At 36.6% G+C, this 288,358-nt stretch overlaps 3 long non-coding RNA genes and 2 pseudogenes across 3 annotated transcripts; 1 reads left to right on the top strand and 4 right to left on the bottom strand.

The window, feature by feature from the left end:
• Nucleotides 1–68,379: 68,379 nt before the first annotated feature.
• On the bottom strand, nucleotides 68,380–235,333 carry LOC137394353 (dolichyl-diphosphooligosaccharide--protein glycosyltransferase subunit STT3A-like; annotated as a pseudogene).
• On the bottom strand, nucleotides 108,645–114,691 carry LOC137395183 (uncharacterized). The gene is made up of 2 exons (XR_010978459.1): nucleotides 114,556–114,691; nucleotides 108,645–108,833 (listed from the first exon to the last, which is right to left on the bottom strand). It is a non-coding gene; the product is annotated as an uncharacterized lncRNA (long non-coding RNA).
• Nucleotides 139,009–151,890, bottom strand: LOC137392912 (dolichyl-diphosphooligosaccharide--protein glycosyltransferase subunit STT3A-like; annotated as a pseudogene).
• LOC137394750 (uncharacterized) lies at nucleotides 179,024–181,854 on the top strand. The gene is made up of 3 exons (XR_010978366.1): nucleotides 179,024–179,230; nucleotides 179,468–179,725; nucleotides 181,317–181,854. It is a non-coding gene; the product is annotated as an uncharacterized lncRNA (long non-coding RNA).
• Nucleotides 235,334–269,091: 33,758 nt separating the features above from the next.
• LOC137393775 (uncharacterized) lies at nucleotides 269,092–281,960 on the bottom strand. The gene is made up of 6 exons (XR_010978319.1): nucleotides 281,823–281,960; nucleotides 278,112–278,168; nucleotides 276,300–276,356; nucleotides 274,134–274,266; nucleotides 271,035–271,151; nucleotides 269,092–269,195 (listed from the first exon to the last, which is right to left on the bottom strand). It is a non-coding gene; the product is annotated as an uncharacterized lncRNA (long non-coding RNA).
• Between the last annotated feature and the right edge of the window lie 6,398 nt (nucleotides 281,961–288,358).

Here is a 288,358-nt window from a genome sequence, read left to right as displayed (position 1 = left end):
AAAAACATAGGCTAATAAACTATGTACCACATTTTTGTACCTGTAAATCGGTCTACACCTCAAACGATCTATTTTTATTACAGAAACCTTCGGCAATTGAAAAATGCCATAGACTGGTGAAATTTGCACGTTTTTCTTGTAAAATGTGCACGGCTTTATGGTTCTACTATCTGTCGCACGGCTTTATGGGCGTTTTGTTGGCCGGTCTTAATTTTGATTAAAAAGGATTGTCAGGTTTTAATGGCGATTTTAGGCCAAATCAATCTTTCTAGTTATACATAATCTGTTCAGATGGTTAAGTTTTAGGATGTTGTCGACACTTTTCAAAGACTTGGCAACATATTTAAATAGGTGTATAAGTGTTTTCTATTAATATTACACTTAAGCGACTCGACAGAAAAATGGTTAATTTTTTGATTGAATTTCAGTACAAGGGTTTGGATGTGGCTGTTGGTGGATACTTTTTAAGAATTTTGTGCATGTATACTAGTTTTGGGCCGGTATTTAATTTAGTGCCGAATCGGATATCCTTGCACTTTTTTGTCAGTTTTCCTGGTATCGGTATCATCGGTATTTACCATTTTCAGTATCCTTTGCTAACTAAGAAAGTTCGGTATTGTCGGTACTATATTGTTTGGTATGTGGTTATCGGTGTGTCTTTAAATGGTTTAAAGTTTAATGGTTTAAACTTTAAATCATAACTGTCTCGAACAACTTTTATCGTTGTGCAAAAAGTAACTTGTGCAAAAAAACATTCTTTAGTCAGCAGTATATTGTTACGGCAAAAAGACTCCTTGTTTTAGAACGCCAAAAAAAGAAAAGAAAGCTGGAAATATAATGTTCATGATAGATGTTTTTATTGTTTATTCTATTGAAAAATATAGTTATTGATACAAATGTTATGTATAATAAAGAACAGATGGATAATGGCAAGGGGCTCTCTTTGTTAAATATACTGAAACAGTTTACAGAAATCTTACTATCACATATTGTAATCAGGTAATGTAATCACATAATTATACGCAGTCCAATTAGAGTCCAGTCCTGTTAGAGTCCTTATACATGTACATCCTCCCATCTGTGGAGAACTCCCAAACCTTCGAGGCTGGTGACATTATCAATGTAACGTAATATAATAGTAGATACAGTAAGCGTAGAATGTTTCCTTGAATTTGTTCGCCAATGCGTGCTGAGATTAGCATGGTCATCACGAAGTGTTTTAAAAATCTCTACGGATATCCGTATAACCATTTACCAATAGGCTTTTACGGATAAATACCGATCATATCAACCGGTCGCGGATAACTAGCTGTCACCGAAAATGATTGGTTTCCTCGGATACCGAGAATCCCTCGGTATCGGTAAGAGCGGGTAACCCAATACCGGCCCAACACTAACGTATACATTTATCATAAAGCTACCACACACACTAGCTTCGCTCATGTTTGGTCGTGGGATAATTTTCAAAAAACTGATCGCAGTTTCCGTAGAACCAAGTGTTTTTACTCACGAGACTGTCTGGATGTCGTTGCTGACCCTGCTGACAGGCAGTTTTGTAAAATGGAAATAATATGATTAAATAGGAGAGTAGCTTATAAACATGACTTTATGTGGTAGAATTGGGTAAACAAAGCTATGACCAGATCTCTGAAAAACTATATGTATATACCTGACGTGAAACCAACAGAAATACAACCTGTCATTGCAAATCAGTTGCAGCTTATCTTTGAAATACAACACACAATGTTTGAAGTCATCATAACAAGTCCTTTTCAATACTCATATTATAAAGGCAAATGTACTTGTGGGAATATAACAATGAACTTTACCTGTACTGAAAACTGAATTTTAAGGCAAAAAGAACTGATGGTGTCGAACTGATTTGATATAGTTTCTGCTTAAGACTTACTATTTGATACCGTATGATATCAAAATAGTTCATGTTGTTGTGTGTTAAAGAAAAATATACAACATGATACTTACAGGTGGTTGGTTATGTTTCCATCATTTAGACTCCATTTCAGTGGTTCAAAAAATCAATAGGTTATATTTTAGAGTTTCTCTCTTAGACTTTATTTGCCTGACTCTCGATCTGTATCAGCACCTTTTAAAAAAAGTAAAAACAGTCAGCGGGCAAGTTTGAGAGTCAAGGTGGACAAGTAGTCTCAGAACACTGAGTTACACATATGCTATGAAAACACCACAAACTTACCTGACCTTATAAAGTAGTTTACTTAAGATACCAGTGTCACGTAGGCATATGTCTAGGGCAGCAGCAATATATGATAACGGTTAACAAATGGTATTAGCTGTTTAAACACAGCTGATATGAAATAACTTTGAAAATAATTAACATTTGTCAGAGATAAAAAATCCTCAACTCAAATAGTTATTGCTCTGCTTTGGCTGCTGTAAATATCGTAGCTTCAGTGTATAAAACTTCAATAATTTGAATAAGTTTAGCAATTATTCACTGTTGGTTTCATGGCTAAAGTAAAAATGCAGAGCCTAAAGTCTAGTGAAAGTCTGCTGACCACAGCCTAGTAAATTTCAATAATAAAAATAGAATTTCTTCCAGGAATAGCTTCAAACTGCTTTGTAATTATTGAATTTAATTTGGTCTTCTTTTCTTTGATGATTTTCTTAATGTGATTCTGATTGGCTCAAAGTTATTTATTACTGACTGTGGTTGTGACACAGCCATGCTTCACCATTTGATTCTAGTTAATATTTTCCAGGTTTGAGTATTTTATATACAATGTACTGACATACTATACTATTACGTCACATGTACAAAGATAGGTGCATGTACTTACGCATATAGTAGGTTTACCACACAGTTTAAGAGTTGTGAAGCATAAAGATATTGCTGATACCTCAAAAAATCTAGGTTATATTTCATGAAAAATCTCATTTCATGGTTGGGTCTAGAACATGACTCCATCAAATAACATGGATTACGGTAAATAGTATTCAAATTGGTTTGGGAGCCATGATTAAATTTATGGGGCATATTGTCAGTAATTCACTAAACATGGAACAAATTATTACAAATATAATATTATATTTCAACATAACTAACCTAAATATCATCTATACTGAAGGTTCAATAGTTTCAAAACAGTTTATCTGCACCATTTAACTGTGGTAATATAAATATAGTATTGAGGAATAGGGCTCCGACAGGCAGTACTGTACCACTGGCTGTATCAACAACATTCACCAACTCAGCTTTACTTACTCCTCACTTGCTTTTCTACTACATTTTTGTAGCAGCCAATTTATGATAAAACCTTATTTTTTCCAGATCTTTACTAGAATAAAAGCAGTGGTTTTCTCTCTGACTGAAGCCAACAAGCTTAGAGCGTAAGGAACAAAATGCCCTGTATAGGAATTCACATTTGACCCTCAACTTTACAGACGGGCATACTAGCCACTACACAACTCGGCCTCCTCACCGCTTTACCGAATAATGATGCGCGTACTGTCTACTCATGATTATCTTTCACAGTTCTTCAGACTTCCAAACTTACATGTATTAGTATCTATAAAAGCTATAAATATTAACAAATCGTTGTGACATTGCAATATTATATTTATTCAGTGTTGACTTAATGGAATATTACCCTTTGGTGTAAAAAAATCATGCTATTATATTTTAATGATAAAGCGCAGTAAAGACTTACATAAAGTAGTTTCTCTCGACTTAGGTTTTAAATATGCAATACAATTCTCTTTGCCCCTTGTTCTATAATGTTTATGAAGTTTTTCAATAATTGGAGACTGTACCAAAAAGCATTTGAATTATATAGATGGTTGCATATTTTACAATTACCATGACACAGTCACAACTACCTCGTTACAACATTGAATTTTATAACAATAGTTTAGTTCTCTATTATACGCAGCCTTAACTAAATATATAACCTTTATATAAGCTTCACCAGCTGTCACAGTTAACAGTACAAAGGGTTTTCAACTTACAACACTGATATGTTCATAGGACGCTGTGGAACTAAACTTCAGAGAAAGTTGCAGCATCGTTAATAAATTACCAAGTACTCTTATTAACATCTAGTTTCATAATGAAGGGTAGAAAACATAAATAACCAAACAGGCAAAAGAATGAAAATTTGCCGACGCAACCAAAAAGGACAGTGAAAGTCCACCCAAATCAACCAAATGAAAGTGAATGATACTGAAATTCAGTGATGCACTGATGCTGTATTTCTGTCACACAAGCACAACAAAGTTCATTCATTTATTACAAACTTGTTCGTGTCACTAAATACCATTGTAAATACTTATAAATACGGTTGAGACAAAACTATATTTAATACTATTTTCGACATTTTCATACTGCACATTCTCAACCTCAAAACAGCTTTAGTCCAGATTATTTCAGTCCAAAAACCAAAGGATATTACATATTATGGGTGTATCAATTGTAAATGTCGTTGAGACTGAACCAATTTAAACATTGTTTTCAATATTTTCATAGGGCGCATTCGTAACTTTGAAACAGCATAAAAATATTCGTATAACCTGAAGATTCTCTGTACATTACATTTTATGAGTGTTATGTGTAATGTAAAAAGTTCCATACGTGGCAATAGTAATTAGACAGCTAGTGTTAAAGGACACACTAAGTTCACTGTGTTTTATTTTTACTTCTTATTTACTTGACTATAGCAGGAGTTATCTATTCACTTGTTCATCAATTAAATTGCATTTTTTCTAATACACAGCGATCTTGAGTCAGGTTGAGTGACATTTGGATCAGTTTTTTAGGCACTTGCTCTTGTTCTTCCATGAATGGCTGGTGTGAGAGGGCAACACTAGCTAGCTAGCAATACAGCAACATGCAATTGCCGGATTGGTTGTTGACCTATGGTTTTAGCAGATGAATACACAGCTATCTTGCTCAGACAGAAGGAACCATTCTGTTTTACTTGCAACACCTATATAATTACTAAAATAATCCTTGATCTGTAAAGCTTCCAAGTTAGTTATCAGGAGATTAAATATAATAGCTATTGACATTTATATTATATCTTTAACCTGTAAGTTTGTTGTATTTCATAGCCTAGGGTAGTACAGTCTAAACCTAGTGATATTGCTGTCTATTCAACCATGTTAGAACTTTTGTATTGACTACCAGCATCCTTTTAGACTTCAGGTTAGTGGGGTTAAAAGTCAAGTTTTGATGTCAAAGTTTTAAGTCAGAAAAGTTTAAGCCCCTCTAAAGATCAAATCGTTAACCATGCATCCATACTTGCCAAGTTTCCCGATTTGACCGGGACCCTTCAGTTTTTAAGTCAGTCTCCTTTTTGCACAGTCTCCTGTTTTCCTCCAGCTTTTTCAATAAAAGTGGGGATTTAATTTTTTTACTTGTCGTTTTCTCTTGGTTTACTAGTTGCGCGCCCTCATCATCACACAAAGTTAGCAACAATAAAACAGATCACTATAAAATCGTATGTTTGCCATAAAACCTGGGCTATTTAGATTTAGCAACATTGATGTCTAATGATTTGATCTACAGTTTTTCATCAATAAACAAAGAATATGCACAAAGGTGTGACATATCGCTGGCAAAAGACCATGAGCTTACATTGATAGTAAGAGTAACTGAACATCAAAGAAAATCGTAGAAAAGCCTCCTATTTAGGTACCAATGAAGAAAAAACAACTTTCCAAAGAAGTCTAGGCTTCAGATTCAACTGCATGTACTATATTTGCCGTCAATCTCACGCTTTTTTTCCTCAACTACTTGGCAAGTATGAATGCATCTAAATCGCTAAAGATTCATTATCTGTGAGTAACTGTCATATCTTGTCATATCTTGTCATTTATCACTGGGGTGCAGCATATAGACATTAAGTATCGGAGACGCACACTCTGAAGTGAGTTTAATACTAAGAGAAGATGTTTGAAGAGCTGGATGACTCAAGGGAAGACTCGAATGATGAAACTTTATCAGATGAATACCATGAGCTATTTTTAGACGTTTAAAAAATTTATTTGCTACTTGCAATGATGCCTACCCTGACTCTCCTGGTATTCAACAGAAAGGCACTAAAATGAAATAACTGAAGAATATAGTTTGATAGGCTGTCGCAATCTAACCTGTTAAGTAAGTAAAAAGATCTACCATCAGCAGCAAAGCAGTACTTGAGCGTTCACTCAACTCTGCGAGCACCTTCGTCTTAGACAACCCTAAGAGCATACATTTAAGTAAAGCACCTGTTAAAACTATATCGGTTGATATACTATGCAGAAGTATTAATACTAAGCTCAAGTCATGGTCAAAAATAATAAACCATGACAATAAATGTCAACATAACTATACAGATTTTTTAGCAAAACGTTGAATGCTGAAAAATATAATTTAGCTTTTTAAACTACATGTACCTAAATAATTTATCAGACTTGTACACATCACTGAATGACCAAGATTTGCCCACTAAAATATGGTGTCAAATTTGTTGCATCAAAAAATGTTGCTTAACGAGTTGTTTGAAATACATATGCACTATGTGGTCACCCAACAGTACGCAACAAACTTCAACCAAAAAATGTTTATTTACCTTCAGAGGCAACGAATGACCGTGAACCGAGCTAATTCACTCAATGCAGAATCGCACAGTACGAAATTTGGAAACTGTTTTAATACATACGGATTCACAAATATGCCAGTACTTCCATTCAGTAACGTCAACCACTGCAAAACATTCATGCAAGCTTTGTTGGGCACACATATGTAATTTTTGAGGCAGTAAGTGTGTAGAAAAAGACTCAAAGACAGTTTAGGGAAATTCAGCTAAAGTTTAATATCCTGACATATAGAATGCAGTTAGATTATACAATGATCCACTGATATAACTGTGCTGGAATAAAAATGTTGAATCTTCTCCCAATCTACTCATGAGACTACATACCAGTTGCAGAGTCAGACATATCTACATAAAGTGCATTAAGCAAATAAAACTTCTCAAATATATTACACTCCTAGTTTCCTTTTAAGCTTCACTTCCTTGGCATGTAGTACAAATAGAAGATAATAAACCTTTTGCCATTAAGAAATACTTGGGATAGGGTGTGGTAGGAAATAGTAGAACCAACCTTCTCAGATATACAACAAAATAATGCTCAATCTGGAAAATTAAACACAAATAACACAAGATTTTCTATGTGAAGTCAGCAGCCAGGAATAATTGGTTGTACATAATGTTCTACATATACTTGGGAAAAAGCTTGAGATTATTAAAATTAAAAACTCTGTTTCCTTTGGAGACATTAAAAAACATGACCCGAAATAACCTTTAGTTTATGAGCGTTGTAAATAATAATCCATGCCAAGATGAAACAGATTATGACATTATGTTACTGTCATAGAAATACAACTTTGTGTTACTTAGTAGTTGTTGGAATGCAAAAAAGTGATTTTCAAGATTACTAAAAGACTAGAGATTATGCTGAGTATCGAACCTTAGATAAAAGAACCTTGTACAGACATGATTAACCATGGTAAAAACAGTGCAAACTGACAATGTTCACATTGTTCTGGTAACGTTGTGACTACCTGACCCAAACAACACACTGCTAGGTATATTGTTGCAACTGTTGAAGTACAAAAGCTGCCTCGCCTATTACCTCACAAAAGTTGCCTTGTCTCGCAATGTAAAGATAATGTTTTTTTTCAGTTTTGAGTTTCTCCGAAACAGACCTGCTAAGATACTTATGTTTTGACAAAGGTGAAAAAAATGAGACATGGCTTTATATGAAATTAAATAGTTCTAAAAAGGCATCCAAACTACAGAATAAAATATAAAAATGCAAAAAGCTTATTGAGGATCACATCTTTTTGATAACAGGTTGATGCCAAAGAGTCTTGCAGATTAAACAGTTAAGATTGCACATGACTCTATAAAAATGTGTGAGGAAGGCAAATTCAACCTGTGTAGATTCAACAGCGCTAGTATATCTGTTTTGAATCAAATACCTCATTCAGATTTTAATTCAGCGAATTCAACAAGACAATATTCCACAGATTACTTCTACTATAAAATTAAACCAGGAGGTTCATAGAACAACATTGATGATTTCAGTTTTTGACCTGATCTCATAGACGCACTGCTTAATAAAAAAGGAACTTTTTAATAGCGAGTTTAAGTTACGATCTACTGAGACTAATCTCAATGATTTGTATTGCTAGAAAACAAATCATCAAGGAAAAATTTAAATTAAAAAAAATTGAATAAAGGTGAGGGGAAATTGGCAACAATGGAAACAGAGAATCACGAATCTAGAGAGTGTATACTATAGCTCTATTATACTTAGGAATACATTAGCTTTCCTATGTCTATGCATAGATTACTTAGATCGTAGCTTTGCTATCCTTATGCGCAGAAAAACTTTATTATTCTCTTTACTATGTTTATATATCAATTGGTTTTACAATATCTTTATAGCTATATCTAAGGATATATATATATATATATATATATATATATATATATATATTCATGCTACAGACAGTACTGTTTCGGCCTGTAGCAGTCACCCATATAGGTTAACTACCACCCATATGGGTTAACTGAGGTGAGGAAACAATTTACATATATATTTTTATATATAAATATGCTAGCTGTCCCAACCGGCGTTGCCTGGGTAATAAAAAGTCCTTGGACAGAAAATTGATTTGTCCTTAACATATAACAACATTTACCATTCTAACTTTCTAACTACATATCATGAGAGAAGTGTTTTCTGCAGTTGAAATAAACTAGGAGAGAAAATAATAACAGCTGTAAACGTTTTCAAGCTTTGTCAAACTGTAACTTTCAAACTTTAAATCAAGAGGGGATGATTTTGTACAGAAACAAGTGTTTTTTTGGAGGCATTAGACAATGTGTACCTTCTGAGAATACATGTATTCAACAGAGTAATAAAAAAATATGACAGAATATGATAGCATTTTGTTGTTGAAATTTTATTAGAACAATTTTTGCCAAAAGTGGTTGAATGAAAAATTAATATTAATAATAAAGTTTAGAAGCTGACTAAGTAATAATAGGTAACAATGATAAAACAATGAATAATGGTTAAACTTCAAACAGATATTAAACTCAAATTATGTTTAAAAAATGCAAGTCGCAATAAAAACGATGACGTAACCAACTGTAAAAACTTATATTATAAACTTCAAAAGTTATACAAAGTTTGTAAATGCTATAAGAGAATTTAATTCTACCTACATGTATATATCAATTTCTCAAAGTATCTAAATGAATGTAAATATAAGAGAGTGAAGAATAACTGAGACTAGCAGTAAATTTTACGGATAATCTTAGATTAATCTTACAAACGATTATTGTAAAATGTGAAAATACCCATGAATTAGTAATTGGTTAGGTTTAGAAGGAAAGATGTGTAAGCTAAAACACAAAGTGAGCACTAATTGAAAAAAATTTGAAACACGCATTTAACAATTGAAACATTCGGCTGTTGAGGAAAGGAAATAGCACTTGTTACTGTACTATATTGCTATTAAAATATATGCTAATTAACAAAATGAATAACATTCAACCAAATAAAAACCACTATAAAGGTGTTGAAAATTTTTCAAACAACTGTAACTTTCAATCTTCATATCATGAGAAAAAGGTTTTTAAACCACTGTAAATTTAAAAGTTCACAACTTTCAGTGACGTATAGCTTTTGATAACATACAGTTCAACCTGTTCTAGCGGAACAGTTGTAGCGTTTTTAACCGAGTTTTTGAGATCCGAAACAATTTTTCTCATTAAAATAAAATTAAGTGGATTTTAATCTGCTCCAAGATGATAAAAAATTTGAATAAATTTGGAGATATACTTCAGTAAAGTCTGTTTTCAACATTTTACACCACAAGCTGTACTGTATATTGCATACTATAAATATAAATGGGTATATATAGATTGTGTTTAATTTTAATGAAATGATTTATATTTACATATAATGATGGAAAAAGAAAGTAAAGGTAAACGTTTCGTACGTTTGGCTTTTAAATAATCCAAAGCATTTAAAGTTAAAATACAATACTAAAAATATGCAACAGGTAGTTACATCAAAAATCATAGGAAAAAAAAATATAAACAGCAATGGCCTGTTTACTTTACATTTTTAAAAGAGACTCATTCTCCAAAACAATTTAGGGTAACTCTACTGGAAGGTTTACTGCCCTAGCAAATTTATTTGTTAGAGGAGGCATTGTCCCACATGATTTCTCCTTTATTGTAAAGAATTTACGAAGCGTAAAATGCTTATCCGTTTCCAAGAATTTCTGGAGCTTTGCTAGTTGCAATGCACATGCTCCAGTTTAGTCAAGAACCCAACTTATGTTCAAGCTCTGAGGCAAACAAATCTCAAAATCTTTGGTGGAAAACCTAAGGCTAAAATTATTAACATACGCATGCTGTATATTTTATATGAAAATGTAAATGATCGCTATGGTGATATAGCTCAGTGGTAGAGCAACCGGACAAAACCCTCGTCAATGAGAAAGCCGTTGTGAGTTCAAATCCATCAGATTGTGATAAACCAAGATTTTAAGATCTATAGCCGGAAAACCGACATAAGACAGACATACTTTGAGAAATATATATATGTATATTGGGTCCTCGGTTCAAACCCAAACAGCTGCACTTTTCTGGTGGTTCTTAGACAAGACGCTTGCTTGTATAATGTCTACAACCTCAATGATGAGTGCAATAACCAAAGCCATGCCAGCTGGGACGTCGCCCGGTCAAACAAGGTCCGCACTGCCTGTAGCTGAACCAGGACCAGGCAGTGAAAAATGGGCTACTGGTTCAAAACGGATGAAATGGACTCCAACCGATAACACGGACCTCATGCAGTGCTACTTTATGAGTGAACCTCAAAAGTGGGGCTACACAAGAAGGATGCGTCAACTCGGGATAAACATGCGCCCTGAATTGCCACTAACCGCTTAGCAACTTGTAGCTCAAAGGAGTAACATAATCAAGCGGCACCTCATATCGAAACTTTAGGTAGATGAAATTAGGGAACAGTTCACCCAGGTAACCTCGACTAACAAGGAGTGCATATCAACACACACTGTCACACATACACAATCTTGTGTTGACTCACGGGTTCAAGAAGGTATTCACATTGACCTTGACCCAAGGGTGACAGAGCTTGCGGAAAAGATCATCAACAAGATGCAAGCTGCTAATGATTATGGAAGCAGGGTACCACTAGCAAAAGTTAACAAGGCCATACCTAACAAGCTGTTAGAAGACATTATTAACTTGGCACTGGAGTCGATTTAAACTGGATCGATCAGTGAGACTAATGCCCTAATCTACAGTACCGACACGTCATTTTGGAGGAGATGGGTACTAAGCCACTGCCATCAAGGCTTCAAGCCATTCCATCCTGGCAGCTGAAGCTACAAATTAATATCAAGGACTTGCGCAAGAAAGTTAGTAGGCTCAGTGAGAAATCTAACCACAGTTTGGAGCGTCCAAAAAGGGAAGCCACAATAGAAGCTCTAGAATTTGCCAAACAGTAGCTAGTAGCACTTTCGGCACGACTGAAGCGGTACACCAAAGAGCAGGATAACAAGAGAATGAACAAACTGTTCACCAATAATCCATCTAGAGTGTATTCCCAGTTCAAAGGTGAACTGCTGAGGCCAATGTCAGATCCTCCCTGATCCAGCACTTCAAAGTTCTGGAAGGACATCTGGGAAAAAGAGTACTCATAACACCAATGCAAATTGGCTGAAGAAGCTTAAAGAGAGCCACCAACAAACTGTGGCTTAGCAAAGACTCACCATCAGCAAAGTAGACATAAAGCGTAGAGTGCAGCAAATGAAGAATTGGGCAGCGCCTGGCCATGACATGATTCAAGCCTTCTGATTGAATAAATTGACATCACTTCACAGTAGAATGGCTAAGCAGATGGAATGCCTAATAGAACTAGGTGACCGTCCAGAATGGCTGACCAAAGGATGAAGTGTACTTCTGATAAAAGATCCAAAGCAGGGGCCGATTCCCAAAAACTATCAACCAATAACGTGCTTGCCCACCACCTGAAAACTGCTCTCAGGAATAGCTGCAGGCATACTAAAAGAGCACATGAGTCACTATATAACCAGTGATCAGAAAGAAATTGAGCGCAAAACTCGAAGAGCCAAAAACCAGTTCCTGGTGGATCGGATGGTCTGTCAAGACAGCAGGAGAAGACAAACCAATCTTGCCATGGCTTGGATTGACTACAAAAAGGCCTATGACTCAATTCCCCATAGTTGGATACTTGAGTGCCTCAGTATGTACAATTTTCACCTTGGTCTTGTGGCATTCATCAATATGTCAATGACCAAATGGAAGACGGAACTGGAGGCTAATGGCTAAAAGCTGGCGAGTGTACAAATTAAGCGAGGCATCTATCAAGGTGACTCTTTATCACCACTGCTCTTCTGCATATGCCTAAAGCCTCTAAGCAATATGCTGGAGGAAACTCAATATGGGTACCAGTTTAAGAGTGGCACCAAGATAAACCACCTCTTCTACATGGATGACATCAAGCTGTACGCTAACAAAGAAAGGGACATTGATTCGCTAATACACCTCACTCAGGTATACAGCAAAGTCATCGGAATGACCTTCGGTATTGAGAAATGTGGAAGGCTAATTCTTAAGAAAGGCCACTCTATGCTCACAGATTGCCTAAGAATGCCAAATGGTACCATCAAAGATATAGAAGAAGGGTACAAGTGTTTGGGGATTATGCGAAGCAACATCAACCACGAAGTCAAGGTACGTCACAAAGCCATTACCGAATACAAGGAGCGCCTTCGGCAGGTCCTACGGACCCAGCTCAATGCCAAGAACCGAGTCATGGCGATAAATACCTACGCACTGCCAGTAATAAGATATCCAACAGGCACAATGAAGTGGACTGAGGAAGCCATCAAGGAAACAGATATAGCATTTCGTAAACTGCTAACCATGCATGGAGCACTCCACCCAAAATCGGATACTACTAGATTGTATATCGATAGGAAAGATGGCGGTAGGGGACTCAAAAGTGTACAGCAGACAGTGAAAGATGAGGAGCAAAGCATCAAAGCATATGCAGCCTCCATGGCCATCTCAGATAAGTTGCTAGCTGAATTTCAATCGGCTGCTCTTACAACGGACCTACGCCCTGATGATGAGGAAATTGACTGGCACACGAAACCTCTTTATGGTGCTTACCACCGACAAATATCTAAGGTTGGCGATCTTCACCAGACATATATGTGGCTGAACCAAAGGAAACCTAACGGCCAATACAGAGTCGCTAATCATGGCAGCCCAGGAGCAAGTGCTCCTAACAAGGCAACTCCAAGCAAAAATCTATCACACTAGAGACGATCCTAGATGCAGACTGTGCAAAGATGCACCTGAGACCATCCAACACATCATCAGTGGATGCAAGCAGCTAGAATGAAACGCATACACTGAGCGGCATAATCATGTCACAGGTGTTGTGTATAGAAGTCTATGTGACGAGTATGGCCTTAATCAACCGCAGCAGGGTGGGAAGCTCCTGGTAAGGTCAATGCAAATGACCGCGCTAAGATCCTCTGGGACTTCTACATATGGACAGACAAGCATGTCTTAGCAAACCAATCAGATATAGTGGTAGTGGACAAGGAGAACAAGAGGGCTACTATAATACATATAGCAGTACCCAATGACTACAATATAGCCAGTAAAGAAAAAGAAAAGGTAGAGAAATATCTCCCTCTTGGAGAAGAGATTAAAAAATGCCGGGATGTAAGAAAAACTGTATTTCCAGTAGTCATTGGGGCACTGGGCGCAAAAACACCGGCGCGTAGCATGTGGCTTGCCAAAATACCAACAGCAATCAACTCAGGTGAGTTGCAGAAAAGTGCGCTATTGCGAAAAGCTAAGATCTTGAGGCAAGTGCTCAAACTCCCAGGTCTCTGGTAGGAGACACAAGTTAAAGCAGAAATTACCACCTGTACGGGTTAACTGGGTAGAGGAAACAATTTTTTTTATTTTATATATATATATTCATGCTACAGACAGTGCTGTTTCGGCTATTTAAGTCTCATCAGTGCAGCTCAGAGCTCAGGCATCGAACACAAATCCCATTACCAATGAGAGTTGATTTTCTGCCATGAAACAACTAAGTTGTCTCACCGACTATAAGAAAGTCAATTTGCTGACACCAGGGTGCTCAAATCACAAAAGTGATGAGCTTTGCACAAAGGCCAAGAGTGCTGCACCTCTCCTATATATATATGATACATATGTCTCCCTTGTCTGCTCTGAGCTGCACTGATACGGCTTCAATAGCTGAAACAGTGCTGTCTGTAGCATGAGTATATATTAATAAAAATTGTTTCCTCACCCCGGATACCCCGTATGGGTGGTAAATTCTGCTCTAACTCGGGTCTCCTACCAGAGACCTGGGAGTTTGAGCACTCGCCTCAAGATCTTAGCTGTTCCCAGTAGCGCACTTTTCTGCAACTCACCTGAGATGATTGTTGTTGGTATTTGGGCAAGCCACATTTTATGCGCCGGGGTTATTGCGCCCAGTGCCCCAATGACTACTGGGATTACAGTTGTTCTTACATTCCAGCATTTTTCAATCCCTTCTCCAAGAGGGAGATATTTCTCTACCTTTTCTTTTTCTTTGCTGGCTATATTGTAGTCATTGGGTACTGCTATATCTATTATAGTAGCCCTCTTGTTCTCCTTGTCTACCACCACTATATCTGGTTGGTTTGCTAGGACATGCTTGTCAGTGCGAATGTAGAAGTCCCAGAGGATCTTAGCGCAGTCATTTTCATTGACCTTACCAGGAGCTTCCCACCAGTGTTGTGGTTTATTAAGGCCATACTCATCACATAGACTTCTATACACAATACCTGCGACATGATTATGCCGCTCAGTGTATGCCTTCCCTGCTAGCTACCTGCATCCACTGATGATGTGTTGGATGGTCTCAGGTGCACAGTCTGCATCTAGGATCGTCTCTAGTGTGATAGATTTTCGTTCGGAGTTGCCTTGTTAGGATCACTTGCTCCTGGGCTGCCATGATTAGTGACTCTGTATTGGCAGTTAGGTTTCCTTTGTTCAGCCACATATATGTCTGGTGAAGATCGCCAACCTTAGATATTTGTTGGTGGTAAGCACAATAAAGAGGTTTTGTGTGCCAGTCAATTTCCTCATCATCAGGGCGTAGGTCCGTTGTAAGAGCAGCCGATTGAAATTCAGATAGCAACTTATCTGAGATGGCCATGGAGGCTGCATATGCTTTGATGCTTTGCTCCTCATCGTTCACTGTCTGCTGTACACTTTTGATTTCCCTACCGCCATCTTTCCTATCAAAAAAAGGAAAGATGGCGGTAGGGGTCTCAAAAGTGTACAGCAGGATTTATCTGGTTTGAAAGTACCATATGGTTATCTACAGTACTCTGTTATAGAGGTTGTCATGGTCAAAGTGACTTAATCAGGAAATTATATTTTGATGTATATATTTTCTTTATATATTGATGTCATCAGCATAACTTGAAGATGACTATCTTAAGAAGGTCATGAAATACTGAACATGCCAAATAATATAACATATTTCATTTGGTTTAAAAACTATCGTATGGTTAACTACAACACTCTGTTATTGAAGTTGTCGTGGTCACAGTGACTTATATTTAAGAACTAATACTTTCACTTTACTACTAGGACCTATATAATATCAACAGCAGGTGCAGTATTGACTACTTATCTATATCTTTATTTATAATATGTTTAGTCAAGTAATTATTATTTATAGTAAACTGATACTGATTTTGGAAATTCCCACAAACTTTAAATGGAAATATAGTAATTCAATATCTGTAGGGTATAGTTTGCCTTATCATTGGTTGAGTCAGTGAAACAGACAAAATTTCAAGTGAGAGGCCACTTAGGTGTGGACGCTCAAATAAAACTGTTGTTTTGCTTCACTTTAGGTACTGTGTTAGATTCATTTACTTGTGAACCATTCCTTTAGCTCTTTACAGATGATAGATATCTTGTGTATTAATGAATACCATCATAGTTTCTATTCTTTACACCTCAGATTGTGCTTGTGCATAGTTTACTGTTCTTATTTGTATGCCTTTGCTTAGATTTAGCATTCTTGCTCATCTATTTGGCTTTCATAAAATGATGTTAAAGCCCAGCATTTAATTTGTTAATATCTTGTATGTTGATTTGCTGTCTTTCAACTTCCAAGCACATTTGAAAGTTTAAAGACAGCAACTCATAGGTTATTAAAGCCAAGCTCAATTATATTACTTAGAGGTACACTGAATAGAACCAGGAAAATAATCAACCACAACATCCCACCTTTTTGCAGAAACAAACACTAGCTTATGATTAAAGCAGAAACCTATCTTTTTGCTGAAAAAAGAAAAACTGCCAGTGCTGGAGTTCTCCTTCACTCTTATCAAACACTGTAGAACAATAATATTTATAACCTTCAGTACTTACCAGCCTCTCTTTAACTTTGGTCACTTTTACAGAAACAGAGAGGGTGAAAGTTTTTGGTGAAATCAGCTAATAGCCCATCAACTTTAGTTAGGTTTGGAGATGAGATTAAAAATCACTCATAAATGATATTTTTAAAATAGCCTATTTAGATAATGTTCTTTTTGGTGTAGAAACGGAATAGAAATCTAAGCTGTGTCACTAACAGCTAAGCATAGTGGCTTCGTGTATGCAAACAATCATTCACAAAGAAGATTCTTTGCTAAAACATTTTTGGTCAGTATCAGCACAGCGTGACAACCAATCATTTAACAGGTAACAATGTGGACCTGAGCGTATAAACATCCGTTTCATACTAAAATAATAGTTTAGTTATATTCACTTCCTTGAGTGGTACAACCAAGTTTAACCTACAATCAGTTACTTTATTATTAACTAGATGAATGTCTGGCATTACACGAGTAATAAAAAGGTTTTTGTACTGAAATTAATTTTTAATAACCATATACAAGAGTTACCATTGTCACTTTTAAATGAAGGTGTTTTTTTCTATGCGATATGAGTTTAATTCGGTTTATGAAGTTTATTCGGTTTAAGAAACAAATGAGGGTGCACAGGTGGTATTTTTTAGATAGTAGATGTTGTCTTAAAAGCAATCTAACCTATTTCGATCCACCTCTCTCTTACTTCATCCTACTTACAAGTTGTCTTAAATGCACCAACTATGCACTCACTGGTTTAACATGAAGTCTCAGTCTCAATGGATAATTTCTACTGTAATATTAGCTTCCTCATTTGTTGACACTTTATGGTTTATTATAAACATCAAGTAGCCATAGTAGTCATGTAAGAATTGGAGAGTGACTGATGAGTGTCCATATAAATTTACTAGTTGTGAATGTACAAAGATGTTAATGAAAGTACAAGAGCTAGACAGATGAAAATAAGACGGCTATTTCTGAGTAAACTTGCGTCAATCGAATGTGAATTGCGAGAATGACAGGAAGCATTCAGTATTCATGTTGTTTATTTATTCCTGACACTTGAGCGTGTGTTGTGATCAGTAAAACATGTTGAACTTTGTATTTAGTCTGATCAGCTCAGTTAACTAACACCTGATGGTACACTATGGATAGGCATACAGATGACTGTTACAAAGTGGCTGCCATGACTGCTACCAAGTTGGTTTTCCCACTCTGCATTGCTGTTCATTCTTAGTAGTAAGCATCAGTGTATGTTACTTACAATATTCATTCCAATGTAATTGTCAAACTTGAGTCATTCATAAACCATTTAACAGTAAAACAAGCATTGTTACCAGCACAATAAGATGACATCTCCCTATAGGAGATAAGCACTATGCATGAAAAGACAAATGGGGTTTGAATTTGTTAGATATTAGACAAACTGATGTTGTCTTAAAAGCAATTTAACTTATCTCTATGCACCTCTCTTACTTCATCCTACTTACAAGTCTTAAACACAATCACTAGTTTAACATGAAGTCTCAATCTCAATTAAGAGTTTCTACTGTAATGTTAGCTTCCTCATTTGTTGACGTTTTATGATATATTATAAACATCAAGTAGCTGTCATTCATTCGCAGGTGTTTAGTACCTGGATTATGTTAGCAATAGCTTACTTTTTGTCAATTTCACCGGATAGGCCTATCCAACATGAATTTAGTAGGTGAAGCAGAAATCTTCACAGTATAGTCAGAGACATTGCCTTACCCTATTATTAGCTACAACATCTGTTGACACTTCATGGTATATTACAAACAGCTGGTAGCTGTCACCTGTTATAAACTGTTTACACTTGATATTATAATATAAACATCTGGTAGCTGTCATCTGTTATAAACTGTTTACACTTGATATTAAAATATAAACATCTGGTAGCTGTCATCTATCTACAGGTGTCTGTTACTTACATGTACATCATTTAAACAATAACCTATTTCATTACATTCTCATTAGGGAGAAAAGTCTGTCTGATGTGAAATTAGCCTGTGAAGCAGAAACTTTGGCTGTATAGTCAGGGTTACCGCCTTGCACTCATTATATATAATGTAAAAATTATGTCTATGAAGCAATCATTTGTATATAATTTAAGTTTGTCTCAAGCGTTAGTAGGAGACAACAGAGGCTTTCAAACTTGTAAACAAGCAAATTAAACGCCAATATTTCAGATCATTTTATGAAAGCCAAAAAGATGAGCGAGAATGATTAATCTAACTCAAGACATAACTGAAGGAATATTTCACAGGTGAATGAAACTTACATAGTACCTAAAATGAAGCAAAACATTAGTCTTGTTTGAGCGTACACACCTCAGCGGACTCTCACTTGAAACTCTGTCTGTCTCGCTGACTCAACCACTAATAAGGTAAACCATATCCTACAGCTATTGTATTACTATATTCTCATTTAAAATTTGTGTGGATTTGCAACTGACACTTTTTATTATCCGTATCAATTTAATATGAATTATAATTTGTTGAATAACCATATTATAGATAAAGATAGATAAGTAGTCAATACTTGACCTGCTATTGATATTATGTACATGTAAGTTTTACTATTAAAGTAAATATATAATTTCCTGAATAAGTCACTATGACCATGACAACCTCTATATCAGAGTGTTGTAAGTAACAATGGGATACTTTCAAATCAGAAAAAATATCTTATAATATCTGGTATTCTCAGTATTTCATGATCCTTCCAAGAGGATCACCTCAAACTCATTTTAGAGACATCAATATGTAAAGTATCAGAAAGAACAAACAGACTAGAAAAGATGGAAGTTAGGATATTAGCACCAAATCAAGATCAAATATTTTCATTTGTGCTACACTGAATAGACCCAGAGAAATAATTAGCCAAAACATCAAACCTCTTTACAGAAACCAACTCTCATTTATGACTAAAGCAGAAAGACCTGCTGTCTTCAGCTGAAAGAAGAACAACTTTCTGCGCTGGCATGCATATTGACTTCCCTCAAATACTACATTACAACAGTAGTTACAATCTTCAGTACTTACCAGCCTCTTTTTGTTCTATGATCCCTTGTATAAAAGGAAGGTGAACCTTTGGGTGAGATCAGAACATGGCTTATCAACTTTAGTAAAGTTTGTAAATGAGATTAAGCGTCAGTCATTAATGTTCTTTCTAAATAAAATTATCTTTTGGTGTAGATGCGAGATAGAAATCTAAGCTGAGTCGCTAGCAGCTAGCCGCAATGGCTTCGTGTATGCAATCAATTGTTTACAAAAACCACTTTGCTAATAACAATGTGGCCAGTATCAGCACAGCACGGCCTGTTGACAGCCAATCAAGTAACAGATACAAAAGAGACCTGCGTTTATGAAAAATTGTCATTTTATATTGAAATAATAGTTTAGTTCTATTCACTTCCTTGAGTGGTACATTTTAGTTTAGCCTAAAATCACTTAGTTTTATTATCAAATAGATGAATGTCTGGCATTACACAAGAAATAAAATAGTTTTTGTGCGAAAAATTAGTTTTTAATAAACATAAACAGCACTTACCATTCTAACTTTTAAGTGAAGGTGTTTTTTTCTGAGTGTGCTATAAGTTTAATTCATTTTATGAAGTTTATTCAGTTTAACACACAAATGACGGTGCGCAGGTGGTATTGGTTAGATATTAGATGTTGTCTAGCAAGCAATCTAATTTATCTCCAGGCACCTCTCTCTCTGACTTTATCCTACTAACAAGTGGTTCTAAATGCGCCCACTATGCACTCACTGGTTTAACACAAAGTCTCCTTTTCATTGAATAATTTCTACTGTAATGTTTGCTACATAAACTGTTTACACTTGATATTATAATATAAACATCTGGTGGCTGTCATCTATCAACAGGTGTCTATTACTTACATCATTTAGGCAACAGCCTACTTCATAACATTCTCATCAGAGAGAAAAGTCTATATGATCTGAAATTAGCCTGTGGAGCAGAAACCTTCGCTGTATAGCCAGAGGCGCTGCCTTGCACTTCTTGCATAAATAATGTAGAGACTATGCACACTATCAATCATCTGTGTATAATTTAAGTTTGTTTCAAATGCCAGTAGGACACAACGGAGGCTTTCAGACTTCTGAACAAGCAAATTAAATGCTAGGCTTACAGATCATTTTATGAAAGCCAAAAAGATGAGTGAGAATGCTGAATCTGAGCCTAGGCATACCAATAAGAACAGTAAGCTGTGCACAAGCGCAATCTGAGATATAAAGAACAGAAACTAAGTTGGTATTAATGAAGACCAAACAGATATTTTATCTGTAAATGACTAGTGGTTTGGTTCACAGGTGAATGAATCTTAAACTGTATCTATAAATAAATATATATGTATACCCTAGTATATACTGGAGTATATATATACTTTTGTAAACATATATACTTTTGTAAATATATACACTTTTGTATATATATCTACTTTGTATGTATATATATATTTATATATACAGTGAAACTTGGATAACTCAAACTTCAAGGGACCGAGCAAAAGTGTTCGAATTATCAGAGTGTTCAAGTTATCAGAGCACTGTCACAAGTTCATGTATTTGCTTATTTATTAGTAAACACATGTACATATACAAACTATAATATAAATCAAAAGCACAAATGACTTGTTTTAAATTTAATGCTTCTAATGTTAGGCTTAAAACGTTTTTATCAAAAAGTATAGAGATTTTTCCATCACTTGAGTTTGGTTTGTTGTTTGAGGTGATGTTATTGCCAGGACGTTTTTTAGATTGACATTGGCAAAACTTGATCGTTGCTGAAATGCTCAAAAGAAAAGACATATTTTTCTTTTGAGCGTTTTACCCGCGATCAATTTTTCTGATTTTTCTTAAAGCTTATGCAACGATTACCTTACTTTACCTGGGATTCGTTAAGAGCAACACTCCGAGGCAGTTCAATTAAAAATTTTACGAGGTTTTACGATACATTGTATATCACTCACGCTTTTGAATGGATACTTATTGAATGTACACACGTATTCTGTGTTTAGGTCAAACGATGAATAGTTTTTTTTTAGCAAAGACAACGTATACGTTTAATTACTTACAACAATTTTTAAGACGTTTTAAACATTCAACATTCCGACGTTGATTCAACACGGAATCAACGTCGGACAACTATTCATCACGGGCTAGCCGGGTCACGCACTCAAAAATTTTCGCCACGCAAATACAAAACAAAAACAACATGCTGTTTTTGTTTTGTATGTGCGTGGCGAAAATCCTTTCGCGCGTGACCCGGCAAGCCTGTGCTTTTCATCATATAGCAGGATAAATCAAATTTTACCAAACCTTTAGAAAATTCGTTGACAAAAATATTTTGCCGATGGAGGTAATAACGACGCTTATGAATTACGAAAAGTTGAGGTTCACCTCTATGGCTCGGAATAAAGTGATTTTCTAAAGCGATAGCAACCGTTTCGGTAGCCGTTGGGCAAAAAACAGTTCGTTATAACAGTGTTGAGTTCGAGTTATATAGAGCCATTTATCATTGCGTGGGAACGGACCAAGCAAATCCATTCCAGTTAACCATGTGTTCGCTATATCCGAGGGAGAGTTATCCATGTTTCACTGTATATACATATACATATTTATAATAGATAAGTGGTCAGACCTACTGCTAACAGCACTCTACGCTCTAAAAGGTGTGGAGTGTTATAACTAACTAGAGTGTTGGAATAGGTTAATGTTACTTATCCTTTTTCCAGATTGATGTTTTACTCTAGGGTCGCGACAGGTCTGTTTCGTGCTGGTGCACTCCTCAGGTAACTTGTGTTAAAGTTTTAACACAAGTTTTCCTATTCGGTGTAATCGAAGTCTTGTTACAAAACATTTTCTTATTTAACATAATTATAACAATAGTAACCATTCTAACCATTCTAACAGTTACCATATAAACTTGATACCATGAAAAAAGTGTTTTGTGCAATTGAAATAAGTTAGGAGAAATTATAAAACACCTGTAAAGGTTTTCAAACTTTATCAAATGACTGTAACTTTCACATTTCATTATATGAGGAAAATGCTTTGTGCAGGTCAAATTAATTAAGAAACAAATTATAACAACTGCCAAAGTGTTTAAATGTAAATATGAAATAATTAGCTGCAGGGCAGTATCCACCTGTTTGAAAATGGTACTGCGAAGAGAGTCCAAGAGGGGTACCGAGCGCCCTCTTGTTGGGGGAGGGAGTCTGGGGGTTATCCCCCCATGAAAATCTTTTAGTATAACTAGTCAAAATGGTGTAAATCTAGCACACTAGCTAGGCTCCTAATGGGGCACATGTTCTAACAGCAAGTTTACATTATAATCCAGTTTTCTAAGTATATAACTGTTTATTGAGATTGTCTTTAACAACGCTTATTAAAAACATATTGTGAATGAGAGCTGCTAAAGGGGTTGGCCACAGCTAGCATGAGGTAGAACTATCACTGGGTACAATGCTGAATGGTGTATGAGACGAGTAGTCTCCTATAAAATAATTTAATTGAACTATATTGTAAAGTTGAAAAGTAAAATTAATAGAGTGTCATGTTAACAATGATGTACTTATACTATAGTCTATAACACTGAGCAAGTAGTAGCTAGTAGATTTAAGTTTGAGCTATGCATGTTACATGCATAGCTCAAACTTAAATTTATTTCGATGAACAAAATCTTTTGTACATAAGCATTCATTTACATATTTACTACAACAACAAAAAATACAACCATGTACAACTGTCTCTGTATGAAATGCTTGGAAGCTATCCTTTTGGTAGAGTCCAACGCTATAACGTTGCCGTGCGAGCTACCATAACGGTCGTTTTTCTCTGTATATTCCAAGTATAATAAAAGTCTAAAAGGTTTACATAACTTCTATCATCTGAATTATTGTTATTCTAATCACACCAAAAATAACTTACGATCGGAGGATCAAATAATATTTGATTTTACCGTTTTGAAAGTCGAGCCGATGTTGACTAGTATTTCCAGCTTTTATTATTTTCCAAGGAGGCGCGATTTCTTTAGCACAAAGCCACGCCTTTTGGATAATCGTTTCATATTTTCATTTATCAACTAATATCTTGTTGATGATATTTAAAACTTACTTGCATTCATATCCTTTGTTTAACGTTACAAGACGACAGCTTTATTTTTACCGAAAGCGACATAAATGCTGTTTCCCCACGCAACCGATAAATGACATTATGATCATTTACCCAGCCAAAGTGTTAAAATCAAGCAAAAATGACGTGAATTCCAGGGTTTTGAGCCTCAAAAAATGGTACTGCCATGGCAGTAGCTGCAGTATAGGAAGATATGGCCCTGATTAGCTGGTTATAGCTTAACTAACTCTGTTTTGCTATGAATACAATAAAATATAATTTGGTAATGATACAATTAATACAAACTGAGAAAACAAATTTAACATCCTGAATATGTTGAATAAATAATAACATTTATGCATAGAAGTGTGTGTGTTGTGCTTGGTGCGTGGTGCGTGGTGTGTGGTACGTGGTGCAGGGTGCGTAGTGCGTGGTGCGTTGTGTTGGCTGTGTGGTGCGTAGTGCGTGGTGCGTGGTGCGTTGTGTGGGCTGTGTGGTGTGCGTATGTGTGTGTAAGATTTTACTGTTTCTGCAGAAGTTATTTATCAAAGTTTTGAATACGAAGATACTGTTACCTCTCTCTACTGGTACAAATGTAAAAAAGTTGATATCGTACTTTCTCCATTTGATATTTTGTCTGACTGAACTGAGAGAGATTATAGAGGCTATTCCTACTCAAGATAATACAACCATCTGCGTGAAAAGTATTAGATCACCAATTTAGCAATTGAACTGCTAAGTGAGCAAACTATATTTTTAGTGATAATATGAAATAATATATTTAATCATTGACTTTTCTAATATTAATATTAATTTGAAAATTTATTGTTCGTGTATTTCCTTTGAGTGAAATACTACAATGGCTCTATGTGCAATGGTCAGTCAGACAGGGTTGAATTTTTCCCAAGACAAATTTTAGAGTGAAAAATAGGGCAATTCTGCCCCACAAAAATCAGACTGGTGCTATAAATCAAAAACTGTGCAAATCAATCAATCAATGGAGGTTAAAACTACTATAGTCCTTCTTGAAATTTGTTTTGACAGTCATCACTGTTGGTAATAATGAGCCCAAGTATCAATGTTCACAGCAAACAGTATTAAGAATACGAGGCCTACAACTGTCTGTAGGTAATTATCTTATAATCATCAGTAAAATGCCAGTGGTTTGTTTCCACGTAACTGTGAACTCTATTTTTTTCAAAAGATCAAAAACCACAATTATTCTATCAACACTCATTGGTCCAAGCAAAAGCAACAATTTGCGTGCATACTGAGCCCTTTTAGTTATGGCCTTCCTAGGTTCAATGATTGTGTCTACTACTCTTTCTGTTGGCAGAGGTCAGGGACTGAACCACACGCTTATAACTCTCTTTTTTCAATAATTTTATCCTTTCCCGCCGGCTTACCACCTCTTCGGGCAAATTGTGTTTGTTGTGTGTTTCCTTCTAGCTGAGTTGATCCTCTGCAGGCTCATTTGGCTATCCACGGATTATTAGCCTCTCTTTGTCTAGGCTCCTCTCTTTATGTGCCATATTTTGCTGTCTGGCCCGTTTGGCCCAGTTTCTACCTGCTTGGCTCGCTGCCAGTTGCTCGATGCTTGGATTGCTGCCAGCTTATTCTGGTAAAATTATGCCTGTTCTTGGATCATTTCCAAGTATCACCGGTAGCCTGCAATTCTTACAACATTACAGTAATGTCTATCTTTTAGTGTTGTTGATGTTAGCCAGCATTATTTCCTAACATCTGATATCTGACACCTGATATCTGTCATCTGGCATCTTATGGGAATCATGACCATGCAATGCACCCATGAGTTAAACTAAGTCAATAACATGCACAAGATTGGTCATTACTTAGTAACAATTAATAGCTGATAGGTAAAAATGAATATTGCCATAATCCTCATCCTGAGACTGCTCTGATTATCTATCTTACATAAGACAAAATAAATATTCATATTTTATGCTATGAATTCTATAGCCATTACATCAATTCTTTTTTGTTTCTCAAAACATTATCAAAATTCATGCATAATTGTATATCGATTTCACGAAGTCATATTATCTATAATACGAGTATATGATGTAATAAGCTATATCTATAATAATTATGTAAGCGTTGTAAATAATCGATTTGTTTATTACTGGTTGATGGTTGAATATATAGATGTTTCTGCTTGTGTTTGTTACTTTTTAAAGTTGTTTGCTCTGTATGCCAACCTTTGATAATTCTTGTAATATAACACTATTATTCTCCTACATTTGTAGTGTTGATTATCAATGATAATCATAGTTCATTAGGATATGATCATACATGATATGGTCAACTTTTTTAAACAATTGTAACTTTTAAATTTCATATCATGAAGGAAGGTTTTGTTGAAAAAAATTAGGAAAAGAATAAAAAATGTAGAAGTGTTTAAATTTAAATGTGAAATAATTAGCAATGGATAATAATAGCCTGTTTTCTACTACTACACTGAAAAAATATTTGATCTACAATTATATGATTATAGTTCGTTTCACTGTTGACATCATTATGCAGAAATATCATAGGCTATTAAAAATAGACGTATATAGAGTGTATAGTGTAGAGTGTATAGACATATAGAGACCCATAGTAAATATCTAACACGCTCACCACCTGCTAAAAGCCATCAAAATCATCATCATTAAAAATAGTCACGAAGCAAAATGTTAATATTAGCAACTATTATAGTTACCTACAAAGACTTTAGTGCATTTTGTGTTTATTATCTTTAAGATCATGTAACATTATCTTGCGTTATATAATATGTGGAAAGTTCCAACTTCGAGACATAAGTGTAACACAAACACTGAATCTAACTTAAATGAAGTTGGCTTACTAAACACATAGTAAATTAAGTTTTAATATGTATATTAGTAGACTTCAAACTTTAGACTACAATTTAATTTATCTGTTTTTTAATTTATCTTTGTTATAACGGATAACGCTGAACATGTCATGGCGAGCAATATATATCTCTTAATAACCTATATAATCAGTACACAAAGCATCAAATTTTAATTTCGAGAAAAATTAAAATTTGATGCTTTGTGTACTGATTATATAGGTTTAATTAATTAATTAATTAATTAAGTTAATTAATTAATTAATTATTAAATTAATAATTAATTACTTAATTATTAATTTACTATGCGTTTAGTAAGCCAACTTCATTTAGATTAGATTCAGCGTTTGTGTTACACCTCTGTCTCGAAGGTGAAACTCTCCACATAGTACTGTATATAACGCAAGATCATGTTACATTATCTTAAAGATAATAATCACAAAATCCACTAAAGCCTTTGTAGGTACCTATAATAGTTGCTAATATTAACATTTTGCTTTGTGACTATTTTTAATGATGATGATTTTGATGGCTTTTAGCAGGAGGTGAGCGAGTTAGATATATACTATGGTTCTCTATACGTCTATACACTCTACACTATACACTCTATATACGTCTACTTTTAATAGCCTATGATATTTTTGCATTATGATGTCAACAGTGAAACAAAGTTTTCAAAGTTGTTTGCGTATGGCAGAAAATATTTGCACTAACTAAAATGAACGAAAAAGCGTCATGCTTCATTGGGTTATGCAATAAATAGTTTATAACATTGGCATCACAATGTGTGGGCACAATGCTCTAACTATACATCGTTTATCATGTGCATATGGTATAAGATAAGGGCTACATATTTTTAACGACTGTCTCTCTCTCTCTCTCTATGCAATCCCTCTCTTTAGAGTAAGATGTCTGCTTGCTTTATTGATGTGTTTGGTGTGTTTTAAGATGGCTCCGTAGTCCGATCATTGCTCTGCATTGACGATTGCAATGTGGACATTGGTAGTCATCATTCATCAAAGTATCAAATGAGCTAAGCCACACTTTTCGTGCTGCTTTGAGCTCTTCTCTGTGACGCATTTTTTCATTTTCAAGTATCTTCACCCCTTTATGAGTTAGAGTTCTCCATCCAGTTCTTCTCGTGGCATTCCATTCCCAGGTTTCACATCTGATGTGACAACGCTTCAAACTATCTTTGAGACAGTCTTTATAGCGCTTTCTTTGTCCCCCCTGTGACCTCTTTCCATTTTCTAGTTCGGCATACAGAATCTGTTTTGGTAGTCTGTAGTTTGGCATTCTAACCAAGTGTCCAGCCCAACGAAGTCTGTTCTTAACGATCATACTTTCGAGGCTGGACATCTTAGCTTGTTGATACACACTATTATTAGTGCGTTTGTCAGACCATTTGATCATTAGTAGTTCTCTCATTTTTCTCATGTGATAGTTCTCCAGAGCCTTGACGTCAGTGCTGTAAGTAGCCCACGTTTCTGAGGCATACAGTAGTGTGGGGGCAATTACTGCCTTGTACACTTTTAGCTTGGTGTCGACTTGCAAGACTGGATTTTCAAACACTCTTTGTTTCAGTTTGCTGTATGATATGCTAGCTCCCTGCAGTCTTCTCTCTATCTCCTTCCCTAGGTCGGCCTTGGAGGAGAGATTACTACCTAGGTATACAAAGTCATCTACAGGGCAAAGTGGTTCGCCTCCGGCAACAATGCGTGGAGTGACTATGTTTTTTCCAGGTTTCGGCTGGTACAATACTTGAGTTTTCTTTGCATTCAGCTTGAGTCCAAGAGCCCTGTAAGCATTTTCAAAAGCTGTCATGACTTCTTGAAGATGTTCTTCTGTATGAGCCACGAGAGCATTGTCATCAGCATATTGGAGCTCAAGAACACTTGGTTTCGAAATTAGAGTCTTAGCCCGAAGTCTCTGCAGGTTGAACAGATCGCCTATTCGGTAGTTCAATGTGATACCTTCAGAGAGTTCTTGTTTCACAAGGTGTAGTACAGCATATAAGTAGATAGAAAACAGCGTTGGCGCAATCACGCAGCCTTGTTTCACCCCAGTTTTTACTCCAAAAGGATCCGTTTGTTGGCCATCCACCAAAACTGATGCATTCATCTCATCATGCAGAAGCTGCACAATAGCCACAAATTTGGGAGGGCAGCCGATTTTCTCAAGTACTTGAGAAAATTAATGACTGTATAGCTCAGTGGTTAAGCTCATGGTTTTACACTTGTGGTTGCAATCTCTGTGAGTTCAAATCCAGCAAACAGTGAGCATTTAATTCCAAAATATTCATAGTTATAACTAGACAAACTGAAGTATAGAAGAACACACAAACTTTGAGATATATAAATATAGATTGTTTCATTTATTCCACAGATATTCAGAGCTGTAAAAAATTGTATTTTAAGCTGACAGCAAGCTCTTCTTTACAATATTTAATAACTTTTTTATTTTGAACTTTTGATCTGTCACTACTGGAAATGGTTTAATCACCATGTATTTTGTAAGCTACTTATGCTAAAGGATTTTTATGAAGCTGTCATTGTAGCTATATAAACTTTAATTAGAAGTGTTTAAGGTAAACTCCAATAAGTTTTGCTTCAAAAGAAAAATTCTGTGGTGAAATTATGCAGTAAGACTAAGCATCGCATTATGCCAGCGTACTGAAATGGAGTGTTTTGCTTTATTTTTGCTAGAGTGTGTTAAATATTCCACTACTGTTTGTTATTCGTCTGTCTATAAATTATTCCATCTATTCTACTACTATTCAGAGGCGTAAAGCGTCATACTTCAATATGACAATGAGGACTTCTTTACAATATTTCACAATTTCTTTTATTTAAAACTTTCGAACTGCTGTTAGGGGAGTTGGTCTAATTGCCTTGTATCTTGTGGGATACTCAGGTTGATGCATTTTGTTATAAAGCTGTCATTCTACCTACATCTACATCTACATTCTATCTACATACATACATCAGTTGCAAATGTTTATAATAAACTCCAATAAGTTTTGTTACAAGAAAAACATTCTGTGGTAAAATTACGTGGTCAGACTATGCAGTAGCGAGCCTTTAACGTAACTGTGTTTGTCCAAAGTGTGTCTTTGACTTTCATGAGAGTTAGCTTCTCATGGAATGTTGCAAAGCTATTGATAGCCTGTGTTCCGCAATTGTTCGTCAACTGTAAGCAATGAAGTTACCATCACTTTTTTATGAATACAGGCTTATAAAAAAGCTAAGACCAGGGTAATTTAAGGCTGGGTAAAATTGCTTGCTTTTCTTCTTTTTTAGGAAAAACCGAGGCATTAAGGGTGATTGAAAACTGTAACTGCGAGTTTTCTTGATTTTGTTATACGTAAAAGCTATAGCTGGGAGTTTACTTAGCATCTGAGATTGTTTTACAGCAAGGTTTGAGTACGTGTGAACTGTTACACCATTTTTTTCAATTGTTTTGTCTATTTTCCTTGTTTATGGCCGTTGATGTGTCGGATCAATTTATTGGGCATAAAATTATTTTTTGTAACAAATATTAGATTGGTATAATATACATTGATGTCGTATTGATCTGCGCATGGTCTCTTGTTTTTGGACCACTTGTTCGACTCTTGTACTTACAACAGCTAATCACCAGTACTACTGAGTCATTGACTAAAATATGTAGCACACGAATACAGCTATATTTATATAATCAAACTTGGTAACATCAGCCAACTTGTAATAGATCCTACATAGTAGCGTTTGCAATTGCAATAATCCGCTGTACTAGTGAGAAGCGCGCACACACACGCACGCACGCATGCACACACACACACACACACACACACACGCACACACGCACACACGCACACACAAATTCACCAGAATACATACAGAATACACAAACTACCAGTAGTCTTTTTTCAAAGACATCTGATAGGACAATTTATTTTCATTTTCATGAAAAATGAGAATAAATCGAATGAATTTTTTGAGTTATCTCCTCATGTACACACACTTTTACTACTGACATAGCATTGACACTTCCTAGAGTGCATTTGATAGCGTGTTATACTGTATTATTATTGTTGTTTCTGTTGATTGAACTAAACCTCATTATATAATCACTAACGGTCTATTGTATTTCATGGGTACATAGTTTGAACACTTTTGATATGACCATTTCTGGGCACCTAGTCGAGACATTGAATTTAGTTTTTGTTGATTTTTGTATTACCCATTTTGACTTGCAACTAAATTTTTTAACTTTTCACTATCATTTTTCTCTATTGCCATTGATTCTATTTCGCACCTTACTCTAACAATTCTCCGCCAAAGTCACATTGTCATCATCTCACGTGGGCAGATTTGACCTATGCAACAAATGATGTATCCTTTCATAAAGTTGTCATTTATTACGAATGACTTAATTTCACTTTTAAAACTAGATGCAAAATTACATCTCTTAAGTAACTAGTCTATGTAAAGAGCTAATTTAATTGTTGGTTTCATTTGGTTGTAGGAAACCTTAAATTACACATACTATACAAGCCCCTTCATTTAAATGATGAAACAGACAATTGGGGAGTTGTAGTATGGATATCCATAGTTAAGTCATAAAATACAAAAAAATGATGGAGTATTAGAAAGATGAGTAGTGAAGGAGAGAGCAACATCATGAAATAAGTAATTTTATCCAACCTAGTCAGCACAATCATCTTGGGGAGAAGGGAAGAGTTAGGGGTGGGAGAAGAAGCGGCAGGAAGAGTGGGTGGGAGAAAGAGAAAAGTATGAGCAGAGAAGTGAAAAGGAGAAGCACATAGTAGAACAAACAAATTAAAAACCTAAATACAAGTGGACCCTTGCCATGTGACATTAATCATGGGAGTGCACTGTATAGGGTATTTTGCTCATCTCTGAATAGGTAATACTTTCAAGGTCTCATCAAAATACACAAAGTCTAAAAGTGCTGCCTCAATATAATTTCCTGTATTCCTTCCACGCCTCCACAAAACTCGAAAATAATATCTCTACAAATTATAAATATGTATACACTACATGACTAAAACCTTGAACAATTAAATTTCTAAACTGTCATATATTACAACGTAATAAATAGAAAAAACATCCATGGGCCGAAGCAAGAACAGACAGATGAACAGCAAATAAAAACTACAAATGGTGTTTTTTGATTTTTTACAGTTGGCTGTAGAGATGAGGCTAAGGGTAGAGGGAGGTGAGATTAGGTGGGTGTTTTATATGTGTCTTGCTTTGCTGTACTGAGAATAAAGGTTTTGGGAGTGTAATTAACGTGACCTGAAAAGCTGTCTTCATACAGGAAACGTAGAACATAATTACCTAAAACTTGAAGTTTTCCTACTTTGCAAGTGATAAATGATAACTCCAAATAATACAACAATGGGAGAAGGCGGCTACAGTTAACATATGAGAAAAGGAAATGTACTTTGCTAGAGTCAAAATGTCACCAATAGATTCATAAAAACACAAACAGTAAAATTACAGTTTGCTTTTCCGTTTTATATTTTTATTTTGCTTTTCAAACTAAATGGTCAAAATATGCAAGATTTTTTAGTTTTTGGGTCGAGTATCATCTTTTGTTAGTCGGAGCAAGTTTTCTACGAAAAGATGTTTTACAATATAGAAATATTGTATGTAGATCTTTATTTAGGTGGAGGTTCTTCTGTTTTTGAGAATAAACAAGTTAAATAATGGCAATAAACATAATTCTGAGGCAAAAATAGAGTTTTGCTGGAATTTTAGTACATTTATAAACAAGGCAATTCCTAGCATCACAGCCCAATTGTTAAGAAAATTAGCAGGAAATTCCAAAATGTCAAGTGTTGCATAATACAAGTATAGTACGGGAAGTATAAAGCATTTTCATTAAAACTACATATGGCAAAAAACTACGTTTAAAAAAAATTTAATAGTTTTTTCGCATATACTTTGAAAAATTTGTAAACCGTGTTTGTTAATTAAATTAATGTATTTTAAAAAATATGTGGCGAAAATATTATCATAGCTTGAGTTAGGTCAAGGTAATACACCGATAGAAGTATTAATTTATATACAATTAACTGTGTTACCCGGCGTTGCCCGGGTAGTTAAAAATGTCTTTTGACAGAAAATTTATTTGTATTTATAATATAACAACATTTCTCATTCTAACTTTCAAACTACAGTGCACCCTCGAGATACGATTACCCTGATATACAATTTTTTCACCTTACGAAGTTGAACATCGTGAGATCTTCACCTCGCTATACAAATTTTATTTCACCATACGAATTCAAGAAAAGATTTGCCTGAATTAAAATTTGGCGGTCAGTGTGCTCATAACGCACCTCGTAATAACAAAGACGCCAAAATGTGGTTTGCCAAAAACATTTCACAATGTTTAGAAGAGAGACGATGACCAACTTCTCTCATGTCAGCGTTCCACGTGAGAAACTTTGTGAAAAACACATAATTGAGAGCGAGTATTCATTTTAGCGTTATAATCCTACAAGACAAAGGAAAAATGATTTCCGTGACAACAGAGTTGGGGGTCATAAATAAATAGGATGAAGACGCCTGTTTTGTTAATATTGCAAAGGAATATGGTCACAACCAATCCACAATAGCAATTATTAAAAATAAGAAATACGTTAAAGCAAGCACAAGGAGGAGCTTACGACTGACGACTTGAAAGAGTTGAAAGCAATACACAAGATGTAGAAGAGACACAAAAACCTACATCGGCAGAAAAGTGTCAAGTGTTAATTTACTTATGTAACCTGGTACATAAAAACAATACTGTACAATGCATATCATTATTTATCTTCTTTGCGTGTCATGTTTTTCGTGCTTTATTTAATACATTTATGTTTTATTTATTTAATTTTGATTTTATGTTTTATTTTCTTGTTCAACTATGTCTTTGCGAATGGGCCTGTTTTACTACGTAAATACAAACCATCGTATGTATCTCATGTATAACTAGCTACTCAAGATAGTTGACGCATCCATATTACTTTCTAGAGCTTGCTAAAACCATGCCCTTTAGGGTATGAATACATACAAACTTCTGTATGTATCGTCACATTGATTTTTGTGCACATTTCATTCAAGACAAACTACTGTACAACTTTCTCTGAATCCTTTTACAAATGTTAGCTAGCTAACAATTTTCTACACTGCAACAGCATTTACAGTGCACGAGCAAACGTCATCTTCAATAAGTGATAATCCGCACTAAGTAAGCTTATTTTCTTTGAGCACTCTCTGTAGCCAAGCTGTGTCTTCCTGGCAAATTCTGCTTTTCGCGATCCAAAAATAATAAACTAGATCAACAGCTCAAGTCACGTTACTCCAAAGGTATGTGCGTACACTACTGTCTAGTAAATAAAGTTTCATATTTTGATGGCCGTTATATGGTCAAGTGTACGAGAGGCCACTTTTGAGAATTGCAACCACGGCTTTTCTGGTAGGGTTAGGTTTAAAAAGGTTTTAACCAGACTTGCTAAAGGCTATATTAATAGCTGGGAAGCGAAAATATTTTAGTGATGAAAAGTTAAAAATTAGTAAAATAACTAAAAATACATACTAAAGCTCAGCTTTAATTAGCTTTGAATGTGTGTTTAGTAAGCTAAACATATTTGAAGTGATTTAAAAGCTTATGTTGTATGCACGCCTTGATAGTAAGAACTCCTTACAGTGCGTACGGAATTTCGTACACATGATGTTGCATTTTACAGTTTTGCAGATCATAATCACTAGGTGCATTTAATACAATGCAGCTACTGTAAGTAATTATATATATTAAAATTAACATACTATTTTGTTACTAAATTTCAATATGTACAGCATTTTTATGAAATTTTGGACGAATTCTACCATTTTTTCTGCATTGTATAGTTACAATGGTTTCTATACCCCTACATACGATTTTTTCACTATATGATGTCCACCTTGGAACAAATTAACATCGTATCTCGAGGGTGCACTGTACATATCATGAGAGGAGTGTTTGATGTAGTTGAAATAAATTAAGAGAGAAAATAAAACAACTGTAAAGGTTTTCAAACTTTTTCAAACAACTACAACTTTCAAACTTTATATCATGAGGAAAAGGTTTCGTGAAGGACAACTAAATTAAAAATAAATAAAACAACTGAAAGGTTTTCAAACCGATGTAAACTTAAAATTTCCTAACTTTCAGCGACCTATATATTTTGATAACGAACCTCGGTTCTCGAACATACTCAGTTCCAAAAGGAAGTTCAAAAACCGAGTTGTTCGAGATCCGAAACAAATTTTCCCATTAAAATAAAATTATGTAAATTTTAATCCGCTCCAAGGCGAGAAAACAACTTCGGTAAAGTATTTTTTCAACATTTTACACCATAAGCTGTTCTTGCTAAGCTTGTACTTGTAGTTGTTATTTTACACCATAAGCTTTACTGGTCCCCGAGCGTTGCCCGGGTAATAAAAAACTCTTTGCACCAAGTAATAATAACAGTGATAGGAAAATGAATAATGTCTAAACTTCAAACACGATACTCAAATTGTGTTTTAAAGATTGCAAGTTGAAATAATAACGACGATGAAACAAGCTTTAAAAAACTTATATTATAAACCTCAAAAGTTATAGGACATTTATAATTGTAATAAGAGAATGTAAATTTATCTATATACATATATTTTTCAAAATATGTAAATGTATGTAAATATAAGAGAGTGAGGAATAACTGATACTTGCAATCTTACACAATAATTCTTACAGTAATCTTACAAAATTAATGGTTGTTGTAAAATGAGAATTTAATTACAAAAACTAATTGGTTAGGTTTAAAAAGAAAAATATGTAAGCTAATACATCTAGCTGTACAACCCAGCATTGACCGGGTAATAAAAAAGTCTGTGAACAGAAAATTGATTTGTATTTAACATATAACAACATCTGCCATTCTGCTTAAAAACAACTGTAAAGGCTTTCAAACTTTGTCAAACAACTTTTAAAAACTTTATATAAGAAGAAAAATATTTCGTGCAAGTCAAATAAATTACAAAAATAAAACGACTATAAAAGGGTTTAGATGTAAATGTGAAATAATTAGCAACTAATAGCTATATTAAGTCTGTTTTGCTATGATTACAATATGAGATGATTCAGTAATGATACAATTAACACAAACTAGGAAAACAAAATAAAAATTCTGGATAATTATGTTGAATTAATAATTACAATTGTTGCATAGAAGTGTGTGTATGAAAAAGTTACTGTTCCCCCAACATGTATCCATCAAAACTATGAATACGACGATACTGGTATGACGATATGCAATGTAAAAAATGAAATATTGTAGTGTCGTTGTCTGATCGAAGGTGAGAGAATTGAGAATCTAAATGCTATTCCTACTCAAGATAATGCAATTGTCCGTGTGAAAAGTATTAACCTTTACGGCGATTTAGCAATTGAACCTTAAAACAGCTGGAAATAGAGGTTCACAAAAAAACAAAAAAGGCTTTTTTGCACAGAAAATTTATTGGTATTTAACATATATAACAACATTTTCCATTCTAACTTTCAAACTACATATCATCAAAAAAGTGTTTTGTGTAGGTGAAATAATTTGAGAGAAAATAAAAATAGCTGTAAAGTTTTTCAAACTTTGTCAAACATTTGTAACTTTCAAACTTGATGTTATGAGGAAATTGTTTTCTGCTGGTCTAGTAAATTTAAAAAAAATAAAACAATTGGAGAAGGCATTAGATGTAAATGTAAAATAATTAGCAAGTAATAGCTAAATTAAGTCAGTTTTGCAACAACTACAATAAAAGATGATACGGTAATGATACAATTAATAAAAACTGAGAAAACAAAATCAAATTTGTGAATAGGTTGAATTAATAAAAGCGATTCTTGCATAAAATTGTGTGGTTATAAAAATTTTACTGTTCCACCAGAAGCTATTCATCAATTTTTTGGATACGACCATACTAAAAACATATGACAGAATATCGTAGTATTTTGTAGTTGAAATTTTATTAGAACAGTGTCTGCCAAAAATGGTTGATGGTTAATAATAAATATTGGGAACTAATCAAGTAATAATAACAATGATAGGAAAATGAATAATGTCTAAACTTCAAACACGATACTAAAATTAATGTATGTTTAAAAGATTGCAAGTTGTAATAATAACGACGATGAAACAAGCTTTAAAAAACTTATATTATAAACTTCAAAAGTTATAGGACGTTTATAATTGTAATAAGAGAATGTAAATTTATATACTGATATACATATATTTTCCAAGTATGTAAATGTATGTAAATATAAGACAGTGATGATCAACTGATACTTGCAATCTTACACGATAAATCTTACAGTAATCTTACAAATGTTTGTTGTAAAATAAGAAATTAATTACGAAAAACTCATTGGTAATGTTTAAAAGGAAAAATATGTACGCTAATACATCTAGCTGTACAACCCAGCATTGACCGGGGTAATAAAAAAGTCAGTGAACAGAAAATTGATTTGTATTTAACATATAAAAACATTTGCCATTCTACCTAAAACCAACTGTAAAGGCTTTCAAACTTTGTCAAACAACTTTTAAAAACTTTATATAAGAAGAAAAATATTTCGTGCATGTCGAATAAACTAAAAAAATAAAACGACTATAAAAGGGTTTAGATGTAAATGTGAAATAATTAGCAAGTAATAGCTATATTAAGTCTGTTTTTATTAAGTCTATATTAAGTCTGATGATACTGGTACGATGATATGTAATGTAAAAATAAAAAATTGTATTGCCGTTGTCTGATCGGAGGTGAGGGAATCTAGATTCTAAGGCTATTCCTTCTCGACATAATACAAATGTCCGCTTAAAAAGTTTTAACCTTTACGGCGATTTAGCAATTGAGCCTTAAGAAAACCCGGAAATAGAGGTTCAAAAAAACGCAAAAATGGCATCGTGTTTCATCGACCTAATAGAATTTAATCCCCAAATTCTAATATCGAGAGAGTCCATTGTCGATATCGTTTTGCTGAAAACAAGTCAGCCCTAATACGTCGAGGACAAAAAAACATCTCGTGTCATGAAGCAAAAAGAAATTCATAGCTTTGTAATTATTATGTCATTTTTGTGTAAAAATGGAAAATGATGAATAGGTTATATATAGTGGCATACTAACTGGAGATTCCTGTTAATGCGCCCTAGCGGTAAAAAAAACACATAATAGCCACACCTTTATATAAGCTGCATGGCTCAAACCATCAGAAAAAATTAGCGGCTAATAGTTAAAAAAGTACGGTAATCTATAAGGTGGACACACAAAACGATTGCCGTTTATATATTAGATTATTTTTGCACATGAAATCATTTGTATCTTCCTGCTTTTTCTAGAGAACGCCCAAAGTGACACTTTTCCGTTTTTTATTATTTTACTTTGAGACTGAGGCTAGGTTTGCAGGCATCTACAAATATCATTGTTGATAACTTTAAATTTTTGACTGCGTTATGTAAGCAATGATTAGCCCCGCAATGTAAGTCTTGAGGTTATCTGCTAAAGATACAGTCTGCATCGTTTAGTGGTTCAGATGAATTATACTATAGAATATATTGTAAATGAAGAGATGTAGAGGAAGGATGGCTGTACAATTACAAGCAGGCTAGGAGTAAATAGTAAAGGGTTAATACAATGATAACCAAAGTTTCCAATGAGAATTTGTCTCAAATAAAACAGCTGAAAATACTCTAGAAGTCAGCATTACTCTAAGTAGTTCCTTTCATATTATAAAGTGATTCCAGTTAATGATCAATGATTGATTTAACAATTGGTGAAAATTCAACTACATTTAGCTCTTTGTACATCTAATAATATATTTTCTAATCAATTTTATAGTGAATTTTTGTTTCCATGACTGAACCAAATTATGAAAAAACTTTTGTTACAAAAGAGGTTTCTTTTAACTAAAACCTACACCTCGAAAGTTTTGGTTGTCCAGGAGCCATCATTTCACTTTGTAGCAGGTTGATTACAAGCTCATCACAATCTTATTACATATTTTTGAGGTGAAGTTTTTAACATCTCATGCCGTAGCGTGTTAAAAACAACACTATGATACCACTGATTATTTATCAATTGTAGTCTTGGTTAAGGATACCAAGTAACTGCTGCATTGGTGTATTGATGGTCTTGTGGAGTTGGTTAAGCGACACAAACTCAGTCAAGATTAGGCCTTTCTGAGACCATGCTGCAAATGAATTAAGAAAACTTGAAGTTGCTTACACTTGCATTTGCTAGATAAGCTAACTCCTGTGAAAGCTATTACAACATAATCACTTACATTGCAGCAGGTTGATTACTGGTCTATAATATAATCCTATTAATAATTTGTAAAAAGGGAATGTTCACTTCCTCACCCTGCAGCATGGTAAAAACAACAATATCATATCATGGGTTGCTCATCAGTATAGCCTTGGTTTAGTGACAGTAATGTAAAAGTTATACAAGACCATAGGCTATGTAGATATCAAAACCTTTAGCAGTAGGTCAGACTAAAATGGCTCAAGTTTCTTACCATTGCATATATTATCAGCAATGAGAGGACAGTAAGTCTCTTCACAGTTTGATGTCTGATTCTACTTAGAGATAGTCATGAACTGAGTGTTAGAGTTTCTAATTCATAGGAGTAGATCCTGAGGCGCTGAGTTATAGTAGTTGATAGGTGCAGACAACTAGGAAAATGCTCAAGGATAGCAAATCATTAAACATATTTTATAGCATGAATCTAAAGTAGCAATGTTAAAACTATTTTCAAAAGCTAGTCATTTGACTGATGAGAGAAAGCAACTTCTGAAAACATTTTGCCAAAAACATTTTTATGCGTGTCAATGCCTTATTGCTGTTAAGAGTTTTTGTACAGTGGGATCACCACTCTTGTATTTAAGATGGAGTTTTATTGATAGTGAGAATATATGTGAAGGAGACAAACATTAATGATGTAGGTGGTCAGTTGAGATACTTGTGAAGTTTAGCGCTCAAAGCAAGATCTGTAAAAGCAGAATGCATCTCATGATTTCGGTTTTGGGATTTGTGTCATGATGTGGCTTAGTTGAACTCCATGCTCTGTTGTTTTTACTCGCTGTTTCTGCGTCTTGCATCATACTAGTTAATCAGGTTTGCTAGATACAACAAGGGCACTTTATCTTTAGCATTCATAATGTTCAGTTGAATAAAGAAATTCAAAATACCAAATACACTAACCTATAACTTTATAACAATTTGTTAGACATGATGCTTGATGCTAATTGAAGAAAAAATGCGATGATTCAATTGATTTAATTTATATGTAGTCACTGGTCTATATGAACTCTGCAAAAGGTCAAGCTTCATAATAAAAAAAATCAGTTATTATAGCGGAAGATGGAGTTGCATCCCCACTCGGTAGTAATATTAAACCTGCCCACTAGTAAAATCATTTTGACCAGCTTTAGACTTCCACTTAATTATGAACTATGAACAATCAATATAGCTCACTAAAAGCGGCCGATATTACTATACATTACCATAAATATATAGTATGTATAGCGTTATTATATATTATAATGAAAAGAATATACAATAAATTGAAACAAAAGAAACTGCTCTAAAGACTTGTACAATTAAAAATGGACTATGCGTAGGAAAATACGGAGGACATAATAAAGAAAGTTTCTGTCACAAATAATACAGAAGGATAAACTGAATGTTCAATGGAAAACATTATACCCAAAACTTGAATCAAAACAAAAAAATCAAGCGCTGGTAGTGGTATTAAAGTTATCCCTTTTGACACAAAAGATTACTCATAAAATGGCAACTAAGAAGAAACTACATTTTTGCAGGTAAAGATTATAGTTTGTAAAAACTGTATGTCAGGGTGATTTGGTTTTTCATAGTATATTATGTATAGTATATTCAATGATTTGGTGTAAAAGTCCAGTGCTTGTCCATAGTCACCTAGTGAGTAGTATACTGAACCAATGTTGATGTAGCTAGTAGCAATACCAATATGGTTAGCCTCAGTACCATATATAGCTTTACACATATTCAATGACTTGTGGTGATATTCTAGTGCTTGTCCATAGTCACCTAGTGAGTAGTATACTGAACCTATGTTGTTGAAGTTTGTTGCAATATCAGTATGATTAGCCTCAGCACCATATATAGCTTTACGCATATCCAATGACTTGGTGTAATACTCTAGTGTTTGTCCATAGTCACCTAGTGTGTTGTATACTGAACCAATGTTGTTGTATGCTGCAGCAATAGCAGTATGGTTAGTCTCAGCACCATATATGTCTTTAAGCATATCCAATGACTTGTTGTGATATTCTAGTGCTTGTCCATAGTCACCTAGTGAGTTGTATACTAAACCTATGTTGTTGTAGTCTGTTGCAATACGAGTATGATTAGCCTCAGCACCATATACAGCTTTACGCATATCCAATGACTTGTTGTGATATTCTAGTGCTTGTTCATAGTCGCCTAGTAAATTGTACACCAAACCTATGTTGTTGTAGTCTGTTGCAATACTAGTATGATTAGCCTCAACACCATATATAGCTTTAGGCATATCTAATGATTTGGTGTGATATTCTAGTGCTTGTCTATAGTTACCTAGTGAGTTGTATACTAAACCAATGTTGTTGTAGTCTACAGCAAGGTCATTTTGAACGTTTTCACCGTACATGGTTTGGTCCATCTTCAAAGCTTTTCTATGGTATTCAAATGCCTTGTCATATTTACTCAGACCAAAGTACACTAAACCACTGCTTGTGTATGCCTCTGATGTATCTCTGTTATTGTCATCAGCCTCCTTGAACAAGTCTCTGCTCTCTGATGACTCTATGTCTTTCTCAGCCTGAGACAGATGTCAGATATCGTTATTATAAGGAACTCATTATGAAACAATTGTATAATCTGACATGTTTTTAGTTTTAGGGAAATGCATTATAACATCGCTTGTTACCAATATAACCATTTATAACTCCCATGAGGTGGGAGGCCAAGAAAAAACCCAAACTAAGTAACTCAACTTAGGCACTTTCCCTATACTATATTATTATCTATATATTAAGATGATAGCGAAAGAGCTTGCTGTGTGCCACACTCTTCAGCAATATTTTTTTTATAAAAAAGTCATGATTTTGTGCTTTCATTTATCTGTCAAGGTAATGGCCACAGGTTGAGATAAAAGATTGTTATAAGCTGGTCTTGAACCCACATCATTCAGATTGTTAGACTTTCATTGTAACACATGCGCTGAGCAACTGTTTTCTGGTGTTCAAGGTTAACGGTGCAAATAGTTATTCTATGTGATTTATTGGCTCGCCTGCTGTTCACTGACTCACTCGCAGACATACCTCTAGGAAGCTATTTACAACAATTCTGTCATTTATCTTTAGCAAGAAATTAAAATATTTTTCCACATTTTTGTGCTGTTTAGTGAGTAAAAGCAAATGGATGCAACTAGTTCATTTTTGGCACAATGATGGCCTACTTTCCTAAATTTATTGCCCCTATGTTCTGGGTAGATCTGATAACACTGCGATATGTGATTGCCGTATTATATAGGTACGAAAGCAAGTCGTCATGTTAGCTTTTTTATCGTTCATCCAGAATGAACGATATTCCCAAGCATCTATAAAGCTTATAAATAAGCTTATTGTCTGTTTGCAGACAAACCATAAAGCAAGTGCATAGTACATATTATTGATCAATAAAATATACACAGTGATATAGAAGTCTTACAAAAACATGAGCAAGTGGCAACATGGGACTGCAATGGGGTTTTCGCTTTGGCGCGCCTCAAGTAGCTACTTGTGTTACTTATTACTTGACGTCGCTGATAGATTTTTTATCAAAGTAGTAATTATAAAACGGCAGATTTTTGCATTTTGAGTCGAGTCGCTTTGCTTATTGCAAATAGAGTTCAAATCTATTCCTATATGGTGACAGTAAGGAGTCAATTCGGACTGGTAAGATACTTCTAATCAATCGGATGCCAGATGAACTAAAAGATACAAGAGAATCAGTTATTTCCATTTCCTTAGTGAAGTGAGCATTAAGGCTTGCTCAAGCAAACATATTAACTTGACTACCCATATCTGGGTAATAGTGAAAATAACATTTTTAAAGTTTTTACAACAAAGACAAACTAATGAAAACAGCTCTGAGAGGACTATTTAAATTTTTCCACAGTGTTATCACTCTTCAAGAGTACACAAAAATTGGAGCAAAAGTAAACATAGGTTTCTCTCCGTAGTATTGTTTAAGGCAATCCAAAGACTAACGTGAGTTGTCGATAGTCTGTGTTGAAGAGTGTTAGCTACACAACAGATACATAACCATACATGAAATATTTAAAGGTCTGTACCATTACAATACCTTTTTTATTTTTTTCGACTCATTTGAGCAGTTATTTATCATTTACTAATGGACACATGTCAACTGCTTTGTGCTATCGCCACTATTTTTCCCAATCTTTAAATCAATCAATCTTTCTGAGGCAAATATATTTCATGTTTAATAAAAAAAAACAAAGTAAAACATAGAAATTGAACTTTAAAAAAAATTTAAAACCTAACAAACAAACAAAGCCTAAGTTGCCAAATGTTATTAATGAAAAAAACTTTATCAAGAAAGAAAGCATTTCAAAGATTGATCTTGAAACTTTTAAATTTCCAAACACTTTAAATGGTTAAAGCATTGTGGAATTTACACCAACAAATAAACACTCACATCTCTGAGTAGTTCCCGAGCTCTTACGTAATCTCCTATTTCTTTACTGCAATGTGCTGCCAACAGCTTCCAAAGAGCATGCTGCCTTTTTTGTGTGACAATGAAAAAGTTAAAGAAAGTAAGCGCTGAATTATAATTTTTCGTGTAGTATAGGATGTAGGCACAAAGTTCAGCTCGTTTTTGTGGAACATATTTGCACTCAAGTAGGTCGCTTCTTTGTGGTGTGGTTGGACTGATGATTTTCCACAGTATGTCCTCGCTGTCACTGTCAAGTGGCTGATCTATAGATTTACTGACTGCGTCTTTAGCCGATTCATACTGCCCAGTAAAGTAAAGCACTTCTGCCAGCAGCCAATGATTCTCAAAAGAAACTGTTATTTTTTCTGTTAGCAAAGAAAGGTCAGCGAGTTTCGTTACTCGAGGCATTGCAGAGTTAACAGATTGTTTGATTTGTGCAAGTAAGTAGCCCATTAGTACAAACAAGTGTGCGAGAACTGTGTACACTGTATCTTGTCTTCCTTTATGGTACTTGTCAATTTGGACATCATTCGTCTAGGAGCTCGACTTGAGATAAGCAGAAGTTCGTAAGTAAATGGCAGTTGCTAGAAGAATATTTTGGTACTTTTGATTCTCTGTTGACAAGATGCCAAGCTGCTGCATTTCTGTCCATATCTCCCACGAGTGTTTAGAGTGCAATTCTAGACACATCTTCATGTTATTTGCTAGAAGAGTTGGGTAACGGAAAATCTTCTCTTTAACCCTCACATTCAGATTATTTGGAGGTTAAAACCCGACAAAGTCTGGCACAAATGAAAACCTTTCAATATCTGTTCGAAATGAACTGAGGCGCTTTTTTTGAACAGCTTTTTTTTCATTCAACACATAATTTTCATATTGTTCTCTTGCTGTAATAAACTTATCAAATAGCTGGCTACTATCATGTGTCTCTCCATTAGAGAGAATGACTACAGTAGAAGAGAACATGTCTGATTTGTCTCCAGGAAATCCATCAAATTTAGCCTCGGCTTCTCGTCGATAGAGATCCATCAAGCTGTCAACTGTAAGGATCAGAATGTGATTTCCTTCTCTGCCATTACCCGTCGGAATATTTCCAGAATTTTTAGTTACTCCGTCTATTCTGTAACCAGTTGTGAATTGCTTCATATGATTATCAAAATGTTCATTGCCTTTGAGTTCTTCGATATCAAATCCTTTGAGCGGACTCTCTCCCAGATTCCCTATCCTGAAGTAGGTGTCAACAGCTAACTTTTCAAAGTAGTCTGACTCTTTCTCCACAATGAGGGCATATTCTAAATCAGAGTAGGGAGTTGCTTCTCCTTTGGCAATTGATCCTAGCCCTATCAGTGCAAATTGGCATGGCGGGTATTTCCCTCCTTGTTTTAGTATAGTAACGCTATCTTGGAGAATTATTCTCGACACTTTGATAAGCCCATCAGTACAAGTTCTACTTGCTTGATATAGTTTTTGACAAAATTCTTCAGCATCTGTTAAACCTCTTTCATTGAATAGCTCATCAGTGTGTAGCACCTCAACTAAGTTGTCTAAACCAGCAAAGTTCTCTCTAGTTTCTTCTCTGTAGTTTGTCAGAAGTAGTTTGTGGTCATTGATTAACTGTTGATGCTGATCATAGCTGAGAGGATGGTTTCCTTTGTACCAGCTTTTTTCTATTTCATATACAAGTCTACGTCTTGCTGGAGTCAAGTCTTGTGCGAGGCAGAGGTTAGCTAGCCCGTGAGCCTAAAGATTGTAAATAATTAACAGCACAATAATAAGAATTCTGTGTTCCATAGCCTTAGGTAAGTTCCTAGAGTCTACAGTACAACTCAACCTGATTTCTGTTTTCAGCAAAGTTACTCTAATCACTGCAACTACTGTGACATAACATAGTAATCATCTTTATAACATTTCACTGTTATCTGCATTAAGGTTTATCGATATTAACTTATCTTACCGTTATTTTAATTAATTACCTTCTCTAAAATTAATAAGAAGTCTCAGTCATTGTAGTTCTGATTGAGAACAATTCTAGACTTGATAAATTCAGAAGTTACAGCAACTATATATAAATTTGTTTGAAGTCTTTAACGAATCTCAAGGGTGCCTCTGAGATTATTTAAGTTTAGCAGCAGGGAAGCTATAAACGAGCATGTAGTATGTTACAAAATACTACTTAACAAATATTTCAAACGCTTTTGATAACAAACAATATTAGATTGGACTTTGAACCATTATTGACATTTCAAAGTTTCCAAAAGATAGCGCCATATTTATTCAGTTAACTACAACCTAACTTTAAGTGAATATATTCTTATTGATGCAATTTAAATAACTATTACTTGAATTACATTAAACAATGGTTTTAATATACTGGAGTGAAACTTGAAAACTTAACAACAATTAAATAATGCTGAAGTCTCCTACTCTATAATTCATCGCCCAGCCGTACTCAGTCTCCTTGTATACATCTTCATATTTTACTCAAGTTGATCTGAAATATTGTAAACTTACCTGTAAATAGTGTCTCCAATTGACAGACTGTACTGCCTTCTCTTTGTAAGTTCTAGCTAACCATTCTATGTAAAATAATACATCCATTAGGTGCTCAGGCTTTTCTTCTTTTTCTACAATAATCATAGATCAGAGAAATGAGAAACATGTACTTTTATTACTAGAGATTGCATCTATGTAAGTCATTTTAGTGTTAGAGCAGTTCAGAGTTACATCCGATTAGTGTTCCAATTTGATAATCTATGTGGTAAAGTAATTGGTTGTGCTCTGCTTCAACAAAGTGTAATATTGCGCTTCAATATGACAAGGTATATGATGCTGATCCATTATTGCATGGGATATGATTGTGTTCTGTTATGGCAAATATAAAGATGACGTTTTAATGTGACAAGGTATCTGATTATTGCTCATATCGATTATTTGCATTACAATTAACTCAAATTCTCTAAATGCTTCAAAGTAAAAAAGCCCTGAAAGTGTAATTATTAAATTACGCAGTAAAACAAACAATTATGTCAACTGTATGCAGTCATTGTTAACTTAAACAATGCTAGCTTCAAGCCGTTTGCCATCTACTAATCGATAGCTAGTAATTTTCCCTTGACCCAAAAGCTATGCAAATGACTGGCTCTTAACAATCTATCACTTCTTGCTCATTGTACACTTTGGTATGCATTATTACTAGTAGTATTTTAGTTATTGTAATAATGCTGTTTCTCTCCACCAACTGATATGTATTATATGCTTATTCTTAGCAAATCATGTTATATTATTTAGAACAACATATTTTGTCTACAAAGTTTTTGTCGTTGTTTGTACAGAATGAGATGTGAGTTTAGCACAATACATTCGAGGACCTGCTTAGGTTTGGTCTGGGTTTAAAATGTTTTGTAGAACTCAGCACTATCTTGGAAGCCAGCTTTTACAGTAGAAATTTTTAGGGAGGTCGACTTATAATTTATTCAACACTCTATCGAGAGTCTATAACATGTATTTTACATTCAAACATATGTACAAAAATCTAATAGATCATGGCACAACTGATAAGATGTCCATGTGGTGATAGATGCTGGGAGTATTTAACCTTTTAAAAATTAAATTATTCTATAACTGCGTACTGATACGTTCAATTCGTGGCTAAACATTCTAGATTAAAACTTAACTGTTTAAAATAAAGTTCTATTAAGTAGGAGATACTAACTTGTATTTGTCTGTGTAAATATTTCCAAAATACTACTCGTCGCCTTAATTTAAGGGAGACATACTAAAATGTTTTTATGAATCTTTTGTAAACAAGCATTTAAAGGAGAGTATTAAGGGTGCTTAAGTAAGAGGGCTTGAATCCTTTTTACTCAGATTTGTATGACAAATTTGCTTGCATTTCATCCCTCTAATGATTTTCAGCTCATCTTCTTCATAATATTGCATGATTTTAGAATTATAAATGACAAAACATATTTATCCTTTTGTTATCATAAATACACCTTTATGTGATTTACATTGAGTATAACATTCAACAAACTGAAGATCTGGAGAAACCCAAAATATTTGCCTGTATATGCAGTGATCTGCATGAATCTACAGTCTGATAGTTAGCCTTACACTCTATTCATTAGAGCAACATTTTTGCCAAAACAAAATGAAATCCAATCACGTGGCATACAACTGTGAACAATAAATAAGGTAGATCAATAAATGTAAGCAGTCTATATATATATATATTGTATATATATATATATATATATATTGTATATATATATATATATATTGTATATATATATATATATATATTGTGGAAGACGGGACTATACTAAACCATACGTTGTGCTTGAGACCACATTTTGCCTAGTCACTTATGTATATTTCTTGACCGGTTATATAATACCCTGGTAAAACTGTTATATAAAACTAAATTTTTGGGCCTGCTTCACAGGCCTGCTAGCACACCATTATGCCTATTGTCTGGGCCTGCCTCACAGACCTGATGTGAAACAATGAATGTTATATAATTGTGGGCGGAGCAAATAGTATAAAAGGAGAAGGCATAAGCCAACTCTTTGGGATTCTGCTAACAGATTTTATACTGTCAAGACGAAGTTATACATGTACTGATATACGCTAAATACACTATACTTATTCTTATAAACTGCCTACGTTTGATGCCTGCCTGGTTGGCATAAGGAGGATCCTTCTGCCAGAACTGCTCTGGCTTCGAAACACGAACTGCTTTGGGGAGTCACCTAAGGAAGGCTAGGGGTGGGCTACGTTACGATCGGACCTGATCAGAAATGCGATAGCATTGGAGATCAGGCCCTCCAGTAAGTAGTCGGGACCTAAACTAGCCAAGATAGGGTATCGGAGAGCAGGCCGTGCTAGCCTTCCAAGTGAGCCTGAACTGCGGATACCCAGACGCGGCCTGATCCGACCACTAGGTGTGTCAGGCAGGCCGACGAGGGGAAGGCCCAGTGTTCAGACTGCACTGCCTTGCTAGGAAAAGTAAAGCTGGCTCAGCTACCGGGGCCAGACCTTTACACTGGTGGCAGCAGTGGGATTAAATCAATCCACAAAAGATAACTAGCAAGGCACGATCATGGAAAGACGCACTCGTAGCGCGGAACAACCGTGAGTCCCCCAAAGGGAAGGACTAGAGGGTCTAGAGCGATTAACGAATGTGCTAGAGACGATGCTTGTGAACCAAGAGGCACAAAGGAATCCGAAGCCACCGGTACTCAGCGAGACATTCAAGGCTCCTGAGTACGATGGGAATGGTGATGTGGAGGCCTTCATAAGGCAGTTCAATGATGTGGCTGTCGCCAATGACTGAGGAGCCAGATCCGCCCTATTACACATTCGAGGAAGGCTGAAAGAACAGGCCAAGGAATGTGGGCATGGACATACACTACAGGCGGTGTTCAACACCCTCCGGGCAAGGTTCGGCATGACCCCCAAGGAGGCAAGGTCGGAACTGCAGGGCGTGAGGAAGGAAACCCACACTACGTTATTCAAGCATGCTGCTCGTATAGAAAGACTTACGAACATTGCGTTCGAGGAGTTGTCCGATTGAATGAGGGAGGAGATGGCGGTGGATACCTTCTGCGGGTCCTTGGGTAACATATACCTACAAAGACACCTTTTTGCAGTACCCACCCCCACCCTGGAGGCCGCCGTGAGAGCAGGGAATGAGTACCTACAGATATGGCCTGAGATGACCATTCGACAGAACCATCCAGCGAGATCCAGGGTAAAGGCAGTCCAGCCGGACGAGCTCGAGCAGGCCATAAAGGAGCAGGCAGAGGTAGAGCAGGTCGTAGCAGTCCGTGCTGCCCCTGACTCGTTGGGTCTACTCCTGACCATGATGGAGGATCTAAAAAAGGAAATGGCTGATCTGAAGAGACAAGTCGGCCACTCACAAGGTCCCCCACAGCAAGTGACTTGGAAAAAAGGAGTAAGTCGATGCTGGGGGTGTAATGAGGCAGGTCACTAGAGGAGGAACTGCCCCAAGAACCAAACCAGTAGCCGCACCACCCAGGGACAGAACCAGGGAAACGCCTACCGCCCGCAGCAGTAGGGCAACCTGCTGGCTGCAATAGGGCACCAAGAACCAATAATTACATAAAGGTGAGAGGGGCAGGCCGAAGGAAGGCGGAGGTGGACCCGGAAGGCTGGTTCTACCCCGCGAATATGAGAGCTATCACGCAGAGGCCTTCGGTAGGGAAGGTTCCCACCTACAACCACTACCAGAGCTTAGAAGGCCTAGACGAAGATGAAGAGGACATGGAGATGGATCCTCGAGTATCGCCGCAGGAGGCCCGACAGGCCCAGAGATGGTATGTCCGCCAAACCCAAAGGCAAGCTAGACAAAAAGCGACATCAGGAAATGTCGGTAGTCTAGAGGAAGGTACAATCGGGAAAAACTACTACAAGAGATCTGGACCGCGAGGGTCGGGACCGAGAGCCGATCCAGCACCAGCTGGAGCTCTCGAGAGACCTAAACGCAGATCGGGAAAGAAGGAGAAGTCTATCTCGAGCAAACGCTTCCAGAAACCAGGACGACCTAGGTCGGGGGAAAAAGGCCCAGCCAGTGCTGATCCTTCCCAGAGATTTGGACAGGGTAGATTGGGAGCGAGAGCCAGTTCATCCGGAGCTGAGCTTCTCGAGAGATCTATACCCTTCAGATCGGGAGTGGAAGAAGAACCAGCTATGGTGGAGCGATTCCAGAGACCAGAAGGTCGCAGATGCAGGAACGGGTGGGGCTGGGATCGAGCCTACTGCCCCCAGGATCAGGAGTAGAGGAAGGACGGGAGTCGAATCAAGTCGACCCGTTCCGGAGTGGAGACCCAGGCCAAAGCCTGAGCCCGGTGTCGGGTCCGACAGGCCGGTACGGGGAGAGCACAATGCCAGCTGCTCCTGAGGAAAGCCTGGCGGACCAGCTCGATGAGTGTCCACCACCGGACAGGCCTCGGCGTTTGCCATGAAAAAGATATTCCAAAGGGGCGCCTAATGACCCCTGCAAAATGAATGAGTTACCAAGAATCGGAGCCTTGGAAAAGCCCCACAAATCTAGCTACTTCTTGCCCGGGAAAATGGAAAGACAGGACCTGCTCTTTCTCATAGATACCGGCTGCAATACGAACCTGTTGTCAAAGAAGGTGTTCGACCAAATGCCAGCCCGGATTAGAGATCAACTGGAGGAAAATGACCGATACGGTCTGATGGCAGACGGGAGTAAGCTCCAATTCTACGGACTAATCCGACTAACCGGGAGAGTCCGCGATGTACCGATCGAGGAGAACTTCATTGTGAGCCAAATCAGCGAGGACGCCATCCTGGGGATGCCCTTCCTGATCTCACACCAATGTCACATGGACTTCGACCAACCCGTCATCTTCATCGAGGACAGAAGACCCTCCTGTACCGATAGATACGGCAGACTGATGGTGTCGAAGGTACACACCTGGAAGAAGGTCACCATTCCACTATTGTCTGAAGTAACGGTGGCGGGAAGGATATCAGCCCGAAATTACGTACCTGTAGGCATAATAGAGGGAGCCGACCCGCACTTTCCAGTGGCACGTAGCCTGAATCAACCTGGAGACCAGAGCGACGTGGCCGTGCAATGCCTAAACCCGGGTAACCACCCCATCGAATTCGCGGCTGGACAAGTGATAGGCTTGTACACTGCCATCAGGGCAGAAGATGTGCGGGCCGAACCCTGGACAGAACCAAAAGACTTCAACACCGAAGTAACTGGTGTAGGGTGTACAGCTGTATACGCTGGGGAAGCAGTGCCCGAACATCTAGTCAAGCTCTACGATCAGGCCGTCCGGGGTTGCTCGCACGACCAGGAAAGGCGGAAGTTGGCCGCCCTGCTGGCTAAATACCAGAATGTCTTCAGTAAGTACGAGGGCGATGTGGGGCGGACCGATCTGGTAAAACACAGTATACCGCTGATAGAAGGAGCCAGGCCCATTAGACAACCTCCCCATAGGTTGGGGCCCCTCAAGGAGGCAGAGGCGGACAGACAGGTGACCGACCTTTTGGAAAAGGGCCTGATCAAACCTGCCAATGGGGCCTGGAGCTCACCAGTGGTGATGGTTTGGAAGAAGGACGGTTGGTGGCGGTTCTGCGTGGACTACCGGCAGCTAAATGCCATCACACAACAGGATGCCTATTCAATCCCAAGAATCGATGAAAGCCTGGACGCCCTGGCGGGAAGTCGATTCTTTAGCACACTAGACCTGACCAGCGGATACTGGCAAGTGCCAATGGACCAGGAAGCCCAGGAAAAATCTGGTTTCACCACCCGAAGTGGGCTATGGAAGTGGAAAGTGCTGCCGTTCAGACTAACATTGGCTCCCGCCACCTTTCAGAGGTTGATGGAATCTGTGTTGCAAGGACTCCACTGGAAGACTCTCTTGCTCTACCTGGACGACATTATCGTCATCGCCCCCGACTTTGAAACACACCTGGCTCGCCTGGAAGAAGTCTTTCAGAGGCTTGCAACGGCCAGGTTGAAGCTAAAGCCCTCGAAGTGTGAACTCCTCCAGGAGAAAGTGAGATATCTCAGACATGTGGTGAGCCTGCATGGAGTATCCACTGACCCGGAGAAGATCAAGGCGGTGGCAGAATGGCGAGTTCCACAGAATGTGAAACAGTTACAAGCATTTTTAGGGATGACTGGATACTATCGACAGTATCTGAAGGACTATGCCACTATCGCCAAGCCACTCACTGTTCTGACAGGAAAAGGGAAAGCCTGGCAGTGGGGCAACGAGAAGCAAGCGGCATTTGAGACACTCCAACGGGGGTTGGTCACGGCACCGGTCTTGGGTTATCCCAACCCCGGGAACCAGTATATCTTGGATACCGATGCTAGTAACGTGTGAGTGGGGGCGGTGTTGTCTCAGAACCAGAATGGTAGGGAGACAGTAGTAGCATACTACAGTAAAACGCTCAGCCCCGCAGAACAGAATTACTGTGTCAACCGTAAGGAACTGTTAGCGGTGGTAAAGGCCATAAAACACTTTCGACCTTATTTATATGGACAACGCTTCCTACTCAGAACAAACCATGCCTCCTTGGGATGGTTGTGCCGACGAAGGGAACCGTCGGCTCAGGTGGCCCGGTGGTTGGAGATCCTGTCGGAGTTCACCTATCAACTGGAACACTGACCCGGGGCCAAACACGGGAACGCCGACGGTTTGAGTCGGCAAGCCTGCCCGGAGGACTGCCGGCAATGCACCCACATAGAAGAGAGAGACGGAGGTCCAAGTAAGCAGGCTATGATGAAGGAAGACCCTAACAAGGTGGCCGCAATCAAATTGCCCGGAGAGCGGAACTTCCGTCAATTGGTACAAAGCCAGATGGAAGGGAACCAGGCCGTGGCCCGAATGTACTGGGCTGTAAAAAATGACCAGGAATTGATGAAGGAAGAACTGACATTGAGAAACGATGAGCTCCGAATCTTACACAGAAGGCGAGAAGCCATGCGGCTATCAACCAACGGTGTCCTGGAGATCCGGCTAATAACGAACGGCCACTCTCGATGGTGCACCCTATGCCCCCGAGCAGACCGAAACCGGGTCATCTGGGAAATTCATCGGCTGGCCCATGCAGGGGTGCACAAGACAACGAAGAGAGTCCTACTAAATTGGTACTGGCCGGGCCTAAGTGCAGACATACGTCGCCTGATCCAGACGTGCGAGGTCTGCCAGATAGCCAAGACCGGGGGGGGACCACGCCACCAAGAGCCGGCACCGACACTATGCTGGGCGACCTTAGCAGAAGTTGGCAGTGGATCTGGTGGGACCGACGCCAGAGACTGAGAAGGGGAACAAGTGGATTCTCGTGATCAGTGATCACTTCTCAAGATGGCAGGACGCCATAGCCATTCCGGATGCAACTGCCCCGGTAGTAGCCACGACCCTGGATGAGAGGGTATTCTGCTACTTCGGCCTGCCGGAGGAGTTGCATTCGGACCAGGGAGCCCAGTTTGAATCTAAACTCATGAGCGAGTTGTGCAGGTTATGGAATGTAACCAAGACACGGACTACCCCATACCACCCTCAAGGAAATGGAATCGTAGAGCGAAACAACCAAAGCCTGGGAGACTCATTGAGGGCCCTACTTCTCCGCCGAGGACCAACAGAATGGGACCTGTTGTTACCCCAAATCATGAGGGCGTTTCGGGCCACACCTCACTCCGCCACTGGAGAAACTGCGAACTTCATGATGATGGGCAGGGAGCTGCGTCTGCCCGACCAGCTATCCGAACCAGTAGCCACGGACAACCAAGCCATCCAGCCCTACGTGTTGGAGTTGGCCGGTCGGCTAGAAGAAACTCACGAGATTCTCCGGGAGCGCCAGATGAAAGTAAGGGTAGAAGATGAGGAAGAGCCGCCCTTGTTTGAAGTGGGAGATCTGGTGTTTTTGGTGAATAAGCGGCGAAGGAGGGGTGAAAACCCCAAACTCCAACCCAAATACGTGGGGCCGTACACGGTCACCAAGCGTCACTCTAATAATACCTATCAAGTAAAACGGCAGGGTCAGGTGTCCGTTCAGAACGAGGAATGCCTGAAGCCCTATGTTGCATGCCCAGAAGCAGATGGTAGGGCCCGGCCACCAGAGAGCCGGCTCGGCGCCCCAACATGAGAGGAGCTACCGGCAATAGGAGGAGAAGTAGAGAAGAACCGATCGAGTTGTTGCCTACCCTGGAGTTACACACGAGGGAACCCGCTTTCCAACCACCCCTGCAGCCTAGGGACAGTTACCCTCTTTCCGTACCCAGTAAAGGGGAAACGTTCCGGAGGCAACTACTGGAAGCCCTGATGGAGGAGGAGCATCCCCTTCCCGTGGATAGCAGTATTGAGGAAGAGCCCGTCAATGCGCCAGGACGCACAGACCCCTCGGAGTTAGGACAAGATGACCTGGGAGCCGAGTCCAATCCCATTGCTCCCCTCGATCTTCACAGACCGGGTGGACAGAGAGAGGAAACGACTATAGAACCACAGGCCCCTGCAGAGCCTAAACAGGCGGAACCGACCCCCACCATGAACTCTAGACCGGTTCCAACCGGGGGAGAGCCGCAGGTGGAGACGGAGCCCACTGGAACCGACAGACCCGTGGAGTTGAGAAAAGATGGGAGGCCCCGAAAAACTACGAGACCACCCATCCGGTATGGGCGGGCGGTGTGTCACAAGTTCGAAGCCGAGAAGAAAGAGGAAGAACAGTGCCGATACTCGGAAGAGATTAGAAACACACAGGAAAACAGAGTAAGGTACGAGATATTGAGAGCAAGAGTGGAGGACGTCGAAAAGCTTCTCGGAGGGGGGAGCGTTAGCCTCGACAAAGAAAGGGAATTACAGTACCGAGCGTTGAGGGACTCTATGGAAGAGTTAGAGGCAACATTGACCACCAATAGCCAGAACACGGGAACAGGAGAAAGAGAACAGATGGAAAACTTCCAACTCTCAGAAGAGGTGAAGAGTAGCCAGGCAGCCAGAGAGAGATACGAGTTGTTAAGGAGCCGTTTGGAGGACATAGATGAGCTGCTGAAAAAAAGAAGCATTGTCCTCGACGAGGAAGGAGAGTCACAATATCGAACGTTGAAAGACTCTATGGAGGAGTTGGAGAGGGTGATGACTGCAGAGATCCAAACTACCAGAACAAGTGAGAAAGGACAAACGATCTGGAACGAAGGGGCGAAGATCGCAGAGGCCGGAGAAATCTCCGAGAGAGAGATTTTCCGGCCAGGGACGATCTGGACCGGTGACTACTGGCGACACAGTTGACCCGGGTCAAGGACGAGGCTCCACCGGAAACTGGCCGCCATTGCGCTCAGTCAACCACAACGCTGCTCCTAGCCAATTCGCATACACGTCATTTCACGACTGCTCTCTGTTTCAGACAGTTTGCAACTACGTTAGCCACATGGACCCGAGAAGTACCCAGTACGAAGATAAAGAATTGCAGCAACTACTCACGGAGCTTGATGGAATACTTGAGGAGACGGAGACAACAGCCACACAGACAGGCATAGATCCGGAGCGCCGTGTCAGTGTATTTTCAACAAATCCAAAGGCCACACCAATGGCATATAAAGGGACCAAACCAAATCAGGATGATGACGCGCAATCAGCGCTTACGTAGCTGTGCAAACCAATACCCCTAAGCATCTATGACTCCACCTCGGGTAAATTGTTGACCCCAGGGTAAACAATTGAGGGGGGGAGTGTGTGGAGGACGGGACTATACTAAACCATATGTTGTGCTTGAGACCACATTATGCCTAGTCACTTATGTATATTTCTTGACCGGTTATATAATACCCTGGTAAAACTGTTATATAATACTACATTTTTGGGCCTGCTTCACAGGCCTGCTAGCACACCATTATGCCTATTGTCTGGGCCTGCCTCACAGACCTGATGTGAAACAATGAATGTTATATAATTGTGGGCGGAGCAAATAGTATAAAAGGAGAAGGCATAAGCCAACTCTTTGGGATTCTGCTAACGGATTTTATACTGTCAAGACGAAGTTATACATGTACTGATATACGCTAAATACACTATACTTATTCTTATAAACTGCCTACGTTTGATGCCTGCCTGGTTGGCATAAGGAGGATCCTTCCGCCGGAACAGCTCTGGCTTCGAAACACGAACTGCTTGGGGGAGACACCTAAGGAAGGCTAGGGGTGGGCTACGTTACGATCGGACCTGATCAGAAATGCGATAGCATTGGAGATCAGGCCCTCCAGTAAGTAGTCGGGACCTAAACTAGCCAAGATAGGGTATCGGAGAGCAGGCCGTGCTAGCCTTCCAAGTGAGCCTGAACTGCGGATACCCAGTCGCGGCCTGATCCGACCACTAGGTGTGTCAGGCAGGCCGACGAGGGGAAGGCCTAGTGTTCAGACTGCACTGCCTTGCTAGGAAAATTAAAGCTGGCTCAGCTACCGGGGCCAGACCTTTACAATATATATATATATATATATTTATATATATATATATATATATATATATGTGTGTATATATATATCATATCTACAGAATCATGATTTGCATTAAGCATTAGCAGTAAGATAATAGAGGCTTTCAATCCTTTGATCAAGTTTTATGGTAGTTGCTAAAGGAAAGTAAATGCATTGTTTTGAGGTTATTTTATTGTATCAGCATCTTAGCAAAAACACTGGAGAATCTAATCATGAGCATTTGAATAAGAACAATAAGTAATACAGACGAACAGTTTTCTGTAGGCTATCAATATCTGTACAAATATGTATAAATATATATGTATGTATATGTATATGTATATATATATATATATATATATATATATATATATATACATATATACGCCTCAGCCAATACGATCCAGGCAGAGGCGGAGCTACAGACACCACCAACAACATCAGGAGAGGCAACTCCACCCGCCATTCAACACAAGTCACCTGAAGAGTGCACCAGCACGAAACAGACCTGTCGTGACCCCAGAATAAAACATCAATCTGGAACAAAGATAAGTAACATTAACCTATTCCACACTCTAGTTAGTTATATATATATATATATATATATATGTATGCATCCATTCACATTCCATATTGAAAAACTTACCAGACAACATAAACAAACGATTAAACGCACTTTCATCAAATGAACAACAGTTTAACAGCACAGTGCAACCATACCAAGAAGCACTCCAAAATAGTGGATTCAGCAGCAAACTACAATATGACACCAACATGAAAAATTCTAAAAACATTATTGACAAAAAAAAATTACATGGTACAACCCCCTATTCAGCGCCAATGTTGCAACCAATATCGGACAAAAACTTTTCAGCATAGTTGCGACATGCTTCCCAAAGAAGCACCCACTCCAAGCATTATTTAATGGACAAACCTTAAAGCTGAGCTATTCAGTAATGCCAAACATGAAAACAATCATTGATGCGAGCAACAAAACCCCTACCGAAACCCTTGCACCACAAAGAGAAGACAACGAAAAAAGTTGCAACTGCAGACAAAAAACAGCTGCCCTTTGGAAGGAAAATGCAGAACCAAAAATGTGCTATGTCAAGCAACAGTGAACAACCATACAAACAAACTCGTAGCAACTTACATGTACATAGGACATGGCTCAACCGAAGTTAAAACTACAGTAGATACAGCAACCATAGAGCCTCGTTTAACCACGAAACAAACAACACCACACAGAATTGAGCAAGCACCTTTGGAAGTTGAAAGACAGCAACTCAACATACAACATAACATGGAAAATATTAGCTCAAGCACAACCATATAAAAACAAAAACAAAACGATGCAAACTGTGTTTACTAGAAAAATACTTCATAATATGCAAACCACACTTAGAAACATTGAATAAAAGAAATGAATTGACTTCTAATTGCAGAAATGCTAGGATTTATCTTCTCGGTTACACTTAGCACTAACTTACATTACATGATTAACACAGCGAGCCCATTTCTGACATTTCGGCACATTCGGTAAAGCTTGTCATTTCAGTACAAACACGTCTGATGAGTGCATCGCGCAAAACAAATTTGTAGGACAATTACTAAAAGTTTACTTTCTTCGCAATACTTTTCAAATATATATACACACACACATATATACATATATGTATATGTTTCCTACCCCGGATACCCCGTATGGGTGGTAAATTTTGCTCTAACTCGGGTCTCCTACCAGAGACCTGGGAGTTTGAGCACTCGTCTCAAGATCTTAGCTGTCCCCAATAGCGCACTTTTCTGCAACTCACCTGAGTTGATTGTTGTTGGTATTTGGGCAAACCACATTTTATGCGCCGGTGTTATTGCGCCCAGTGCCCCAATGACTACTGGGATTACGGTTGTTCTTACATTCCAGCATTTTTCAATTTCTTCTCCAAGAGGGAGATATTTTTCTACCTTTTCTTTTTCTTTGCTGGCTATATTGTAGTCATTGGGTACTGCTATATCTATTATAGTAGCCCTCTTGTTCTCCTTGTCTACCACCACTATATCTGGTTGGTTTGCTAGGACATGCTTGTCAGTTTGGATGTAGAAGTCCCAGAGGATCTTAGCGCGGTCAATTTCATTGACCTTACCAGGAGCTTCCCACCAGTGTTGTGGTTTATTAAGGCCATACTCATCACATAGACTTCTATACACAATACCTGCGACATGATTATGCCGCTCAGTGTATGCGTTCCCTGCTAGCTGTCTGCATCCACTGATGATGTGTTGGATGGTCTCAGGTGCATCTTTGCACAGTCTGCATCTAGGATCGTCTCTAGTGTGATAGATTTTCGTTTGGAGTTGCCTTGTTGGGAGCACTTGCTCCTGGGCTGCCATGATTAGCGACTCTGTATTGGCCGTTAAGTTTCCTTTGTTCAGCCACATATATGGCTGCCATATATACATATATACATATATATATATATATATATATATATATATATATATATATATATATATATATATATATATATATATATATATATATATATATATATGTATATATGGATTAGTAGTGAATACTTCACCTACTATCGGTACTATATGAGTCCTAGTAGTAAAGTGGAAGTATTAGTTCCTGAATATAAGTGACTGTGACTATGACAACTAACTAAATGCCTGATACTATAGTGGCAGTGAGATTAGTGAGGAGACTAGGTAATGATAGAACATTTTCCAACAGCATAAAAACTAGATAAATTACGGTGCTTGACCATTTGACAACCATCGCCATCCTCTTTCCTCATCCTGCTCTGATAACATAAGCCAAGAGAAGTTACTTTTTACTAGGACATACGCTTACACAGCTGAGCTTTTATAGGACAGTTTTAGCCAGCCTCGATGAGATTAAATTGGGGCTGAAAATATTTGATACAGATGCTTGTAGAGAAATTGAATTTTGTGATGTTATGATAATTTGGGTTTAACAAGTTACTAACTGGTTTATCACTCAAACAATTTCTGGTTTCTGACCCTTAGAGTGTAACCTTGGCTCAATAAAGCCTAGAGAGGCGGTGTCTTCATGAATCTCCAAATATGGACTACAGCTAATGAACAAAACTTCAAGAGCATGAAATAAAGACATAAAACTGAGATGAGAAACTATACCTTTATATTGAGAATGTAAAAAGGTTTAAAGACATTTACTATATTTATTTATGTGTGATTGTAAATGCATCATAAGCCTTGGGTGACTGTAGAAAACAAAATTATTTAATATTCAGATACTGACCAAATTTTAATCAATTAACATTTTGTTTCCTTAAACATTGAAAAAAACATTTCTATAGCTGAAAAACTATACAATGGACCTTCGTCATTCGATTTTAGTTTATTTTAGTGTTGACAACGTTGGGCAAAAATTTTGGATAGAGGTTCCACCAAAAGATATCCATCCAAACTTTGAATACAACAATACTATTATCTCTTGATACTGGTACAAATGTAAAAAAATGAGATACTGTACTTTGTCTGACCGAAAGGAAACAAAATTTCGAGGCTCTTTTTACGAACACAGTTTATTTGTTCGCGTGAGAAGATTTGACCTTGAACACAGAAATAGTAATTGAACCTCACAAAAATATTTCTCAAGAAGGGCGTCGTAAGGGGTAGCCGCATCGATAAAATAATCTGTGCGTTGTAGCTATAGCTGGAGAGACACATATACAAATGAGCAAACCAACTTTGAAAAATACATATATATGCCTATACAGAGGCATCGTACCTTGTGGGCGCGACGCCAAACTAATAGCTATAGCTGGAAAATCAAAATGACGAATATACAAATACACAAATAGACAAATATACACACATGACCAACGTTGAAAAATGTGTATAGACTAGCTGTGCTACCCAGTGTTGCCAGTTTAATAAAAAGTCTTTGGACAGAGAATTTATTTGTATTTAACATATAACAACATTTGCCATTCTAACATTCAAACTACTTATCATGAAAGAAGTGTTTTGTGTATTTGAAAGCATTTAAGAGAGAAAATAAAAACAACTGTAAAGGTTTTCAAACATCATCAAAACAGCTGTAACTTTCAATTATCATCTCATGAAAAGATGATTTTGCGCAGGACAGGATCTTTTCTTTGTAGGCATTAGACAATGGGTAATTTTTGAGAATACATTTATTTAATAGATAAATAAAAAAATGACAGAATATGGTAGTAATTTGTAGTTGAAATCTTATTAGAACATTGTCTGCCAAAAATGGTTGATTGAAAAATCAATATAAATAATACAGAGCGGAAACTAACTAAGTAATAATAACAGTAATAGGAAAATGAATAATGTTTAAACTTCAAACCCGATGGCCAAATTATGTTTAAAACATGCGAGTTGAAATGAAAATGCAGCAAACTTTAAAAACTTATATTAGAAACTTCAAAAGTTATACGAAGTTAATGAATGAAATAAGAGAATGTAAATCTATCTATATATATATTTCTCAATAGTATGTAAATGTAGGTAAATATAAGAGAGTGAGAAATAACTGATACTTGTAACCATTGAACTTGAAACCCCTGGAATGGCAAGAGGTCATTTGCGAGTACGGAAATCCGGTCGACGCCATTATCAGTTAATGTTCAAGTTAATTTCATTGCGTTCGATGTGAGGAAGAAATCTAATTTCAGATTTAACAGCTATGGAAGGTCACGAATACACCGCTTAATCAAAGGAACAGACTACTGAGATTGCTACTAATAATTTATGTACGAGAGATAAGGGTGTAGGTGCACGGTGCTATTGCTATTCCATGAACTGCAAAAACCGCAAGAATGGACTTTTAAAGGAAAAGGCATGACATTTCACAAGTGAGTCACTTCTACTACTAGTTCTGTTACTATTGCTCAAGTCTACGACTACTAATAGTTGTGCTACTACTAGTTAGTACTGCCACTAGTTAGTTCTACTACACTAATCACTGGGTGAGTGAGAGTCGATCAGTGTCACTACTGAGTGTACGAGTTTGACTGTATTTTGTCGGTGATTAGATAAATTTATAAACTAGTGAGTGAAATGTTCTTCCTTCAGAACGAAGGTTTTTTATTATTTAAATTTTGAATTTTTTTATATTAATATTTTGGAACTACAAACCATTAGGTTATTTCTAAATATTTATATTTGAAGGAAGTGTTTGTCGTGCTTATAATATTATTTATTGTTGTACCTGGATCTAGCTAGCAGTAAGGAGATAAGAGTAATAATACTATTGTTATTACTACTGTTGCTAACTAACTACTACAGTTTCATTTTAATTTTTAGATTTCCAAACAAAGCAACTAAGAACTCTCGTTATTTACAATGATATCGCAACCGCAGAAGGGTGAATAAGCCTGATCCTTGAGCACTTATCTGCAATGAATATTTCAATGATCCATGTTTTAACAGCAGGTTAAAACGTTCGACTGAAGCCATTTAAAGGTAATATTTTTCAATGTTGAATGATACTTTTCAATGATTAAATTTAAAACCATATTGTCAAGCACAGTGCTGCAAGGTTGCTCAACTTAAAGTAGCTATTATCTAAAAAAAAATTAGAAACCTCAAACAGCACCCAAAACAGTGACAGCTGCCACAGCAAGTGCCTATGAATATGTCTGCAGCTTAGCAGTTGTGGGATCTGTTCTCTGTGATTCTTCATCTTCGTTTCTGGGACTTAATGTCCAACGCATAAATTATGCTGTCCTTTTTATCAAATGTTAACTGTGTAAATGTTTTTTTCATTTCCTAGTTGTTGTAATAAAACTACATAATACTCCTGCAAATCATAAATTCCAAATTGATAGCAATAACTTGCAATTTAGAACACAAAACATCTTTTTGGAACAAAAAAAAATCGATTTAAATAAAAAGAAATCAAATAAAACAATAGAAATCGATTTTTTTGATTTAAAAAAATCATCGATTTTTAACAACCCTGCCTGCAACACAACAGGGTAAGACATGGTGAATCTTTTCATATCAAATAACGGTAATGTGAATTTTGTTGCAAGTCAACCATTAAGCTTTATGCCTAAGATGGGTGTGAATGACTTCCAATGAAAATTGCTACATTTTCATTTTACATAGCGATATGGTAGCATTTTGAGCTGTTTTATTTTCATTTATTTCATTACTTGTATGGTTGTTTATTAAGGGTACTATGTTTATGTGAATAAGAAATTCATTTTTGTTGATTTTATGTGATTGTTATAATTGATGCTTTTGTTTAGGGGGTTGGAATAATAATCCTACTGTTACTCAGTTTAAGGCTACCTTCACAGACTTATCATCAAATGTGGTGCAGAATCAGATGCTGGTAAGACAGGTAATGTTACTGCTCAAAACGAGATTCTCATCATACAGGCTACTCCAGAAGTTGATCAGTTTGTGGAACTCAATGATTTCAGATGTCAAATTTCTGTTATAGGTAACAGTATAGTCTATATAGCTGGCTACATTGTGCAAAAGCTAACTAAAGTGCTGTTGTGACATTGGCCGTCAGTTGCTGGTTACCACCAAGTCAAATATCCAGTACCGACATCTCTATACTCTACTCAAGCTACAAAACAATGGAGGATTGGTGCGTCCATCAGACGATGTCATCAGGATCCTGCTAGTTGCAGATCAATACTTTCGTATTCATACAAAGCCAGATCCACTCCATTGTGTGGTGTATTTTATCAGTAGTGTAAGGTCTAGTGATGTGTTATGCTTTGGGAAACACCTTACGGATACGGCAGATGGCATATCCAACCACTGCGTCATTGATGAAAAACTTTATTCAGTCGTTTTATGATCTCCGACAGCATCATTATGCTAAAATCCTGTACTCAAACTGCAAGGTGCATCTTTGTGGCATACAATACTAAAGTAGTACTTTTTAAAGGCCAGTAACAATATAATCACTGTAATATTCATCTGCAGCTGTTGTTGTGCTGTTATTCCTAATCTAATTTAGTTATTAGAAACTGATGCACCTTGGCTCAATATCCACTTCTATACAAATCTCCTTTTACACAGTTTCTGTAACGTGTATATATAAGTTTAATCATCTGATTACACTAATTCCTGCATTTCCTTGTTTGCATTATTTTGATTATTCTCTATTACAACGGTTTTTAATTTCCGTTCAGTTGTTGCAGTAGTTCATTCCATCTTTTACAGATACTGTATTATACATATCATACATTCATAAGCTATTATCACTTAAATCTTGAAAACGGTTTCTGTTTATTTGTTATTATTTGTTATTTGCCTGAATATATCATTTGCTGGGTTTATGCATTTGTAATACAACAGTTTGTATGAGTAACATATGTGGTCTACAAAAATCTATTATACATCTACTTATCATTTGATATATCCTGCTCCATATGTTATAAATAGGTTTTCTTCCATCAGGGCACTCTAAACGTTGTGTAGGAGTAGCTTTCATGAACACCCAGCTGGAAAATAACTATTCAACATGTACATTTCTGTCATTTTTCACCGTTTGTTTACAAACGGAAATAGCATTCGATTAGCTCTCCAATATGGCGCATACGTTGACGTATTATTATCAACGCAAAAGTCACGTGATTGCCATTCCAGGGGTTTTAAGTTCAATGCTTGTAACCTTACACAATAAGTCTTATAGTAAATCTTATAGATAATCTAACAGATAGTCTTACAGTAATCGTACAAATGTTTGTTTTAAAATGTGAAATTAATTACAAATTACTAATTGGTTAGGTTTAGAAGGAAAGATGTGAAAGCTAATACACAAAGCGAGCACCCTTAGGACCATACAAACAAAGATGTGTTAATTTGAACTACAGGACATAATGTAAGAAGATCTTTTAAATAAACAAAATCTTTGTTCGTATTTAATGATTGTGGAGCGCAAGGTACCGAATCAGAATCCAAAAAACATAATGCAGTTGGAAAAAAAGTCTTCTGAGCAGCTGGAATAAATTAGTAGCGAACTAAATATAGATGTAAAATAAATAGCAAATATGCAAACTACAAAATGTCGATGCAACGTATATTGTATATTTTGGTAACGTATATAATCAGTACAAAAATTGCCAAATTTTAAGTTGGAGATACATTTTTAGCCTTTGCGAAAAAAGAGAACGAAGCATCGTGTTGCTTATACTTAGGTTCAAAAACATTTCAGTGTAATTATGCGCGTGAGAAGAAATGGCCTTGACTCCAGCTATAGCACTTGAACCATACAAAAAATAACTCTTAACGTGTGGCCGCATTGGTAAAATAATCAGCTATAGCTATATCAATAGCTGGACGCACACACCAACACTTAGAAATATATATATATATATATATAATTGTTTCCTCACCCCGGATACCCTGTATGGGTGGTAAATTCTGCTCTAACTCGGGTCTCCTACCAGAGACCTGGGAGGTTGAGCACTCGCCTCAAGATCTTAGCTGTCCTTATCTGATCTTATCTGATCTTAGCTGTTAGCTGCTATATATATATCTATATATATATCTATATATATATATATATATATATATATATATATATATATATATATATATATATCTCAATATATTTATGTATATATCTATATATATATATATATTTATATATATATATATATATATATATATATATATATATACTAAGTACCAAACCGAACCGGGTATACTATATACCAAACCGGTTTCGTATACTATATACCAAACCGAAGTAAGGGAGCATGAGTATATGCTCCCTTACTTCGGTTTGGTTGAGCACTCTGTGAGAGGTGCGGCACTATTAGCCTTTGTGCAAAGCTCATCACTTTTGTGATTTGAGCACTCTGGTGACAGCACACTGATTTTCTTAAAGTCTGTGAGGCAACCTAGTTGTTTCATGGCAGGAAATCAACTCTCATTGGTAATGGGATTTGTGTCCCTTGCCTAAGCTCTGAGCTGCACTGATGAGGCTTCAATAGCCGAAACAGTACTGTCTGTAGCATGAGTATATGCTCCCTTACTTCGGTTTGATTGAGCACTCTGTGAGAGGTGCGGCACTATTAGCCTTTGTGCAAAGCTCATCACTTTTGTGATTTGAGCACTCTGGTGCCAGCACACTGATTTTCTTAAAGTCTGTGAGGCAACCTAGTTGTTTCATGGCAGGAAATCAACTCTTATTGGTAATGGGATTTGTGTCCCTTGCCTAAGCTCTGAGCTGCACTGATGAGGCTTCAATAGCCGAAACAGTACTGTCTGTAGCATGAGTATATATATATATATATATATATATATATATATATATATATATATATATATCGTTGGTACACTGAAAATAACCTGTGAAATAACTACGTAAAGCCTCCGATCTTTTTTACTGAAAGGAACTCTCTTAATCAGTAGAAGAGGGGAGACAACCAGTTTCATGATAATCTGTAGCTACAGTACAAGTTACCGAACCAAACTTTTGCAGAACCAAACGATTTTGCTTAGTCACTACTAAAATGAGGAAGACTGGTTTTATGATAAGTTGCAGTTTTTAAGTGCCCATCAATAAAAAAAATATTTGCTAGAATTCACCTTGACCTTCATCAAATACTACAGTACAGCAATAGTTACAAGCTTTAGTGCTTACCAGCTTCCCTTTAACTTTGATCTCTTGTATGGAAGCATAGTGAAAGTGTGGGTGAGATCAACAAATGGCAGTCAGCTTTAGCCAGGTTTGTAGATAAGATTAAATGTCACTCAAAAATGATCCCTTTAATATAGTTTATATAACTTCTCATTCAGCGTAGGTGTGTGATAGAACTAAAGTCTGTGTCACTGGTTGCAAACACAGTGAGTTTGTGTACACAATCAATCATTTACAAAAAGGTTTTGCTAATATCAATGCAGCTTTATTCAATTCAATGCATTTTGTTTTCGCTAGTATTAGCACAGCATGGCCAGTTGACAACCAACCATCTAACAGATACAAAGGGCCCTTTGTATTAGTTAATCAGGGCAAACAGTATTTTATATTGAACCATACTATTGTAAAGGAAATGCCGCCAACCTATTACTGCTCTACAATGAGCCAGCCACTTGATCAAGTAGAAAGGTATAACTACACTTATGTTTAAATAAATAAATATATGAAAATGCAGTCCATGTGTGTGCATACATCGAACTGCATATGATAACTCCATGCTCTGCCTGGCTGACGATTGTCTTGCCTCTTTTATGGTATAATGTAGGATAAGATTTAGGTTCCGCTTTCATCTCTTAGATGGCCTTCTTTTGTCAGACTTTTTTTTGATCTTCTATGTGCCAGCTCAGAGGCCAACCAGTCTATTCTCTACTGGCTGGAAACAGGTCGATAGTACTTCTAGACGTCCTATCTCTGCAAGTCTCAGTCAGGTAGGAGCAGCCCGAGTCTCTCTCAGTTGGTCTACTATACGCCGGTTGTCTGGCTAGCTGTGTAGGACATACTCAGCTATAAACCCAATCGTCTACCAACAAGTGAATGAGTTTTATTAATTTATGGCGAATTTGGGTCTATATAATAATAATAAGCGCAAACTGGCATATGGTTTCGTAATTACTTTATTACAAACTAGCCATAATCACAAATTGATGTTTAATAGATACATTGTATACAGTTTGAATCTGCTAGTAGACTATAACTTTAGTATTTAATCACAGCACAATTATTAGAGTAGACAACAATTAGTCCTTAGTTGCATGCTGAAAGCTCTTACATATTAATGATTCCATCTATTGTAGAGCAGACTCCAAACTGTGAGTAGGTTATGTTTAATATTTACAACACCACCATGTTTAGTTTATAATGTGTGATAAATGTGTTACAGTAGGTAGCTCTTTATTCACACCAACTCGCTAATAAAAATAAGTGTTCAAGGAAATGTAAACGTCTAAATGGCTCTTCTCTACTCAAATATGGCAAGACTAACACTAGAACAATAAACTGTAACGAGATGCTGTGGCTAATGGGATAGAGCTGACCTGTCCTCAGTAGTAACCAATAATTGCCAGGTGGGATTTATTGCTACAAAAATAACCTATGTAAATGTGTTTATGAACCTGGGCGAACCTAGAAAACTAGTCTGCTATACAACCAATTTATGATGAAGGTGGGAGGCCAGCCTACTTTATAGTTAGACTATATGAATTTGTGTTCTATAGAGATGGATAGAGCTGTTTAAACATCATTAGTTTTGTCCACCTTGTATTCAGCTATTACTGGCTTGCTAAAAATCAATAGGTTCATTTACCTGGTGTTCACTAGGAGATTAGGCAAATAATATTCAAGTTAAGGGTCTTTAAAGACACCTTTATGATCTTCTCTTTGCCTATCCACAGTACCCGATACATGAGCTCTGGTATCAAATACCTGATATTTCAACCATGCACTCGCTAGCCTCAGACACAATTTATACAATGAAGGCCACCAAGGAATGCATAGGCTTTATTAAACTGAACAACTAAGTTTTACATCCTCTTTTCATCCTTCCATGATGTGTTTGTGTATTGATATGTGTAACTATATGCAGCTTTTTCCTGTGTAGCATATTTAAATATTGGACAGAATACTTCCCAAAATCTCTGAATCAAATTTTGGTCAATGCTACGATAAAATTCATGTAAAGAAAGAATCCACATTAAATAAGCTGTATATCGGGTATCTGACACCTGAGCCCGGGTATAACATACCTGATATTTGAACTGTCCACTAGCTAAACAGACTAAATTTATACCAGGAATGCGACCGAGGAATGCATAGGCTTTATTAAACTGTACAACTAACTTAAAACAGCATTTTAAATCATTACTGATGCTACAAATCACATGTAGATCATGCATTCAGGAAAGTTACTAGCAGGCTATATGGAGTTCTCCATGACATGAATCTAACCAGATACTATGCATCTCTGAGAGACATCTGTCTCACTGTAGCTGAGCCATTGTGTAAGCTGAAGAATGTACTAGTATGAGACTAAAAAACAATACAATAGGTTTGTTGGGTTCTCTATTCCCCTCGGTTGACCAAGTATTTCACTTTGTATATTCTAACTATCCAATGCTCTGTAGTGTATGCCTCCTCCAACACATCGAGTTCAAAATTCTTGTTACCAATCTCTGCATTACGTACGCTACCATATCATGATGGTTTGGCAACAAGTTTGCAAAAAAAGACAAAGCAGAGAATGTCATAACAAATTACAAAAAATTGTAAACATCACAAAGTTGCTGATATTCTACCTAATCCGACAAAATAGTACCTTCCTCTGTAGGAGGTAAACAACTTTCTAATTGTCTATTGTAGTGGCAGCCAGCCAGGCACCAATACCGAGCGGTCTGGCTAGAAGATCAAGAAGTAGTGGCATGTATTTTAAGCCAAAGCAATAGTCAGCTCGGCTAACAGAATCTAGTGAGCATGGCAACAGGACCGTCCCAGTTGTTATAAACAAAATGAGTCTGCTCAGCTACACTAACTGACCCAATTATGATTTAAATACAAGAGCCAAGTCACATATTGAGTTACATCACAAAGGAAGATGGATAGAAGTGATTAGCAGGAGCTCGATCTTACCCTGAAAAGAAGCGAATAAAAGCCTGCCTAGATCATTCCAGGAGAGCAGCGCAGGCTCATTGCATGACTGACAATTGTTGCATACACATTTGCTTTCATGTATATATAGATAATTTGGCTGAACTATATATTATTTGATGACCAAAGACTTTGTGTGTTTATTTGTAATGCTTGACTGTCTTGTGAAAAAGTAAAGTGAACTGGTAGTTTCATTTACCCCCTCACAAACAATCAATTTCTCAAACTGAGATATACAAATATCAGTATTATAGAAACAAATATACACTCACTCTGCTCAGTGTAGACGATAGCAAATCTATAAAAACAGAGCTTGTATATGATGCAGTTGAGCGGAGGGGGAGAACCATTTTTGTCAGTCCTAAACTCTCCTCGGGAATGTAGTAGTCTGCTTCGTTTATGTGAGCGCTCTCTGGTGTTGAGCCACAAAAACTTGTTAGTATCTGAAAAAAATCAATATTATGCTTAGTAAAAAGCATCAACCATACTATTGGTGTGTGCTAGGGAAGGAAGAAAGTGAAGGGAAGAGGGTGAAAGGCGCAAGGATAATGAGGAAACAGTAGCAAGGGGTGCAGGAGCTGTGGTGGCAGGAGCGGAAGGGGAGAGAGCCGAGAGGGGGAGAGAGCGGGGTGTGAAAAAAAGTGTCGGGGAAAGAGCGGGGCGAGGGAAAGCGGGGCAATAAAAAGAGCAGGGCGGGGGAAAGAACGAGGCGGGAGAAAGATCAGAGTGTGGAAAGAGCAGGGCGTGAAGAGAAAGAAAGAGCAGGGCAGGGCAGGGAAGGAGAGAGTGAGGCGGGGAAGAAAGTGGGGCGGGGGAGAAAGCGGGACGAAGGAAAAATTAGGACGGAAGAAAGAGCGGGGCCAGTGAGAAAAATCAAGACTAAGGAAAGTGGGGCGGAGATGAGAGAGAGGCGGAGGATGCGACGGGGGAAAGAACGGGCTAGGCAAAGCGGGGCGGAAGAAATGATAAGATAGGTGAGTGAGAGAGAGAATGATGAATGAGAGAGGAGAGTGGGAGAGAGAGACAGTTGGAAGAAAGAAAGACGAGTGGGAGAGAGAGACGAGTGAGGCAGAGAGAGAGACGAGTGAGAGAGAGAGACGGGTGGGAGAGAGAGATGAGTGGGAGAGAGACGAGTGGGAGAGAGAGATGAGTGGGAGAGAGACGAGTGGGAGAGAGAGATGAGTGGGAGAGAGAGAAACGAATGAGAGAGATGAGTGGGGGAGAGAGATGAGTGGGAGAGAGAGAGACGAGTGAGAGAGATGAGTGGGGGAGAGAGAGAAGAGTGGGAGAGAGAGACTAGTGGGAGAGAGAGAAAAGTGAGATCGGGGAGTGCGACAGAGATGATTAAGAGAGATCTGAGCAAAATATCGAGTGAGAGAGGTGTATGAATGAAAGTGCAATGGAAGAAAGAGCACTTATCATCTGAGGAATATCCAGTGAGACCACCAAATATGGCAAGCACATATCCCACATCCAACTCTCTCATGATTTCATAGGCTTTATTCTCTGGCGATGATATTGCCTGCATGACAAAGCATTCGACACAAGGTAATAAATGGGATAATACAGTGTGGTCATGTAATAGATCTATCAAATGTTGCACAATTGAAGGAATAAGCAAAGTCATTCCTAAGATGATTTTTGCATCCTGGACAAAAAAGCAAGTGCGTATATAAACTTACCAAGAGACAATCTAATAACTAACTAAGTAGTCAATGAACAACTAGCACACATTACAAAGGGAGGAGGTAAGTTCTAGAAGACTAAACTAACCAAAAATTGAATGAAAATTTATTAAGCAATGTGAGTGTTCAAATGAACAACAACAAAAGTTGTTAACTCATGTTAGCTCATAGTTGGTGTTAGAATACAAAAAATAAATATCACTTTAACTACAACGTTATTCAGCAGGAGTTAGCAGGAAACAAATGAACATTTGCTTTTTATGGTATAACTAATTGTGACTTTGAAGAACATCTTTGTTACCTCTGGAGTGTTTTGCCTCAGTCAGTAGTAAGCTTCCCTGAAGTCATCAAATATAACACGGCCACCATCACCTGATTTGATAGAGAGAACGATGGAAGGACTGGAGTAGGCCTCTGAAGTGACCCAGGTGCAGTGAAAATCATAGGTGATGAGGAAAAGGGTCATGGTGAAGACTACAGCAGTGGCCACCTTCAAAAGGAAACAACTCGTCAAAAAGTACAAGCCATTGAAACTTTGCTCATAGAAAATGTTGAATTGATCAGTTTAGCCAAGTTCCATTTTCTAAGTAGTGGTCTTCTCACTAACAATAGGGATGGTTTCAAAAAGTCTCACTTTTTGAAGTCACATCTAGTTCTGTTGTTAACTAATGCTTGTAGAGCTGTAGACATGATATAGTCACATATCAACATTTTAAAAGTATTACATACAAGCTACTGAAAACCCTTTTTAACCCACCTCATTTTTAAATGGGCAGTTGAGTTCTCCAACTGTCTTTTTAGACGTCCTTTGACTGGATAGTTCAGATTTCTTTGACCCAAAGATTGGATCCATATTTTTCATGTACAATGAAAGGGTGGTGGAGACCTCAATGCCGGTGAGGATGCACATAACAGGAGCCAAGATCAACATAAGACGAACCATTACTCCCAAGAGAGCTAATACAAACTACAATGTTAGCTCTGTTAAAAATATTATGAGTAAAATAAATGAAGCACTTGAAATCATAGAGCAAACAATATATCAAGCGAATAGCAACGAGAAACAAAGTAGTAATGACAGATAAGAATCTCACCACAAAATAGATACTTGTAAGGTTGTACATAATAATAAAAATGTTGGCATTCATGAGCCTGCTGAAGCAGAAGTAAATTCTGGCTAAAAAAAAACTTTATACAGCAGGCCACCAACCACAGATATGAAAACAGGTGGTCCAAAGTTATGGAAAACATTTTACCACCATTAACCTTTTCAATTAATAGTCAGGTTAAATATAAAACTCAATTTGGAAGGAGTGACTTCTCCTTAAGCTACTTTGACCTTTTCTGTACTCGATGATCATAACATGGTCCTTATATTGTAGTTTTTGGTTTTCATGCTGTGATCAGCAATATAAACAGCTAAAAACATCCAAAATTCCATAGATGCAAAAAATTTCAAGATAACAATTTTGCATCTATGGAATTGGCGTGAGATGAGTCAAGCAGTTAGTAGACTCTTTCGATCCAAGGAGAGATTTTACTTAAAAAATTACCAGTATGTCTGTGTGAACAATCCTTGAGAACTAAGTTTAACATGTGCTTCAAGTACTGCTAGCAGAGACTGTGCATGTGTTTTTAAAAGCACTTTTGTGCAAATATTGTCTCTGTGATCATGGCTGAACATGTCTGCGTCAAATGGAATGGTAACTTTGATGACTGGACACGCTCAATTACAGAGAGCAGTTTAAGACTGAATATCATTACAGTACTACTGTCAACACCAGTTGCCTTTTCTGGTTGTGGAACTATAAACTCCTGCTCACAGGTCAGACGCCCAGAATGAATACAGACATGAGTGTTTACTTTCACTTTTTGCTTAAACCAACCTGAAAGAACAACTGAATAAAGATGTATATATCACAACTATATTTAAATATTATGTAGATATAACAACACCATATGTTGCTACGTATCTGCTGTGAATACCACATTTAGCCTTCATTTTGCTTTAAGTTTCCATTAACTCTTCAAGTTGATTTATTTTCAAGCAGCAAAATTCTTTCTACATAAGATAAATGAAAAAAACAACTTTTTATAACAATACATCAGCTTCAATAAACTAATGTCTGATTGTAGAGAGAAATAAAATTCTTAGGATGCACATCAGTTATTCTAGCCAATATTAAAGCTAGCATAAAATTACCTGAGACAATAAACAGATATGACAATAAACCACCCATAAACAGAGATCTACAAACAAACTAGTGAGAGACGGTGTGAGAGATTTAAACTTCTACAATTATAATTTATCACAAACAAAACCTGTAGCTGTGAGCAGTCCACCTATGACCAACGCTGTTCCTGCAACATCAGCCACTATGGTCCTGAGCAAAAGGGTGAACTGATCATATGTCGTAAGAGATCGGACATAGTCGACAAACCCGTAAATCTGACAAGTCGAAAGCCTATTAAGAAAGTGAGAAAAGCGTGATTAGCTGTAAAAATAGGGATGACTTATTGCGCCTATGGATTACTGTGAATATAAAGTGACCAGGGAAATGTGCAATTTAGATATAGTTTGTATACAGTAATAGGGTAACAAGGTATATTACAACTGGGATATTTATTAGTATGATATTAGTACTAAACAAGGTATAGTATTGTACAAAGACAGTATTTTAAAAAGAAGGCAACTCCGACATAACAACAATTCATTAAAGATTGATGCTGTCTACTCCTCAATAAGGTGTATGCATGGTAACAAATGAGAAGATTGACTAACACGTTGAGTCTTCAAAAACAACTAACTAAATTTTCTATAGCAAACCTGATCTTAAGAAATAAGAATTGTATGCAACAAACTTCAACCACTTTCAAAGTCAACTGGCTTCACTATATCAAATCTCATGCTATCATTTTCTAGCTTATGATAAGACAACTTCTGAATGTTTAAAACAATTCAAATTTAACATTTTGAAACATGGCCTCCAGATAATTCAGGAGAAGATTTTTCCACCTGATTCAACTCGGATGCATAGTTCCACTTAGTTTTTCTGTACCTCCAGTATACACAGTATACTAAATTTTAATTTTTTGGGTGTATACATTGTCAGTATATATTTGAAGCTTCAAGATTATTGGAAAATTTGTTCCTGAGGCATAGCAAAACTCCCGAAGGCACTTCTAGCCAAATGAGAATGATCATGAGCAGAGACCCCTCTCAACTACTTGCATGTGATTCATTGTACGCGCTATTGTTGGGCCGGTAAGGAGTTATCTGCTCTTACCGACACCGAGGGATTCCGGTAACCGGAAAAAAACCACCATTTTTGGTGACAGCTAGTTATCCACGGCCGGTTTGATATGATTGGTATTCATCTGTAAAAGACTATCGGTAAATGGTTATCCAGATAGATTTTTGTTTTTGACAGACTACAGCATTACCAGTGACGTGATGCGCGGCAAAATCTCCCCCGCAATGAGCTGCTTATGAAAGAGCTCATTTGACGTCTTGCGCAAAATCATCATGTGACGGAATGGAATGAGGTTACAATCGTGCATCAATTGATGTTATGGTTAATTGCAAAAACGCTTTTTTGACAATCATGCTAATCAAAAAGAGTCTCTCAGCGCACATTGGCAATCACAACTTTTTTCTCAGACATTCTGAAAACCCAACACATGCGAAATATATTATAACTCCTTCTTTAACAAATATTTCCGTGCTTACCTATAGGTATATATTATTATATTACATCTTACATTGATAATGCCACCAGCCTCGAAGGTTTGGCGTAATATAAAAATGGGCAGTAGGTAAGCTGAAATTAAACACATATACCGAACTACAAAGCCGACAAACCAAACTTTCTTAGTTGACAAATGATACCGAATATGGTAAATACCGAGGATACCGGCACTGGGAGAGCCGATAAAAAAGTGCAAGGATATCCTATCCGGCACTAAATTATATACCGGCCTAACACTAGTGCACGCACATTTTTAATTGTTTCCATTCTTGTGTATATTGTCAAATACATATGCCTATACTTTTGTTACCTTGCACTTAGCGGTTAGTTTCAATTTGATCTCTCTTTCAAAAGCTGGGTAGAGAGGCTTCAGGCCCTTTACTGGGGAGAGTGTGGCCGAAGATCGCAAAAGCCAGAGCAAGTGAACAAACCGATACGACCAACGTCATGACCGGGTTGAGTCACAGCGCGGTAGGAAATATGACTACCAGTGAAACTTCCGGGCGGCCGGAATTTGGCTACCGAACCAAACATGCTAATGAAGAGCAAAGCCAATCAGGCACGAGGATATAGAGAGCAGCTAAAGCGATGATGAAAAGAGATTCCTGGCATTCTCTTGCATGCGATTCATTATACACGCACACTTTCAATTATTGTTATTATTATACATTGTAATAATAATAATGTATACAATGTATATATTGTCTAGTAGATATATTTTTATCGCCTGGCAATCAGTAGGTTTTTTCCTTGTGCAGCAGTAATATTATTATATAAATTGTCAGATATATATATTTCTATTACCTTGCACTCAGTGGTTTGTTGCCTTGTACAGCAGCAATATTATTACATATTGTCAGATATATATATTTCTATCGCCTTGTACTCAGTGGGTTGTTTCCTGGTGCAGCAGTAAGGAGAAGACACCAATTTTCTTACACTATTTGCTATGTTTGTTTCTCTTTTTTCATTGATTACTACAAGGTTCGGAGATCCAAAATGGTAGTCAGTCCACAAGGAGTTGTGGTACACTAAGGACTTTCACAGGTATGTAGAGTTTGGTAACACGGTATAGGATGAAGAGGCTAGCTCGTGTGTACATGGTTAGACTTTAAAGTGTCAACCGTTGTTTACATCTTGTGTAGCCTTAAATCTCATATTTCACCACAATTATGAGTATGTACTTACTGTGTAACAGCCATGTGCTCACTCGACTGTACCAGCCGGAATCCAACGAAGGAGATTTGCATAAACAAGAGGGTACGGAGGTAAAAAACCTGTAAAAAAATACCAACAGCTCTAGGATGATGCTCAACAACATAACATAAAACCAGCACATGGGCATTACATCTGCAGACACAGACCTGAGAAGCTTGAATTATATATAAAACGATGCCTCAGAAATTTTTTTAACTCAAATTCATGTCAATGCATTGGCTTCCGTTAGACTAAAACGAAGTCATTGAGAGATAATTCTCTGGTTCAAACAAGTATAACGTGTCATCAACCAAATAGAGTCAATCTATATATATACAGTAGATGCAGTATGAACAGTCTCTTGCATGAAAGTGCTCAATATTAAAATAGAGCAGCCTGTCATCAGACAACTCCACATTTACCACCAAAACTGACATATACCAGCAGGCACTCAATCTAAGCGGACACAAACACAAGCTTGTGTTTCAGCCTGCCCCGACAAACAATGCGCAAAACAGAGACAAGAATACCAGACGAAGACCGATACTATGGTACAACCCGCCATTCAGCAAAAATGTAGCTAATAACATCGGTAAGATTTTCTTTAATATCCTGGACACAGAGTTCCCTAAATCACACGCTCTACGTAAGATCTTCAATAGAAACTTTGTGAAATTAAGCTACAGCTGTATGAACAATGTGAGCAGTATCATTAGCGCTCATAATACCAGATTGCTGCAGCATCACAATGAGACCCCTATAACTACAGAACCAAGTGAATGCAACTGCCGACATAAGAATGGCTGCCCACTACAAGGAAAGTGCCTGAGCAAGTCAATTATATATAAGGCGACAGTCACCACCAATGATCAATCTGCGGACGAACATTACATAGGATTGACTGACACCACATTCAAACAACGCTATTACAATCATATGACAACCTTTAGAAATGTAGAGAAAAGATCTAGCACCGAGCTCAGTAAGTACATATGGACCTTAAAAGACCAAGGCATAGAATATAACATCAAGTGGAGCATAGTCAAAAGAGCTACATCATACAACAAGACCACAGGCAGATGCAACCTATGTCTGTATGAGAAATTTTATATTATATACAATCCCAACTTTGCTACCTTAAACAAACGCTGCGAACTAGTTTCAACATGTAGACATGCTGGCAAATTCCTTTTAAGCAATTTTAAGACTTAACTTTTAAACTTCTGCATTGTTGAGGCTTTAAATCGTGTTGCTTGCTAATTTTAATCCTACGTATCAGTGGTGTATTTAGGTATTTTAAGACCTACGCTTTTATTTCCATCTATATGTAAGTCGTTTTCAGTGCTAACAATTTTATCTGATGATTATTGCATGGCAATATGAAACTATTAGTAATAAAGTTGTTTTAAACTTAACTTTAACTTTCATTTTTACTCAATTTTATATATATATATATATATATATATAAAAGTTATATTGATACACATTAGTAAAAAGAGTGCTCAATGTTTAGAGTAAAAACAGAGCTGATATAAAACTATGTGTACTAAAAAAACTACAAGTTTAATTAAAACATTTTATTACTTAAAGTTTCGTGCGGTAGGCTTGCACTCTTCAGATAAAATGTCAAAGAAAATATTCTACTAGCAGTAAAGCTGTATAAGCGCTAAAAGCTAGAGTCTTAAGTGACACTGTTTCTTAGCAGAAACTTATTGGCATGACGGCAACTGGATAAAATTTCGTTGCGCTTATTCAAGGTGGCTAATTGAGGCTTGCATATTATATAATACTTCTCCCATATACAGAGCTCGCATCTCTTAGTGATAGGGCTATAAGGTCTAGCAGTTTTTAAGATTGACCATTTGATGTTGTAGTCTAATCCGCTATCCTTTAGTCGCCATATATATTTCAAGTGCAAGCCTACCGCACGAAACTTTAAGTAATAAAATGTTTTAATTAAACTTGTAGTTTTTTTAGTACACATAGTTTTATATATATATATATATATATACAGTCAAACATGGATAACTCGAACTTCAAGGGACCGAGCAAAAGTGTTCGAATTATCAGAGCGTTCAAGTTATCAGAGCACTGTCACAAGTCCATATATTTACTTATTTATTAGTAGATACATGTACATATACCAACTATAATATAAATAAAAGCACAAATGGCTTGTTTCAAATTAAATGCTTCTAATGTAAAGTTTAAAACGTTTTCATGAAAAAGTATAGAGATTTTTCTATCACTTGAGATTGGTTTGTTGTTTGAGGTGATGTTATTGCCAGGACGTTTTTCAGATTGACATTGGCAAAACTTAATCGTTGTTGAAATGCTCAAAAGAAAAGACATTTTTTTCTTTTGGGGTTTTACCCACGATCAATTTTGCCGTTTTTTCTTGAAGTTTATGCAGATTACTTTACTTTACCTGGGATTCGTTAAGAGCAACACTCCGAGGCAGTTCAATTAGAAGTTTTACGAGGTTTTACGGTACATTCTACATCACACACGCTTTTTTAATAGATACTTGTTGAATGTACACACGTATTCTGTGTTTAGGTCAAACGATGAATAGTTTTTTGTAGCTCAGACAACGTATACGTTTAATTACAACATTTTTAAGACGTTTTAAACATTCAACATTCCGACGTTGATTCAACACGGAGTCAACGTCGGAAAACTATTCATCACGGGCTAGCCGGGTCACGCACTCAAGGATTTTTGCCACGCACATACAAAACAACATGCGATTTTTGTTTTGTATGTGCGTGGCAAAAATCCTTGCGCGCGTGACCCGGCTAGCCGGTGCTATTCATCGTATCGCAGTATAAATCAAATTTCACAAAACTTTTAGAAAAGTCGTTGACAAAAATATTTTGCCGATGGTGGTAATAACGACGCTTATGAATTACGAAAAGATGAAGTTTACCTCTATGGCTTTGAATAAAGTGATTTTCTAAAGCGATAACAACCGTTTCGGTAGCCGTTGGGCAAAATAACAGTTCGAATTAACAGTGTTGAGTTCGAGTTATCTATAGCAATTTATCATTACGTGGGAACGGACCAAAGAAAATGTTCGAATTAACCATGTGTTCGAGCTATCCGTGGACGAGTTATCCATGTTTGACTGTATATATATACATGTATATATTTCTCAAAGTATGTCATATGCAGTGCGGCTGTCATTTCTGCGATAGTTATTAAAATCTTGATATCAAAATTCTACCTTTTAATGGACTAGAACTCACGGAGACTGCGATGGCAGTTGTGCTATCCAATGCTCTAACAACCAGACCACCAAAGCTCTTGTGATACATGGCCAATACTACATAGCGTATACATGTATATCCTTTTTTCCGTTTTCGTAAAAATGATGTAATAATTTTAACTCTATGAATTCATTTAGCTCTATGAAACCCGATGCTTTTCTGTTCTGCCGTATTAGAGCTAGTTTGTTTTCCACAAAACCATAGCAACAATAGATTCTTTCGAAATTATAATTTTGCAATTTTACTGATTACCACAAAATACATGTAACAATTTTCATTGGGTATTCTCTGTTAATCAATTGTAACATTACAAAATCATATGTTTCATTGTCTACATACATGTACTTGCTATTTATTTCACATTAACATTTATTTGCGCTCCTAATTTATTTCCAATGCTCCGAAGACTTTTCCAGCCATACTGTGTTTTCTTAATTCTGACGATAGTACAATAATTTATAGGTATTTTTGCGCTGAACGACATGTTAATTGAAGTTCTATGAATTATATTAACTCTATGAAACACGATGCCTTTCCCGTCTTTGCTGTATTAAACCTATTTTGTTTTCTTCAAAGCGGTATCAGGATTAATTTTTCTCGAAATAAAAATTGAGCGATTTTACTTCAGTTCAGCGTAATCCGTTGTTGTAAAACCGTTCTCAAACAGATGATACAAAGTGATAAAATCTCAGTTAAAAGTTTACTAAAATGCATTCGAAAACTTCTTTCCAGTATGTTTTTAGTGAACTATGTTCCTATAAGTTAGATTCAGATGTTACACATCTGTCTTGAAGGTAATAACTCTGCACGTAGGACATTGTAATGTTGCATTTTTGCAGATCATAACCACGAAATGCACCAAAGCTATTGTAGGTAACTATATTTGCTAAGGTTACATATGGTTTCATTACTATTTTTAATGATGTTTTTTAACAGGCAGTGATTGCATTAGATAAGTACTATGGTTTCTATACCACTTTATATGTCTATACTATATTTTTACCTTATGATACCAACACTGAAACGAACTAAAATCATATAACCGTATAACAAAAATTTTTTTATTGTAATCATAGCTAAACAGATTATATTTAGCCATTACTTGAAATTATTTCACATTGACGTTTCAGCACATTTACAGTTTTATTTTTCTTCCTAACTTATTTCAACAAAACACTACTTTCATAATATGAAACTTAAAAGTTGTAGTTGTTTGAAAAAGCTTGAAAACCTTTACAGTTGTTTTCTTTTTCCTTCTAATTCATTTGAACAGTCGGTCAGTAAAAATGTTTTTGGCGAACGAAATTTTAGCGTTTTTGTTAATTCGATGTAGTAATAAGCACACCGACTGCCCAATTTGAATTCAAGCAAAGATTTTTTTGAATTTGTATGGTGAAATAAAATTTGTATGATCAAGTGAAAACCTCACCATCTTCAACTTCGTAAGGTGAAAAAATCGTATATCAGGTAATCGTACCCTGAGTGTGCACTGTATATAAAAGTTGAATGATTATTTACTTTTTTGCCATTTCAAGTCAGCTGAGAAATGTACAACCCTTATCTATGTATTTGTGGTTTAGTAACTCACATGTAACCTTCTATCTCAGCAAACCAGTCAAATAATATTACCAAACTATATAATGTGTAGAAGAACTGCAACAAACCTTGAGCTCTCTGGTGAGAAGGTATTTAACATGGGTAGTGAGGCTCGAGAAGAATGGGAGCCAGGAAAACACGGATGTTCCGATCTCAATGGCCATGTTAAATTAGTACAACGTGTGGAACAAGGCAGCTGATGTGACCAACAAACCTGGAGACCAATAGAAACAAACCAGACTTTACACAAAGAGCCTACAGATATACTCTTACCTATAACAACAACACATAGTGCCCATTCTATAATTTCTCAGCCACTCGTTGACATTGTAGAGTTGTACAAAAGTTTGCCATTAACCTAAATTGAGGTGCATAGTAAAAATACTCGCACAGTTATGTTTTATCACAAACAATACCTGTAGCTGTGAGCAGCCAACCTACGACCGGTGTCATTCTTCCAACAACAGTCACTATGCTCCTTAGCAGAATGGCGAATTGATCATATGTCATACGAGATCGGACAAAGTCAACAAAGACATATTTCTGACAGAGTCCAGACTCATCAAATGCCTATTAAAAATGAGAAAAATGTGATTAGCTGTTAAAAATAGAGATGTTTTCTGCGCTTTTGTTTTACTGTGAATATAATGTGACTATGGAAATGTTCAATCTCAATATAGTTTGTAAACAGTATTAGGATATCAATGTATAGTACAACTACAGTATTTTAAAAAGAAGACAACTCCAGCATAACAACAAATTATCCCATGTAGTCCTAGAGGAAAAGTGAGTATTGGCTATATCAACCACCTGGTGTTGCTACACTAATTATTAATGGTGTAAGTTGAGCAGATATACAGCTCAACACTTGAGAAACTTGCAATAGATGACATGTAAGATTTCATGAAATATTATAGTTTCCTAAAAGGATGGTAAAAAAATCAAAAATTTAAAATATAATCAAAAAATAATAATAATAAATATATATATAATAAACTAAATATATATAAATAATAAAAAATAATAAAAATAAAAAGCATAAGCAAATTTACCTTATGTTAAACCTTTTAAATATGTGCTTGCGTCAAAAATCTCAATTTGAAGAAATTAAGACCAATAAAAATCTAAAACATTAGCTACAAGTTAATGTCATTTTTGTCTTTGTAGACTAACCCTGTCTAGAGATATATGCGTTTGAATGAGATGGTTTGTTTAAACGCTCAGATTCTAGCGGGTGCTCGATTCGTGTCGTAACGGGTGATACATGGGAAAAGAGTCTACAAGCGATAAATATAAGATCTCTTCTTTACCCAATCATTCCCACGAATTTTTTATATAGGTCATATTAAATGTGATCGCTCGTAAAATGAGTTGTTTGTGATTTCTAAAATTATCGTTGTTAGGGATTTTACTCTATTACTTGCTAGTTACACGCATTGACTAGTAGTAGATTCTAATAGCTATGTGCATCGACATCAATATTTAATTTACTGCATTACTGCACTAACACGTTTTATTGACGGACAACAGAATTTTAACAGTGCTCAGTTCAGCGAAGGTGACTCAAAGCTTTCTGAGCGCCAGGTGATTAAAGATTGGGCAGACAGGTTATGGTTAGAACTGACAGGCATCATCAGCAATATGCTGTAGAGGAAGATGGGAGAATGGAGGTAAATTTATCTTTAACTTTGAGTATCCTATATATATATTCTTAATTAACTGTAATAATTTTAGTACTCATGAATAGCTTTGCTTATAAATAAAATTATAGCTTTTTGCTATCACAAACCATCGTTTCATACCTTTTAAATCGTTTCACAAATTTTTATTGTTTCACTAAGGTATAAAATTTGCTTAAATTTTTGTAGGGAGTTAATTTTAGCTAGTCCCACGAGTGGAGCAAAGTTTGAAAGTTTTTATGATAAATGCATGTGTACTCAACTTACGAAAACTATTCATTGACAGCGTCGGAAACCCTTGTATCGAAATCTCATCAACAAATCTAACCATTTTTTAGCAGAGTCATTAAAGTATAATAACAATACAAAACACACATAAACCTATTTAATTACATGTATGTTACCAAGTCTTTGAAAGGTTACCGCAATATCTTAAAACTAACTGATCTGATTGGATTATACACAAATAGACAGATTAATTTGGATGAAAATCGCCACAAAATGCTAGAAAAGCTTGGTTTAATGATAGTTAAGACTGGCCTACGATACGCCAATAAAGTCGTCCGACAGATAGTAGAACTATTTAGCAGTGCGCATTTCACGAGAAAATCATGCTTATTTCACCAGTCTATGGCATTGTTTAATTGCCGAAGGTTTGTGCAATTAACATAGACTGTTTGAGGCGTAGACCGATTTACAGGTACGAAAATGTGGTACACAGTTTATCAGCCTACGTTTTCGTCCAATTACCGAGGGTTTTTTAAATTATCTTAAGAACATTAGCCAGATTTCTTTACATCTTATCTACAAGCTAGGGCGGAACTACAATGCCCCTTTATGACAAGAATATTTCTTTATTTCACTCCAGTTTGCATAAAACTTCTAGACGGGTGAATGCCAACGCTTGCTTTCTGTTGCGTATCGTTGTCAAAACCATTCTACATTCAACACAACCAACTTTCCAACTGTATATTACACGGCAGCTTGTCGTTTTACTTTTAATATTGCATTCAAGAGATATAACTAATATATTTCTTTATTGTTGTTGTTAGTTAAATTATGTACAGTAGGTTAGGTTGTACAGCAATGTCACTCTTAGCCGTGCAGGCATTCCTCTTGATCTAGCATGGGGTTTGGCAATACACAAGAGTCAGGTTCTTGCCATGGCTAATGCTGTCATTGATATAGGCCACCAGGAAATGGCCGCTGGAATATCGTTTGTTGCTCTCTCTCTCTCTCTCTCTCTCTCTCTCTCTCTCTCTCGAGTTCGAAACATCAATGACTTACATGTTAACAACTTCGTTATAGAGCACATCACTCGATTAGCTCTCAATGACCCAATCTTACAACACAAAAGAGAGGAGACTAGACTGCGCGACCTTTAACATATACTGTATGCTTATAATAGATATTGTAATAAAAACAATTAGCCGATTACTCTTATACCTGGTTTCAACTCAACTTTACCTCTATAATAAATTGTTAGTTGCACCTTTCTAGAGTCATGCTCCCTCAATTTTATTTTATATTATCTCAAACAAGTCTCATTTACACTATACTCTGTCAATTCCTGCTAAGAACTACTTTTTCAACAACCAACAGTACCCTTTTTTTCCATTATCACTTTGGTCGTGAGCTGTATGACAGCGGAATTTCTAGTAGATTAGATTTATAATTAGAATTTATGTACATTTTTCACTTCTAGAAATTGAGAAAAATTGATTGGTCAACGCTCATCTTTAGCTCTCAGAAACAAAGCTTCGAATTGTCGGCTTGGCGTACTTAGGCTTTTGTTAAACATTTATTCATTTTGAAAATTACACTCGCAATCTAATGTATCTGACTTTCAAATTGAAAGCTTTCAGTAGATACGCGTTAGAAAGACATATATATGAATGACATTCACTACACTTGTTTTATTGTTACAGGATGTTTATGTGGTTCACTAGCAGAACGATCATGTCGGTCTGGAAACTGCCATAAATTGGAGATACACAATTGTGGGCTGCCCAAACCATGATATGTTTTGTTTGAGTTTGCTGAAGTAGATTAATTTGCCCTATTATATGAGCTGAAACTTTGTGAGTGACACAAAATTATATGGATGTTTTTAATAAAATCTTTATTCTGAGATAAAATATTTTTGGCTTGTAAAAATGATATAATAAAATAATATTTTTGGAGACAATACAAAACATGATTTGCAAAACATATTGAATACATCATAGCCCTGTTGTCATCTGTGCTGAAATCCTAATTGATAGATTGATTTATGAAATATAGTCAGAGCTGTATTGACAGGTACTTTTTCCTAGCTCAACTCAATTTCAACGGACCAAAAATTAAGTTAAAAAAAAGTTATGTTTCAACCTACTATATGAAAACAGGTGAGTTCACAAACCACCAACCAGGTACAATAATGGCTTTATTAAACCTTTGCGAAAATCAATGGGTTAATTGATTTCAACGAAACTGATGTTGTTTTGCATTCACTATTTTGGTCAACTCATGAAAAAAGTTTTGTTTTGAACTTGAACTAACTAATCAAATGTGACGAGTAAATTTCTTTTACAAATTGATACTGATAATAACTAGATAATGTTGACTATACATGAATTGTTGAGATGCAGTTGGTTTTGCCACATATTTGAACATATTGTTTTCAAAGTTGGCGGCATGCTTATTTTATTTAGTAGCTAGTTTCCGGTGTGGGTAGCAACTGAGAATTTAGCTGATACAAAGGCCGTGACGAAATAAATTTGCTCGATGACCTAATTACCGTAGACCGGTAGAACCATAGTCGGTACTCAGATGTTTACACATCATTTAGAAAAAACTAATATGACAAATTTTCAATTTCCTTTATTCGAGGTGTGTGAGACATTTATAATAATGTATCTGTAGCTAGATTTAAAATTTTATCTTAAAAATTATGAGCAAATACAACATAAATTATATGCCAGACTAGGACTAGACTCATCAGTATAGCCCATGTGAATACGAAAGACAGAGATAGGTTGTATTACTAGTTACATTATTTTGGGCAAGTCTGGGCATGTCTCTTTCTGCTGAGCATTTTTACCGCAATCAATTTTTTTCGATTTTAATCTTCAAATATTTTGACAATGAAATCGCTTAACAAAACAAACAACATATCAACGGATCGACAAGAAAAATAAATTATATTAAAATCAACTAAAATTTGATGCAATCACATCTTTAAATCAAGTCTCATTTCATACTTCACCCACTAAACTTAAGGCCATATTTTTGCGATAAACTGACAATAAAAACCTGCTTTACAAATCATTGTTTCAATTTAATTTTTATAAAACTTAATTTTGTGTATCAATGGCTATATCCTTTTTATGATAGTGTAATTTTTAGCTGTATCGTTGGTAGTTTTAGTTCAGAGTCCTGATCCTGCCCATGGACAACAAACATACTGCTCACGAGCACGGTCTAGACCTTGGAAGGGTTTGACCAGCTTACAGGCAGTATCTAAACCTGCAATGTCATAATTAACTGTCGGTGCGAGACATAAGCAAGAACTGGCATAAGACACTGTATTCACTGACACGGATAAAAATGTTTCACTACATTTCACTGTGACGGCTGAAAACTAAGTCACAGCAGAGAGGCATGAACATCTCACACTCCTGTGTCACAAGAAGATGGTTAGTGTTAGTTATTATTTAGTTGTTATCAGATGGTAATAAATTTACAATTTACATCTTTGAAAATTTAAACAAATTATTGACTATGGAAGTTTCCAAGAAACACTAAGTTGGCAGAGAGTATCCATCAATTAACAATGAATGGATGTCAGTAATCTTAAACAAAGGTTAATAATAAAACCATTGTACTGTGTGTTCAAAGTGTTGCTGTGTTGAAAGAGTACCACATTAGTCTTCACTATGCAATGAAATATTGAAGCTCAATATAAAGATAAGTTTTAGGTTTGTGAACCCATCAATGAACCAACATTTTGCATATAGTTCATAATTGATATTCTCATCTATTTTAACTCTATAATAAACCTAATGTTAACCTTCCATATATTTGCGTACAGGGATTTACATTGTAGTTAGTTGTGACAAACTTATTAATAATAATTGAATAACAAGACTCTAAACAATAAGCAAGACTTCTGTTAAAACGATTACCTCTTCATAGTTACTGTAAAACCTCTAATTGAGCGCCACCTTTCTTTTCTTATTTGACGACTATCTCCAATTGACTGCCACCTCCATTTGATCGCTAAACTCCATTTGACCGCCTCCATAGGAAAGGAGTTGAAAAAAGAGGGCCACCCTTTGATTGAACTGGCCACATCATTTGACCTCCACTTTGATATTTTTGGGTCTTTACAAACCCATAATAGCAATTAATCGATAGATAAGTGTTCACAAACTCGTACTAACAAGGACATGGTTACTTCATTACCAATTAATTACTTTGTTTATGTTATAATCAAAGGCCGTTTTCCAACTTCAAGGCTTTTTGGTGTTTTCATTAAAACATTGAATTCAACATTATAGAAATAATTAATAACTGTATCAGACTAATAGTATTTCCTTGTTTAATGCAGTTTTGATACTTGAAAACGATTTATATTTATGATGGTATAAGAATGACTAGTTTTCGGCTGCAAGTCATGCTCAGCGCCCATCTGGCTAAAAGTTCATCATTACATGTATTTGTGTGAAATGCAACGCATAGAAGTTTTGCTCTGCTAAAAAAGTTTTTTTGGCACTAATATCGACTAGTCCAGCTGCAGTGGAGAAGAAGAGTTGAGGTCAGAAGACACTGTGGAAGGTATTGAACAACCAGAAGATGTTCATTCCATTGAAAGCAACAATCGGAACGCAGCTGGCTGGACACTAAAGAGCAAGGGTTGAAAGATAGAGCGACATATAATTCAATTAGAGGTGTTACGGTAACTAAACATGACGTATAACAGGTAGATATAAATGAATTATTATAAGAGAAACATATCTGGCCTGTTTACAATAAAAACTATTTACTAAAGTTAACCTATTATAGTAGATAGCCCTATAATGCCAATTTTAGGCAGAATGAAGAATTGGTGTCAACTTTTTGCTTTGTGCTATGCATAAAATTCCATATAACATAAAATATCAAGTTGGTTCAAGTTCTGAGATTTTATTTGAATAATTAGAATCTTGTAGTCAGCCTTCAAAATATTGCTTTCGCTCTTGTCCACTTAGGAGTTGAAATGACGTTAAGGGTTATCTCTATTATATATAAAAGTACCTTGACAGTCTAGTCTAGTACTTAGCAGGTGTGTCAGCAAAGTACAGAGAATAAGTAGCTGTGCAACTATTCAGAAATACTTAAAGGTGAATGAGGTGTCATGAGTTAGAGTATCATCGAAAGCCATCATTTATCATAACCTTGAAAAACAAGGTCTGTCCATTCCTAGACGGACAGATACACACTTATCTTCTTATAATAAAAATATACTGCTAGTTTTCTATATTGTGGAGGTAAAAGTTTTTTATTATTTTTCCGTTGTAGAATAGACTTGGCTGTCTAGAAAAAATGAACAAATTGTGTTAAATCGACGTAGAAAGTATGCACTCCGCTCAACTTATTGTGAAACTAGATGAATGACCTGCAATGCACGGGTAATAAAACAACTTATAAACGGTGGCAGGTAATGTAGTTGCCGTGGGCTAATTGAAGTTAGCTAGTATACGTATTACTAAACTTACTAATAAGAGTCATAAGAGCTAGCTCCAGTGACGTTACGTGTAACACAGTGCTGTTAAGCCTCACTATATGTTGGTATGCAGTGTTGAAACGCTGTGCATAATACGCACATAGTTCTTACGCGTATTTTATCCCAGGTAATGACTATCGGCACAATGGATGCATTTTAAACGGTGTAGCATAGTAGATTAGCTATAGTTGCCTTGTGAATGGGAGATTCTGGGAGCAAATCCGCTGCCATGTAGATTTTCATTGCTACACTACAATTGCTATACTATCTGAACATAAGAATGAAAAAAGACCGACAAACACTGAGATTTATATACATGTTTATATATATTACTGCATTCATGGACCATGAACCGCGTGAAAGTGATAAGAACGAGGGGAAAAGTTGTTGTTACAAACCAATAAAAATATGGTTACGTTACAGCAAACAAATGAATATTTGGTCTATTTTTTCCTTTTTGAAAGGCCACAGGGGTGAGTTTATAAAGATCTTGGAACGGATAAGACAAATTACATGTATTTTTCTGTTCCTATGATGTAAATGTTCCCAAAACAGAATAGTCAAGTTGTAGTAGTGTCTGCTATAAACTACACGCCCGAGTTAGTCCGTCCTTGTTTTACAGCTTTTGCGCTTTATGACCTTGAACGCGATTTTTATTCGTCTTCTATTTACAGCATTTGCTTCGTCTTATGGCATCAATACAAATGTTTCTTGAAACTTATATTTAGCGGTCCATATGCTTCACACGTTAGAGTCACGAAGATGCCGATCTGCTATTTGCCAAAATCCCTTTCACAACGCCTGAAAAAGATATGAACCTCTTTCTCGCAGTTGACCATTCTTTATGTTTCTTAAAACAATTAAGACGATAACAAAATTAAAGTTTAGTAAAATACCTACTGTAACTTAGCTTTAAATGTGCGTTTAGTAAGCTAAATTCATTTAAGTTAAATTTAAAATTTGTTATATACATCTATCTCAGTGTAAAAACTCCAATCGATTTGTATTATACATAGTAATTTTACATTTTGTTGCTGATCATAACAGCTGAATTTGTTGTAGCTAACTATATTTACTGAGGCTAGTATACTATTCTGTTCCTAATTGTAATATGTATAGTACATGTACAAAATTTCGATATTTTTATTGCCAAGAGGTGTTTGCATTAAATAATGTCTATGTATTTCAATATACCTCTATCATATCGCCTTACGATGCCAACACTGGAACAAATTAATGCTGCATGACAGAGGTTCACTGTAATAACAACATCAAGGTATTACAAATGAGACTAATATTTCATTTCTTTAGCATCACCTTGGCACAATACCTGTTATTGGTCGTAAATTTAACCTAAGCTGCAGTCTAAATTCTACTTACTTGTATTGAACAGTTTTACATACAGTGCACCGTCGAGATACGATGTTAATCCATTCCAAGGTTGACAAAAAAATCGTATATTGGGGTATAGAAACTATTATAATTATACAATGAAAAAAGAAGGTAAAAATCATCAAAATTTTATAAAAATGCTGTACGTATTGAAAATTAGTAACAAAATAGTATGGTAACTTTAGTAACTATAGTTACCTACAGTATCTGCATTGTATTAAGTGCACCTAGTGATTATAATCTGCAATACTGTAAAATTGTAATCTGTGTACCAATTGCAGATCGTACGGTAACAAGTTCTTACCTTCAAAAGGTGCGCGTAACATAAACGTTGAATTCACTTCAAATAAGTTTAGCTTGCCAAACTCACCCTTAAAATCAAGTTTTAGTATGTATTTTGAACTATTTTAATAAATTTCAACTTTTTTATCATGAAATTTTATCCTTCATAAGTTTCTGTCTTAACTTTCATTATAAAATTTAGCGTGTCAGGTCGAAACATTTTTCGACCATAATTCAATAAGAAAGGCCGAGCGATGCAGTTATCGAAAGCGGCCTTTCACGCACTTGACCATTTAATGGCTACCGAAATTTTAAGATCTATAGCCTGACTTCCGACATATAGGACATACAGACAGATTTTGAGAAATATATATATATAGAAGTACTTCTTACTATTAATGCATCTTCTGATGCTGCATGCGTTTGCTGATAGCTTTGTAGTCCGGTCAATATGTTGTGAAGTTCAGCTTCATGTTAGCATTTAGCCTTCCATCTGTTAAACGTGACCACAGGTTCGTCTTAATATTCCTCATGAGTGAGAATGACTGCTCGCATGCACATGTAGAGCTAATCATGGTCAAAATGTACAGCAGAGTACAAAGAGCATCAAAAATGCTGTGTGTGCCACGTTAAAAAGTTGCAAATGAAACTATGTTTTATTAGATGGACGGTTTTTTGTTACTGTAATTTCAGTATTATTCTTATTATTATGTTAATTAAATTAACAGCAAAATTATGGATTATTTTTTCACTGATTTCTCAGAGTCAGATGAAATCATCAAAAGAGCCACTTATGGCTCTAGAGTCATAGGTTCCCTATCCCTGCTCTATAAGAATAGAGAGACAATTTGTGACATGTTGCAACTTGCCCCTCTATTCTTACCATTAAAACGCGTTGCAACTTTCCACATACCCTTTGCAATTTAACGTGTTACAAATGACTCTGAGTATCCAAAATGTCCAACTCAGGATGATGTGACATCATGAAGTTGGTGGGGTCTTGTGAAGAGAACACGTCTGTAGCTGTCTCCAATGACTTTTGTTAATATGGGATAATGTACACAAATATATATGCAATTCTTTAAATTTGGATAGACAAATAAAAGGGCAAAAAATAACCAATAAATTTTACAAAATCATTGCTCACCTAAATTGCTGTTCTTTTCATTTCATGCAATCAAAATATCGCATAAGATGACTTGAAAATTTCTTTTGTTAGAGAGGTAGAATTTAAAATGATGTAAACATGCAATAAATTTGAGGGGTGTTTCAACATGCCTAGCGTTTTAATGTGCCCCACTCTTCCCTATAACGTTATGGGTCACATGGAAATTACACATATAGGCAATTTTACAGAGAATCTTTTCGTTTTTAAATTATTTCAATGAGCAGATCTACAAACAGTACACAATTTTTACTTTCACGCTTGTTCTTCTTTTAACACATTTGCTAGCAATTCATGGTAGGGTAAGGGTAAGCAATAAGATGTCACAACATAAAAATAATCAATATTGTGCCCATTTGTACATAATTCACTGAAACTGCGACCAGTTCGATTTATATTTTCAAATAGTTATATCATGACTAATCTAGTTTAAACTTTTCTGCAATGCCTATATGTGGTCCTAGAACAGCTCTCTGCGAAAAAATGATTCATAACTTGACAAGAAACATTAAAATTATAGCTCATGTGTATTTTGCAAAAAGCAATAAAAGCAATTTCCTAAAAGCGATATAATTAATAGCTGCTGATGATGGCTACTAACTACATTTGTCATAGGCATGCGACCGCAAAAGCGTATAGACATACAACAAGCAGATTGAAACTATACCATTTTCTTGACACCTATGGAGAGCCTTGCATTCATTAATGACTAACTTGTGATAAGCATTCGAAATAAAAATGGCATCCGAAATAAAAACTCAAAAAGAATTCACTGGTAATCTGTGTAGTACTCCTTCGGTGGAGAGGTATTAAAATCCACGTCAAATAGTCCGATTATGGCCTCTCGCAAAAATCATTGCACAACTGAGTTTGTGTGATAGCCGGTCTGCCTAATCACAAAAAAATCTACGTACATTTCAAAGGTCGCCTGTAGCGGCGATCTGTCGAAGCGCCACGTTACAAAATAGTACTGAAAACATTCCTGCCAATCCTCACGCATTGGGCGTGAGACTTACGCAACCACCCCAAAGAAAAAATGAAAATGCGTGAGATTTTTGCCCCAATTTCTGCAATTTTATAAATACTATCATTGAGACATCAATTGCCCCAAAACCAAATATCACGCATTGCCCCACTCTTGGGTTGGCAGGTCTGACTGAAAAACATGTAGGTAAGTACATGTATAATGTTTTTGCTTCAGTTTTGCTAGAGCGTATTTAATATTTCACACCTTTCTGTTGTTTATCTGTCTATTGTTTTATCTATTCTACACTTATTCAGAACCGCAAAGCATCGTATCTCAATCTGACTGCGAGCTGTTCACTGCAATATTGGAATATTTCACTAAGTTTTATTATAAACTTTCTATTTGCCATTACGAGTGTCGGGTCAATCGCCCTGTATCTTGTAAGACACTCAGGCTGAAAATTTTTTCACAAAGCTGTCATTTATACGTACAGACTTCACTAATAACTGTTTAATATAAACTCCAATATGTTTTGTTGCAAGAGGAATATACTGTAGAAAACTTTTAGAAGGGGGTGGAGACAACTCTTACTTCTAACGTATCTGTGCTGAACCAAAAGCTGCCAACGATACAGCTCGCTGAACTCAACAGGAAGAAGCTGAACCAACTCTCTTTTTATCTAATTCTTGGTTGCAATCTTTTCTAAGCTTGCTGATAATCTTCTAATAACGATAAAAATGTTATTGATCCAACGAATAAATGATATTATTACAGTAATAATATTACGTCTCTTTTAAGAGCAAAACGCCAGCTCACTGTTTCAAGCCGAAATCTTACAGTACCCTTTATTAGTGAAACGGCTTGACATTACGCTCTTATTCAAACTCGCCAATCACATCGATTGATGTGTAAACTAGTATTGATGGAAAACTAGCTATTGCAGTCCAATAATCATAACTCTAAGAAAATTCTACATATACTATGTAGAAAATAATATTCTTTGTAAGCAGTAAGACACATCTTAATAATGAAAAAGACTAAATACAAAATGTTATCTTGAGAAAAGGTAACAACACAAAAAACGGAAAAATATTACTTGAATGACATAACAACTAGTGCTTGATTAAAACAGATAAATTATTCTGATAAACAAAAATATTATTATGAACATAAATAAATCCGTTGAACATGTGAACAGTGAAATTTAAATTTGTTAAATGTTCATTGTATACAGATTTTATACAAATCCCATTGTTGACGCCTAACGTCTTTTCTTCAGTCTAATTTAAATGAAAGCCTATGGAGTTGCTCTCTCACGGCTCTTTGTAAGATCATCGCCCAGTTTATAATTTGCTCGCTAAAATAGTTAGCGATTATTTTAGGTTTACTACATTGCACACAGAAAACACAACCTACCAGTAGTCTCCTCTGTTGCCAAAATGATTATGTAGTTTCAAATGATGAAAAATATTGAAGTGATTTTTGAGTTATCTCCCTATGTACACCAACTCTTACGCCTGACACGTTATGGACATTTTACAAGTATTCATTTTCCATGTATTTTATAAAGTACATTTCATGGTGTGTTCAAGGCCTGCATTTCTTATTTGCAAGTTGAGGTAGCAAATGTTAGGCAACTAGTTATGAATACCTGGGGCGGTGTAAGCCCCCAACTCTCCCCCACCCAAAATTTTTCAAAACTGATACTGTATCTATTTCAACATTTCTATATATGTGTAATATTAGAAGATTATTTAGACGAGCCTGTCCCATAGCGCTCCTCATTGATGTTTTAATTCTACATTGATCAAGTTTTATATGATAAAAAAACGCATGTTTGGGGGTCTTCTTCACACCCCACTATAAGCAATAAAGTTCAGTTTCCAAGTCTTAACAAAGTCTCACAAGATCACTCATTTGGCGAGATCATCACGGAGACAATATACAGTAAAACACCAATAAGTTAGTTGTTGGAAAATCCAAGTGAATGAGCTTAGACTGGAATTCTTAGTCATTTGCCGCCAAAAACTACTAAAAGGTTGGAGCGACTCAGCTGTCCAGCCGCTCCAGGGAAAATGGGCCTGGTGTGTTCTGAAGTATTATCATTGTGTCTGTTGATTTAACTGAATTTCATTATAAAACCATTATGTGTATTGAATTTTATAGGAACATAGTTTGAACACTTTTGGTATTGTCAGATATCAGTTCTGCAAGGAAACAGGAGGAACTATTTTGTCAAGGAAACCATGAGCTACGTACTATGACCTATGATGACAACATTACACACCGAAAAGGAACTTAATGACCTACTCATCTTAGACACAACACACAAACCACCAAAAGGATGTCAGCTGGTGACTGGATGGAAAAACCACAAATCACTATATCTCACCATAATTTATACATTTATTTATATACTTATTCAAATTCAACACAACACATTAAAATATTGCATAAACATCAGAAGGAAAGACATGAGAGCTGAGCAGCCATCTAATCCTATAAAGAGTCTACACAGAGTAGAAGAGAGCCTCCAAGCGTTCGTCCCCGAGCTTAACGAAAAGATTGAGTATGTCACATAAACAATAATTACATGGCTTGAGCTTACATTTTAATACTTTATGTTAGTTTTAAATTTTATGCCAAAATATATTTTATTATGCGCTGGCAATGTCAAAGCTGTCCTCAGAAACTATCAAACTCATGAAAACAGTCCTTTTAAATATGTCTCCATGGCATTCCATTTAATCACTGAATCTTTTAAGGAGCTGGCTTCTAGCCTTTGAAAACTCAGCTTTAATAATTCTTTACAGCTAAAACATTTTCTTCTAAACATATGACATTTATAATAATGAAAATAATGGAGCAAAACACATACTTCATATTTTTTTTAGAATTTTAAAGCTAAAAACAAAAGGTATAGAGACACTTTTATAAACTCTATGCTCAGAAAATTGGTTAAGTTTTTAAACATCATGGGCTTTCCAGAAAAATGAGCTCAGACACTCTATCGCAGCTGATCAGTTGCAGCGATAAGTTTAGTCAGCATTTGCACAGAGCTTGCAAAAGGCTGACAACGAGCCAATTAAAAGTTATTATTTTCAAACGGCTTGTATGTAAGGAGCGGCTGAAAGTGATTAAATCAGAGAGAGTATGTCAGACAGGGAGAGATAACAAGTCAGGGAGGCCGGATGGGTGAAATTGTATAAACCTTTTACTACTATTTTAATACGAGGAGATAAGACCATTTTGTCGAGTGCTACGATTATACGGATACGTTTCTGAGGATACCTATTTTTGATCGCTATCATTGTGACGAGATATTTTATATTGCGAACTATTTGGACAATTTTTCTGTATTCATTTTATGCCCGAGTGAGGCTTGTTATTACTAAATATACTTGATATCGAAGCCTCAGATACACCAACTTATTATTGATACGACGACGAGAGGCTACATATTGGTAATAGAACAGTGACTAACACTTACCTTACGAGGAACAAACATTGGTGGCCAAAGGAGGCAAGACAAATACTGAGAGATAAGTATACAAACATTCAAGAAAAGACCACTTGTGTCAGAATTTCAAATAGGGTATATAACAGATCATACACAAATTTGCAGGAATTATTTGACAGCTGATGGATATAGAGAATATTTTCTTCGCCTGACAGGAAGAGCATCTTTGTCAGTTTGAAAAAATTATTTTTTACGCGAGAAATTTAGTCAGGAGTGCTACCTAGCACAACATTATATAGAACCACACAATAACACGATTGCATTTTATAAGTTACATTTTTATTATATTTCAAACATTAATTTACCATTTAAATAATTCTTTATACAGTCATTAACCACCATTCACAGTATTATCCCTTGACCAAACACGAGCGAAGCGAGTGTTTTGGAGCTTTATAATAAATGCATATGTGCACACAACTCACGGTTCCTGTACTCACAACTCCCAAATTCCTGTACCAAAATCTCATCAACAAGTTTAACATTTTTTCTATGGAGTTGTTTAAGTATAATAATGATACAATCTACATATAAAATCTATTTAAATTATTGTGTTAGCAAGTTTTGGAAAAGTGTAGAAAATATCCTAAAACTTACCCATCTAATCAGATAATACATAACTATAAACATATTAATTTGACCTAAAATCACCATTAAAACCTGACTAGCCTTTTTTAACCAAAATTAGGACCGGCCAACGAAACGCCGATAAAGCCGTGCGACAAAGAGTAGAACCATTAAGTCGTGCGCATTTCTTGAGGAAAACGTGCACATTTCACAAGTCTATGGCATTGTCCAATTGTCGAAGGTTTTTGTAATTAACGTAAAAGTACTGAAAAGTAATTGTTTCTTTTTTGCCTATTTTAAAGACATTTTGGACACTTAATATGAGTACTTTGGTATTCCAACTGATGTCCAAAGCAGTGAGAGTAAAGGAAATGATGGTGATATTTTTTAAGGATTGTTATAAGATTATTACAATATTTAATTACAAGAATAATTATTCGATTTTATAAGATTATTATAAGATTAAATTATAAGAATAATAATTTGAATGTGTAAGATCGAAGTATATAGTGACCAATGGTGGGCAATATAAACATATATAAACATATAATATCTTCCTTTCATTATTGCTGTCTGTTGTATATAATAACACCCACACCCAGTACATTACAGGTACCATTGCAGTTATCCTATTGCACTGCAGTGCCATTTGACTGCTAATATTGCATTTTTCAACTAGCAGTACCCTTTCTTTTTTCCAATATCACTTTGGCTGTGGGCTGTATGACAGGAGAAACTCTAGTATATATAATATAATTTTTGAATTATAAAGTAAGCGATGTGCAAAATACAGTATGCGTAGTAGGTTGTAACATTTTACTTCTAATATTGGCCAGTATTGCATTTCTCCTATTGCAGGGGGAAAGATATAAACATATAATATCTTCCTTTGATTATTGCTTATTGTTGTATATAATAACACCCACACCCAATACATTACAGGAACTATTGTAGTTATCCTATTGCACTGCAGTGCCATTCGACTGCTAATATTGTATTTCTCAACTTGCAGTACCCTTTCTTATTTCCAATATCACTTTGGTCGTGGGCTGTATGATAGGGGGTTTCTACTATTTTTATAATATTTTAAATATAGTATATTTTGCTTTTATAAATTTTCTTACGTGAAAAAGCTTTAGATTTGCACTGCATACTTATTTAAAGCAATATTTTATCAAATATTTATATAATTTTCTCATGTGACAGTATGACCATTTCTGGGCACCTAGGCCAGACAATGATTTTAATTTCTGTTGAATTTTCTATTACTGATTGTGACTTGCAACTACTTCTTTTAACCTTTTAATATCAGTTTATTTTATTGACTTTGCTTTACATTGTTATTGTCTGACTAGTGCATAAACTGGCGTATGCAACAAATGATGTATCTATCTTATATCTATATTTTTCAAAGTTTGTCATCTGTTTTCAGTATGTCCAACTAAAGCTATCGAAACTTTGAAATAACGAATTCATACACAGAAGACTTGATCTTGGACCCTGGGGTTTGTTAGTCAGTCACCATTCCAACAGAGCCACACGGACTTGATCAATTCTCAAGGCTGTTACACAGTACATGTCACAATATGGGAGCAGATACGCAATGGCTTTGCATACTACACAGGGTGATTGTGTAACATCACGGAGAGGGGAGCTCTTATTAGTAAGCAAACGTAAATTCTATATTGGCAGTGTGCCAGGCCATTAGTAAGTGGCAGGAAATTCTCATTACTTCTCATTGCTTATAAGCTGATTTTTTATAAACGCCAGAAAGCACAGCTAGTATATATACAGTTTATATATATAGTATACATATATATATATATATATATATATATATATATATATATATATATATATATATATATATATATATATAACATATGTGTAATCTTTGTATTGTTGAAAAATACTATATTTTATGTAAACCTGAATGGGCGAACTTAAACAACAAATGAGGTCTTGTTTCTTCATGCCGCCATTTAAGTAATTTTATGCTTTCCAAATTCAAACCATCTTAAAGTTTTAATGCTCTAATCTTTTAGCTTTTATTTGATTGTACTGTATTCCTTTATAAGATCTGCAAGACACAAATTACCATTAGTGTCTGATGAGCGCTAAATATTTTAACATCTTTTTAGCATGAAACTCTAAGTCATGCTGTTTTTATCAAATTTTACACTGCTATTTTATTAGATATATATATATATAATAAAATATATATATTTTATAATATATATATATATATATCTATATATATTATATATATATCTATATATATCTATATATATTATATATATATCTATATATATCTATATATATAATATATATATATCTATATATATACATTGTATATATATATATTATATTTATATATATATATATATTTATACTAGCCCAACTCATGCAAGAGCCGATAAATACAGACTCTATATTCTACAGCTGATAGCAAACTGTATATATACCATCACACAATTAAAGCCAAACTGTCTAAGTTACAAAAGAGGTGAGGTGCTTGAATGAGTTTTTGTAATTTCATAGTATGCCTCATCATATTAGCCAAGTCTCAATTGTTTCTCCAATGCAAAAACCACTGTTTATATACTCTAGCAGAAGCAAACTCAACATATGATTGGTTTTTATGAGTAGTTGAAATGTGTAGGTCAAAACGACAGGTATTTTTGAAAAGAACAAACGATATTTACAAGTAAATACATGATATAAAAAGTCGGCTGCCTTTTTGTAATGCCTTAGTTATTATGGAAAAAGAGTAATTAATAAAACAAACAATCAACAAATATTCTTTCTCTACTCTTAGGATAGTTTTTTACTTGTGAGTCCAAAGAAGCGGTTGCTTTATAATTCATTTAGCGTGTGTATTTCAGCTTGCATATATTCTGTTCTTCGTTGGCCGTTGAAATTTGAATTCTTTAGTTAGATAGATAAGTCGAGATTGACTCGCTAGTATAGTTTTAGCCTTTGCTCTCATTCTTTCTTCAGCCCTTCTCAGTGTCACCAACAGTTAATGAGGAGTAGCCCTTTCACTTTAGTGGTGGAAAGCATTTTTCGTAAGTTTTACGTAAATTTACTTCACAAGTACTAGAAAACTGCCATCCTCAGGCATATCTTAAATTTCATATGAGTTAGCTGATTATCATCGGAATCTTAAAAATCATTCGCCCATTGGGTGAGCAATAATAAAAATCAACCATTAACTAAGAGCAATAGAATTAATATCTGATGATTGTTAGATAACTCTATCTGAATGATTTGACTAAAGGTCATCGTTACAGTTTAGGTTATGACAAGGCCAAGACCGGTTTTATGCCAGTCGTAAATGTCAACGACGCTCTACAAGAACCCCGAAGACTAACTAACGGACCGTTTACAGCTAGACGGTACCCAGCACTTGTTGTTCTGAACCTGACGTGGTAAGTTCACAATTCAACATGGCACAGTTGATAGGATAAAAAAAGTAATTTTAACCTGTGAACATATTCTACTCATAATCTGGGAACAACCCGCTTTCTATATCTACAGATTATAATACTATTTTGCATCTATTTTGATTTATTAAAGGTTTCACCATTTCTCCTGATAACTTATTGGCATTTCGTGCGCTGGTCCCTCCCACGTGGGGCTGGTGGCGGTGCGTGTTCGTGTTATTGTTTAATGTGTAGTGTTCTCTTATAGTGGTGGTGTATTATAGTGGTGGTGTTTATTTGTGCTAATCGTGGTGTAGCTTCAGTGTTCATGACATTTTCTGTGTCAGTGATTACCTAGGTGTCGTGTTAGTGAATTTTTTGTGTGAACCTTTGTGTTAGTGCTGTGCTAGTGTATCTCCTGTGAACCATGTTACAGTGTTGTAATATTGTGTCAACCTTTTTGTTATTATTTGAAACAACAATTGAGTTCTCCGTCATGAGTACTAGGATAGATCTATCATTTTTTCCTAGGTGTTTTCCGCCTCTGACATGATTCAATCGTTCACGTCATGAATATCACAATTTAAAATTGCTGTAGAATTGGCCACTTTGTCTTTAGGTAAACAAACTGTTTCCAGCGAGCAAGTCCATAAGTTCCGTGGTAGAATTAAATTGTTGGCCTTATTGAGTGTCATAGGCAGTGAGGGTATTGAACTGTTGTAAACCCTATGATTTGACATCGACTCTGATGTTGAAAATGCTTTTGGAGATGCTTTAAAATTGTTACATACAAGAGCATTTTGAGTGTGAAGAAAGTATTTATGTTTGAACAATGAAATTTGTTACTGTAGCACAAGCTGTCAGTGAAAATGCTGTGGATTATTTGCTTAGAGTTGAGAAATTAAGCAGGGTTATGGGCTTTAAATGTGCTATAAATGTGCTTATGCCTCTGATCATGGTACGAGTACTAGCAACGACGCTGGTGCTTATTCTATCTCGGCAAGGTCACGTAAAGGGTCGTCTGGTTATAGCTTGCACCAACAAAGCCCTAACACATACCAAACGTATGATTACCGTCCGGGTTGTAGGTCTAAAGATTCTAGCAGATTTAGTGTTGAAAGTAATGGTTCTGACGTGAATATTATAGGAGCCAGTATTGTGACAGATATGGTAAGGATAAACGCCTCAGTTATGCTAATTATTGTGGGTGCCTTATTATTGTTGTATGCTGGTTGTTGCCTTTCCTGAGAATTAGCTTCTCATGGAATCTTGCAAAGCTATTAATAGCCTGTGTTCCGCGCACTTGTTTGTCAACTGTGATGGATGAAGTTACCATTATTCCTTATGAATACTGGTTTATAAAAAACCTCAGGTTAGGGTAATTTGAAAATAGCTTGCTTTTTTTTTCTTTGGGAATAGCCGTGTCTTTGCGAGAGAATGAAAACATCCGAGACAAGTTACTCGACATTCGTTCGATATGCAGAAATGCTGTAACTGTGAGTTTTCTTAGTATCTGAGATTGTTTTACAGCAAGGTTTGAGTACGTGCAAACTGTTACACCAAATTCCTAACCAATTATCAAATCTTTTCTATCAATTTCCCTAATCTTTCCTATCTATTTTCACTGTTTGTGGCCGTTGATGTGTCCGATAAGTTTATTGGGCGCAAATTTATATTTTTGAAACAAATATTTGTTTGTTAGAATACACATTGTTGTCGTATTGAGCTGCACATGGTCTCTTGTTTTATGCACCGCTTGTTCAACTCTTGTACTTACAACAACTATAGTCACCAGTGTTCCTGAATCATTGACTATCATACGTAGTACACGGATGCAGCCACGTTTATATAATCAAACTTGGTAAGATCAGCCAACTTGTCATAGATCCCGCATAGTAGTGTTTGCAATTGCAGTAATCCGCTATACTAATGAGAAGTGCGCACACACACACACGCACGCACGCACACATCGCACGCACGCCCACACACAAAGATTTACTAGAATATATACAGAAGACATAACCTACCAGTAGTCTTCTTTCACATGATAGAAGATAAGAATATTGAATGGATTGTTTAAGTTATCTCCTCATGTACACACACTCTTACACTTGACACGATATTCATATTTGCTAGAGTGCATTTCACGGTGTTATACAGTGTTATTATTGTGTATGTTGATTAAACTGCACTTTATTATAACATCAGCATCAGTCTATTGTATTTCATGTGTACATAGTTTGAACACTTTTGTGTGACCATTGCTGGGCACCTAGTCCAGACATTAATTTTAGTTTGTTTTGGATTTTTCTATTACCAGTTTAGACTTGCAACTACTTCTTTTAACTTTTTAATATTATTTTTCTCCATCGCCTTCACTTCTGTATCGCACCCTAATCTAACAATTATCCACCCAAGTCACATTGACATTGTCTCACGAGGGCAGATTGGACCTATGCAACAGTGTATCCATGTTGTATGGAAATACTTCGAAAACAAGATACCAGCAGGGAATGTAGCCAAACCGCCGTACAAGCATATAATCCGTACAAGCATCGAGACGCCTAAGAGACATCAAAAGATTCTCTAATTGGAAATGTCAGAATTAGAATACATCAATCTTGGAAACTGATGAGTCAACACCGTCAACACCCCCTGTGGGGACCACCAAGGAATTTGGGAGTAATTATATCTATCCACCCATCACCAAGCACTACCAAAAATAACTGAACTTACCCCCACCCTAAGCCAGTATTTTTCCATGACATATTACGGTGCCAACGGAAACAATATTATGTAATCCTAGCATCCAGCCACAATCTCGGCGCTTTCCAAGTGACGTATCCAAAGACAGTGTTCCTTCCAATGGACTTACTGCTACAACATAGTATATGATACGAACATTATATATACCCGTCCTCAGGCTATCCTAAATGCCTATAAAAGCTAGCGTGCTTTAGTAGCTCAGCCTCTTTGGCAGTGACACTTACAGACGTGTAAGACTGAGCTTTAAGGGCAGACACAAACTTGCTGTTGGCGTAAGAAATTTATATACTACTTAGTGTTTTTGCTACTTGTCATCTATCTTATATTTTAGAAATTTGCTACTTGTGTATTGGGTTTTGGTTCATAAGAATAAAGTATAATTGATTATCATAATGCACCTTTAGCATTCAACATAGCTAAGCTTGCACAAAGATCTGGGTCAGGTCCTTAGCAACCATTACCTAAACATAATAAATCACATTAGCATAGTTTAGATTGAAGTGGAACTTGTAGTCATTAATCATTGATGTTATTGTGCTGTCAAGTAAGTCAAATACTTCGATAACACATATAACATCCATTCATAAAGTTATTATTAATTAAAAATAACCTATTTTCACCTTTAAAACTGGACTTATAGACAAAATTACATCTCTCAAGTGTGTAGTCGTCCATGTAAAGAGCTAATTTAAATGTTGGTTTCATTTGGTTGGTAGGAAGCATTAAATTACACATACTATAAAAACCCCTTCATTTAAATGCAGAAACAGCCAATTGGGGAGTTATACTATCAACACTCATAGTTAATTCATAAAATACAAAAAATTATGGAGTAATAGAAAGATGAGTAGTGAAGGAAAGAGCAACATCACAAAATAAGCAATGTTATCCATCCTAGTCAGCACTATCATCTTGGAGAAGGGAAGAGTTAGGGGTGGGAGGAGAAACGGCAGGAATAGTGGGTGGGGGAGAGAGAAAAGTATGAGCAGAGGAAAGAAAAGGAGAAGCACATAGTAGAGCATACAAATTAAAAACCCAAGTACAAGTGGACCCCTGCCATATGACATTATTCATGGGGGTGTACTGTATAGGGTTTTTTGCTCATCTCTGAATAGGTAATACTTTCAAGGTCTCAAGATACACAAAGTCTAAAAGTGCTGCCTCAATATAATTTCCTTTATCCGTTCCACACCTCCACAAAACTCGGAAATAATATTTGTACAAATTATAATTATGTATACACTACATGGCTGAAATTTGGAACAATTAAATTTTGGAACTTTCATATATTACAACGTAATGAATAGAAAAAAAACTGTTATAGACAGAAGGGAGAACAGTTAAATAACAAATAAAAACTACAAACGGTGTTTTTTGATTTTTACAGTTGGCTGTAGAGATGAGGCTAAGGGTAGAGGAAGGTGAGAGTAGGTGGGTGTTTTATAGTTGTCTTGTTTTGCTGTACTGAGAATAAATGTTTTAGGAGTGTAATTAGAAAGATTTGTTTAAATACACATGAACTGAAAAGTTGTCTTCATACAAGAAACGTAGAACATAATTACCAAAAACTTGAAGTCTTTCTACTTTTCTAACTTATATTTTCCGTAGTTGATAAATGATAACTCCAAACTATATAACAATGGGAGAAGGCAGCTACAAGATAACATATGAGAAAAAATATGTACTACGCTAGATTCAAGACATAACCAATAGATTAAAAAAAGCACAAACAGGAAAATTAAGGTTTACTTTTCTAACTTATATTTTTCTTTTGCTTTTCAAACTAAATGGTCGGAATATGCAAAACCTTTTATTTTTTGTGTCTACTTTCATTTTTATTTAGTCGAAGCAATTTTTTTACAAAAAGACGTTTCACAATAAAAAAAATTTGTAGATCTATTAGCTGTAAATGTAGATATATGTAGTTTTTTTGTAAGTTTTCTTTTGTTTTTGAGAATGCAGAAATTAAATAATGGCAATAAACCAAATCCTGAGGCGGAAGTAGAGTTTTGCTGAAATTTTAGTACAACTAGAAATTCCACTGTCATACAGCCCACGACCAAAGAGATGGCCAGAGATATTGGCAAAAAAATAAAGGGTACTGATGGTTGAGAAATGCAATATTAGCAATCAAATGGCTCTGCAGTGCAATAGGATAACTGCAATGGTAGCTGTAATGTACTGGGTGTGGGTGTTATTATATACAACAATAAGCAATAATGAATGGACAATATGTTTATATTTTCCCCCTGCAATAGGAGAAATGCAATATTGGCCAATATTAGAAGTAAAATGCACTGATATTCTTAGAATAATCAATTTTATTAATATAGTAATAATAGAAAACCAATACACAATTTTGTTTACATTTCAAAACGTCATAGGTAGCAATATCGAGAAGTTGTGGTATTTATATAGGTTTTTAGAAAATTTATTTAAAAATTGTTTGGTCATGACAAACAACAACAATGAAAGGAAAATATTACACGTTTATATCTCTCCCTTGCAATAGGAGAAATGCAATGTTGGCCAATATTATAAGTAAAATGCACTGATATTATTAAAATAACCAATATTGTTAATATAGTAATACAGCAATAATAGAAAACCTATGAGCGTTCATGCGTCTCGAAGATTTCTGCAAACTGCAGCAAAATATAAGCTGTTATAAAAGTGTTATAAAGCTGTAGGCTTAAATTACTGTAATTCAACAACAATAAAGAAATATGTGTATTATAACTCTGAAATGCAAAACTAGAAGTAAAATGGCAAGCTACTGTGTACTATACACAGTTTGAAAGTTGGTTGCGTTGAATGTAGAATGGTTTTGATAAGCGATCTTTAACAGAAAGCGGGTAGGAGCATTCACGCATATAAAAATGTAGCAAAGTAAAAAATGTTCTCGTCATGAAGGGGTGTTGTAGTTTGGCCCTAGCTTGTACATAAGTTGTAAAGAATTTCGGCTAACGTTTCAAATAATGAAACCTTCGGTGTTTGGACAAAAAACACAGGCTGATAAACTGTGTACCACAATTTTGTACCAGTAAATCGGTCTTTGCCTCAAACGGTCTACGTTTGTTACAGAAACCTTTGAATAAATTCGAATACAAGTGGAAAATGCCATAGACTGATGAAATGAGGATGGTTTTCTCGTGAAATGCGCACTGCTAAATAGTTCTACAATCGGTCGCACGGCTTTATTGGCGTTTCAATTTTCGGTCTTCACTTTTATTAAACCGAGTTTTTCAAGCTTTTTGTGACAATTTTCGTTCAAATTAATCTGTCTATTTGTGTATAATCCGATTAGATGGGTAAGTTTTAAAATAATACCGACGGTTTACAAAGACTTGTTAACATATTTAAATAGGTTTAAATGTGTTTTGTATCGTTATTATACTTTAACGACTTTAAATTCCGATGCTTAAATTTTTTGATGAAATTTCTTGACGAGGGTTTGTCTCATTGCTGATGAATAATTTTCGTAAGTTGTGTGCACTTGCATTTATCATAAAAACTCCCACACTTCCGCTCGTGTGGTCGTGGGATTAGAAACAAAGCAATTCCTAGCATTGCAACCCAATTGCTAAGTACATTTGTGGTAAATTACAGAATGGCAAGTGTTGCATAATACAAGTATAATACATGAAGTATAAGGCATTTTTATGAAAACCACATATGGCAAAAAAATATGTTTTAAAAAGAATTTAATAGTTTTTCCGCATTTACTTTGAAAAATGGGTAAACCATGTCTGCTAGTTAGATTGAAGTCTTTAAAAAAGAAAATGTGGAGAATATATTATCATAGCTTGAGTTAACTTAAGGTTATACACCGATAGAGGTACATTTATACATTAGGTATTTATACACAATTATTTTTCTTGTAAAACCATATGTACCTGTTTGCTTTTGCTAGAGAACGACCAAAAAGTGACACCTTTCTATTTTTTTTACTTTAACACTGATGCTAAGCTTGCAGGCAGCTACAAATATCACTGTTAATGACCTTAAATTTTTTACTGCGCTATGCGAGCTTTGAAGTTTTCTGCTAAAGATACCCTTTACAATGTTTAGTAGTTCAGATGAAATGTACCATAGACATGATTGTATAGGGATTAATGTAGAGGATAACTATACAATTACAAGCAGGCTGGTAGTAAATACTAAAGGAGCAACACAATGTTAACCAAACTTTCTAAAGTGCATTTATCTCAACCAAATCAACTGATCTTAGCAAGAAGTGGCCACATGAGTCTGAGCTAGACTCAGCAAATCAGCTTTGTACTAACTAGTTTCTTTCTGATTGCCAAATGTTTTCATTGGTTGCATCTTAAGTCATTGATTGAATAGCCCAAACAGCAATGATTAGCCACGTAATGAGAGCTTTGAGGTTTTCTGCTAAAGATACAGTCTGCAATGTTTAGTAGTTCAGATGAATTATACTATAGAATATATTGTAAATGAAGGGATGTAGAGGATGGCTGTACAATTACAAGCAAGCTAGTAGTAAATAGTAAAGGGTTGACACAAAAATAACCAAAGTTTCTAATGAAAATGTCTCATGTTTCTAAATGTCTCAAATAAAACAGCTGAAGATACTCTGAATGTCAGCATTACTCTAAGTAGTTCCTTTCATATTAGCAAGTGATTCCAGTTAATGGTCAATGATTGATTTAACAATTGGTAAAAATTAAACTGTATTTAGCTTTTCGTACACCTAATAATGTATTGTCTAATTAATTTATAGTGAACTTTTGTTTTCGTGGCTGAACCAAATTATGAAAGAAAATTTTGCTACAGAAGAGGTTTCTTGTAACTAAAACCTACACCTCGGATCTTTTGGTTGTCCAGGAACCATCATTTTATTTTGTAACAGGTTGATTACAAGCTCATCACAATCTTATTAAATATTTTTGAGGTGAAGTTTTTAACGTATCATGCCGTAGCGTGTTAAAAACAACACTATGGTATCATTGATTGTTCATCAATTGTAGTCTTGGTTTAGGATACCAAGTAACTGCTGTATTGGTGTATTGATGGTCTTGTGGAGTTGGTTAAGAGACACAAGCTCAGCCAAGATTAGGCCTATCAGGAACCATGCTGCAAATGAATTAAGATAACTTGAAGTTGCTTACACTTGCATTTGCCAGATAAGCTACCTCCTGAGAAAGCTATTACAACATTATCACTTACCTTGCAGCAGGTTGATTACTGGTCTATAATAATCTTATTAAATATTTGTAAAGGGAACTCTTTAGCTTCCCACCCTGTAGCATGGTAAAAACAACATTATCATATCATGGGTTGCTCATCATCATAGCCTTGGTTTATTGACAATGATTTAAAAGTTGTACAAGACCATAGGCTATGTAGATATTAAAAAACCTTTAGCAGTAGGTCAGACTAAAATAGCTTAAGCTTCTTACCTTTGCATATGTTGGATCAGCAATGAGAAGGCAGTAATTCCCTGCACAGTATGGTGTCTGATTTCACTTAAGTAGTATAGTGAGAGCAGATCTACACACACTAGGCGGAGCTTAGGGAGCAGGAAGTGACATCACATCAGGATCTGTTTGATTGACAGTTGGGGGGCGGAGCTAGGCGGTGTTGAGTCATGGTGTGAGTCATGGCGATCTGTGTGATTCGTGGTGCGAGTGAGTAATGGTGTGAGTTGGTTGGTGACGTCGCGGTGGTGGTGGTGTCGGTGGCCGAGTGGTGAGTCGGGCCGCGAGACGATTCGCGGTTGTATTTGGGATTATCGGATTTCGTTGGCGTCCGGTAGAGGTCGCTCTTCCGTGCCGTTTCGGGGATTGATGGAGAGCTCGGTGGCGACGGGTTGACGGACGGTGGCGGATGGATTTCGAGATCGTCGGAGCTTGTATGTATTTTCTTTTTTCCGATCCCGAATGAGAATGATGTGTCTGCGAACGAATATTCATTTTGATTGTAAACTTCATAAATTCTGAAATTATCCATCGCTGTTATGGTTCCACTACTTTTTTAAAGATAATGTATAAATTGATGAAGTATTATTAGTTAGTGTTGATTGTTACTGGAGCTTCTGAGGAGTCAACTTCCAATAGTATGAATATCGACATTATTTCTGAAAGAACTTCCCAATTGAATATGAAACAAAGAGACTATAGAAGACCAACCAAGTCTAGATTGAACAGAACTACGTCATTACGAAGATCATCAAGAAAAAGTTCGGTAGTAAAGCGGTTATTCGAATCCAAGGAAAATTATATGGAAGGAGATGAGAAAATTACGTCACCTATTGCAACAGTTTTTAAAACCGAGGAAATGCAAGAACCATGGAAATGGATTGATCTAAAAGTTTTGGATATTCCAGCTTCGTTAGAAGTAATACAAGCAAATAAGTCTGAAGAAAATGACAATTGTGAGATTGCGTTGCAATTCTTCGTTGAACGTAAGGGAGAGCGTGTGGTATTATGTTCGATCATCGAACCTCAAAAGTATAACATTCCCTCATCATTTCAATGGTTGACACCAGCTCTCATGATATTGGATCGAAGTGAGATTTACATGAACTCTAAGTCTTCATCAGGATTAAAACTTTTCAGAATTGACGGAGCATGCAATCTGAAGGAATTCAGAGAGAAATTAAACAAAGATTATAAACTCTGTATATCAAGACAGTAATGAGTTAAGGAAATGATATTATGATTAAATTTTATATAGTTTATTTGATGATATATCATAGGGATTTAAACTTACTATCAATGGATATGTTATTGAATAAAAGTTTTGTATATAAAAATGCTAAAACATAATATAAAAAAGACTATTGAATTTCATTCAATCCCAATTTTCTTCTTCTTCTTTCATTGTCGAATGAGAATGAACTGTCTACAATCAAAACATACATTATTTTTAGTGAGATATAGTAAAAGTAAGACATACAATCAGATTAGATGTACATATACTTATTATCTGTACTTTAATAACACTCCTGATGATCTCTTACTACACTTTATAATAATTGTACATATACTTATTCTCTGTACTTTATTAACACTCCTGATGATCTCTGACAGCACTTTATAATAATTGTACATATACTTATTCTCTGTACTTTATTAACACTCTTGATGATCTTTTACAGCACTTTATAATAATTGTACATATACTTATTCTCTGTACTTTATTAATACTCCTGATGATCTCTTACAGCACTTTATAATAATTGTACACATACTTATTCTCAGTACTTTATTAACACTCCTGATGATCTTTTACAGCACTTTAGAATAATTGTACACATACTTATTCTCTGTACTTTATTAACACTCTTGATGATCTCTTACTACACTTTATAATAATTGTACACATACTTATTCTCTGTATTTTATTAACACTCTTGATGGACTTTTACTACACTTTATAATAATTGTACACATACTTATTCTCTGTACTTTTTTACCACACCTGATGATCTCTTACAGCACTTTATAATAATTGTACATATACTTATTCTCAGTACTTTATTAACACTCTTGATGATCTCTTACAGCACTTTATAATAATTGTACATATACTTATTCTCAGTACTTTATTAACACTCTTGATGATCTCTTACAGCACTTTATAATAATTGTACACATACTTATTCTCAGTACTTTATTAACACTCCTAATGATCTCTTACAGTACTTTATAATAATTGTACATATACTTATTCTCTGTACTTTATTAACACTCTTGATGATCTCTTACAGCACTTTATAATAATTGTACACATACTTATTCTCAGTACTTTATTAACACTCTTGATGATCTCTTACAGCACTTTATAATAATTGTACACATACTTATTCTCAGTACTTTATTAATACTCTTGATGATCTTTTACAGCACTTTATAATAATTGTACACATACTTATTCTCTGTATTTTATTAACACTCTTGATGGTCTTTTACTACACTTTATAATAATTGTACACATACTTATTCTCTGTACTTTTTTACCACACCTGATGATCTCTTACACCACTTTAGAATAATTGTACACATACTTATTCTCTGTACTTTATTAACACTCTTGATGATCTCTTACTACACTTTATAATAATTGTACACATACTTATTCTCTGTATTTTATTAACACTCTTGATGGACTTTTACTACACTTTATAATAATTGTACACATACTTATTCTCTGTACTTTTTTACCACACCTGATGATCTCTTACAGCACTTTATAATAATTGTACATATACTTATTCTCAGTACTTTATTAACACTCTTGATGATCTCTTACAGCACTTTATAATAATTGTACATATACTTATTCTCAGTACTTTATTAACACTCTTGATGATCTCTTACAGCACTTTATAATAATTGTACACATACTTATTCTCAGTACTTTATTAACACTCCTAATGATCTCTTACAGTACTTTATAATAATTGTACATATACTTATTCTCTGTACTTTATTAACACTCTTGATGATCTCTTACAGCACTTTATAATAATTGTACACATACTTATTCTCAGTACTTTATTAACACTCCTGATGATCTCTTAATACACTTTATAATAATTGTACATATACTTATTCTCTGTACTTTATTAACACTCTTGATGATCTCTTACTACACTTTATAATAATTGTACATATACTTATTCTCAGTACTTTATTAACACTCCTGATGATCTCTTACAGCACTTTATAATAATTGTACATATACTTATTCTCAGTACTTTATTAACACTCTTGATGATCTCTTACAGTACTTTATAATAATTGTACATATACTTATTCTCTGTACTTTATTAACACTCCTGATGATCTCTTACAGCACTTTATAATAATTGTACATATACTTATTCTCTGTACTTTATTAACACTCTTGATGATCTCTTAATACACTTTATAATAATTGTACATATACTTATTCTCTGTACTTTATTAACACTCTTGATGATCTCTTACTACACTTTATAATAATTGTACATATACTTATTCTCAGTACTTTATTAACACTCCTGATGATCTCTTACAGCACTTTATAATAATTGTACATATACTTATTCTCAGTACTTTATTAACACTCTTGATGATCTCTTACAGCACTTTATAATAATTGTACATATACTTAATATCTGTACTTTATTAACACTCTTGATGAACTCTTACAGCACTTTATAATAATTGTACATATACTTATTATCTGTACTTTGTTAACACACCTGATGATCTCTTACAACACTTTATAATAATTGTACATATACTTATTCTCTGTACTTTATTAACACTCTTGATGATCTCTTACAGCACTTTATAATAATTGTACATATACTTAATATCTGTACTTTAATAACACTCTTGATGAACTCTTACAGAACTTTATAATAATTGTACATATACTTATTATCTGTACTTTAATAACACTCCTGATGATCTCTTACTACACTTTATAATAATTGTACATATACTTATTCTCTGTACTTTATTAACAATCCTGATGATCTCTTACAGCACTTTATAATAATTGTACATATACTTATTCTCTGTACTTTATTAACACTCTTGATGATCTCTTACAGCACTTTATAATAATTGTACATATACTTATTCTCTGTACTTTATTAATACTCCTGATGTTCTCTTACAACACTTTATAATAATTGTACACATACTTATTCTCAGTACTTTATTAACACTCCTGATGATCTTTTACAGCACTTTAGAATAATTGTACACATACTTATTATCTGTACTTTATTAACACTCTTGATGATCTCTTACTACACTTTATAATAATTGTACACATACTTATTCTCTGTATTTTATTAACACTCTTGATGGTCTTTTACTACACTTTATAATAATTGTACACATACTTATTATCTGTACTTTTTTACCACACCTGATGATCTCTTAAAGCACTTTATAATAATTGTACATATACTTATTCTCAGTACTTTATTAACACTCTTGATGATCTCTTACAGCACTTTATAATAATTGTACATATACTTATTCTCTGTATTTTATTAACACTCTTGATGGTCTTTTACTACACTTTATAATAATTGTACACATACTTATTATCTGTACTTTTTTACCACACCTGATGATCTCTTACAGCACTTTATAATAATTGTACATATACTTATTCTCAGTACTTTATTAACACTCTTGATGATCTCTTACAGCACTTTATAATAATTGTACATATACTTATTCTCTGTACTTTATTAACACTCTTGATGAACTCTTACAGAGCTTTATAATAATTGTACATATACTTATTATCTGTACTTTAATATCACTCCTGATGATCTCTTACTACACTTTATAATAATTGTACATATACTTATTCTCTGTACTTTATTAACAATCCTGATGATCTCTGACAGCACTTTATAATAATTGTACATATACTTATTCTCTGTACTTTATTAACACTCTTGATGATCTCTTACAGCACTTTATAATAATTGTACATATACTTATTCTCTGTACTTTATTAATACTCCTGATGTTCTCTTACAGCACTTTATAATAATTGTACACATACTTATTCTCAGTACTTTATTAACACTCCTGATGATCTTTTACAGCACTTTAGAATAATTGATAAAAGCTACTGAAGATACAATAAACAAAGCTAGGATTGTGCTAGTCCATGTTGATATACAAGTGAGCAGTGATTATAAATGTATATATAATATTAAAATGTGAGTAAGATAAAAACTACTAAAGATACAATAAGCAAAACTAGGATTGTGCTAGGCCATGTTGATATACAAGTGAGCAATGATTATAAATGTATATATAATAATAAAATGTGAGTAAGATAAAAGCTAGGGTTGTGCTAGTCCATGTTAATGTACAAGTGAGCAGTGATTATAAATGTATATATAATAATAAAATGTGAGTAAGATAAAAGCTACTCAAGATAGAATAAACAAAGCTAGGATTGTGCTAGTCCGTGTTAATATACAAGTGAGCAGTGATTATAAATGTATATATAATAATAAAATGTGAGTAAGATAAAAGTTACTGAAGATACAATAAACAGAGCTAGGATTGTGCTAGTCTATGTTAATATACAAGTGAGCAGCGAATATAAATGAATATATAATAATAAAACGTGAGTAAGATAAAAGATACTGAAGATACAATAAAACAAAGCTAGGATTGTGCTAGACCCTGTTGATGTACGAGTGAGCAATGATTTTAAATGTATATATAATAAAATGTGAGTAAGATAAAAGCTACTGAAGATACAATAAACAAAGTTAGGATTGTGCTAGGCCATGTTAATATACAAGTGAGCAGTGATTATAAATGTATATATAATAATAAAATGTAAGTAAGATAAAATCTACTAAAGATACAATAAGCAAAACTAGGATTGTGCTAGGCCATGCTGATATACAAGTGAGCAATGATTATAAATGTATATATAATAATAAAATGTGAGTAAGATAAAAGCTACTGAAGATACAATCAAAGCTAGGATTGTACTAGTCCATGATGATATACAAGGGAGCAGTGATTATAAATATATATAATAATAAAATGTGAGTAAGATAAAAGCTACTGAAGATACAATAAACAAAAACTAGGATTGTACTAGTCTATGTTGGTGTACAAGTGAGCAATGATTATAAATGTATATATAATAATAAAATGTGAGTAAGATAAAAGCTACTGAAGATACAATAAACAAAGCTAGGACTGTGCTAGTCCATGTTAATATACAAGTGAGCAGTGATTATAATTATATATAATAATAAAATGTATTATTATATATACTCACATTACTCACTCTCATTTTATTATTATATATATATTTATAATCACTGCTCACTTGTATATTAACTCTTTCGCTACCACGTTAATTGTTGACCAAACGATTATTCTGCCCAAGTTAATTCAAACGGATTTTCTAAAAAATCCGATATACCGTTAGTATTTAAGCAATATCTCAAAAAATGAAAACATATATCGTTTTACTTTTAAATGTATCTTATTCAGAACAAAATTCTCCACAAGATAGGTGTAAAATTGTTTAGCAACTCTTACTCTCACAAAATTCCTGACGCTTTTCTTTGCGTTGAACAAACTCGGTGTGTTTCTTATTGTCATGACGATAACGGTCTGGTTTTACCGTTTTTGAAAAAATAATTAGAAATGGAAATGTTGAACCAAAAATTTAGTTGCACGTCATTGGCAACAAGGTTGTTTCATTGGAAACAATTATTTCAACAACATGTGGAGATTACTGTCTTCTCTTTGCAATATTTTGGAGCAGAGGATGTTCAATAGAAGATTTTCTAACAGTTATGCTAAAAATTTCTGAAACAGATACACGAGATCATGTAGTTCGAAAAACTATACTAGATAGATATGATTGGAATGGAAAAATTAGTAAAAGTCTTAATAACGAAGAAAATGAAGGTGTTGACAATGTACATATTCAAGGAACTTCCCAAATTGTTAAATTACTAGAAGATCTGACATAAATTTTTCTCTATATTTTACAATTGAATATACATATATACTTTATATCGAAATAAAGTTGGTAACAAATACAACCGAATATTATTTACCTTTTTTGTTGAATATGTGTGTAGTTAATGCTGTAGAACGTATATTATGAATAACGTACAATAGTACATGTGAATAAGGAATACAATACAAGAGCATTAGAAAAACGTGTAACGCATCCTCGAGGATAAAAACAGAACTGCGTGCGCATGCACTAACCGGAAACGGCAAAGCCAATGATTCAATAACGTAACATTTTTGATATAAGTTTTATATATTGATATACTCACACTGAGTTGGAGCTATCCTCAAAATAATCCACATATTAATCCATGTATGCCCCTTTACTAGTTCATCATCTTCATCTATTTACTGGTCGAGAAACTGTTATGGAATGGTTAAGCCAAACCAAACAGGAGAATTCCATAGGTAAACCTAGGAAAACAATCAAGTCGAATGCCAAGGCGCTTGTCCACACAACAGCCATTGAAAACAGCGACACTCAACGAACTTAATCGCGAGTAGCCGGCTAACAGAATTCTAGCTGAAGCATACAAGCCTTATGGTATCAACACTCGATCGACCCAAATTCTCAAATATAAGTAGGTATCAAGAGATGGTTAATGAGGCAGAATATTCCATCAGATTATGCAACGCTTATATAGTGAATTGAAGAATGATGGGTGTGTCCAAAGGAATTAATGAAGCGAAAATAGTAAACAGATTTTCGCGAAATTGAATTTCGCGAAAGTGAATTTCGCGAAATTGAATTTCGCGAAATTCAATTTCGCGAAAATCTGTTTACTATTTTCGCTTCATTAATTCCTTGTATATTAACATGGACTAGCACAGTCCTAGCTTTGTTTATTGTATCTTCAGTAGCTTTTATCTTACTCACATTTTATTATTATATATACATTTATAATCATTGCTCACTTGTACACCAACATAGACTAGTACAATCCTAGTTTTTGTTTATTGTATCTTCAGTAGCTTTTATCTTACTCACATTTTATTATTATATATATTTATAATCACTGCTCCCTTGTATATCATCATGGACTAGTACAATCCTAGCTTTGATTGTATCTTCAGTAGCTTTTATCTTACTCACATTTTATTATTATATATACATTTATAATCATTGCTCACTTGTATATCAGCATGGCCTAGCACAATCCTAGTTTTGCTTATTGTATCTTTAGTAGATTTTATCTTACTCACATTTTATTATTATATATACATTTATAATCACTGCTCACTTGTATATTAACATGGCCTAGCACAATCCTAACTTTGTTTATTGTATCTTCAGTAGCTTTTATCTTACTCACATTTTATTATATATACATTTAAAATCATTGCTCACTCGTACATCAACAGGGTCTAGCACAATCCTAGCTTTGTTTTATTGTATCTTCAGTATCTTTTATCTTACTCACGTTTTATTATTATATATTCATTTATATTCGCTGCTCACTTGTATATTAACATAGACTAGCACAATCCTAGCTCTGTTTATTGTATCTTCAGTAACTTTTATCTTACTCACATTTTATTATTATATATACATTTATAATCACTGCTCACTTGTATATTAACACGGACTAGCACAATCCTAGCTTTGTTTATTCTATCTTGAGTAGCTTTTATCTTACTCACATTTTATTATTATATATACATTTATAATCACTGCTCACTTGTACATTAACATGGACTAGCACAACCCTAGCTTTTATCTTACTCACATTTTATTATTATATATACATTTATAATCATTGCTCACTTGTATATCAACATGGCCTAGCACAATCCTAGTTTTGCTTATTGTATCTTTAGTAGTTTTTATCTTACTCACATTTTAATATTATATATACATTTATAATCACTGCTCACTTGTATATCAACATGGACTAGCACAATCCTAGCTTTGTTTATTGTATCTTCAGTAGCTTTTATCAATTATTCTAAAGTGCTGTAAAAGATCATCAGGAGTGTTAATAAAGTACTGAGAATAAGTATGTGTACAATTATTATAAAGTGCTGTAAGAGAACATCAGGAGTATTAATAAAGTACAGAGAATAAGTATATGTACAATTATTATAAAGTGCTGTAAGAGATCATCAAGAGTGTTAATAAAGTACAGAGAATAAGTATATGTACAATTATTATAAAGTGCTGTCAGAGATCATCAGGATTGTTAATAAAGTACAGAGAATAAGTATATGTACAATTATTATAAAGTGTAGTAAGAGATCATCAGGAGTGATATTAAAGTACAGATAATAAGTATATGTACAATTATTATAAAGCTCTGTAAGAGTTCATCAAGAGTGTTAATAAAGTACAGAGAATAAGTATATGTACAATTATTATAAAGTGCTGTAAGAGATCATCAAGAGTGTTAATAAAGTACTGAGAATAAGTATATGTACAATTATTATAAAGTGCTGTAAGAGATCATCAGGTGTGGTAAAAAAGTACAGATAATAAGTATGTGTACAATTATTATAAAGTGTAGTAAAAGACCATCAAGAGTGTTAATAAAATACAGAGAATAAGTATATGTACAATTATTATAAAGTGCTGTAAGAGATCATCAAGAGTGTTAATAAAGTACTGAGAATAAGTATATGTACAATTATTATAAAGTGCTGTAAGAGATCATCAGGTGTGGTAAAAAAGTACAGATAATAAGTATGTGTACAATTATTATAAAGTGTAGTAAAAGACCATCAAGAGTGTTAATAAAATACAGAGAATAAGTATGTGTACAATTATTATAAAGTGTAGTAAGAGATCATCAAGAGTGTTAATAAAGTACAGATAATAAGTATGTGTACAATTATTCTAAAGTGCTGTAAAAGATCATCAGGAGTGTTAATAAAGTACTGAGAATAAGTATGTGTACAATTATTATAAAGTGTTGTAAGAGAACATCAGGAGTATTAATAAAGTACAGAGAATAAGTATATGTACAATTATTATAAAGTGCTGTAAGAGATCATCAAGAGTGTTAATAAAGTACAGAGAATAAGTATATGTACAATTATTATAAAGTGCTGTAAGAGATCATCAGGATTGTTAATAAAGTACAGAGAATAAGTATATGTACAATTATTATAAAGTGTAGTAAGAGATCATCAGGAGTGTTATTAAAGTACAGATAATAAGTATATGTACAATTATTATAAAGTTCTGTAAGAGTTCATCAAGAGTGTTAATAAAGTACAGATATTAAGTATATGTACAATTATTATAAAGTGCTGTAAGAGATCATCAAGAGTGTTAATAAAGTACAGAGAATAAGTATATGTACAATTATTATAAAGTGTTGTAAGAGATCATCAGGTGTGTTAACAAAGTACAGATAATAAGTATATGTACAATTATTATAAAGTGCTGTAAGAGTTCATCAAGAGTGTTAATAAAGTACAGATATTAAGTATATGTACAATTATTATAAAGTGCTGTAAGAGATCATCAAGAGTGTTAATAAAGTACTGAGAATAAGTATATGTACAATTATTATAAAGTGCTGTAAGAGATCATCAGGAGTGTTAATAAAGTACTGAGAATAAGTATATGTACAATTATTATAAAGTGTAGTAAGAGATCATCAAGAGTGTTAATAAAGTACAGAGAATAAGTATATGTACAATTATTATAAAGTGTATTAAGAGATCATCAAGAGTGTTAATAAAGTACAGAGAATAAGTATATGTACAATTATTATAAAGTGCTGTAAGAGATCATCAGGAGTGTTAATAAAGTACAGAGAATAAGTATATGTACAATTATTATAAAGTACTGTAAGAGATCATCAAGAGTGTTAATAAAGTACTGAGAATAAGTATATGTACAATTATTATAAAGTGCTGTAAGAGATCATCAGGAGTGTTAATAAAGTACTGAGAATAAGTATATGTACAATTATTATAAAGTGTAGTAAGAGATCATCAAGAGTGTTAATAAAGTACAGAGAATAAGTATATGTACAATTATTATAAAGTGTATTAAGAGATCATCAGGAGTGTTAATAAAGTACTGAGAATAAGTATGTGTACAATTATTATAAAGTGCTGTAAGAGATCATCAAGAGTGTTAATAAAGTACAGAGAATAAGTATATGTACAATTATTATAAAGTACTGTAAGAGATCATTAGGAGTGTTAATAAAGTACTGAGAATAAGTATGTGTACAATTATTATAAAGTGCTGTAAGAGATCATCAAGAGTGTTAATAAAGTACTGAGAATAAGTATATGTACAATTATTATAAAGTGCTGTAAGAGATCATCAAGAGTGTTAATAAAGTACTGAGAATAAGTATATGTACAATTATTATAAAGTGCTGTAAGAGATCATCAGGTGTGGTAAAAAAGTACAGAGAATAAGTATGTGTACAATTATTATAAAGTGTAGTAAAAGTCCATCAAGAGTGTTAATAAAATACAGAGAATAAGTATGTGTACAATTATTATAAAGTGTAGTAAGAGATCATCAAGAGTGTTAATAAAGTACAGAGAATAAGTATGTGTACAATTATTCTAAAGTGGTGTAAGAGATCATCAGGTGTGGTAAAAAAGTACAGAGAATAAGTATGTGTACAATTATTATAAAGTGTAGTAAAAGACCATCAAGAGTGTTAATAAAATACAGAGAATAAGTATGTGTACAATTATTATAAAGTGCTGTAAAAGATCATCAAGAGTATTAATAAAGTACTGAGACTAAGTATGTGTACAATTATTATAAAGTGCTGTAAGAGATCATCAAGAGTGTTAATAAAGTACTGAGAATAAGTATGTGTACAATTATTATAAAGTGCTGTAAGAGATCATCAAGAGTGTTAATAAAGTACAGAGAATAAGTATATGTACAATTATTATAAAGTACTGTAAGAGATCATTAGGAGTGTTAATAAAGTACTGAGAATAAGTATGTGTACAATTATTATAAAGTGCTGTAAGAGATCATCAAGAGTGTTAATAAAGTACTGAGAATAAGTATATGTACAATTATTATAAAGTGCTGTAAGAGATCATCAAGAGTGTTAATAAAGTACTGAGAATAAGTATATGTACAATTATTATAAAGTGCTGTAAGAGATCATCAGGTGTGGTAAAAAAGTACAGAGAATAAGTATGTGTACAATTATTATAAAGTGTAGTAAAAGTCCATCAAGAGTGTTAATAAAATACAGAGAATAAGTATGTGTACAATTATTATAAAGTGTAGTAAGAGATCATCAAGAGTGTTAATAAAGTACAGAGAATAAGTATGTGTACAATTATTCTAAAGTGCTGTAAAAGATCATCAGGAGTGTTAATAAAGTACTGAGAATAAGTATGTGTACAATTATTATAAAGTGCTGTAAGAGATCATCAGGAGTATTAATAAAGTACAGAGAATAAGTATATGTACAATTATTATAAAGTGCTGTAAAAGATCATCAAGAGTGTTAATAAAGTACAGAGATTAAGTATATGTACAATTATTATAAAGTGCTGTCAGAGATCATCAGGAGTGTTAATAAAGTACAGAGAATAAGTATATGTACAATTATTATAAAGTGTAGTAAGAGATCATCAGGAGTGTTATTAAAGTACAGATAATAAGTATATGTACATCTAATCTGATTGTATGTCTTACTTTTACTATATCTCACTAAAAATAATGTATGTTTTGATTGTAGACAGTTCATTCTCATTCGACAATGAAAGAAGAAGAAGAAAATTGGGATTGAATGAAATTCAATAGTCTTTTTTATATTATGTTTTAGCATTTTTATATACAAAACTTTTATTCAATAACATATCCATTGATAGTAAGTTTAAATCCCTATGATATATCATCAAATAAACTATATAAAATTTAATCATAATATCATTTCCTTAACTCATTACTGTCTTGATATACAGAGTTTATAATCTTTGTTTAATTTCTCTCTGAATTCCTTCAGATTGCATGCTCCGTCAATTCTGAAAAGTTTTAATCCTGATGAAGACTTAGAGTTCATGTAAATCTCACTTCGATCCAATATCATGAGAGCTGGTGTCAACCATTGAAATGATGAGGGAATGTTATACTTTTGAGGTTCGATGATCGAACATAATACCACACGCTCTCCCTTACGTTCAACGAAGAATTGCAACGCAATCTCACAATTGTCATTTTCTTCAGACTTATTTGCTTGTATTACTTCTAACGAAGCTGGAATATCCAAAACTTTTAGATCAATCCATTTCCATGGTTCTTGCATTTCCTCGGTTTTAAAAACTGTTGCAATAGGTGACGTAATTTTCTCATCTCCTTCCATATAATTTTCCTTGGATTCGAATAACCGCTTTACTACCGAACTTTTTCTTGATGATCTTCGTAATGACGTAGTTCTGTTCAATCTAGACTTGGTTGGTCTTCTATAGTCTCTTTGTTTCATATTCAATTGGGAAGTTCTTTCAGAAATAATGTCGATATTCATACTATTGGAAGTTGACTCCTCAGAAGCTCCAGTAACAATCAACACTAACTAATAATACTTCATCAATTTATACATTATCTTTAAAAAAGTAGTGGAACCATAACAGCGATGGATAATTTCAGAATTTATGAAGTTTACAATCAAAATGAATATTCGTTCGCAGACACATCATTCTCATTCGGGATCGGAAAAAAGAAAATACATACAAGCTCCGACGATCTCGAAATCCATCCGCCACCGTCCGTCAACCCGTCGCCACCGAGCTCTCCGTCAATCCCCGAAACGGCACGGAAGAGCGACCTCTACCGGACGCCAACGAAATCCGATAATCCCAAATACAACCGCGAATCGTCTCGCGGCCCGACTCACCACTCGGCCACCGACACCACCACCACCGCGACGTCACCAACCAACTCACACCATTACTCACTCGCACCACGAATCACACAGATCGCCATGACTCACACCATGACTCAACACCGCCTAGCTCCGCCCCCCAACTGTCAATCAAACAGATCCTGATGTGATGTCACTTCCTGCTCCCTAAGCTCCGCCTAGTGTGTGTAGATCTGCTCTCACTATACTACTCACTTAGATATACTCATTAACTGAGTGTAGGATGATGAGGTGCTGAGTTATAAGAGTTGATAGAAGCAAACAACTAGGAAAAGACTGAAGAGTAGCAAATCTTTAAACACAGGTCTATAGCATGGTACTAAACTATCAATGTTAAAATTAATGTGAAAGGCTAGGCATTTGACTGATGTGAAAAAGCGACTTTTGAAAACATAATGCCCAAAACATTTTATGCGTTTCAATGCCTTATTGCTGTTAAGAGTTATTGTACAGTGGAATCAACACTATTGTATTTAAGATGGAGTTTTATTGATAGGGAAAATAAATGTGAAGGAGAAAGACATTAATAATGTAGTTGGTCAGTTGAGATAATTGTAAAGTTTAGCGCTCAAAGCAAGAACTGTAAAAGCAGAATGCATCTCATGATATCGGTTACAGATTTGTGTCATGATGTGGCTTAGTTGCACTTCATACTCTGTTTTTTTTACTTGCTGCTTGCTGTGTCTGTGTCTTGCATCATACTAGTTGATCACACTTGCTGGATATAACGAGGGCAGTTTATCTTTAGCAATCATAGTGTTCAGTTGAATACAGAAGTTCAAAATACTAAAGACACTAACCTATGACTTTATAACAATTGGTTAGACATGACGCTTGACGCTAACTGAAGAAAAAAGGCTATGATTTAACCCATTTGACTCATGTAGCCGCTGGTCTATATTAAATCTGCGAAAGCTCAAGCTTTATAATAATAAAAACTCGGTTATTATAGTGGAAGTTGGAGTTACATCCCCACTCTGTAGTAATATTAAACTTCCCTACTAGTATAATCCTTTTGACCAGTATTAGACTTCACCTTAATTAACAACTAGGAACAATCAGTATACCTCACCAAGAGCTGTCGATATTACTATATATTACCATAAATATATATTATGTATAGTGTTATTATATATTATAATAAAAAAAGGAATGCAATAAATTTAAACAAAAGAAAACGCTCTAAAGACTTGTTCGAGTAAACATGGACTACGCCTAGGAAAATACAGATGATATAATAAAGCATGTTTCTGTCACAGTTAATGCAGATGGCTAAACTGAATGTTCAATGATAAACATTATACCCAAAACATATAGTAGAATCAGAAAGGAAAGATGCAAGCACTGGTAGTGGTATTAAAGTGGCCAATTTTGACACAAAAGATTACTCAGAAAATAGCTACTAGGAAGAAACTTCATTTATGCAGGTAAAGATTATAGTTTGTAAATGCTGTATGTCAGGGTGATTTAGTTTTTCATAGTGTATTATGTGAAGTATATCCAATGACTTTGTGTAATATTCTAGTGCCTTTACATAGTCACCTAGTGAGTGGTGTACTGTACCTATGTTGCTGTAGCTAGTAGCAATATCAGTATGATTAGCCTCAGCACCATATATAGCTTTACGCATATCCAATGACTTTGTGTAATATTCTAGTGCCTTTACATAGTCACCTAGTGAGTGGTGTACTGTACCTATGTTGCTGTAGCTAGTAGCAATATCAGTATGATTAGCCTCAGCACCATATATAGCTTTACACATATCCAATGACTTGGCGTGATACTCTAGAGCTTGTCCATCGTCACCTAGTGAGTGGTATACTGAACCTATGTTGCTGTAGCTAGTAGCAATATCAGTATGTTTAGCCTCAGCACCATATATAGCTTTACACATATCCAATGACTTGGTGTGATATTCTAGTGCCTGTACATAGTCACCTAGTGAGTCGTATGTTGAACCTATGTTGCCATAGCTAGTAGCAATACCAGTATGATTAGCCTCAGCACCATATATAGCTTTACGCATATCTAATGACTTGGTGTAATATTCTAGGGCCTGTACATAGTCACCTAGTGAGTCGTATGTTGAACCTATGTTGCTGTAGCTAGTAGCAATATCAGTATGGTTAGTCTCAGCACCATACATAGCTTTACAAATATCCAATGACTTGGTGTAATATTTTAGGGCCTGTACATAGTCACCTAGTGAGTCGTATGTTGAACCTATGTTGCTGTAGCTAGTAGCAATATCAGTATGGTTAGTCTCAGCACCATATATAGCTTTACACATATCCAATGACTTGGTGTAAAATTCTAGTGCTTGTCCATAGTCACCTAGGGAGTAGTATACCGAACCTATGTTGCTGTAGCTAGTAGCAATATTAATATGATTAGCCTCAGCACCATATATAGCTTTACGCATATCTAATGACTTGGTGTGATATTCTAGTGCTTGTACATAGTCAGCTAGTGAGTAGTATACTGAACCTATGTTGCTGTAGCTAGTAGCAATATCAGTATGATTAGCCTCAGCACCATATATAGCTTTACGCATATCTAATGACTTGGTGTGATATTCTAGGGCCTGTACATAGTCACCTAGTGAGTCGTATGTTGAACCTATGTTGCTGTAGCTGGTAGCAATATCAGTATGATTAGCCTCAGCACCATATATAGCTTTACGCATATCTAATGACTTGGTGTAATATTCTAGGGCCTGTACATAGTCACCTAGTGAGTCGTATGTTGAACCTATGTTGCTGTAGCTAGTAGCAATATCAGTATGGTTAGTCTCAGCACCATATATAGCTTTACACATATCCAATGACTTGGTGTGATATTCTAGTGCCTGTACATAGTCACCTAGTGAGTCGTATACTAAACCTATGTTGTTGTAGCTAGTAGCAATATCAGTATGGTTAGTCTCAGCACCATATATAGCTTTACACATATCCAATGACTTGGTGTGATATTCTAGTGCCTGTACATAGTCACCTAGTGAGTCGTATACTAAACCTATGTTGTTGTAGCTAGTAGCAATATCAGTATGATTAGCCTCAGCACCATATATAGCTTTACACATATCCAATGACTTGGTGTGATATTCTAGTGCCTGTACATAGTCACCTAGTGAGTGGTATACCGAACCTATGCTGCTGTAGCTAGTAGCAATGTCAGTATGGTTAGTCTCAGCACCATATATAGCTTTACGCATATCTAATGACTTGGTGTGATATTCTAGGGCCTGTACATAGTCACCTAGTGAGCGGTATACTGAACCTATGTTGCTGTAGCTAGTAGCAATATCAGTATGGTTAGCCTCAGCGCCAAATATAGCTTTACACATATCTAATGACTTGGTGTGATGATCTAGTGCTTGTCCATAGTCACCTAGTGAGTTGTATACTGAACCTATGTTGTTGTAGCTAGTAGCAATATTAGTATGATTAGCCTCAGCACCATATATAGCTTTACGCATATCTAATGACTTGGTGTGATATTCTAGTGCATGTACATAGTCACATAGTGAGATGTATGTTGAACCTATGTTGTTGTATGCTGTAGCAATATCAGTATAGTTAGCCTCAGCACCATATACAGCTTTACACATATCCAATGACTCGGTGTAATATTCTAGTGCTTGTACATAGTCACCTAGTGAGTCGTATACTGAACCTATGTTGCTGTAGCTAGTAGCAATAGCAGCATGATTAGCCTCAGCACCGTATATCGTTTTTTGCATATCCAATGACGTGGTGTAATATTCTAGGGCTTGTTCATAGTCACCTAGTGAGTCGTATATTGAACCTATGTTGTTGTAGCTAGTAGCAATACTAGTATGATTAGCCTCAGCACCGTATATAGTTTTACACATATCCAATGACTTGATGTAATATTCTAGTGCCTGTCCATAGTCACCTAGTGAGTCGTATACTAAACCTATGTTGTTGTAGTCTACAGCGAGGTCAAAATGAACATTTCCACCGTACATGGTTTGGTCCATCTTCAAAGCTTTTGTATGGTATTCAAATGCCTTCTCATATTCACTCAGACCAAAGTACACTGAACCGATGCTTCTGTATGCCTCTGATGTATCTCTGTTGTTGTCATCAGTCTCCTTGAACAAGTCTCTGCTATCTGATGACTCTTTGTCTTTCTCAGCCTGAGACAGATGTCAGATATCTTTATAGGAAACTCAACAATAAATATTGTATACTTTAACGTGTTCTTAGTTTTAGGCAAATGCATTATCACATAACTTGTCACCAATATAAGTATTTATAATTCCTATGATCGGAGTGCCAAAATGAAACCCAAAAAAAGTAACTCAACTTAGGCAATTTACCTATACTATATTATTATCTATATATTACGATGATAGCAAGAGAGCTTGCTGTGTGCCATACTCTTCAGCAATTTTTTTTATAAAAAAAGTCGTGTTTTTGTGCTTCCATTTGTCTGTCAAAGTAATGGTCACAGGCTGAGATAAAATATTGTTATAAGCTGGTTTTGAACCCACAACATTCAGATTGTTAAACTTACGTTGTAACACCTGTGCTGATCAAATGTTTTCTGGTGTTCAAGATTAACTGTGCAAATATTTATTCCATGTGATTGATTGGCTCGCCTGCTGTTCACTGACTCACTTGCTGAAATACGTTTAGGTCGCTATTTACAACAATTCTGTCATTTATTTTTAGCGGGAAATTAAAAGATTCATCCACGATTTTGTGTTGCTTCGTGAGTAAAGAAAAATCTATGCAACTGGTTCATTTTTCGCACAATAATAACCCAATCTTTTGAATTTATTGCCACCAAGTTTTGGGCAGATCTGATAACACTGCGATATGTGATCGCTGTTTTTGTATAGGTACAAAGGCAAGTCGTCATGTTAGCTTTTTTATCGTTCACATAGAATTAACGACACTTGCAAGCGGCTATAAAACTTATAAATAAGTTTCTTGTCAGTGTGCAGACAAACAATAAAGCTAGTGCATAGTACATATTATTGATCAATAAAATATACACAGTGATATAGAATTCTTACAAAGCAAGTGCAGGGGGCAGCATGAGGCTGCAACAATGTCTTCGCTTTGTCACACATCGAGTAACCATTTGTGTCACCTAAGACATCTTGTTGGTTATAGATTTTCATCAACTCAATAAATATAAAGGGAAGGATTGTTTCAGTTTGACTCGAGTAATTTTGCTTATAAAAATAGAGTTTAAGTAAATTTATCTATGGTGACAGTAACAACTTGATTCATTTCAATTATTATTGCCAGGATGCTGCGAGTCAATACAATTCTAAAGTAAGTAAAAGATACAAGAGAATCGATTATTTTCAATTCATTAGTGAAGTGAGAATTGCTAAAGCAAATGTGTTAACTTGACTACCCAGCTCTGGTAGATGTGACAATAGCATTTGCATATTTTAAAAATTTGGATTTTCAAAAATCAAATTTTCCATGAAATATCTCTCTTTGCTCAGCTTTCCATAAAAACATTAATTACAACAACATCACAGTCACCATCTAAATCATCAGATTCATTGCTACTTTTACTACTAAATGATGAATCAAAGGTTCATTGAGATCAGATATTTACAACATCTTATGCACGAAGTTGAGATTGAATTGCTTTGCAATCGACATCCATCTTAATGTTAAAAGTAAGGGAGTCAACCAATTCGTAGTTTTCATATTTCCAGTTTTGAATTGACTGTAATTTTGGTAATGACACATCGAGTGGTGTCCGACATGTCATTCTGTACAAACTAAACAATGCTGCTAGTCACTAAAGTGATGCGCTGTGGCTGAAGAGCTGAAATAAAAAAACACCTGATTGCGATTATGCGTTTTTAATCGTTCACCCCAAACATGGACAAACAAGGAAGGCACCAAGGAGAGTTAGCCAGATCATAACAAACGAAAGAGTGTTAGCTACACAACAGATACATAACCATGAAATCTTTAAAGGTCTGCACTACTACTATATTTTTTTTATTTTACTCAACTCATTTCCTTAGTAATTTATCATTTACTCATGGACACGTGTTGTTGCGCGTAAATAAATTTTTTAACAGTTCTGACTGCTTTGTGCTATCACCACTACTTTTTCCCAATCTTTCAATCAATCTTTCTGAGGCAAATATCTCCCATGAGCAATAAAAAAATTAAAATAAAACATTAAAGAAATTGAATTTTAAAAAAGAATTATAGAACCAAAAAAACAAACAGAGCCTGAGTTGCCAAATGTTATAAATGAAAAAGGATTTTATCAAGAGAGAAAGCATTTCAAAGATTCATCTTGAAACTTTAAAATCTCCAAACACTTTAAATGTTTAAAGTGATGTGAAATTTATACCAACAAATAAACACTCACATCTCTAAGTAGTTTTTGAGCTTTTATGTAATCTCCTATTTCTTTACTGCAGTGAGCTGCCAACAGCTTCCAAAGAGCATGGTTCCCTTTCTGTCTGAAGATGAAATAATTGAAGAAACGAAACGCTGACTTATAGTTTTTCGTGTAGTATAGGAGGTAGGCACAAAGTTCAGATCGTTTTTGTGGAATATCTTTGCAGTCGAGTAAGTCGCTTGTTTGTGGTGTGGTTTGACTGATGATCTCCCACAGTACATGATCACTGTCGCTGTCGAGTGGCTGATCTATAGATTTACTGACTGCCTTTTTAGCCGACTCGTACTGTCCAGTAAAATAAAGCACTTTAGCTAGCAACCAATGATTTTCAAGAGAAACTGTTAGTTGCTGTGGCAACCAAGATACATCAGAGGGAGTAGTTACTTGAGACTTTTCAGAGCAAACAAATTGTTTGATTTGTACAAGTAAGTAGCCCATAAGTACAAACAAGTGTGTGGGAACAGTGTAGACTGTTTCTTGCCTTCCTTTATGGTACTTGTCAATTTGCACATCATTCGTCTGAGAGTTTGACTTAAGATAAGCAGACGTTCGTAAGTAAATGGCAGTTGCTAGAAGAATATTTAGGTACTTTTGATTCTCAGTTGACAAGATGCCAAGCTGCTGCATTTCTTTCCATATCATCCATGAGTGTTTAGACTGTAATCCTAGACACATCTTCATGTTGTTTGCTAGTAGAGTTGGGTAACGGAAAATCTTCTCTTTCACCCTCACATTTAGATTATCTGGAGGTTGAAACCTAATGAAGTCGGGCGCAAATAAAAACTTTTCAATATCCGCTCGAAATGAATTGAGGCGTTTTTGCTGGACAACTTTCTTTCCATTCAGCACACAATTTTCATAATGTTCTCTTGCTGTAATAAACTGATCATAGACCTGGCTACCATCATGCGTTTCTCCATGAGAAAGAATGACTACAGTAGAAGACAACATGTCTGATTTGTCTCCTGGAAATCCATCAAATTTAGCCTCAGCTTCTTGTCGATAGAGATCCATCAAGCTGTCAACTGTGAGGATCATATTGTGACCTTCTTCTCTGCCATTACCCGTCGGAATATTTCCGGAACTTTTAGTTATTCCGTCTATTCTGTAACCAGTTGTGAATTGCTTCATATGATTATCAAGATTATCATTGCCTTTGAGTTCTTCAATATCAAATCCTTTAAGCGGACTCTCTCCCAGGTTCCCTATTCTAAAGTAGGTGTCAACAGCTAATTTTTCAAAGTAGTCTGATTCCTTATCAACAATGAGGGCATATTCTAAATCAGAGTAAGGAGTTGCTTCTCCTTTGGCAATCGATCCTAGCCCTATCAGTGCAAATTGGCATGGCGGGTATTTCCCTCCTTGTTTTAGTATAGTAACACTATCTTGGAGAATTATTCTTGACACTTTGATAAGTCCATCAGTACAAGTTTTACTTGCTTGAAATAGTTTTTGACAGAATTCTTCAGCATTTGTTAAACTTTTTTCACTGAATAGCTCATCAGTGTTTAAAGCCTCGACTAAGCTGTCTAAACCAGCAAAGTTATCTTTAGTTTCTTCTCTGTAGTTTGTCAGAAGTTGTTTGTGTTCATTGATTAACTGTTGATGCTGATCATAGGTGAGAGGATGGTTTCCTTTGTACCAACTTTTTTCTATTTCATAGACAAGTCTCCGTCTTGCTGGAGTTAAGTCTTGAGCAAGACAAAAGTTAGCTAGCCCGTGAGCCTAAAGATTGTAAGTAATTAATAGCAAGATAATAAAATTTCTGTGTTCCATAGCCTACAGTACAACTCAACCTGATTTCTGCTTTCAGCAAAGTTACTCTAATTACTGCCAATACCATGACATAACATAGTAATCATCTTTATAACATTTTACTGTTATTTAACTTTATTTAAGTTCATCTAAATTAATTTATTTTACCTTTATTTTATTTATTTACTTTTTCTAAAATTAATAACAACTCTCAGTCATTGTAGTTCTGATGAATAACAATTCCAGGCTTGATAAATTCAGAAGTTACAGCCAATAGCTATAAATTAGGTTAAAGTCTATAACAAATCTCAAGGGTACCTCTGAGATTCTTCAACTTTAGCAGCAGAGATGATATAAAGGAGTGTTTATTATGTTACAAAAAACTGACTTAACTCACAGCTACAACAAATAGATTAAACAATTTTGATAACAAATATTATTGGATTGGACTTTGAACCATTATTGACCTTTCAAAGTTTCCAATTGATAGCACAATAATCATTCGGTTAGCCACAACCTAACATAATGTGTATATATTCTTATTGCTGCGATTTAAATAACTATTGTTTGAATTACATTAAACAATTGTTTTAAATATAGTGAAGTGAAACTTGAAATTTAATAACCGTTAAATTATGTTTGAGTCTCCTACTGTATGATTCACCATCCCACTGTATTCGGTCTCCTTGTATACCTCTTCACATTATACTCTAGTTGATCTGAAATAATGTAAACTTACCTGTAGAAAGTGTCTCCAATTGCCAGACCGTTCTGCCTTCTCTTTGTAAGTTCTAGCTAACCAATCTATGTAAAATAATACATCCATTAGGTACTCAGTCTCTTGTTCTTTTCTACAATCATCATAGATAAGAGAAATGAGAAACATGTACTTTTATTACTAGGGATTGTGTCTATGTAAGTCATTTTAGTGTTGGAACAGTTCAGAGTTACATCCGATTAGTGTTCCAAGTTGACAAGTCAGATGAGGGTGTTCATCTATGTGGTAAAGTAAATGATTGTGCTCTGCTCCAACAAAGCGTAAGATTGCGCTTCAATATGACAAGGTATATGATGCTGTTCCGTTATTGCCTGAGATATGATTGTGTTCTATTAAGGCAAAGATAATGATGATGTTTTAATATGACAAGATATCTGATTATCGCTCACGTCAATTGCTTGCATTAAAATTAACGCAAATTCTCTAAATGCATCTAAGTAAAAAAGCCTGAAAGTGTCATTATCAAGTTACATAGTAACCCAAACAATTCCTTCAAGTTTATGCAGTCATTATTAATTTAAACAAGGCTAGCTTCAAGCAGTTTGCTATCTACTAATAGATACCTAGAAATTTTTCCTTTAACCAAAGGCTATGCAAATGGCTGGCTCTTAACAATCTATCTTTCCTTGGTCATTGTACACTTTGGTATGTGTTATAACTAGTAGTCTTTTTGTTATTGTAATAATGTTGTTTCTCTCCACCAACTAATATGTATTGTATGCTTATTTTTAGTAAAGCCTCTTTTATTAATTAGAACCACATATTTTGTCTACAAAGTTTTTTTGTCGTTGTTTGTACAGAATGAGATGTGAATCTAGCACTAGATACATTTGTGAATCTGCTTAGGTTTGGTCAGGGTTTGAAAGGTTTTGTAGAATTTAGCACTTTGTTAAAATCTAGCTTTTTCGGTAGAAGTTTTTAATGAGGTCGACTTATAATTTACTCAACACTCTATAGAGAGTCTATAGCATGTGTTTTACATTCAAACATATGTTCAAAAATTTAGTAGACCATGGCACAACTGAAAAGATGTACATGTGGTGATAGATGCTGGGAGTATTTAACCTTTTAAAATTTCAACTGGCGAAACATTCTAGATTAAGATTTAACTATTCAAACTACAATGTTATTAAGTAAGAGATACAAACTCGTATCTGTCTGTGTAAATATTTTCGAAATACTACTTGTCGCCTTAATTTAAGGGAGACACAAGAAAATGTTTTTTGTGAAATTTTTGTAAACAGGCATTTAAAGAAAGGTTTTAGGGGTGCTTAAATAAGAAGGCTTGAATCATTTTACTCAGATTTGTAGAATAAATTTTCTTGCATTTCATCCCTCTAATGATTTTCAGCTCATCTTCTATATAACCCTTTATGATCTTTGAGTTTCAAATGACAAAACAAATTTTTATTTTTGAAATTCCAAAAACACATTTATGTGATTTACATTCAGTATAACATTCAACAAACTGAGGATCTGAAGAAACCCAAAATATTTGCCTGTATATGCAGTGACCTGCACTCTACAGTCTGATACTTAGCCTTACATTCCTTTCGTAAGAGCAACATTTTGGCCAAAACAAAATGGAATCCAATCACTAGCATACAACTGTGAACAATAAATAAGGTAGATCAATAAATTTAAGCAGTCTATACATATATCATATCTATAGAATCATGATTTGCATCAGGCATTATCAGTAAGATAATAGAGGCTTTCAATCCTTTGATCGAGTTTTCTGGTAGTTGCTAAGAGAAAGTAAATACATTGTCTTGAGGTTATTTTATTGTATCAACATCTTAGCAAAAACAATGGAGAATCTAATCCTGAGCATTTGTATAAGAACAGTAAGTAATATAGAATCCCTGTTTAAGCAGCAAAGACTGTGACTATGTTGATGATAATATAAACACAATAAATCAATAACCATGTAAAGGGCTAGTACCTTGTTCAGACAAAGAGGGGTAGTACCTTGTTCAGACAAAGAGGGGTAGTACCTTGTTCAGACAAAGAGGGGTAGTACCTTGTTCAGATAAAGAGGGCTAGTACCTTGTTCAGACAAAGAGGGGTAGTACCTTGTTCAGACAAAGAGGGGTAGTACCTTGTTCAGATAAAGAGGGCTAGTACCTTGTTCAGACAAAGAGGGCTAGTACCTTGTTCAGACAAAGAGGGGTAGTACCTTGTTCAGACAAAGAGGGGTAGTACCTTGTTCAGACAAAGAGGGGTAGTACCTTGTTCAGACAAAGAGGGGTAGTACCTTGTTCAGACAAAGAGGTAACTTAAACAATATCTCAAACAAAAAGTAGTTTTGTTTGATTGTCCGCACCTCATTAGAGCATCCCTGGCAATTTCACCTGTCATATCAATTCAGCCAATAATAAGGCAAGCTATATTCTCCACAATCCTGAGCGCAACTTTCTTCCAAGTTCGCAGATATTATGTTTTGAGAATTTTCAACTGAGACTTTTTATTATTAGTATCAGTTTACCATTAATTACAATTACTTGAACAGCAATATTGTAGATAGAAATATATATATGGATGAGTAGTGAATACTTCACATACTATTGGTACTATATAAGTCCTAGTAGTAAAGTAGGAGTATTAGTTCCTGAATATAAGTCACTGCAACTATGAAAACCAACTAAATGCTGGATATTATACAAGCAGTGAGATTAGTGAGGAGACTAAGTAATCGTAGAAAATGTTCCAACAGCATAAAAACTAGATAGATTACAGTTGTTGACCACTTGACACCCATCGCCATCCTCTTTCGTCATCATGTTCTGATAGCCCAAACCATGAGAAGTTACTTTTTACTAGGACATTCGCGCACAAAGCTGAGCTGTCTCATTGGACAGTTCTAGCCACCATTGATGAGATTAAATTTGGGCAAGAAGATATATAACACAGAGTATGGTAGATAAGTTGAATTTGGTGAAGTTATGATAATTTGGGTATTATAAGTTACTAACTAGTTTATCACTCATTTGCTTTCAGGTTTCTGACCCTTAGATGTGTAACCTTGGCTCAATAAAGCCTAAAGAAGCGGTGTCTGCATGTCGACGTTCTTTCGAGGTTGGTAATCTCCTAATATGGACTACAGTTAATGAGCAAAAATTGAAAGAGCATGAAATAAAGACATAACACCAAGATGAGAAAACTATACCTTTATATTGATAATGGTAAAGGTTTAAAGACATTTTTTATATTTATTTATGTGTAATTATAAATGCATCATCAGCCTGAGGTGATTGTAGAAAACACAGTTATTTAATATTCAGATCCTCATCAAACTGTAATTAATTAACATTTTGTTATTCTTATACATTGAGAGAAACATTTTTATAGCTGAAACATCATTCAATGGACCTTCGTCGTTTGATTTTAATTTATTATTGTGTTGACATCGTAGGGCAAAAGTTTTGTACACAGGTTCCACCAGAAGATATCCATCAAAACTATGACAACGATACTATTATCTCTCAATACTGGTACAAATGTAAAAAAATGACATACCGTACTTTGTCTGACCCAAAGGAGAGAGAATGTCAAGGCCCTTTTTACAAATACAGTATATTTTTCCGTATGAGAAGAATTGGCCTTGACCCCAGATATAGTAATTGAACCTTACAAAAATATTTCTCAATAGGGGCGCCGTAACGGGTAGCCGCATTGGTAAAATAATCTGTGTGCTGTAGCTACAGCCGGAGAGACACGCATACAGACGGACAAACCAACTTTGAAAATAGTGTATATAGATGCATCGTACCGTGTGGGCGCGACGCTAAAATAATAGCTATAGCTGGACAATCAAAATGATGAATATACGAATACACATATACACACATGACCAACTTTGAAAAATATATGTATAGACTAGCTGTGCTACCCAGTGTTGCCAGTTTAATAAAAAGTCTTTGGACAGAAAATTGATTTATGTTTAAAGCACATCAATTACATAATTTCTTATCATATATTTCAATACATCAGAGTCTTGGCTTTCAAATGAGTCATTGTTTGACATGGTGAAACCAACATTGGTTGGTGTTTATAGGATTTCCCTAGAGCTCTACCGCAGAAATGTTCAATGGCAAAGACACGACAACTGTGATGTCACAATTTTCATATGCGGTGTTGTGTGCTCTTACCACTTATATTATTGCTTACCGTTTATATTTATCCACTACGATAATGACGCTAATGTCAGGCGAAGGTAGGAAAACTCCAGAGAACCAATGAAGATGACGAAAGAATTAGTGTCATTAGTTCTCTTTGTACAGATTATTTCTAGGATAAATAACTCAGATTCCAAGCATCATACTATGTTTTCCTGATGATATTAAGCACTAGCCCTCTCATTTTATTGTGATGTTGAGTGTCATGACTGAGACTAATTAATTTCAAGCATTGCATGATCTCGCGAAAATGCGATTGACATATAGTCTTAGTGCCACGCAACCAACCGCAGGTCACAATTTAATCGATGTGATTTCATTATCTTTATCAATGAGAGTATATTTATTGAAGCATAATTAAGTAACTCAGAACATGTGTTTGTATTGGTTGGGCTTAAACACGATCTCCGGACATTGTTGATTATCTAGAATCCTAGTTTACTATTAGCGCTCTCTGGGTTTAACAGCATCGATTGTCACAGAAAAGCACAGCCTCAATAGCAGCAAAAGGGATTGACTACCTAAGGCTAAATAATAGTTGTGACATCACATTTTGAGAACTTGAACCAAGTGTTTTTTTGCAGGACATACTTTTGACACCCTGTTTTTCATAGTTTTATTATTCTTTGTGGATTGAATATAGACTTATTTGAAAGCCAAGACTCTGATGTATTGAACTACATAATAAAAAAATTATGTAATTTAGGTGCTTCAACATGTATAACAATATTTGCCAATCTAATTTTCAAACTACTTATCATGAAAGAGGTGTTTTGTGTATTTGAAGGAAATTAAGAGCAAAAATAAAAACAAATGTAAAGGTTTTCAAACATCGTCAACCAACTGTAACTTTTAATTTTCATATCATGAGAAAACGATTTTGTGCAGGACAGGATTTTTTCTTTGGAGCTATTAGACAATGTGTAACTTTTGAGAATACATGTATTTAACAGATGAATAAAAAAATATGACAGAATATGGTAGTAATTTGTAGTTAAAATCTTATTAGAACAATGTTTGCCAAAAATGGTTGAATGAAAAATCAATATTAATTATACAGAATGGAAACTAACTAAGTAATAATAACAGTGATAGGAAAATGAATAATGTTTGAACTTCAAACACGATACCCAAATTATGTTTAAAAAATGTGAGTTGAAATGAAAATGCAACAAACTTTAAAAACTTATATTATGAACTTCAAAAGTTATATGAAGTTTATGAATGTGATAAGAGAATGTAAATCTATCTATATATATATATATATATATATATATATATATATATATATATATATATATATATATATATATATATATATATATATATATATATATATATATCTCAAAGTATGTAAATGTAGGTAAATATAAGAGATTGAGGTATAACTGATACTTGTAATCTTAAACAATAAGTATTACAGTAAACCTTACAGAAAACCTAACAGATAATCTTACAGTAATCTTACAAATGTTTGTTGTAAAATGTGAAATAAATTAAAAATTACTAATTTGTTAGGTTTAGAAAGAAAGATGTGAAAGCTAATACACAAAGCGAGCACCCATAGGAACATACAAACAAACATGTTTTAATTTGAACTACAAGGCAACGTAAATAGAGTTTTTAAATGAACAAAATCTTTGTTCGTATTTAATGACTGTGAAGCGCAAGGTACAAATCAAAATCCAAAAAACATATTGGAGATGAGAAAAAGTCTTCTGAGCAGCTGGAATAAATTAGTAGCAAACTAAATATAGATGTAAAATAAATAGCAAATATGCAAACTACGAAATGTCGATGCAATGTATATATTTTGGTAGAGTATATAATCAGTACAAAAATCGCCAAGTTTTAAGTTCGAGATAAATTTTTAGCCTTTGCGAAAAAAAGAGAAAGAAGCATCACGTTGCATATACTTGGGTACAAAAATATTTCAATGTATTTATCGGCCCGAGAAGAAATGGCCTTGACCCCAGCTATAGTAATTGAACCTTACGAAAAAAATTCCTAACGCATTGCCTCATTGGTAAAATGATCAGCTATAGAGCGCTTTAGCTATATCTATAGCTGGACTCACACACCAACACTTAGAAATATATATATATATATATATATATATATCCCAGTAGTCATTCAGGCACTGGGCGCAATAACACCAGCGCATAAAATGTGGCTTGCCCAAATACCAACAACAATCAACTCAGGTGAGTTGCAGAAAAGTGCGCTATTGGGAACAGCTAAGATCTTGAGGCGAGTGCTCAAACTCCCAGGTCTCTGGTAGGAGACCCGAGTTAGAGCAGAATTTACCACCCATACGGGGTATCCGAGGTGAGGAAACAATTTTATATATATATATACATGTAGATTATTATTGGTACACTGAATAAAACATTTGAAACAACCAGCTATAGCCTCCCAACTTCTTTACTGAAAGGAACACTCTTAATCAGTAGAAGAGGGGAGACAACCAGTTTCATGATAATCTGTAGCTACAGTACAAATTGCCGAACCAAACTTTTGCAGAACCAAACGAACACGCTTAATCACTCCTAAAATGGGAAGACCGGTTTTATAATAAGCTGTATAGCCTTTGAGTGCCCATCAATAAAGCCAATATTTGCTAGAATTCACCTTGACCTTCATTAATTACTACAGTACAGCAATAGTTACAAGCTGCAGTACTTACCAGCCTCTCTTTAACTTGATCCCTTGTAAAGAAGGGTGGTGAAAGTTTGAGTGAGATCAGCAAATGGCAATCAGCTTTAGTCAGGCTTGTAGATGAGATTAAACGTCACTCATAAATGATCTTTGTAATATAGTTTATATAACTTTTCATTCAATGTAGATGCGAGATATAAATCCAATCTGTGTCACTGGCGGCCAACGCAGTGGCTTCGTGTACACAATCAATCATTTATAAAAAGGATTTCTTATAAAATCAATGCATATCGTATTTTTTTGCTAGTATCAGCACAGCATGGCCTGTTGATACTAGCAACAGGCCATCCCACTTAACAGATACAAAGGGACCTTTGTATTTGTTAAAACAGGGTACAAAGCATTTTATATTGAACCATACTATTGTAATGGAACCGCCGCCAATCTATTACTGCTTTACATTGAACCAACCACTTGATCAAGTAGAAATGTATAGATATATTTATATAAATAAATATATGAAAATGCAGTCGAAGTGTTTGCATACAGTGAACTGCATATGATAAGGCTTGTCCATGCTCTGCCTGGCTGTCAATTGTCTTGTTTCTTTTACATCGAAGGAGAAGATTTAGGCTTCGCTTTCATCTTTAAGATGGCCTTTTTTTGCCAAAATCTTTATTGATCTTCTATGTGCCAGCTCGACGGTCAGCCAGTCTGTTCTCTACTGTTTGGCAGCAGGTCGATCGTACTTCTAGGCGTCCTATCTCTGCTAGTCACAGTCATGTAGGGGCGGCCCGAGTCTCTCACAGTTGGTCTACTATACGTCGGTTGTCCGGCTAGCTGTGTATGACATACCCGGTCGTCCACCAACAAGTGAATGAGTTTTATTACATTTATAGTGCAAATGGGTCTATAATAATAATAAGCGCAAACTCGCATATACATCAGTTTCATAATTACTTTATTACAAACTACCCATAATCACAAATTGATGTTTAACAGATACAATGTATACAGTTTGAATCTGCTAGTAAACTATAACTTTAGTATTTAATCATAGCACAATTATTAGAGTAGACAATAATTAGTCCTTAGTTGCATGCTGAAAGCTCTGACATGTTAATGCTTCCATCCATTGTAGAACAGGCTCTTTCTAAACTATTAGTAGATTATGTTGAATATTCACAACTCCGCCATGTTTAGTTTATAATGTGTGATAAACATGTTACAGTAAGCTCTTTATTCATGTCAACCCGCTGATAAACGTAAGTGTTCTTTAAAAATGAAAGCTTCTAGATGGCTCTTCTCCACTCAAATACTGCAAGACTAATAGTAGAACAGTTAACTGTAAGGAGAGTAGTAAGCAGTAGTAGTAGTAGTCCCCAGTAGTAACCTATTGCTCCTCAATAGTAACCTATTGTCAGGTGGGATTTATTGCCACAGAAATAACCTGTGTAAATGTCTTTATGAACCAGGGCTAACCTAACAAACTAGTCCGTATACAACCAAGTTATGATGAACGTAGGCGGCCAGCCAATGTTGCGGTCGAACCATATATGAATTTGTGTTCTATAGAGATGAATAGAGCTGCTTAAACATCATTAGTTTTGTCCACCTTGTATTCATCTAGTACTGGTCTGCTAAATATTAATTGGTTCATTTACCTGGTGTTTACTAGGGGATTATTCAAACAATATTCAAGGTGAAGATGTCTAAAGACTCCTTTATGGACTGCTATTTGTCTACTCATCAAATCTGAAACCTGAGCCCTGGCATATCATACCTAATATCTGAACTATCCACTAGCAAAACAGACAAAACTTATACAATAAAGGCGACCGAGAAGTGCATAGGCTTTATTGAACTGTAAAACTAAGTTTAAACAGCATATTAAATTATTACTGATGCTACAAATCACACGTAGATCATGCATTCAAGAAAGCTACTAGCAGGTTATATGGAGTTATTCATGACATGAATCTAACCAGATGCTATATATCTCTGAGAGACATCTGTATCACTGTAGCTGAGCCATTGCGTAAGCTAAAGAATGTACTAGCATGAGACTGAGAAACTATACAAAAGGTTTGATGGGTTCTCTAAAACGCTTCGGTTGACCAAGTCTTTTACTTTGTATATTCTAACTATCCAATGCCCTGTGGTGTATGCCTCCTCCAACACATCGAGTTCAAAGTCCTTATTACCAATATCGGCATTACGTACTCTATCATATCCTGATGGCTTGGCTACAAATTTGCAAAAAAAGATGAAGAATGTCATAACAAACTGCATAAAATTGTAAACATCACGGCGCTGCTGATATTCCACCTACTCTGTCAAAATAGTACCTTTCTCTGTAAGAGATAATCCAACATTCTAATTGTCTATTGTAGTGGCAGCCAGTCAGGCACCAACACTGAGCGGTCTGGCTGGAAGACCAAGAAGTAGTGGCATGTATTATATGCAGAAGCAAGTCAGCTCGGCTAATGGAATCAAGTTGGCACAACAACAGGACCATCCCCGTTGTTATAAACAAAATGAGTCAGCTCAGTTACACTCAGCTTAGCTGACCCAATTATGAATTAGATACGACAGCCGAGTAACATATTCAAGTTACATCACTAAGGAAGATGTCTAGAGGCGATAAGCAGGAGCAAATAAGAAAAGAAGCATATAAAAGACTGCCGGGCTCATTCCAGAAGAGCAGCGCAGGCTCTCTTCATGACTGACGATTGTTGCACACACATTTGCTTTCATGTGTTTATACAATGTATATATTTACGCTGGAATATATATATATTCTTTGATGACTAAAGACTCTTGGTGTTTATATGTACTGCTTGACCGTCTTGTGGAGAAGTAAGGTGACCCGGCAGTTTCCTTCACACCCTCACAAATAAATGATTTCTCCAACTGAGATATACAAAAATCAGCTATAGAAACAAATATACACTCACTCTGCTCAGCGAAGACTGAACCAAATCTATAATAACAGAGCTTGTACATGAGGCAGTTGAGCAGAGATGGAGAACCATCTTTGTCAACCCTAAACTCTCCTTGCGAAGTGTAGTAGTCTGCTTTCTTTATGTGAGCGCTCTCTGGTGTTGAGCCGCCAATGCGTACGATCCACAAAAACTTGTTGATATCTGAAAAGAGCATTTTTTATGATTAGTACACAACATCGGCATACTCCTGTCGTGTTCTAAGAAGGAAAAGGGGAGAAGGAAGAAGCGGGAGCAGGAGCAGAGGTTGCGGGAACAAGAAGGAACCGGAAAAGGAGAGAGCGGAGCAGGGGAAAAAGCGGAGAAGGGGAGAGAGAAAAGCGTGAGTGAGAAAAGAGCGAGTGAGAAAAGCGTGAGTGAGAAAAGCGTGAGTGAGAAAAGCGTGAGTGAGAGAAGTGCGAGTGAGAAAAGCGCGAGGGAGAAAAGCGTGAGTGAGAAAAGCGCGAGTGAGAAAAGTGTGAGTGAAAAAAGGGTGAGTGAGAAAAGAGTGAGTGAGAAAGGAGTGAGTGAGAAACGCGCGAGTGAAAAAATAGTGAGTAAGAAAAGCGTGAGTGAGAAAAGAGCGAGTGAGAAAAGCGCGAGTGAGAAAAGCGTGAATGAAAAAAGCGTGAGTGAGAGAAGCGCGAGTGAGAAAAGCGCGAGTGAGAAAAGCGCAAGTGAGAGAAGTGCGAGTGAAAGAAGCGCGAGTGAGAGAAGTGCGAGTGAGAAAAGCGTGAGTGAGAAAAGCGTGAGTGAGAAAAGCGTGAATGAAAAAAGCGCGAGTGAGGAAAGCGTGAGTGAGAGAAGTGCGAGTGAGAAAAGCATGAGGGAGAAAAGCGTGAGTGAGAAAAGCGCTAGTGAGAAAAGTGTGAGTGAGAAAAGTGTGAGTGAGAAAAGAGTGAGTGAGAAAGGAGTGAGAAACGCGCGAGTGAAAAAATAGTGAGTAAGAAAAGCGTGAGTGAGAAAAGAGCGAGTGAGAAAAGCGTGGGCGGGAAAAGCGTGAGTGAGAAAAGCGCGAGTGAGAAAAGCGTGAGAGACAAAAGCGCGAGTGAGAAAAGCGTGAGTGAGAAAAGCATGAGTGAGAAAAGCGCGAGTGAGAAAAGTGTGAGTGAGAAAAGCGTGAGTGAGAAAAGAGCGAGTGAGAAAAGCGTGGGTGAGAAAAGCGTGAGTGAGAGAAGCGTGAGTGAGAAAAGCGTGAATGAGAAAAGCGTGAGTGAGAGAAGCGTGAGTGAGAAAAGCGTGAGTGAGAAAAGCGTGAGTGAGAAAAGCGCGAGTGAGAAAAATGTGAGTGAGAGAGGAGTGAGAGAGAAGGGAGTGAGAGAGACGAGTGAGAGACGAGTGAGAAAGAGAGACAAGTGAGTGAAAGAGAGATGAGTGAGAGAGATGAGCGAGAGAGATGAGTGAGAAATAAATGATTGAGAAAGAGATGAGTGATAGAGATGAGTGAAAAAAATGAGTGAGAAAGATGAGTGAGAAAGATGAGTGAGAAAGATGAGTGAGAGAGATGAGTGAGAGAGACGAGTTAGAGAGATAAGTGAGAGAGAGATGAGTGAGAGATGAGTGAGAGAGAGAGATGAGTGAGAGAGAGATGAGTGAGAGAGATGAGTGAGAGAGAGATGAGTGAGAGAGATGAATGAAAGAGATGAGCGAGAGAGATGAGCGAGAGAGATGAGTGAGAGAGAGACGAGTAGGGAAGAGAGACGAGTAGGGAAGAGAGACGAGTGAGAGAGAGCGAGACGAGTGAGAGAGATCGAGAGGAAGGTGTTCAAATGCAAGTTCATTGGAAAAAAGAGTTTTTACCATCTGAGGAATATCCAGTGAGACCACTAAATATAACAAGCACATATCCCACATCCAACTCTCTCGTGATTTAATAGGCTTTATCCTCAGGCGATGACATTGCCTGCATGACAGATAGTAAATGGGATCATACTGTGTAGCCAAGTAATAGATTTATTGAATGTCTCAGAATGAAAGAATAAGCAAAGTCAATGCTAAGATGCCCACCTGCCCACCTCTGGATATGTGAGTGTTGTTCCAAGTATTGTTGCCTACAAAAATTGTTCGGTTAGCCATAGCTGTTATCTGATATCCGTAATCCCACCAAGACATAATTTTTGCATCCTGGACAGAAAAGCAAGTGCGTATATAAACTTAGCGAGAGAATCAATGGCTAGCTATATAGTCAATAAACAACTAAGGCGCATTACAAAGGGAGGAGGCAAGTTCTAGAAGACCAAACTAATCAGAGAGTGAATAAAAAATCTTTAACCAATATGAGTGTTCAAATGAACAACAGACGTTGTTAACAGGTTCATAGTTAGTCTTGGATTTCAAAAAGTAAATATCACTTTAGCTACAATATTATTCAGCAAGAGTTAGCAGGACACGAATGAACATTTGCATTTTACGGTATTACTAAATATCACAGTGAAGAACATCCTTGTTACCTCTGGAGTGTTTTGCCTCAGCCAGTAGTAAGCTTCCCCGAAGTCATCAAATATAACATGGCCAACATCGCCTGATTTGGCGGAGAGAATGATGGAAGGAATGGAGTAGGCCTACGAAGTGACTCAGGTGCAGTGAAAAACATAGGTGATGAGGAAAAGGGTCATGGTGAAGACTACAACAGTGGCCACCTTCAAAAGGAAACAACTCCTCAATAAGTACAAGCCATAGAAACAATGCTCATAGAAAATGTTGAATTGATCTGTTTAGCCAAGCTCCATTTTCTATGCAATTTTCTTCTCGCTAACAATGGTGATGGTTTCAGAAGGTACCACTTTTTGAAGTCACTTCTAGTTCCCTCGGTAACTAAAGCTTGTAGATCTGTAGGCATGATATAGTCACACATCAACATTCTAAAAGTATTACATACAAGCTACTGAGAACCCTCCGTTAACCCACCTCATTTTTACATGGGTAGATGAGTTCTCTAACCATCTTTTCAAATGTCTTTTTACTGGGTGGTTCAGGTTTCTTTGACACAAAGATTGGATCCATATGTTTCATGTACAATGAGAGGATGGTGGAGACCCCGATGCCAGCAAGGATGCACATAACAGGAGCCAAGACCAACATAAGACGCACCATTACTCCCTACAGTGGCAAATACAAACAGCAATCATAGTTCTGTTGAAAATATTTTGGGTAAAATGAATGAATCACTTGAAATCATAGAGCAAACAGAATATCAAGCAAATAACAGTAAAAAACGGTCATAATGACAGATAAAAATCTCACCGGAAAATAGATACTTGTAAGGCCGTACACAATAATAAAAATGTTGGCATCCGTGAGCTTACTGAAGCAGAAGTACATTCCGGATGCAAAAGAAAGAGCTTTATAAAGTCAGGCACCAACTACAACAACAGGTGGTCCAAAGTTATGGAAAGTATTTTACTACTCAATACTCATTAACATTCTCAAATCATGGTCAGGTTAAATATGAAACTCAATTTGAAAGGCGTGATCTCCCCTTAAGCTACCTTGACCTTATCTGTACCCGATGATCATAACATGGTCCTCGTATTATAGTTTTTGGTTTGTATGCTCGGATCACTAATATAACCTAACAGCTATAAAACATCCAAATTCCATAGATGCAAAACTGTTCTAGATAACGTTTTCATACATGGAAACATGAAAACGAGCATTTGTAAGTCAAAATAGAATGAGCTCCATGCTGTAGGCCGATGCTCAGAAACTGAAGCTATGATGGGGATGCTGTTCTTAGCGTAAGATGGGTCAAGCAGGGAGTAGAACCTTTCGGTCCAAGGAGAGAATTTACCTAAACAATTACCAGATGTCTGTGTGAGCAATACTGAAAAAATTAAGCATGCCATATTCCAAAATTACTGCTAGCAGAAGCTGTGTATGTTATTTAGAACATTTTTGTGCAAACAATGTCTCTGTGATCATGACTGAACACGCCTGAGGCCAATGGAATGTTAACTTTGATGACTGGACATGCTCAGTTACGGAGAGCAGTTTTAGACTGGATACTATTCCTGTCAACACCAGTTGCCTTTTCTGGTTATGGAACTATAACCTCCTGCTCACAGGTCAGACACTCCAGTATGAATACAGACATGAGTGTTTACTTTTACTTTTTACTTATACCAACTATGAAAAGAACAATTAAATAAAAATGTATATATCACAACTATATTTAAATATTATGTAGATATAACAATACTATATGTTTGCTATGTATCGACTGTGAAGACCAGACTTAGCCTTCATTTCACTCAAAGTTTACATTAACTCATCAAGTTGATTTATTTTCAAGAAGTAAAATTCTTTCTACATAAGACATATGAAAGACAAATTTTATATAATAAGACATTAACATCATTAAACTAGTGTCTGTTTGTAGAGAGAAATAAAAGCTTACGGATGTACATGAGTTACTGTAGTCAATATTGAAGCCTGCATAAAAAGACAATTCATAAACAGAGTTTTACATATAAACAAACTAGTGAGAGACGGTGTGACAGATTTAAACTTCTACAATTACATTTTATAACAAACAATACCTGTAGCAGTGAGCAGTCCACCGACGACCAACGCCATTCCTCCAACAACAGTCACTATGGTCCTGAGCAGAAGGGTGAACTGGTCATATGTCATACGAGATCCGACATAGTCGACGAACGTATAAATCTGACAGAATCCAAACACGCCGAATGCCTATTAAGGAAGTGATAAGAACGTGATTAGTTATTAAAAAGATGAATTTCTGTGCTTCTGTGTTACTGTGAATATAATGTGACCATGGAAATGTTCCAATCTCATTATAGTTTGTAAACAGTATTAGGACAAGGTATAGCACAGCTGCAGTGTTTTAATAAGAGGACAACTCCGACATCACAACAATTCATCAAAGTTTGATACTGTTAACTCCTCAATAAGGCATATGTATGCTAAAAAACTGTACTACTCGGCGTTGCCAGGGTACTAAAAAAGTCTTTGGACCGAAAACTTATTGGTATTTAACATATAACATTTGAAATTGCTAGGTATATGCTTGGCGTTGCCCGGGTATTAAAAATCAGCTTATAAACAATGAGAAGTAATTGTTATTTGCTATTCCCTGCCACTTGCTATTAGCCTGGCCCATTGCCAATGGCTAATTTGAGTAAGCTTACTAATAAGAGCTAACTATTTGCTCTCACGATTGAGCAAGCATAAAATTACGCCACCGCTGTCCATGCCGTTACGTCATCATGTTGCGTCGTAATGGAGAACGGTAGAGTAATTGTTTCTATATAACAGCATATATTGCCTAGCGAATCTATCAAACTCGTCTGGCTTGTTTAGTAAGGTGTCAGACTAGCGAATAGGGGGGTTCCGATGTCTCATCATTTGCGATACAGAATCTTTATTCCAAGATTTCAATAGCTATAGCTGGGCATGCACACATACACACGACCAACTTTGAGAAATATATCTATATACAGTCAAACATGGATAACTCGAACTTCACGGGACCGAGCGAAAGTGTTCGAATTATCAGAGCGTTCAAGTTATCAGAGCACTGTCACAAGTCCATGTATTTACTTATTTATTAGTAGATACATGTACATATACAAACTATAATATAAATCAAAAGCACAAATGGCTTGTTTCAAATTAAATACTTCTAATGTAAAGTTTAAAACGTTTTTATCAAAAAGTATAGAGATTTTTCTATCACTTGAGATTGGTTTGTTGTTTGAGGTGACGTTATTGCCAGGACGTTTTTTAGATTGACACTGGCAAAACTTGATCGTTGTTAAAATGCTCAAAAGAAAAGACATCATTTTCTTTTGAGCGTTTTACCCATGATCAATTTTGTATATTGTATATCAAACTTTGTCATCATTGAATGTGTCCAGCTATAGCTATTAAAATCTTGGAATGAAGAATCCACATCGCCGAAGATTTGATCTCGGACTTCCAATTTGCCATTCCGACGCCCTACCAATTTAGCCACACAAGCTTGATGGAATCGCTAGGCGATATATGTCGGTATATGGGAGCAAACGGGCTACTGCTTTTGATCATGACGAAAAACTGTGGGTGTAAGTCACGGAGAGTGGTACTTCTTATTGGTCGGCTTACTCAAATTGTACCTTGGCAATGTGCCAAGCTGATAGCGAGTGACAGGCAACGCTCATTGTTTACAAGCTGATTTTAATATGCAGACAACAACGGCTAGCCAGGCTAGTTTATAGACAAATTAAAAACTAGACTAACAGGATGTATCTTAAAGGTTGACTTGCAAAAAAGTATACATTACAGTTATTTGGTATCAAAAGGTTCACCATGTTTTACTCTGTTGTGTTGTAATTGCAAAATATGTGGAAATGTGATTACAAGCTCGTAGAAGATGAAAAACAAACAGTTAATCACAGCCATCACGAAAACAGCCGTAGGTTGGAACCCCTCTCAAAACAGCTCAGATATGACGTAGTTGAACACGATGTGCTTCTGTTAACACCTTCATGCGACCTCATTCGTCAAAATACTTTCACGAATAAACTTCACGCATTCAATAAAACCATGTCTACTATCTTTAGTCATCTATTTCGTTATCATCGTAATGCTGTCACTTTGAGCACTGATAACTCAAAACGTGGCCTAAAAATCAGTTTAATTGTTTATTCTTAGCTGGAAGGGGCATACCATCCTTTGATAAACATGAGGAGCCTGTTGGTCACCTGTGCTGGTCGAAAAATGCACATTGTAAAAATTGCTTGCCCCATTTTTAGGAAATATGGGTCACATGATAAGATTATGACTAGATGATTATAAAAGGCTGAAAAGAAACTGTGAAGTAGCGAGCATCTACATGTATATTTGATGAGGGCTTTTTGGTAGAACCCAAAGTGTTAGTCCTAAACTAGTGCTCCGAGACGTTTTATAATGTGACTTTAATTGTCTTTTCATTTCGGGTGATAACACCATGTGTCAAAACAATAACCACGTCGAGTTGAGTACGTCATCAAAGAAAGGGATTCCAACCTACAGTCGTTTTTTAACTGTTCGTTTTTGAGCTTTTAGGAGCTTGTAATCACATTTCCACATATTTTGAACCTACCACACAACAGAGAAAGACATTGTGAACCTTTTGATACTAAATAACTGTAATGTAAATTGTTGAAAGTCAACCTTTATGATACCAATTACTAATTTTTGTATAGCAAACCTGATCTTAACCCTTTCACTGCCATCCATGTAGGAATTTAGCTTTTGGCCTACTGCTAGCCATTTTACTGAAAATTGCTGATTTTAGAGCATGATACATACTCATAATTTTTCAATTTTAAACATCGTTTAAGAAAAAATTGTACAAGTATATTTTATGTTGTTAACTGTTTTAAATGTTTACAAACATCACTATGCAAACATTGTCAATTTAGCTATACTACATGGCTTGCTAAAGCTACATGTATGTGAAGCTATAATTTTGTGGCTATATTATATAGCTTACTAAAGCTATGTAAAACTAAAATTTTGAAAATGACATCTTGTTGCAACACTAATATTAATCTCATCGTCGTCAGAGCTATTGCTTTCATTATTTGTGTAATCACTAAAATCGGAATCGGCCATAATGCCATCAACATAAGTATTTTTTAATTTTCTTACTTGGGAGGTGCTTGAGGGAGCCATGTAACAATAAATATTTTGAACATTAAAAATGAAAAATGTGCATTTTTGAGTTGGAAAATCCCAAACAAAGATTCAAAATTGCTTCGCAAATTTAGGCTTCTTTTATAGAGAAGTTTCCGAACAATACTGTCAATACCATAAAGGTACTAAAGGTCGTTGGCTATGTTGTCAACGAATAATAAAATTAGGTTACTATGCAATTGCCAGAAAATTCATACACGGCAGTCAACCATGGATTTCGCATAAATGCGCGTACGGCAGTGAAAGGGTAAAGGAATAATTTTATGCAGCAAACTTCACCCACTTTCAAAATCAACTAGTTTCACTATATCATATCTTTTGCTATCATATTTTAGCTTATGATAAGACAACTTCTGAATGTTTAAAACAATTTAAGTTTAACACTTTAACACATGCGCTCCAAATAATTCAGGGAAATGTTTACCTATCTGATTCACCTTGGATTCATAGTTCCGCTAGGGTTTTTCTGTACTTCCGGTGTATATAGGATTAAAAAAATTTTGTCTGTGCGTATACAATTTTTGTGTGTGTATACAATGTCAATATAAATTCATAGTTTCGAGTCCATTAGACTATTCGTTCTTGAGGCTTAGCAAAACTTCCGAAGGCAATTCCAGCTGACCGAGAACTAAAGAGCGGCTGCTGACAGAACATTAGTTCTTTTTGTACTTCCACACTTCCGGCTTATGAAACTTTTGCTGCTTTGTGCAGTATACTTTTGATCTTGTAATACTGAAGTTTCTAATACTAATAATAAGTTTGTAATACTAAACATGATCTCTTTCTAAGATCATCTAATCTTCTGCAGTAATATTATTATATATATTGTCAAATATATATATTTCTATTGCTTTGCACTCAGTGGTTTGTTTCCTTGTACAGCAGTAATATTATTATATATATTGTCAAATATATATATTCCTATTGCTTTGCACTCAGTGGTTTGTTTCCTTGTGCAGCAGTAAGGGGAACGCGCCAATTTTCCTGACACTATTTGCTATATTCAACTTCTCTTTTTTATTGAGTTTTACACTTTGCAATACATTACTTCTACTTTTTTCATTTGGTGATAAAAGGTTCGGAGCTCCAATATGATAATCAGTCCACAAAGAAGTGCGCTACCTCGAGTACTTTTACAGGCAAGTGGAGTTTGGTAACCGATATAGGGTGAAAAGGCTTGCTCGTGTGTACAAGGTTAGATTTCAAATTGTCAACCGTTGTTTACATATTGTGTATAGCCCTACATCTCCCCTTTTACCACAACGACGAGTAGGTACTTACAGCCATTTGTTCACTCGACTGTACTGGTTAGAATCCAACAAAGGAGATAAACAAGAGGGTACCAAGACAATAAACCTGTAACAAAAATACCAACAACTCTAGGATGAGGTTCAACAACATAACACAAAGCTATCACATGGCCATTACACTAGTAGACACAGATCCGACAAGCTTGATTTATGAATAACATGGCTCAGAAATCTGAGTAATCTAAATGGATGCCAATGCATTGGCTTTCTCTGAACCAAAACAAAATCAAGGGGAGATAATTCTCTGGGTCAAACATGCATACCGTGTCCTTAACTTGCTTGCTTTGATACCTAATGATAAATGGAAAATACAATTTTAATCATGTCTGAACAATTGAACAAAGGGTGAAGACTGCTTGTCTAATTGATATTATATTGATTGTGAATAATAGCCTAAACACAGGCTACTAAGTCGTAAGGTTGTACTACAACCGGATAACGAACTAGTGTACTAATGTAATTCTTAGGAATGCACACAATGTTTATTCATTTGGCGATTTAGCCTAGGTAACTCACATTTTACAATCTCCATTAACAGAAGAAAATAGGCAACTTTTTTAGATACGTTTTAAACTAAAATTTTATTTTCAAAAATGATAGTATAAAATATGTCATGAAGGCGAGTGTATCTCATAGAGACAAGCATATCTCATAGACGCAGGTATATCTCATAGACAAGATTGTATCTCATAAACGCTAATGTATCTCATAGTACTTACTACGCTGTAGGCTACATATATCCTGTGAGAGAACCTTCAAGTAACCATAAGTGCCAACAAGTGAAGAGGGATAAGGTTGATGGGAAATACATAGCCTCTCCGAGATGACACCTGACACCCAAGAACTGATGTGCATTATATACAAGGCAAGTAGTACAAAACTTGGACATACTAAATGCTATAATGCATCAGAGACAACAAGTCAAAACTCAGACATGAAAGGTGTGAGGCTCAGTCATACAAATTGTTACACAAACAATCCTATTGAGCTCTCAATGAACTTGCAAACAGCAGCAGTCACTGTAAAACCTATAAACAATGTTAACACTATTGTCTCAAACTAACAGTGATTATGACCCTTAAAAAAACCAAGTAAGAGATAAGATGACTCAGTTGAATCATCTAAGGAATATACTTCCTGTCTTTAAAAGTTATCTAACTATAATAACTCGGCTAAATGAAATGTCTCATAATAAATGGCTAACTTAATATAACAATATGAGCATGACAGGAAGGATACTAGAAATAAAGTAATATAATAGCATTAATAATTAAAGTAGTGATAATTAATAAATTTAACTAATAATTAAGGTTAAGGATAATAAAGTAAAACTAATCTATATCTTTACTACACATAATAATATCAGTGTCAGTCTGACCGTCTGTCTATCGTCTCCAAAGTTTAATGTTAGGATAAAATAGAGCATTCGACGAGACTACAACGCGTGACATCCAGCACCTACTTATTGCCTTTAAATATTTCTGAACAACTGCACAACTACTTAATCTCTGTACTTAACTCATTGAAGCCTAACGGCCACATTTGCGGCATTAAGTAGGGTGTGTCAGAAACCCTAGTGACCGCAAAACCGGCATTGGCACGACTCTGTTTACAATCCCTGTTTCTAAGCAACAACGCAAACCAATCTGTTTAATTTTTGCACGAGATGTTAGACCAGAAATTTCGCTTCCACTTGTAGCAGTTTTCAAATATCTTTACCTACTTTCTTCGTATTAATAACTAATTTTATAAGAAATATATCGTGAAAAAACCGATACGACTCGTCTTTTGGTAGGTCATAAATACTTGGGAGCGAGAACATGTCTTACCTGAAAGCTAGCTCAGTGATAAATATAAAAAGGAAACTACTAACCATGTAAAAGTAGGCAACAGAGCAAACACCAGCTCAAAAGATCGAACCAGTTTTGACAAGTTTAATCCAGAGGTAGTAGGTTAAGAGCATGCAGAATATGGCGATTCCTTCGTTTTTCATAGGAACCACCGACAGACCTGAGCTGATAGAGCCTGGTACTATGGAGATGAAGGCAGCAGCCACCGACCCAGCTGATTGATCCTGCATGAAGTGAACAAGGCATTTCCAATTTTTTCCTTTAACTAAACTCTACTTATGATTTATACATCATGCCAGGCTATGATGATGCTCCTTCTGAACTTTGACCTCTCTCTCATATACTTGCGCTATCACTTTGTAGTCACTATGTAGCAAATATGTTGTAGTTAGAAAGTTCCATAGAGTTCATGTAACCCTAAGGTTGAGGTATATAAGATTATGTGATGCATACAGTAACTGTATAATTATTGTAAAATAACTACATATAGATTATAATTGTCATGTAAGACTACCATAAACTCAAACCTGCTATAACTGTCATATAACAAGTTAAAACTCGAATAAAAATTAGTCGCCAAATCCAATCTTAATAAGAAATATTGACAGGCAGTGCAGGTAGGTTGAGATGTAACACAAATGGGATACAAACTAAGACCTGCTGAGTGAACAATATATAAAAGTTGAATGAGTATTTCATTTTTTGTCATTTCAAGTCAGCTGAGAAATGTACAACCCATATCTACGTATTTGCTGCTTAGAAACACACATTTAACCCTCATGATCTCTGCAACAAACCTTGAGCTCTTTGGTCAGAAGGTATGGAATAGAAGGAGTGAGGCCCGAGAAAAATGGGAACCAGGGAAACGCAGATGTTTCTGATGTCAAATTCCATGTTAAAATAGTGCAAACTTCAAACAAGGCAGCTGATGTGACCATCAAACCTGGATACCAATGGAAACACAGCAGACTTTACTACAAGAGCCTTAATTTTTATCTATAACAATAACACATATAATGCCAGTTATCTATACTTTATCTGCCACTAGTTAAAAAAATTGATCTGTAAAAGCCGGAATGATTTTAGTTTCAACATAGGAAAAATGGAAACATGAACAAGCGTGGGTAGCTAAGGAAAATTAATGTGCAAAGACTCCTTTGACCATTATTATTATTGTGCCATTTGATGGCGAGTATATATATAAGAGGTGTCATTAAAAGAGATTACCGTAGGTTATTCCTGTTAAAACTAATATCAGAAAACAAACACTAACTAAACCATTCTCCTTACTATCACTATTATGAGCAAAGTCAGTAAATCTGTCAAAGGTTAGGCCATTGTCAAGACAACATGATTATAGCATAGCCATACCAGGATGCTAGATTTGAACCCAGATACTTATCTATCTGACAATGTACTCAACTGTCAGAATAAATAAAGTAGCCAGAAACAGTATAGCAGATTTTTAACCATTTTTAACAAAGCTTCATAAATAATTGGCAACAATTCAAAACATTCTAAAAACAAAACAGAAATAACCTTGCCTAAAATTCTCTCAGCATACAAGTGCATTTTTAAGCAAGGTTGAAGTACTGACCCCTGCCTGCCCCTGCCCAATACTCCAACGTTTGTAGGCAAGGTTGAAGTACTGCCTCTTGCCCTGCAACATACTGCCCCTGCCAGTGGGCAATAGGTTGCCCATCGGCAGGGTCCAGACTCTTCCTGTGGGCAACATACTGTCAATGAGCAGGGTCTAGACCCTGAAAGTATTTTTACCATTTTACATAAAGTATTCAGCCACACCATGTCATATGGCCCGAGGACTAATTACTGGCAGCTGCCAATTTCTGTGCTCTTAGTTAACTGTCTGTGTGAGACATGAGTGGTAACTAGCATAAGACACTGCATTCCGCTGACACGAATATAAATGTTACACTTCATTTCACTACGACGGCTGAAGACTAGGCCACAACGGGACTGTTAGAGTTCTTCTTTGGTTATCAGTTAGTATTAGATTAGGAATTTACATTTTTGATATTTAAAAAAATTATCGACTATGGAAGTTCCCAAGAAACGCTAAACTGACAGAAAATATCAATCATTTATTAATGAATGGATGTCAGTAATTTTAAACAAAGGTGACAAATAAAACAGAATGTTTGCTGTGTGTTCAAAGTGTTGCTGTGTTGAATGAGTACATTAGTCTTCGCTACGCAAAGAAACATTAAAACTCAATTTAAAGACAGGTTTTAGGTCTGTGAACTCAACAATGAAACAACATTTTGCATATAATTCATAATTGATATTCACACCTGTCTTAACTCTGTAATAAACCTAATGTTAACCTTCCTTATATCTGTGTACATGGATATACATTGTAGTTGGGTGTGACAAACTTATTAATAATCATTGAATAACAAGATTGTGAACAATAAGCAAGGCTTCTGTTAGGACTATTGTACCTTCATAGCTATTGTAAAACCTTTAATTGAACAACCATCATATTTCTTTATTTGACTGACCCCATAGGAGAAGAGTTGAAAAAAGAGCGCCACCCTTTAATTGAACGTCAGTTGATTTGGCTGCCACCTTGACATTCTCTGATCTTTGCGAAATCATAATAGCGAGTGATCAGTAAAAAGGTGTCCGCAAACTCGTACTAATAATGACTTGGTTACATCAACAATAATTAGTTCTTTCATTGTTTTTGTACGTATCGAAGTCCATATACAATCTTGAAGTAGGACACAGGCTGTAATATCATCGCAGGTTAATTGCAAGCGATATATATTAACTGGTAGAGATCTTTTTGGCTTCTCAATGCATATTTTTAAGAGATATTTGACAAGTCGGAAGTAAGTTAGCCGATTTATTGCATCTAACAAGGTTAATATTGATTCAGCAGAGGGAGGGCAAAATATAGGTGGCATTCACTTCGGCCTTTAAGAATAAAGAAAGCATAATATTATTAAGCTTTATTATTTATCTTGAGGTGTTGACTGATGTTCCAAAAAAAGAATCAAGGAGATTGACCAACCAGAAGCTGAGATATAGCCAGCCAAACACAGGTCTACCAAAAAACATAAGTGTTTTGGTAATCATCAATATATGACGTATGAAATCGACTTGTGTGCCATTGGTCAATTAAGCCAACTAATGCGCTCTCCTATAACAATCACGGCGTTTTAATTGGTTTAATCCCTGGAAGTATAGAACAATCAAATTGGGCCTAACAATTATTGCTCTGAGATTTCCGAACCAGTCCCTCTGACGTGTAGATTAGTTTTACCATAAAATAATTACACGCATCTATTATTTCGCAACATTCCGCTAACTTGCTAGTTCAGCTCAGTTTTGTTGTTCTCCTACTTAGCTTCCCTATTCAGACTCATCTTTAGCGTTGTTCAGGTTTTTTTAACTAATAGCAATGAACTAACCCAATAATTTTTTTAACTAACTTTTAGCTAATAAATGGAATCAATTACAACAATCATCAATCTCGGTTATCATTTGGAATTTTCTACAAATTATATTAGTTACATCATTTATTTTATACGCAGTTTTATTATTATTTTGTATAATATGCATTATGATTATTATATTAATCATAAAAAATAATCATAGATAAGATAATAGATCGATAGAAAAATCAAATCAAAAGTTATCGTTTTCTTTTCTTTCAGCAAGAGCAGCACGGTCAAATTATTCTTTTTAAGATCATGGGTGTAGTGAACTTACAGTCTGTTAATAGTGACGATATTCATGAAAATCAACTGAATGCTGCAGTAGATACACACTGGAAAAATGATGAATGAGCAAAAAGTCACATTCCTATTTCTTATTCTAAACAAACTGCATATCGCGGATGTCGCCTATAGACTATACACGCGCCGTTCGTTGAACAGAGGATCTTCGGAGCATATTCGTGGAGATCGAGTTAAAATTTGAAGCGCAATAGTCAGAATCTGTTCTTCTGTTTTGAAAAATCATGGCGAGGGGTTGTGGGCAAATGCCTTTACCACACAATGTTTGCTTGATTTTCCTGAAAAACCAGAGCTAGTCTGTAAATTATTTACTATCGCGAGAAGCGTTTCACATCTCGTAGCCAAAACAGTCATTATACGTAACGGCGGTAAGGGTGCGCAACTCCGGCACATGAACATTAAGTCGATTTTGTACGTCACAGTTTTCGGGATTTTCGAATGGTTTTCCTCTGATTCTTTATTAGGTAGCCCTGTGTTTGGCTGGCTATATATCAGCTTCTAGTGGGCCAATCTCCTTGATTCTTTTTTTAGAACATCAGTCAACACCTCATGATAACTAATAAAGCATAATAATATTATGCTTTCTCTATTCTTTAAAAGAGCTAAATCTATCTTCAGAATTTTGATGAGACATTTGAAAAATACGACGCCAGCATCTATTTGAACGCCACATCTATTTGACTGCCACCATAGAGGAAGGGTTGAAAAATAAAGTGCCATGGCATTCAATTAGAGGTTTTATGGTAACTAAACACAACATATAAGGTGTAGAGATGAATGCATTATAAAGGAAACATATCTGACCTGTTAACAGTAGAAATCTTTTACCCAAAACAACCTATTACAGTAGACTCCCCTATAACATACACATCCTATAGCATAGATTCTACATGACGTACAGAACTTCTGCCAAGTTTTTGCTTGACTAGCATGACAACCGGTCAGACATTTGAAGATACGAAAGCTGACATAGTGACCTCTTAAACGGATGAAACATTAGAGATAGAAACTGACACAGTCGTACTACCTTAAACCGATGTTGCTTTAATTGTCATGACCACTAGCCAGGCTTCAGAAAAAGTGAGCGTTATTGGCCAAGCTATTACAAATACTTACCCTACAGATGAAAAGACAACAGATATTGGGGAACATATCAAAACTGACCATTTATTAGAAACTACAAAAGGTGCTGACAGGATTATCTCCAAACCAGGCACGAATTTGGTAACAACGAATGATAACGACCATCTTGTTGAAGTTAATCGTTCCACTTCTGAAGCAACTGAAGCTGACCTAGGTACTACGAAGCAAAGTTTGAAGGCGTCAGGACAAAGTGTAAATGCGACAACTGATCCAGTTGATTCAACAAATGACATAACAACTAATATCAGCCTCAGTGCCGTAATCACAGAAACCCGTCAACAAGTAACAACTCATGAAGTGGTCATAAACCGACCTGACAACCAAGTCACAATACAAGATGTACCTCAAACAGTTGACACAACAGTCTCTTTATTGAGCACCCGGAGAGTCTTGCCTGTACCGCCAACTACTGTCAATACAGCCAGTTATTTGTGGAGTCATGAATATTCTACTGTTGCAGACATAGCCAAAGACACGCTACAGGTTCTATCAGCCAATCAAAGTAATACATCATCAGAGAAAACTAGCTACCTAGACAAAACCGAAACATCTACTATCCGATTCTTGTCAGATAGCACAAGACAAGCAACTGCCAAAGCTGGCATTGTCACACAGTAGATGTGGTGACAGCCCTTGAGTTCTTATATATGACCCCTTGTGCGGGTCTATCGAGAGAAGATTTAAACTTTTCACTAGACGTTGCCTTTGAATGAATAGCGTTGCCAAATGAATAATGAATGTCTAGCCAGCAGCATGTCCGTCTTTATATACTAAAAACATTATTCCAGAAATTTCCAGAAAAAACAGCATTATTAGTCAGTTGCTAAAAATAGAATGTTGCGTAATAACTGAGTAGGTGAACTGTGTTAATAAAGAAATAGTATGACTCAACCATGAATTGCGCAATACTACGTCAGCAATTTAACTATTGCGCAATGCAACATTAGCTATTCAACGGTTGCGCAACATGCATGTACAAAGGTAACAGTCTGATGCAGATTATATTGACAGGCACCAAGACTGATGCTATGAGAGTGACGACTGGCAAGTTGTCCACGCAAAATGAGTTGCTCTTAAACGCACATCAACCATCTTTTCAATCAGTTATATAGCTACAAGAATACAGAGTATGCAAAATCAACATTTGGTCATATCCACTACAGTAGGTCAAAAATTAACTCCCAACAACCTGTTGACCATAAAAAATAAAAACCTCTCACCACCACCAGGCTCTTTTGCCTCACCAGACCTCTATACAGTCAAAAACGATGGAAACGGGCGAAGTACCTGACTGATCAAGTCTGGTATGAGTGGAAATTACAGTATCTTCAGAATTTACGGAGAGGGCGAAAGTGGAACCTCAAGTCTGGAGATGTGGTGATAGTTATGGTCAATGTACTACTTAGATGCCACTGGTAACTCGGGAAAGTAACTAAAGCCCAAACAAATAGTGATGCTATGTGAGGCATGTGTTCTTGCAAACGCCCAAGAACCAACTGAAGAGACCAGTTTACAAGCTGATACTTCTACATACAACTCCAGATATTGAGAAAACTACAAGGTTTTCAGAGGGGGTGTAATGGAGGTCATCAGGAATTATTCTTCGGCTATACACAGGTTTTCCGTAACCCGCTGAGTAAGCTTGCTGTGCATAAGTCTCTTGCTATCAGTTAGGCACCTCATGGTTTACAACACAAGCTAAAGTATTAATCTTTACCATGTCATATAAAAGCACACCTTACTACTATTGTGAAGAGGACAAAAGAAAACTTCATCGAATAAACATTCGTTCTCGCTCATACTACACTGTTGGTATCAAGTATTTTGCTCATCAGTAATGACAGATAATAGAGGTAACGAGGCTTTATTTTGTTTGTTCATACATTCAGTTTGTTTGGGTTTTATATAATTACTGTATAGCTGCACTCATTATGTACATTTGCTTTGCAGTTTTAAGGTCAACGGAATAAACACATACACGCACACTCCAAGCATCAGTCATTCTCCATTGGCAATCCATAAAAGACGTAACATCAGGTGTGTCAGTAAAGCACAGATAATAATTAGCAGTAGAGTAGTAAAAATGTATTGTTGTACTTGATTGCAAATTTGAAAGATATTTTTCTTTTTTTTTTCTTTGGAGAATAAACCTTCCTGCCTGGAAAAAGATGAATAAATTGTTGTAAATTGATGTTGGAGGTATGTGCTCTCCTTAACTTATAGTGAAACTAGTGAATATTTTACTAGTTTTACTATAAGTTAAGGGGAGTTGCTGTTAGCTGTTTTATATAACCGGCAATGCATGGTAATATAAAACAGCTTACAAACAGTGGCAGGGAATGTAATTGGCATTCACTAATTTGAGTAAACTAGCATATGCATTGCTAAACTTCCTAATAAGAGCAAGCTTCAGTGATGTTGCGCGTAACACAGCATTGTTATGCCTTGCTATGCAGAGCCTTTCAACACTGGGCATAGCATTCTAACACTGTGCATATTACGCACAGAATTTTTATGCGTATTTTAACTCGAATAATAGCTACATGTATCTGCTCAATGAACCAATTGTATCCCGCGCGGCTTATTGGTTACGTTAGTCTCCATGTGGATGGGAAGTTCTGAGATCAAAGCTGCTGCCATGCAGATTTTTATTTCTAGACTTTAATTGCTATAACTGTACACAGGAAAAACAAAAGACCAACAAACACTGAGATTTATATACATGTTTGTATAGATTATCACATCCATGGACCGTAAATCGAGTGAAAGTGATAAGAAAAAGGAAAAATTTGTTGCTACAAACCAATAAAAATACAGTTACGTTACAGCCAACAAATGAATGTTTGGTCTAGTTTTTCCTTTTTGAAAGGGCAAAGGGGTGGGTTTATAAAGATCTTAGAGCGGAAAAGACAAATTACTTGTATTTTACTGTTCGTATGACATAAACTTTTCTAGAACAGATTATTCATGTTGTAGGAGTGCCTACTATACAATACACCATCGAGTTACGGCGTCCCTGTTTTATGGTTTTATCGACTTACGATGCAAAACAAGGTGTGTTTTTTTTGTCCTCTCCTTATGGCATTTGTTTCGCCATATAACATTAACACAAATGTGTCTCAAAACTTTAATTTAGTGGTCGGTATGTTGCATACGTTAGAGTCACAAAGATGCCGATCTGTTATTTGCCGAATTCCCTCCCGCAACGCCTGAAAGAGATACAAATCTTGCTTTCCCTCTCTCAGTTTAGCATTCTCCGTGTTTCGTAAAACAATAAATTAAGACGGTAACGAATTAAAGTTTAGTAAAATATTTACTAAAACTCAGCTTCAAGTGTGTTTAGTAAGCTAAATTCATTTAAGTTAGATTCAAAGTTTATGGTATACATCGGTCTCAAATTTAAGAATTTCATTCGATTTGTATTATACATAGTACTGCTACATTTTATTGCAGACCATAACCAGTAAAATGGTTGCTGTTGACTATAGGTACTAAGGTTTAAAAACTATTCTGTTCCTAATTTTAATACAAATGTATAGTACATATATACAATTTTGATATTTTATCGCCGAGAGGTGTTTGCATCAAATAATTTCTATGTATTTTTATATACCTCTATCTGTCATATTGCCTTACGATGCCAACACTGGAACAAATTAATGCTGCATGACGGAGGTTCACTGTAATAACAACATCAAGGAATTACAAATGAGACTATTTCATTTCTTTAGCAACACCTCGGCACAATACCAGTTATCCATCGTTTTTTTGACGTCACCACCCTGTTTGCACATGCGCTCGTCCACGAAAAAGCCGTCATCTTTGTAGAAAACGATCGTCATTGTCTTGATTAATAGGATTTTTCTGTGATGTTTTGCTACCAAAATAAAAAATTCGCAAACAAAAGAATTGTTTGCAATAATTAATTGCAGAAGTTTCATGTTTTTAATGATAAAAGTTGTCCATAAAGATGGCAGACAACGATAGAATGACGACACGAAAAAGTGCAGGATTGGTGGTAAATTTAACCTAAGCCGCAGCCTAACATCCACTCACTTGCATTGAATAGTTTTACATACGGAGATTTGCTGTGTTAATTAACAGAAAACTATAATGTAAGCTTGTTATTACTAAAATAGCACACAAAGGACTCAGTTGTCACAAAACCAAATTTCTCAAAGCTGTCAAATATTAAATGAAGACACAAAATATTAAACCATAACTATCACATACAACTTTTATCATTATTCACTAGGTAAATCAGACACGCTGATTCCGATTTTGTACTCAAAATAAAGATTAGTTCACTAACTTTCAGAGTAATGGAGGCTTTTTTACAGCGTTTTAATATCGGTCTCGAAAACAACACGATCGGCACAACAAGCTCCGCCCATAAATACATGACGTAACCTAGCTTTTTAGGAACAGAAGTTACGTAGGGATGTTTAGACCGATTTAGAATAATAGAGATGGGTGTTTTAAAATCCATTAATATCTAAATTCAGCCTTAAAAATAACCTTTCTTTTCTGAAAGGTAGATAAGCTATTTAACCCACTCAGGACTGTTCCCGAATACCTCGGGAAGAGTTGTGCTCTCCAGGGCCCATTCCCGAAGTACTCGGGTTAAACTTTGATTTGCTCTATTGCTTAGCTGTTTAGGTACATCGGTTTTATTCATTCACCAAACGAAGTTTAAGAGTCTGGGCATCATTTTGATACCAAATATGTGATTGGACAAGAAAGTTTTAACTAACAAATTATGTGATAGATATCAACTGTTTTGGAAATTTGATGATCGCCATATTGGAAAAGGTTTATCCGAACGATGGCAAAATTTTTAAGTGAATTAGATGCGGTAATCAGCTCAGGGGAAGAAAATAGCAACAAAAGTAATGTTCAAGAAGAAAATGAGAATTTTCTGATGGAAGAAGGTAAGTTTTATGTGGCTATTTATAGAATTTTACCGAAAAAAAACGATAAAAAGCCGAAATCTTTCTTGTGAATTTCTAACAAACTTTATTCTAACAGTGTAAGATATGGATTTTTTTCATGATACACATGATTATAACATTTTCAATCCAATAAAATTTAGATCTTTTTGCAGCATGAACTCATCACTCTATTACCCCATAATAAACAATAGTTTTATGATTTCCTTGTAGAACTACAAGATAATAAAAATTTCTTATTTCATTTATATCCAATTGTTCAACCCACAATTAGTCAAGCATATAGTTCTCAACCTCAACATCTACTATAAACTAGCCTCAACCACTAAACTCTAATATTGGTCGATAGGGGACACTTACCACAGTAATCATCTTCATGACTTTTTGTGTTTATATTTACAGTATCAAAAATATTTGCAATTTGTATTACCAATTGTTAGCTGCAATAGACTACTTATTTTCAATTTGTTATTAGGTATTTACCCTGAAAAGCTACTAAAGCACAATTTTTTCTAGGCTGTACAAGAAGTTTGAAAGCAAATAGGTTGCTTACTACCGATCATATTTGCTACATGTAGGTGAAGACAGTCAAGGGCTTGTGAGTGATGATGCCATTGTTGATGAGCCTAGGGCTTCAACACCAATATCTGATGAATACTGCATCAACTAACTTATAATGGCAGCAATTATGCATGTGTAGTTGGCATCAAATAACTCTCACCGTGTCATAATTTTTTAATGAACACACCCTTATAATACATGTATATATTGTTTCGTTTTCATGCATATTCATTTTTACTGTATTTTTTACAATATATTTTACTGTATTTTTACACCTATTTTTTTTGCTAGTAATTGATTGTCTGTTAGCTGGTAACTTGAGTATTTTTTACGCATAATATATTCATAATAACCTCTGCAATGCATTTCAATATAAATTAACAAATTGTTTGATTATATAATTGATAAAACTGTCAGTGACGTAGTGTTGGTTAAAAGCTAGTAACACCTGTTCTATTGCTCGGAATTGAGAAATCTTTTTTTTTATTCGCTGCTGATAAAGTTTGCTATCAATCTAACATAGGTCCAACAATGTCAGTATCAAAAAACTGCTTGTGAGCTGCTACGAAACATGAAAAACAATTTTGATAAAAAAAAAGTTCACAGAATTATTAGAAATTGTGGTCAGTAGAATTTGTAAAGGTGCACAAAAATTTATATCACATTGTAGCCTGGAATGTCTTTGTTATGCTGCAAAAAACAAATCAAGATTATTTTAAAAAGAACTCTAGTTATACTCAATTTTGTGTAGCTCTATTTTAATTGTAAGGCTAGTGAAAAATTAATTGGGCTGGGGGAGCAGTCAACCAATAACTAATTAGTCCTGAATGGGTTAACATTGCATATTTAAAAAGGCGCGATAACAACGCTAGCTAGTGATAAAATCACGCTTTTTGAGCTCATTTTTCTCATTGTTCAGCCTATTTAAACATCGTATAACAAGCTACGAGCAATTTTAAATAGTTTATATACCTTTCATAAAAGACATTATTTTACAGGCTGGATTTAGATAATAATGGGTTTTAAGACACCCATCTCTATTATTCTAAATTGGACGAAACATTCCTAACTTCCGTTCCTGAAAAAGTTAGGTTTCGCCAAATATTTATGGGCGGAGCTTGTAATGCCGATTGTGTTGTTTTCGAAACGGATATTGAAACGCTTTAAAAAAGCCTAAATGACATTGAAGATTAGTGGACCAATCTTTATTTTGAGTACAAAATCGGAATCAGCGTGGCTGATTTACCTAGAAAATATGATGAAAGTTGCACGTGACAGTTACGGTTTAAGTAACAGTATTAAATGACCATGCAAAAATGCAGAGTTCGAATGTGGAGGCTCTACATTCATCAGAAGCAAGTTTTATTCTGTTCTTATGTCTTTCCAAGGTGCACTGCTTGCTGCTCTGAATATTCTGAGACTACGCATGCCTTCAAAGTAGTGCTCTAAGTGAACCAGCTTGTAACAGGTCAGCAAGGTAGTAACTTAATATTTCAAGCTTTTACAAGTTTACTGTGCAAGAAGACAAACAACTTGTGTCTGTTTATGGGTCAAACGGAAAATACACATAAAAGCGTTTGACCAGCGAACTTGTTTGTTTTTAAATGATTTCAATGAGCAGGAGATCTACAAAGAGTATGAAAATTTTACTTTCACACTTGTTCTTTTTTTAACACATTTACTAGCAATTTATAGTAGGGTAAGGGTAAGCAATAAGATGTCACAACAGAAAAAACTCGATAATGTGTCTGATTTTAAACTTTCACAGAAACTGTGACCAGTTCAATTTATATTTTCAAACAGTTCTTTAATGAGCCAATGACCAAGCTAGTTTAAAATTCTCTGCATAGCCTATAGGCTAATAAGTTGTGCCTACAAAAATGTCTCACAATTTGACAAGCATCAGAATTATAGTTCATGTGTATTTTGCAGCTCATAAAAATCAAAGTCTGTTGTGAAAGCTGGTTGGGTTCATAAACCAGCAGTCTATTTAGGATAATCAATTTCAACAGCTTAAATACTAAAATCTGATAGACAGATAACCTAGAGCTAGGCAACAATCTACACCATTTCCAACCCCCACGAGCTTCCCATCTCTGCTCCTAATTGTGAACTTGTACAAAAGTTCGTACATTTGAAAACTTTCAGACATTTCTACTTAGATAAAGGGATTAAATTTATACAAACGGCAAATACAATGCCGTTATCAAGCATATATCAAACTTCATATGAGTTAGATGATTCTCATCAGAATGTTAAAAATCATTCGATCATTGGGTGAGCAATAATAAAAAGCAACCATTAAACTAAGAGCAACTAACTAATAGCTGCTGTTGATGATAGCTACTAATTAGGCTTGTCCCAGGCATGCAACCGCATAAGCGTATGGATACACAATAAGCAGCTTTTAACCATACCGCATTCTTGACACCTATGGAGGTCACTGCATTCTTTATTAACTAGCTTGCGATAAGCATTCGATAAAATTGCTAACTCAAAACAAATCTAACGATAATACGTGTAGTACTTGTACTCCGGTCGAAAGATGATTAAATCCGCGCCGATTAGTCCGAGTATGGCCTCGAGCAAAAAACATTGCACGGTATGATGTGCTTTCAAAAGACCGTCTGCCTAGTTACGAACAAGCCTACATTTCCGAGGCGGCCTGTAGCTAAGATCTATCTAAGCACCACGGTACACTGTGATGGAAACTTGCCGTACCATCTCCTTTTTTAGTTGTTATTATTATTAGAGTTGTGTGCCCTTGGTTATTTTATATAGTCACGCCCCTAGAGGAGGTTGGCCCTAGCCAACCTCATTTACATATTTTGTTATATATAAGGCCGTGTCTATCGGCCTAGAAGTTGTTCAATACATGCTTTGCATTTGAACCCACACTCTTCTATTTCCTTGCGCAATACAGAAACACACTGAGCTCTTGCGTACTCCAAGCTTAAGTCCTTCGGACTGCGCTTTGGGAGTAGGGTTAGAAATACTCTGTCGACCCGCGTCGACCTCAGGTCGACCTTGTCGTACGAGCAGTATATCTCCCAGGGAGCAATTCCTGGTGTAGGTAGTTGTGATTGGCCGGTGGTGTAAGTCGACCTAGTCGCCTCCGCGTGTTGGTCTACGAGCAATACTTACACGGCCCCTGTGGAGGGTGAATGCAGACCGGTAGAGTAAGCCGACCCAGGTCGCCTCTACGTGTAGGTCGCAGGATCTAACACACTGGTGGCAGCGGTGGGATTGACCACGAACTTCGAAGATAAGCTTTGTAACCATGCCAAGCAGCCGACGGAGTGCTACCAGAAATCTGGCTGAGGCAGAGTTGCACCAGGTCGACCAGATTGGTCAACTGACAGAGGCTATCACTAGAGCCTTACAGATACCCCGAGGGGGAGCCAACTTCAAGCCTCCGAAGTTCGATGGGAGTGAGGATGTAGAACTATTCATCTCCCAATTCGAAGAGGTCGCGGAAGCAAATGAGTGGAATGAGAAGGCCACGCTCCTCCACCTGCGGGAGACTCTGAAGGACGGAGCCAGAGGATGCAGTCGAGGGGACTCACCTGCCTCCATCTTCTCGGCTTTACGCATGAAGTACGGGCTCTCCCCGAGAGAGGCTAGGAGTAAACTCCACCTGAAAAGAGAACCCAAGACGAGTCTCCAAGAGCATGCCACAGAGATGGAGCGTCTGGTGAAAATAGCATACGCTGACCTCCCAGAATCCTACCATTCCAGTATGGCCCTGGAGGCGTTTTCCCTAACACTGGGAAATACGCCCCTCCAACGCCACCTGTTAGCGATGAAGGCACAGAGCTTGGAAGAAGCAGTGCAGGCGGGGAACGAGTTCCTGCAAATCCAGCCCACTCTTCCTCGATCTGGTGCCCGACCCCTAGTAATGACGGTGGAGGAGGAAGAAGTTGCCCCCGCTACAGTCGCCCCCGTCCACTCGGAACCCCCATCAGCCACCTTGAACGACGTCCTGATGGCTATAAAGGGGTTAGCAGATGGACTAAAGGGAGGGGAGCTGTTGGGGCAACGAGGAGTGGACAAAAGGGGACCAAATTGTTGGGGTTGCGGCCAGGCAGGGCACATCCAACGCCGGTGTCCCCAAGCCCCCCATGGACAACAGCCTCAGGTTACGAGGCCGGGAAACGGTTACCATCCACAGCAGTAGGGGGAAGTACTGACTGTGGATCAAATCTACCCTCGCAAGGACAGTGGCAACAGCCACGACGGACTAGGCGACGCAGGCTCCCCCCCTGCTCGCCACCGGTCCCCTTGCATAACCCATATCAACCCTTACCTGAGTGTGCAGGTCTCCCACTCTCAGAAGCCAAGGACGAAGCCTACGTCTGGCCTAAGCCGTCTCGGCCTCCCAAGAAGGCCCCCCAGAAGACTAGCAAAGCCAGACGGGCCCACGGAGACGAAGCATGGAAGCCGCATAATAGCAGCTACTTCTTGCCAGGTCGCATCGGAGGTCAGCCCGTCCAGTTCCTCGTGGACACCGGGTGTACCTCTAATTTGTTGGGACGACATGTCTTTGAGCGGTTACCCAAAGACGTCAAGAGCAAATTGGAGGTCCGGGAGGACTATGGGCGAATGGCAGATGGCACCCGGCTGCAGTTCCACGGACTTATCACTCTCCCGGTCAGAGTCAGGAGTGTCCAGGTTACTGTGTCTCTCGTGGTGTGTGCCCTGAAGGAGGATGCCATCCTGGGCATGCCTTTCCTGGTCGACCACCACTGCGAGATGAACTTCCAACAACCCACGTTGGTGTTAAATGGACAGAAGTTGACGTGCACGGACCGAGAGGGTCGACCTCTGACAAGCAGCGTGCAGATAATGCGAGCCACAACGCTTCCCCCTCGAACCGAGGTCCTGGTTGCCGGACGTCTCACGTCGTCCTCCTATCAACCAGTCGGGTTAATTGAGGGAACGAAGGATGGATATATGGTGGCCGCCAGCCTACACCAACCTGGTGAGAAGGGGAGAGTGGCCATCCGTTGTATGAACCCCACCGACCATCCCGTCAGCGTGACGGCAGGAACGGTCGTGGGGCAATACACTGGGGTCGGGCCGGACGAAATAGGGGCCCCCTGGACAGCGAAGGGAGAAGCCGAGGTTTCCAAAGAAACTCCCCCTTCTGTCTCCAATGTACCACCCCACATGCTGGACCTGCTCCAACAGGCGGCACCACATTGCTCGTCCCCTACCGAGCACCGAAGAATGAAAGACCTCTTGACCCGCTATGCGGATGTGTTCAGCCAAGGGAGCGAGGACATGGGACGTACCACCCTGGTACAACACGAGATCCCCCTCCTTCCAGAGGCACAACCCATCCGTCAACACCCATACCGTGTAGGACACGAGAAGGAGGCCGAGATCGAACGACAGGTTTCGGCCCTGGAAAAGCAAGGCATGATTGAGCCCGCTCACGGGGCCTGGAGCTCTCCGGTGGTCTTGGTGAGGAAGAAGGACGGGGCGTGGCGATTGTGTGTAGACTACAGGAAACTTAATAGTGTCACTCGCCAGGACGCCTACCCCCTCCCCCGGATTGATGAGAGCTTGGACGCCTTGTCTGGCAGTAGGTTCTTCAGTACCTTGGACATGATGAGCGGGTACTGGCAGGTACCCCTCTCCGCCGAGGCCCAGGAGCGGTCGGCGTTCGCCACACGCAGTGGGTTGTGGAGGTGGAAGGTGCTCCCCTTTGGACTGACCTCCGCCCCAGCTACCTTCCAGCGGCTGATGGAACGTGTCCTCCAAGGGCTACACTGGAAAACCCTGCTGCTGTACCTCGATGACATCATCGTCATGTCAGCCGACTTCTCCAGTCATGTCACTAGGTTGGCCGAGGTGTTGGAGCGACTGAGGCAGGCCGGGCTGAAATTAAAGCCCTCCAAATGCAGCTTGTTTCAGACCCAAGTCAAATACCTGGGCCATGTAGTCAGCAGCACAGGGGTGGCTACCGACCCTGAAAAGATTCAGGCTATAAGTGGATGGGCAGCACCCCAAGATGTGACGCAGCTAAGGTCATACTTGGGTACCACTGGGTACTATCACAGATATGTGCCGGACTATGCCTCGGTCGCCAAACCTCTCACCTTGTTGACCGGCGAAGGGGTCCCCTGGAAATGGGGAGAAGAGGAGCAGGAAGCTTTTCTTAGGCTCAAATGGTCGCTGACACACGCCCCAGTACTGGCATATCCCGACCCCTCCTTGCCCTATGTACTAGACACTGATGCTAGTAATGTAGGGACTGGGGCTGTGTTATCCCAGGTCCAGCAGGGCACGGAGCGACCCATAGCCTACTATAGTAAGACCCTCTCCTCCGCCGAACGCAATTACTGCGTAACCAGAAGGGAGCTACTGGCAGTGGTGCAGGCTGTCCGGCATTTCCGGCCCTACCTATATGGCAGAGAGTTCACCATCCGAACCGACCATGCCTCCTTGGTTTGGTTACACCGGAGGAAGGAACCCTCTTGCCAGGTGGCCCGGTGGCTGGAGAGTCTGGCCGAGCACAAGTACCGAATAATCCATCGAAAAGGCGATAAACACGGGAACGCCGATGGATTGAGTCGACGACAGTGCGTCGACTGCCGGCAGTGTGCTGCTATTGAGAAGCGGGACCAAGGGCCAACGAGGTCGCAAGTATACGACTCCCTCATAAACTCGGGAATGAATCGGGCCACTGCTGTGCCAGTGGACCAAGTTCCGGTACGGCCGCCAAGAGGCGCCGGAATATCCAGTCCCAACCCCTGCCAGTTGGATGAGGAGGAATGGCCTCAACTACCTAGCAACAGACCGGTTTTAGGGCATGGCCCCCCGATTCTCACACCAACCAAACCAGTTCCGGTGCAGCAGCCGGGCGGGGCAGGAACACCTAGAGTGTTGGACTCCCCTCCCAAAAGACCTCAGGATCTTCAGTCACCAGTCGTCCAGATGACCGGCGAAACCAAAAACTTGGATGGAACTAGTGAAAGAACGGTCAAAGAGGTCCCAGAACAACTGACAGTAGTACAGACCCCGCTGGACGAAGTGCGGGCACTACAACAAAGGGCCACTACCGACCTAGGGGTCATTTATCAAGCCGTCAGAGACCGGAAAGGAGTAGAAGAAGCCGTGCTACGAGTGGGCAGCCCCGAGCTGCAACGATTGGCCCGGATGTTTCACCAACTCCAGCTCGACGAGTCGGGCGTGCTGACTCTCCATCTTACCCAGAATGGGCGAGAAAAGGTAGTGGTGGTCTGCCCGAAAACCTTGAGACAGGAGATCCTGTGGAAAGCCCACGAGCAAACACACTGCGGGGTGGAGAAGACCTTGAAACGCGTCCAGTTAGACTGGTATTGGCCAGGTATGGCCGGAGATATCCGGAGAGCAGTCCTCTCTTGCGAGGTTTGCCAGAGGGCCAAAACCGGAAAGGGGCGGACTTCCGGGAATAGACAACGGCTGTACGCCGGGAGGCCGTGGCAACGCCTAGCCGTAGATTTGGTGGGACCCCTGCCTCCGACCCCTCGTGGAAATAGTTGGGTGCTGGTGCTCACTGATCACTTCACTAGGTGGTCAGATGCGCTAGCCATCCCTGACGCTACAGCCCCTACGGTAGCCCAGATCCTGGACGAAAGAGTATTTAGTTACTTCGGGCTACCCGAGATCATCCATACCGACCAGGGGAGCCAATTTGAATCTTCATTATTCCAGGAGCTATGCGACTTGTGGGGAGTTGAGAAGTCTCGGACCACCCCGTACCACCCCGAAGGGAATGGGGTGGTCGAGAGAAACAATCGCGTATTGGGTGACTCCCTGCGAGCTCTCTTGCTGGGTAGAGGGCAGGAAGATTGGGACCAGCTATTGCCACAAGTCATGAGGACGCTGCGAGGGTTACCACATTCCGCAACTAAAGAAACTCCCAATTATCTGATGTTAGGTCGGGAACTACGTCTTCCTGACCAATTGCAGTATGGGAATAGACTAGAATCATTCACAAGCATACATGAGTATGTGCAGACGGTCCACGACCGGTTGGTACAAGCCCATACCCTCCTCAGAGATAGGCAAAAAGAAATCGTGTCAACCGACACGAGAGAGCCTCCGTTATTCAATGAAGGTGACCTCGTGTGGTTGCTGAGCAAGCGGCGGAGAAGAGGGGAAAACCCGAAGCTAGCGGCCAAGTACTTGGGGCCCTATCGCGTGTTGAAGAGTCACGAAAACCACACTAATGAGATCGAGAAGTATGGACAACGATCTATCCAAGCGGAGGGAAGATTGCGACTCTGTCGCCCCAGTCCGGTACAACAAGGACGAGCCCCAGTGGAAGTCGAGCCTGCTCGCCGTCCCAACATGAGGGGCCGACCCAGAAGGCAAATCGCACGAGGAAACGACAATCCAGAAGTAGTTATTTCGGAGTTACCCCTGCCTAGCCAACTAACAGAGTTGCGAATACCTCAGTCGCCAGGAAGGTCAGAAACACTCCGGATTCCCAGGAGGGACTCCTTGGTTCCCCCAGGAGAGCACAATCCTACCTCGAGGGTTGACCCCGACCCTGGCGACGAGTTGCTACCCGAGGAAGAGAGAGCCACAGAAAATATGGGAGCCCAGGCTAGTGATACCGGGGTTAGAGAGGTACCACGGCCTCAACGAATCAGGAGGCCTCCCGCGTACTTGGCCGATTACGACACCAGCACCGTCCAATCGGGAGAAGCCCTCGGGGTTCAAGGTCAGAAGGCGGCCATTTTGGATCCCGGACAGAACGCGCTCACTACTTGTTACCGCATCGAAGCACACACACCTATACCTTTTCTCGACATGGAGATCACCAAAGAAACTGTAAAGGAGTCGGCACCGATCATCGGAGCTCTACCCATGTTGCCAGAAGTGAAGATCCTACCGTTGGAGCTCCACCCAGCGCCCGGTGAGACCCTAGACGATTCAGAAACAGATTCTTCGGATAATCGCGTTCCACCCACTCCACTACCAACCAAATGGATTGCGGCAGAGACAGCTAAAGCAATCTCGAAACTCTGTCAAGAGAAAGGTACGAATTGTCCACTGTGCCAGCAACTACTCTCTACCCCGCGACGGCGCAGGATCCACATCGCCCAGCACTTTACCCGCTTTTTCTGCAAATGTGGAAGAAATTCCACATCTCGAGATACGATTGCCAAACATCAGGCTCGGATCAAGGATGCCGAAGTAAGGAAGGCGCACGGTGGAAAGGGGATTAATATATACGAGGTCGACCGAGATAGTTATCCGACCTGGAGCAAAAGGGTGAAATTAAACAATCCTCCGGCTTTTGAGAAGCCTACACCCTACGGGCCGATTAAGAAGCCACCTACTCGAAGAGGACCTCCGGCACCTCTCCCTTCTCCCCCGAAAAAGAAGTGGTCCAGTCCACCTAAACGGGAACGACCAGTCCCAGCCCCTAGAAGGTTAACAACAATCGGCAGCATCCAGAGTCGGCTGGGGGAAGTACGACCCCGGGTCACGGTAGATGCTTTACGAGAGGAGGCCTCCAACCTCCGACGGGCGGCTCGTCGCCTGGAGGATCTAGCCAACCGCATGTCGACACCCCAGATGACCCGGTCGACATGATTTATCCGTATTTCCCTTGGTGTTTAGTGATTGCGGTTTCTCATATTATTATATTCTTTTTTTGTTTTTGCCTGTTTTGTAGTAGCTAGTTGGTGTGTTCATATATTTCTTGTATTCTTTTTTTTCTTTTGTGTGTTTTTTTGTATATAGCCGATAGCCGTCTATAGGGGCGGCGTATGTGATGGAAACTTGCCGTACCATCTCCTTTTTTAGTTGTTATTATTATTAGAGTTGTGTGCCCTTGGTTATTTTATATAGTCACGCCCCTAGAGGAGGTTGGCCCTAGCCAACCTCATTTACATATTTTGTTATATATAAGGCCGTGTCTATCGGCCTAGAAGTTGTTCAATACATGCTTTGCATTTGAACCCACACTCTTCTATTTCCTTGCGCAATACAGAAACACACTGAGCTCTTGCGTACTCCAAGCTTAAGTCCTTCGGACTGCGCTTTGGGAGTAGGGTTAGAAATACTCTGTCGACCCGCGTCGACCTCAGGTCGACCTTGTCGTACGAGCAGTATATCTCCCAGGGAGCAATTCCTGGTGTAGGTAGTTGTGATTGGCCGGTGGTGTAAGTCGACCTAGTCGCCTCCGCGTGTTGGTCTACGAGCAATACTTACACGGCCCCTGTGGAGGGTGAATGCAGACCGGTAGAGTAAGCCGACCCAGGTCGCCTCTACGTGTAGGTCGCAGGATCTAACACAACACATAGGGTACTGAAATGGAATGTTTTTCTCTAGTTTTGCCAGAACAAAATATTTTACAACTGTTTATTGTTAGTCTGTCTATTGTTCCATATATTCTACGACTATTCAGAACCGTAAAGCATCGTATTTCAAGCTGACAGCGAGCTCTTCTTTACAATATTTTACTCAGTGTCGTATAGCAATCATTAAATTACCGTACACGAAAACAGACCCTAATCCTTGCTAAGGTACTTTTAGTTATTTACCCTTAATAAAACACTCAAAACAAAAAAGTTTTCAGCATTTATAGTATTTGATATAGTGAACTATTTAATGTATTTTATCATTTGAGTATAAAAAGATATTAGTGAAAAGTGTGTATAAATGTAGGTTTTCTTGTATAAATACATGTACACGTAAGTACGAAGCCTTTGTTCTACAAATATTTTCCAATGTAGTCGATGACGGCCCAGTATTTATCGTTTACCAATGACGGCTACATTTTAATGATTTATATGTTCTCATTTTCTTTTTCTTAAAGTTAAATCATCAATCAAAGCAAACAGATTTGTTTATTATAATGCCGTTCCAACCAATATGATTTTTTTGTTTTGATCTGCCAACTCTCACTCATTTCTCGCACACATCAAGCTCTCACTCAATTGCCCTCATATAATATGTACTACTACTACTGTCAGGGGAGAAATTTAAAGAAAATAAGAATTAAATATTTAATAATATTTTTAATTGTTAGCAGTAGAAATAATAATTGTTGATAATATTTGAATTTTTTATATTTATAATTTCAAAAATAATGAAAACTGTATCGTTTTTGTGTTTTCTCTGAGTGTAATAATATTATGGTTCTATGGTTCTATGTGTAATGGTTAGCCTCTGGACCTTGAGTTCAATTTCTCCCAAGACAAATTTTGACCGCAGACAAAGTGGCACTTCTGCCCACGAAAATTCGACTGCTGCTATAAGGCCAAATTGAAATAACAACTCAATCAATGGAGATGGAGACTCCTATAATTCTCCTTGCAACTTGTTTTGACAGCAGCTCGTTATTGCAATGATGAGCCTAAGTATCAAAGTTCACAGCAAGTAGTACTGATAGGCCTACTAGTACTTGTAGGCAATTATTGTAATAGACAACAAGAATGCACCAGTGGTTTGTTTTTCAAGTGTCTGTAAATCTATTTCCTTTTGAAGAACAAAAAATAACAGTAATTCTGTCAATGCTACTAGCCAAAGCAAGCAAAAATAACAATACGCTTGTATATATGTAATTGGCCCTATTGGTTATTACCTTTCTAGGTTTAATAGTTGCGTGTGTCTGCGAGGCGTGTAGTGACGAGGCGTGTAGTGACGAGGCGTGTAGTGACGAGGCGTGTAGTGACGAGGCGTGTAGTGACGAGGCGTGTAGTGACGAGGCGTGTAGTGACGAGGCGTGTAGTGACGAGGCGTGTAGTGACGAGGCGTGTAGTGACGAGGCGTGTAGTGACGAGGCGTGTAGTGACGAGGCGTGTAGTGACGAGGCGTGTAGTGACGAGGCGTGTAGTGACGAGGCGTGTAGTGACGAGGCGTGTAGTGACGAGGCGTGTAGTGACGAGGCGTGTAGTGACGAGGCGTGTAGTGACGAGGCGTGTAGTGACGAGGCGTGTAATGACGGCTCCTTCTGCTGGCAGGTGGCTGATTGAATTCAATTTTCTCAGGGCTTTGTGGCTTCCTGGTTCTTTGGGTAGATTGTATCTGCTGTATGTTTCCTCCTCAATGGGATGCTCCTCTGCAGGCTATCTGCTGCAGGTTTTGGCTTATATTAGCCTCTCTCTGCGCCCTCTTTTGCTGCTTGGCTCGCTGCCAAGTTACTGTCTCTGGCTCGCTGCCAGATGCCCTCTGCCTTTCTCTGGCTCGCTGCGAGTTGCGCTCTGGCTCGCTGCCAAATCCTGTCTGTTTGGCTTGCTGCCAGCTTCTCCCTTATATACTTATTCTCGCATAAGTGTCAAATGTCACTGGATTCTTACAACATTTTCGTAATGTCTGTTTCTAGCGTCTCCGATGTCAGCCAGCGGTCCTTTCTGACATTTGGTATCTGACGCCTTGACAGTTGACATCTTATGGGATTCCATGACAATGTGATATGCCTGTGAATTAAACTAATAATTTGTACAAGGCTTGTCTTCCATGTCAGCCAGCGGTTCTTTCTGACATTTGGTATCTGATGCCTTGACAATTGGCACCTTATGGGATTCCATGACGCTGGGATACATTCATGAAATAAACTAAGTCTATAACTACAAACTTGGCCATAACCTGAAAAACCATCAATAGCTGATTCATATAAAATGGATTTTGCTGTAATCTTCATTCTGAGACAGTTATAATAATTTATCTTACATAAAGTAAAAGAGATAATCATATTTCATGCTATTCTATATTCATTACATAAATTCTTTTTTTTTAAAACATTAAAATTCATGCATTGTTATATTATGATTTTACAAAGTCATATTATCTATAATTAATGATATTATAAGCTATATCTATAAAAGTGTTGTAAATGTTCAATTTCGTTTACGACTGGTCGATGGTTCGATGTATGTATGTCCTTGCTTGTGCTTGTTCCTGTAATTGATTAGCGTAAGGCTATACATCTTCTTCATGTGTAGTGGTGACATCATATACAGTCGGGCTTGTTAATATCTCTTCATCAATTGTAATGGCTTGACTGCTACTATGTTTGGTACATGGGAGCATAGGGGTAATACATCAATTATTACGCTGTTTGTAGCAGTGGGAGAGGTTGCCGTTAGTCTTAGTTTTTTTTAAGTTTCCTGTGCCGGCATTACCTGTCAAACAATTTACTTATAAATTGTTTGACAAGCAATGCTGTGTTGTAGCAAGGCTTGTAATATGGATGCTTTTTTCATACTGCCCTGTCATCACTTCTATCACTGATGCAATCCTATCTCTGCAGTCTGACACGCTGATCTGTCATAGCTTCCAATACTGATGTATTCGTAACTTGGCAAATTATCACGCTTTGGTTTTAGCATTACAATATCCGTGATGCCAATTTCAGCGTGAATGCTGCTTTCTGCAAGCTTTCAAACTTTCAAACTTTCCAATCCTGACACATACTGGCCCTCAGGTGATGCCAGACCCTGGCTTAATCATTTGCAGGAATCCATTTTGATCATCTCCTATCTATATGCTGTTTGGTTTTTGGTCTTTATTCGCCTGTCACAACAATGATCATCATCTCAGTTCATTAACATTCATTACGTACTTCTGTATTTTGTCTTTGTTTTGGTTAAGTAGGCTCTATGGGCGTGTCGTATTGCAGTTTCTCAATCCTCATTAGATGACTCTCCATCGCATAGCCAATTTGCTTCAGGTTAAAGAATGTCGATCACTCTTCTGTCAATTTTAGGTGGGTCATCCGGGAAATATTTTGCACTCGCAATATCATCGTGACAGTCAACCGCATTGGATATACGTATATGTATACTTGCTTATTGTTTTACGTAAGTTGCTTATAATTATTGCCGTCTGCATGTCCTCAATTGTCGATAAGTATCTAGTTGTGTATTTGCTCTAGGATCAAGCTGTAAAGTATTTTATTCTTTTTATAACCTTTTTTTATGTAGTTTTTCTTTAAAATGTATTGATATATGTGTAGAGCTGGATGCTGTAAGCTACTCCAAATCATCCTGTAGCTCATCGTCATAAATATAATCCGTCATCAGTTTTTTCTTTGTACGGCTTTGTAGCTCATACCTTCTGTTTGTTGTTGTCATATTTTTAGGCGTGCTTTCTCCTCCAAGTCTTCCGTAATGTGATTGCATGTCGTTTGACAGTTCAGATACATGTATATCGCCATGTATCGCCTTTGTTGCATTGTTGTCTAACACACTTGGGTGCTGTTGGCTCGTCCATGAGAAACAATAGGTGCGTTAAATCCAGGTATCGAGTTGAAAAAGTTTGGCCGCTATTTTTCCTGTTCATCTTTGGCCACGATAGATAGTGTCTACTTCTTTGTTTGGAAAGCATATTCATTGCTCCCAAACTGTAACACTTCTCGTATATTTGTAGATTCAGCACTTTTACCTCCAGTGTAGAGTCTTTGGACTTACCTGACGTTATCTCGTCAGGTAAGTCCAGTATTAAGTGTGGGTGCGATCTGGGGTCATCTGCTGTGTGACATAGTATGGGATTGTCTGGGTGCGCTTTTGCTTTTCCAATTAGGCTGCAAACCAAAATAATAACAGTTGCCAGAGCAATCGGTCCTCCTGCCTCTTTCAAGATGATTGTCAGTCTTCCTGTCATTAGGCTTGGGCTGAGTTGAGCTTTGTGGCTTGGCTTAGTCTTAGTCATATCAATTGCTGCCTTTTTCTTTCTCCTTTCTGGCTTTTCTTTTTTCACATCACAAATAGCATTTGTCTCCCTAAGGCAACTAGTGCTTTGAGAATTTTCTTCGTTTTCTGTAATTGTAGGATCACTAGAGGCTGTACATGTTAGTTTCTCGTCCTCTGCGGTGGCCTGTTGGGCATTAGAGCTTTGTCTGATCCATAGTTGTGCCATACGAGTGTCCAAGCTGTTAAGAACTCTGTGTGGTTGTACTAGTAGTTCCCTTATGTATCCTTTGGGTATCCAGGTTGCTGTTCTGGCCTTTGCTTGCATCGTTTGCGTTTCCTTGCTGGTTTTTTCAGATCGCTTTGATTGGTTTTCGAGGGTGTTGATTTGTGCTATTGTATCATCTGTTGTCCAACGTACTTCTCTCTCGCCTTTCTTTATGTCCTTGAAGTTCTCTTCTCTTGTAATATTTTGATGTTGCAGTTTTTGGTTACACTGTACATCGTTTTGCCTCTGAGCTGGGATATTTTCTTGATTCAGTATATCTTCCCTGTCTATCTCTAGTTGTGCCAGCTCTGCTTCATATACTCGATTCCAATTATCTTCATCAGTATTGTAATTGCTCGTCCATGTTAATAAGTTGTACTATTCTTCATTGGTTGTTGTTTGTATTGCATTGGGCTCCGTATCTAGGATCATGGCTTTATTATCTGCAAACCATTTGATATTTTCTCGCAGTTGTTCATCTAGTTCACGCTCCTCTGTATGTTCACTGTTGTCATCAATGCGGTTTTCTTCTATGTCTAGCTGCTGCTCTATCTGTGGCTGAGGGGTTGTCTGTTCTTTCTGTGGCTGAAGAGTTGTCTGCTCTCTCTGTGGCTGAATAGTGGTCTGTTCTACCTGTGGCTGAAGAGTTGTCTGCTCTCTATATGGCTGAAAAGTGGTCTGTTCTATCTGTGGCTGAAGAGTTTTCTGCTCTTGTTCAGTTGCAGCACAATCAAGCTTCTCCTCTACATGAACTGTTGGTGTAGGTAGGTTTGGGTTTAGATTGTTTACCACTCCTGTCTTATTAGTGTTTTGACCTTTATGACTATTGAGAGTGTTGACAGCCCTCAGCTGGTTTCTGGTATCTCGAAAGTGCACCATGCGGTTTTGTTGGGCCATTTGTCTTTTTGGTGTAGAGTTGGCTGCTCCCCTACAAAAGTAGTATTGATGACCAATGCCATTGCAGTTTCTGCATATGGGTCTGCCATCCATTGTGAACTCTTGACCCACATGCTGGCGATGATGTTCTCTTGCTGTTTGCATCTGGTTCTGTCTCCATGATTGTCCTTGAGGCGCTCTTGAAAAGTCGTTATTTCTTTGATTTTTCCAACGATTATCAAACCTTCTGCCTGAGTAATATTGTGCTTGGCCGTTTCTATGATTGCCGTGAAATTGTCTACCCATTGGTTTATTCCATCTTCTTCTATCTCACCAGTTTGAGTTAGTTGTTGCATTACCACCGTAATTTCTATCTTGCCGGAACCAGTTGTTATTATTATCATGCCCGCGTCTGCTCTCTGCTACTCTCTCAGCTTCTCTTAGCTCCAGGTTTTTCAGGCTGTGCTTCATTGCCTCCATCTGTTCTTCCAGTCGTATGTCACGACTTACTGCACTAATATTTGCGTGTGCTGACTCATAAAGTAGAATAGCATTTGTCTTTTCCATCCTTTGTGCTGCTTTGAAGGCAGTCTGCTGTAGTAATGCTGGGATTGTTTAGCAAGCCTCTCTTGAAGGTCACTGGCAGGCCTCTGACAAATGACGATAATATTATTTGTTCTAGCGCATCAGCAGTCATTGTGGGAAACAGTCTTTTAGCCATAGTCGTGATGCTTGCGTAGTAGGCCTACTTGCCAACACTTTCAGACTCGTGTTTTACTATGTTGTTTAGGTCTACTGTATTAGCTATTTCATCTGTCACTGCAAATTTTTCAGCGAGTTCAAATGTGAGTATGTTATAATCTTCTTTAATGGTTGGATTTCTGGCTATTATATTGCGATAAGTAATGAGAGCGCCTTCGGTGAGATATAGTGGGAGTATTTTTCCCCAATTTTCTCGCGGAATACTAACGGCTTGGCAGTTCAGCTCATAATTGTCTTTCCTTTCACTGAAAGTGGTTTCTGCTGAGGGTCCATTTGAGAACTTTTTTACTTCAGGTAGTCTTGTAGCTACATTTATTATATTTGTAGTTTGCCCATCTGCTCGTGTCATAATTTGTTTTGCCGGTGGTCCATGCAGTTGCTTGGTAGGTAGTCCTTGCGTTTGTTTGTCTAAGTCGAAGCTGTCAGGTTCATAGTAAGGCATCTACTGTTCCTGCAATGGCTGGCTGCTTTGTTGGTAATGCTTCTGGTTTGCTGTATTTGGCTGAAGTGTTGATTTATACGTCTCTTTTTCCTGATTACCTTTTTTTCCCAGTAGCATCTGTGGATGATCATGTTCAACTCCACCTTCTGGATAGTTTAATCCCTGTCTCAGCTTTAATTTATGTTGTGATTTGCTGCATAATCTTCCTTCATCTAGCTCTCGCTGTCTTTGTTCTTCTAGCCATGCTAACTGCTCTTGTTCATGTCCTTCATATCTTGTTGAATATGGCTCTTGTGGGAATTGTCTCCTCTCTTGACATGATGCTCTGCCATGTTCTCTGTCCACTTCAGCTGTGCAATACTGTTTTGATTTAAGTATGCTTTTCTTTGGTGTTAAATCGGGTGAGTAATTATAATGCATTGCTTCTCGAGGCTGATAGCATTCTTCATCTACTCTTTCCTGTTCTCAGTGTCTTCGCTCGTAGCGGGTTGGCTGTTCATTATCTTGCATGTTCATTCTCTCTTGTCTGTAATTTTGCATTGGTTTGTAGTTGTCTGCTGCCTGGCTTATGAAGTCTTCGTCATGCTTGTCTGCTCTGCTACGCTCTATTTTAAAATGGCTTCGCTTAGTACTGCGCTCTAGCATGCTTGGTTGCATAATTCTACATGTACAGTTCTTTTCATCTGAGCTTTTTTCTTCATTGCTAATTAACAAGGCATCTTTCATTGGTCTGTACTGACCGGCGCGGGGTATTGACTCTATTCCCTTGTAACTGAGAGCTGGGGAAGATTTATACCTTCGAGGTGGTACTTCTTCATTAATTGTGCAAATATTTAAAGGTGACGACAGTAAGTTAGCATGTTGTCCATGCTCTATTGTTTTCATATGTCCTTTGTAGCTGGGATGTTTGGGTACAGGATCCTCATCACTGAGCGTGTCATAGGTCAATCTATAAAGCCAGTCATTATATCTAGCTTGTGCTGCCGCCTTACTTCTGGCTGTAGTATCACTTCTACGATTGGGTGGTTGTGCTAACATTGCTCGCTCTGTGTATTCCTCATCATCTCCACTAACTTATGTCGCAGGTGCTCTGGCTATTGGTGACCAACGTACCGCGGGCGTGGAAGCAAGAGGATCTGTGCAGTTGCACTCATTTCCGTATTCGTCTCGATAGAAAAATGTCTCGCCATCTGAATCGACATTCATCTGTAGCCTTGGTCTCATAGGCATCTGGCTCCGAATAATATATTCATCATCAGAACCAATCTCATCATCTACAGCTTCTTTATCACGTGCCCCCTCGTCTCGGCTATCATCTTGCTGAAGGAGCTCTTCCTGTTGCTGTAAGTTTTCAGTAGTCATTTCCATTGCCCTTCATTTTTTCTTCAGCTACTTCTGCTTCACGCATGGTTTGCGTCTCTTCTGCTCGCGCATCGTTCCTGCTCCTTCCATTTCTTGGAGACTGTACTCCGATTAGATATTTGGCTGTCTCTCGTAGCCAGCTCATAATGGCATAAGCTTAATATAATATGCAAAAGTATATATCAAGTATTCAAAGCAGTACTAACTAGTTGTTACAGCTATTTTTGTTTGGTAATAATACAAAAAAGAATGTTTTTGGAAGAAGGAAAGATAAGTAGCGCAAATATATCCAAAGCTAGATAATTAAATTACAAAATCCTTTCAAATAAAAATATTCGAGTCAGTCTCGGTAGAACCTCCACTTTGTCAGGGGAGAAATTTAAAGAAAATAAGAATTAAATATTTGATAATATTTTTAATTGTTAGCAGTAGTAATGATAATTGTTGATAATATTTGACTTTTTTAAATTTATAATTTCAGAAATAATAATGAAAACTATCGTTTTTGTGTTTTCTCCGAGTGTAATAATATTATGGTTCTATGGTTCTATGTGTAATGGTTAGTCTCTGGACCTTGAGTTCCATTTCTCCCAAGACAAATTTTGACCGCAGACAAAGTGGCACTTCTGCTAACAAAAATCCGACTGCTGCTATAAGGCCAAAATGAAATAACAACTCAATCAATGGAGATGGGCACTCCTATAATTCTCCTTGCAACTTGTTTTGACAGCAGCTGGTTATTGCAATGATGAGCCTAAGTATCAAAGTTCACAGCAAGTAGTACTGATAGGCCTACTAGTACTTGTAGGCAATTATTGTAATAGACAACAAGAATGCACCAGTGGTTTGTTTTTCAAGTGTCTGTAAATCTATTTCCTTTAGAAGAACAAAAAATAACAGTAATTCTGTCAATGCTACTAGCCAAAGCAAGCAAAAATAACAATACGCTTGTATATATGTAATTGGCCCTACTGGTTATGACCTTTCTAGGTTTAATAGTTACGTGTGTCTGTGAGGCGTGTAGTGACGAGGCGTGTAGTGACGAGGCGTGTAGTGACGAGGCGTGTAGTGACGAGGCGTGTAGTGACGAGGCGTGTAGTGACGAGGCGTGTAGTGGCGAGGCGTGAAGTGACGAGGCGTGTAGTGACGAGGCGTGTAGTGACGAGGCGTGTAGTGACGAGGCATGTAATGACGGCTCCTTTTGCTGGCAGGGGGCTGAACGAATTCTATTTTCTCAGGGCTTTGTGGCTTCCTGGCTCTTTGGGTAGATTGTATCTGCTGTATGTTTCCTCCTCAATGGGATGCTCCTTTGCAGGCTATCTGCTGCAGGTTATGGCTTATATTAGCCTCTCTCTGCGCCCTCTTTTGCTGCTTGGCTCGCTGCCAAGTTACTGTCTCTGGCTCGCTGCCAGATGCGCTCTGCCTTTCTCTGGCTCGCTGCCAGTTGCGCTCTGGCTCGCTGCCAGATCCTGTCTATTTTGCTTGCTGCCAGCTTCTCCTTATATACTTATTCTCGCATAAGTGTCAAATGTCACTGGATTCTTACAACATTTTCGTAATGTCTGTTTCTAGTGTCTCCGATGTCAGCCAGCGGTCCTTTCTGACATTTGGTATCTGACGCCTTGACAGTTGACATCTTATAGGATTCCATGACGATGTGATATGCCCGTGAATTAAACTAATAATTTGTACAAGGCTTGTCTTCCATGTCAGCCAGGATTCTTTTTTTTGACATTTCATATCTGATGCCTTGACAGTTTTCTAACATTTGATATTTGATCCCTTGACAATTGGCACCTTATGGGATTCCATGACGCTGCGATACATTCATGAAATAAACTAAGTCTATAACTACAAAATTGGCCATAACCTGAAAAACCATCAATAGCTGATTCATATTAAATGGATTTTGCTATAATCTTCATTCTGAGACAGTTATAATAATTTATCTTACATAAAGTAAAAGAGATAATCATATTTCATGCTTTTTTATATTCATTACATCAATTCTTTTTTTTAAACATTAAAATTCATGCATAGTTATATTAAGATTTTACAAAGTCATATTATCTATAATAAATGATATTATAAGCTATATCTCTAAAAGTGTTGTAAATATTCAATTTTGTTTACGACTGATCGACGGTTCGATGTATGTATGTCCTTGCTTGTGCTTGTTCCTGTAATTGATTAGCGTATGGCTATACATCTTCTTCATGTGTAGTGGTGACATCATATACAGTCGGGCTTGTTAATATCTCTTCATCAATTGTAATGGCTTGACTGCTACTATGTTTGGTACATGGGAGCATAGGGGTAATACATCAATTATTACGCTGTTTGTAGCAGTGGGAGAGGTTGCCGTTAGTCTTAGTTTTTTTCAAGTTTCCTATGCCGACATTACCTGTCAAACAATTTACTTATAAATTGTTTGACAAGCAATGTAGTGTTGTAGCAAGGCTTCTAATACGGATGCTTTTTCCATACTGCCCTGTCATCACTTCTAGCATTGATGTAATCCTATCTCTGCAGTCTGACACGCTGATCTGTCATAGCTTCCAATACTGATGTATTCGTAACTTGGAAAATTGTCACGCTTTTGTTTTAGCATTACAATATCCGTGATGCCAATTTCAGCGTGAATGCTGCTTTCTGCAAGCTTTCAAACTTTCCAATCCTGACACATACTGGCCCTCAGGTGAAGCCAGACCCTGGCTTAATCATTTGCAGGAATCCATTTTGATCATCTCCTATCTATATGCTGTTTGGTTTTTGGTCTTTATTCGCTTGTCACAACAATGATCATCATCTCAGTTCATTAACATTCATTACGTACTTCTGTATTATGTCTTTGTTTTGGTTAAGTAGGCTCTATGGGCGTGTCGTATTGCAGTTTCTCAATCCTCATTAGATGACTCTCCATCGCATAGCCAATTTGCTTCAGGTTGAAGAATGTCGATCACTCTTCTGTCAATTTTAGGTGGGTCATCCGGGAAATATATTGCACTCGCAATATCATCGTGACAGTCAACCGCATTGGATATACGTATATGTATACTTGCTTATTGTTTTACGTAAGTTGCTTATAATTATTGCCGTCTGCATGTCCTCAATTGTCGATAAGTATCTAGTTGTGTATTTGCTCTAGGATCAAGCTGTAAAGTATTTTCTTCTTTTTATAACCTTTTTTTATGTAGTTTTTCTTTAAAGTGTATTGATATATGTGTAGAGCTGGATGCTGTAAGCTACTCCAAATCATCCTGTAGCTCATCGTCATAAATATAATCCGTCATCCGTTTTTTCTTTGTACGGCTTTGTAGCTCATACCTTCTGTTTGTTGTTGTCATATTTTTAGGCGTGCTTTCTCCTCCAAGTCTTCCGTAATGTGATTTCATGTCGTTTGACAGTTCAGATACATGTATATCGCCATGTATCGCCTTTGTTGCATTGTTGTCTAACACACTCGGGTGCTGTTGGCTCGTCCATGAGAAAAATAGGTGCGTTAAGTCCAGGTATCGAGTTGAAAAAGTTTGGCCGCTATTTTTCCTGTTCATCTTTGGCCGCGATAGATAGTGTCTACTTTTTTGTTTGGAAAGCATATTCATTGCTCGCCAACTGCAACACTTCTCGTATATTTGTAGATTCAGCACTTTTACCTCCAGCGTAAAGTCTTTAGATTTGGAGCACGTTATCTCATCAGGTATGTCCGGTATTAAGTGTGGATGCGATCTGGGGTCATCTGCTGTGTGACATAGTATGGCATTGTCTGGGTACGCTTTTGCTTTTCCAATTAGGCTGCAAACCAAAATAATAACAGTTGCCAGAGCAATCGGTCCTCCTGCCTCTTTCAAGATGATTGTCAGTCTTCCTGTCATTAGGCTTGGGCTGAGTTGAGCTTTGTGGCTTGGCTTAGTCTTAGTCATATCAATTGCTGCCTTTTTCTTTCTCCTTTCTGGCTTTTCTTCTTTCATATCACAAATAGCATTTGTCTCCCTAAGGCAACTAGTGCTTTGAGAATTTTCTTCGTTTTCTGTAATTGTAGGATCACTAGAGGCTGTACATGTTAGTTTCTCGTCCTCTGCGGTGGCCTGTTGGGCATTAGAGCTTTCTCTGATCCATAGTTGTGCCATACGAGTATCCAAGCTGCTAAGAACGTGTGGTTGTACTAGTAGTTCCCTTATATATCCTTTGGGTATCCAGGTTGCTGTTCTGGCCTTTGCTTGCATCGTTTGCAATTCCTTGCTCGTTTTTTCAGATTGCTTTGATTGGTTTTCGAGGGTGTTGATTTGTGCTATTGTATCATCTGTTGTTCAACGTACTTCTCTCTCGCTTTTCCTTATGTCCTTGAAGTTCTCTTCTCTTGTAATATTTTGATGTTGCAGTTTCTGGTTACACTGTACATCGTTTTGCCTCTGAGCTGGGATATTTTCTTGATTCAGTATATCTTCCCTGTCTATCTCTAGTTGTGCCAGCTCTGCTTCATATACTCGATTCCAATTCTCTTCATCAGTATTGTAATTGCTCGTCCATGTTAATAAGTTGTACCATTCTTCATTGGTTGTTGTTTGTATTGCATTGGGCTCCGTATCTAGGATAATGGCTTTATTATCTGCAAACCATTTGATATATTCTCGCAGTTGTTCATCTAGTTCATGCTCCTCTGTATGTTCACTGTTGTCATCAATGCGGTTTTCTTCTATGTCTAGCTGCTGCTCTATCTGTAGCGGAAGGGTTGTCTGTTCTTTCTGTGGCTGAAGAGTTGTCTGCTCTCTCTGTGGCTGAAGAGTGGTCTGTAACAGTTCTCCCTGTGGCTGAAGAGTTGTCTGCTCTTTATGTGGCTGAAAAGTGGTCTGTTCTATCTGTGGCTGAAGAGTTTTCTGCTCTTGTTCAGTTGCAGCACAATCAAGCTTCTCCTCTACATGAACTGTTGGTGTAGGTAGGTTTGGGTGTAGATTGTTTACCACTCCTGTCTTATTAGTGTTTTGACCTTTATAACTATTGAGAGTGTTGACAGCCCTCGGCTGGTTTTTGGTATCTCGAAAGCGCATTATGCGATTTTGTTGGGCCATTTGTCTTTCTGGTGTAGAGTTGGCTGCTCTCCTACAAAAGTAGTATTGATGACCAATGCCATTGCAGTTTCTGCATATGGGTCTGCCATCCATTGTGAACTATTGACCCACATGCTGGCGATGATGTTCTCTTGCTGTTTGCATCTGGTTCTGTCTCCATGATTGTCCTTGAGGCGCTCTTGAAAAGTTTTTATTTCTTTGATTTCTCCAACGATTATCAAACCTTCTGCCTGAGTAATATTGTGCTTGGCCGTTTCTATGATTGCCGTGAAATTGTCTACCCATTGGTTTATTCCATCTTCTATCTCACCAGTTTGAGTTAGTTGTTGCATTACCACCGTAATTTCTATCTTGCCGGAACCAGTTGTTATTATTATCATGCCAACGTCTGCTCTCTGCTACTCTCTCAGCTTCTCTTAGCTCCAGGTTTTTCAGGCTGTGCTTCATTGCCTCCACCTGTTCTTCCAGTCGTATGTCACGATTTACTGCACTAATATTTGCGTGTGCTGACTCATAAAGTAGAATAGCATTTGTCTTTTCCATCCTTTGTGCTGCTTTGAAGGCACTGTCTGCTGTAGTAATGCTGGGATTGTTTAGCAAGCCTCTCTTGAAGGTCACTGGCAGGCCTCAGACAAATGACGATAATATTATTTGTTCTAGCGCATCAGCAGTCATTGTGGGAAACAGTCTTTTAGCCGTAGTCGTGATGCTTGTGTAGTAGGCCTACTTGCCAACACTTTCAGACTCCTGTTTTACTCTGTTGTTTAGGTCTACTGTATTAGCTATTTCATCTGTCACTGCAAATTTTTCAGCGAGTTCAGATGTGAGTATGTTATAATCTTCTTTAATGGTTGGATTTCTGGCTATTATATTGCGATAAGTAATGAGAGCGCCTTCGGTGAGATATAGTGGGAGTATTTTTCCCCAATTTTCTCGCGGAATACTTAAGGCTTGGCAGTTCAGCTCATAATTGTCTTTCCATTCACTGAAAGTGGTTTCTGCTGAGGGTCCATTTGAGAACTTTTCTACTTCAGGTAGTCTTGTAGCTACATTTATTATATTTGTAGTTTGCCCATCTGCTCGTGTCGTAATTTGTTTTGCCCGTGGTCCATGCAGTCGCTTGGTAGGTAGTCCTTGTGTTTGCTTGTATAAGTCGAAGCTGTCAGTTTCATAGTAAGGCATCCACTGTTCCTGCAATGGCTGGCTGCTTTGTTGGTAATGCTTCTGGTTTGCTGTATTTGGCTGAAGTGTTGATTTATACGTCTCTTTTTCCTGATTACCTTTTTTTCCCAGTAGCATCTGTGGATGATCATGTTCAACTCCACCTTCTGGATAGTTTAATCCCTGTCTCAGCTTTAATTTATGTTGTGATTTGCTGCATAATCTTCCTTCATCTAGCTCTCGCTGTCTTTGTTCTTCTAGCCATGCTAACTGCTCTTGTTCATGTCCTTCATATTTTGTTGAATATGGCTCTTGTGGGAATTGTCTCCTCTCTTGACATGATGCTCTGCCATGTTCTCTATCCACTTCAGCTGTGCAATACTGTTTTGATTTAAGTATGCTTTTCTTTGATGTTAAATCGGGTGAGTAATTATAATGCATTGCTTCTCGAGGCTGATAGCATTCTTCATCTACTCTTTCCTGTTCTCGGTGTCTTCGCTCGTAGCGGGTTGGCTGTTCATTATCTTGCATGTTCATTCTCTCTTGTCTGTAATTTTGCATTGGTTTGTAGTTGTCTGCTGCCTGGCTCATGAAGTCTTCAATTAATTAACAATTAATTAATTAACAAGGCTAATTAACAAGGCATCTTTCATTGGTCTGTACTGATTGGCGCGGGTATTGACTCTATTCCTTTGTAACTGAGAGCTGGGGAAGATTTATACCTTCGAGGCGGTACTTCTTCATTAATTGTGCAAATATTTAAAGGTGAGACAGTAAGTTAGCATGGTGTCCATGCTCCATTGTTTTCATATGTCCTTTGTAGCTGGGATGTTTGGTTCGAGGATCCTCATCACTGAGCGTGTCATAGGTCAATCTATAAAGCCAGTCATTATATCTAGCTTGTGCCGCCGCCTTACTTCTGGCTGTAGTATCACTTCTACGATTGGGTGGTTGTGCTAACATTGCTCGCTCTGAGTATTCCTCATCATCTCCACTAACTTATGTTGCAGGTGCTCTGGCTATTGGTGACCGACGTACCGCGGGTGTGGAAGCAAGAGGATCTGTGCAGTTGCACTCATTTCCGTATTCGTCATTTCCGAATCGACATTCATCTGTAGCCTTGGTCTCATAGGCGTCTGGCTCCGAATAATATATTCATCATCAGAACCAATCTCATCATCTACAGCTTCTTTATCACGTGCCCCCTCGTCTCGGCTATCATCTTGCTGAAGGAGCTCTTCCTGTTGCTTCAAGTTTTCAGTAGTCATTTCCGTTGCCCTTCATTTTTTCTTCAGCTACTTCTTCTGATTCACGCATGTTTTGCGTCTCTTCTGCTCGCGCATCGTTCCTGCTCCTTCCATTTCTCGGAGACTGTACTCCGATTAGATATTTGGCTGTCTCTCGTAGCCAGCTCATAATGGCATAAGCTTAATATAATATGCAAAAGTATATATCAAGTATTCAAAGCAGTACTAACTAGTTGTTACAGCTATTTTTGTTTGGTAATAATACCAAAAAGAATGTTTTTGGAAGAATGAAAGATAAGTAGCGCAAATATATCCAAAGCTAGATAATTAAATTCAAAAATCCTTTCAAATAAAAATATTCGAGTCAGTCTCGGTAGAACCTCCACTTTGTCAGGGGAGAAATTTAAAGAAAATAAGAATTAAATATTTAATAATATTTTTAATTGTTAGCAGTAGTAATAATAATTGTTGATAATATTTGAATGTTTTAAATTTATATTTTCAGAAATAATAATGAAAACTGTATCGTTTTTGTGTTTTCTCTGAGTGTAATAATATTATGGTTCTATGTGTAATGGCTAGCCTCTGGACCTTGAGTTCAATTTCTCCCAAGACAAATTTTGACCGCAGACAAAATGCCACTTCTGCCCACAAAAATCTGACTGCTGCTATAAGGCCAAATTGAAATAACAACTCAATCAATGGAGATGGACACTCCTATAATTCTCCTTGCAACTTGTTTTGACAGCAGCTCGTTATTGCAATGATGAGCCCAAGTATCAAAGTTCACAGCAAGTAGTACTGATAGGCCTACTAGTACTTGTAGGCAATTATTGTAATAGACAACAAGAATGCACCAGTGGTTTGTTTTTCAAGTGTCTGTAAATCTATTTCCTTTAGAAGAACAAAAAATAACAGTAATTCTGTCAATGCTACTAGCCAAAGCAAGCAAAAATAACAATACGCTTGTATATATGTAATTGGCCCTATTGGTTATGACCTTTCTAGGTTTAATAGTTACGTGTCTGCGATGTGTGTAGTGACGATGTGTGTAGTGACGAGGCGTGTAGCGACGAGGCGTGTAGCGACGAGGCGTGTAGCGACGAGGCGTGTAGCGACGAGGCGTGTAGCGACGAGGCGTGTAGCGACGAGGCGTGTAGCGACGAGGCGTGTAGCGACGAGGCGTGTAGCGACGAGGCGTGTAGCGACGAGGCGTGTAGCGACGAGGCGTGTAGCGACGAGGCGTGTAGCGACGAGGCGTGTAGCGACGAGGCGTGTAGCGACGAGGCGTGTAGCGACGAGGCGTGTAGCGACGAGGCGTGTAGCGACGAGGCGTGTAGCGACGAGGCGTGTAGCGACGAGGCGTGTAGCGACGAGGCGTGTAGCGACGAGGCGTGTAGCGACGAGGCGTGTAGCGACGAGGCGTGTAGCGACGAGGCGTGTAGCGACGAGGCGTGTAGCGACGAGGCGTGTAGCGACGAGGCGTGTAGCGACGAGGCGTGTAGCGACGAGGCGTGTAGCGACGAGGCGTGTAGCGACGAGGCGTGTAGCGACGAGGCGTGTAGCGACGAGGCGTGTAGCGACGAGGCGTGTAGCGACGAGGCGTGTAGCGACGAGGCGTGTAGCGACGAGGCGTGTAGCGACGAGGCGTGTAGCGACGAGGCGTGTAGCGACGAGGCGTGTAGCGACGAGGCGTGTAATGACGGCTCTTTCTGCTGGCAGGGGGCTGAACGAATTCTATTTTCTCAGGGCTTTGTGGCTTCCTGGCTCTTTGGGTAAATTGTATCTGCTGTATGTTTCCTCCTCAATGGGATGCTCCTCTGCAGGCTATTTGCTGCAGGTTATGGCTTATATTAGCCTCTCTCTGCGCCCTCCTTTCCTGCTTGGCTCGCTGCCAAGTTACTTTCTCTGGCTCGCTGCCAGATGCGCTCTGCCTTTCTCTGGCTCGCTGCCAGTTGCGCTCTGGCTCGCTGCCAGATCCTGTCCGTTTGGCTTGCTGCCAGCTTCTCCTTGTATATTTATTCTCGCATAAGTGTCAAATGTCACTGGATTCTTACAACATTTTCGTAATGGCTGTTTCTAGTGTCTCCGATGTCAGCCAGCGGTCCTTTCTGACATTTGGTATCTGACGCCTTGACAGTTGACATCTTATGGGATTCCATGACGATGTGATATGCCCGTGAATTAAACTAATAATTTGTACAAGGCTTGTCTTCCATGTCAGCCAGGATTCTTTTTTTCGACATTTGATATCTGATGCCTTGACAGTTTTCTAACATTTTATATCTGATGCCTTGACAGTTGGCACTTTATGGGATTCCATGACGCTGCGATACATTCGTGAAATAAACTAAGTCTATAACTACAAAATTGGCCATAACCTGAAAAACCATCAATAGCTGATTCATATAAAATGGATTTTGCTATAATCTTCATTCTGAGACAGTTATAATAATTTATCTTACATAAAGTAAAAGATATATTCATATTTCATGCTTTTCTATATTCATTACATCAATTCTTTTTTTTTAAACATTAAAATTCATGCATAGCTATATTATGATTTTACAAAGTCATACTATCTATAATAAATGATATTATAAGCTATATCTATAAAAGTGTTGTAAATGTTCAATTTCGTTTACGACTGGTCGACGGTTCGATGTATGTATGTCCTTGCTTGTGCTTGTTCCTGTAATTGATTAGCGTATGGCTATACATCTTCTTCATGTGTAGTGGTGACATCATATACAGTCGGGCTTGTTAATATCTCTTCATCAATTGTAATGGCTTGACTGCTACTATGTTTGGTACATGGGAGCATAGGGGTAATACATCAATTATTACGCTGTTTGTAGCAGTGGGAGAGGTTGCCGTTAGTCTTAGTTTTTTCAAGTTTCCTATGCCGGCATTACCTGTCAAACAATTTACTTATAAATTGTTTGACTAGCAATGCTGTGTTGTAGCAAGGCTTCTAATACGGATGCTTTTTTCATACTGCCCTGTCATCACTTCTATCACTGATGCAATCCTATCTCTGCAGTCTGACACGCTGATCTGTCATAGCTTCCAATACTGATGTATTCGTAGCTTAGAAAATTATCACGCTTTTGTTTTAGCATTACAATATCCGTAATGCCAATTTCAGCGTGAATGCTGCTTTCTGCAAGCTTTCAAACTTTCCAATCCTGACACATACTAGCAAACATTTAAAAAAGTGCCCAATTTTGAAGTTATTACATACAGAATCCACCTATTGGTAATGGTTCTTTCATTGAGAAATAGTTACTTAGTTTTTTTTTTATCCACACATTGCCCCAAGATCTTATACAAAAAATAAACTTTTGTCTCATCTCACACATTTCCCCCTTGCTTGGTTGGCAGGTCTGCTGTGATAAGTTTTAAAGTAGTCCCTAGACCTGGCTTTCTGTGGGAACCACCAACACTGAAGCAATCTTTATACTCTTACTCCGCCGCCACGGATGGCATGTCACATATGCTGGAAAGTGTTGTACTTGTTGTTGTAGTAGACCTACTTGTTACTGTGGTGTCGGGTCAGGAGTTGTAGTATGTAGCAGTAGTAGTAGACACAGTCAACCTTGGTTAGACTGGATTGTGGCTTTGGTTTGTGGATGCCTTTATTATCATCCATTTAGAGCCTAATATAGTAAATTGGTCCAAACTAAGCTACAATCCATTCCAATCCAAAGTCATGTAATTGTTTTTGTTTATGCGGGTGTGATGTTGTTGTGATGTTGCTCAATAAATACTATTAATACGTAGTATACATAGTGGACAGTGTACATAGTGAAACGTTTTAACTGATTATATGTAATCTAAAGTGAATGGTATGTAGTGGAGTACACGGGCACATTATGGAGGATTAGGCCTAAACTTGAAGTTTACAATCAACCCTGTTCTGCTGTAGTGTAGAGTACAGAGTATAGCCGCATAACCATATGCAACTATTCGAGGCCATGTGTACTATATGATCCTATCTTGAACAGTATAACCATATGCAGCAAGTTTTAGAGGCTTGTACCATGTAACCATAAAACCCTAACCTTGTGCAAGGAAGGAAGGACTAGGGTCTCCTTGGACCCCATATCACATAAAGGGGGTGGTGACATGACCAGTGATATATAAACCACTTTTGGTTTTAGCAGTCAAGTTGTGAGAAATGAGGTTGCAGGTAATAGTGAACTGCTGAATAATGGGGATTATGTGGCACAAACAAGATGTATTGCAGCTAAGGATTCTATTGAAACCCGTGTATGGTAGGTATTATGGCAGTTGATAACTGTTTTCAGACTTGTCCTACCTATAAACCTATGTTACATACTTTTAGTTTACAGTAGGAAACCGGGTTACCTGCATATGACAAAAAGGTGTACATAGTTAAATACTTCCCCATTTAAAGTACAATTTGTGTGGCATGTATGGAATGCTCTTTCCATCATTTTTTTAAAAATTAATACTCAAGAAAGATTAACTGCACAAAAGTGTTTCGGATTCACCCAAAGTTGGCCTGCATTTTAGTGTAAAACTATTAAAGTACCCAAAAGTTGTATTACATCTTTCTCTTTAATACATGTAGTATTGTTTGTATTTGATACCAAAATGGTACCCTTCTTGCAACTTATCAAGACAAAACACACAAGTTATATTTATGAACTGTATGCAATGTATATATAATAGTAGTAAAATATTTGTTTCATTATCTTTCATTTTTGAAGCTTTTTATTAAAGTGGGATTGCAAGGTATGCATATGGATTAGGTCGTGCGCCATCTACAATGTATGAAGAAATAATAATATGTCCTTGTAAAACGTTTGTTTGCAAAGTAGTTATTTTTTTCCGTCCCTTTGGCCTAACATTGTGCAGAGAAGTAAAAGCATTTTTTTGTTGTTTTAATTGATAATATAGCGAGACTAGTGAGATGGCTGATGAGACTATATCATATAGATCAGCTTTATCTGTGCACGACTGCATCACAGTTTTTGAGAGGATGCTAGTCTTACTCAAATTTGATGGTGAAAATTACAAATTAAAGGTATGTTTGCATGTAAACGCATTTAACTCTTTTGTTGGATTAGAGCTTTTACCTGTATGTTTACAGGGATTAGATCATTTTCAGTTCATAAGAGGATGTAATTACTAAATGTTTGTTATACTTTTCCAACACTACGACCCGTAAAGCAATCTGTATTAAGTTGTAATAAAAGCATTCAACCCTTTAGAAATGCATGTCTTTCCTTTATTCTGTGTAATATAGGTGTAATGTGTTTAGGAACATGAGTTCAGAGTCATCATAAATATACGTGGTTCATACTATTCCTCTTGCAATGAACAAGTGCAGCAGGTGATGTTGTCCAGAGATGTTGTCAGCACATGGAGCACTGTTCATGAGTATAAACATATAGATGTGCTCAATACTAACTTATTAGAAGAATTAAGTATCTTTGTTATTTAACATAACATGTACTCAACTAACATATTCGACTAATTTAACATAACATGTACTCAACTAACATATTCGACTAATTTAACATAACATGTACTCAACTAACATATTCGACTAATTTAACATAACATGTACTCAACTAACATATTCGACTAATTTAACATAACATGTACTCAACTAACATATTCGACTAATTTGGATCGCTTTATGGGAACCGTGATGCTGGCATTAATATAAATGAGATATAATGATTATGCTAAATGAGGTTTTCAAAAAGTATTAAAATTCCTTATAAATTGCATGTGCGTAGAGAATTAATTTAGCAGAAATTATAATGACTAGAAAGCATTTGCTATTATAAAATTCGTGAAAATCTTTCACATTTTTTACCATTTGCATTCACTTATGCTTATGTATTTGAGGCTATTGAGGTAGAATTCACATTCACACTTCATTCTGTATTCTATGATATTTGTATGCAATGTACTTGTAGATGATTGGAATGGAGGAATATATTCAGATGCTGCGGTGGATATAATATAAATGCATACGAACATCTAAAAGCTATCAACACTTCAGTTGCAGAGCAACGGAATGCAACGCTTGAAGCTAAAATCTTCTATAAGCTATTAGCATCAAGACAATTTCTTTCTTAGCTTACAAGCATTCTTATCCTTGCGTAACATAATCTATTCACCTCAACTACGAGAGGCACTTACTAACTCTAAGCTTATTATTAAGCAGCTGGTATCTTTCCTTATTCAAAGTAAACTTTGAATAAGGTGATTAGCAGTTAGAATTTATTAGTATTTTAAATGGCAATCTGAAAAGCTATTATTCTACTAGATTTTATTTTTAATTTTGCACTTCATCTCGGGGCTTGGTGTTAACCAAATGTATGAACAATTTTACTTAAACTATTAGTAGATGTTTTTATTTATATTTCTTTATTTCACTAGAACTACAAAGCTTAATTACTTTGTATCAGATTTTTCAGTTGAAAAGTCTATTTTTCTGATTTTTCTTAGAATTTTTATAACGATTCTCAGTTATATGCATGAACCAGTGTGTACATATATGATTAACCAATTCTACTAACGAGTAAGTATAATATTGTTGTAATTTGTAAATAAATAATAATTCATGATATCGGCATGTGTGAAGCGTATGAATTATATATGTCTAAGAAGTATATATGTATAATAGTGGAAACAATCGTCTTGAAAATAGCTTTACTAGTTTTCATGAGTTCATGCGCCCATCTGTGAAAGCCAGTACCTGCTTGGCATTTAATTCCCTGCTTAAAATCTGTTTTTTTATGGAGTTGTCCACATGCCACTATAGGACAACTCCATAAAACCGATTGGCAACCCAAGGTATAATACATGTTACACTAGTTCAAATCATGCAAGGAATCATGTGAACCTTTTTGTTAGAGTTGTCCACGGGCAGGCAAGTCCAACAACAAGAATTATTTGAACTAATGTTAGACATCCATGCAGTAATTTTCTAGTGCGGAAATACAGTTTTCTGACCTATCGATTGATGATATATATTTGCACATATGGAACAAGTTGTAGATTAGATGCCTGTAACAAGGCAGTGAATAAGGACATAAAAATATGTCCGACTGCATGTTTGTATTTGGAGTTGTCTTTTCAATAGACTTGTTATTTCTAATATTGCATAAATATATGCTAAACTAACCATTACAAAACTCAACCAGATTATTAATAAGATTACAATATCAAAATATTTTTATAAGGTTAAAGCAAAACATTGTATGTATAAGTTGTTGATTAAAATAAAGAGAAGACAACTTCTGAAAAGAAACTATTCAATTGCTGAGACTTAGCCCAATTGCAGTTTGTCATCAATTTTTTTGTCTGACAATAGCAATATTGCTTGTTAATAAATAATATCACTTGCGTGATAGATTATTGTAATATATTTTCTTAAAACATGGAATTTTTTGATAAAACAATGTGAAAGTAGCAAAATGTATGTATAATGCATATATGTTTGAAAGTTAGAATTGTCCTAGTTATGTAATTATTATAGCAGTGAAATGATATTGGTTAATTAACGATTAATTAAGATGCAGGACTGAAATCTATAAAAATATAGGACATTTACAGCTATAACAAGCTCTCAAGAGTTGTGTTCTCTCATGAGTTCAATTAAACAATGTGTTGAGGATATTACCAGACAAAAACTGTACAGTGAGTATAACAAATATTAATGTACATAACAATTCTTTGATTTTCTGCAAAGTACATCTAGTTGTTAAGTAATCTTTATACAATAGTAACCAATAATGTATAAAAATACAAGCATACACTGACCTCTACTTGTTATGTAAAAGATTATCAAATTCTCTCAGAGTATTACATATATAGATATAGTGCTGCAAATAATCTACTGTTATGATGATCAAAGACTCTTGTAAGGTGGTGGTACAACTCTTTTGGGTGGTCTGTGTAATTTTTTCAGCTAGCTCGTCACTCTAGGAGTGTGAAGACAAGAACTATTTCTGGCCTGTAGACACCTGATTTTATAGCTGTATAGCGTAAGTACAACAGTTGTTAAACAAAATGTCACAAAAGTATATGTCACTTTTAGTGCTAAGGAAATTTGGGAAAGATGGGAATATGTAGTATAAATATAGTAGTAAAAATTATGTATAGCAACTATAATTTATAACGTGTTTTAGTGGTCGGTGTTTTAAATGATCTCTAGGGACTCCAGCACAAAAATTATTGGCACAAGTCCATGTAGTAGCAATTAAATAGATATCTAGTTAGTACTCACGTTTCGAAAGACAAACACATGAGCAGATAAACCCATGCGAAATTATAGCCAAATAACAAGCATCTATTTAGTGAACACAAAATATTTAATAAATATTGTAGAAATAATACTTTTCTTTCAGCATAATACAACACAAGTAATTAACACTTAATCTGCAATTAAATTAGCTTTTCTGCAAAATAGCTACTCTTCCTTCATTAGCTTTGAAGAGAAGCAAGAAAGCAAAAGACAAGGTTCCAGGGTAGCTTTTTAACACATATTTAATAACTCCTATGACTTTTATGTTTTTATGTAAGTATATAATTGTTTAATTAATTCATTGAATGTAATGTACTCTTGTCTATTGTATAATTACACATACCTGATTGATATTATTTGTTGTTTGCTATAATTGTATGATTGTGTTCAATAAACATTGTTTATTTTATATGTTATAATTTACTCTTATTTTCAACATATTTGATTGGTCAACGAGCCCATTATGGAAATAATTGTAAGTTTTTTATTAACGGTTATATATGTATATGTAGGATTAAACTCCGCAATATGTTCACTATTATGTATATCATTGTGAATGCTTAATGTTAATTTTATTGTATGCTTTTTAATGCTTGATTGTTAATATGTATGCCTTGTTTATCTTGCTTTTGTTTTACATATAACTTTATTTTAATACAATTCAGTCAGTACTAATACCAATATCAAAAAGCCTGACCAATAAGATGTGCAGGAAGCCTGACCAATAAGATGTGCAGGAAGCCTGACCAATAAGATGTGCAGGAAGCCTGACCAATAAGATGTGCAGGAAACCTGACCAAGAAGATGTGCAGGAAGCCAGACCAATAAGATGTGCAGGAAACCTGACCAATAAGATGTGCAGGAAGCCTGACCAATAAGATGTACAGGAAACCTGACCAATAAGATGTGCAGGAAGCCTGACCAATAAGATGTGCAGGAAGCCTGACCAATAAGATGTGCAGGAAACCTGACCAAGAAGATGTGCAGGAAGCCAGACCAATAAGATGTGCAGGAAACCTGACAAATAAGATGTGCAGGAAGCCTGACCAATAAGATGTGCAGGAAACCTGACCAATAAGATGTGCAGGAAGCCTGACCAATAAGATGTACAGGAAACCTGACCAATAAGATGTGCAGGAAACCTGACCAATAAGATGTGCAGGAAGCCTGACCAATAGAAATATCCCCTGCTTTGCTGCTATTTATTTAGTGCTAAGTGTTCTGAATACTATCTCTGGACTCTAGAACTTAAATTATTTGCAACAGTCCATATAATATTTATATATAATCAGGGATTACTGGTTTTGAAGCGGTCAGGCAATATTAGTTAGTCGAGAGCACACCTTGTACTCCCTTTGAAATTATTGGATTTCGTATCGATTTTATATCATATATAAAATTCAATTATCCCTTTATTGATATGAATTTTGGATAAAATTATCAGAGATCTTGCCGAATAACTTATTTGCAAGAACTAAAACAAGTTATAGTTCTGAAAAGTGGTCCGTCATTGGATGGTTCTGCTGTATCTCTATTTCCTCTTCTTCTAAACAGTCCTACAATGCAAATTGCTTTTAAAATAACATAATTTTGTCATAATTTCTGCATGGAATCTAACCAAAGCAAATATTTCAGAAATTGTTTCGTTTACAATGTAAAGATATAGATGAGGGAAGGAAAATGTGTTAGCATCACACACACCAGAGGAGAAATAAAGGCTATGTATGTCTAATTACCATGGTTACTGTAAAATAGAAAAGTAAAACAACACCATGGCAGAGTTTTTTTCTATTGCAAGTGCTTGTTTCGGCTAGAAAGCAGAAGAAATAGGTTAGAGTCGCAGAAACTATATATTATGATAATATTTACAGTATCCCTTTATTAACCTAATACCAAATCATACTTATATGCATGTAGTTGATTAAACATATGCATAAACAATGTTCAAAATCCAACAGTTTGGTACAATGTTTGTGATAGTATAGCACATAAACTTACTATATGTCTGTAATAGGCTTTTATCACTCCAGCCAGAGTCCCACTGTTGTGGACAGCCACAGGCTTCCCATTTACCACTGAAATGAATAAAGATCTCACAATAATAGGTAAGGCAAGTAAATAATAGAGTCCAGCAAAAACAATTCTGTCTGCAAAGGAAAATGTATATGATCCAATTTTGGTGTACACTATGACATAACTTTTATGTTTTTACCAGCAATTTATAAACCTAAAACCAGCAAATCAATTTATAAACTTAACATCAACACGTTTGTACTTACCGAGCCTCTTGTTGGGTGCAACAAAAAGTACTTCTTCAGGCCTCCATGATGGAGGACTGTCTAAAAAGCCCCATGTGCTTCTTGAGCCTGTAAATCTTATGAACAAAGGTAAGTGGCCGTAATATGCAAGCTCAAAAGCAAATGCTAATTTTGGCGTATAGATTCCCAGGACTTCTGCCCTGACCAGAAAGCAATGAGGTGAAATTTGTTCAAGATCTATACAGCCTTGAGTTGTCTCTGAAAGTGCATAATCTCCATAACCATGGTACCAGTTCTCACACTGGACTTGCAGAAAGACTGTAGCTCAACCAAGACTCAGGAACCAAGCTTCAGACAATATTACAAAATCCTTGAATGGTTATTCCATGATATACAAAAACGATTAGTAATCCCGATTAGTTAATTAAGGATTAATTAATAAAACGCTTCATAGTTTCTGTCGTTTATATTATTAATTGTTGAAAATATAACCTAGTTGAGTATAAGAATAAATCAAAGTTTTGTGTGCTGCCTTATATGCAGACTCTAATGCTTCGCCTCCTATGGTTATAACCTTTACTCAGAAAAATAGGAAGACAACATATAATAAATGGGATAACTCTCTATAATAGAAGAGCTCAATAATCTCCAGTAATATTTCACCCCTAATAAAATGCTTTCCACCTAGCAATTTTCAAAATGAGTAATATATTATTCTTGAAAATTGTTCCTTAAAAAACCTAGCAGTATTTTAAGAGACAGACGTAACTCCATGGCTTACTATTTTTATTCACAAACGAGCTCAAGAGAGCTCGTTTATTGTCTAGTGACATGACATCAATGTCACAAGTGCTCAACTTCTCAATATGTTGATACTGAATGCTACTTAACTGGTCGCTGCCACTACTTTGGCACTCTGCCACAAGATATGGAGTACCTGTTAATAAAGGTGTTTGAAGGACATGACATCTAGTTTATCTTTTGTTATTGATTATAGGGCGCCTGCATTACTGACCGGCAAAATTGTTTTTTTTTTAGTTTACCGGAGAATGCATGCCCAAAAAGTGTTAACTAATATGCGCCATCTTATCAGGAATATCAAACAGTGTAGAGTTTGACTACTTTGTTGTTTTGTTTTCTAGAAATAAAGACGTGCTAAATATTTAAAAGTAAACATACCGACTTTCACCAACTTGTTTCTGAGATGGACCACCACAAGACACTCTGGTCCTTTTTTTGCCAACTTCTCAGTGAGAAGTTCTCATACTATATAAGAGGAAATCACGTGATCAATTGAAGGTAGAACACGCTATTAGATTAATTATCTTAAATCTTGTTAGTTATATGCAACCTATTATGTTTACAAACGCATTTACACAAGCTCTTCTGTTCTCTTTTTAGAATATTTGTTAACATAATCTTAGTGGCATATTGTGCATTGAGTTAGACCCTGTGCCTAAGTGATGTGACTTATATGGCAAATTACCCAGCTAAGAAGTTGCTGCATGCTATTTTGGTGAGACCGGTTGCCAGTTAAGAATGACAGCAGAACATCATATACAATTAAATGGAAAATCAAACATTAGTAAATATTAAATTAGGTAATTAAAAACCATCATACATACGCGCTTAAAAAGACTGTTCAAACTTCTTCTATGGGACCTTGTGATTGCTTTGGCCTTTTGTTGGGATTGTTTCCGTAACAAATATGAAGTACCCATGTATATGGGCTATGATTTTGTGCAATAAACATAAATACATGTAAATAAAAATAAAGTGATTAACTCATGCACTTATGTACAGGTACATGAAGATTACACTATTAACCAAAACAGGTAAAGGGAAATTATATGCGTTCATTTGCGCTGTTACCTAACGAAAATGAAATAGTGACCAATTTTATATAGACATTTTGTGAAGCGCTCTTCATATTAAATACTTCAACTAAAACATACAGACATCGTATTATTAGGTTTAGAAGCCTGTACTGGTATCCAAATCCTGCACAGTACAGGTAACAGATATGACCCTAATCCTGCAGAGTATAGCCATACCAAATGCAAGGATTACAGGTTTGTACAGGTACCATAAAAAAAGCAATATATTTATCTTTTTTTTAAACCTCCGGTACTAGTAGTAGACTACCACTCCTACTAGTTCTATTAATAGTAGTAGTAGAATCCATGGGCAGGGTGAAAAAAGTACCCTAATCCTTAATGACGTTACAATCAGATAGGCACGAATAAGCATGCAAACCAGATCTAATTTCCTATTTTATCGTCTGTAAAAATGTGTAGGAATCATTTTAAATTGGACAGAAAACAAAAAATATCATTATAGCATAAATTACCGTAACTTGTTTGGAGACTGTTTCATAGAAAATTTGAGATTATACTTAAATCAATTTTTATTTCCTCTTACACTAAGAAAATTATGGGAGGAGCTAATTTGAATGGGGCATTGCGCAAGAGCCCGTTGATAATAAACATGCAGTAGGATCTACGCAAGTATCTTAACAAGGATTAGGGTTATTTTCTGTTTACTTTTATAGCTCCGTATAGCGGCTACACAACACTGATTTTACTTGTTTTCTTATTTCAAACTGTCGATCTGCCGTTAGGTGAGTCGGTCTAACCGCCCTGTATTTTGTGAGATACTCAAGCTGAAGGATTTTTATGAAGCTGTCATTATACCTACATGTATATACATATAGACACAGTTACAAGTGTTTAAGATAAACTTCAATGAGATTTTTTATAAAAGAGAAACATTCTGTGGTAAAGTTACATGGTCAGACTGCATTAGCGAGCTTTTAGTTTAGTATAACACTGTTTGTCAAACGCAGGTTGTCGTCTTTTCTGAAGATTGAACTTCTCAAGGAATCTTTCAAAGCTATTGATAGCCTGTGTTCCCCACACTTGTTTGTCATCTATTAGTGATGAAGTGACCATTATTCCTTATGAATACCGGCTTATAAAAAAAACTAAGGTTAGGATAATTAGAAAACTGCTTGCTTTGCTTTTTTTTGGAGGAAAAGCTGAGGTCTTACGGGAGAGTGAAATCATCCGAGACAAGTGACTCGACATTCATTCGTTATACAAAAGGGCTGTAGCTACAAGTTTGCTTAACTTTGTTAATAGTAAACGCCATAACTGTAGTTTACTTAGTTTCTGAGATTGTGTTACAGCAAGGTTAGAGTACGTGCAAATTGTTACACTGATGTTCCTAATCTTTTCTGTCAATTTTCTGTCAATGTTCATTGTTTGTGGCCATTGATGAGTTTGATCAATTTATTGGGCGTAAATTTATCTTTTTGTAACAAATTTCAGTTTGGTAGAATATACATCGTTTTCATATTGATCTGTGCATGGTTTCTTGTTTTTGCACTGCTTGTTCTACTCTTGTACTTACAACAACTAGTCACCAGTATTAGCCTACTGAGTCATTGACTAAATATGTAGTAAACGATTACAGCCATATTTATATTATCCAACTTGGTAAGATCAGCCAACTTGTAGTATATTCCACATAGTAGTGTTTACAAGTGCAGTAATCTCAAGTGCAGTATCACCGATTGTGACTTGCACCTACTTCTTTTAACTTTGTAATATTATTTTTCTCTATCCCCTTCACTGCTATATCGCACCTCAATCTAACAATTATCCACTCAAGTCGCATTGACATCGTCTCGCGAAGGCAGATTTGACCTATGCAACAGTGTATCCTTTCACAAAGTTATCATTAATTACGATTGACCTAATTTCACTTTTAAAAGTATCTAGTCTATGTAAAGAGCTAATTTAATTGTTGGTTTCATTTGGTTGTTAGGAAGCCTTAAATTAGGCATACTATACAAATGAAGAAACAAACAATTTGGGAGTTATACTATCGATACCAATAGTTAATTCATAAAGTACAAAAAATGATGGAGTAATAAAAAGATGACTAGTGAAGGAGAAAGCAACTTCATAAAATAAGCAATGTTATCCATCCTAGTCAGCACTATCATCTTGGGGAGAAGGGAAGAGTTGGGGGTGGAAGAAGAAGCGACAGTAAGAGTGGGCGGGGGAGAGAGAAAAGTATGAACAGAAGAGAGAAAAGGAGAAGCACATAGTAGAACATACAAATTAGAAACGCAAGTACAAGTGGACCCTTGCCATATGACATCAATTATGGGTTTGCACTGTATAGGGTATTTTGTTCATCTCTGAATAGGTAATACTTTCAAGGTCTCATCAAGATACACAAAGTCTAAAAGTGCTTTCTCAATATAATTTCCTTTATTCCTTCCATGCCTCCACAAAACTCGGGAATAACATCTGTACAAATTATAAATATGTATACAATACATGGCTGAAACCTTGAACAATTAAATTTTGGAGCTGTCATATATTACAACGTAATAAATAGAAAAAAACAACTATGGACAGAAGCAAGAACAGATAAATAGCAAATAAAAAGTACAAACGGTGTTTTTTGATTTTTTACAGTTTGCTGTGGAGATGAGGCTAAGGGTAGAGGGATGTGAGAGTAGGTGGGTGTTTTATAGTTGTCTTGTTTTGCTGTACGGAGAATAAATGTTTTAGGAGTGTAATTAGAAAGATTTGTTTAAATACACATGAACTAAAAAGTTGTCTTCATACAGGAAACAGAGAACATAATTACCTAAAACTTGAAGTCTTCCTACTTTTGAAGTGATAAATGATAACTCCAACTTATACAACAATGGAAGAAGGCGGCTACAGTTAACAGATGAGAAAGGGAAATGTACTTCGCTAGATTCAAAACAATACCAATAGATTCATAAAAACACAAACAGTAAAATTAAAGTCTACTTTGTCGTCTTATATTTTTATTTTGCTTTTCAAACTAAATGGTCAAAATATGCAACTACTTTTAGTTTTTGGGTCTAGTTTCATCTTTATTTAGTCGAAGCAATTTTTTCACGAAAAGATGTTTTACAATATAAAAATTTTGTATGTAGACCTTTTCGTAAGTAGAGGTTTTTTAGCTTTTGAGAATACGCAAGGTAAATAATGGTAATAAACCAAATCCTGAGGCGGAAGTAGAGTTTTGCTGGAATTTTAGTACAATTAAAAACAAGGCAATTCCCATCATTGCAAACCAATTGCTAAGTAAATTTGTGGTAAATTACAGAATGCCAAGTTTTGCATAATAAAAGTATAATATGTGAAGTATAATGCATTTTTATAAAAACCACATATGGCAAAAAACTACATTTTTAAAAAGTTTCAATCGCTTTTTCGCATTTACTTGAAAAAATGGGTAAACCATGTCTGTTAGTTAAGTTAATGTCTTTAAGAAAAAAAATCTGGAAAATATATTACCATAGCTTGAGTTAGCTCAAGTTTATACACCGATAGAGGTATTAATTTATACACAATTATTTTCTCGTAAACCATGTGTATCTTCCTGCTTTTGCTAGAGAACGACCAGAAAGTGACACTTTTCCACTTTTTATTATTTTGCTTTGAGACTGAGGCTAGGTTTGCAGGCAGCTACAAGTATCACTGTTAATGACATTAATCTTTTGACTGCCCTATGCGAGCTTTGAGGTTTTCTGCTAAAGATACGCTTTACCGTGTTCAGTAGTTCAGATGAAATGTACTGTAGACATGATTATAAAGGAACTGATGTAGATAATAACTATACAATTACAAACAGGCTGGTAGTAAATGCTACAGGAACAACACAATGTTAACCAAAGTTTCCAAAGTACACTTATCTCAACCAAATCAACTGATCTTTGAAGGAAGTGACCACAGGTGTCTGAACTGATCTTGGCAACTCAACATTGTTCTAACGAGTTTTTCTCCTATTGTAAAGTGATTTCATTGGTTGCATCTTAAGTCTTTGACTGAATATCCCAGGGAGCAATGATTAGCCCTGCAATGAGAGCTTTGAGGTTTTCTGCTAAAGATACAGTCTGCAATGTTTAGTAGTTCAGATGAAATTTACTATAGAGGAGATTGTAAAGGAATTGATGTATAGGATGACTGTACAATGACAATCAAGCTAGTAATAAATAGTAAAGAGTTGATACAATAATAACCAAAGTTTCTAAAAAGCATTCGTCTCAAACAAAACAGCTGAAGATACTCTTAAAGTCAGCATTATTTTAAGTTTTTCCTCTCATATTGCCAAGTGATTCCAGTTAATGATCAATTATTGATCACTAACTGATCATTAATTCAATATTTATTCATTATTGATCAATTTTTGAAAATTCAACTGCATTTAGCTGTTTGTACATATAATAATATATTGTCTAATCGATTTTATAGTACAACTTTTGCTTCCATGGCTGAACCAAATTATGAAAGAAACTTTTGTTACAGAGGAGGTTTCTTGTAACCAAAACCTACACCTTGGAAGTTTTGGTTGTCCAGGAGCCATCATTTCACTTTGTAGCAGGTTGATTACAAGCTCATCACAATCTTATTAAACATTTATGGGGTGAAGTTTTTAACGTCTCATGCCGTAACGTGTTAAAAAACAACACTATGATGTCATTGATTATTCATCAATTGTGGTCTTGGGTAGGATACCAAGTAACTGCTGTATTGGTGTATTGATGGTCTTGTGGAGTTGGTTAAAGGTTGGCTTGCAACGAACTTCACATTTCAGTTATTTAGTATCAAAAGATTCACCATGTCTTACTCTGTTGTGTTGTAAGTGCCAAATATGTGGAAATAGGATTAAAAGCTCTTAAAAGCTCACAAACGAAAAGCCGCAGTAGATTGGAATATCTTTATTTCGAGTACGTAGGCACGAAATTTGGTTATCGTCGTGTCACGTTTGTTCTCACGTGAATTGAAAAGCCAATACAAAGCTCAATATAAAACTTATTGTAGTACTAGTTTATGACAAACACTTCGGGTTTTACCAAAGGCCCAGTATCAAATATATTTGCTCGCTACTTTACAGTTTTGTTTTGCCCTAGTCTAATCGGCAAGTCGTAATCTGATCATGTGACCCAATACTTCGCAAACAATTTCTGCGGCACTTTTCGATTACCACAAGTGACCAACAGACTCGTCATGATTATCAGACAGTGATATGTACTCCTTAAAGCTAAAGCTTAAAAATTAAACAAATTTTTACGGTAAGTTATAAGATATCAATGCTAAAAGTGGCAGCATTACAATGACGATAAAACAGAAGCGTATGAAAATTAGACATAGTTTTATTGAATGCATGAAGTATATTTGTGAAAATATTTCGATGAATAAGGTTGCAAGAAAGTGTAAACAGAAACCATCTCTCACAACTACATCACATTTAAGCCGTTTTGGAAAGGGAATCCAAACTACAGCGGTCTTGTGTGGCTGCCATTTTCTGTTCGTTTTTTAGCTTTTAAGAGCTTGTAGCCACCTTTCCACATATTTTGCCCCTACAACACAACAGAGTAAGACATGGTGAATCTTTTCATATCAAATAACGGTAATGTGAATTTTGTTGCAAGTCAACCTTGAAGAGACACAAGCTCAGCCAAGATTAGGCCTTTCAGGGACCATGCTGCAAATCAACTAAGATAACTTGAAGTTGCTTACACTTGCATTTGCTAGGTAAGGTAACTCCTGTAAAAGCTATTACAACATAATCACTTACCTTGCAGCAGGTTGATGACTGGTCTGTAATAATTTTATTAAATATTTGTAAAGGGAAATGTTCAGCTTCTCACCCAGTAGCATGGTAAAAACAACATTATCATATCATGGGTTGCTCATCATTATAGCCTTGGTTTAGTGACAATGATGTAAAAGTTGTACAAGACCATAAGCTATGTAGATATTAAAACCTTTAGCAGCAGGTCAGACTAAAATGGCTTAAGAATCTCACCTATGCATCTGTTGAATCAGCAATGAGAAGGTAGTAATTCCCTTCACAGTTTGATGTCTGATTCTACTTAGAGATAGTCATGAACTGAATGTTAGAGTTTCTAATTCATAGGATTAGATGCTGAGGTGCTGAGTTATAAGAGTTGATAGGAGCAGACAACTAGGAAAATACTCAAGAATAGCAATTCTTTGAAAACAGGTCTATAGTATTGTACCAAATTATCAATGTTAAAATTAATGCGAAAGGCTAGTCATTTGACTGACGAGAGAAAGCAACTTCTGAAAACATTATGCAAAAAACATTTTTATGCGTTTCCATGCCTTATTGCTGTTAAATGTTATTGTACAGTGGGATCACCACTCTTGTATTTAAGATGGAGTTTTATTGATAGTGAGAATACATGTGGAAGAGAAAGATATTGATAATGTAAGTTTGTTAGTTGAGATAATTGTAAAGTTTAGCGCTCAAAGCAAGAACTGTAAAAGCAGAATGCATCTAATAATATCTCCTACGGATTTGTGTCATGATGTGGCTTGGTGGCACTCAATGCCCTGCTGTTTTTACTTGCTGGTTGCTGTTTCTGCGTCGTGCATCATACTAGTTGATCACGCTTGCTGGATACAACAAGGGCAGTTTATCTTAGGTAATCATAGTGTTCAGTTGAATAAAGAAATTCAAAATACCAAATACACTAACCTATGACTTTATAACAATTGGTTAGACATGATGCTTGATTCTAATCAAAGAAAAAAGGCTGAGTCAACTGATTTAACTCATGTAGCCACTGGTCTATATTAAATCTGCAAAAGCTAAAGCTTTATAATAATAAAAACTCGGTTATTATAGTGGAAGTTGGAGTTGCATCCCCACTCTGTAGTAATATTAAACTTGCCTACTAGTATAATCCTTTTGACCAGTTTTAGACTTCACCTTAATTAACAACTATGAACAATCAATATACCTCACCAAGAGCTGTCGATATTACTATATATTACCATAAATATATAATATGTATAGTGTTATTATATATTATAATAAAAAAGGAATGCAATAAATTTAAACAAAAAAACGCTCTAAAGACTTGTTCGATTAAACATGGAATACGCATAGGAAAATACGGAGGATATGATAAAGCATGTTTCTGTCACAATTAATGCAGAAGGCTAAACTGAATGTTCAATGATAAACATTATACCCAAAACATACAGTAGAATCAAAAAGGAAAGATGCAAGCACTGGTAGTGGTATTAAAGTTGCCAATTTTGACATAAAAGATTACTCATAAAATAGCTACTAGGAAGAAACTTCATTTATGCAGGTAAAGATTATAGTTTGTAAAAGCTGTATGCCAGGGTGATTTGGTTTTTCATAGTGTATTATGTGAAGTATATCCAAAGATTTGGTGTAACAGTCAAGCGCTTGCTCATGGTCACCTAGTGAGCGGTATACTGAACCTATGTTGCTCTAGCTAGTAGCAATAGTAGTATGATTAGCCTCAGCACCATATATAGCTTTACGCATATCCAATGACTTGGTGTGATATTCTAGTGCTTGTCCATGGTCACCTAGTGAGTTGTATACTGAACCTATGTTGTTGTAGCTAGTACCAATATCAGTATGATTAGCCTCATCACCATATACAGCTTTACGCATATCCAATGATTTGGTGTAATATTCTAGTGCTTGTCCATGGTCACTTAGTGAGTTGTATACTGAACCTATGTTGTTGTAGCTAGTAGCAGTACTAGTATGATTAGCCTCAGCACCATATACAGCTTTATGCATATCCAATGATTTGGTGTAATATTCTAGTGCTTGTCCATGGTCACCTAGTGAGTCATATACTGAACCTATGTTGTTGTAGGTAGTAGCAATATAAGTATGATTAGCCTCAGCACCATATACAGCTTTATGCATATCCAATAATTTGGTGTAATATTCTAGTGCTTGTCCATGGTCACCTAGTGAGTCGTATACTAAACCTATGTTGTTGTAGGTAGTAGCAATATCAGTATGATTAGCCTCAGCACCATATACAGCTTTATGCATATCCAATGATTTGGTGTAATATTCTAGTGCTTGTCCATGGTCACCTAGTGAGCCGTATACTGTACCTATGTTGTTGTAGGTAGTAGCAATATCAGTATGATTAGCCTCAGCACCATATATAGCTTTACACATATCCGATGACTTGGTGTAATATTCTAGTGCTTGTCCATAGTCACCTAGTGACTTGTATACTAAACCTATGTCGTTGTAGCTATTAGCAATATCAGTATGATTAGCCTTAGCACCATATATAGCTTTACACATATCCAATGACTTGGTTTGATATTCTAGTGCTTGTCCATAGTCACCTAGTGAGTCGTATACTGAACCTATGTTGTTGTAGCTAGTAGCAATATGAGTATGATTAGCCTCAGCACCATATATAGCTTTACACATATCTAATGACTTGGTGTGATATTCTATTGCTTGTACATAGTCACCTAGTGAGTTGTATACTGAACCTATGTTGTTGTAGCTAGTACCAATATCAGTATGATTAGCCTCAGCACTATATACAGCTTTACGCATATCCAATGACTTGGTGTGATATTCTAGTGCTTGTCCATGGTCACCTAGTGAGTTGTATACTGAACCTATGTTGTTGTAGCTAGTACCAATATCAGTATGATTAGCCTCATCACCATATACAGCTTTACGCATATCCAATGATTTGGTGTAATATTCTAGAGCTTGTCCATAGTCACCTAGTGACTTGTATACTAAACCTATGTCGTTGTAGCTATTAGCAATATCAGTATGATTAGCCTCAGCACCATATATAGCTTTACACATATCCAAAGACTTGGTTTGATATTCTAGTGCTTGTCCATAGTCACCTAGTGAGTAGTATACTGAACCAATGTCGTTGTAGCTAGTAGCAATATGAGTATGATTAGCCTCAGCACCATATATTGCTTTACACATATCTAATGACTTGGTGTGATATTCTAGTGCTTGTCCATAGTCACTTAGTGAGCCGTATACTGAACCTATGTCATTGTAGCTATTAGCAATATCAGTATGATTAGCCTCAGCACCATATATAGCTTTATTCATATCCAATGACTTGGTGTGATATTCTAGTGCTTGTCCATGGTCACCTAGTGAGTCGTATACCAAACCTATGTTGTTGTAGGTAGTACCAATATGAGTATGATTAGCCTCAGCACCATATATAGCTTTACACATATCCAATGACTTGGTGTAATATTCTAGTGCTTGTCCATAGTCACCTAGTGAGTTGTATACTAAACCTATGTTGTTGTAGCTAGTAGCAATAGCAGTATGGTTAGTCTCAGCACCATATATAGCTTTATGCATATCCAATGACTCGGTGTGATATTCTAGTGCATGTCCATAGTCACCTAGTGACTTGTATACTGAACCTATGTGGCTGTAACTAGTAGCAATAACAGTATGGTTAGCCTCAGCACCATATATAGCTTTATCCATATCCAATGACTTGGTGTAATATTCTAGTGCTTGTCCATAGTCACCTAGTGAGTTGTATACTAAACCTATGTGGTTGTAGCTAGTAGCAATAGCAGTATGGTTAGTCTCAGCACCATATATGGCTTTACACATATCTAATGACTCGGTGTGATACTCTAGTGCATGTCCATAGTCACCTAGTGACTTGTATACTGAACCTTTGTGGCTGTAACTAGTAGCAATAGCAGTATGGTTAGCCTCAGCACCATATATAGCTCTACGCATATCAAATGACTTGGTGTGATATTCTAGTGCTTGTCCATAGTCACCTAGTGAGTAGTATACTAAACCTATGTTGTTGTAGTCTACAGCAAGGTCTGAATGAATATTTTCACCATACATGGTTTGGTCCATCTTCAAAGCTTTTGTATGGTATTCAAATGCCTTGTCATATTCACTTAGATCAAAGTACACTGAACCAATGCTTCTGTATGTCTGTGATGTATCTCTGTTGTTGTCATCAGTCTTCTTGAACAAGTCTCTGCTATTTGATGACTCTATGTCTTTCTCAGCCTGAGACAGATATCAGATACCTTCATAGGAAACTCAACAATAAATATTGTATACTGTAACATGATCTTAGTTTTAGGGGAATGCATTATAACATAACTTGTCACCAATATAAGCATTTATAATTCCTATGATTGGAGTGCCAAAATAAAACCCAAAAAAAGTAACTCAACTTAGGCACTTTACCTATACTATATTATTATCTATATATTACGATGATAGCGAAAAATCTTGCTGTGTGGCACACTCTTCTGCAATATTTTTTATAAAAAAGTCGTGATTTTGTGCTTCCATTTGTCTGTCAAAGTAATAGTCACAGGTCGAGATAAAAGATTGCTATAAGCTGGTTTTGAACCCACAACATTCAGATTATTAGACTGAGAATCTAACACATGTGCTGATCAACCATTTTCTGGTGTTCAAAATTAACTGTGCAAATAGTTATTCCATGTGATTGATTGGCTCGCCTGATGTTCACTGACTCACTCGCAGAAATACGTTTAGGTCGCTATTTACAACAATTCTGTCATTTATCTTTAGCAAGAAATTAAAAGATTTATCCACGATTTTATGCTGTTTGTGAGTAAAGGAAAGTATATGCAACTGGTTCATTCTTGGCACAATGATAACCTAATTTTCTAAATTTATTGCCACCAAGTTTTGGGCAGATCTGATAACACTGCGATATGTGATCACTGTTTTTGTATAGGTACAAAGGCAAGTCGTCACGTTAGCTTTTTTATCGTTCACATAGAATTTGTGAACCATTTGTGTCACCTAAGACATCCTGTTGGTGATAGATTTTCATCAACTCAATAAATATAAAGGGAAGCATTGTTTCAGTTTGACTCGAGTAATTTTGCTTATAAAAAATAGAGTTGAGTTAATTCATCTATGGTGACAGTAACGACTTGATTCATTTCAATTATTATTGGCAGGATATGCTGCGAGTCAATACAATTCTAAAGTAAGTAAAAGATACAAGAGAATCGATTATTTTCAATTCATTAGTGAAGTGAGAATTGCTAAAGCAAATGTGTTAACTCGACTACCCAGCTCTGGTAGATGTGACAATAGCATTTGCATATTTTAAAAATTCGGATTTTCAAAAATCGAATTTTCCATGAAATAACTCTCTTTGCTCAGCTTTCCATAGAAACATTAGTTACAACATCACAGTCACTATCTAAATCATCAGATTCATTCCTACTTTTACTACTAAATTATGAATCAAAGGTTCATTGAGATCAGATATTTAAAACATCTTATGCACGGGGTCGAAATTGAATTGTTTCACAATCGACATTCATCTTAATGTTAAAAGTAAGGGAGTCAACCTATTCGTAGTTTTCATATTTCCAGTTTTGAATTGACTGTAATTTTGCTAATGACACATCGAGTGGTGTCCGACATTTCATTCTATACAAACTAAACAATGCTGCTTGTCACTAAAGTGTTGCGCTGAAGAGCTGAAATAAAAAACACATAACTGCGACTATGTGTTTTTAATCGTTCACCCCAAACATGGACAAACAAGGAAGGCAGCAAGGAGAGTTAGCCAGATCACGACAAACAAAAAAAGCTGCTCTGGGAGTATTTGATTCTTTCCAGTGTTTATCACTCTTCAAGGATACAAAAATTGGAGCAAAAGTCAACATAGGTTTCTCTCTGTGTTGTTTAAGGTCAACCAAAGACTAACAAGAGTTGTTGATAATCTGTGTTGAAGAGTGTTAGCTACACAACAGATACATAACCGTGAAATATTTAAAGGTCTGTACTATTACTTTATCTTTTTTATTTTACTCGACTCAATTCCTTAGTAATTTATCATTTACTAATGGACACGTGTTGTTACACGTAAATAAATTTTTTAACAGTTCTGACTGCTTTGTGCTATCACAACTACTTTTTCCCCATCTTTCAACCAATCAATCTTTCTGAGGCAAATATCTCCCATGAGCAATAAAAAAAAATAAAATAAAACATTAAAGAAATTGAATTTCAAAAAATAAATATAAAACCAAAAAAACAAACAGAGCCTGAGTTGCCAAATGTTATAAATGAAAAATAATTTTATCAAGATAGAAAGCATTTCAAAGATTCATCTTGAAACTTTAAAATCTTCAAACACTTTAGATGTTTAAAGCAGTGTGGGATTTATACCAACAAATAAACACTCACATCTCTGAGTAGTTCCCGAGCTCTTATGTAATCTCCTATCTCTTTACTGCAATGAGCTGCCAACAGCTTCCAAAGAGCATGCTGCCTTTTTTGTGTGACGATGAAATAATTAAAAAAATGAAGCGCTGAATTATAGTTTTTTGTGTAGTATAGGAGGTAGGCACAAAGTTCAACTCGTTTTTGTGGAATATTTTTGCAGTCGAGTAAGTCGCTTCTTTGTGGCGTGGTTTGGCTGATGATCTCCCGCAGCACGTCATTGCTGTCACTGTCAAGTGGTTGGTCTATAGATTTACTGACTGCCTTTTTAGCTGAGTCATACTGTCCAGAAAAGTAAAAGACTTCAGCTAGCAACCAATGATTCTCAAGAGAAGCTGTTAGTTGCTGTGGTAACAAAGATATGTCAGCAGGAGTTGCTACTTGAGGCATTGCAGAGCTAACATATTTTTTGATTTGTACAAGCAAGTAGCCCATAAGCACAAACAAGTGTGTGGGAACTGTGTAGGCTGCATCTTGCCTTCCTTTATGGTACTTGTCAATTTGCACATCATTCGTCTGAGAGTTTGACTTGAGATAAGCAGAAGTTCGTAAGTAAATGGCAGTTGCTAGAAGAATATTTAGGTACTTTTGATTCTCAGTTGACAAGATGTCAAGCTGCTGCATTTCTGTCCATATCTCCCATGGGTGTTTAGACTGTAATCCTAGACACATCTTCATGTTGTTTGCTAGTAGAGTTGGGTAACGGAAAATCTTCTCTTTTACTCTGACATTCAAATTATTTGGCGGTTGAAATTTGACAAAGTCTGGCAAAAATGAAAACTTTTTTATATCCATTTGAAATGAATCGAGGCGCTTTTGTTGGACAGCTTTTTTTTCTTTCAACACAGAATTTTCATAATGTTCTCTTGCTGAAATAAACTGATCAAACAGCTGGCTACTATCAAGTGTTTCTCCATTAGAGAGAATGACTACAGTAGAAGAGAACATGTCCGATTTGTCGCCTGGAAATCCATCAAATTTAATCTCGGCTTCTTGTCGATAAAGATTCATCAAGCTGTCAACTGTAAAGGTCAGAGTGTGACCTCCCTTTCTGCCATTACCTGTCGGAATATTTCCAGAATTTTCAGTTATTCCGTCTATTCTGTAACCAGTTGTGAATTGCTTCATATGATTATCAAGGTGCTCATTGCCTTTGAGTTCTTCGATATCAAACCCTTTGAGCAGACTCTCCCCCAGATTCCCTATCCTGAAGTAGGTGTCAACAGCTAATTTTTCAAAGTAGTCTGATTCTTGCTCCACGATGAGGGCATATTCTAAATCAGAGTAGGGAGTTGCTTCTCCTTTAGCAATTGATCCTAGCCCTATCAGTGCAAATTGGCATGGCGGATATTTTCCTCCTTGTTTCAGCATAGCAACACTATCTTGGAAAATTTTTCTCGACACCTTGACGAGTCCATCAGTACACGCCCTACTTGCTTGAAATAGTTTCTGACAGAATTCTTCAGCACTTTTTAAACTTCCTTCACTGAATAGCTCATCAGTGTCTAAAGCCTCGACTAAGCTGTCTAAACCAGCAAAGTTCTCTCTAGTCTCTTCTCTGTAGTTTGTCAGAAGTAGTTTGTGCTCATTGATTAACTGTTGATGCTGATCATAGCTGAGAGGATGGTTTCCTTTGTACCAGCTTTTTTCTATTTCATATACAAGTCTACGTCTTGCTGGAGTTAAGTCTTGAGCAAGGCAGAAGTTAGCTAGCCCGTGAGCCTAGAGATTGTAAATAATTAATAGCAAAATAGAAAGAATTCTGTGTTTCTATATATGTGTTTCTGTGTATATATATACAAGGTATATATATACCTAATTCTGTGTTTCATAGCCTTAGGTACGACTCAATCTGACTTCTGATTTCAACAAAGGTACTTTAATCCCTGTCAACACTGCAACATGAAATTTCAAGTACATTTCTATCATACTTATTTTTTAGCAAAATTGCTCCAACCACTATCAACACTGTCACATCACCTCACAATAGTTGCTATGACATTTTACTGTCATGTGAGAAAACATAATAAAAAAACTTGTGGTAATTTTCAAAACGAACAATTAAAGACTTGATAAGATCACATGTCATAGCAACCATCTATAGATTCAGTTGAAGAATTTAAAGAACTTTTAGGGTGTCTTAGAGAAGGTCTAATTTTAGTAATGGGCAGTTTTAACGAAGTGTTCATAATTTCACTGTTTTTAACCACTGCTACAGCAATGAGAATCAATAAACTTTCTACAACATTATAAGAATTTGACTCAGTAATGATATTTTAAAGTCTCAAATAAATAACGTTATAATCATTCACCTAGCAAATTGTTAGATGCTAGTAATCTGTAGAGTCAATGACACAATATACAATAAAATTCAAATGTAGCCCCATTTATTACATGTTAAATTTTTACCACAATTGGCTTCATTAAAAGTTTAAAAATCTTTATTTTTCCATCTTCATCGGACAAAATACAATATGGCTATGTTTTAAAATGCGATCTATACTAAATTTAATATTTTGTTATAACCTCCATTTAAAAAATAATTGTTTGAATTACCTTTAAACTAATATATTACGTTCAGGAGTAAAGATTGAATATTTTGTAAAATCACAACTTTTCAAGTTCCATGGTACTAAAGTTAGCTGTATAAATAAATAGCCTCTGCTCACGAATAACAGTTAAATTATGTTGCAGTCATCGTATGTATGACTCACCATCTTAGTGTGCTTAGTCTCCTTGTAAACATTTTACATTTCACTTTAGCTGATCTGAAATATTGTAAACTTACCTGTAGATAGTGTCTCCAATTGCCAGACTGCTCTGCCTTCTCTTTGTAAGACCTAGCGAACCCATCCATTAGGTACTCAGTCTTTTCTTCCCTCTCTACAAGAGTCAGAGAGTAGAGATGTAAATAAAAACACAGCTTTTGTTGTCTAGTAATGAAAACATAGATTTTTATTGAAAGGGATTCTGTCTGTGTAAGTACGCCCATTTAGTGTTGGAGCAGCTCCTTTATATGTAATAATATCAGCCGTTCCGGCTAATGGCAGACGGTAAGAACACCGGCAAACGAAATGAATAAACACAATCGCTAATGCGTTGGCATGGTTATAATACAGTGATAAACGAAGACATAATAGTGATATAGCATACGAACAAATTAATAACGATGTAATAAAAATATCAACACAGCATGCACGATATATATATATGAATATCTACACGATTTATAAAAACATGGCCCGGCATCCACTACACACTCCCCTCCATTAGAGGCATTATCTAATTAAACAACATGGGTGAAGCAACCAGCCGGGCTAACGTCCCAAGCTGCTTAACATGGTGTTCAAGGTGGCTAATTTTTTGATTAAGCAAATGTTTGTCATCAGCAGCTGGCATATTCTGGTTCTGGTATTGTGGGCTGCCTTTTGAAACTGTCTGTTCCTCGGCTAGGTCTTCTTATCCTCTCGTTGTCTGATAGACCCAATCACCGTTCTTCTTGGTTCTTCTGCTGCAGTGATGGGATATTCCACTGCTCGAGGAGACATTGCTAGGTGTCCGGAGTCTAGGTCCGTAAATAATTCAGCCGGGCTTTTTAGAAGGGAAGGGACCATTTCCTTCCTCTCTACCTTCATTTTGGCAATCTGCAGCCGGAGGTTCGAGGTTCGAACCCTCGCACAAGTTTTTGTGCAAGTCTCCGTGCAAGTTTTCGTTTTCGGTATTGGCCTGTGGAGTTGCCTTTCCCATCTCGTCGAGCTTATCAGCTGAACTCGTTTGGGAAGGGAAATCTATCAATTCTTTATCCGCTTGTGAGCAGTTCCTGCGCGAGGGCCGAGCCCTCTTGGCCTCCTTCAAATTTGGCACTTTTCGAGGCTAAAGCGTTGCCAGAGCACGGCCAGCGCTTCCTGGGCAGGCATGATAGGGTTTCAACCTGGACTTGTGTTAAGTCGAGATTTGGCCTTGCTTTTTCACTACATAGCTGTAGTTGGGCCAGGCGGTTATGACTTGGTAGGGGCCTACAAACTTACCTTGTAGCTTAGCGTTTGCCTCCTTCGCCGCCGCCGCCTGAGAGCGAAGGGGAAGGGGGCCACACCAACCCTCGGGCGCGAAGAGTAATGGCTCAGGCCGACAGTCATGAGTAGCAGCAAAATGGCTGATGAGATAAACACTAGGATGTTTTTCAATCCTAGTGTTTCAAGTCACCATTATTGGACAATCTGTCTCTGATGAACTAAGCATTACATGTGGTGTTCCCCAGGGATCCATACTTGGCCCTACGCTTTTTTTAATTTATATTAACGATTTACCAAACATTTTAACAGTTTTTACTCCCATTTTGTATGCCGATGATACAAACTTATTTTTAGAATCCAAAGACTTAGATGAGCAAATTTCTGCAGTAAATAATGAACTGAATGAAATCCAAAAATGGTGTCCTATGAACAAACTAACATTAAATGTAGACAAAACAAACTTTATGATATTAAAAAACAATCAAAATAAATATGAATTCCCCAGGACCGCTTTAACTTTGCATGGTAAAATTTTAAACCAAGTCGAAAGTGTAAAATTTTTGGGTGTTCACATTGATACAAATTTATCATGGAAGGTTCACATAGAAAAACTTTTTAATAGTGTTAGACCTTTGTTAGGACTCTTATATAAATGCTCAAGGTAATTACCCCACAAAATTTTGGTTTTAATTTACAACGCATTTATTCATTCTAAATTCAGTTACTGTATTGAGGCCTGGGGAAACGCCCCAGGTAAATACTTAAACAAACTTCAACTTCTACAAAAACGAGTTCTCCGAATTTTACATAAAAAACCTAAATTAGAACACACCCGCCCACTTTTTCAAAAATCTTCAATACTGACTGTGAATAAACTCTATAAATTTCGAACTCTCATCGCGTCTCATCAATTATTCTACAGCCTTAAATCACATCGCATTCATCAATATCCCACTCGCTGCTCTTCCTTAAATCTAAAGCTACCTCCCTCTAAATCTGCTTCGGGTCATCGCAGAATGTCATACCAGCAGTCAGCACAATGGAACGCTCTGCCTGATGAACTGCGTAGGGTTGTGAGTATGCCCACTTTTAGACGTGCCCTCAAGCTGTACCTGTTGAGCGGTGAATAAATAGTTTCTGGCTGCTTGCTGTTAACTTGTGGCCCAGCGCCTTGACTAGCAATGCTACTGCGCAGTTTGGGCCTCATCATTATTTCTTTTCTTTTTTTTCTGTTTTCATACTTTTTGATGAAATAAAACAAACAAACAAACAAAATCCCTTTTGGACGAGTAAGGGCAAATGTGTGATATGAATAGGATCTGATATTCAAAATTAAATGCTCTGTATATCAGGCCATCATTCTATCTTCTCTGTTACACGGAGTGGAGAGCTGGCCATTATACTAGCTAACTGGTCACAAATATAACGTCTATATGATGAGACATCTGCATCTGATTCTAAATGTGAAGTTTTGGGATTTCATCCAGAATAAGAATATTCTAGCTCATACCAACCTACCTAACATGTATAAAGTTCTCATCTAAAAGAATCTAAGATTGACTGGCCATGTTCACGGAATGGAGAACGCCAGACTACCCTAATAGAGCCTATATTCACAACTCAGAGAATGGCTTCATGGTATTGGCAGGCAGCAATTGAAATTTAAAGGCATGGTAAAACACAACCTAAATGACAAGAAGATATTCATTTAAAGTTGGCAATCTCTGAGCAGAAATCGAGGTTAATGAAGAAGTGTGGTTCATTGGAAGTTGTCTTTTGGTAATACAATAGGCATCTACATGTCTGAAAGCCGTTGTCTCCTACTAACACTTGACGCAAACTTAAATTCTATACAAATAATTGCTTCAATAACATAATTTATATATTACCTATGTAAGGAGTGCAAGACAGTGCCTCTGACTATACTGTTTGTGCCTCACAGACTAATTTCAGGTCCGATAGGCCTTTCTCTCTGATGAGAATGTTATGAAGTAGGCTATTGCTTAAACGATGTAAGTACTAGACACCTGTGGGTAGATGACACCTCCATTATGTTTGTAAGGTAATATAAAGTGTCAACAGATGAAGTAGCTAACATTACAGTAGAAATTACTCAGGGAGATGGAGACTTCATGCTAAACCAGTGAGTGCATAGAGATTGTGTTTAAGACCGCTTGTAAGTAGGATGAAGTAAGAGAGAGGTGCATAGAGGTAGGTTAGATTGCTTTTAAGACAACATCTACTATCTAACAAATACCACCTGTGCACCCTCATTTGTTTCTTCATCTGTATAGTGCTTATGCTCTATAGTCAGATAGTATTTGATTGAGTTGGTAACAGTGCTTGTAATACTGTTAAATGATTTATTGGTTTATTAGTGTAATAATTAGATTGAAATAGGTATTGTAAGCAACATGGACGGATGCTTACTGCTAAGAATGAATGGGAGTTTAGTGTAAAAAAATAAATTCTGCAGCAGTCCATCTGCCTGCCTACCTGCCTGCCTATTTAACAGTAATACAAGCACTGTTACCAACTCAATCAAATACTATCTGACTATAGAGCATAAGCACTATACAGATGAAGAAACAAATGAGGGTGCACAGGTGGTATTTGTTAGATAGTAGATGTTGTCTTAAAAGCAATCTAACCTACCTCTATGCACCTCTCTCTTACTTAATCCTACTTACAAGTGGTCTTAAACACAATCTCTATGCACTCACTGGTTTAGCATGAAGTCTCCATCTCCCTGAGTAATTTCTACTGTAATGTTAGCTACTTCATCTGTTGACACTTTATATTACATTACAAACATCAGGTGGGTGTCATCTACCCACAGGTGTCTAGTACTTACATCGTTTAGGCAATAGCCTACTTCATAACATTCTCATCAGAGAGAAAGGTCTATCGGACCTGAAATTAGTCTGTGAGGCACAAACCTTCACAGTATAGTCAGAGGCACTGTCTTGCACTCCTTACATAGATAATATATAAACTAGAAAGTCCACTGTCATACAGCCCACGACCAAAGAGATGGCCAGAGATATTGGCAAAAAAATAAAGGGTACTGATGGTTGAGAAATGCAATATTAGCAATCAATTGGCTTTGCAGTGCAATAGGATAACTGCAATGGTAGCTGTAATGTACTGGGTGTGGGTGTTATTATATACAACAAACAGCAATAATAAATGGAAAATATGTTTATATTTTCCCCCTGCAACAGGAGAAATGCAATATTGGCCAATATTAGAAGTAAAATTCACTGATATTCTTAAAATAATCAATTTTATTAATATAGTAATAATAAAAAACCAATACACAATTTTGTTTACATTTCAAAACGTCATAGGTAGCAATATCGAGAAGTTGTGGTATTTATATATGTTTTTAGAAAACTTATTTAAAAAGTGTTTGGTCATGACAAACAACAACAATGAAAGGAAAATATTACACGTTTATATCTCTCCCTTGCAATAGGAAAAATGCAATGTTGGCCAATATTATAAGTAAAATGCACTGATATTATTAAAATAACCAATATTGTTAATATAGTAATACAGCAATAATAGAAAACCCATGAGCGTTAATGCGTTACGAAGATTTCTGCAAACTGCAGCAAAATAAAAGCTGTTATAAAAGTGTTATAAAGCTGTAGGCCTAATTTACTGTAATGTATGTAATTCAACAACAATAAAGAAATATGTTTATTATAACTCTGAAATGCAAAAATAGAAGTAAAATGGCGAGCTACTGTGTACTATACACAGTTTGAAAGTTGGTTGCGTTGAATGTAGAATGGTTTTGATAAGCGATCTTTAACAGAAAGCGGGTAGGAGCATTCACGCGTATAAAACTGTAGCAAAATAAAAAAAATGTTATCGTCATAAACGGGCGTTGTAGTTCGGCCCTAGCTGGTACGTAAGTTGTAAAGAATTTCTGCTAACGTTTTAAATAACGAAACCTTCGGTGATTGGACAAAAAACATAGGCTGATAAACGGTGTACCACAATTTCGTACCTGTAAATCGGTCTACGCCTCAAACGGTCTACGTTTATTACAAAAACCTTCGAATAAATTCGATTACATGTAAACAGCACCATAGACTGGTGAAATGAACACGGTTTTCTCGTGAAATACGCACTACTAAATAGTTCTACAATCGGTCGCACGGCTTTATTGGCGTTTCAATTTTCGGTTTTAACTTTTATTAAACCGAGCTTTTCAAGCTTTTTGTGGCAATTTTCGTTCAAATAAATCTGTCTATTTGTGTATAATCCGATCAGATGGGTAAGTTTAAAGATAATACCGACGGTTTACAAAGACTTGGTAACATATTTAAATAGGTTTAAATGTGTTTTGTATCGTTATTATACTTTAACGACTTTACATTCCGATGCCTAAATTTCTTGATAAAATTTCTAGCCAAGGGTTCGTCTCATTGTTGATGAACAATTTTCGTAAGTTGTGTGCGCATGCATTTATCATAAAAACTCCCACACATTGCTCCGCTCGTTTGCTCGTGGGATTATGTTATTGAAGAAATTATTTGTATAAAATTTAAGTTTGCGTCAACTTTGGCAATGTAACTGATGCAGAATCAACTGCTGAAGATTAAGATCTTGATGTAGATGATTTTCTATGTTCGATCAAAGCCGAAGATGATTATGAAGAGATAATTAGACCGTTAGAAGATCAAGAAGCCGTTAAGAGTTCAGACCGCATTAGGAAATTTCCTTCACGAAAGTGAACTTCACGCTGGTAACAAAAGTTCGACTTTCCTAATCGCTCTTTTTTGTAAATGTTCCTGTAAATTTGGTCCAGGGGGCTCCAAGTGTATACTTCAATTCGAGAACAATGAAACTAGTCTTTGCAGATATGCTTGCTCTGAACTATCCAGTTCTGAGTTGGATATTGCTATCTTAGCAAAGATTGAATGCGGATTTCATAGTAATAAGCACACAGTTTCTACAAAAAAGAGCTGGTAATCTACTTAGATATGAAGCTAGAACTGAGTATAAACACTATAATAAGCCAGCATGCAGAGTTATGTTTGCATATATGCACACTATATGTCTCAACACGCTGGACAAGATCATAAATCTCTACAAGTCAGTCCAACCAATCATTCCAAGGAAGCTAAATCGTGGAAGCAAAACAAAGATCATACATTGTATGTTAACAGTCTGTATGCTTTCAAAGATTCATGAAAAGATTCCTGCAACAGCACAGTTTAGTGCTACCTGGTAGATTGAACGGAATATCCCGAGAAGCTACGGAAGTGTTGCTTTCACACATGACTAAAAATATGTCTACAGCCATTATTGTGAAGCAAGTTTTAATGTTGAATTTTTAAAAGTCAGCATCTCTAGTTTTAAACAACTGTGGAAGTTCCTGCTCCCTGGAGTACACTGCTGTAAACCAATGCCAGATCTGTGCTGAACTCGTCAGCGGAACAACACTGTTATTTACCAGAAAGTATATTACCTTTTGCTACTACACTCTGATGTTTGATGTAGCTAAATATTGAACTATCTTTATGCAAGACTCTTTAGTGTTTTTCTATACAATAATTTAATTTTCAGTATGTGCTAAGATTTAAAAATCAATTATTTTCATATCAATTCTTTTGTGTTAAAGCTTTGATATATTTTGCTGCAGAAATACATCTAAATCTGATGAGAAAAAAAAGCAGTCCTGAAACAACAGGAAGCTCATCTAGCAGTTGCCTCTCAGGCTAGGTTATATTACAGAGATATGATGCTAAAGCTAAATAAAAAAATGCATGCACAGTTCATTTGATATGATGCAACAAGTGTATTATCTATCAAATCCATTACAACCAGGACCTGTTTACTTTAAAATACTAAGAAAGTGTGCAATATTTGGAGCCACAGAACAATCGCTACTCTGTCAAACAAACTACCAGTTGAAGAGACGATTAGCATACACTATGTTCTCATGACTCCCATATTTCGCAGGTTTCCCATGATTTGCCAATCGAGTTACTTTGCAATCGAGCCTTTCAATGAACACCTGCCAAAGCGCATTTAACGCCAGCGCTTGACCCCAAAGGTCAAGTATTAGCCTAATTAATGACTCTTTAAATAGGTAAGCAGTCTTGCCACGCTTAGCAGCGATCGTTTGGAAAGTGTGTGCCTTGAGACTGCTGAAATCGAAATGAAAATGACGGAAGTGTAAAAATATTAATAATGCCACGATATTTTAATGCGCATGATTCGCAAGCGCCGTTTTCATGATTCACAAGCATCAAGGATTCGATAAATTTTAGTGGATCGCAAAACTTTGCTTCGCTTGTGGATTTATGACGTTTATATGACGCGGATAACTTGCGGATTGGCTCAAATTTGTGAATTATGCACATCATGGAAACGTAGTGGTAGGCAAAAGGTGCAACAGTGTGATATCCTATCTGCATCACTACTTGGGGACAAACCAGTCTGCTGAATCTAAAAATTACCTGATCTTACATGCAGATAATTTCACAGAACAAAATAAAAATAATTACGTGCTGATGTACCTGCATAGCTTTCATCAAAGAGTTGAGTTAAATTTTATAATAGCAGGACACACAAAGCTTGGGCCTGATTTATTTTTTGGAATAATCAAAATAAGATACCGGAATGAGTTGGTTTCGTCGTTAGCTAAAATAAAAGACTGTATTCAGAGTACTTCTTTTCTTAATTTGGGAGTCCCTGTTGGCTTACAAAATGGAAAAGTCCTAGTGCCTACATACGATTGGAGTTCATATCTGCAAACCTACTACAGAAATATTTCAGGAATCAAAACAGCATATCAGTTTGTATTTGATAGTAAATCACCAGAACATGTAAAAGTTAGACAGTTCAACAATTTAACGCTCTGCGCTACTCAGCCATTTGATATAAAACCAATTGACAACTCCGTGCCTGACCAGTTGATGCCATTTGGATTGATAGTCAATCAGCAGCCATTGCCTGTACAACATTACAAGAAAATTTTGTAAGGAGCATTGCCGAGACTTAGTTTGTCCCCCAGTAAAAATACCATAAACTTTCTCCAACACTTTGGATGAACCTAGTATGGACAAGTGTCCATTTAAACGCGGAAGAAATATTAACCGTGAAGTAGCCATAACCAGCAACATATATTCCGCCCTTTAATTTTGACTCGTTATCGGTCAATACAAATAAGAATTATTACTAATGAAAATATTATAATTGAACTATTTGGATTTAGATTTAAGTTTTATTGTATTTACTATAATATGGAAAATATTTTTATGTTACATGTAACCATATTCTGGTGCAATGATAAATCGAATTTTTTGCAATCAACAAAATTTGGTTATCATTTTGTAGCTAATATTATCCATAGACATTAAATAATTACCATTTTTTAATTTTAATATTCAGTATAAGGTTCTGTTCTAGAACCGCTGTATTTGTGTAATTACGGCTAAATTTAGAAGCGGTTGCTATGGTGATTCTAACTGTAAACAACTAGTTACGTGACGCGAAACTTTAAGGGCAATTTTCTTAGATTCGTGTTTCAACTGTTTTAAAAAAGTATATGTAGACTTTTGACTATAAAATCAGTTCTAATCCACGTAAAAACAAACTTTTTTCTGCAGGAAAATTTGTAGATTTTCTTTTGTTAAGCTGAGCTACTATCTAAATGTTGATAATTTCCACCTTAACCCCACTTTCTGAGATCATGACCCAGTTATTTTATTAGAACATCTGATGATCACTGGCACACTAGACTTTCAGGCTACTAGTGTTCGCCATGTGTCTGTCTCTTCAGTAATTATATAGGAAAATTATGGTGTCACGAATACACAGGCTCAATGTCGTAATGAAAATGGTAATCACGAAATTATGGCAACTTATATATTATATAGGTCAACAGTATGTAGGAAACTATAGGATACCACAGTGCAATTAATATGATGTACTTGCAGTGATAGACACTGGGAGTGTTTATTAGTGTAAAAATTTAGAATATTCTAGTACTACTCGCTGCTACACTGAAGTCGTGACTCATTGGTCGAGATAAAAATTCAGTTATTGGAGCCAAAACCGTTTTAGAGAGGAGATAAAAAGAATCGATTTTCTGTTAAAATATTTTCAAAGCAATACTGGCAATATTAGTTAAATTAAATGAAATGTTCAAAAGTTTGTGAGTGCCTGAAGTTCTTTTAACTCCATTTAATGTATTTCATTATTAACCAGCAATTAAAGTAAATGTTTTGAGTTTATTATATATAGCACTGCTTAAGGCAGCCCTTCTCAGATATGCAGAGTGAAGCACTTCTTTCTATAGAACTTAGGTTTGCATCAAGTGTTTGCAGTAACATGATCGAGGCCTGTAACCTCTTAACAAGCGTTATGGTAGTTGCTAGGATAAGGTAAACACTTAGCTTTCAGATTATTTAAATAGCGCCAAGCCTAATCGCTAATAATAAAGTGTTCAAATATAAACCATAACTTGAGTAGAAGAGCAAACAGTCTGAGCTGTAAAGACTACAAACTACTTATGTTAGTAATGATGTAAATAGAACAAATCTATCATCTGTAAAAATCTAATGGAATAGTTCACAAGTGATGAATCTTAAAAAGTACCTAAAATGGAACAAAATATGAGATTGATGTAGGTGTCTACATCTGACCAGAACCTCTCTAGAAGTTTTCTCGGTCCTATCGATTCAGCCAATGATACGGTAAAATATAATCTGCACATGTTCAAACAGAGCTTCTATTTCAGATCGGACAGATATCATTACATTACATACCCTACATAAAATTACTTATATTATTTGCTTACACAGCTGAGCTGTCTTTGGACAGTTTTAGCCACCCTTGATGAAATTAAATTTGGGCCAGAAGATATATAAGACAGAGTAATGTAGATAAATTGTATTTGGTGAAGTTAATTATAATTTTGGTATACCAAGTTACTAACTGAATTTACCCTAGTCAGTTTACGGTTTCTGACCCTTATAGATGTAACCTTGGTTCAATAAAGCTTAAATAGGTGGTGTTTCATGTCGATGGCTATCAAGATCAGTAATATCTAAATATGGATTACTAATAAGCACAAATTTAGAAAGCACAGACTAAAGACTTTGCACTGAGATGATAAAACTATACTTTTATACTGAGGAGAAGTTGGAGGAGGTCATAAGACCTTTATCATAATATTTATTTGTATTTATAAACTCTTGATCAGGGTGGGTAAATGTTGAAACCACAATTTTTTTAAGATTCAGTTACTCACCAATTTGTAATTAATTAACAATTTGTTATTCTGAGACACTGAGAGAAACATCTTTGTGTAGCTAAAATAATGATTACGATACAGTTATAACTTGCAATTAGATGTAACGTTACGGTGTAATACGAGCAGTCTTTACCGTAGTACAACATTAACATTGAAGTTAACTTAAATGAATTTAGCTTACTAAGCACATACTTAAAGAAAAGTTTTAGTAAATACATGTATTTTAAATTATTTTACTGAACGTCAACTTCTTCATCGCAAAAATTTTATCTCATATCTGTTTCCGTTTCATTGTTTTAATAACTAAAACAGATAATGCCAAACTGAGGGGAATCAAGCACCGTACCTCTTTCATTTGTTGTTAAAGAGGGATTTTGGCAAAAAAAAATTTCGAGAAAAGTGTTTGATTGATTTCGCATGGCAAAAAATGTTTTTTTATAGAGAAGTGAACAATTAATAGGACAAAACCGTATAACAGGGTCACCATTACCAGAGTGAACACTGTAGTTGATAGTGTAGGTTGAATGGTATTGACCAGAGATTATGTTTCAAGAGTATCACTGAGACTATAGTGAATACTTTTAGATCAGACAAAGTAGGTTATCATATTTGGTAGTATCAGTGTTTTAGGACCCTTCCATGAAGGTCACCTCATTTTTGAGACATCAATATATGAAGAACAGTATCAGAGTGAGCTAATAGAAGCTAGAAAAGGATAAAAATTGAGTTACAGATTTTACTAAGAGAACAAAAAATATATATGAATTAGTAGTACACTGAATAGAACCTGTGAAATAACCAGCTAAAGCCTGCCATCTGTTTCACTGAAAAGAACATCCTTACTCAGTACAAAAGCGGAAATGACCAGTTTCCTGGTAATTTGTAGGTACAGTACAAATAATTATTTCCGAACCGAAGTTTTTTAAGAACTGAACGAACACGCTCAATCCCTACTAAAACGGTAAGACCGGTTTTATGATAATCTAAAGCCTCTAAGTGCCAATCAATAAAGCCAATACTTGCTAGAGTTCACCTTGACCTTTATCAAATACTACAGAACAACAACAGTTACAGCCTTCGGTACTTACAAGCCTCTCTTTAACTTGATCACTGGTATGCAAGAATGGTGAAAGTTTGGTTAGATCGCCAAATGGCCTATCAACTTTAGTCAGGTTTGGAAATGAGATTAAACGTCACCCACGAATCTATTTTAAGATCGTTTATATAACTTCTAACTCAACGTAAATGCATGATAAAACTCTTATCTGTGTCACTGGCAGCTAATGCAGTGACCTCGTGTACACAATCAATCCTTTACAAAGGTACCCTTTTATATGAAATAGATATGTCCTCTTTGTAACGGATACAAAGGCTTTGTGTACACAATCATTTACAAAAAAGTCCTCAGCTAATAAAAATGCAGCCAGTATCAACACAGCATGACCTGTCAACAACCAACCATTTATCAGGTACAAAAGGGAACTTTTGTATCTGATAAATCAGAGACGCAGCATTTTTTCATATTGAACCATACTATTGTAAAGGATTTGCCGCCAACCTATTGCTGCTCTACAGTGAACCAACTACTTGATCGAGTAGAAAAAGTATAAATATATTCATATAAATAGACCTATAAAAATACAGTTAATGTGCGTGCATACAGTGAACTGCATATGATGAAGCTTTTCCGTGTTCTGCCTGGCTATCAATCGTCTTGCATCTTTTATATCATAGCAGAAGATTTAGGCTATACTTTCCTCTCTTAGATGGCCTTCTTCGGCAAGCCTTTCAGTCGGTCTTCTAGGAGCCAGCATGGTGGTCAGCCAATATTTTCTCTATTGTCCAGCAGCAGGCCAGTCGTAGTTCCAGACGGCCAAATATCTGCTAGTCTATATCTACCCTCAGTTGTCCTATCTGCCAGTTGGCCAGCTAACCGGCTAGCTGTGTAGGATGTATTCAGCCTTAGATACTGTCATCGGCAACCAAGTGAATGAAAACTATTACTTTTATAATAGTGCAATAGAGTCACTAATGATAATAGTCATAATCACAAATTGATGTTTAATAGATACAATGTATGCAGTTTGAATCTGCTAGTAAACTATAACTTTAGTATTTAATCATAGTACAACTATTAGAGTAGACAACAATTAGTACTTAGTTGCATGCTCAAAGCTCTGACATGTTAATGCTTCCATCCATTGTAGAACAGGCTCTTTCTAAACTATTAGTAGATTATGTTGAATATTCACAACTCCACCATGTTTAGTTTATAATATATGATAAATAGGTTAGAGTATGTAGCTCTTTATTCACGCCAACCCGCTGATAAAAATGAGTGTTTTATGAAATGGAAGCTTCGAGATCGCTCATCTCTACTTAAGTACATCAAAACTAACTATAATGAGATACTATGATTAGTGGGATGGAACTGACCTGTTCTCAGTAGTAACCTATTGCTTCTCAGTAGTAACCTATTGCTTCTCAGTAGTAACCTATTGCCAGGTGGGATTTATTACCACATAAATAACCCGTGTAAATGTGTTTATGAACCTGGGTTAACCTAGAAAACTAGTCTGTTATACAGCCTGTTTATGGTGCAGGTGGGAGACCAGCCTATTTTGTGGTCAGATGAAATGAATTTGTGTTCTATAGAGATGAATAAAGCTGCTTGAACATCATTAGTTTTGTCCACCTTGTATTCAGCTATTACTGGCCTTTCAAATATCAGTAGGTTCATTTAGCTCGTGTTTACTAGGAGATTATTCAAATAATGTTGAAAGTAAGGGTGTCTAAATACTCCTTTATGGACTCTATGTGTCTACTCATCATATCTGATACCTGAGCTGTGGTATCAGAGACCTGATTTTTTAAACATTTACTAGCTAGGCTCAGGCAAAATTGATACAATGAAGGCAACCAAGGAATGCATAGGCTTTATTGAACTGTACAACTAAGTTTAAACAGCATATTAAATCATTACTGATGCTACAAATCACACGTTGATCATGCATTCCAGAAAGGTACTAGCAGGCTATATGGAGTTCTCCATGACATAAATATAACCAGATGCTATACATCTCTGAGAGACATCTGTATCACTGTAGCTGAGCCATTGCGTAAGCTAAAGAATGTACTAGCATGAGACTGAGAAACTATACAAAAGGTTTGATGGGTTCTCTATACGCCTCGGTTGTTCAAGTCTTTCACTTTGTATATTCTAACTATCCAATGCTCTGTGGTGTATGCCTCCTCCAAAACATCGAGTTCAAAGTCCTTGTTACCAATCTCGGCGTTACGTACTCTATCATATCCTGATGGCTTGGCTACAAATTTGCAAAAAAAGATGAAGCAGAGTATGTCATAACAAATTGCACAAAATGGTAAACATCGCAGAGTTGCTGATATTCTATTTACTCTGACAAAATAGTACCTTTCTCTGTAGGACATATACCAACATTATAATTGTCTATTGTAGTGGCAGCCAGCCAGGCACCAACACTGAGCGGTGTGGCTGGAAGATCAAGAAGTAGGGCATGTATTATAAACCGAGACAATTGTCAGCTCGGCTAGCAGAATCAAGTGTGCACAACAACAGGACCATCTCAGCTGTTATAAACAAAGTGAGCCAGCTCAGCTACACCCCACTTGGCTTAACTGACCCCATTATGATTTAGATAAGAGAGTCACATACACGAGTTACATCATAAAGGAAGATGGCAAGAAGCGATGAGCTGAAGCCTCCTGCAAAAACAAACATATAAAAGCCTGCCTAGATCATTCCAGGAGAGCAGCACAGGCTCTTTGCATGACTGGCAATTGTTGCACACATTTGCTTTCATGTATTTACTAGCTGTGCTGTGTGAGTGAGAAAAGCGTGATTGTAAAAAGTGAGTGAGAAAAATGCGAGTGAGAAAGACGAGTAAGAGAGAAAGACGAGTGAGGGTTAAAGACGAGTGAGAGTTAAAGACGAGTGAGAGATAGACCAGCGAGAGAGACGAGTGGGAGAAACGAGTAAGAGAAAGGAGTGAGAGAGATGAGTGAGAGAAAAGAGTGAGAGAAAAATGTTGGAGTGACAAGTTGGAGAGACGAGTGAGATAAAGGAGTGAGAGAGACGAGTGAGAGAGACGAGTGGGAAAGACGAGTTGGAGAGACGAGTGAGAAAAAGGAGTGAGAGACGAGTGGAAGAGACGAGTGGGAGAGACGAGTGAGAAAAAGGAGTGAGAGAAAGGAGTGAGAGAAATGAAAAAGAGAGATGAGTGAGAGAGATGAGTGAGAGATGAGTGAGAGAGACAAGCGAGAGAGAAAGACGAGTAAGAGAGAAAGACGAGTGAGAGTTAAAAACGAGTGAGAGTTAAAGACGAGTGAGAGATAGACCAGCGAGAGAGACGAGTGGGAGAAACGAGTAAGAGAAAGGAGTGAGAGAGATGAGTGAGAGAAAAGAGTGAGAGAAAAATGTGAGAGAGACAAGTTGGAGAGACGAGTGAGATAAAGGAGTGAGAGAGACGAGTGTGAGAGACGAGTGGGAGAGACGAGTTGGAGAGACAAGTGAGAAAAAGGAGTGAGAGACGAGTGGGAGAGACGAGTGGGAGAGACGAGTGAGAAAAAGGAGTGAGAGAGACAAGTGGGGGAGACGAGTGAGAGAAAGGAGTGAGAGAAAGGAGTGAGAGAAAAAAGTGAGAGAGATGAGTGAGAGAGTTGAGTGAAAGAGACGAGTGAGAGACGAGTCAGAAAGATGAGTCAGAGAGATGAATGAGAAAGACGAGTGAGAGAGAGACGAGTGAGCGAGACGAGTGAGAGAGATGAGGGAGAGAGACGAGTGAGCGAGACGAGTGAGAGAGATGAGGGAGAGAGACGAATAAAAGAGACAATTGAGGCGAATGAGAGAGACGAACATGAGAGACGAGCGAGAGAGACGAGTGAAAGAAAGGAGTGAGAGAGACAAGTGAGACGAGCGAGAGAGAGACGAGTGAGCGAGACGAGTAAGAGAGATGAGGGAGAGACGAATAAAAGAGACAACTGAGGCGAATGAGAGAGACGAGCGAGAGACGAGCGAGAGAAACGAGTGAAAGAGACGAGTGAAAGAGACGAGTGAGAGAGACGAGTGAGAAAGATGAGCGAGAGAGAGACGAGTGAGAGAGATGAGGGAGAAAGACAAATGAGCAACAACTGAGGCGAGTGAGAGAGACGATTGAGAGAGACGAGTGAGAGAGACGAGTGAGAGAGACGAGTGAGAGAGACGAGTGAGAGAGACGAGTGAGCGAGAGACGAGTGAGAGAGACGAGTGAGAGAGACGAGTTAGAGAGACGAGAGAGAGAGAGACGAGTGAGCGAGATGAGGGAAAAAGATGAGCGAGAGAGACGAGGGAATGAGATGAGCGAGAGATACGAGCGTGAGACGAGTGCGAGACGAGTCAGAAAAACGAGTCAGAGATAAGAGTGGGAGAGAGAGACAAGTGGGAAAGAGAGAGACGAGTGGGAGAGAGAGATGAGTGGGAGAGAGAGAGGTGAGTGGGAGAGAGAGACAGTGGCAGAGAGACTAGTGGGAGAGATCGAGAGGGAGGTATTTGAATGCAAGTCCATGGATGAAAGAGCACTTACGATCTGAGCAATATCCAGTGAGACCACCAAATATTACGAGCACATATCCCACATCCAACTCTCTCATGATTTCATAGGCTTCATCGTCAGGCGATGACATTTCCTGCATGACAGATAGTAAATGGGATAATACTGTGTGGTCGAATAATAGATTTATTGAATGTTTCAGAATGAAGCAATAAGCAAAGCCAATGCTAAGATGCCCACCTGCCCAACTCTGGATATGTGAGTGTTGTTCCAAGTATTGTTGTCTACCAAAATTGTTCGATTAGCCATAGCTGTTATCTGATATCCATAATCCCACTAAGACATAATTTTTGCATCCTGGGCAGAAAAGCAAGTGTGTATATAAACTTAGCAAGAGAGAATCTAATGACTATAACTAGTCAATGAAAAACTAGGATACGTTACAAAGGGAGGAGGCAAGTTCTAGACGACTAAACTAACAAAAAAGTGAATGAACAACAGACGTTGCTAACGGGTTCATAGTTGGTTTTGGAACACAAAAAGTAAATATCACTTTAGCTACAATGTTATTCAGCAAGAGTTAGCAAGACACGAATGAACATTTGCTTGCTATAGAATCTCAAACTATTACAGTCAAGAACATCCTTGTTACCTCTGGAGTATTTTGCCTCAGCCAGTAGTAAGCTTCCCTGAAGTCATGAAATATAGTAGCATGGCCACCATCGCCTGATTTGGCGGAGAGAACGATGGAAGGACTGGAGTATGCCTCCGAAGTGACTCAGGTGCAGTGAAAAACATAGGTGATGAGGAAAAGGTCATGATGAAGACTACAGCCGTGGCCACCTCACCTTCAAAAGGAAACGACTCCTCAATAGGTACAAGCCATTGAAACAATGCTCATAGAAAATGTTGAACTGATCAGTTTAACCAAGAGCTATTTTCAAAGTAATTTTCTTCTCGCTAACAATGGTGAAGGTTTCAGAGTGTGCCACTTTTTGAAGTCACAATTACAAAAATGTAGTTCTCTCGGCAAATAAAGGTTGTAGATCCGTATTCATTATATAGTCATACAACAACCTTTTAGTCTTCCATACAAGCGACTAAAAACCCTCCGTTAACACACTTAATTTTCAAATGGGTATTTGAGTTCTCCAACCGTCTTTTTAAATGTCTTTTTACTGGATGGTTCAGACTTTTTAGACCCAAAGGTTGAAGCCATATTTTTCATGTACAATGGGAGGGTGGTGGAAACCCCGACGCTAGCGAAGATGCATATAACAGGAGCCAAGCCCAACATAAGCCACACCATTACTCCCTACAGGGGCAAATATAAAAACAATGTTTGTTCCGGTGAAAATATTTTGGGTAAAATAAATGAATCACTTGAAATCATAAAAGAGCAAACAAAATATCAAGCAAATAACAATAAGAAATTAAGTCATAATAAAAGATAAGAATCTCACCGCAAAATAGATACTTGTAAGGCCGTACATAATAATAAAAATGTTGGCATCCGTGATCTCGCTGAAGCAGAAGTACATTCCGGCTACAAAAGAAATAACTTTATAAAGTCGATCACCAACCACAGACATGAAAACAGGTGATCCAAAGTTATGGAAAGTATTTTACTACTCATTAATTTTTTCAACTCATAATAAGGTTAAATATAAAACTCATTTTGGAAAGCGTAACCCCTCCTTAAGCTACCTTGACCTTATATGTACCCGATGATCATAACATGGTCCTCATATTATAGTTTTTGGTTTGTATGCTCAGATCACCGATATAACATAACATCTATAAAACGTTAAAATTCCATAGATGCAAAAATGTTCTAGATAACATTTTCTTACCTGGAAACATAAAAACAAGCAATTGTAAGTCAAAATAGAATGAGCTCCACGCTGTAGGCTGATGCTCAGAAACTGAAGCTATGATGGGAATTTTGTTCTTGGTGTAAGACGGGTCAAGCAGTGAGTAGAATCTTCCGGTCCGAGGAGAGATTTTACCTAAACAATTACCAGTATGTTTGTGTGAGCAATTACTCGAAAATTAAGTATGACATGTTCTTAAATTACTGCTAGATGAAGCTGTGTATGTTTTTGAGAACATTTTTGTGCAAACAATTGCTCTGTGATCGTCGCTGAACATGTATGAGGTATGAATATAGCCATGAGTGTTTACCTTTATTAAGATCAACTGAATAAAAATGTATTTATCAAAACTAAAATCAAATATTATGTAGAAATAACAACACCATATGTTTTCTATGCATCTACCGTGAAGATCCCATTTAGCCTTCACTTCACTCTAAGTTTACATTAGCTCTTCAAGTTGATATATTTTCATGCAGCAAAATTATTTCTACATAGGGCAGATGCAAAATACAACTTTTATATAACAAAATATTAACTTCAAACTAATGTCTGTTTGTAGAGAGAAATAAAGATTTATGATGCACATGAGTTATTCTAGTCAATATTGACGCCTGCATAAGAAGACAACCCATAAACAGAATTTAATATACAAACAAACTAGTGAGAGACGGTGTGAGAGATTTAAACATGCACAACTATATTTTATAACAAACAATACCTGTAGCTGTGAGCAGTCCACCCACAACCAACACTGTTCCTCCAACAACAGTCACTATGGTCCTGAGCAGAAGGGTGAACTGATCATATGTCATACGAGATCAGACATAGTCGACAAATGCGTGTATCTGACAGAGTCCAAACACGCCGAATGCCTATTAATAAAGTGAGAAAACCGTGATTAGCCGTTAAAAATAGAGACGACTGTCTGTGCTTATGTGTTAATGTGGATATAATATGACAATGGAAATGTTCAATCTCGATATGGTTTGTAAACAATATTCGGACAAGGTATATTACAGCTGCAGTCTTTTAATAAAAGGACAACTCTAACATCACAACAATTCATCAAAGTTGGATACTGTTTACTCCTCAATAAGGCATATGTATGCTAAAAAACTGTACTACTCGGTGTTGCCAGGGTACTAAAAAAGTCTTTGGACAGAAAATTTATTAGTATTTAACATATAACAACATTTGCAATTGCTAGCTAGATGCTAGACGCTGCCCGGGTATTGAAAATCAGCTTATAAACAATGAGAGGTAATGTAGTTGTCTGCCACTTGCCATTAGCCTGGTACATTGCCAATGGCTAATTTGAATAAGCTAAGAATAAGAGCTAACTATTTGCTCTCATGATTAAGCAAGCATAAATTTGCGTCATCACGTTGCGTCGTAATCGAGAATTGAGTCAACCCTGAAATAACGGCGAATGAGACCTCCAGGGTGCTAGTGTGTACTCAACGCATCGTTTTCTTAAGTGCGGCGAGAGAGAAAGGAGAATTTTTTAGCAACAATTTCTGAACAGCTAAACCAGACATAAATTATTTACATCATGTGGAATTCATGTTATAGGAGGTACATGTAATGAGAGCGTCTATTGTATTACAACAACAATCCATGTATCGATCGATACTTAAACATCCATTATAATAAAATGAACATATCTTATACTTGTGAGCAAGAACAGAATGTCTTACCTGAAACCTAGGTGAGTAATAATTGTAATAAGGAGACTGCTATCTAAACTACAAAATGTCTTGTTTGAGAGAAGACAACTTCTTGCTAGATGAGCAAGAAATGTAAAAGGGAAACTACTAACCTTGTAAAAGTAGGTGATAGAGCAAATAGGAGCTCAAAATATCAAACCAGTTTTGACAGCCTTAATCCAGAGGTAGTAGGTTAGGAGCATGCAGAATATGGCGATTCCTTTGTTGTCATAGGAACCAGCGACTGACCTGCTGATATAGCCTGGTACTATGGAGATGAAGGCAGCAGCCACCAACCCGGCTGATTGATCCTGCATGAAGTGAACAATACATTTCCAATTTGTTCCTTTAACTAAACTCTACTTATGATTTATACATCATGCCAGGCTATGATGATGCTCCTTCTGAACTTTGACCTCTCTCTCATATACTTGCGCTATCACTTTGTAGTCACTATGTAGCAAATATGCTGTAGTTAGAAAGTTCCATAGAGTTCATGTAACCTCTAAGGTTGAGGAATATAAGATTATGTGATGCAAACAGTAACTGTATAATTATTGTGAAATAACTACATATAGATTATAATTGTCATGTAAGACTACCATAAACTCATACCAGCTATAACTGTCATATAACAAGTTAAAACTTAAATAAAAATTAGTTGCCAAATCCAATCTTAATAAGAAATATTGACAGGCAGTGCAGGTGGGTTGAGATGTAACACAAATGGGATACAAACTAAGACCTGTTAAGTTAACAATATATAAAAGTTGAATGAGTATTTCCTTTTTTGTCATTTCAAGTCAGCTGAGAAAGGTACAACCCATATCTACGTATTTGCTGCTTAGAAACACACATTTAACCCTCATGATCTCTGCAACAAACCTTGAGCTCTTTGCTGAGAAGGTATGTAATAAAAGGAGTGAGACTCAAGAAAAATGGGAACCAGGGAAACGCAGATGTTTCTGATGTCAAATTCCATGTTAAAATAGTGCAAACTTCAAACAAAGCAGCTGATGTGACCATCAAACCTGGATACCAATAGAAACACAGCAGACTTTACCACAAGAGCCTTTAATTTTTATCTATAACAATAACACATATAATGCCAGTTATCTATACTTTATCTGCCACTAGTTAAAAAAATTGATCTGTAAAATGCTGTGAAAGCCGCAATGATTTTAGTTTCAACATAGGAAAAATGGAAACATGATCAAAGGTGGGTAGCTAAGGAAAATTATTGTGCAAAGACTCCTTTGACCACTATTATTTTGCCATTTGATGGCAAGTATATATATAAGATGTGTCATTAAAAAAGATTACCATAGTTTATTCCTGTTAAAACTAATATCACATAACCAACACTAACTAAACCATTCTCCTTACTATCACTATTATGAGCAAAGTCAGTAAATCTGTCAAAGGTTAGGCCATTGTCAAGACAACATGATTATAGCATAGCCATACCAGGATGCTAGATCTGAACCCAGATACTTATCTATCTGACAATGTACTCAACTGTCAGAATAAATAAAGTAGCCAGAAACAGTATAGCAGATTTTTAACCATTTTTAACAAAGCTTCATAAATAATTGGCAACAATTCAAAACATTCTAAAAATAAAACAGAAATAACCTTGCCTAAAATTCTCTCAGCAGACGAGTGCATTTTCAAGTAAGGTTGAAGTACTGACCCCTGCCTGCCCCTGCCCAACACTCCAATGTTTGTAGGCAAGGTTGAAGTACTGCCTCTTGCTCTGCAACATACTGCCCCTGCCCGTGGGCAATAGGTTGCCCATGGGCAGGGTCCAGATCCTTCCCGTGGGCAACATACTGCCAATGAGCAGGGTCTATAGACCCTGAAAGTATTTTTACCATTTTACATAAAGTGTTCAACCACACCATGTCATATGGCCCGAGGACTCATTACTGGCAGTTGCCTATTTCTGTGCTCTTAGTTAACTGTCTGTGCGAGACATGAGTGGTAACTAGCATAAGACACTGCATTCCGCTGACACAAATTTAAATGTCACACTTCATTTCACTATGACTGCAGAAGACTAGGCCACAACGAGACTGTTAGAGTTCTTCTTAGGTTATCAGTTAGTATTAGATTAAGAATTTCCATTTTTTATAATTAAAAAAAATAATGAATATGGAAGTTCCGAAGAAGCGCTAAACTGACAGAAAATAACAATCATTTATTAATGAATGGATGTCAGTAATTTTAAACAAAAGTGAAAAATAAAACAGAATGTTTGCTGTGTGTTCATAGTGTTGCTGTGTTGAATGAGTACATTAGTTTTCGCTACGCAAAGAAACAATAAAACTCAATTTAAAGACAGGTTTTAGGTCTTTAAACTCAACAATGAAACAACATTTTGCATATAAATCGTAATTGATATTCACACCTGTCTTAACTCTGTAATAAACCTAATGTTAACCTTCCTTATATCTGTGTACATGGATATACATTGTAGTTGGGTGTGACGAACTTATTAATAATCATTGAATAACAAGATTGTGAACAATAAGCAAGCCTTCTGTTAGGACTATTGTACCTTCATAGCTATTGTAAAACCTTTAATTGAACAACCATCATATTTCTTTATTTGACTGCCACCATAGGAGAAGAGTTGAAAAAAGAGCGCCACCCTTTAATTGAACGCCAGTTCATTTGGCCGCCACCTTGACATTCTCTGACATTTGGGAAATCATAATAGCGAGTGATCAGTAAAAAGGTGTCTGCAAACTCGTACTAATAATGACTTGGTTACATCAACAATAATTAGTTCTTTCATTGTTTTTGTTCGTATCGAAGTTTATATACAATCTTGAAGTAGGACACCGGCTGTAATATCATTGCGGGTTAATTGCAAGCGATATATATATATCAACTGGTAGAGATCTTTTTGGCTTCTCAATGCATATTTTAAGAGATATTTGACAAGTCGGAGGTAAGTTAGCCGATTTATTGTATCTAACAAGGTTAATATTGAATCACCAGAAGGAAGGCAAAATATAGGTGGCATTCACTTCGGCATTGAAAGAGCTAAATCTGTCTTCTTCAGAACTTTGACGAGACATTTGAAAAATACGACGTCCGCCTCTATTTAAATGCCACCTCTATCTGACTGCCACCATAGAGGAAGGGTTGAAAAATAGAGTGCCATGGCATTCAATTAGAGGTTTTATGGTAACTAAACACAACGTATAAGGTGTAGAGATGAATGCATTATAAAGGAAACATATCTGACCTGTTAACAGTAGAAATTTTTTACCCAAAACAACCTATTACAGTAGACGCCCCTATAACATACACATCCTATAGCATAGATTCTACACGACGTACAGAACTTCTGCCAAGTTTTTACTTGACTAGCATGACAACCGGTCAGACATTTGAAGATACGAAAGCTGGCATGGTGACCTCTTAAACGGATGAAACATTAGAGATAGAAACTGACACAGTTGTACTACCTTAAAACTGATGTTGTTTTATTTGTCATGACAACTAGCCAGGCTTCAGAAGAATTGAGCGTTATTGACCAAGCTATTACAAATACTTACCCTATATATGAAAAGGCCACAAATATTGGGGAACATATTATCAAAACTGACCACTTATTAGAAACTACAAGAGGTGCTGACAGGATTATCTTCAAACCAGGCACGAGTTTTGTAACAACGAATGATAATGACCATCTTGTTGAAGTTAATCGTTCAACTTCTGAAGCAACTGAACCTGACCTAGGTACTACGAAGCAAAGTTTGAAGGCGTCAGGACAAAGCGTAAATGCGAAAACTGATCCAGTTGATTCAACAAATGACATAACAACTAATATCAGCCTCAGTGCCGTAATCACAGAAACCTGTCAACAAGTAACTACTCATGAAGTCGTCATAAACGGACCTGACAACCATGTCACATTACAAGATGTACCTCAAACAGTTGACACAACAGCATCTTTATTGAGCACCCGGAGAGTCTTGCCAGTACCGCCAACTACTGTCAATACAGCCAGTTATTGGTGGAGTCATGAATATTCTACTGTTGTAGACATAGCCAAAGACACGCTACAGGTTCTATCAGTCAATAAAAGTAATACATCTACAGAGAAAGCTAGCTGCCTAGACACAACCGTAACATCTACTTTGCGATTCTTATCAGATAGCACAAGACAAGCAACTGCCAAAGCTGGCACTGTCACACAGTAGATGTGGTGACAGCCCGAGTTCTTATATATGACCTCTTGTGCGGGTCTATCAAGAGAAGATTCAAACTTTTCACTAGACATTGCCTTTATTGCAATTGAATAATGAATGTCTAGCCAGCAGCATGTCCGTCTTTATATACTAGAAACATTATTCCAGTAATTTCCAGAAAAAACAGCCTTATTAGTCAGTTGCTAAAAATAGAATATTGCGTAATAACTGAGTAAGTGAACTGTGTTAATAAAGAAATAGTATGACTCAACCATAGATATAGTAAACCGTAGATATGCGAATAATCAAAACAAGTGAGGCCTATAATTAGCATGACGCAACGTCATGGTGATGTGCAAAACGAATCAGCTGATCTATTAACTCCTATTGACTTAGCACTAAAAACTGCTCAATTTTTCCATAGTTTGTGCATCTGAGACTGCATATTTTATTGAAAATATGTAAAACTTATATGCAGTAATAATGTACCTAATGTCCCTAATGTACGGGAAACTTGAGGTACGAGCCAGCTTTTAAGCAAGTTTTAGCACTAAAATACGAGCCATGTTTGAGATACGAGCACATGAGACAGTTGCCAAGTATGTCGGAGGTGTTTTATGAGAACAGCATCCCTCTGTATTCTCAACTGCTCAGATTATATGTTTGTACCATGCTTTTTGTGCGCGATTTTCAGTGCAGAATTATGTGAATTAAAAGTACCGTGCGTAGACCGAAAGTTTTCCAGTAAAAGGATAGATAATGCAAAGAAGAAGCGAATGATAACAATTGATATTAAATGGAAAATTATTGAAAAATATGCAAAATATGTATGCGTGATTGAGCTTGCTCAACAATATGACAGAAATACATCCACAATTATCAAACACAAGGATTATATTCAAGGCATTTAGTCTGCAAAAGGACTAACCATAGTTTCTAAACGATGCAGCGATCTTCACGACCACTGATGAAGAGACTGCTCAGGTTTTGGATAAAAGCCAAACAATTGGCCGGTGACTGCGTAACTGAAACGATGCTATGTAAAATGGCCGGTGCTATCTATCAAGACTAAAAAATAGACATTCGGACAAGTTGCCTAGCGGTCGTGCATTAACCCTTGATGACAATACCTGTGTTTGCCCTGATCGCAACACGTTGAAAGGGCGACAAAGGCAAACGTCCTTAGATAGGTTTCTTTTAAAACAGCCGACTGGTCGTGAGAGCGAAACAAAAGAAAAATTAGCAAACCAGCGAGAAACTTAAAACTATGAACGCCGAAGAAACTTTAATTATGTTAAGTTAAAGATTAAAGTTTGCTTTTAAGTTTGCTTTTAAGTTTGTCTTTCACGACTTGGATAAAATCTAAATTTATCAAAGTCAACTGTTGTAATGAAGGATAACTTATCTCTCCCTCTCTGGCAAATGCTAGCGTTAGCCGCTATTTTATGTATTTAATTTTACATTTTAATTAATCACATTTCCTTGCATTATTTTTATTTGTTGTTTTTTGAAAGCATGTGGTAAGTTAGGACAATAACCAACATGTTCTTTCTGTTACAGTATATTGTTTTGAGTGTTTTATATGCATTTTCAAAGTATGAAAACCTATCAATATGTATTTAATTGTTCTATATATAAATAAATTGCACCAACATGCAAGTAAATTGACATACGAGCTCAGTCTCTGAACGCATTAAGCTCGTAAGTCGAAGTATGACTGTAATGACTATGGATGAGAAAGGCAAGAATCTTACACACATGGTAATGAATAATACCAATAAATTAGAAGCTTCCATATTTTTGATAATACAAAGAGTGACCAAATAGAAATTAAACTAATAACAAACTAATGAATCAAATGAGGTTTAGAAGCAGTTACGCTGGACCACTGTATTAAACACCCATTAGACATGACTGAAAATAACTAGACGAGATAGTTTTTGTCTAAGGTTGGTTGAACTAGATTCCTGCTTTGAAGCGGCATAGTGTTTTCTGATTTTAGTATAGCGATTTACTATAGTTTTGAGTAGACTGTTGGCATGCACTGTACATGTAAAACCTTGATGGAGATTATGTAATAAGACATATATGTTACTGTCTGTGATGTTACTTGTTTAAAAGCTCTTTGTGTGATACCACAGCTCTCTATGTGTGAACGTAGGCACTTTTCTGCAGCAATTCATATTCGGCCTATCAATCTGGTCACCAATCCTCCTCTGTTTAACTGAGATTAGGGTTATGTCATCACTATTTCTACTTCCCATTACTTCGACATTGGTCAAGAACTTGATACGCTCATCACACTTGAGTTGGAAAAAAATCCTTGTCACCAACTCATCATCTTCACCTTCCTCAGCTTTTGTCTCTTCTTTCTTTTTCTTTCTAGCCAGAGAATGTAGCAGGAGTTGGCCAGTTTTTTTAGCCCAGCTCACATCCAGATCAATACAGTTAACATTGGGACATGGTGTGATATCTGCTTTTATGAACAGTGCTCGAAGTGCAGATCTAAAGCACTGCACATCCGGATTATTGTTATAGCCACCCTTAGATCGTATTGTGGAAAACAGAATCTTAATGTGATCCTGGTTGATCTTAAAGGTTAGGAAGTAGTTGATGTAAGGGTAGTTGCTGAAAAGATATTGAGCAATGTCATGTACAGATTTGGCTGCTGACTCAAAACCAATGACGAAATGAGGATGATTTTCCTATTATTTTCCACTTGCAGCTTTCAGCTTGGTGTCTTTAATCGGCATAGATAGCTTATGATATTGTTGAGAACTTCTTGTTTTGAGTTGAAGTTCTGTTTTGTTATGGGCAATTCAGGATATACCTGTTGTTGTGGTGTTGTGGTCTCTTGTGATGACATTTCACTAAGAATTTGGTCTTATTGTTATGTTTATGATTTAAAAACTAGCATGCCAAGCGTGCTTCCACTACTAAACTTATTGCTCAATGGAAGGCTTTGATGCTGTGATGCACATCACTACGACGTAACGCCGTGAAAACAACAGCCAATTATAGGCCTCACTTTTGCTCCATTGTATTGATAGCTATTCGCCAATCTAGGGTTTACTATATCTATGGACTCAACCATTGAACTTAAAACCCCTGGAATGGCAATCACGTGACTTTTACGTTGATAATAATGCGTAAACGTATGCGCCATATTGGAGAGCTAATCGAATGCTAGTTCCGTTAGTAAACAAACGGTGAAAAATTACAGAAATGTACACGTTGAATAGTTATTTTCCAGCTGGGTGTTAATGAAAGCTACTCCTACACAACGTTTAGAGTGCCCTGATAGAAGAAAACCTATTTATAACATATGAGTAGAATATATCAAATGATAAGTAGATGTATAATAGATTTTCGTGGACCATGTTACTCATACAAACTGTTGTATTACAAATGCATAAACCCAGCAAGTGATATATTCAGGCAAATAACAACTGTTCCATTATATTAAAATTTATATTACATATGCATAAATGCATATGGAAAATGTTATGTTTCTGCACAGAAGCAATTAAATAGAGTATTAAATGAGAGAAATGGTTTATTGCACACTCCAGAGACAACTGATTTGATAACAGAAAACCCAAGTATTTATGTGTTTGGTCATAGAAAAGCTTTGTAAAAAGCTACAAGCATTATTAATAGCTATACTGAGACAGTACCATATAATATTAGCTTGTATAAAGCTTTAGCTAAAAAGCATAATGTTTGTTGGCAAAGTACCAGTGATACTTGGCACTTGCATGACACCTCCTCACTAAGCTAAAGGTTCTTTCTGGTTCTCTTAGACCTTCGGGGTTTGTCTCTGCTATACTCATCTCCATCAGGTAGACGAGGGTTGCGTGGTCTTCTTCTAGACGGAGGTTGCTCTGTTACAGTTGTAGGGGCTGGTAGTTGCAGTTTTGTCTCCTCTGTTATATCAGGTTTATCTCCAGGGTCTTGATCTTCTTCTGTTGAGTATCTTGGTCTGAGTTGTTCAACATGTCTTCTCCAAGTAGGTCCCTTTGGTACCACTTTGACATTGAGTAACAATGGCTGGAACCCATCTAGGTTGTCTGTTGCGTCTAGGTCCATGATACAAGGCATAGCATGGTGCTCCAAGATTGTAGCTGTGTATCTTGCTAACTGTCTTTTCTGCCGATCGGTTGACTTCTCTGGATTGATGAAACTGTGCTATGTGTGCGGGTGATGGCAATAGGGTGTCAATCTTGCATCTCATCTGTCTTCCATTCAGCAGCTGTTGTCCAATAGTGTGAATAGTGCATACTGTATCAACCTCATCCTCATCTTCTCTTGCATCAAACTCTTTATCAGGTCCAACTGGCAGTCTTGAGAGGACATCTGCATTTTGATGATGCTGGGTAGATCTGTATTCTATGGTGTAGTCATACTGATTTAGTACCAGTGCCCATCTTGCTAGTCTGTTGGCTGCTAGAGCTGGAACTCCTTTGGTAGGTCTTAGAAGTGTGAGAAGAGGTCTGTGGTCAGTTACCAAGATAAACCGTCGACCATACAGGTACTGGTGATACTTCTTTAGAGCAAATATGATTGAGAGAGCTTCTTTTTGTATTTGTCCATATTTCCTCTGTGTGCTGGTCAGTGTTTTTGCAACATTGGCTATTGGTCTCTCACTTCCATCAGGATAACGATGAAATAGTACAGCTCCCAGTCCAGTTTCTGAAGCATCACATGAGATTCCAACGTCAAGATCTGGGTTGAAGTGTGCTAAGACACTATCAGTTGATAGCATATCTTTCAGTTTGCTGAAGCTCTTTTCTTGTTCAGTGCCCCACTTCCAGGTCTCTCCTTTGCGTGTCAGTTTGTGCAATGGTCCTGTGAGTTGTGACAGATTGGGTATGAACTTGCTGTAGAATTGTGTAGCTCCTAAGAAAGATCTTAGCTGAGTTAAGTCTGTTGGGACTGGCATCTGTTGTACTGCATCTGCCTTCTTTCCTTTAGTGATTCCCTTTGAAGTGAGTTTGTGTCCCAGATACTCTACTGTAGGTTGAGCAAAACAGCACTTGTCTTTGCTACATCTGAGCCCTCTTTCTTCTAATCTTTGAAGAAGTCGACGTAAGTTTTGTAGATGGCTCTCTGCATTGGCTCCACTCACTAGTATATCATCTAGGTATACTGCTACTCCTGGGAGGTCTTGTGTCAGTTGCTCCATGATTTCTTGAAAATACCCTGGTGCTGAGCTTATGCCAAAGGGCAACCTCTTCTGTAGTAGTACTCCTCGGTGTGTTGATAGTGCTAGTCGTCGTTGACTTTCTGGTGCCAACAATATTTGATTGTAGGCATCTGCTAAATCAATCTTTGTGTAGCAATAGCCTCCACCTAGTTTTCTGATTAGATCTTCTGGTAGTGGGATGGGTTTCCTATGTGTTTCTAGCTGATTATTGATAGTCTTGGAGTAGTCTCCACATACTCTGATCTTCCCTGCAGCTTGACCTGTTGTAGATTTGCGTACAGGTACAACTGGTGTTCCATACTGGTTGAATTGAGTTGGTTCCCATATGCCTTTAGCTACACCTGCTTCGTATGCTTGGTTGAGCTCTTCTGTCAAGGCAATAGGAACTGGTCTGGGTCGGCAGAAGACTGGCTTTGTTGAAGGTTTGAAGTTTATCTCTAGTTCAAAGTTCTTGAGACATCCTAGCTCGTCTTTGAATATTTCTGGAAATTCTTTGCACATCTCCTTACACTTGATTTGTAACCTCCCATCTGGCTGGTTCTCTGTGATTGTTGATACAAGGTTCTGTTGTAGCTTGTCATCAATAGAGATGCCTAGTTGCTGTATAGCCATTTTTCCTAGTAGGTTGAGATCTTGTACAGCACTAATCACAAATGGTAGTCTGACTTCTTTCTGTGCATCCAATTGGGCAGTTAGCTCACATCTGCCAAGCGTCTCTATGAGATGTCCTGAGGCTGATTTGTAGTTAACTGTAGTAGGTTTTAGGTTTGGCTTTCCTAGCTTCTCCCATATTGATTTACAGATGAAGTTGTCACATGCTCCAGTGTCCAGTTCAAGTGTGAAGTTGTCTCCCTCCAGTTTGATGTTTTCAGCAAGTTTCACCATCTTGGTTGATGTGCATTCTATCATCGTTACTGGTTTTTCTGCTGCAGATGATTTCTTTTTCTTGCATGCTCTTTCTATGTGACCTTGTTTAGAACAAAAGTTGCAGGTGGCTGCTTTGAATCTGCAGTCATCCGCTGTATGGTTACTTCGGTCACATCTGTAGCATAGCTTTCCTTCCTTCTGCTTGTCAGGTGTAGAGTTGTTTTTCTGGATTGGTTTGTATCTTGATTTCTGTTGAGCAACCTTGTTGACTTTAGACGAGTTTCCATAAACTGTCTCTTTGGCAACTTTAGCTGCTTCTTCTGTTTCCTGTGCTACCTGTATAGCTTTGTTGAAGTTGAGTTCATTGTCCTTGACCTTGAAGAGAGATTTGAGAACTGCTTCATTGTTTACAGAGCAGATAAATCTTGTTCTGAGAGCCTCATCTAATGGATCTGTAATGTCTATGAAGGCACATGTAGTTGCATCTTGACGAATTCTGGCAGCTAACTCTTGAATAGTTTCTCCAGGTTTCCTCTGCATGTCACTCCAATACTTGTAACGCTCTCTAACAATGAAGCGCTTAGGGTCATACTGGTCTTTGAGAAATTCCAGTATTTCATCCATGTTGAGGTCGTTGATCTGCTTGGGTGTTGAAAGCTGAGCTGCCATATTACTAAGCTGCTTGTAGAGTGTAGGCTGTTGGTTGGTGAGAAAAGTGCCAGCAATCTTGTCTTGATGAATAGAATTTGCTGCAATGAATGTGTTGAATCTGTCTATGTAATCTGCTAGTAGCTCTGCTGTTGGGTCGAAACCTGGGAAGGCTGGAACAGCGGTTGCAGCTGTTTCTTGTTTCCGTTGTAGGTTTTGTAGTAGTAGCTCCATCAGTTTCTTATTCTCCTCCATTCTTTCATCTTGCTGACGTCTGTATTCCTCTTGTTGCTGCTTGAACTCCTCATGCTGCTGTTGTCTATGCTCTTCTTGCTGCTTTCTCTGCTCCTCTTGCTGCTGTCTCTGGTCCTCCTGCTGCTTCTGCATTAGCTTGATCAGGTCTGCTACTTCTGCCATTGTAGTGGTGCAATTTTGAACAGTTACTCTTGTAATAAACTAGAACTCTTTGTATCGATTTTATCAATGATAAAATCTGAACAAAACTCTTTGTAACTGTTCAAAAAAGAAATCCTTGTCGCCAATTAGCTTCTGTTATGTTTCTGCGCAGAAGCAATTAAATAGAGTATTAAATGAGAGAAATGGTTTATTGCACACTCCAGAGACAACTGATTTGATAACAGAAAACCCAAGTATTTATGTGTTTGGTCATAGAAAAGCTTTGTAAAAAGCTACAAGCATTATTAATAGCTATACTGAGACAGTACCATATAATATTAGCTTGTATAAAGCTTTAGCTAAAAAGCATAATGTTTGTTGGCAAAGTACCAGTGATACTTGGCACTTGCATGACAGAAAAACTTAGCACATGAAGTATTTCGATAAAAACAACACATAGGTATGCTGCCAAAACAGAAACTGTTTTCAAGATTTAAGTGATAATAGCTTATGAATGTATATGTATAATACAGTATCTGTAAAAGATGGAATGAACTACTGCAACAACTAAACGGAAATTAAAAACCGTTGTAATAGAGAATAATCAAAATAATGCAAACAAGGAAATGCAGGAATTAGTGTAATCAGATGATTAAACTTATACATACACGTTACAGAAACTGTGTAAAAGGAGATTTGTATAGAAGTGGATATTGAGCCAAGGTGCATCAGTTTCTTAGAACTAAATTAGATTAGGAATAACAGCACAACAACAGCTGCAGATGAATATTACAGTGATTATATCGTTACTGGCCTTTAAAAAGTACTACTTTACTATTGTATGTCACAAAGATGCACCTTGCAGTTTGAGTGCAGGATTTTAGCATAATGTCGGAGATCATAAAACGACTGAATAAAGTTTTCATCAATGACGCAGTGGTTGGATATGCCATCTGCCGTATCCGTAAGGTGTTTCCCAAAGCATAACGCATCACTAGACCTTACACTACTGATAAAATACACCACACAATGGAGTGGATCTGGTTTTGTATGAATACGAAAGTATTGATCTGCAACTAACAGCATCCTGATGACATCGTCTGATGGACGCACCAATCCTCCATTGTTTTGTAGCTTGAGTAGAGTATAGAGATGTCGGTACTGAATATTTGACTCAGTGGTAACCAGCAACTGACGGCCAATGTCACGACAGCACTTTAGTTAGCTTTTGCACAATGTAGCCAGCTATATAGACTATACTGTTACCTATAACAAAAATTTGACATCTGAAATCATTGAGTTCCACAAACTGATCAACTTCTGGAGTAGCCTGTATGATGAGAATCTCGTTTTGAGCAGTAACATTACCTGTCTTACTAGCATCTGATTCTGCACCACATTTGATGATAAGTTGGCGAAGGTAGCCTTAAACTGAGTAACAGTAGGATTATTATTCCAACCCCCTAAACAAAAGCATCAAGTATAACAATTACATAAAATCAACAAAAATGAAAGTCTTATTCACATAAACATAGTACACTTAATAAACAACCATACAAGTAATAAAATAAATGAAAATAAAACAGCTCAAAATGCTACCATATCGCTATGTAAAATGAAAATGTAGCAAATTTCACTGGATGTCATTCACACCCATCTTAGGCATAAAGCTTAATGGTTGACTTGCAACAAAATTCACATTACCGTTATTTGATATGAAAAGATTCACCATGTCTTACCCTGTTGTGTTGTAGGCAGGGTTGTTAAAAATCGATGATTTTTTTTAAAACAAAAAAATCGATTTCTATTGTTTTATTTGATTTTTTTATTTAAATCGATTTTTTTGATTTTTTTTGTTCCAAAAAGATGTTTTGTGTTCTAAATTGCAAGTTATTGCTATCAATTTGGAATTTATGATTTGCAGGAGTATTATGTAGTTTTATTACAACAACTAGGAAATGAAAAAAGCATTTACACAGTTAACATTTGATAAAAAGGACAGCATAATAAGGACAGGCACTTGTTGTGGCAGCTGTCACTGTTTTGGGTGCTGTTTGAGGTTTTTAAATTTTTTTTAGATCATTGCTACTTTAAGTTGAGCAACCTTGCAGCACTGTGCTTGACAATATGGTTTTAAATTTAATCATTGGAAAGTATCATTCAACATTGAAAAATATTACCTTTAAATGGCTTCAGTCGAACGTTTTAACCTACTGTTAAAACATGGATCATTGAAATGTTTGTTGCAGATAAGTGCTCAAGGATCAGGCTTATTCACTCTTCTGCGGTTGCGATACCATTGTAAATAACGAGAGTTCTCAGTTGCTTTGTTTGGAAATCTAAAAATTAAAATAAAACTGTAGTAGTTAGTTAGCAACAGTAGTAATTGTTGTATTATGGGATTTGTTAGGCTCAGGCTATATTGGTGTCTGAGCTCAAGGCAGTACAGGTGGTCTTGGTAATTACGGTGAGTGCATAAAGCTGGATAAAGCTAGTGGGTAAAGCTAGGAGATTAGCTAGTGTAAGGCAGTATGGGGGAGGATATAAGGAAGTATAACGAAAGACAGAGGCTCTTCTTCATCTTCACATCAGTACATATGAGTACATCGATTTATACAACATGGCGCAGTTGACAAAATTCTAATTTTTTTCTTTGTATGTTAACGTTGGCGATAATTTTTCTGGTTGCGGGGTAAGTTTAAACGGTTGAATAGACCCTTTCACGGGCGTGCAGGCAAGGTGACGTGAGTTAGGGTGGTGTTGTGAGGTGTTGTGGCGGTGAAGTAGCGGTGTTGTTGAGGTGTAAATATTTATTACGTATTCGGAGGTGGGAATTACACTAATTTCATACGAGTGGGATAGAGTGAATTGGTGGCAAGAGATATATTGTGTCGGGTAGAGATGGAGAGTGGGTTTCCGAAGCTGATGTTTGGAGAGCACGGTGATGGGTCGTGGGAGAGATTCATAGAGGAGATGAATTTATGTATTGAGAGTGCTGTTGAGAGAAGAGGTTACGAAGGTGAAGGTGGCGATAGACGCCCTATTATGAGAGGTAGAGGTAGGTTAGTGCCACTATTGAGAGCTATTGGGCACAGTGGTAGAGAAGTATTGAGGAGTGCAGGATTTGACGTAGATGGCGTAAATTCTACTTATGAAGGGGCAGTGGAGGTTTTGCAGGATTATTATGGTAGACAAGAGAGTATGTTCGTAAAGGGGCATAAGTTCCTTACGGCTAGGCAGGCACTTGGGGAAAGTGATAGAGAATATTTACAACGGGTAGAGAGTTTGAGCAGATATGCAGAGGTGACTAAAAATAATGATAGGGTCAGGTTTGCCCTTATTGTGGCGGTTAACGGGTTGAGAGATAGAGAAGTAAGCAGAGAGTTAATGAAGAATGCCAATCTTACTTGGGCATTATTGCAGGAGGCATTGAGGGCTCGTGAAATGGCCAACAACTCTGATAGACTTTTGAGAAATGAGGGTAGAAGTACCGATTTAAAGAGTGAGGTTAAGAGAGAAGTAGCAAAGGTATCAGAGTTTGATAGCCGAGTGCAGTACAGGAGTAATGATAGAGATAGAAGTTATGATTCAGCAGGTAGATCTTCCCCTAGGAGTAGCCCTAGGACTAGTAGAGAGTATTATGGTAGTGAAGAGCACGATACTAGGAGATATGGGACAAGAGGCCGGGAGTATAACAAGGACGGTGACAGTAGAAAGTATAGAGATAATAGCAGGGAGAGGCTTGTCTCTAGATATAGAGCAAGCAGTAGAGAAAGCAGTGAAGGTAGAGTATGCTACAATTGCAAACGTAGTGGGCATGAGATGAGGAGTTGTTCCTCCATTAAATGTTTTTGATGTGGACAGCGAGGACATGTATCCCCTTATTGTAGGGATAGGAGAGAAGTAGGTTATGACAGGCGAGGTAGTAGCAGGCGGCCAGGAGGTAGCAGGCTGCCTCCTGGCCGCTACCTGATAGTAGCTATGAGCGATATGGCAGCAGGGATATTAGTAGGGAGAGGTACAGGGGCCGAAAAAGCCCCCGCAAGATGAGGGACAAGTCTAGTAGGTACAAGGACAAAAGTATGGATAGGTTTGAGGGGGAGAAGTATAAGGAGAGGCGCGAGACGAGCCGGTATGATGAAAGGTACCGGGATAATAGTAAGGGCAGAAGTGTTAGATTCTCTGGTTATAGAGATAAATATGGTGAAGATCAATGACTAGGCCAGGGAATTGTGCAGTATTTAGAAGTAAATGGAGTAAATGTAGAGTTTACGTTTGATACTGGGGCTGAGGTGTCTATGGTAACCGAGGCAACAGCCAATAAGTTGAACCTACGGTTAAAGAAACCGTCGACAGTTTTAGAAACTGCTGATGGTAGTGAGCTAAAAGTGGTTGGAAGTGTAATAGTTCATGTGGAAAGTAAAGACAGGCATATGGATGCTGAACTTCATGTGGTGAAAGGATTGAGAACGAACTTCTTGGGCATAACTGAGTTGAAGCAGCTTAAATTATTTGCTATTGTAAATGCGTTATGCGAAAGTAAGTTTGAGGCTGTTAAGGAGTGTAGAAGTATTAAGCCAGTTGAGCCGTTTTCGTCAAGAACCATTATTGCTGGGTCAAGTTATGTTTTAGATTATGTCAAGTTGCAAAACCTGACAAATAAGTCTGACAGAGAGAGCGAAGTTAAGAAAGGTCACACAGGTCAAGATTGGTGGACTTGTAAAACCAAGGGAGTGAAGAGTAGCAAATACGTGGAAATTGGTAGTCAACAGGGGACAGCCCAAGGCACCAGAGATGTGCAAGTGCCTATGGGGTGTGATAGAGAACAGAGTCACGATGAGGTAAGGGAAGGTGCTGAGAAAGTAGCTGAACCAGTGTCTGTAATGGAAAAGGTTTGCTCTTTTTTAGCCGAGGTATCCAGCAATGGAATGTTAGACAGAGAAGGTCATGAGAAAAAGGTAGCAGAGATTGAAAGAGAGGAAAGGGAGGTGGCGGAGGAAGTCGAAGGAGAAATTGGCTAAGCTGAAAGCCAAACGGGAGGCAGCAGTCATGGAGTCGGAAAATGTCAAGGCATTCAGGGTAGTGGTGCAGGAGTTAGCCGAGGTCCAGAGGAGAATTGCTATTAGCAGACCTGCACTGGTTGCAGGTGAGGTCGAGCTAGATAGGTCTGGGCCTATGCCAACTCCCAGCTCTGTGGTGCCATCCCCTGTGCAGCCGGTTACGGCCCAGGTGGAGACCTTCCACAGGAAGCCTGTCGAGCCTGCCTCTTACTGGGGAGAGCGAGGTAAAGACGGAAGAGACGGAGATGAGGTTGAGGAGTCATTACTGACCCAACCAAAAGACTCCGGGCTAGTCAGGGTTGGTGGAAGTAGTGTTGGAGATGTTGGTGGAAGGAGTGTTGGTAGTGACAGTGGTCATGGTAAAAGTATTGGTAGCGGCGGAGGTCAGGGTGATGGAAAAGCCAGTGCAGACTGGCAATGGAGCTGGCAGTAGCGAAAAGAGTACTTTAGACGGTGGCACAGGGTCAGACAACCCAGAGGCATAGCCTATGGAGACTGCACTAATGGAGTCAGGTAACGAGCAACACAAGTAAGGTAAGTTACTACGTCTGCTTGTTGGTAGTGATGGAGTGGCCCAAAACAAAAAGAAAAAAAGAAAGGGCATGTTGTATTATGGGATTTGTTAGGCTCAGGCTATATTGGTGTCTGAGCTCAAGGCAGTACAGGTGGTCTTGGTAATTACAGTGAGTGCATAAAGCTGGATAAAGCTAGTGGGTAAAGCTAGGAGATTAGCTAGTGTAAGGCAGTATGGGGGAGGATATAAGGAAGTATAACGAAGGACAGAGGCTTTTCTTCATCTTCACATCAGTACATGTGAGTACATCGATTTATATAACAGTAATAACAATAGTATTATTACTCTTATCTCCTTACTGCTAGCTAGATCCAGGTACAACAATAAATAATATTATAAGCACGACAAACACTTCTTTCAAATATAAATATTTAGAAATAACCTAATGGGTTGTAGTTCCAAAATATTAATATAAACAAAATTCAAAATTTAAATAATAAAAAACCTTCGTTCTGAAGGAAGAACACTTCACTCACTAGCTTATAAAGTTATCTAATCACCGACAAAATACAGTCAAACTCGTACACTCAGTAGTGACATTGATCGACCCTTACTCACCCAGTGACTAGTGTAGTAGAACTAACTAGTGGCAGTACTAATTAGTAGTAGCACAACTATAATTAGTAGTCGTAGACTTGAGCAATAGTAACAGAACTAGTAGAAGTGACTCACTTGTGAAATGTCATGCCTTTTCCTTTAAAAGTCCATTCTTGTGGTTTTTGCAGTTCATGGAATAGCAATAGCACTGTGCACCTACACCCTTATCTCTCGTACATAAATTATTAGTAGCAATCTCAGTAGTCTGTTCCTTTGATGGAGCGGTGTATTCGTGACCTTCCATAGCTGTTAAATCTGAAATTAGATTTCTTTCTCACATTGAACACAATGAAATTAACTTGAACATTAACTGATAATGGCGTCGACCGGATTTCCATACTCGCGAATGACCTCTTGCCATTCCAGGGGTTTTAAGTTAAATGGACTCAACCATGGATTGCGCAATACTACGTCAGCAATTTAACTATTGCGCAATGCAACATTAGCTATTCAATGGTTGCGCAACATGCATGTACAAAGGTAACAGTCTGATGCAGATTATATTGACAGGCACTAAGACTGATGCTGTGAGAGTGACGACTGGCAAGTTGACCACTCAAAATGAGTTGCTCTTAAACGCACATCAAACATCTTTTCAATCAGTTATATAGCTACAAGAATACAGAGTATGCAAAATCAAAACTTGGTCATATCCACTACAGTAAGTCAGAAATTAACTCCCAACAAACAACCTGTTGATGATAAAAAATAAAAACCTCTCACCACCACCAGGCTCTTTTGCCTCTCAGACCTCTATACAGTCAAAAACGATGGAAACGGGTGAAGTACCTGACTGATCAAGTCTGGTATAAGTGGAAATTACAGTATCTTCAGAATTTATGGAGAGGGCAAAAGTGGAACCTCAAGTCTGGAGATATGGTAATATTTATGGTCAATGTACTACTTAGATGCAACTGGCAACTTGGAAGAGTAACTGAAGCCCAAACAAATAGTGATGCTATGTGAGGCATGTGACCTTGCAAACGCCCAAGAATAAACTGAAGAGACCAGTTTACAAGCTAATACTTCTACATACAACTCCAGATATTGAGAAAACTACAAGGTTTTTGTAGGGGGTGTAATGGAGGTCATCAGGAATTATTCTTCAGCTATGCCCAGGTTTTTCGTAATCCGCTTCGTAAGCTTGTTGTGCATAAGTCTCTTGCTATCAGTTAATCACATCATGGTTTACAACACAATCTAAAGGATTAATCTTTGCCATGTCATATGAAAGCACACCTTACTACCATTTTGAAGAGGACAAAAGAAAACTTCATCAAATAAACACTCATCCTCGCTCCTACTACACTGTTGGTATCAAGTATTTTTCTCATCAGTATTGACAGATAACTAAAGGTAAGATGTTTGGTTTGTTCATACATTTAGTTTGTTTGGGTTTTATGTACTTATGTATAGCTGCACTCATTGTGTACATTTGCTTTGCAGTTTCAAGGTCAATGGAATAAACACACAAACACACATTCCAAACATCAGCTATTCATAGACATAACAGCAGATGTGTCAGTAAAGCACAGATAATAACTAGCAGTTGAATAGTAAACATATATTGTTGTTTTACTTGAACTTTATTGCGAACTTGAAAAATATTTTTATTATTTTTTCTTTGGAAAATAGACTTTGCTGCCTGGAAAAAGATGAACAAATTGCTGTAAATTGATGTTGGAGGTATACGCTCACCATAACTTTTAGTAAAACTAGTGAATATTTGACTAGTTTTACTATAAATTAAGGGGAGTTGCTGTAAGCTGTTTTATATTACCGGCAATGCACGGTAATATAAAACAGCTTACAAACAGTGGCAGGGAATGTAATTGGCATTCACTAATTTGAGTAAGCTAGCATACGCATTGCTAAACTTCCTAATAAGAGCAAGCTTCAGTGATGTTGCGCCGTAACACAGCATTGTTATGCCTTGCTATGCAGAGCCTTTTAACACTGTGCATAGCATTTCAACCCTGTGCATATTACGTACAGCATTTTTATGCATATTTTAACCCAGATAATGACTATCTGCTCAATGAACCAATTATATCCTACGTGGCATAATTGTTTAGTTATTCGCCTTGTGAATGGGAGGTTCTGAGATCAAAGCTGCTGCCATGCATGTTTTTATTTCTACACTTGAATTGCTATAACTGTACACGTGAAAGACGAAAGACCAAAGACCAACAAACACTGAGATTTATATACATGTTTGTATAGATTATCGCATTCATGGACCATAAATTGAGTGAAAGTGATAAGAAAAAGGGGGAAAATTTGTTGCTACAAACCAATAAAAATACAGTTAGGTTACAGCCAACAAATGAATGTTTGGTCTAGTTTTTCCTTTTTGAAAGGCCAAAGGGATGAGTTTATGAAGATCTTGTAATGGATAAGACAAATTACATGTACTTTACTGTTTGTATGATATAATGGTTTCTAGAACAGATTATTCATGTTGTAGGAGTGTCGAGTTACGGCGTCCCCGTTTTATGGGTTTATCGCCTTACGATGCAAAACAAGGTTTTTTGTCCTTTCCTTATGGCATTTGTTTCGCCATATAACATTAACACAAATGTTTCTCAAAACTTTAATTTAGCGGTCGGTATGCTGCATACGTTAGAGTCACAAAGATGCCGATCTGTTATTTGCCGAATTCCCTCCCACAACGCCTGAAAGAGATACAAATCTTGCTCTCCCTCTCTCAGTTTAGCATTCTTCGTGTTTCGTAAAACAATAAATTAAGACGATAACGAAATTAAAGTTTAGTAAAATATTTACTAAAACTTAGCTTCAAGTGTGTTTAGTAAGCTAAATTCATTTAAGTTAGATTCAAAGTTTATGGTTTACATCGGTCTCAAATTTAAGAATTTCATTCGATTTGTATTATACATAGTAATGTTACATTTTATTGCAGATCATAACCACTAAATTGGTTGCTGTTGACTATAGGTACTAAGGTTTATAAACTATTCTGTTCCTAATATTAATATGTATAGTACATATATACAATTTTAATATTTTATTGCCAAGAGGTCTTTGCATTAAATAATTTCTATGTATTTTCATATACCTCTATCTGTCATATCGCCTTACGATGCCAACACTGAAACAAATTAATGCTGCATGACGGATGTTCAGGGTAATTTGCAAACAAAAGCATTGTTTGCAATTATTAATTGCCAAAGTTTCATGTTTTTAACAATAAAAGTTGTTCATAAAGATGGCAGACAAAGATAGATTGACGTCGCCAAAAACTGAAGGATTGGTGGTAAATTTAACCTAAGCCGCAGCCTAAAATCCACTCACTTGCATTAAATAGTTTTACACACAAAGAATTGCTGTGTCAATTAACAGAAAACTATATAATGTAAGCTTGGTATTAATAAAATAGCATACAAAGGACTCAGTTGTCACAAAACCAAATTTCTCAAAGCTTTGAAAACATTTTGTACTAGATTTTAAACAAGATTACAACGTTTAACCAAAGACCAGTTTCTGTGATAAATGTTAGTAGAACTTAAGAATAAAATAAACTTAAAATAAAATCCATAAGAACAAATAAAACTGACTGATACAAAAATAGAAATAAAACTGACTGAGCGCACCAGTAACGACATGTTTAGTCGCTGTCGTTGCCTAAGTTCTCAAATTCTAATAAAGTTTACTGCAGAGAGGGGTCGCCAGTTAAACGTGCTTATCTTAATTTTTCTACATAAATTTTTGCATGAAATCCGTTATGATTACCAATGGAGCGACCGACATAACATCGCGGCCAAGCCGCGTAGACGGAAGAGAACAACTCCCTATAAGTGCAGCTGATGCATCAGGTGCAGTACGTCTTGTGACAAGCTGTTGTTGCTCGCCGCTCGACGGGGGGACAACTACGCAAATACAACAGCTTGTCAAGACAGGCTAAGGCTAACTCAGAACCGTAAAGCATTGCATTTCAATTTGACAGCGAGCTCTTCTTTACAATATTTTACTCAGTGTCGCATAGGAACTACGCTACACTTATTTTACTAGTTTTTCATTTCAAACTTTCGATCTGCCGTTAGGGGAGTCGGTCTAATCGCCCTGTATTTTGTGAGATACTCAAGCTGAAGGATTTTTTACGAAGCTGTCATTATAGGTACCTACATGTATATACATACAGACACAGTTACAAGTGTTTAAGATAAACTTCAATGAGATATTTTATACAAGAGAAACATTATGTGGTAAAGTTACGTGGTCAGACTGCATTAGCGAGCCTTTAGTTTAGTAAAACACTGTTTGTCAAACGCAGGTTGTCGTTTTTCCTGAGATTTAGCTTCTCATGGAATCTTTCAAAGCTATTGATAGCCTGTGTTCCGCGCACTTGTTTGTCATCTATGAGTGATGAAGTGACCATTATTCCTTATGAATACCGGCTTATAAAAAAAACTAAGGTTAGGGTAATTAGGAAATTGCTTTTTTTGCTTTTTCTTTGGGGAAAAAGCCGAGGCCTTACGAGAGAGTGAAATCATCTGAGACAAGGGACTCGACATTCGTTCAATATACAAGAAGGCTGTAGCTGCAAGTCTGCCTAACTTTGTTATATGTAAATGCCATAACTGTAGTTTACTTAGTATCTGAGATTGTGTTACAGTGTTGTAAACGTAAAAATAAAGCGAGATATTCTAAAGAACAAACTCTATGGAAGGAGTGGTGGCCCTGCAAAAGACCGTAGAGGAATAACTCCGAAGAGTTGTCTTATTTGGATGCTATCGGTCCCATGAACGTCAGGCTCATCAAGGCGCTCCGGACACCCGGCGCAGAAAAACATGGTGAATTGATCAAAAGGAAAAGGTGACAAAGCCAATATATATATATATATATATATAGTCAAATTAGATTGAATAGGAGGCCACTTTGAAAAATATATCCACGATATAGGGCTTTCGGATAATAGGAGGCTTCTGATAGGAGGCTTCGCTAGAAACATGCTTAAACAACTCTACTCGTCATGCTGATCGCATACGTATCTATTTTGCATTTTGCATAAATTTTGCCGGAGAGTTCAACATTTTGGAAAATTTTGCAGGTTAGGAGGCTCTGTAGTTTGAAATGGAGGACCTCCCATTAGCGTAAAATTTGAAAATTTTTATACAAAATTCTGAGTTGTCTTCTCTTTTGCAAGAGAAGTTATCTTCTCATTAAATTCAGGGCCTCCTATTATGTTTTTATATCTTGAATTAGATAGTCCTAGTTCCAAGCTCTACTTCTTTTTATATAAATTTAGCTAACTATGATATTTAGTTTGGTTCTTTTTACTTGTAATGAACCTTTATTGCATCATTTAATTTTCTATCAATTGGTTAAAAAGGCAAACTAATCCCTGAAACCCCATTTCAGGGATTTTGCCAACAGAACCTAAGAAAACCGATTTGCAGGCACATCTGTGTGTGCTTTGATCTAAAGTTTATCATACGTATTATTCATAAAATTGAAAACCTATGCTTTCTCTTAATAGTTTGTTAGTGGGCATGCATGGCAAAAACAAGCACTTTGTCCATTTAAAAAAAGTTGTAATAAGTTGCAATAAACGCTAGGATGGTATTGACATCAAATAATTGGTATTGAAACCATCCTAGTTGTCAAATAGAAAACTTTTAAAACGTATATTAATTAAAACAGTGCATATATTCATGCTGCCAAATATGCCTGGTAGAGTCAGAGACACCCAATTTTTAAAACATAAATGTCAAACATGGGAGATTTGCATACCTGTGGCCACATTTATTACTTATAAAATTTTATTTAGTCAATTCATTGCTACTGAGGCAAAACTGGGAAATATAGCATATGTGGGGCCCTTTGGATTATAAAAGGTTTCAGATAAGAGCTTTCGATGAAACCATGCAGTAACATTGAACACACTGTGCAGATTGCATGCATGTATATCTAACTCGCATTTATCAACATTGGTCAGCATATTTCTTTAAAAAAGCCCAAACTTACTCAAAAGGAAAAAGATTGACTCTTTAAGCAACCCCGTCAAGGAGTTGAGTTTACAGAAAAGGAAAGCTCAATATAAGTACGTCAAACAAATTGCTCAAGTGAGTGCAACGGTGACAAATAAAATATTCTTAAAACACAATGAGTTTGTATAAATCTAAAAGTCTTTAGTGCAAATGGAGCAACCTATCAAAAGCAGGCCAAACAGCTGTTACATTACCAAAAGATTAAAAATCAAAGCATTCACAAGAATACCATAAAACATTTATCAACAAAAGTGGACTAATTTATTTCTGTCAAATAAAGCTGTAGAGCTTCAAAACACTGAGCTCTATAATTGTCTTGCAAATTGTGCGACCATCTCCTGGCACCTCGAGTATAATGTGTGAAGTTGTGGTAGCTGTAACTAATGGCTCTGCACAATGTTTAAGATATGATTTTAGCTAGAGATCTTAGAAGCGATTCGCAAGAGAACTTTGTTGATTGTAGACACGCCCAGCTACAGAAAGAACTTTTAGGTTGGATGTCATTCCAGTCACTTGATGCCTTTTTGGAAATTGAACATCAACTTGTTGTTTGAAGGTTAGGCAATCTAGACCACTTTGCCTCCACTGGTAAACATGCTGCTCTACCTGCAAAGAAACCAGTTATTAACCTGTTAGTATAGTTAAAAATTAGGAGAATGTTGAACACTACTCATTTTACAGACTTTCCCAAGATATCAAACCAGCTTTAAAACAATACTGACTAAAAAGTGTGCTCCATCATGTTGTTTTAGAACGCTTAGGAGATTGGCCAGAAACTTGAAGAGTAGGCTTTTGCAGCTAGCTATATTGGTGGCTGTACTAAATGTAGGTCACACAGAAGATGCTTTCTTACTGAAACTCTGCATAATTATGTTTGCCCTACAGAGATTGCAGTTCTCACTATGTTGATGTTATGCCTAAAAAAAATTAACCTAGTAAGCCTTAAAAAATTCTTGTTTTGATGTTGTTAACACAAGTTAACTCAATAAAAGTAAAAAAACAACAAACATTATCATTGGGGGTCCTCCCATGTTTTGTGACGATTCTGACGACCCGACGACAGGGATATTTAAAAAGTGACAGACGAGACGACCATTTACCAATGTAGGTGACGAGGATTGCGTAAATAGGATTACTAAAGGTACGGCTGCACGTAACGAATTTTTCGTTGGTTCGGAGTTCTGGCCGAAATCACGAAAAACGCAGAATTAATCGGTCAAAATTCACAGAATTATTTGAGCTGTGCATGCCCACCGAGTTCGTCGACGAACGCTTTTAACAGATTAAACAAATTATTAACGAGCACGATTCTAGCGGCTTTAGCAATTAGTATAGTCCAAGACATGTACCGTGACACACAATAAAAATACGAAAGCATTTCAACATAGAACACACGATAAAACTGTCTAAGTCGCGCTATTTTTAGTTAGCGAGCACGACTTTAGCAAATTTTAAGATATATGTAGTCCGAAAACATAATGCGACACACAAGAAAATTATTACAGAAAGTTATCATAGTAAATACGATGCAACTGACTTGTTTGCGCTAGAGATGTCGACATTCTCTACCGCAAAACTTTTGCTGCTAAAAAGGAAATATAATTAAAAAATAAACAAATTGTAGCTATAGCGTCCAAACAATAAATGCATTCAATAACGCAATCTAAGCAGTTGCATCGTGTGTACTATGTTGATTTGCACTTATACTTTTACTATTGTGTGTCATTATACGTCTCTTGGACTATACTAATCGCAAAAGCTGCTGAGATCGTGCCCGCTAGCACGATTCTAGCAGCGCAGAATAATTCTGTGTGTTTCAATCATTTCGTGATTTTGGTTAGAACCAACGGAAATTTTGTTACGTGTTGCCGTACCGTTACTAACTTATTATTTGTTCATAAATCACCACGGTCAACCGAAACTTCACTAATTTTGGTTTGAAGCATCTGGCCCAGCATTTACAGACTGCCAAATAATTAAAGCAATGAAATGCCACGACATTGACAGCAAATCCGTTTCCAAGTCTGTGACTGACAGTGATTATTAAAGGCAATCTCGGTCTATTTTCAGTACAAGAAATATAGCTCTAAAAACCTAAGACGGCTGTCACTCTTCGCGGAGTAATCAGCAACGCTCCCAAACATCACTAATATGCTTATGAAGGTCGCTGGTTGAGCCATGCTTTTGGTTAGCAGAAGTTTAAACCTAGCGAGTTTCAGATTTTTAACGCAACCCAGTGCCACCAGTATAGATATTTGTATTAAAATAACGAATGTGAAGAAAGAGGTTGTTTTGGTTACCAATTTGAAAAAGGTGACAGTGATTTTAAAAGTGACGACAGTGATTTTAAAAGTGACGACAGTGATTTTAAAAGTGACGACAGTGATTTTAAAAGTGACGACAGTGATTTTAAAAGTGACTATTCTGACGACAGCTTTGTGTGGTAGGACTCCCATCATTAATGCTTTCTTTTAAGCTAAAGCTTTTTTGTCAAACTATTAGGTAAGAATGGTATCTTTTAAATATAAAATGTAATGAATAGTTGGGTTAAGAAAAGCTTTATTTTACAAACTAATAATTACAGCGTTACCATTCCTCTTATTTTTAAGCAAAATGCACCAAAATCTACAAAATTTTACACATTCAGCCTGTACTGTGATGAGAACCGTGTCTGTCCATATAAAGCCACCATTGGATAATGGAAAAATATTGCATCCCGCTGGATTTGAACTTGCAACATTTACCTTGCTAGACTGACACTACAAAAACTATGCTAATTAACCTTGTAATAATTTGCAATATTTGAATGCATAATTATTGCAACTGATAATCTTTTACAGCACTCTACACTGCCAGGGTATTTGTTGGTACAAGCCAAGTTGATTCAAAATCTTGAGCTGAGTAAAATTCCTAACTGTCTACACGGTCAATTTTTTCCATGCACAGATTGACTATGAATTGTATAAAAGTCCCTTTTCATTCAGTTGGCCTTTAACACTGTAAGGTTGGTGTGTATGAATATGCCTTTCACTGCAATGCATATATGTACAAATTAAGCCTAGGGTTACTGCCAGGTTACTCTGCAAAGCAGAGTTGTCCTCTCGTGCACTCCAAACAAATCCTAAATATTTAGGATTATACATTAATCATTAATTATATAGACATTATTGAAATTCTTTAAATAGTTTAGAAGTTTCTATTAAAACAGATTTTCAGCTTTTGTTTACACCATTTAGTCTCTGCTTATATGATAAAGCTACTCTTTGCCATTAGCATGTCTGTGCAAATGCACTCGTTTATAACAGTTCATCTTCGTAGACTATTTGAGATGACCAAAATAAATTCTAGGTCAGCAAAAAATCTAACTCTGATGCTCATATCAACTGATTTGACAATTAAAAAACATTCAGTTTTGAAGGTAGTAAACATGAATTTGGAGATCAAACAGAAGGTGAGGTGAATAAAAGCCACAAAAGACAGGCTGATACTTGTTGCGGCTAGCTAACAAAGTAAAATCAGTGTCTGTATGACTTATCATTTATCCATCGTTGGGAAGAGCTTGGGAGCAAGATAGATTTTGATGAGACTAGATATCATGACATTCTGCTTGGTATACAGACGGTCTCCAACCTACGAACGAGTTACGTTCCGAACAATTGTTTGTACAGTGAATTTGGTCGTAAGTTGCTTCAGTGCTATATTTTGTATTATACCTTATGCTTAAGGCCTACATGTATATAAGTATATTGAAGGTTTATATTAGTATGTTTAAGGCTTGTATAAGTAACCTGTAAATTGGTTTGTACTGAAAAAACTTTTTAATAAAATGGAGAGAATACTGTGGTGGACGCCGGGCCATGACACAGCATTTCTTATTGATCGTATGTGTTGTCCTTTTTTATTATATCGTTGTTTTAATCGTTATGCTAGAACTTATCTTTGTTGTCCTTTTTTATGTGTCGTCCTTTTATTATACCGTTGTTTCACTCGTTATGCTATTGTTATATCTGATATCATGTTATAACACTATCATTTATCGTCACTTTTATTGTTGTCATACCAACTCGCTAGCGGTCCTATTTATTCACCTTGTTAGCCGGTGTTCTCACCGTTTGCCGTTAGGACGGAACAGTTGATATTACTGAATATAACAGAGCGCTCTCATTTATTTGAGCAGAGCAGATAGATGTACGCTCCTCGAATAGTGAAATTTCCTTCGCTAATAAAAAAGCTGAATGAAACTACACACACTCTCTTCTTTTTATTTATTAGTCTAGATCGTGCCAAGTAAAGGTCGGCAAACTCCTTTACAATACATACAGGAAAAATAAAAAAGTTCTTTGCGCACTGGAGATACGTTCACATACTAATGCCCTGCAACGAACTGGGCAGAGGAAGGTGGATGCTGGGTGATGCTTCTATGTAGCCCCTCTTTCTGTCGCTAATAAGTCGGTAATCCCGTCGGTATTATCGATGAATATACGCGCAGACCTGTTCGTATGTACCGTTGTGTGTAACTCGAATGTTCGTAAGTAGGAAACCGTCTGTATTAACACTCCAAAGCTTTCACTGATAGATCCCCTTCAAATATTTCTGATTTCTTGCGAGGCGAATCATTTTACATATTTTTGACAAAAATGACAATCTCTAATGACAAACTAGTTTAACAATGTATTGGTATCTATAATAGCGAACCCTATGCATCTCATCATTGCTCAAGTTTGGCAAGAATGTAAGCGATATTTTTAAGGACAACTATGAAAATTTTGTTAATAATTTTGGGATCTTTCACCAACTTGACACTTTACCCTATATGGCATTACTTATGTTGGTCAAACAAAAGCTTTACATAAATTATTTACATTGAGAGGAATTTGCGTTATAATAGGTATACATGTACATTATTGCAAAATTTGCTGTACAGCTATTCCAACCAGATAAAAATCTGACCTATGCCCATACTACAAAAAAATCATAATTTGAGTTAAAGTACTTGGATTTAAGTTAGAATATGACCTAAAAGTCAATGAAAGGAACTTAAGTTTACTTTTCACATAGGAAACAAATACATTATGCTTATGAAACAATGCAAGTGTTTTGGCCTTAAAGTTTGGCTTATTAATGTATATACTTAAAAACATTACTTTTTATTTTGTGGGTTTTCACTGTCCACAAAAGACCCTGGTCCCCGTTAATCCCGAAAATTGAATGGTGACTGCAAAAAACAGCTATGACAGGCCGAACAGGATTTGGAACAAAAGGTACATTTCTCACAAACAGAGATTGTAAATGGTACAAAAATGCAAGTTAAGCAATACGAGTGTCATTCAGAGTTAAAAAAAGCTATAGCTTGTTGCATACTATTAGATACATCGTCCAAATACATATTATTGAAATTTTCGGACTAGCACAAAATTTTTCATCTCAATATTTGTAAAATACATCTAAAAAAATATTGTTTTTCACCAAGGTTCATTCTATGTCACTCAATATTTTGGTGTTTTGACACTCTAATTTACCTTCACTAAGTTCCTTTGTCCGCTCTCCTCTGACCAGAAACCTCCCCAAATATGTAAGCTTTTGTAACCTTGAATCGCCAATTCTTTAGATAACTTGTCTAGCACCAGAGTGGGTGCAAAACATGTTATAGCAACACCCTGCAATTAGTAATAACAAAATAAAAATATCACATTTTTTGAATGAATGATTTTCCGATTTAAATTAAACTCTTTTCATAGCTAATCAATTGAAAGCTCATTGCTTGCTGCAAAAAAAAGGAAAAAACTGAGCAAGCAGAAGTGCATCTGATATTTTAGCTTATGACTCTCAATCCCAGCTTTGATATTTGTCACCATTGTGATTTGTAGGCAATAGAAGAACGCGAGTTAAGCAATGTAAAAACTTATTCATATTCTATTAAAAAAAGGACTTCAAATATTGAAGTGGTATTTCAAAAGCAATTACTCATTCGTAAAATTGATAGTCAGTAGTCTGAGCCTGATCTGGACTTGGCTTTTAGATATTATTGCAAAGTAAAGTTTAGAGCTGGTCACCATAGGTTTTAACTGTGAGTTTCAGTTCCTATCCCAGACACTATGCTTACATATAGTCTGTACAAGTGCTATCATCAGTGGACAGGCAACCAGAATGCAAGAACATGACAACTATAAACATGCAAGGGTTAATAGGAGCTGTATACACAATTAAAATAAAGCAGTTATTTCACAAGGCATAGTCCAATTTGTAAAACGGAATAACTAGTAAATGACATTAAACTAAATTGTTGTTGATGACAGCTCTGCACAAGCTTCAGCTAAACATTCACAGATAATAATTACATAAGAAAATACACAAACTAAAAAGCAATAATACTTAGTCAATACTAAGAATGATTATGAAGTTTAAGAATATTAATCAAAATTACGTACAGTGGCACTCGCATACCGTTGTTGCTTGAAAGGTATGTTTCCAAAAGAAAATCTTGTCATTTTTCTAAAAGATTACTAATGCTTAAAGGTTGACTTGCAACAAAATTCACGCTACAGTTATTTGGTATCAAAAGATTCACCATGTCTTACTCTGTTGTGTTGCATGTGCAATATATGTAGAAATGTGATAACATGCTCTTAAAAGCTCAAAAGCGGAAAGTTAATCGCCGCCATCACGAAATTGCCGAAGATTAGAATCCCGTTCCAAACATGGGTCAAATGAAACGTAGCTCAACAAGATGGCTTCTGTTTACACTTTCATGCAACCTCATTCATTCAAATATTTTCACAATTACACTTCACGCATTCAATGAAACGATGTCTATTGTCCTCAAGCATCTGTTTCCTCATCACTGTATTGATGTCACTTTGAGCACTGATATCTCAAAACCTACTGTAAAAAATGGTTTAATTTTTAACCTTAGCTCGAAGGAATGCATATCATCATCTGATAAGCATGACAAGCCTGTTGGTCACCTGTGATAGTCAAAAAATGCTGCGGAAATTATGCGCGCTGTTTGGCAGGAAGCATGGGTCACATGATCAGATTGCGACTAGACGATTAGATCAACCCAAAACAAAATTGTAAACTAGCGAGCATCTATATTTGGTAGGAGCTCTTTGACGAAACCCAAAGTTTATGTCATAAATTAGTGCTACAAGAAGTTTTATATTGAGCCTTTTACGGAACTTACAATTCATGTGAGAAGATCACGTGTCAAAACAATAACCAAATCATTTTACTATGTCAGAGAATAGAATTGATTCCAATCTACGGCGGTTTCGGGATCGCGGAGATTAACTGTTTCTTTTTTAGCTTTTAAGAGCTTGTAATCACAGTTCTCCATATTTTGCACACACAACACAGCAGAGTAAGCCATGGTGAATCTTTTGATACCAAATAACCGTAATGAAATTTTGTTGCAAGTCAACCTTCAACAAGCAAAATGATAACAAGCTCCAGTACCATGCATTGACAACTTGGGCAGCTAAGCCGTACATGCAAATCAGATGAGTATTTTACGGTATTTTGGAAAGGCCAATAATTAACCAATATTTGAGTTTTCATCAAATTAAAGTACATTTAATGGGCCATTTTAGCAGCGCAAAGAAAGCACATTTCTGATGACCATTTGCACCAATTTAGGGCAGGTAGTAGGATTGAAACAAATTGGTTCGACTTATTTTAGTCAAAAATGGATTCAAGTATTAGCCAAATGAAAGTTTGTTACGGAAAGTTCTATCATAAGAACACAATTTGAAATAAATTCTATAATAAACCTCTTGCAGTTGCTTCATTTTGTCCTGCAAACACATTAAAATCTGTAATAGAAAACAAGACACCTATACAAAATCAAAACTGGTAGTTAATTTCTGTTAGTGATGACATATTTTTTATTGTAGTTCTACAATAGCACTATAAGTTCCAAACAGTGCATTAACTATTAATATGTGTCATGATCACAGAGTTCATGGTAAGTCGGGATTACAAGATTTAGCAAACAAAATTTTGATTCTAGCCTAATTACAGCAGATTATATGGTCAACAAAACTGAAGCACGTTTACCATTAGTGCAAAAACATAGTTCCAAGAAAACTGGTATTAAAGTTTGAGAAACGAAAACCAATGTAAAGTTTTGTTTACATTTCAAAACGACATAGCAACCAATATCAAGATATTGTGATATTTATCTAGATTTCTGTACTTGGATCCAAAAAACTATGCTGAATTTAAAAATCTAAACAGATTTTAGCTGGTTGTCAAAGAAATAGCTGTATATTTATAAGAAAGTGTATTACTTATTTTTGCAGATATTAAAAACAGCTTGATTGTATCGCGATATTGGGCACACCCAAATCATCAACCAAATCTTTAGAAAATTAACAACAGTAACATATTGCACACCATCGGTCACTATATACTTCGACCTTGCAAACTCGAATAATTATTCTCATAACTAAATCTGATTATAATTTTATAAAAATTGAATAATTATTCTTATTATTAAATATTGTAGTAATCTTGTAAGAATCGTTAGGAAAATATCACCACAACTCCCTTTACTTTCACTGCTTTTGACATCAGTTAGAATACCAAAGTACTCATTACAAGCATCCAAAATGTCAAAGTTACCTTTAAAATCGGCAAAAAAGAAACAATTATTTTTAGCGGACACCATTTTTCAGTACTTCTTGTTTAGCATAGCAACGGTTTTAAGTTTTTTTTCGATGGTAAAATACTTTTATTGGCTAAACTGACTTCAGATTCAGAAAGATCATTATTTGATCGGTCCAGACCTACAGGTTACAAAATTTGTTACCAATATTATAAGTTCAGTTGGTGCAACTTCAAAGTCGAATAACTCAACTTCGTGATTTGCGACTTAACCATGTTTTCTGTGACCGCAACCCATATGATCTACCTGCTGATAACTTCAACTCCTTTACTACCAAATGGATCTCTACCGCGAAATAAGTGTTTCGTGAAACTTAATTTCTAAAAGAGTGTATAAATGGTTATAACTTTACACCCCAATTGTTTATTAACAATATTTTTATAGCAAGTTTGTCAGCATAAGTTTTTATGTTAGTTCATGCCCCCAAAAATATTACAAACGAGTTGTCGAGTGAGAGGGACCACTTTTCGTCCATTTTGAAATTACTGTGAGGTAAGCACAAAACTCTAGTCGGATGATTTATGAATATTATTAGTTTACATGTTAATTAATCTGATGAACATAATTACTCTCATTAGTACTATTGCTCAATAAAGTTGCTCAGTCTATAGATCTGAAGTTAGTAACCATTTATGGCTGTATTGCTTCTGAAATTACTGGTCATCAGTAAGAAGATTTCATAAAACAAGTTTTTGCAAAGCAAAACTATGCGCAGGTTGTAAACGCATTCTTATTTGCTCAACATATGCAAATAATAGCTTTTTTTAATCAGGTATAGATGTAATAAGATAATTTACTAATTAATCAGTAATCGGAAACAATTTGTACAAAAGCTTGCTAAAGCCGCATCATGCAGCACTTGGCCATACAGAAACACATTGCCAAACGAGCTGTACTATTGGTAGTTTAAGAGTTCACACTGAAACAGCTTCAACATAAAAATAAGACATAAGAAATCAGTGCAAAAACTGCTTCGTATTACATTTACTTCATGCCTTGTTGTAATTGAGCATCATACTGCGTGCACAATTAGGAAAAATGGCTGCAAGATCAAAATTTACCAAGTCTTTAATTTGTTAATGAAGCCGTGATAAAAAACAATTTAGACAATTTATGCAGAACTTAAATGCAACTGCATTTCATCAGCATTTTTATAAGCAGGCTTAGTGTAAAAAAACAGAGTAAGAGCCATACTACAAGTTCATGAAGTTTTGAACAAATTGTTACTTTACCCTTCAATATGTTGTAAAATGCTAAGACAAGGTTAAAAAATTATGGACGCTGTTGGAAGAGAGAACGTTTCAAATGCCTCTAGATTTCATAAAAAAACAGCTAAAAATGATGGCCAGGGTTCTTGAGGACACTTTTATTTGTATGAAAGATTGGTAGATAGAACATTATTACACAAACAGACAATTCCAGAATTAAAGCGCAAACATTGTGGCCATAAAAGGTAAATAAAAATTGTTTCAAAGTAAAAGCTAAAAGGCTATTGTGCCTGGTAGTAGTAGCATCATTACCATATCATTTTTCTATTGAATAACGTAATACACTTTTTATTAGAATAGAACAGACTTTGGTACATTAATTTGTCCTACATGTGATGGCTCTTATTAAAGACCTAATTTTCACCAATGAAGTGTGCCCTCAGATTAAGATGACCCTATTTATGAATCACACTGCCTATCAGAGTTTTTTAACATACACATTAATCAGCAGAAGGTTTTACGCCTAATGTTACCGACAAAAAATCTAAAAAGTGTGTTGCAGTATGAGCTTGGTCAGGTTCTCATCCTCTTTTGCTGATACAATAGGTAGCAATCAGTAGTCCATTTTCCAAAGGTTTATTTATTGCCCATTTCTAAAACCTTGGTAGCTGTAAAGGTCTAACACAGCTGTTTATTGCAATAATAAACTGTAAAAACAAAAATAATGATTCTCAAAAAACTTTGGTTGCTGTTGGCTGTTAACATGTTTTCTATTAGTTAGATGCAGGATGGCGATTGGTTTTTTCCTATTAGGTACACATATGACCGGCTAACTAATTGCCTACTCACTAATAAGAAATGTTTTGTACAAATATTTTTTAGCGCATTGCTCTTGGTTATAAGCGTACATTGTGCTGAGCTGCACTGCGCAGCCTGTTGTATGCACTCAGTTAATGGACTAGACCAAAATCTGATTGTGTTTTATACTTTTTCCATTCGGAAAACCCAGGCTACACTCATTAAGAAATACATTCAATCTTTAAAAAATGGTTAATATTTTAATACTTTGATATTGTATTTGTACAATTTAAATATCAATTGTACATGCCACTCCATACATGGTTATTTTGCTTCATAACTATTGTTTTACTGTTTTTTGCGGATTGTCAGTGCTATAGTATTTTAGTGTAGCCAACTACCCAATGTAATGACTGCAGTCTCCAGAGCTCACTTTAGTCATCAAAGCCCAATTTAATTATCAGAAGATTAGGACTACAAAAAGTAGAGGACTCATCAACTTACCCTTCAGTTTTTCAAAACACTTGTAGGTCAATATGATTAGTTCTGTGAGAACATGATTAAAGAACAATAATTCTGCGTGGTGAGCTCATCTTCGTTCTCCAGATTAAACAACTTCTACAAAAGAACAAAGATTTTAACATTGTATAAAAAAATAAGTTGATGAGGACTTTATGCACAGAGTCTATGACCACCTTCAATTTGGTATTGGAAAAAATGTTGAAAGTGAGCTACCGTTAAACCTATATTTGAATGCACCTTGATTTGATTGGCACCGCTATTTGGGACCACATCAGGAGATTGCTTTGAAAATCGAGCGCCATCTTTTTAATGAACGCCAACTCTATTTGAGGAGGTAAGTTACCTTATTAGTATATGTATAGGTTTAGGTATATTCGCCTTTTGTGAAAATATAGCAAGGAGCTTTTAAGGTCCAAACACACTAGGCGATTTTATTGCAAGCGTCATGAGGGCGAAGATATCGCTGGTGCGTGCATAAACACACTCAAGCGATTTACTAGCAAATTATATAATGGGCACGCTCACAAACTGCCAATAAAAATCTGTATCATTAGTTTTTTCGGAGTTGTTGATAAATTTAGGCCAGTCAAAATGTCGTCGTCTAGGCTACAACATAAACAACCTCCACATTTGTTATTAAACCTATCTCCCTTTCAAAGAGTGTACACTGCCTACACTACAAGAAGACAAAAGAAAAACGATTCTTGTATTTTTAGCTGTATTGTTTTTACAATTTTTTATACATATTTTATTTTGTAGTGGTTTTTCATATTTAATATATTAAATATTTACCATTCTCAAGATGGTCAACTGGCGCAACGATTGACTCCGGATGTTGGTTTTCAACTCGGTTTTTTTTAAATTTTGTTATGATGGACAGAACTGGGAGTGCTATTATTAAATTCATGAACAATTGAGTGTTCGTTCTGAAGATGTTTCGTAACAAAATAGAAAATTGGAGCTGATGTACGTTGTTGAACATCGGTAAGAAATAATTACCCGCCGTAAAATTACATTCTGGTAAGAACTAACCAATCGAAATGCATCTCGTTAGCAATAAAGTTGTGTAGAGAAATTCTAGCTTTATCGCTCTGCATGAACACGCTGAGTGAATTTTAACGCAGATTAGCTCTAACGCAATATCGCTCTAATTATCGCCTAATTTGTTTTCACCTTAAAGCCTGGTTTCCATATGACAACGCAATGATCGCGCGCGGCCCAGTGATCGTGCGCAATGCATTTCTTGGGCAGCGAGGCAGTGTTTCCATATCGCGCGTAAGCTCCATGCTTGCATTGGACAGGGTGGATATTTTCCTTAATTTTTCGTAGGAGAGACATATTTCTTCGGAAAAACTGACCTCCGTTGCGAAATTACGCTGTCATATAAAAATCAGGCTTACTCTTTCGTACGGGAGACTGATTTCTTCGGAACAAAGCCTATCGCTGGAATTGTGGGATAGGTTGAAAAGGTCTAGCGGTGTATTGTGGGATACATAATCGCACGCACCCATCGCAAGGATCCATTCTGTTGGATACTTGCGATCAGCGTACGCACGTCGCGCGACCGTCGTACGTTGACGTTTCCATATCACAACTGGCCTACGCACGACGTCGTGCGCCTTGTTGCGCGCCTTGCGCTGTCATATGGAAACCAGGCTTAAGAGAATGCTTCAGCGATAACACTTGTTCTATTGAGTCAAATATGCTACAAAGCAAAAAATTACTCTGAATTTGTTGTTGGGGTTTTATAAAAACACCATTATCAGCTTTTCAAATGTCTTAACCGCCAGTACATCAGCAGTCATAATTAAACATTGTCCCAAAAACAAGCGGCCTCAAACTGCCTAAAATATCGTACTAATCAAACATTCCATGTTAAGTGGAAAGAAAATGGGATAAACTACAGCATTGAAATTAAAGCACTCTCACACTCACTTCATGAACAGTTCTGTCAAAATCTTTACTGATAACTCAGCTTGCACTTTTATTCCATAAGTGCCAGAGTCACATCTAGGAGCAATAGGTCGGCTTTGCGCTAGAGGACAAGCAAGGCTAAAAGTGATAAAAATTAGATAATACACAATAAACTTTCAAGTTCAATTAGTGATGAGGGAGCAAAAGTATCCTACATGGGAGCTATTGCACACTTTAAACATGATATTTGTACCTCACAAACTCACATGGTCTTTTAGAGTAAAGTAGATGCTCCTATAACGTATACCTCCTATAGCATAAATTCTAGAAAAAGTCGGGCAATTTTGTGAAGTTTTTGCTTCGTACCGCGTAAAAAACTCCATATAACTTAAAGTGTATCATCGGGCGAGTTCTAAAGTTTGATTTGAGTGTTAGTCTGTCTCGCCACACCTGCGAGAAAAGAAAGCGACATACAGCGGTGTCAAAAAGTATTTGTCCACCTCAAACCTCACTGCCCATTTTAGGTAAATTTGTTGTAGTAGTCATGTAGAGGGATTAAACCCTGACAAACCATGCATCATTTAAAAGTAAATTAACATTAGATCTTGTTGACACCATCAGTAATAAAATTACGGTTAATCAGGGATCAATAATCATTTATAGGCCAATCAATGTGAATCAGTGCTTATTAACTCATTTTCAAACGCAATATGACATTATTAATTTTCAAGTGGAATATTATCACAACAATAAAGATCCTGTTGGACAGCATGTGCAGCAAAGGTTTACAGTTTTGCTTGTTAAAAGAGGAACAGCTAGAGATCCCAGAATTCATACCAGCGTCAACATCAACCATGGATAAGAAATGTGTCAACGACCTCATCATTCGCCTGCATACGATGGGCAATCTGAGCAATAGAAAAATAGCGAAGAAGCTTAGAGTATTTCAATCTAAAGAAAATTAATTGGTAAAGAAATGAATGCAGCATCAAACCACCAAAGATCTACCACGATCAAGGCGTTTGAAAAAACCAGCTGTCCAACATGATTGCTGGTTTCAGATTATGAACACTCAAGCGCTCGTGAGGCTTGTTCACAGCATGCCTAAGGCTGCAGAATGGTTATAGTCTGCAAAGGCTACCAGATAAAATATTAAAATGCAAAACAACCCCAATGGTTTTTTTCTGGGCCCATAACAGTACAAGACTGTTATTTTCAATTTAGAAAATAATTAAAGAAGAGATAATAACGAAATTTGCGATGACATATTTTCTGGTATGCAGTGTGAATTAGTAGGCAGCGGTTGATACAATAGAAGATATTTGGCAATTTTAAAATCTAGTTATTTCTATTTTTCAGCTCATTAGGATTGTTTTGATACAGGGTTTTATGTATGCGGTGCAAAATATTTCCAAATTATGATGAATTTATTACAGTGCTACACTTACTTAAACAGGCAGACAAAGATTTTTTCCCAACACTGTACATAAAGCATTATACATATAATACATACAATTTCCATGACATTCTGACTCTTGTGATAATTTGTCTGAAGTGACAACGGAACAGAGAATAGGTACATGTAGCAGTGCAATTGTTGATAAATACTTTAAGGCTATTGGTCGGTGCATCTGAATGTCACGAGTTGGAGTTGCAATCTTGAGCTCTTAAGAACGAATAGATGACGAAAAGGTACTATCGCTTTTTTATAGTGAAACTATTTTTTCTTAGTCAATTGTTGTAAGTCGCTGTCGCGCCAAACTATGCGCTCTTCATCAAATTATTGTCAAATTACCACAATCATGGTCTATTAAACCAATGAGGTTGATCATGAAAAGTTGTCGATGAAAACCAATAATACAGTTAAGGCACCGCCAATACATTTAAAAGAATTTAAGTCGGATTCTCACATGAGCGAGTTTGGAAAGGTCCTGAAATGGTTTAGACAATTTACATGTATGTTAACATTCTTATAATGAAAAATCCTTATCATGTAAACGTTCCTAGAACTGATCATCTCATTTTAGCAGCGCCTACTGTACAGTCATGTCTGATATGAGAGCAAAATGCATTCTGGGACAAAAGCTCGCAAGTTAATTTTCTTAAAGTCCTATCTCAAAAATGTGTTTTATATAAATTAACCAAAGATAAATTATTGTGTTGCCATCCTCTAAAAAACTACCAATAAGAGATATTACAATGAAAAAATACATGATTTTATCTATTCATGCTCTATACCCATGCCCCCAAGGCTACAAATACCTATGTAAAGGTTATGGTCTGCATTAAAATGTAGCAGTATTATGTACAACATATTTTTGAGTAGTGGCAGTATGCAGCAGTCCATACAGTAGCATACCATATGGAGTTCTTACCTTTCAGAGAATCATAGCACTACTGATTGTGAGAGAGAGACCTGATGCAACACGCTTGGTACGCTACACTTTTGTGGCATCGCATAAACAAACTTAAAGTATAAATTTAATATAACTGAATTCAGCTTAATTAAACATTCTTGAAAAAAACATTCTGATCTTATATTAGAGCTAATTCTATTTTTTCTTCATTTTAATTTTTAAATCATCTCTTCCTGGCTGGAAACTTCTCGATTTGCTTATACTCTCATTTTTAGCCAACCTTTTTAAAACAAATCTGAAGCAGACCTGACGGGAAAACCAAGTGATGTAGTTTCCGTAACTGGCCTTTCGCATCTTTGGGCATTTAGTGATACATCAAAAACCACCTTGCAAGCTCGCATCTCTAATTTTCTAGAATTTCAAGGCGAAAGTGGGTAGTGAGATAGTGAATGGTACAGAATTTGTGTAAACATAAATTGCTTGAATTCTTAAATCTATTTATTGGTTATTGTTATATATATATATATATATATATCAATATATTTATTTTGAAGGTTTGGGGTAGACTGACGCAATCTTCTGAAGAATCAATTGATTTCCTATAGCCGGTTTGTGTATTGACTCGTGTTCGCTTCAAATTCTGTATCATTTACGATTTTGCTACCCATGAAAGTTTATTATAAGTTATGACTAATGTGTTGAGAGTATATGGGAGGTCATTAAGTACAAAGCCCATCAAGTCAAGTAGTCAATGATGACTTACCAGCTGTTCAAAATTAGGTTGGGTACGTGTCTAATGACAGGGAAGAAGCGTTCAACTGACATTTATGATCTACTCATCGCCAAAATCTTCCGGAAGACAATGCAAGGAAGAGGACCTTGATGACCGCCCAGGCCTATATAGATGAAAGAACCGTGAGTCACCACCGGTTTGTATGTCAATGAATTTGATATAGAAATACATAAAGTGCTGGTCAAATGAAAAGCAATACACGAGATGTTATGGATGAATAGCTATGCAAATGGCTTTGTGCTAACCCTTGGTATGAAATATTACCCAAGCCTGTGTCATTAGACAGCAACCACATTTGCTAATTAAAGCTCTAATTTTTAAATAAATTAGACAATGCTATGTAAATACATGTAAGATAATATCATAGTTGTTAAATATAAATACAAACTTGTAAAAATCCATGATACGAAACCGAGTTTTAACCCGTTGATCCTTGTTCGATCTAATCAATGCGTGTCAGTAAACCTAGACAATATGTCCAGCAATCCGAAGTTATTAATTTTTTACCAAATATAGCTAAACGTGCTAACAATGCAATGATATTTGGTGAAACAGCAGTACAAAACGTCGGACAACCTACAGCAGATGTCATCAAACAGAAAAAAACAGTATGTCACCATTATTCGGGCTAAAACTATAAAAGTTTGCACGATTTTAAACACTCATTAAACATTTACAGATAATATTCATCCATAGCACACTCATCATCCTTTCATGACTCAAAATATACTGGAAATTTATATTTATTATCATAAAATTCCACATTTGTATCACAGTCATTTATGACCTACCAACGAATGAGTCATATTGATTGTTTCGCGATATCATTCTAATAAAATGTGTTATCATAATGAAAGAAGTAGATAAAGATAAGTGAAAAATGTTACAAATGGAAGTGAAATTCAAAATCTAACATCCTGCGAAAAAATTAATTTTATTAGTTTTTGCTGTTGCTTAAAAACATATTTTGTAAACAGAATCATATGGAAGCCTGTATTCCGCCATTAAGGTTTCTGCCACAGCCTACGCAATTCCGTAATACCAGCTGTGAGGGTTCAGAGAGCTAACATTGATGAGATACTGCATTATTTACTGTTTTGCTTAGTATTGTTCCTTATACCTAAATTGTAAAAACAAATGAAAAATAATTTTCTTTTGTTTTGCAGGTACAACTACAAAAACATTGACAACAAGCGTGATAATCTCAAATCAGAAGATTGGAGACTAAAATTATAAAAACACTACACCATTCTATGTCATTTTAATTGAACAAGTTGAACTGACTGAAACATGCTACATCTCCGGTGTTTTTTTTTGTAAAACCTAACTTAATACATGACACCAGCATAGTCAGCGTGATATTTAAATGCAACTATAATTATTTCCCGAGTTGCATTAGTCCATAGCAAGCATAGTTGCTGAATATTGCACATCTTTCAAGTGGAGTAAAGCCAGCACTTATACATTCTGCTCAAAGAGTTCTTGTGCCAAATCTCAAACTCAGCAGTCAAAATTCTAGCCAACAAGATAAAAATACTCAAACTTTTAAATATCAAGATTTGAGAGAAGATAATTCCCGAATTTCCAGTGAGTATAATACTACTTTTTACTAACAAAAGTCAACCAAAATACCATGAGAACAGTAATACACAGTGTGGGTAAGGTTAGTCGGCTAGGCTATTAAAAACTAGATGAAATCATAATTGTTATATACAGGGTTTAGCTTTATAAGAGGGTCAGTATGGTGTAATCTCAAGAGTTCAAAACTTTCAAGTTGGAAACATTGGAAAACATTGAAATCAATGTTCAGAGGCTAAGCATGACACTAAACCACAAAAATTTTCATTTTAATGTCATGACCAGAGCTATATTGATTGCTATTTATGATTTTTGTTATGTGGGTCTACAGAAAAAGCTATATTAAATAGTACTCCACCCTTTCCTATTACAATTAGTTAAAACAATATGATTTTTAAATTTCTTGTTGGCATGAGTAACAGTAACAAAATAACAAGAAAAGAGGGCGTTCAGCTAAAGACTAAGACACAGTTGTTATCAAAATTATAGACCATATAATTAAACCCTGAAAATAAAATTGAAAAAGGAGTCACAATGTTTTATCTTGTCAGTACATACCTGCAACCAAAAGCAAGTCAGGCATCATAGCATCATTACGAAACACGATTGCAGAATCTACAGAAAAAAAAGACAATTGATGGTGAGCATGCATTCATGTTGACCAAGATAAGTTAGTCAGTACATCACAAGTTAGACAAAGACACACGAGTAACGCATGTAAACAAGTGCCAGCGAGGTGTTGACAGTGGCTGATGGGATTAGCCATTTCTCTGAACTAAACAATCACCAGCCACGCTATTACATAATGCCATACACTCAGCAATACACGAATGGATGTTTAAATAATGCTAGCTACTAGATTATGACCTTCAGTTCTTGAACTGGGTAATGTCTGGCTCTGAAAGCTAAAGCTTGCAAGATACAAAAGGTGTCCCACAGCACATTGGAGAACTATCAAGCAAATTTAGTCATTGATTTTGCTAATGCTGCACACAAATTTGTTGCTAACTAACATATTAATGTGTATACAGAGAGCTTAATTATTTTGCATGTATCTGTATCATGGTTCAAAAGCTAAGCTTGCTGAAAAATTATTTAGTAATTCATATCTACCAAAGCATTATGAATTATAGCAACTCTCGACTACTGCCAATCGCTTGACATTTCTACAGTTTCTTCGGCTTTTATGACTACAGAGGTTTTCTTGGTTTGCGATTAGGTTATCTGGAGTGTTCTTGTCCCTGCATGCACATATATCTTTTTTGATCACTCAAACCTTATCTCTATCTCTTCTTCGAGTACATAGAACAGTTTAAGTGTTGTTCAATATATATACGTAAATTGTAATTTTACAGGTGAAAATAACTTTTTATCATTTTGCAGGTAGAACTACAAAAAACATTGGCGACAAGCGTCAGAATCTCAAATAAGAAGAATGGAGACTAAAATTATAAAAACACTACACGACTCCATGTCATATTTAATTGTATTAGTAGAACTGACTGAAACATGCTATATCTATGGTGTTTTATGTGTACAACCTAAATTATTACAAGACACCAGCTTAGTCATCATGATATTGAAATGCAATTATAATTATTTTCATAGTTGCATTAGTTCGTAGCAAGCCTGGTTGTTGAATATCACACATCTTTCAGTCCCAGTAAACCCAACATTAATCCATTTTGTTCAAATAATTCAAGCAGCAAATCTCACACTCAGCAGTCTAAATTCTAGCCAACAAGATAAAAATACTCAAACTTTCTAATTACAAGATTTGAGAGAAGATAACCCCATGAATTTTCAGTGAGTTTCACTGCTAGTGCCAAACCCTAATTTGTACTAACAAAAATCAGCCACAATACAATCAGGACAGTACTACACAGTGTGGGTAAGGTTATTCGGCTAGGCTATTAAGAACTAGATGAAATCATATTTGTTATAGACAGGGTTAAGCTTTATAAGAGGGTCAGTATGGTGTAATCTCAAGAGTTCAAAACTTTCAAGTTAGAAACATTGGAAAACATTGAAATCAATGTTCAGAGGCTAAGCATGACACTAAACCACAAAAATGTTAATTTTAATGTCATGACCAGAGCTATATTGATTGCTAATTATGATTTTTGTAATGTGGGTCTACAGAAAAACGCTATCTTAAATAGTACTCCACCCTTTCCTATTATAATTAGTTAAAACAATATGATTTTTAAATTTCTTGTTGGCATGAGTAACAGTAACAAAATAACAAGAAAAGAGGGCGTTCAGCTAAAGACTAACTCACAGTTGTTATCAAAATTATAGACCATATAATTAAACCCTGAAAATAAAATTGAAAAAGGAGTCTCACTGTTTTATCTTGTCAGTACATACCTGCAACCAAAAGCAAGTCAGGCATCATAGCATCATTACGAAACACGATTGCAGAATCTACAGAAAAAAAGACAATTGATGGTGAGCATGCATTCATGTTGACCAAGACCAGTTAGACAGTACATCACAAGTTATGGTGTGTTTACACTGGCCAGGACCGACTCCGATTAGGTGCCAATACTCTGACTCAGACCGGTACCTCAGACATTTCACGTATGGGTGCCGACACCGACTCCCCTTTACATTTCAACGATCGAACCATTTTTTTCGGTACCAACAGCCAATCACAGCGCTTCGCCGTTCTGACATTCACCCAACCACGCAAAGACGAGTACACATAAAAATCAACGCGTTTGTTTTGGAAAATTATATACTAGTACTACACTATTACTACTGCTCCTACTACTATCGCTAGAAGCAACTACTGAATGCCGAATGGAATCTTCCGATGACGATTAGATTTTGTTGATGGCAGGATCAGCTGCGGGAGCTCTGACAGTCTGTATTATATGTAATTATATGTTTGTATATATTTTATGTCTATAAATATTTTATTATATGTGTTTTCCTTTTTATTATAGCCTTGTTACTCGTTAGGCTATCAATTGTCGTCGTTTATGTTGTCATATCAACGCACTAGCGGGCCTAATTATTGGCCATTTAAACATTGTTACCTGGTGTTCCTACTCGGTTCCGTTAGCCGGAACGGGCAATTTTATTGTATATAAGGGCGCAATGCTCACTTAGTAGACAGAGCGAATGGCTGTACGCTCCTCGGCTAGTAAATTTCCTTCGCTAATAAAACCTTGAATAAAATCACACTCAATTTATTTCTGTATGAAATAATTTAGATCGTGCCAAGTAAGGGCCGGCAAATTCATTTAAAGTAGTACATGTAGTTGAACTAGTAGTAGTACTAGTAGTAGTCATACAACTGGCTATTCACTTTTAATTAATTTAAATAAAAGCTCACTATCAGAAAGAGCACTAGGGAAAGTTTAATGACAGTCTCTTAGCCTCTCATTAAACCTAGCCCTTTCGTTTCATAAACTTAGAACTGCCATTAAAGCTTCGGCTCATTTAATCAGAGGCTCCTAGCTTATGATTGGCTGATGAGCTGCTGGGATTCACCGGACACCGACTTTCAAATCAGCACCAACACCGATCTCTCTGCTCACACCTACCGATGCCGACACCGACTCATCAAATTGGTCTGTGCTTGACAAAATGGGTGACAAAATCGGCCAGTGTACACGCACCATTAGACAAAGAAGCATGAGTAATGCGTGTAACAAGTGCCAGCGAGGTGTTGACAGTGGCCGATGGGATTAGCCTGAACTAAACAACCCCCAGCCATGCTATTACATAATGCCATACCCTCAGCTATATACAAATGGATGGTTAAATAATGCTAGCTACTAGATTATGACCTTCAGTTCTTGAACTGGGTAATGTCTGGCTCTGAAAGCTAAAGCTCACAAGAGACAAAAAGGGTCCTGCAGCACACTGGAAAACTATAAAGCAAATTTTAGTCATTGATTTTGCTAATGCTACACACAAATTTGTTGCTAACTAGCATATTAATGTGTATACAGAGAGCTTAATTATTTTGCATGTACAGTCAAACATGGATAACTCGTCCACGGACAGCTCGAAAAAATGGTTAATTCGAACATTTCCTTTGGTCCGTTCCCATGTAATGATAAATTGCTATAGATAACTCGAATTCAACACTGTTAATTCGAACTGTTTTTTTGCCCAACAGCTACCGAAACGGTTGTTTTCGCTTTAGAAAATCACTTTATTCAAAGCCATAGAGGTAAACTTCATCTTTTCGTAATTCATAAGCGTCGTTATTACCACCATCGGCAAAATATTTTTGTCAACGACTTTTCTAAAAGTTTGGTGAAATTTGATTTATACTGCGATACGATGAATAGCACGGGCTAACCGGGTCACGCGCGCAAGAATTTTCGCCACGCACATACAAAACAAAATTCGCATGTTGTTTTGTATGTGCGTGGCGAAAATCCTTGAGTGCGTGACTCGGCTAGCCCGTGATGAATAGTTTTCCGACGTTGATTCCGTGTTGAATCAACGTCGGAATGTTGAATGTTTAAAACGTCTTAAAAATGTTGTAATTAAACGTATACGTTGTCTGAGCTACAAAAAACTATTCATCGTTTGACCTAAACACAGAATACGTGTGTACATTCAATAAGTATCTATTAAAAAAGCGTGAGTGCTATAGAATGTACCGTAAAACCTCGTAAAACTTCTAATTGAACTGCCTCGGAGTGTTGCTCTTAACGAATCCCAGGTAAAGTAAAGTAATCTGCATAAACTTCAAGAAAAAACGGCAAAATTGATCGTGGGTAAAACCCCAAAAGAAAAAAATGTCTTTTCTTTTGAGCATTTCAACAACGATCAAGTTTTGCCAATGTCAATCTGAAAAACGTCCTGGCAATAACATCACCTCAAACCACAAACCAATCTCAAGTGATAGAAAAATCTCTATACTTTTTCATGAAAACGTTTTAAACTTTACATTAGAAGCATTTAATTTGAAACAAGCCATTTGTGCTTTTGATTTATATTATAGTTTGTATATGTACATGTATCTACTAATAAATAAGTAAATATATGGACTTGTGACAGTGCTCTGATAACTTGAATGCTCTGATAATTCGAACACTTTTGCTCGGTCCCTTGAAGTTCGAGTTATCCATGTTTGACTGTATCTGTATCATGGTTGATTAGCCAATCAAAAAAATGTTCAAAAGCTAAGCTTATGGCAAAATAGTCATTTTCTCTTAAGTAATATCTGCAACTGGGAATATTAATAATATCATTCACTAATATAAACATCCATGGTAAAAGATTTTTCTCATGTCATGCGTATCTAATAACCTTCACAAAGCCTTGTTAGCAAAGCTGATGCTACATGTAGTTCTAGCATTATACAATGTTGCTCATTTTACATCCATTTTTCGTCCTAAATTTCTATACTGAAAAATGAACTATTGCTAACTTTTGCCTTGCAATGGAAGCTTTGATAAGCATATGGTACAGAAATAATTTTTGTATGAATACTACAATATAAATTATATACCATTTCACTATTCAGTTTTTAAACATCCTTCTGTAAACCATATTATTGAAACAGTTGCTGTACATTTTTGAATCCCTTGAAATCTTTGAAAAGTTGAAAAACTTATCATTCGCGACCTTGAAGCTTTAATGTAAAGCATGCATCTAGCAACCAGTTAGCAAGACAACATTTTTCTGTAATCCATATCTACGGAAACATTACCAAGGATAGCGACTCTCAATTCTTGCAAATCACTTGACATTTCTACAGTTATCTTCAGCTTTTAAAACTACATATGTTGTCTTGGCCTGCGCGGTCAGGTGAGTTTTTGTACCTGCATATTTTTTGCTCCCTATAACTTTATATCTAAGCATTCATAACAGCCTTTCTCTTCTTTGATTTTCTGCTTTTCAGTTGTTATACGACTAACACATATATAAAGTCAGAATGACTGCGTTAAAAACATGAACATGAAATAAATGTTAGGCTACAATCATTCAGGCTTCTAATAAAAGTCCTAATTTGTTGTTACTTTGGATGAGTGACAACCACAAATTCTTTAGTTCAATGTAATCCCCAAGGTACATGGTAAGCCAGAGCTAAAGCATAAGCACACATACCTGCTACCTCCACTATCTGTCCTATTTCTTAAATAGAGTTTTAGCCTATCCTTGTTTGTCTAAATCAGAAACTAAAGCTAAAAGCCTGACTGTAACGAGATGGAATGAGGTAGATTTACAGCCTTACTTAGGCCTGGTTCAAACCAATATGGCATCTAAGACACGCATGACAGAGTACCTGTTATGCAAGCGATCGCTCATGGACTACAAGCTCAGAGTGCGCGACTATTATGTCCTACAGAAAGAAATGTCGTCATTTGCGCAATTAAATTAATTTGATGCCCATGCGCAGCTACACAATTTGTTTGCTTTCCAGCTGTTGGATACATAATGAGTCGAGATTACGCAGCTGTCCCCAGGTCTGAACCCGGCCTCACCTTAGCATGCGCAGACAAAGGAGTGTCACACTGATAATTTCAAGATAAGATAAACTTCACTACAGGATTTGTAAATTTTTGATGGTTTTAATTTATACGCTACCACGTGCACAATAATATATATATATATATATACAATATATCATTATATTTTTAAAACAACAACTGCAAGAGACTTGCCAAATCATTAGTTCAAAAGGCAATGATGAAAGCGGGGATGAATTTGAGCACAAATTTAAAAAACAATATATGCATAGTGCATAAAATGCTTTAGAAAAAAATATATTTGAAGCATATAGGTGTCTTTTAATGCTTTTTAAATGCTTTCTGGAAGGCTCACCTATCTGGTATGTCTATGAAATTTATTTTAAGACTGCAGGGCTTTCTGCAATGCTTTAAAACAGTATACAGTTCACAAGCTATCGGCATGCTTAATCCATCATGGCTAACTGATTGTCAATGACAGTAGTTTAAAAACACTGCTACATTAGGCAGCAGTAAAAACTTTTGTTAAATCTTTTATTTTTCAGTTTAATATATATGATCTCTGAGTAAATACAACCTCTTTAAAATTTATTGAAAGCATTTTACTAAAAGCATTGAAGTAAGTAAGAACGTCAAAGTTCAGAGTGACAGTGAAATGACATTGCCTTAATTAGTGTGTCTCTATCAAAGCCGGGCACTGCTACACTTTTGCTGTGTCATTTGCTGTTAATTTCTCTCATCCTTTGTCCAGCTGGAGACACTCCATAGGTATTACGTAATTACTCTCGCATTGAGGGTCTGCTGCGCCAAATTGGACATTCACTGATCCCCATAGCTCGTTGCTCTGGAGTGATTATTTCTAATCACAATCATTCTAAACATAGATGTTTGGATTCATCAAATTGAAAAAACATTTAAAATCCCTAATTGGAAATTATGCAACTCCTATTAAAACATACATGATAATAATTGAAAACTACCGTATGATAGAACAATCTTGTGCCAACACAATCTGTTTGAACTATTATAGCAATAACAAGTAACAGTTATTAGCGGAGAACATTGGCTAACAGAACATTTCAGGGGTTGATGTAGATCTGGCCATCCATAGGAGCTTATTTGAGAATTGAACAATGAACCACAGTTTGAATGCCAGGAGTTCTAATTGAACAGGCAACGGCTGTCTAAAAAGATAATGAAACTTATGAAAGGTTGGAAAGTTAAAAAGGAGCCTAGCTTAATCATTCTCCAAGTTTGTGATGACAGCTCACACCTAAAAAACAGAAGAACATTGTTTGGTTTAATCCAAACTTGTAAATACTAATGATTGGATCCGATAAGCGCCCCTAGCCCATATAGGTTGCTGTTTTTTTAGGTTTGGCTAACAGCTGAAGCCAAATAAGTAACTAATGTATTATTATTATTGTACCAGAAAATGTGGCCAATATCTTATTATTGGGTTATATAACATCTATAATAGATGTTATATAACTCAATTATAAGATATTGGCCAAATTTTATGGCAAAAATTTCATTAAGAGTTGAAAAACATGTTTTCTTGAGTTGTTTGTGATAGATAGCCAAGCTACTTAATTGCAACGCAAATAAATGGCATTTTGTGCATTTCAAAAGCATAGTAGCCAGAGCTAATGCTTTCACTTCTACATATACAGTTAGGTAGTTGGTATAATGAATCAATTTGGGAGTGGCTACCGGTTTCTGTCTAGATTGCGTAATAGCAAATGTGCTGAGGTTCTACCGTTCTGCTATGTCATACTCTGAACGTTTGCTGAGCCCTATAGTTTGTTGTTGATCTGTATTTCATTTTCATAACAATAATTTTATGAACCTATAAATCTGGAATATTTGATATAAAAAAATTTCATAAAAGGCTTTTATAAATAGACTTGGAAACAATATTTCAGTTTGTTTTTATAACTTTTTTGTGCATTGATAAAGCGATGTAAAGTACAATCACTACAAAGCTAAAACAATCCTCCTCAATATTTCTTACTCTTACAAAAATATTACTTTCACTACCATCAGAGTCAGTGCTGCTATTTTTTGTCGGTTTAATGAAAAAAAAAGTAAATCTGAATTAGCTATAATACCATCAACATAAGTAATTATCTGTTGTCTAATGTAAGTTATGTATCTTGGTCTACTAAAATTCACTAAATGTCTCTCATCTTCAGCTCTGTTGTGATACTCTCCTTTACTGTTAAAGCATACGTAGCTCACTGACTCCAGCAAAACAATGCTACTAGCATAACTCATCAACGACAAAAACAGATACAAAAACCACAGCATAATTGCTTTATAATAGCATACCATAACATACCTTAGGCAAGACTAACTAATGACGAAAAACATCATGAATACTTTAACAGGTGATTGAATGTGAGCCAGTGCTAAAACTAATATTAATGACATATTTAATGACAGACTTAATCCTACTCTGCTTATGATAGGTAATCCAGTTCACATGTATCTCGGAAGGTTCTTACATAAAACTTACACAATAATGTTGGTTTTTTCGGTTGGAAATTTCCAAACAAAAATTTAAAATTATCTTGTGATTCAATGCTAATTTTATACAACAAATTTTGGACAACATTGTCAATACCATAAAAGTCCTAAATATCACTGGTTATGTTGTCAACGGATAATAAAATCAGGCTACTACGCAATTACTGGGAAGTTCGCGAAAATGCGCAGTCGACCATATATTTCACATAACTGAGCATACGGCAGTGAAAGCGTATACGACACTGTATATTGTTAGTCATATGTATATTTAGTGATCGAATCTTAGGAAAACCAGAAACATGAGTGTACCAGGACCTTTGAAATTGAAATTGAAAATTGAAAATTGAAATCCATTGAAAACTACCAACTAAAAATGTATAATGGTAAAAATTAGATTTAAAAAAAACAAAACACCAAAGGTAATATCAATTAGCTACCTATAGGAAGTGCAACTTTGGCTTTTCCAATCGTTGAAAGAAAATACAGTAGGCCTACATTACGAGCACCTGCAGCATAAATAATATTTTCCAGTGAAGTTTACAATATATTGATTGTACAATATAAGAACAGTAAAATACATGTGAATTGCACAACCCATTCAAAGACCTTTCCAAACTGACCTTTCGGGCATACAAAGAGGAAAAACTTGACGTAATTTTTTTTTAATATGTGGGGTGTACTGTAACTGCAGTAATATTAGGGTGCATTGACAACTTTTCTCTGTTTTTGATCAACCTCATTTGTTTTTTACCATTTTCCAGTACTTCCACAATAACTTGGGGAGCGTACATCTTTGACATTCATTTACAACGATTTACTAATTTTTCTAAACAGCAATGTATAATCTGCAAAGGAAAACTAATAACAAATATTTTATGTCTACAAGGAAACAAAACAACAAAATATTTTACAAAAGCTGTTCTGCCTGCTCATCACCTATCTGTATTCAGAGGTCAAGGTTAGGAAAAAATAGAACTAGTGATGATACTCCCACTCGTTACATTCACATTGGTGGACTTACGCTGTAACACCTGCACCAATCAATCGCCTTTATATTTATGAACATTGCACAATTACCCTATTCTCTGTTTTGTCGGTACATCTGGCAATCTGTCACAACCAACTAGATTGCTACAAAAATTATATACATAATATGTATAATGCTATATTCACATAGTCTTCTCTCTTACATGTGAAGCAATCAATATAAACTAACGTTTAAATCAAAGTTGAGAACTTACTCAACTTAGCATGTAATATGGAATTTTTTTGGTAGTCGGAAGCAAAAACTTTACAGAAATGTATGTCGTCTAGACTTTAGTTCTAAGAGGTATAGGCCTACGTTATAGGAGCGTTTACTGTATATGGTAAGAGTGATGGGAGTGATAAGAATGGCTTAGCCTTGTGGTTAGTCACTCTTGTTAGTAGACTTGCGGTCTGAATGTCATGAGTCCAATATACTGCAAGGCGATTTTCTCATTGCTAAGGCTTTATCGCTATAATTTGGTGAATGAATGACAGACAGACAAACATTGAGATTCGTGTATATATATATATATATATATATATATATATATATATATATATATATATATATATATATATATATATATATATACCTGGATTTAACCCTGCATTTATTTATTCTAGCTTGTTCAAACTGCCATTGTGTTATCTTAAAAATTCTAGCAGCAAGGCCAAACGGCTAACATAAATAATACACAAGCTAGGGCCCAGACAGTTCTATTTTTCAAACAGCTTTCTGTAAACTGCATCATCTGATTTGCTCCAAGGTCAGCATATAGCATGCATGCATATACCGTAACAAAAATAGGTATTTTTAATGTTTTATGTTTGAATGTACATGTTGGTTCTAGTAAGTGTTACAGAGCATGCTTTATTATTCACATGTGTGTTCTACCACTCTTTAACTAGCTCTGCCTTACAAACCTGGCCCTTCAGGCTGAGAGCCACATAATGCGTATATAACGAGTATGTGATAATATTGCAAAATACTAGATAAGCAGCTGTAATAACATTGGCCTTGCTTTGACTGCAGCAGCCGTAAATAACATCTCTGTCACATCTAGAAATACTGTGACGATCAGTGTTAGTCTTGCTTCATAAATAGGTGTATTTATAGGCCCACAGGATAAACCCGGCAATCAGCTGAAACTTGACCACTCCGACCCATATTTCTCAGTCCATTGGTCACCTGCACCTAAATTAGGCAGGGCTAAAAATAAAGGGAGTAACAGACAGAAATTTGTGCCTGTCCCAGCAACTATAGGCAATGAATTGGTACACCACAATTAGCTCTAAAGGTTAGCTCTGAGGTTGATTAGGTAACATTGTTTTATGGACTGGCTTGATGATCTGGCCAAATACAGAGCTGAATGCAAGCTGATTATACTAATTAATCTTGGCTTCACTCACATTTCCATTGCTACATCATCCAATACGACTAATGTTGAAGTATAATCAAAATAACTATATTATAGCATTTGTAGACTCCTCCCCTCCTGATACATGGAGTTTTTAAAGAAGGTGCAAACCAACGGTGAAGGCCTCAACATCGCTTCAAAATCTTATAAATCGCACCGTCAAATACTTCAAAACCACTCCTGTCTCTTAAATAACCCATCTAAGAACTGTGGTAACTGAAGGCCAAAACTTCATGCTGGTTGCTTTCATGACACCAAGGCCAACCTTGCGAGTTTTCAAAAAGGGCACCTGGCTACATAGATGTTAATTAATATTGAGGTCAAGCCTTTTCACTTGTGGCTGCTACATGCCAACAGACAGCGTGTAATAAGAAAATTGTGATAATAATTGAATTTTCGCATCTGGTTGCATTTTTTCAACAATTCATCTCAACAACTATTAGACATGGTCATGATAAAAACACTCTAAAATAATTTGAGTTATGACATACTGAACTTTGAAGTATAAAGAATTTATTGTATTATAAACATTTCCAAGTTTTCCTAATATTTTTTCCGATATATGGTAAAAGTGAGAATCTTTTTGTCCCCTTGTTAATAGATGTTTGTGTGAATCCCTGTTGCTATCTTCGTTCAAATGTCATTCATGGACAAATTAAAAGTATGTTGGAAACTCATTAAATAAAAATGAGACTGTAAAAATCAACCATTTCAGTTAAGCACACATGTTTTAGCTTTATTTTAAAAATTGTAGTTTTGCAAAAATATATTTGGCATATAATTTACCAAGTTTAACTAAAAAAACCTCATAGTCTCAGATTTTGATGATTTTTTTAATATGTTGTTGCCCATATTGAAAAGCGCTTATATCCCAAATTTTGATATTCTAGGGTCATTGGTTCAGGTGCTAAGAAGATTTCAACATTGACCATTTGTAGCCCGAGTTTGAGGGCATAGCACATCTACATGTAGCTGAATTTAGACTCATATGATCTGAAGAATATACAAGTTAAATATCTAGATTTTTGTGTCTACACAAAGTTTCTATATTTACACAAACAAATAGGTTTGAAATGTTTTGGATAAATAATGGGGGAGATAACTTAAACCAAAAAGGAACGAAAATGCTATTTTAGCGACTATTCAAAAACACTTATCCCTCCTATGATATAATTTGTTTTTGTTTCTGTTATTATTTCTG

Source organism: Watersipora subatra, chromosome 4 (assembly GCF_963576615.1).
Source record: "Watersipora subatra chromosome 4, tzWatSuba1.1, whole genome shotgun sequence".
Taxonomy (NCBI): Eukaryota; Metazoa; Bryozoa; class Gymnolaemata; order Cheilostomatida; family Watersiporidae; genus Watersipora; species Watersipora subatra.
This window is presented reverse-complemented; position numbering and strand designations above follow the sequence as displayed.